This window comes from Cryptomeria japonica, chromosome 2 (assembly GCF_030272615.1).
Source record: "Cryptomeria japonica chromosome 2, Sugi_1.0, whole genome shotgun sequence".
Taxonomy (NCBI): domain Eukaryota; kingdom Viridiplantae; phylum Streptophyta; class Pinopsida; order Cupressales; family Cupressaceae; genus Cryptomeria; species Cryptomeria japonica.
The window spans coordinates 665181279-665469636 of NC_081406.1; the positions used below are offsets into that span (position 1 = coordinate 665181279).

General features: G+C 36.5%; 2 protein-coding genes across 3 annotated transcripts; one reads left to right on the forward strand and one right to left on the reverse strand.

Annotated features, from left to right (window-relative positions):
• The first annotated feature begins 38815 nt into the window (after positions 1–38815).
• Positions 38816–176136, forward strand: LOC131049756 (uncharacterized). Of its 2 annotated transcripts, XM_057983821.2 has the most exons (23): positions 38816–39244; positions 39349–39456; positions 62168–62316; positions 62469–62550; positions 62730–63148; positions 74070–74502; positions 74617–74840; positions 85639–85834; positions 86254–86426; positions 86527–86701; positions 86866–86919; positions 102040–102219; positions 111206–111318; positions 119083–119262; positions 130024–130081; positions 145042–145101; positions 145321–145362; positions 145445–145572; positions 145719–145854; positions 145947–146024; positions 152283–152399; positions 175554–175616; positions 175704–176136. In XM_057983821.2, exons 1-23 carry the CDS (start codon positions 39098–39100, stop codon positions 175788–175790), a joined length of 3402 nt encoding a protein of 1133 aa, XP_057839804.1. In that variant the 5' UTR covers positions 38816–39097; the 3' UTR covers positions 175791–176136. The 2 variants fall into 2 exon arrangements, 1 of the variants encoding a protein (XP_057839804.1); XR_009106805.2 differs by lacking the exons at positions 145947–146024; positions 152283–152399; positions 175554–175616; positions 175704–176136 and having other exon boundaries at positions 38833–39244; positions 145321–145340.
• Positions 176137–253836: 77700 nt separating this feature from the next.
• On the reverse strand, positions 253837–254217 carry LOC131870390 (secreted RxLR effector protein 161-like). The gene has a single exon (XM_059215881.1). The coding sequence runs from the start codon at positions 254215–254217 to the stop codon at positions 253837–253839; it is 381 nt and encodes a 126-aa protein (XP_059071864.1).
• Between the last annotated feature and the right edge of the window lie 34141 nt (positions 254218–288358).

Below are 288358 nucleotides of genomic sequence, written 5' to 3' on the forward strand. Positions count from 1 at the left end.
CTTTAAACTTTTTCTTTCAGAGTCTAGTGCTCTGATACCAATTGATAGTTCAGATAATTAATGTTAAGTACAGATGCCAAGCTAATAAGATGAGAGGGGGGGGGGTGAATCATACAAACTTAATCTTTTATAAAACAACATATTCAACCTCGGTAACATATACTTTAGTAATATAACCAAAACTGCTAAACATGCAAACTCAAAAGCATATAAACATCATAACACTCATAACACCAGATTTAACGTGGAAACCCAAATAGAGAAAAACCACTATGGGATTTCAGACCCACTAAGAAGTATACTCTTCTAGAGTATGCTCGGTTAAAAGAAAATCCTGTTAAAGATTACAAACACATTGCTAGATGTGACCCGGTTAAGGGATTTCCCTTAGATCTGTTAGGATCTTCACCTTGTTAGAAGTGACCTTGTTAAAGTATTTCAAACACTCAATCGGAATGTCACCTTGCTAGAGGGTTTTACAAATAAGACTATTAAGTCCACTCGGTTAAGATATTTTTTGTCACTTCACAAAATAACAGTAATAAAAATCTATTTGCAACTTCACATCTAAAATGCTAAAGCAGATTCTTATTTGCTCAATACAATATAGTCATAGGACTTATCTTGTCCATCTGCTGGGCTCTATACTCTGTTATTCAAACAGGTCTTCAAGCTTCTGTGCTTGGCAATCACTATGTAGCATCCATGTGCATACACTTGCCCGCATGCATTGTTTATCAACAGTTCCTTATTTATAAACAATTTGCCAACCGCTTAATCTCCTTGATCACATTTCCCATGATCAATTGTAGCCATCAGATCTTCAAACTTTGACCAGGTTCAATGTATCCTTCGATCTGAAAACGTTTTACCCCGCCTTGGAACTTGCATACATTTCTTGGAACTTGTGCTAGGGTATTGCGGTTCAATTTGAGCTGTAGATCTTCCTGCCGATTTTCCTTTGCCATAGATTCTTTAACAAAATTCATACACGGCATACCAATCATTTAATCAGTTCCAACTCATTAGCTTCCTTCATTAAATAATGCTTTTATTCATTCAATTCATTCTATTATTACTCGGTTGCAACTTGGTAAATACTAAACTTCACTCGGTAGACATTCCGCCTTCATTAACCGATAGCGATAACCTTAGGGTTTACCGACCAGGTTCCTTAGGGTTTACCGACTAGGTTCTTTGCTTGGTAACATAGTATAGTATTAACCTTACAATCAACAACATATGTAGGATATCAAAACAATCTAAACATCATGATCTCATCATTGTCTAACTCGGTAATAGTTGCCCATTGAATAACTTATTCCTCCCCTTATTCATCACATTCTTTCTGTGTCTTTTACCAACATCTTTATACTCATCAAATCATACTTCTTAAGATATGGCAACATCATACTAAATTAGAAAATCAATTTCTTGACATCAATGACAAAATAATAATATTAAGACAGTAAACATCCTTAATCGATTATATCCATAATCATCAACAACCTTCTCAATATCCTTATTGAAATGCCAACAATCTCTTATTGTAATTGGAATGCCAACAATCTCCCTTTGTCTGTTATAATGCCAACAATCTCCCCCTTTGGCATTGATGGCAAAACCAATTGATATGACCTAATTGATTCTGATTGTTGTGAGATTCTGATATGCTGAAAAGCTCTCCCCCTGTCATTAGTCATCTCCCCCATACAATAGTCTTCTCCCCCTTTGACAACAATGCCAAAAAGTAAAGAACTAAAACATGATTTCTTCTGCTGAGAAGTGAATTCCTTGCTGTTATGTGTCAACTTAGTCTCGGTCAGAGCATTATGTCTTCAATTCTTGTTCCCTATTATTGTTTCCTGCACACCTTTAGAAAACCTCATAAAGTGTGTAAATCAACATCAACTCCTAAAAGATATTCTGTAGAGTCATCGAATTGATGCTTTCACCAAACTCAGTTAGTGAATGGAAGATAGGGGTAGGACCCCTAACTGACTTATGAGATACTCAAAAGTGTCCCTTGGCAGTGGCTTGGTGAAGATATTTTCTATTTGTTCCTTTGTGCTAACATACTCCAACACCACTTTCTTCTCTTGAACTTCTTCTCTAAGATAATGATATTTGATAGAGATGTGCTTTGTCTTAGAGTGCATAACAGGATTCTTTGAAATGTTAATGGCACTAGTATTGTCACAGAATATAGTTACTAGCTCGGTAACTTGCTCATTTATGCCTTCCAACAGTTGTTTGATCCATGCTATATTGGTACAATTCAATGTTGCAGCAACATATTCAGCTTCTGCTGTTGACTGTGAAACACATCCTTGTTTCTTGCTAAGCCAACTTACTAGTCTTTCTCCTAAAAAGAAAGCTCCTCCACTTGTTCTTTTTCTGTCATCAATGTTATCTGCCCAATCAGCATCAGTATAAACTTTTAAATAAAAAACATTTCCTTTCTGATATACTAAGCCATAATCTTCAGTGCCTTTCAGGTATCTGAAAATTCTCTTGATTGTTGTCATGTGTGTTTCCTTGGGATCTGCAGAAAATCTTGCAACTATACCTACTGCATGTGCTATGTCTGGTCTGCTGTGAACAACATATTGCAACTTTCCAATCATGGATCGGTAAAGTGTCTCATCAACTGATGCAGATTCATCATTCTTTGATAACTCATAGTTGGTAGTCATAGGAGTACTTACTGGTTTTGAATCCTCCATTCCAAATTTCTTCAAGATTTCCTTTATGTACTTGGATTGAGTAATGAAAATCTCATCTTTCATTTGCAGTATTTGTAAACCTATAAAATACTTTATCTCACCGATTAATGACATCTCAAATTCTTTGCTCATTTTATTTCCAAAGTTCTTGCACAAAGAGTCATTTCCACAAAATATAATATCATCAACAAATATGGCTAAGATCAATATTCTATTTTCATCATTCTTCATGTACATATTACTGTTTTCACTTGTTCTTATAAAACCAATCTGGATTAGGTAAGAGTGCAATCTTTCATACCATGCTCTAGGTGCTTATTTCAAACCATATAAAGCTTTGTTCAATTTACATACCTGATCTTTATTCTTGTCTTCAACAAATCCTTCAGGTTGTTCAATAAAAACTTCTTCTTCTAATATACCATTCAGAAATGTAGATTTGACATCCATTTGATATACCTTGAAATTCTTGTAAGAAGCATATGCTAACAATGTTCTTACTCTTCAAGTCTTGCCACAGGTGCAAAAGTATCACCACAATCAATTCCCTCTTCTTGGGCATAACCTTTGCAAACTAATCTTGCTTTATTTCAAGTGACCTCACCTTTTTCATTCAGCTTGTTTCTGAAAATCCACTTTGTACCGATTACATTTTTGTCCTTCGGTCTTGGGACCAGTGTCCATGTGTCATTCTTCTTGATTTGATCAATCTCTTTTGTCATAGCATTTATCCAATCTTCACTGTTAAATGCCTCTTTCAATATTCTCGGTTCAAATTCAGATATCAGACATGTGTTCTATCTCAGTTTGTTCCTTGTCATCACTAGATCATTCTTATCTCCTATAATCTGACTTGATGCATGATGTCTTCTGACATACTTGGCTAATACAAGCTCGGTAGGCTCTTTATGATTTTCTTCATCACTCGGTAACTGGACATTCTCTTCATTTTCTCCAGTAACTCTCTCGGTAGGACTTGTCGGTTGAACATAGACAAATTCATCATAATCTTCTGGTTCCTTGGAATTTCTTCATCATTTCTTTCTACAAATTCATCAATTTTCACATTTGCACTTTCTACTATTTTGTTAGATGATTTGATCAGACATTTAAATGCTTTGCTTCTAGAAGAATAACCAAGAAATGTTCCTTCTTCACTTTTTTGATCAAACTTGCCATTTCTATCATCTTTGTGAACATAGCATCTACTTCCAAAGATTTTGAAATAACTTATATTAGGTTTCTTGTCATACCATATTTCATATGGTGTCTTCAAAGTTCCTTTCTTTAGTTGTACTCGGTTCAGGGTGTAAACTATTGTGCTTATTGCTTCTCTCCAAAATGTTTGTGGCACTTTCTTTTCAATCATCAGGGTTCTGGCACAATCCACAATAGATCTATTTCTTCTCTCAGCTATCCCATTTTGCTGTGGAGTTCTCGGTGCAGAGACTTGTCTTTTAATACCATGATCATTGCAAAATAAGTTGAACTCATTAGATGTGAACTCTCCTCCTCTGTCTGATTTAAGACATTTCAATTGTCTTCCTGTTTCATTTTCAACTCTTGCTTTGTACCATTTAAACATTTGAAAAGCTTCCGATTTTTCTTTTAAAAACATAACTGACATCATCCTTGAGTAATCATCCACAAATAATATGAAATATTTATCACCATAATAACTTTGAACTTTCATAGGACCACAAAGATCAGTGTGCACAAGATCTAAAATTCCCTTAGAAGTGTAAGACTTACTTGTAAAGCTTGATCTTGTCATTTTACCCATCTGGAATCCTTGACACATAGCATTCTCAGGTTTTTCAAGACTCGGTAGACCTCTTACTCGGTGCTTCTTGCTTATTTTGATTAGATTATCAAAATTTACATGACAAAACCTTTTATGCCATAACTAGGTATCATCTATCTTTGCATACAGACACTTGTTCCGAGTTGAGTCAAGGTGAAATGTGTTACCTTTTGTTTGTGTCCCAGTAGCAGCTAACTTTCCATGCTTGTCATGAACTTTGACAATTCCTTTCTGAAATTCTATTAGGTAACCTATATTGTTTGGTTGTGCTACACTCAACAAATTGTATTTCAAACCTTTAACCCAATAAACAAACTTGTGTTTATCACCTGTCATGTGATGTGAGCATCCACTATCTATGATCCAAGAATCATTAGTATTTATGTGAGATATTAGGGCTTTTTCTTCATACCTTTCTTCATTTGATCCATCTTTGATAGCCACATAAACTACTTCCTTTGTATTAGTTTCATCTGATTTATCATCATTGGATTCCTTATCGGCTATTAAGCATGACTTTCTATCTCTTCTTTTGAAGTCTCGATGTCCTCTGTAATGATTATCTTTCTGTCTGTCATCTCAGTAATCTCTCTTTTCAGTAGAATCTTTGTCAGGACAGTTAGGAGCCATATGTCCTATCTTATCACAATTGAAACATTTCAAAGGTAGTTTTCCTTTATACTTACCTTTGCCTCTCGGTAACCTTCTGGCTAATAGTGCTTCAAACTCTTCTTGCTTTCTGATTTCCTCATATAGTTTGTGTACTTTTTCCATGTTCTTGCGAAATCTCTCACTTGCTCCATTGTGATCCCCTTCAGTGTACTTACTCATTCTATCATTGTAATCATCAAATTCACCAATATTAAAAGAACTAAATGCAGATTCAACTTTATTTACCGATGACCCATTGTTATCAAAATTACTTAACTCAAATGCATGTAGCATCTAAGGAAACTGGCATATTGGGTACTGTATATGGTGAAAATGGATAACAATAATAACAATATTGAAAGGCTAAATAGATTCAACCACAAAATCCTAGCCTAACAACAACAAAGATCCACCATAACATATGAAGATTACCTAAGACAATGCAAATCAAATGAAATCACAAAGATTATACCATTACATGTCCAATAGGGTTTTGATCTCCATTCTTCCTATCTCCATTGATCTTGCTTGATATATTTGCTCTCAGATTTTATGTGCACAAGAGCTCAACAAAGAACGGAATGTGGTTGCAAGTAGGATTGTAGTATAGTCAAGTCCTTAAGATCAGTGATTAGGATGAATGATTAGAATGCATAGAACGATTAGGGTTTGATAATGAAGGAAGCATCTCCTTATATAGAAGACACTATAAGAAATGGAGGGATAAGATTGAGAGGTGTAAAAGGAGGTCGGCTATGATTAGAGGGTAGGTAAAAGAAATAATAAAATAATGAAAGGGGTAGGTAGTGTATGAATTAAGAGATGAATGACATGTGTCATAGGTAGAAAAGGTTAATGAATTAATTAAATAAATAAAGATTTATTTAATTAATAGAAGAAGTAGGATAATTAAATAAATAAGATATTTATTTAATTTAGGAAAAAAGGATAATTTAAATAAATAAATGTATTTATTTAAATGAGAAATAAGGCTAGAAGAGGATAAATGAATTAATTAAATAAATAAAGATTTATTTAATTAATAGAAGAATTAGGCTTAGATAATTAAATAAATAAAATATTTATTTAATTAGACATGACATTTTTAGGTGTCTACATTTTGCCCCTCTTTGAGACAATGCGGCTTGTCGCGTTGTTTCAAAGAAGATAAGATGAACTGATACAAAGTTGCCCCAGGATGGGAATGATATGCCCCCTCAAGAGATTGGATGAAAATGTTTGAAAAGATTGCAGACAATCTCTCGATAAGAAAGAAAGGCTAGAATGGATTGACCGGATAAAGTGACAAAGTCACGGGATAATGAAGACTGACTCGAGAAATGAAGGCGAGGGCTAGGGTAGGCTATAAGATAGACCACGGGGGAAAATACATCCTCATTGTCATCTACGCATCCACAAGAGCATATTGTAGAGCGAAAATAGAGCAGGAGCAGTCAGCAGCGATGGCTTTCACTCACAGATTCGACCGCGTTCGTCGATTCCAGAGGCCAGCAGAGGCAGGAGAGCCGGTAAGTACCACCAAACCTCCTCGTACTTTGACGCATTTAATTTTGTCATTAATGCATGTCGAATAGGGCAATAAATGCGCTTAGACTAGGGTCCAAAAAGTGTCAAAAAACGTTTAGGCGTGTCTGCGTTGGTGCTAGGCGCGTCTGTGTTCGCTAGGCGCGTCTGTGTTTGTGTCAGGCGCGTCTATGTCTGGACCCGCGTCTGTGCCAAATGCGGCCACGTCTGTGCTTTTCAGGCACATCTATGCAGTCTTTGAGCACGTTTATGTCATGTAGGCGCGTTTGCATTGAAAAATGCAAGTTTGGTCTTCTAGGTCAAATCGGCAGTTCTGTGATAAACATATGTTGTCGATTGGATAAGCTGCTGATAGGATACACTCAAGCAGGTCCTCTAGGAAGACTAGGATAGATCAAGGCACTTTGTGATGAACAACGAGTACCAAGATAGAGTACTTTGTGATGAACAGGGAGTACTGAAATATGAGCAGCACTTTGTGATGAGCAGGGAGTGTGAATGTGAGTAACACTTTGTGATGAACAAGGAGTGTCACACACGTAGTACTTTGTGATGAACAGGGAGTACGACTAGGATAAATAGCAACACTTTGTGATGAACAGTGAGTGTCACTAGGGTAAATAGCCATATGCATTTAGATAGTGAGTAGCATTTTGTGATAAACAGTGAATGCCACTATAACTGACATGATTGAGTTGTTTGACTACAGGAGTATTTGCCGATGCTAGAGTCACGAGAGAGATTCCTGTCGACGCAGAGGTTGCGACCTGAGTTGTCGCTTGAGGACAGAGCTGCCATCGAGGAGATGGGTTTGAGACATGTGTTGTACGTGCCTGAGTTTCGGGCAAACATGGGTTTGCTGACTGCGCTGGCTGAGAGATGGCACTTTGAGACGTGCACGTTTCATCTGCCGATGGGTGAGATGACAGTCACCCTGGAGGATGTATATAGGATTATGCGGAAACTGATTGATGGGGAGCTGATTCCGTACGATCGAGATGGAGACAAGGATGCCCTTAGACGAGTGTTCTAGGATCCAAGACTGGAGATGAGGGTGGGACACGTTGCATGAGATACCATGACATGGATAGGATTAGCACTACCAATAGTGTTGGCAGGAGTGATCAGTGAGTTCCTCTGTATCAGTTTTGTACCATTTTGTATAATGATGTAGACACCTGCGGGTGATTGTAGCCATATGATTTTGACATCATTGTATCATGACACTTTATATATATATATATATGAGATGATGCATCTTTGCGGTAGCTATATGCATGTGTACCTATGTGATGAGATGTTCTATGTGATGCTTATGATATGGATGCAAATATGTATATGATGCAATGCAATATTTTTTTTATTTTTTTTGTTCGTTTATGTTTTATATGCGTATGCATGATGCAAATGTGAATGTAAGTAATGCAAATGAATATGATAATGCAAATGTAAATTGTGCTAATAGGTGTTGTGTGCAGGATGTGATGCAGTTGTGATATCTATATGTATGTATGAAATACTTATATGTGGTAATGTAGGTGCAGCTACATGAAATGCAAATGTTTTTGGTGTGTCATTATACTCAGTCATGTGATAGCAGGCTACGTGGACTCGAGAAGGATGATGGAAGTCAATCAAGAAAGGGGGGATGAAAGACAGAAGATATGAAAGTGAAAGAGCTTCTTGTGCATTATCATCATTGAGCTTTATTATGGCAAGTAGGTTATGACAATCGAGACATATGTTCGACCCAGAAAGTCATTGTACCTGTTTGCATGGAGATAAGACAGTCACAAACAAGGAATGCCCCAGTTCACACTAGACTCACAGTGTCCTCATATCCTTGGACAAGTCATAGCATTACTAAGAGATAATCCACAGACAGAAAATACAAATAGGTGACGATACCCCATCCTCGCCTTTCTAGTCAAAGATATCCTGGAGATAGAAGCTCTAGTCAGAGACATCCTGGAAAAGCTAAAAGACATGTCACCAAAAAAGATGAAATCAAAAGAAAACCAAGACTCGACACCAACATCCACTGTAGTCCTCAAGTTTAGTGTCTCTTGTCACCTGTATAAGTCTTATTTGATTGTGGTCACAATGTTTACTTTCACAGAAAGGATAGATAGCACTGAACCATAATGTTGTCTGAGTCTGTTGAAATATTTGATTTGTTGAAGCCCATTGTTGGTGTTGTGTCTCATCTGAAACTGACTCAATCCATGAAACTGATACTTTATTGCAGAGAAGATGAAACTTTATTGCAGATCTGTGATGCAAATGTTGCTTTATTGTGAATTGTGCGCAGATAGACTGAAGAAAGCTGGAAGAAACTGTACTCCTCGAAACATGTGATGTTCTCAGTTCCACACCCATCACTAGACGTAGGATTTGCCTTAGCCACAGATAGGATCTGATTTAGTATGGATGGAAAGGGATGTGAAAAGGGAGATTTATTATGAATGGCTAACCAATCTTGGGTAGATCAATAACAAGCCATGATGGGACTGGGTAAGTTTATTATGGATGAATAGGTTGTGAGTGTGTGCGGAGTGAAATGATGAAAGAGAATCCTGAAGGAGGGAGGAGCAATGTCTCTACGCATGGCGCTGGTGACCCAGTTTTCACCATGGTACTTGCCCAGGGCGCCACTGAAGTGATTTTCACCATTGGACGAAATTATTTCTCTTTACTTTTTTCAATTTTTCAATGTTTTTTGTGTCACAAGGCGCCTGTTTGCCAGGTTTTCACTAAGTAACGATTTTTTTGTTTTATAATTTTTTTTTTGTATTTTTGAATTTTTTGATTTTTTTGTGTTTACGAATTAGGATACTCTGAAGAGCTATGTGTAAAACCTGCGAAGGTGCATGCTGTTGATAGGATCCTCCAAAGGTTCACTTTCTGTAGTTGAGAGCTGATATGCCCTAGAGCCATATACTACTGTAATAATGTAAGGACCAAGCTAGTTTGGTTCAAACTTGCCCTTCTTCTCTCTGTCTTGCTGATTCTTGGGGTTTTCTCGGAGAACCAAGTCACCTACCTCAAATGTGTGAGGCTTGACTTTATGATTGTAGCTACATTGTTCCTTGACTGAATGATGTGTAGCTTGATTGAATGTCTTCCTTGATGAAGGAACTAAGATGGAATTACTAGTGTGTGGACTATACAGGCCCGTATGCGTGTCACCTGAAGAAGTTTGGGCATCATTGATAGCAAAGTCCTTCGAGGAAGCTCCATTGAAGGTCCATGATGTATCACTAGAAGGGAATGGATGTGTGAAACAAGTGGATGAGTGATGAAGGCTTATGATTGTGAAAAGAAGTGAAAGTAAGATAGAAAGATGGAGACTTAGGATCAACAAGTATGCTTTTTGACTTGAAATTTTAGAACTTTTGCCCCCAGTTATTTTGATATTAGGGGAGATCAATTCTTGTTCTTTTTGCTTAATAGGATTTTTATCCTTGACTTTGATTTTTGCAGAGTCCAATAGCTTTTGATTTTGATTTGGACTAAAGGACTTTTCTTTATTTTTGACTTTTAAATTTTTCTTTTCAAAGCTTGATTTTTGATCCCCAATGAGTAAGGGCTTTTGTAATTCTTGTTGATCCAAGTCTAGGAGTGGAGTGGAAATGGAATGAGTGGATGAAATGGTAAAGCTATGTGAGTTTTCAAGAGGGTTGGCGATACACTCAATAGATTCTTCGTTGGAACCACTATTATGACTATTGATATCAAGAGTTGCTTGCACCACTAGAGGAGATTTACATTCAGACTTAGTAGCCACAACACTAGGTGGTTCACACCCAATTCCTTGGCATTGAAAATTGTTTGTAGGTTGTTCTTGTTGACAGAATACCTTAGGAGATAATGGGAGTTGGTCAACATGAAATATATACTCACCACATCCTAGGTCTTTAATCTTGAACTTTTCTTTTATCTCTGCTTGTTTGGATGTAGAAGCTTTTAAGGATTCAGGATCCACATATGTCGATGAAGGAACAGCTTCGCGATTGACTGGAATTGTTATTTCTGACCGACGTTGCAGATTGTTGCAATATATGAATGGATTTGGATCCGCTTTGACGATCACTTCAACTCCATTGTGAGGAAACTTAATGCATCAATGATATGTAGATGGGACTGCGCTCATTTCATGAATCCAAGGACGTCCTAGCAATATGTTGTATGTGAGATCAAGATCAAGTACTTGACAAACCACATCCTTTGTAACTGGCCCAACTCTGAGAGGTAAGGTGACTGTGCCCTTGGATGAACGCTCTTCATCATCATATGCCTTGATGGTGATTTTGTTTGTAGAATTCACAGCTTTATCAGAATATCCCAATTGTTTAATAGTGCTTAATGTGCAAATGTTTAGACCAGCTCCTCCATCTATCAGGACTCGCTTGATTCTATGTTTGTGTATGAAGGCTTCAATGTGTAATGGTGCATTATGAGGCTGACTTACGGAGGCGTCATCGGCTTCTGTGAATGTAAGGCAATGTGGAATGGAAAGGTATCCCACCATGGCTTGAAACTGGTCCACATTCAGATCAGTAGGAATGATAGTTTCTCTCAAGATTTTATCAAGAATGGCTTTATGTGCGGGAGATATGCGTAATAGTTCAAGGATTGAAATGAGCGCGGGTGTCTTCCCTAACTGTTCTACAAGGTCATACTCAGGTTTGGTTGATGAAGAGGTGGTGTTTTTAGTTGGAGCACCTTGCAAAGTAATTTTACCTCGACGGGTTGTAACGTGACATTCAGTGGTAGGTTCGAAAGAAAATCCAACACCTTTTAGGACAATCTTGGGTCTCTGAGTAGAATTCTCAGATGCTTTGTCCTTGATGATAATAGTAGAGACGTAATTGTCCATCGATATGTGATTGATAGTTGAATCATAGTTATAGGATGCTCTAGTATAGTTGGTTTGGTCATCTGTGGCTTTAGCTTTTCCCTTGTCATGTTTTGGGAATGGTTCCTTAAACATCTCATGTTCTTGATTGGACGAATGTCCCTCAATCTCAATGTCACCTCAATGAGATCCTGTATGATGTTCTTCAGTCGATGACAATTTCCTGTCTTATGACCCTTGCTCTTATGAAATTCACAATACTCATCATCATTCCACCAATTCGGCTTAACCTTTGGTTCATATGGAGGAAAATCTAGAACTATGATTACCTTGTTTGCCACAAGCTTCTTGAAAATTGACTCAAGTGGTTCTCCCAATGGAGTGTACTTCCTTCGTGATCTGGAAGTTGTTTGAGTATTTACTTGATTGTTTGTAGAACTTGATCCTGAAAAGATGAATTTAGGTCGCATTGTGTTGGCATCAACAACACCATCATTGACTGTGTTCTTGTTTTTATTCCAAAATCTTGGCTTGTCTTTTCCTTTAAAGTCATCTTTGTTTTCCTTAAATATCTTAATGACTCCTTGTTCAATTAGGACCTTTTCTGTTGCTAAGCCTTTTTCGATAACGTCCTTGAAGGTAGACAAACAAGCTTTCCTTAAGTCATAACCAATCTCTTTGTTAACATTTTGGGTGAACATTTCTACCATTTGTTTTTGTGGAATTTCACAAGAGCATCTGCTGGCTAGATTTCTCCATCTTTGTAAAAATGATGCAAAAGATTCTCCCTCTTTTTGCTTAGTATTGCACAAAGTAGTGACTGATATATCTGTCTCTATGTTGTAGGAGAAATGTTGAATAAATGCCTCTGCTAAGTCACCCCATGACTTAATTCCAGGTGGAAGTTGGGAGAACCATTCCATAGCTTGATCACCTAAGCTTTGTGGGAATAATCTCATCAAATATGTCTCTTCTGCTACTACCTCAATGCAAGCTGTGAAAAATTGTCTTATGTGTGCCTTAGGATCCCCTTTTCCTCTATACTTATCAAATTTAGGCGTCACAAAATGTGTAGGAAAAGGAGGAATTGGAATGCTCTTGTCAAATGGATAAGGACATATGTCTCTCATTGTGTATGTTGGCTTCGGTGTATTTATGTCCTCCATTTTCTTTTGTAAGTTCCTAATTTGTTGCTCCAAATTGCTCTTAGGTGGAGATTGACTTCTTGGACCATACCCCATGCTTGAGGCACCAATTGGAGGAGGAGCATGTTGCATATATGGATGATATTGATCATACACATGTTCATATGGAGGAGGTCTGTAGTAATGCTGTGTATGTGGACCACTTGGTATAGATTCATGTTGAGGAACACCATATCTATTTTGTGCATGTATACCATATTCTACAGGCATGTCATGTTCTATTATGTTGCCCCCAAATTTGACATGAGGTTTCCTTGTGTCCAAATTTTGAGCATGCCTTTGAACATCCAATTGTTTTGGTGCTTGTTCCTTAGCATTAGTATGTGATTGAGCATATTTGTCTGCATAAGACTTCCATAATGGTCTACGAAGGTAAGTATCATATGTTTGACCATGTGTATGTGGGACCTTTGGTTTTTGAAGCAAAGCTGATGGTGATTCAGGTACCATATGTGGTCCTCTATTTCCTCCACTATTAGGTCTCCTTTGATCCATATTGGAGTGAGGTTGTTGCAAAGGTCTATGTTCCATTATTTGAGACATGTCAAAATCATGAGGTATCTTGGCTCCACTTTGTGCCATCATTTGTAAGAAGTATTGTCTATCTCTCCTCATTATTTCCTCAACCAATCGATTGAAATGGGGATTCATAATGGATTCTTCCACATCTACTGAATGTACTAAAAAGTTGTCCACATTGTCATTGTGTGTAGCATTGTTGTTTATAGTGTCCATGTTCTCAACATTTGGAATGTTTCTATAGACATCCATGTCAGGTAATGTAGTATGATCAGAATTGAAAAAGATATCATTGTCATACTCATAAGAACTCATGTTTGCGGACTCTTGAGCCTCTTTAGTTTCTCTCCTAGATTTTTGAAGACGGGTTTCAACCATGAACTAGGTATTGACCAAGATGTGAGAGACTAGATGAAAAATGGAAAGAGTATGGAAGACCAAGAGTTGAATGGAATGTAAATGAGTCTGAAGTGTACTTGTAATGTCCAAAGTGTAAGACCAAGTATGTATGTAGTAGAGTAGGTGTGACTTCCAAAGAGAGGATAGTTTCTCTTGATGAGGTAAGTTGACCTTGACTCTAAGTAAAACCAAATGAGACCCAAAGGTAAGAAACCTTGATGAGGGACCACTTAGCAAAGTGTTGTTGTATGTAGTGTGTTGACAAAGTATGATGAGGACAAGCAAGTGACCTTTTGACTCAAGTTTAGACAAATGTGAATGTAATGTAAGGTGTAAAGAAATGATGGATTTTGTGAGACCCAAAGACAAGTTGAATGCTAGATGAAAACCTGGAGAAACAACCTAGGAAGCTCAAGAATTCCGAAACTGATTGCTCTTGTTTGCTGGACTGTAAAATTTTTCCAAATTGTGAAGTTGTGACCAAATCTGAATGTTTGACTGTTTTTCGTGACAAGAGGACAGAATGTTGATGAGGACTCAATGTTTGCAAGTGTTTAGACTCTCCAAGAAAAGTGTGTTGTTTGATGTAAAAATGTTTTGCATACACTTGAAAACACAAAAGACACAATGTTTTGCTGTTTGGTTTTGAATGTTTTGAATGTTTAAAATAAGTCAAGCACAATTCTTATGGCTGGCCAAGACAATAGTTGTTGATCCCACATGAGGTTTTACCCCCGAGGCTACGTTATTCAGAGCGGATACTTAGATGCTTGACCTCACTGGCTCCACCCTCGGCACTCACTTCTTGGGTCAGCCAAGCATCAGTCCCCACGAAAACTCCCCATGGTGAACTTTGTATCTCTACTAAGAACCGTATGTGTGTGGGCCGCTACCAGAGGTCCGACCTCCTGCCCCACCAACTAGAAGGATTTGGGCTTATAAAACAAAAAGGTGCTAGTAAGGGCATCCGCTCGTGTGGCCATACATGCGACACTTTCAGCTCTGTAAATACAGAAGGCTCCCAGCCGGTAGGGGTTACGCCCTACAACTGATCAAATAAATTTGATCAAACGGGTTTATGGGGAGACATAGTGTCGGTATAAACTAATCAGCACACGTTATTCATAGTTTTCACCATGAATACATTTGATTATAGTGGTTCAGATGAGGTGGGTTTTCCTTGCTACCACTTGGGTCGTTCTCTTCTCAATAGTAGTCCTAATGACCACACGGGAAGACAGACCCTCTAAAGATTAAACAAAAAGAGCCTATTGCTCAAGACACAAAAGACAATGATTCAATTTTAGTGCACCAATTGAAGTGTTTGCTAGTCTATGAAAACAAGGCACACAATAAAAATCCAAAAACCCTTGCCAAGGATCTACAACAAAGATTTATTAGTAGTTTGGATTGTTTGAAATAATCACCCCACCCTGCAAGCACACAAGTTAGATAAATTTTAGATCCAAAAGACTTTGTGAAATAGGGGCCTTCAATAATGCGTTTTGTTGACCAATTCAAAGATCTAATTCATCATAAAAAAACACCACCTGTAAAATTTCAAGAGATTTCCATAAATGTAAGAAAATCCAAAAATTTTGCTAATTTGCTCCAAAAATTAATTTTTTATGAAAAATCATAAAAAATTCATATAAAATGCAAAATCGATCCAAAAACTCTGCAATTTTTACTGGAGAGTCTTGATGGTCTTCCAAACTTGCACAAAAAAATTTCTGGAACAAATCCAAGCAGTTTGTAAAATATGAGTAAAATAATGCAAAACCCTAATTTTCAAAGATCTGATTTTTGAGGAATGATTTTGCATCAAATTTAAAATCACAAAGAACAGATCCTATGTATAATTCTGAGAGATTTCCAAAAATGTAAGAAAATCTGAAAAATTCGCTAATTTTCTCTCAAAATTAATTTTTTATGAAAAATCATAAAAAATTCATACAAAATGCAAAATAGATCCAAAAAATCGAAAATTTTTATTGAATCTTTCTGATACTTTTCTTGACCTGCAAAAAAAATTTGATGTCAAAATTCGAATCGGTTTGTGAGATCTGATCAAAATAAGAAAAAACCCTAATTTTTAAAGATCCGATTTTTAGGGAAATATTTTGCATCAAAATTAAAATCACAAAGAACAGATCCTGTGTATAATTATGAGAAATTTCCAAAAATGTAAGAAAATCCGAAAAATTCTCTCATTTGCTCTCAAAATTAATTTTTTATGAAAAATCATAAAAAATTCATAGAAAATGAAAATGTGCTCCAAAAATTCTGAATTTTGGCTTGAGATCTCCTAATATTTTCTTCAACTTGCAAAAAAAATTTGGTGCAAAATTTCTTAGCCGTTTTTGAGATATGATCGAATCTCTCCAAGATCTTGATTTTGTGTCCAAAACCCTAGCTGCACAAGGTTATTCTCCAAATTGTTTTACAAAATAGCAATATAGGGTTAGAAAAATCTGCAAAAAACATAGATCTAAGAAAAATCCATGTTCCACTGGGCGTGCCAAAATGTATATTGTGAAAATGGATAACAATAATAACAATATTGAAAGGCTAAATAGATTCAACCTCAAAATCCTAGCCTAACAACAACAAAGATCCACCATAACATATGAAGATTACCTAAGACAATGCAAATCAAATGAAATCACAAAGATTATACCATTACATGTCCAATAGGGTTTTGATCTCCATTCTTCCTATCTCCATTAATCTTGCTTGATATATTTGCTCTCAGATTTTATGTGCACAAGAGCTCAACAAAGAACGGAATGTGGTTGCAAGTAGGATCGTAGTATAGTCAAGTCCTTAAGATCAGTGATTATGATGAATGATTAGAATGCATAGAACGATTAGGGTTTGATAATGAAGGAAGCATCTCCTTATATAGAAGACACTATAAGAAATGGAGGGATAAGATTGAGAGGTGTAAAAGGAGGTCGGCTATGATTAGAGGGTAGGTAAAAGAAATAATAAAATAATGAAAGGGGTAGATAGTGTATGAATTAAGAGATGAATGACATGTGTCATAGGTAGAAAAGGTTAATGAATTAATTAAATAAATAAAGATTTATTTAATTAATAGAAGAAGTAGGATAATTAAATAAATAAGATATTTATTTAATTTAGGAAAAAAGGATAATTTAAATAAATAAATGTATTTATTTAAATGAGAAATAAGGCTAGAAGAGGATAAATGAATTAATTAAATAAATAAAGATCTATTTAATTAATAGAAGAATTAGGCTTAGATAATTAAATAAATAAAATATTTATTTAATTAGACATGACATTTTTAGGTGTCTACAGGTACAAACCTCAATTCATTGATTACAGAGACTCGGATTGCATAAGCTAGTAAAAGGGTTCTTAACAACTTACTTGTTATATCATTTTTTTCAATACTTCCACCTACTCCTTTGATTTGATTGACAATCTCCTTTAGTCTTGTACTATACTGGGTTATGTTCTCACCTTCATTCATCCTCATAGATTCAAGTTGCCCTCTTAGACTGTCCACTTTTGCTTTTTGAACATCTTCATCTCCACCATACATAGATATGAGATTATCTCACATTGCCTTGACATCATTGCAGCCTTCTAGATCATTAAACTCTGAGTCGGTCAATGCAGATGTTATTTCAATCTTTTGCTTGAATATGTTCTTGCTTTGCCTTTATCTCTTCCATTGTCAATGGATAGGTGCTCGGTGTAATAAAATCATTCTCCAGATAATATACAACATATTCTCCAACTCCTGATAGGTGCAGCTTCATCCTTTTCTGCCATGTAGAGAAGCTTGACTTGTTCAGCTTCAATGCATCCCTCTCGTACATCTTTGGATCTTTGCCTCAAGTACCTTTAAACTTTTTCTTCCGGAGTCCAAAGCTCTTATACCAATTGATAGTTATGATACTAAATGCTTAGTACAGATGCCAAGCTAACAAGATGAGAGGGAAGGCAGATGTTGGAAGCCAAAATAAAAAGCAGGGAAGGCCATCCTTAAAACATCAAAGGGAACAGGAAAGCTGGAAGAACCGTGCTGATGGAACACAGTGTTCCATCGAGTCATCCCTATCCCCAGTTAAAATATGAAGATTATATCCTGGAATATCAAAGGGCTAAATGCCTCCCATAAGCAAGATGTGTTACGGAATGTCATCAGAGATCATAAACCAGATGTGGTCCTTGTTCAGGAAACCAAGATGTCTAAAGAAAAAGTTGAAAGAATCAGAATTTTCAAAGAAAATGGAGTCATAGGAACTAACTCGGAGGGTGCCTCTAGAGGAACTACAATCTTTTGGAACAAAAATACTATAATAGGAAAGGAAATCATCTCCGCCTTTAATAGGAACTCAGTTTTGCTCGAGCATATTAAGGACAACTTTATTTGGGTGTTATCTAATGTCTACACTCCTAACACTAAATCCGGGAGAGCTAAATTCTGGAAAAGCCTTGCGGCTGACAGACTCCAGTTTGTTGATGAAAGTTGGATTGTTATGGGAGACTTCAATACCACGCTCAAAGACGAAGATAAGATGGGAGGAATCCCCTTACATCTTGATGGAAAATAAGACCTTATGGATTTCATTAATGACCAAGCTCTCATTGATGTTGATCTCCAGGGCATCAATTACACCTGGACCAGTAGAAGAACTAGAGCTGATTTGATTCAAGTTAGGCTTGACAGATCTTTAATTTCTCCTAACTGGCTTTCTAAGTATAGTTGTTCCCTTGGTTCTATTATCAAAATCGGTTTAGACCATTTCCTCATCTCATTTTTCGCCAACTCTTTTTCGGCTAAGAGAAACTTCCCTTTCAGATTTGAAAAAGCTTGGCTCTCCCATCCTTCTCTGGAAGCCTGCATTACCGAATGGTGGAACTCTGAAGTGGAGGGTAAGGCTCTTTTTACAATTGCTAAAAAGCTCAACATCATAAAAGCCAAAATTAAAACCTGGAACAAAGAGATCTTTGGGGACATATTCAAGAACAAAACTCAAGTTAAAGCTGAATTAAAGCTTGTTCAGGATAGAATCCAAGAGGTGGGGTTGACCGAAGAACTTTGGACGGCTGAAAATGATCTGTTATCTAAATACCACTCCATCATTTCTAATGAAGAGACTTTCTGGAGACAAAGATCTAGAGCTCTGTTCCTGAAGGAAGGTGATAAAAACACTCGCTTCTTTCACTTAACCGCCCTTAAGCACAGGGAAACCAATAGAATATCCAGACTAACTTGCAATAAAGGTATCCTAACAGAGGATTGCAACATCAGGAAGGAAGCTCTTGAGCATTTCAGTACATTGCTGGGTGAAGTGGACAACTTGGACCACAGTAAGCAAAACACTCTTTTACAAGCCATCCCTTCTATCCTATCGGAAGCTGACAATCGCCTCTTATCCCGTATTCCCACTAATCCTGAAATTAGAAAGGCGGTGTTTTCCTTTCAGGGTGATAAATCCCCTGGCCCGGATGACTTTCCCATGTTTTTCTTCCAAAAATTCTGGCACATTGTGGAGGCAGACATATGCAATGGTGTTAAGGAATTCTTTGGCTCCAGAAGACTTCTTAAGGAACTGAATGCCACTTTCATTGTCCTTATCCCAAAGATCCCTGGAGCTGACTCTCTCAACAATTTTAGACCCATCAGCTTCTGTAACTCTGTCTACAAGATCCTTTCCAAAGTTTTGACTTCCAGGTTGCTTGATGTTCTCCCAAGGATTATCTCTATCCAACAGAATGGCTTTGTCCTTTGAAGATAGATCTTGGACTCCATTATCTTTGTTCATGAAAATATCCACTCCCTAAAAGTGGTGAGTAAACAGGGATTCTTCCTTAAGTTAGACATGGCTAAAGCTTTTGATAGAGTGAACTGGCAGTTTCTCCTCGAGATCATGGAATCATTTGGTTTTGGTGACAAAGTTATCCAGCTCTGTTCTCAACTCATGGGAACTTCCTCCTCTGTTGTTATTGTCAATGGCTCCCCATATAATTTCTTCAAAAGCTCCAGAGGTCTCAGACAGGGAGACCCCATCTCCCCCATCCTGTTTACCATTCTTGTTGAATGCCTGGGTAGATTCATCCTTAAAAATGTGGAAGAAGACAATCTTAAGGATCTGAAACCCTCTTCATCCAATGTTGTTTGCTCTCATGAACAATTCGTTGACGATTCTATCACCATGGGGGAAGCCACCATCTTGGAAGCCAAAAACATGAAAATCATTCTGAATACCTATGAATCGGCCTCTGGTCAAAAAATCAACTGGGATAAAAGCTCTTTGTTTTTCATCAACACCCCAGCCCAAAGGCAAATTAGGATTGGCAAGATTCTTGGTTGTAACATATCTGAGTTTCCTTCGACCTATTTGGGGCTTCCTCTTTGTCTCAAGCCTGAGGATTCCTTTTGGAATAAGTTAATTGATAGACTCAACCTGAAACTCGCTGGCTGGGAAGGGGCTGTTCTTAGTCAAGCTGGTAAAGTCACTTTGCTCAAAGCCACTCTCCAAAATCTTCCTGTGTATGCTCTTAGCTTGTTCAAAATCCCCTCAAAGTTTGCAGAAGCTATTGAAAGAATCCAAAAAAAGTTCCTTTGGCCGAGAGTGGAAGTTAAAAACAGAATCCCCCTTATAGCCTGGAATAACATTTGTACCCCTAAGGCCTCAGGTGGGCTGGGTTTAAGGAACATTATTTCTATGAATAAAGCTTTATTAGCCAAACAAATTTGGAGATTCAAAGGGGAGGAAAGAGAATGGAACTCTATTTGGAAAAACAAATATCTCCATATGCAACCTTCTGAGGAAGAACTCTTTGACAATTCTTTCTATGTTGATGGATCTGACATTTGGAATGCAGTGCAATCTGCTAAAGGCTGGGCTGCTGCTGGTAGAACCTGGAACCTTGGGGATGGGAGGAAAATTAGATTTTGGGAAGATAGATGGATCCTGGATAAACCTCTGGAGGAAATCCCTATCATCAAAGATTGGAAAGACATCTTCAAATGCAGGTATGGTGAAATGGTAAGAGATTACTGGATAAATGGGGACTGGATTGACTTTAGCCAGCAGTGCTCGGATCTCAAGTTCCTTCAGATTGCTCTTTCTGCTAAAATCCCTAGAGACAACAAAGGTGACATTCTAATATGGGGGAAAACTCTAGATGGGAAATTCTTTGTTTCCTCTGTTGTGGCTATTCATAATGTCCCGATGGAAGCTACTCCCATCTGGGCTAAAATTTGGAATAAGAAATTAGTTCCCAAAATCAACATCTTCTTTTGGATTTTCATTCAAAATAAGATATTAACCCTGGATAATCTTCATAAAAGAGGCATCATTTTTCCTAACATGTGTTCTCTTTGTTGCAGGGAAGAAGAAACAGCTTGCCATATTCTCAATCAATGCTCTTTTAGCCAGAACATCTGGAAAATCATCCTGACCAGGTGGAACCTGAGCTGGGTCTTCCCGAATTCTCTTGGTGACACTTGGCTTCAATGGCATTGTCCTAACTCTAATCCTAAAATTGTGGAGATCTGGAGACTTACTCTACCAATTGTTGTCTGGAATATATGGAAAGAGAGCAACAACAGGATTTTCAGAGATAAAAGGGCTATTCCTGAAGTGGTTGCAGACAAAATCTTTAGGAGTATTTTTGAATGCCTCTATGGCACTGATCAGGGACTTGTTGCTAAAGAAGATTTCAAAGACAGATGGAACCTTTCTACCACCACTTCTAGCAAGAAGAAAGGCAGAGAAGGTCTTGTTTGGTGTTTCCCCCCGCAGGGATGGATTAAGGCTAACTTCGATGGGGCTTCTAAAGGAAATCCGGGTAAAGCTGGATATGGGGGCATTATCAAGAATTTTGCTGGAAGTTGCCTTAAGGCGGTGGCTGGTCCTCTGGGGAATCAGACTAGCCATTTTGGTGAAGCCTCAGCTCCCTTGCATACTTTAATTATAGCCAAAAACCTCAATTATGATAAAATATGGCTTGAGGGGGATTCACTTAATATTATTAAGTGCTTAAAGGGGGGATCAGAGCCTTCTTGGTCCATTGAGAATATCATCATGAAAGCTAGAGATATTATCGCCGGTTTCAAAGAAATTGTTATACAACATGCCTTCAGAGAGCAAAACAGTGTTGCTGACTGTTTAGCGAATACTGGAGTTAATTCTGACATTCAAATGATTTGGCACAAGGATGATCTCAATTTAAACATTAAAGAGATACTCAGAAAGGATTGTTATACGGGGAGAGAAGGACAATTAAATCATGACAAGTAAAAAGCACCACTTGTGCCTTGCTAGAAAGGCCATCATTACCTGGCACTGCGACAAATCTCCTACTATCTCCAAGAAATTGCCGCATACTTTGTGGGTTACTCAGAGCAATAATTTGAGTTGCATAGGGAAAGAAGTTCTCAATTTGTAGAGAAACAGAGTCGATATCCTGCATTCAAAAATGGGAGGAGACCTAAGACGCGAGGAACCTGACAACACGTCGACCTGGAAAGCAATGCCTAAAGTCTGGGCAAAGCTGGAGAAAGGCTCTCTCGCCAACTTCATGGAAAAGCTTGAGGACTATGACAAAGGTAGGGTCAACTTAGTTGTTTCCAAGATTTATGAAAACTGGTCTAATGGCTCTTTTAAACTTTACGGAGTTAAATTTAAGTTGGATGTTGGGCTTATTTCTACTGTGACTGGTATGCCCCACTCCGGGCTCAACTTCTTTCGAGACCTCAAGGTCTCCAACAATGCAGTTACCTTGTTCCCGCGAAAAGAGAAAGAGCGGGCCAAAATCGGCAAGGCTACCGGGGGCTACTACGATGCTACAAACATCAAGAAGTTGTGGGGCTAGGTCCTAAATGCAATTATGGAGTATATTACGGTTGAAGGTCATTTCTCTAGGGCCCACACTTACCACTTCATGCTCTTGAACCATTTCAGACACGACAAAAAAGTGTCTTTGCCCTACTACCTTTTTTGACCCCTCTTCAGGTCCCTAAACAAGCATAGGACGAACCCTTCCAGCCCGATTCTCCACTACGGGCTCTTGCTGCTCATCTATGAGCATTGCAAAACCCTCACCCTGCAGGAAAATAAGCGGATTTCCACTTCCCCTGGTAAAAGGAGGATGGAAGAGGGAGATACTAGCAAGGAGAAGGCATCATCCAGGAAGAAAAGGAAAAGCGCCCCCGAGTTGGAAACTGAGGACATTGTCAAGGAAAGTAGTGGTATGGAGACGGATGACTCTAACAGTGAAGACAGCTGGAAGGAAGAGGAGCTGGGCAACAAGGAAGAAAGTGGAGATTTCGAGCCTGGTCAAGATAGCCCTATTCCAAGCGATCACCCTGGTAAGGACAATAGCCATCTAATGGAGGAGACGACTCCCAAGGATAATGAGGAAACCAAAGTTAATTCTGAGAAGGAAACAAAAAAAGGATCTGAGAAGAACCTGATTGAGGAAGGGGATAGCAAGGCCAAGGATAGCGCTGGTGAGGGGCTTATCCTGGATAATCTCAAGAAGCTCTCGGAGGCCAGAATGAATTTCAACAGACGGAATTACGAAACCCTGAAAAACCTAGAGAAGCAAGGGATAAATTTGGATACAAAGAGGGAGGATGAAAACAGAGAGCATATTAATTGGAGGTAGGAAATGGAGAATAAGGTAAAATCATTGGAAGAGGGAAAAAGAAGCGATGAAAAATCTGATGGGAATTATCCCAAGTATCCTCTCTGTTGTCACCAAAAACCTGGAAGACATTGCCAAGGTCTTTGACCATACTCCTAAACTGGTTGTGGATCTTGACATGGAGGAGGAGACCATCCAGACTGGAAGTGGTAGTGATGCTACCCCAGCGGTCGGAACTGCGAAGAGAACTAGGGCCAGTATCAAGAAAGTTGTGGCTGCTGCGGCCAAGGACCCTCCCAACCTCAAAGACAACATCAAAGAGCTGCAAGAAATTAGCAGCACCCTAGCTAAAGCCCTGGATAAAATCTGATTCTTGGATGGCCTGCTGGCTTTTAGGGGCTTTTGTGGGTTTTCCTCAGTTTTTCGCTGATTTTTTTCTTTTGTTCTGTTTCTCTCTGTTTCTCATGGCTTTGTTGTTTTAGTCTTGCTTGTAAAGGGTTTCGAGACCCCTTCAAAACCTACTTTTTCATTAATCAAAAACAAGATGAGAGGGGGGGTGAATCATACAAACTTAATCTTCCATAAAAACAACAGATTCAACCTCGGTAACATATACTTCAGTAATATAACCAAAACTGCTAAACATGCAAACTCATAAGCATATAAACATCATAACACCAGATTTAACGTGGAAACCCAAATAGGGAAAAACCACTGTGGAATTTCGGACCCACTAAGAAATATACTTTTCTAGAGTATGCTCGGTTAAAAGCAAATCCTGTTAAAGATTACAAACACATTGCTAGATGTGACCCGATTAAGGGATTTCCCTCAGATTTGTTAGGATCTTCACCTTGTTAGAAGTGACCTCGTTAAAGGATTTCAAACACTCAATCAGAATGTCACCTTGCTAGAGGGTTTTACAAATAAGACTGTTAAGTCCACTCGGTTAAGAGATTTTCTGTCACTTTACAAAATAACAATAATATAAATCTATCTTCAACTTCACATCTAAAATGTTAAAGCAGATTCTTATTTGCTCAATACAATCTAGTCATAGGACTTATCTTGTCCATCTGCTGGGCTCTATACTCTGTTATTCAAATAGGTCTTCAAGCTTATGTGCTCGGTAATCACTATGTAGCATCCTTGTGCTTACACTTACCCGCATACATTGTTTATCAACAGTTCCTTATTTATAAACAATTTGCCAACCGCTTCATCTCCTTGATCATATTTCCCATGATCAATCATAGCCATCAGATCTTCAAACTTGACCAGGTTCAATGTATCCTTCGATCTGAAAATGTTTTACCTTGCCTTGGAACTTGCATACATTTCTTGGAACTTGTGCTAGGGTATTGCGGTTCAATCTGAGTTGTAGATCTTCCTGTCGATTTTCCTTTGCCATAGATTCTTTAACAAACTTCATGCACGACATACCAATCATTTAATCAGTTCCATCTCATTAGCTTCCTTCATTAGATAATGATTTTATTCATTCAATGCATTATGTTATTACTCGGTTGCAACTCAGTAAATACTAATCTTCACTCGGTAGACATTCCGCCTTCATTAACCGATAGCGATAACCTTAGTGTTTACCGACTAGGTTCCTTAGGGTTTACCGACTAGGTTCTTTGCTCAGTAACATAGTATAGTATTAACCTTACAATCAACAACATATGTAGGATATCAAAACAATCTAAATATCATGATCTCATCATTGTCTAACTCGGTAATAGTTGCCCATTGAATAACTTATCCCTCCCCTTATTCATCACATTCTTTCTGTGTCTTTTACCGACATCTTTATACTCATCAAATCATACTTCTTAAGATATGGCAACATCATACTGAATTAGAAAATCAATTTCTTGACATCAATGACAAAATAATAATATTAAGACAGTAAACATCCTTAATCAGTTATATCCATAATCATCAACAACCTTCTTAATATCCTTATTGAAATGCCGACAATCTCCCTTTGTCTGTTATAATGCCAACAATATGATGGCAAAAGGGAGAGAGATAGAGATAGAGAAGTTTTTGTTGTTTGGGAGAGTTTGAGTAGTGGAGTGATTCAACTTTTAGGAGAGATATTGAGCACTGTTGTTTTGCTGATTGGTCGTGTGTTGAGCTTTGTCAAGAACAAATAAATGTTGCCATCAATGACAAAGGGGGAGATTGTTGGAAGTCTGTGTTATTTTGGTTGTCATTGATGTCAAATTTATTGTTCTGGATTGTTGTTGGTCCAAAATGTCTGTGGTGCAGAGATATCTTGTTGTGTTGGTGATGCAGTTATTATAAAAGGTTGTTCTAGTAGTGTTCAGGTTCGAAAAGTGTTGTTGATGTTGTTTGTTATTGTTATATTTCTCATATATGGTTTTGGTATCAGGGATATGTTAGTTTTGTGGTTCGAAAATATCTTTGTGTTCTTCGGGTGTTGTGGCTTTGATCACAATTGGTTGTGATAATAACCCGATCACAATAACCCAAGGACAAAATAACCCAGGGTCATAATTTAACCCAAGCCAAAATAACCCATGGTTAGAATAACCCATGGACAAAATATTCTCATAAGAATATAGCGAAAGGAAAATAAAATTTATAAATTACATGTGTGGTGCTAAATCTTAATCTTACTCTTTTTCTTCGAATCATTTTGGATAATGTATTGGTTGATGGTATTGCTCCTGCTATGGGTAAAGAAATATTAGAACATGAAGAAGAAATGATAGTTCTTGTAGAATCTTGAGTCGAGCATGTCATCTCTTTCATTTCATTCACTTTATGTTTGACAGTGATCATCTTAGGTTTTGAAGCATGATTATGTTTTGTACTGCTAATCACATTACCGGATTTTGTTTCTGTCATAGTAAAGCACCGACTTGAACATTTATTTGTAAAATATTATTGACAACACGGGATCGTTTTATTGATGACTTTCCGATGAAACAAAAATGTGTAATCATTAAAAATTATGAATAATGTGTTTTTTTTAATCGATAATATTTGTGATTTTATTAAATAAAACTGAAATAATACATCAACATCCAGAAAAAAACCCAGCAAACCACCCACAAAATCTCCAAACCACCGATCAATAATAGATGTTCTCAAACCAATACTCTGCTCAAACTGTACCCCACATCTACGAGTACGAAAATGTCCATATACATCATGCCATGCTAAATTTGGCATATACTATTCAAACAAAATCTAACAGAAAGCTACAATGTTTAGAAAAAATATAGCAAAAAAAGGAAATGGCACCAAGAGGTACCTTGGCTCACAATATCTTCATCTTTCTTTCTTCACCTCTTCTGCATTATGTGCACATGAAACACCCCCCACCCTGTTCGCTCCACCAACCGCTTTGAAACCCAACTCATTTTGCCTTGCCAATTCAGTAGAGAGGCGCCTGGTAATCGATCGCTTCCTCCGCACCTCATCCACCACCCCAACATCCTCCCTCACCTGCCAGATAATTTACTCCAACTCCATAATTTGAACATATATTTTCAAGCCTTCCCACCCTCTCCTCACATCATCACAAAATCTTGCTTTAACTTCTTCTCGACGTTGCAAGAAAGGAATCCTCATATGCCTGCCCTGAAGCTCTGCTTGCTCCTCTGGTATGCCTTCCAAAACATTAAAACCCCAACCCAGGATCACCCACTCTAACAAAGATTCCATATTAAGTAGATAATCTCTCGGCACTATTGTCGTCATCACATTTCTTACCTCCTCACAGGAATAGCCAAATTCGAGCCCCCACACCATAATTAAGGAATAAATGTCCAACCTTGTTCGATATCTGTGGCCAATGACAGCCACCTCCTCACTAAGAACCAGTTGAATAGCCTTCAAGAACAGGGGATCCCTCGCCAGAAACATGTTTTCCAACCGTTTTTCAGGAATCAGACCCCAAAAGGCAGATACGAGTTTAGAAGTTTTGAGAGTGAATTAGCTTACATATTTAAAGCCACACAAAACCGCCAAACTCTGCACAGAAACCGCTATCACTACCACCAAATTCGCTCATCTGCCACATTGAATGACCATAAATTCCTTTTCTAACTATTAATGAAGCTCTCTCAACATCCGCCACCATTGCAGAAAAATTCAACATTAATTGCCTGTACTACTCGAGCCAGCCTCGACACACAAACAGAGGAGAAAAACACATTTCACACATTTCAAGTATGCCAATGGTACTGGACTTAGCAAGCCATCTTAACTCCATTGAAATTTATTATCATTTCCATCCCACCACCTCACTTCTCCCTTGGCTAAATCACATGCCACATTAGACAACCCATCAACAATGACATTTCCACTTCTCCTTACACGAGAAATACAAAAATCTTGAAAAGTTTTTAATTTTGAGCAAATTAAGGTGATGAACTTATTTAATCTCCAACTTGGGGTTACACCTTTCATGATAGCATTAACCACAATTTCGAAATCTCCCTCCAAATGGACTTTCGAAACCTTCATATTCACTGCCAAATCAGTTGCTAACAAAGCCACTCTCACCTCTGCGTCGTTGTTAGTTCCATCTTGTAGCCTTTTTGCACCTTTAAAAAGAACCTTCCCTTCATCATCACAAGCCACACATACCACTCCAGAGATACCTGGGTTACCCCTCGAAGCCCTGTCAAAGTTAATCTTAACCCATCCTCGCTCAGGCTTTGACCAAATCTCCTCCTCATTTCCATGATTCTTGCAAAAATGATTATCCCCTTTGAAACCCATGAACGGGTCTAAACTTTATGGTTTGAACCAAGGATGTAAGCACTACAGGCAAGAAGCCCCACTATTTCTCCAAGGTTCTCCCCAAGATAAAGCATACTCCATTGTTAACACGGTAGAGACGATCCCGTGGGTTTGTACCTAGGTTGTAGGCACTATAGTCAAGAAGCCCCACCATTTCACCAAAGGATCATCCCCTTATGAATAATGTGTCGGTTCCCTAAAAGTATATTGATTTTTGTACACTCTTTTAGAAAACCCTAGGAAAATTTAAAATAATGTTCAAAAAAATATATTACAAAATATCTTCTTTTATGAATTTGATTTCTCCTCTTCTTATCACTCTACACACTCTTACTTCTTCTCCCCTTCTTCCTTTCTTTGCTTCTCTTAATTCTACCACTTTATAAATCTTCTTAATGCCTCTTCATAATGCCTTTTCACTTATTTCTTTTCATAGTAAATCTTAATTGGCTTATTCCCATGAAATTGATGAATAATGATGAACAATGAGTACTCAACAGATACTGAGAGGGGGGCCGGGGGGGGTTGTGAATCAGTATAGACAAAAACTTCCTTAAACCACTTTGACTGAAAAGACTGCACAAACTAGTCAATAGGATCACCGATCTAAAACAGGGCACTACCGGTAAAACATGGTGAGACTATGAAACACATAAACCGGTAACACTTAGATCTTCACAAAACCTAATCTCTCCTTTCCACTTCACCCATATGCATAAACAAGTAATACATCAGAAATATAAAGACCACTGGATCAACATGCATTACCACTTAACAAAAAACACTAATCATCACATGAAAAAGCATCACACATGACACACTGATTTTTCACGTGGAAACCCAACTGGGAAAAACCATGGTGGGGATGAATATGCACAAGTTGTTCTTTGAACTCTTCTGAAGTCCGCTCTATTAGGATCCTAATCCAGTTAAGGACTTTACAATAGGTTCTGCTAGGAACCAATCCTGCTAGGGATCACCCGGTTAAGGGATGGCTAAATACTCGGTTAAAGGTTAGAACCCTGCTAAAGGTTACCTCGCAAGAGGATTTGAAGAACTCAATGAATTTGAGTCACCCTGTTAAAAGATTTATAGAAAGCCTATTAAAGCTACCCTGTTAAGGGATTTTACAACTGTTGAAATGGTTAGAAGTCAACAGGTAATACATTGATCTGATAACAACACTCTATGCCAAGGCAGATCCACTTTAGTTCCTTTGCTTCTACAATCACACTCTGTAGGTATCAACACACTTGTTCGGTCTAGCAAGAATCAAGTATCTCTTCACTTGGATACACACATAACATTTGCCAACCACCTCACAATATAAATCATCATCGACCTTATAGGAAACAGATAGGTCGGTAGCATAAACCCTAAACATTTAGGTTATTAATATAGTCGTTCCAATCCTGACCATTCAATCACATTTTATAGTGTAAAACGATCTTGAACAAATCTCAAGATGTTCTCCATCGTTTGTTCTTTGCCGCATCTGGAAGTTGATAACCCATCACACACTCTCCATCGTTTACTGAGACTTTGCACATTCCTAAGGTAGATAGGATCAATCTTCTTCATGCAAGATCCTCAAGGAAATCCTTCATGCGCACAAGGCTGACGTGGTAACACGATCTGATCTTCATTCCAATGCTAACCCATCACAGGATGTTCGGTTGAATCACACAGACTTGGAATGCATCAACCAGAAACCTCGATACAAACTTTCCATATACCAATTCACATACCGGTTCACTTTCTGCATATACCGGTTCATTCCATCAGATTGGTTCACACTTCATCATACCGCTTCACTTGTACCATCATACCGGTTCACTTTCCAGGTTGCTTACTTCAATATACTAGTTCATACTTCAGCATATTGACATCAATGACAACATACAATATCATCATGTCATCACACTTCTGCACATATGCCAACATAAATTGCCTTTATTTTTATAATTATTTACCACTTTATAGGTTATTTAAGCATATTAAAGGTGTTGTAAGGCTATTTTAGGGGTATATAATGGATATATGGTCTAAAAATGATCTAAATAGCCTCTATGATTCCTCACAATCCCTTTTTTTACATCTTAAAGATTAATGTTACTTAATCTTTTGTCATGCTTGTTTATGTTCCTTGGAATCATATTTATAATTTAGTTTAATAAATAGTTTTTGTGACTATTTATGGTCATTCAGGCACATGAAGAGATAGCAGTGCAAATTTGAGCAAACATTTGGCATAAGAAGTGGAAAATATCCACACTTCAAACATTGGGGATGCAATCATTCATAGTACTCCCTTCCAGATAGAACCATATGCATGATACGCATGATGGTTTTTAATATTGTTTCACTTTTGCAGTTTCCATGGCCTCCATTTAAAATGTTCTCTCAACTTGGTTTAATTCCTTCTACATGATCTAATTTATAATGTTCTAATTGATTTTAAGTCATTTCTAGTTTACTAGCTTGATCTAAAATGACCACGGGTTATTTTGTCCGTGGGTTATTTGACCACGGGTTATTTTGGCCATGGGTTATTATGACCCTGAGTTATTTTGTCCTTAGGTTATTGTGTCTAGGGTTATTTTGGCTAGGTTATTATATCTGGATATCAGTTGTTCGATTTTTCTATGGGTCTCACCGAAGTGTATGGAGATCCAAATTAGAGTTCTTTGTATTGGAGGATATGTTTTGACCATTAATTTCTTGTTTGATGTGTAGCATGTTGATATGTTGTTAGCTATGTTATGGTGATTACGGATTTGTGAATTGATCTTTGGAATATGTGTTTTGGTTCCCTCTTTCTCCTAAAGTGTATCAACATGTGTGTTTTTTGTCCGGAAGGTTTATTTTTTTTCAGGCCAACTTGGTTCAATCTTTGATGATCTACCTTGTATATAAGGAATGAATGTGATTGAATTAAGGATGGCGATGAGGCGTTGAGTGTAGAGTGAGTGGGAAGGAAGTGTGCAAAATTCAGTGATGAGAAGAGAAGAGAAGTTGTGTTTGAATGATATGCAAGTTGTTTTGAGACTATGGAAGATGTATGAGACAAAGTGTCGATAGTTGAGGTCTAATTTGTGTGTTGATGTTGGTCACTTGATGTAGAGTTCAAGAATAATTTCATGATCAAGAGATCCTTCTTTTCAGATCATTTTTGTACCTTACCCTATTATAGTTAGCTTCAGGTTTGCAAATCCTCGTTTGTATCTTGCCCCAAGAGCAATTAGCCTTGGTTTGCAAGTCCGAAGCAGTGAGCTCTTTTTGATATACATAGTGGATATATTTTTGTGGGAAAATGCTCATCGTGGTTTTTATTGGTTTGGATTTTCCATGTAGAAAATCTTGGTGTTCATGAGTTGGATGTGTGTTGGTGTTAATTTGTTTATGTGTTGCATTAAATTTTGTTGTAGACTGATTCACCCCCGCCCCCCACAGTCCTGCCTTGAGTTCAACATTACCTTGCCAAATCTTTTGTAAAATGCTGAATTCATAAGTTTTATGTTGAAAATGGTGTGGGGCACTCTTGAACCAAAAGGGTACTCTTGAAATCATGATTTTTCAACTTAATTTTTGATGATCTTTTAAGGTATTTTAATGGAATTTGAAGAGATTTCTTAGTTTTTGTAAATTTGTGGAAATGAGAAAAATGTGAATTTGATGAAAAAAAATGATGGCTTATTATGTGGAGGTATATATATTCTTTATAAAATATAAAATTGGATCCATTTGGATCGTATGCTATGTGATTAACATGAATTGATAAAATTGTGAATGTGATGTGAAAACTTAAGAAATGATCATGTTTGTTTTTAATTATGTGTTCGTTGGTGAACATGATGATCCTATGGTGTAGGTATTAGAGTCAATGATGGGAGTGGCTTCCAATAGGGGATGGGGCACAAAGGGTTTGCCAAGATAACTCATTCAAAAGTTATGGTAAGAAGTTGAAACTAATGAAACATGATTAATATTGAACCAAGTTAATGTGTGTCCCTCTCATGCTTTGAGTTCTCATAAAGATAAAAGATGACTTGGGAAGACTTGCCCATTTGGGGGGCATTTATCTAGTAATATCAATTCACCTCATTTGTTGGAGAGGACTACTTGATTCTGTATGAGTCATCCCTTCAAGCTACGTGATGACACTTCCCTCTCTTTCTCTCTACTATCTAACCCTTGAGAGGTTGAGTAACACTTGAAAGGTGATCATGTTTTTCATGTTGGTGTTGAATTATTGATTCTTAAGTGATTGCCATGTTTTCTTGGCTTTTGGTTGTTGCAATATCCCTCATGCTTGGATGTTGTGTATTTGATATGTCTTTGATGCTATATTTTCTTCATGTAAGGATGAATGTTTGCCTCCTTATATGTCTTGCACGTGTGAGTGTTTTGGTCATGTGAACATCTCTTAGCACAAAGGGAGTAGATATTTTGATTCTATGTGGTTCAGTGGCGTAGTTACCACTATTGGGGTTTGAAGACCAATCTTGCTTAATGAATTCTTTATCATGTATTTTTTTAATACTTTTTAGTTGACTCGATGAATAGTATTTGTGTATTGAAAGGACATTTGAGTCATCTTGCAATGGAATATTATTTCATGAACCTCTCATTGAGATGGATGGATGATGTTAGTATTTGTGTATTGGATTTCATGTCTTGGTGTTTGAGTAGAGCATGCTTGCTTATTGATTTGATCAAATTGTTGATGGTAAGTTAAGGTTTAAATGAATGTAGGAACTTGATTTAGGGCTTGAAATTAATATTAGGTGTTTTGATGTCATGTTGTGTTGTGTTATAGATCCATCATGCCTTTGTCATGTATCTTAGGGACATTTTGAGTGTCATTGTGAAGTTTTTAGGCCAATTTGGACCATCTTGCAAAGTTTCATATTTGGGTGTCCTTGCATTATCTTGCTTAGAGAAGGATCTAGGAGTGTTGGTGATATCACTACAAACCTTCCCATATTTTACTATCACTAAGGGAAGTCAATTGTCAATTTATTTCCTGAGTTCGATTTGGCTATTTTTGAGCTCATGTGATGTTGTAGGCCCATGTGGGTGTGTCCTCTATGTTTGGGGTATCAAAGTGACCAATACCTAACTCTAAATTTCTCATTGGCCAAAACACTAGTGCTAAAGTTGGACTACCGTGTGTTGTTAGGACTCTAGTGCTAAATTAGGACACTAAGGCTAAACTTGGACTTTTATGCTAAACTGGGACACCGATGTGGTTTTCTAGTGTCCCTAGGGTATCCTATTTTGTACTTTGGTTGGTCAAAACCTATTGTCAACCATTTCTTAAGGTGACCTAAAATGTGAAATTTGGTCCCCTTAATATTTGGAGTGTTTCTAGGTTGTCATGATGATGATGAGTGTCCTACACGAGGATTCAAGACATATCCTTACCTTGGGAAGTGAGTTATTACTTAGAAGTGACCTATCGTTCTTTAGATTAGTAGAGAGTTGTGTCCTTTTGGTTGATAGACCTCTTACATAGGTCATTTAACCTCATGTTGGAGGCTTATCTTTGGTTGTGTTGAGTGGAATAGAGGTGATTGGGCCCTCATCCTTCTCCTTGTCTTGGAAGTAGACAATGCCATTGCTTAGTTGAGAAACATTGGCTCCTAGACCTCCTTCATCGATGTTGATATTTTAAGTGTGTCGTAAGTATTATAATTTTGATTTGGTTGGAGTTAGTTTATGTAAATATGAGGTTGATGTTCCCTATCCCATCACTGATGTGGTTTTGTGCGAGAATGCGATAGTGAGTTGTATTGAATTTTGTCCTCTCTCTAATCTTTTTTATGTGGTGATTTGACCATGGTTGTTAGTCTTCCACTAGTCGCACCTTCTTGTGCAATGTTGAGGTCATGTGTAGTCGTTATTTAGTGTCATAGTTCTCTTGTGACACTTATTTGTGTATTTTAGTGCAAATAGAGTCATTGTTGTATCTTTGGTTTTGTCAGTTGTTGTTCAAAAAAATATTGTTTTGTCAAGCTTTTCCTTGTTCCTTTTAATGGGGCATTATAATGCAAAATATGGGTCAACACATTATCATTTTTGATAAATGCAAGGTATCATAATGCATTTTCTATTTCGTAAAATATTGATCATATTAGTCATGTATATGACATATTTAAATTCCTTTTCTTAGCCCTTTTAAAATAAAATTCTATAAAGCTTATTAGTCACATAGATTGCCACAAGAATTCTAAAATGCAAATTGGGAACATACATCATTAACCCAAGTAATCTACTGCAACTATTCAATTTCCTTTAATGCATTAACAAGTCTTTATAAACGTGCACCAATGCAATTACATAATATCTAATGCATAAAACATCTTCATTCAAGCATTATATAATTCATATAAACAATCATCAAATTTTCACCTCAAATTGATCACTCACACAATGTAGTTCACAATGTTCAAACAAGAGATAAAACATTGACTTATAATTCTTAAACAAGAGAATCCACAGTCACACCATCCATAAAGTGCTCAAGTAGAACTTAACCCATTCAAGGGTCACTACACTTTAGACTTAGCACTTAAAAGAGACTTCAAGAAGGCCAACAAATACAAAGGCAATTATTTTTTAATTGAAGGGTTTAACTAACCCTCACAACCAAGCATTTCAACGCTTCATGCAAAGAATAAGACACAACCATATCTACCACTAGTAAAATGTACATGCATACATGCATGACGACTCAACAAGAGCTTACTCACAAATAGTGACACACTAGCAAGTAAATGTTTCTCGCTTCATAAGACTCTCAACCAAGGGGTATCTTCCCTAATATGTGCAATAGGATCTAGGAGGGACTTTTTACTTGGGTTGATTCACAATGAGGTAAACTACTGACTCAAAATAACTAGCACTTACAAAAACATGCACTAAGCACCATTTAGCTGAAGGATCTTGTGAACAAAGGGTCACAACTTAGAATAGTGAACACAAGGCCCTAGTGCTGAACGTAGAGCTAAATACCATATGTAAGGACTTTCATTATATTAAAATAACAAATAACACAAAATATACATAATTAAACATAAATTGAACTAAAATTTTAAAGCATGAGAATAGAGACATGTTATGAGATTTGAAAAAAATGTCTTAGTACATAAGCCCAATGACTAAACAAAACATAAGGAAAATATTTCCTTTGCATGTAGACCATAAGTTTGAGTATAACAAGTGCATAAAGTACATAACTAAAACAATCATGACAAGTAATCTTGGCATGTGACCTCCACATGAAAACACCATGAGCAAGAACATCATCAAATCTCTTTACCACCTAAATTGGTATGAAGCACATGCTTTCGCAAAATCCTTCAAATGAATAATACCCAACCCTGCATGAGAATGCCTAGCAATTTGAAACTAACATAGGTGATGGAATCTAGTGCAACATGATATCTATAATATTTTACATGCATAATGATATGCCAATGTATCAATATCATGATATGTTGTAGAGACAAAAAAACAATCAAATAGTAAAAAATACTAATGATAAAAAGCTTTGGTAGAAGCATCTTTTTAGGAGGATTATCAGTAGGTATATTTGAAGTAGAAATGTACCCTTCTTTGTTGCTCCATATTTGGCACTCGTTCGACATTGAGTAAAATACCAAGCATATAAAAGCTTTCAAAAGCATTTACAAGCATACAAAAGCATCAACCATGTATGTCCACTTGATAACTTTGCAAAGATTTGATTATCAATGTGAAATTATAATTAATTGAAAAGATGTACATGATAACTAAATCATGAATCAATAATATGTGAAGGAAATGATTAGCCTAAATCTTACAAAAATATTTATAACATAAGTAAGATAGTCATTAAAATGCAATGAAAAGATAATGAACATATACCTTTGATCATTGATAAAGAGGAAGATAGCCATTAATTCCTATACTAATGGTACTCTTACTCTATTTTGGCTCAAAAGTTAAGATTACATATAATTTCTAATCCTAGTTAAAGCTCTACCTTTGGTTTGGTTCTTATAGATTTTTACAATACAAATGTCTAATCTTTCAAAACATGTTGTTCAAAGTAATAAAACACTATGTAAGGAAAGAACCAATAACTCTTTATAAACTATTGCAACAATAATTACTATTATACAACACACTCTTTCTCCAAAGTTTATCTTAACATACTCTAATATCAAAACTTAGGTTATCATATAATGGTCTACCTAAGTTAGTCGTTTCTTAGCCTAATACTTCAAGAATAGTAAAATAATACAACATTAGTGAAACATAATCTATATTTCTCTTGAACTATGGTTCTTATATGGATATAATTTATATTATTCATATTACTATAGCATACTCAATCTGGGAAATTATATTATGTCCTTACCATAATACTCAATTATCTAAACCTAGGTAGTTCATAATCTTTAGGTCACTGACTTCTTTGTCTATTGTTCTAAACATATTTCATAAATGGTCGAAATTAAATTCTCTTAGATCTTGAGATAAGTTAAACCCAATAAATAATTTTGAATCCTTAATTAAGCTAACAATTCTAACCTGTGCAAGGAAAATCTAACAAAAGATAATTATTTTTATTAGTTACTAGTCCAATACTATGGATAAAACATCATTTTAATAAATATAAACTTTGTTTCTTTATTTTCTATTTGTACATTGTAGCATACTATTTAAGTGATTATAACCCCAAACATGCTAAATGACTATCAATCACTAATGCTATTTGATTACGATATATCATCGTAGACTAAATTCATGGTACAACATTTATCATTCCTATTTACAATCAACCAATTATAAGGAACTAATTTCAACATGAATCATTGATGCCAATTATTTTGGAGGTTAGCTCTTGCAACTTGTGGATCAATCCCAAAATAAAAAAGATTGGAAAGAGTCTAATCGATCAACATACAAATCATTGAATCCTGCACAAGAGTATAATTAAAGATTCTTGATTGTAACAAACAAGGTTCATGATTTCTACATACATTAAATAATTAAGTAAATCAACTAACTAAACCTTGGCATTCTAACTCATTCAAAGTTTTCAATAGAAGGCCACAAATCATACTAAATCTTGCTCATCACACAAAGCACCAACTAGAGACTCGAGGACTTAAACTCAATATAGTGCCCATCTAATTTTATTGTTCACCAGACTACCATGATTTGACCCAAACATAGTATCATAATAATAATTCTAGTATTTAAAGAAAATCAAATACTGCACATTCTTCCCACAACCTCTATACTACAACTAGAGCTCTGAGCAAACTAACATAGGACATATATCCTTGTGCCATACGATTGAGGAATCCTATGAGACCCAAAATCTAATTGACTACTCCTATCTCTTGCATGAGAATGGTAATAATTAGCAAGGCAAAATAATTGGAAGCCATCGGGGTTTGCAAAAAAAGGCGTACATCATAAGTGTAGGAAAATAATAGAATTGGAACAATAAAGATTTTATTAACTCTCAAGTAAATGTATATAGCATGTTTTAAATCAACTTTGAAATCTGTGCTAGAAATCTACTGGTCTATGCCAAAATGGCCGCACAAGATATACATCAACAACTTTAGTTACGCAATAGGTGGGGCAAAACAAATACCATCATAGTTTGAATTTAAATGCAAAATTTGAATCATGCACCTAACCTAGATTATCAACATTTATTGGATTCTTACACATGCAAACAAGGAAGAAAAAATGGAAAAAATATAGAGCTAGAGATATCCTACATGCACGAGAAAGGTTATACATTAATCCAATATAGAATGCAAAATGAAATAAGAAATTTAACATATAAAAGTTTGTGACTTTTATGACAAATTGACACGAGAATATTGAAAGTATAAACAAGATATGACTAATTTAAGAAATAGGAGTAATGAGTTAAAGACAATGGCTGACATAGCGAGGAGTAACCACAATAGGCAAAGAATAACCCACAAAGGGTAGCAAGAGGCTATCCAATAATAGACCAAAAATAGGATCAATTGCTCAAATCTTAGTAGACCATGACTTATATTTTCAACCCATATTAATATGAAGCATGCTACTTTGGTTTTACATGTAATGGTAAATTTTTCTAATCCTTGTGTTGCAAGATGGCAAATGATGCAAGACTTTGCTTTATATAGAGATCCCTAAAAGCTCAATTGGACCCAATGTATACTAAAAAGGTGTTAAAGGTTGTGAAAAAGTCAACAAAGTGAACTCGACAAGTTAATAATAGATTTAAAAATTGTGGATTAAGGTTGCCTTTGCACCTTCAACTTGGAAAGGGAAGGACTAAGAGAATGGATCAACCTAGATTCTATGGCTCAAGAATATTTTAAAATAGTAGAAATGAATTGAAATCAACATGATACAAACAAAACAAATTAAAATATTTTATTCAAAAATTGTTCAAAACAAATTTTAAAATGTATATTTCTCCTCACCAATTTTTAGAATAAAATTTAAATTGAATTTTTATATGATGTTATAATAAAACATATTTATCTAATTAAAACTCAATAAAATAGAATAAAAATAAATTGTTAAATGTAAAATAAAAAAAATAAAATTAATGGCTAAAAATTTAACCTCTATAAATGAAAACATTGTAGAATTTGATTTTTGCTAAACCCATAAAGTGGGCATTTCTGACGCCTTTTTATTGCCTGCCTTCTTTCGCAGTCCTTGACGTTCCGTCTCTCCACGATCAAGACAGGAGTACTCCACATTAAGAGGAAGACGGGAAAATAAATAAAAAAGTTTCAGATCTGGAAAAAATTCTGCCAGTCTATTATTAATTTGATTCTACTAACAGATCTGTACACCGAAATACAACTGTTGGCATGTTAAAATCAATTCCACTATATTCCTTGAAAGCTTGAGCTCTTGATCGAGTTCAAGATAGAGGCACTTAAACATGTATATGGCATATGGATGGCCCGAGGTAATGCCGCTGGAGTCAGGCGTATGGCCTACTCCGCAACAGATCCTCTTCATGAAATCCATCAATGGGATTCTATTAGTTGTTTCTCCTTCCCACTTGGAAATATGGAGCTCCACACGGGTAATTGTGTCTAAATTTTTGTTTAATTGAATTAATGACAGCTTTTGAATGCACGCCCTATGCTAATTTTTCTTTGGGTATGTTTTTTATTTTTATTTTTGCAGCACAGATTAAGGCTGGGTAAGTATTTGAGGGATCCAGAGTCGATCCAGAAGGAGGGTCAAAATTTGCAGGCTGTGTGGAGCTCTGATACCAAGACTATTGTAGTGCTTGTAAGTGTCTCTGCTATGTTTAGCGAATTCATTTAGGGTATAATAAAGAGTATTAAAACAATCATTATTCAAACATTGGTAAACTTTGCAAAGCAACACGTCCTGGACCGGTATGCAATTGGGGGAAAATGGGCCTTTGTTGTCCGATCTCTCACTTGTGTGATTCTCAACATCAATTTTTTTTTTTATCTGCCTTTGCTTTTTTCTTTACCTCTTAATTTTTCAATTTGATAAACTCTCCGCATTGAGTAATCCTCCGCTTAGTTGCTGTGTCTGACGGTCATCTCTTCCATGGAATTCACCCGGGACTTGCAGTTCCTCTGGGATACACCACACCCAGAGAGTTGGATGAGGCATTCTATGCAATTTTAACATTTAACCAAGATTGGAATGCCATCCTTTGGAAGGTCCAATGCTTTCACCTCTTGAGATCATCCCATTAAACCTATACATGGAAAAACTTTCGACTTAGTTGTTGTGACTGATGAGTAAGTCTCTGTGAAATTCACCCAGGTCTTGCATTCCCACTGTCATATGCATACCCAGCGAGTCATGATCTTAGTGAGGGAAAAAGGAGGTCGTTTGATTCATCTAGAAAGAGACTACTCAAATAAACAATTCATTTGGTTTAAATTTGCAGAAAATGGAATTCTTATTAGAATTGCAGCATGTTATTTTGCTCCACAAGTTTCAAAAACTTACAAAAGTAGGGGCTTGACCACAAAGACCCTTTTGCAACAATTTAAAAGGATCCTTCTAGTGGGTGATTTCAATGTTAGGACTGCAAGTGAACAATTTAGCGTTCTTTGTTGTAAGGAAGATTGCAATCCTATTTGTCTTACATGATAAAGTAATTATCAGAGGGCAAGAGTTTCAGAAGACAACAAAGACTGCAATCTTTTTGGGGAGCAGCTGCTTTTTTTATGTGGGGCTTTTGATTTAGTCATTTGCAATGGTTTGGCTAGATGGGTGAAGTTTGGTAATTTCACTTGTAATACCTATGATGGTGCAAGTGTAGTGGATTATGCAATTTGCTCACTATTTTCTGTGAGAAAATGGAGGAAGTTTTGATTGGTGAACAGCTTTGGGATTTAAAATCTCATCACAAACCGATTTATTTATTTAAGTTATCTCTTGGAACTGAAAATAAGCAGCTTGGGATGAAAACTCAGTGTATTCAGCAATCTCTTTCAAAGGGCTGGATTCTTTTAACTAAAAAAAAATGTAGTACCTTCAAGATTAGTGCTAGAGAGGCTTTTTAAGGAGAAAATTCTGTTCCACGGCCTTCATAGTCATGCACTAACAAATTTGATTCAAAGTGCTCACTTGTAGAGTGCAAAAGAGGAAAAAATAGGAAATCTGAAACAAGTTGTTTTCCAGTTAATGCTTGGTTTGATGAGGAATGCAAAAAGGCAAGCAGAGCTTTGAAAGAGCAAAACAAGAAAAAAATAAACCTCAAGGTTTACAAGTAGATTTAAGAAAGAAAAAAGCCAATGTCATGGTTACAAGGAGGGAAGAGCTAATCTTCCTTGGGAAAAATAACCCCACGTTGAGCTTCAATTGAGAAAGAGGCAAATTGAAAATAATATTACAACTTCTCAATGGTTTGATTATGCAAGGAAACTTTATGAGCAGGATTCTAAGGTTGACCCTGAAAAATAAATTGAATGAATGATTCAATAATTGGATAATCTATTCAACAATATACAAACGTATATAAAGAGATTACAAGGACGGCATTCTAAATTAAGAGCAAGTCATTTAAAGTGAACTACTAAAAAGCTAAATGCTAAATAAAACTTAAAAACTCATTAACTAAAAAGAAAAAAGAAAATGCCAAATAAAGCTTAAAAGCTAATTAACTAAAAAACTAAATGACCATTAAACAAGGAACTAAATATAGGTGACTAAAATATAATTAAATATTCTAATACCCTCACTTAATGGTCATTCTATCTACTAACTACCCTAGAGAAGACACTGCAGGTCTTTTGATCACAAATGAAAAGAACACTCTGCTACGGTGGAGACCCTCCCTGGATCTGAAAAGTGTTAATGACCAAGAATACTAGAATCCATCCAACCTGACGTTGGGTAACCAAACTCAAACCTGAAACCATGATTTTGAGGAAAAATCGGCAAACCCTTCAAAACTGAAGATACAAATCATCATTTTTGTGGAAAAAAATGGTAAAAACCCTTGAAATGATTTCTGTGGAAAAAAATGGTAAAAACCCTTGAAATGATTTTTGTGGAAAAAATCGAACAAAACCCTGAAACTTCGCATGGCAAGACCCAAAACACCACGTGGTAAGACACCAAACATCATGCGGTAAAACATCAGACATCATGCAGGAAAACACCAGACACCATCATGTGGTAAAACCCTGATTTTTGAGAAAAAAAATCAAGCAAAACCCTCCCATGATTTTTTATGGCGAAAAATCAGAAAACCCATGCAAGCTTTGCAGATGACAGATAATAATTTTTAAGGAAAAAATTCTAAACCCTACGAACAATTTTTGGGGAAAAAAATGTGAAAACCCTGGGACCTGTAGGACGAGGTCTGGCCTAAATCAATCTGATCAAGGCAATGATATTCAGATATCGTGAACATGCACTGTTTCTAGGTGTTGTGGCAGCTGTTCAACTTTTGACTGTGTTCCAACATGATGTTGGTCAAAGATGCCATCACGAAAATGGAGGTTGAACAAGATCAACCTAGTGAAAGCATGAGATAGAAGAATCTGATTCAAAACTCAGAATAGAAGCAGCTGCACGAAAAATCTGAAACCCTGGAGGAGAATTCAGACACGAATTCTAAAGTGCGAATTTTGAGGTTTGGAAGAAACCCATAAATTAAAATTTTCCGCAAACTTAAAACCTGAAATTTTTCCTAAAAATAATAAATTTTTTTTTTTTTTGCAGAAAATATAGACGATAAAAAAAAAAAAAGGCAAAAAAAATAGGGGCAGAAACCCTAGGTCGGATGTACAGCATAAACAACGCCCAGAAGACACCAAAATTCCCGACGCCCACAAAATTAGTAGAAATTGCATACTTTTTTAAAATTCCAAGGCAAATTTGCTGGCATAAAATTCAAGGCACGGAAATCGAGCTACCCAGAAAAATTTGAGACCAACCCCAGAAAGCTCTTGAAAAACCCACAAAGAATTTGAAATCAGATTGTAGATCGGACGGCTCAAAAATCAAGGCATGAAAAACGATGCACCCAAAAAAATCCGACGACGACCTAGTTGAGGTCTCGAAAAATCCACCAAGAATATGCAACCAGAATAAAATTTTGACTTGAATTGAAGGGTCAAAACCCTAGGAAAAATTTCAGCCTGCAAAAAAAAAAATCCGCCTAGGAAGAGAAAAGAACTTGCTAAAAAAAAATAGTTTAAAAAAAATCTCTTCAATAAAAACTTCGAAAAATTTTAATAACAAAAACTTTCGAAATTTTTAATTTCCATTCTTTGATACCATGAAAAATAAATTGAATGAATGATTCAATAATCGGATAATCTATTCAACAATATACAAACGTATATAAAGAGATTACAAGGACGACGTTCTAAATTAAGAACAAGTCTTTTAAAGTGAACTACTAAAAAGCTAAACGCTAAATAAAGCTTAAAAGCTAATTAACTAAAAAGAAAAAGCAAAATGCTAAATAAAGCTTAAAAGCTAATGAACTAAAAAACTAAATGACCATTAAACAAGGAACTAAATATAGGTGACTAAAATATAATTAATTATTCTAATAGACCCTCTCCCTTTGGTCGACACACTAAGTTTTTCATTGTGTAGGAGATCGAGATGGATGTTGGAAAAGGAGAAGACTTATCTAAAGTGGGGTATGAAAACTTATGCATCTCACATTATGAAAATTTTCAACAACGTCATTTAGCAAGGGTTCTCTATAGATTGGACAACTAGCCTAGCAATACTTCTTTTCAAGAGTGTTGATGTCAATAATCCCTCTAATTATAGGACCTTTATGATAAATCCTTTGTTTGCAAAGTTGTTTGGGAGTATGATAGAAAATAGAATTAGCAAGTGGGCCAAAGGAAGAGATAAACGTGTTAAAGGGCAAGAAAGTTTCAAACCGAAGCATTCCACGGTTGATCACAATATAACTTTTAAGGCACATCATTGAAAAATTTTGGGAGAAAAAGGAGGAAACCTTTTGTAGTTTTGTTGATTTCAAAAAAGCTTTTAACACAGTCTCTAGGGATAAGTTTTGTTACAAAATGGAGGAATTTGGGGTTCCTATGCATCTTACAACAGCTGTTCATAGGTTGTATGAGGAGGTTAAAGTTAAAATCAAAACTTCAGCTAGCATCTCCGAAAGTTTTAGGAGTGATATCGGGGTCAAGCAAGGGTGCATATTGTCCTCTACCCTTTTTGGTTTATATATTGACAAACTTGAAGAATGGTTAAACTTGCAAGGAGGTGATGGTGTCCGTTTGGGAGAGTTTGTTATAAGGCTTCTTTTGTATGTGTATGACCTTATTCTGATTGCTAAATTTGCTCTTGGCTTGCAAGAGCACTTACTTTCCCTTGAGCATTTTTGCAGAACGGTGGGGATGCATGGCAATATTAGCAAGATGAAAGTGATGGTTTTCTCTAAATTAAAAAACATAACCAACATAAGTTCTACTTTGAAGGCAGTACTCTTGAAGAAGTGGTAGATTACAAATACCTCGGAATTGACTTCCAACAAAAATCTAAGTTGGGAAGGTTGCAGAAAGAAGAGAACTTTGGGAGGTTGGAAAGCATTTTATGCTTTTCAAAATAGGTGCAAAGAGGTAGAGCTATGGGATTGAAAGACTACCCAACTCTTTTTGGGCTTTTAGTGCTTCTGGTTGTACTCTATAGTTGTGAATTGTGGACCAACAATTCTGCTGATTTACAGTGCAAGCAAATTGAGAAATTCAAAAGCGCTTGATTTCAAACAAGTTCAAAATTAAATGTTTAGTTTGTTATGATATCAGCTGAGTGAAATGGGAGCTGTGGCTATTGAAGCAATTGTTATGGTGAGACTCATAAGATATTTAAAAAGAATTGAGCAAATTGAAGAGGGCAGATCGCCTAAGGTTGTCTTGACCAAGGATTACAAGCCAAGCTTGGATTCACAGTTCAAAATGCTACATGAGAGGTGTTGTATGAGAAATGAACAATCAACGTTATGTTAAGGGTTTGCATTTGTTATGGCAGTGTTTAATAGCCACTTTTGCAAAGGAGACAATCATCAAGAGTTGATAGTCCTTTAGAAAGAATAGAGGATAGTTAGATAGGTCTTCTAGAGAGTAAGAGACAATATGCGACAGTCAAAATAGTGAAAGGTTGAGTTCTTAAATATAGGTTGCAGATTTGCAAGGATAGTTAAAAGCAAAGAATGAGAAGATGACAGTGAAAATTCAGTGGTAGGATAAGTGAACAAAGATATTGCTAAAGACCATACATGATGATCACACAAGGTCTTGATGGCAGTGATAAAAAAGGTGATGAAACAATGACAAATGCTAAGGGTGAGCTTCATAAAAGTGAACGAGGCAGCACTATGAGATGTCTTCATCAAATTGCAATCAACACAGTGACCTATGAAAAGGTCTCATAAGTTTTTTAAGGGGAGAGGGGCATGAAATGCATATTTCTATAAAGAACACAGTTATGAAGGCAAATGAATATGATAACTATAAAGACATTTCATGTACTTATGAGTAGCAAGACAGGGTTAGGCCCACATTATGACTCTAAATGGCTTATGAGTAGCAAGAAGATTTAGGCCCACTTTTTGACTCTAAATGGCTTATAAGTAGCAAGATGGGGTTAGGACCACTTTTTGGCTCAAAATGGCTTATGAGCAGCAAGATGGGGTTAGCCCTGTTGGAACCCTAATTTTTGGCAAAATTCAGTCTTCCTTAAGATTCTCAAGTAGCCATTTTCCCATTTTCCTAAACTTTGTATACATATCATCACCAAGATTCTTGTATTTCATCGACTTGGGAAAAATCTCTTTGCAATACTAACACTCAACTCTGTAAATCTATGGATATTGGTTTGAGAAGAATGGTTTATTTATCTATCAGATGAGGTTATTATTGTTACAAGTTCATTAATGAAAGACATGAATATCAAAGATGATATTGCAAAAATTTCTATATGTGGAGTAAATGGGCTCCCATAAGGGTAGAGCCCAACATATAGCTTCAAAGGGGAACATTAAGATATTCTTTGCAGATAAGCCATTTTTCAGCAAGACATATTGTGTATTTCAGCAATAAAGACACCATTTCGGAGTAGCAAGCAACACCAACAAAGTGAATATAATCTCCTCCGAAAAGTTGAGTTACACCGAAAAGGTTTCTTTATCGGTGTAACTTCCTTCAGGTATCACCGAAAACATAAGCGTCGGTATAACATAGCTGTTTTGCTAAGCTCTAGAATGTCTTATCGAAAGTATGTGCTACACCAAAAAGAAAGATGTCGGAGTCAAGAGCCTAGGCTACATCGAAGTCTATTGTGGTATTACTGTGGGGGTCCCACATGGAAGAGAATATATTGGAGAAACTCATTATTGATCATACAGAAATCACTAATTTTTGGTATAGTAACAAAAGTCGGTCAAACTAAAAAACATCTTACCGAAAAGAGATGTTATGTTGAAAACTTAGTAGGTCCCGCAATAACAAAAGGAAGCCAGAATAACCTATCGACAAAGCCTATCATTGATCTTGCCGAAACACTTGTTTCAGCATAACTATAAAGATTGATAAGGAGTAAGATAGTTACATCGAAATCCGGACTTACACCGAAGTGAGTGATGTCAAAGAAGTTGGTAAGTGTTACACCGACAAAGCTGGTTTTCGTTATACTTGTGAACGACGGTGGAAGCTAAAATGGTTTCACCGAAAATGCTACCTACATCGAAATGGTGGTGGGAGATCTTATATAATAATCCATAAGATCTCTCGACGTTAATGTTATGCCAATTCGAAGTTATATCGCACAAATTTTTGAATTTGAGCATTAATGACCGTTCTGCAATTGATTCTAAAACGACACAAACTCTCTAGCTAGAATCAAAAGGGTGATCTCGCACACATTTGATCAGTGTAAGCAATCTCGAAGGTTACTGAAGGTGAAGGTAAGAGCAAGGGCGAGCAAGAAGCAAGCAGAGATTCAGGATCAATGCCTCAATTCCAAGTAAGTGCTTGATTCTGAAAAGTACATTGTCAATTTAATTGCTCTGTCTCTGTCACAATGGAAGGTCCATCCAAAAAACCTAGGAGTAGAAAATAGAAAGAAAAGACTACTGAAGTAGAAAGCCCTCAGGAGACTAAGCTGAAGAAACAAAAAAGAGAAGGGAGACATTTAAACCAAGACTTAATGGACTAATTCCCAGATTCAGGCCCTAAGTCTAAAAGGTCTTTTTAGTCGAAATCAGATGCTTTAGGAGACAAATATGAAGATTTGAGTGACATATGGACACCAATGAGAGGGTACTAATTGGTGTTATACCATTATAGAAAAAGAAACAAGGGGGAGCCCATATGCAATGCATGGGTCTACAATGTAGGAAAATTAGCAGTTCCCAATGTCTTTGTGAGTGTTGATTTGATAATTCTGCTTGCTAAGAATTATGATCCCAAAACCAAGGTAATCCGTGACGTTGCTAGGAAACCACTGGTACCTATAACAAGGGATTACATGTCTAGAGTGTTTGATTTGGACTTAACCCTAGATCAACCAATTGATGTCACTCTCCTGAAAAATGAGTACTCCAGGCTTAAAGATGTATACAAAAGATGGAGATTGCCGGCTCATAGGCCTAGAGATGGAAACAATCTCTGGATGTTTGACGAAAATGAAGAATCCCCATATGATTTAGATTTATTTGAAGAATACTTCAAGTATACCTATTATTCGATTTGTCAAATTATGGGGATTGAGGCCGGTATTCTAATGGATGTGGCGCCTATGATATTGGCTGCGGACATGCAGACACATGACGCTCGACTATTTGATTATGTGTCCTTGATGGTAGTCCAAATAAACATGGGTTGGAAAGAATCAAAAGTAAACCTAAAGAAATTCATTTCCGACATTATTTTGTGCTGATGCATATGCTCTTGTATGTTGGGCAAGAAATGGGTATATGGATTGACAATCTCAGAGTCTATGAGTATGATAGACAAGGCATGAGGAAGCCAGTGCAAATGTGGACGATTATATGGGATCAGAGGTGTTTATGGTCCCAGTCTGTGTTTTGAAGAGTATTTTGTTAAGCCTTTGTGTCAACTTCTAGGTCGTTCGTTCATTCGGAAATTCAAAAGTTTCTTAGGCCTAAAGAATATGATGAGCGACAATTAGTCAATCACAATTGGGGAAACTGGTATGCCCTCAAGGATTAAACAAAGATCAGAGTGTATGGATTTGAGGGTGCCCCTCTGCTACTCCCGAGAACGGTGCCAAACAGAATTGCTTACTTAGAGATTATGAGGCAGCTCGCTGAAGCAAGCTCTACACATTTAGGAGCACATGGGAAATAGTCCCTCATGCCTGGATACCTATGCTTTGGAGAATTTACAGTTATTTTTACTAAAGGATATGATCTCATCAAAAATAAGTTGGCCTGTTATGGCCTAACACAAGATGAACCTAGGGTGAAGGATTCATGTGTTCAGCTAAGCAATCACAGAAATTACGCTCTTATGAGCATGTACCACTTGAACAAGAAGATTTGATTAGAAATTTGGGTGAGCTATAGGCTATGGGTGACTAGGGCTGAAGATTGGAGAAAGAATCACAACTTATTGAAGTCTAGTGTTTATTTAGATATTCAGGACCCCATTGCTCGCATCAATGAAAAAATTGCTCATTTGGATGAAATAACTGAAGGAGTCCCTCCGAGTGTTCTGGATAGAGATGCAAGGAAGCCTCTAGGATGAAGTATACAAGTTGTGACACCTCTTATGCGTTTATCACCGCAGCCTACCCCCTCAATACAAAGTGATACAGAGGACATCCGAGAGCGTGATTCATCTCATGTTCCAAGAAGAGAGGAGGTTGTCGCAGAGGCTATAGAAGAAAGAGAGGATACTAGACAGCTTGTTAGTGAGAAGTTTATTTCAGATGATGAATTTGTTCACTCTCAGGAGTTCAAAACATTCTTGTATAAGTATAGGGGGAAAATGCTTATACGACAAGTTGGTGAGGTCACAGGAAAATGAGGGTGCACTGCTTGAAAAGTTGCAACAAGATGTTGATAATGAAAATGCCACTATGACCCCTGTCAAGGGAAGATAGCTTCTACAGGATGCTAGTGTACTTATTGTGCCTGGATGGGATATGAGTTCTGCTGTATTATTTGATAGTTTTGTGAAGAACCATGACATTCAAAAGAAAATGTCACTGCAAGATATTGATAAAATTTACTCTGGTTTTGGTTTCGATCTGGACAAATAGGTGCTCTTATAGTGGGCCTTGTACCCAAGAAATAAAATGCCCACCTCAGTGGAGACTGATAGAGTATTTGGTCACCTTATGGTCCAGAAGGTTGGTGAGATAGATCCATTGGAAACAACAGACTTGAATGTCAATGTGGCAGAGTTTACCAAAGCACAAAGCAAGCATGTAGTTAAAGAAAGGGATGCATATAATGCAAATTATGAGAAAGTGGAAGAACAAGTTCATAGCTTGAGGAAAAATTAAGATTAATCTCTAATAAGGAGGAATTCTCATATGAATGGGAGCAGCAGATAACTGAAGCGCTTCAAGATACAAATTACTGGAGGTACTAGGCAGAAAAACTTTAGAAGACATTGAAGAAGAGGGAAGAGCAAAGGAAAATAACTACCTATGACATGATGGCGGGATTGGTCACCCATAGGTTTAGTGAAACGATGCAATATGCAAATGATTATTGGAACCTTTATGCAGGAACCTTTAGGGCATTGCAGGAGCTTGCTAAATTTACAGAAAGAGTGAAAGAGATAGTCGACAAAGCACAGGATCCTGAATCTTCCAAGTTGCCTAAGGACATCAAAAAGTTATGGTCAAAACATATGGCGTACGAAGAAGAGCTGGAAGATGATATGAGTCGATTGGATATAGAAAACGCATAAAGTCTCCCTTCACCGTTGAATAATGAAGATGGTACACCAATGCCCAGGGAACAATGGAAGGAGTTGCTATCACAAGAACTCCCACAAGCGCTGGACGAGATCAACGATGAAGATCATGTTCTTGATCTTGATTTATAGCTAGGTCAGATTCCTAGCTTGGGTCGACCCAGCTCTCTAAATTGGCCTTTTGGCCTTAGCAATTTGTCATCGTGTTGACTGGGCCCTATTTGGGCGATTTATGTTAAATACATATGTAACGTGCTGTGACTTGCATGTATAACGTGTAAACATTATGTAAAATATGGCTTGGCACCAAAATTATGTAACTTGTAAATAGGTCACGACCTATACTTGTAACTTGTGAAATGAAATTATTTATTTATATTTTGGCGGGAATTTTCATATGGCCGACCTAGCAAAGTTAAGGCATTGTAACTCATATAAAGTCAAGGCAAGATGAAGCCTTTCATATAGATTCGAATTATCTTGAAGATCAGTGAGTCCTTCTGCAATATCAGCGAATCTTCCTTGGAGGTCAGCGGATCTATCCAAGGCTCAACAAATACATATTGAAGGACAGCAACCATATCTTGAGATTTGCGAAATCCTTAAGGAGACAAGTGATCAGCAGAGCAGCAATCAGACATTGGACATTAGGAGCGAATGTCATCTCAGTTGAGTGAGTTCATCCAATGTGCAACTCTAGAGACCTCTGATCAAGTATTCCCTACTTGGTGGTGAATTCTGAGTAAAGGATATCTGCCCTAGAGATTGCCCTATATGTGATTGGGATTTGGTCAAGCTCTGATCAGAACTTGTAATTCAGATAAGTTGATTTTCTCAAGCCCTAGGTGGGCTTACTTGTAATTAGTTACATTTAGACATTAATATAATCAGATCTGACAGTTTATGTTATTTAATCTCAGTCTGATTACTAAAATTAACACTTGATAGCATGAAGATTATCTTGAATAGGCTCTATAGGAAAGAATATGTTATGAGACACTTTGTCTCAAACATCACTACTTATAAAGAGCAGGAATATGTAGATCACTCAGGGGCTGTTAATTTGTTTCTCTTGAATCGTTAAAAAACTTGTTTGGTTAGTTACACTGTGTAACTAACTTATGTTTTATTTTCAAAAGACATGATGTTTCGTATGTGTCTGATCTTTACTTATAAAAGTAAGATCATTTATTTTATGCAAGGACATGATGAAAAATATATACTTTTATATCTCTGCCAGTAATACAAACTAGCCTGCTTTTATTTCCTATTGTGTGATAAATATCGTAGATGCTTTTCAATTCGAGCTTGTTATTTTGATGCTGAGAAATCAAAGGCTGTTTAAGTTTTTCTGCATACTGTGGCTGTTTCATTATTTTCAGACTGCTACATTGTTGTGTGGAATGAGCAAGATAAATAGTATTTTTGGATCTATTACTGTATAAGCCTCTTTCTAGGAAAGATTAAAATTGCATATATAGTAATTGTCATGGTGAAGGTTAATCACCAAGTGTGGAAAGATTAATAGTGGATGGTATTTGTCAAACTGTCTAACAAGGAGAATATAAGAAAGAAAATTCATAAGACTTTGAACCCAATAGGCGAAGAAGGCACTGGTCCAGATCCTATATCTATAATCTCATAATTTCAGTCAGCAAGATTTTATTTTCAGTTTCAGAGAAGTAGAAAGTAGGAGTATAGGTTTCAGGTCATATCAAATTTTCGTGCTAATTTGAGATTGACCTTAAGACAATTTTGTAATTATAATTTGCTTAATTATCATAAGGTAAAGATACTTGGTGATAAGGTATACCCACCTTGGTTTAGCAGAACCAAAAGAAGTAGGGAATTGACAACCTTGAAGGTACATTCTGTTAGTTGGCCAAAATTGACTGCCTAACTTGATCATAGAGTCTGGCATCCTCTTAGGGTTTGGCAACCTGCAATTTTGAGCTCCAACAAGCCCCACTTTCTGGCTCTAAATGGCTTATGAGCACCAACATGGGGTTAGGCCCACTTATTGGCTCTAATGGCATATGAGCAGCAAGATGGGGTTAGGCCCTCTTTTTGGCTCTAAGTGGCTTATGAGCATTAAGATGGGAATAGGCCTCCTTCTCAGCTTATGGGGGTAGAAAGGTGGGGCTAGGCCCTCTTTTTGGCTCTAAGTGGATCATAAGTGACAAGGTGGGGTTAACCCTCCTTCTTGGCTCATAGGAGTAGTAACGCAGGGTTAGGCCCCCTTCCTAGCTGCTAACAAAACCTTCAATGCACTTGCTTGTTGCATATCCAAATACTTCTTTCTTTCTTCTTTGATCCTGCCTGACCACAAGGTAAAAATAAATCAATGGATGCATTCTAGTCAATAAGAAGGGATCTAACAATACGTGTATTTTCGTGTATGCCTAGTGTCTACATATATTCGTGTATGCTTCGTGTTTTTATGTGTATGCTCCATGTTTGGTTCATACCTAATATTGCATTTGACGTCATAGATGTGTGTTATGCTTCTAATCCTCATTTTAATATATGTTAAGATCACCCTTGCTTTAGCATAGAGAGATATCTAGGATATTGCGTAAACGTTGGGTCAACCAAATTAAATAAGGAATACAAATCTCCAAGGGTTAAATTGGGGCGTTCATGATCCAATTCATAGAAACCTACATTGCTTGAGGACAAGCAATCTTGGGAAGGGCAAACTGTCATGCCTCGTCTTAAGTCCTAGTCACAACAATCACAAGCCCTAGTCACAGCAGTAATAAACCCTAGTTGCAGCAGTCATGAAAATAAATCACAGATTTATGTAATTAAATATGAGTGTATTAAATAATTACAAGGGCTGACTCAACATCAAACTAAATATATTTAGGGCCGACCTCCAAGTTATTACAATGCCTTACATTAACAGAATAAATTTTATATTTCTGGCCGACTTTTGATTATTTAAATTGCTAGATGACTTAGAAATAATAAAATTAGATTTATATTTGATCCGACCCTATGTTTAAACACCTAAGTGAAATACATATATAAAAAAATGCTTAATCGCCCAAGTTTAGGGAAGAAAGGTCAAAACAAAAAAGGCAGATCTAATAAGGCAGCAGTAATTATGTCTTAGGCAGTGATTACCTTGAGAAGATACATTGTTTGGTGAAAGGGTAAGGTAGGTGTCCATTCATCTTCCTTGGAGGATATTTAAGAAGTTTCATTTGAATGAAGGACTATCGAACAGCAGAAATAGAAAGACAATTAATGACTGAAGAGTCAGAATTATAAGACACTCAAGAAGAAGTCTTGAGTTTCATAATTATAAACCAGATGGCAGACTTGTAACTGTTCCAGTCTTTGGCCCTAAATTAAGATATTAAGTCGACAATTTATACCTTACTTAGGAACTCTAGGGCAAATTGAGTTAAGTCTTAATAGGGGACATTACATGTAAGCTCATTGAGTTGGATGTGGCATTTTGGCCCATTTGAACGTTTAACCAAGTCTATTGGCAATTCAAATTTCCTGCTTTGGAAGGTCCAATGCTTTCACCTTTGAAGTTAATCACATTTGACATATTTTTTATTTCTCGAGAATATTATTTTGGAAAATTTTCTGAGGATGGTACTAACCAGTTGTGATCAATTCCTATCTATTTCATTTGGCATGTTCAATTATTTGAAAATTTTGTGGGCAAATTCTCATCAGTTTTGGATGCTTCTAGAGTGGAAATATAGACTGAAATATGTGTTCAAATTGTATACAAAGTTGTGCCAAGGATGACATCAACAGTTCTTAATGGACGCACACACATGGAGGTTTTTGGTTTTTGAATTTGAGCTGCTGAGGTGTAGGGCTCAAATTCTAATCCATGCTTACAATGTCTTTATGAGATTTCTCAAAGTATCTAACTTTACTGCATCAAGAAATTTATGCTCAATTATAACTGCAGAAATGTGAATAAACATAGTTGAGGAGCCAACATGATGGCCCTAATGTTTTATACTGTTTGCATCAAAGATAAATATCATCGCTTTCTTATGTGTTGCCATTCATATGAGATGTAATAAGGCCACTGCTTTTGAATATATACAATTTTCAATATTAGAACCAAGGTCCTGCTGTTAAACAGTTTAAATGGTAAAGAGGCCAATTTAGGTTCTTAACATATATATATTATTCATATATGTCAGGAGAATCCAGTCACAAAATTGCATAACTGGTAGAAAATCTTTAAAATGCAGGCAAGGGCAGAACTAAGAACTTAGAAATTACAAAAAGATAACACAAAAAAATGCTCTAATCATATGGTATAACTGTAGGCTGTAGCCATGCGGAGTTCTATCATTGCCCTTGGAATCCACTTTGACTGATTTGGGGGTTTTTGTAATGTCCCCAATTGTCAGCTTAGGTTTCTAGAGAAGAAATAAAAACATTAATTTAATTAAGCTGTCTAAATTAATATTTTGAGGCTACTTGTATTTAATTAATTGTGTTTATGAGTTTAGTACTTTATTTTAATAAAGTGACTTACCTGTCGCCAAAACAAAATAAACTAAATATATATATTTTTTTAATGGGTGAACACTTTTGATCTGGAGCTATGAACTGATAAGGTCACCTAGTGGGGCTTGAACCTTGGATGGCAAGAGCAACAACAACACAACTTAACCATCACATCATACCAATACCGGCTAAATAAAAGAGGGGTAAACACTTTTGACTTGGAGCTATGAACCGGTGAGGTCACAAATGGGGGACCTCAATCCCAAAATTAAGGGTAAGCAATCCCAATTGTTGACGCAGTAGAGAGTAACCATTGTACAGTCCTCTCCACATCCTCAGATACCGGTTCTCCCCTATTTTGGCTGGGTCCTGGTCCTGGTCCGTGCCCGGTCTTGGTCCTGGTCCGGTTCGCTCTGGGTCCTGCCCAGGCGGCTGGGTTCCCTGTGGGTCCTGCCATGCAGGACCCACAGGGAACCCAGCCGCCTGGGCAGGACCTGGGTGGGACCCAGGGCGAACCCAGGAGGACCCGGGTGAACCCAAGCCCGTGGGTTCCCAAAAACGGGGCCCACGGGTTAGCAAGCATTTAAAAACAATAAAAAAACAATATTTTTAATGTATCATTGTATGGGAAAGTTACATTGTATGTTTGATGTTTCATATTTGTATGTTTGAACTGTGAACATATATAATTTTGATGTTTGAAGTTTGAACATATATATATATATATTAAAAATATATATATATATATATATATATATATATATGTACGGACGAACCCGTACCCGTACCCGTACCCAAATTTTTTTTTTTTTTGCCGAATCCGCAAACCCGTACCCGAATCCGAACCGGAACCGGTAACTTAGTCCACATCTTTAGAACTATCCAACAACTTCCTTGGCTCCTTGTTCATTGGTGGTGTAGAGGAAAGTGTTTCATCTTAAGCCATAGAAACATCATGAAAGTCTGATTTCTCCCCAATCTGCTGTTTTGACTCTTCAACCTGCTCACCAACCTCTTTACAATCTGAAACATTAGGTGCAATCATATTGGTTTGCAAGAGTGTCTGCATAAGCTTCATAAAATCTTGATTGCAAATTGTTTTCTGGATTCAACTGTGATGCAAAAATTCTTACACAGTTGAATCCAGAAAACAATTTGCAATCAGCGACATGGTCTGTGGAAATCTGATGAATCTATTTCATAAAATCTTCCAGATATTTGTGGAAAACCTGCGAACACTTTATAAACTCTGTATTGAATTCCTCTATGTGATTTTGATTGGACTTCATTTTTGTCGGACAACTGCAACTCTTAACCCGACAGGCTGGCATGGTCAAAGCTCTAATACCACTGTGAGATACCCTTACCGATTTCACCCCAAGTCCTTGTAATTTATTCCAAACAATTATAACAAACAGTTGCAAAATGTCTAATGCTCAGAAAATAATCTTTGCAGAGCAGATTTGGATTGTAACCAGCTTGACATTTTATAAGAAGTCAGAGTATTACAACATGGTGCACCTTATTAGCTGTGTGATGTGTAATGTCCCCTTCACACTAGTGCGAAACATTCGTGGAGTTTGGCCTATTATTCGACCCTCGTAGACCAAAGAGTTGATGAGAGGGTCGTTTGGGCAGTTCCTTGTGGCTTCACATTCAATTTTATATGATTTTTGGTGAGATAATGTGTTCTCACATATGATGTCATGTATGTTGCTAATTGCACTCTATATCAAAAAGTTATTTTAATATTATCGAAAGTGCAATTAAATATTATTTTATAAAAGGGAATCTTCTAGAAGGGAGGCTGATCCATGTGAGAAAAAGAAAAAATAGGGGATGAGTCTCATTGTTTGGCATCGATTACTTGACATCTATATTGTGTTATTGAGTTGTGGAGCCTAAGGTTTCTGCAGTTGATCTACTTGTCTTTGGGAACGATAACTCCCATAGATAGCATAATTGAAGGAGTGAAACATCTCTTGAAGGGTTGCATTTGGGAGGTGATACTTCAGTCATCTCATTGGTGCCTTATCCGTGGCCCAAGGCCAATTTGCTTAAGTTTGATTTTGAGAAGTTTATGGAGACATTGTGAACGCTTAAGGATTTCATTGATTCTTCTCAAGGAGCTGTTAGCATCTGCTTATTTCTGAGTTTAATCTCAGACTTCTTTCAGATTACCATCAGCCTAGGAAATAACACAATTTCTGCTCATAAGGGCCAAATGGTGCATCGATTTTATCCCCTGACTGAAGTGCTCTCATCTTGAGGACTGAGACACTTTAGAAATAGGGACGATTTTGGGAAAAACCACGATTTGGTCTCAAGAAGGACTCCATCTTCTAGATATTGCTTGCTTCTTCAGATACCATTTGGAGCGATCATATAACAGGTTCTTGTCTTAGTTTCCATGTCAATTTGGGGTCAGTAATGTTGCTGTAGATGATATGATTTGAGCAGAGATATATATATATATATAATATTCAAATCTGAGTTTGTATAAAGAATTACATTCAATAGGGAGTCAGTTTGGAGTCACATCTTGTCGCATATTTAATGAAAAATAAGTTGCAGGTCTCTATTTAGTAATATGTCTATAATGATATCGGTTGTATGCCAAGTGTCTGTAGAAATGTCCCTTGGCCATAAATGCACATTTGTCATTTGAAAATTCATAAATATGCATTGAAAATATCAAAAGAATCATTATGCATTGAGTTTGTAATGTTAGATATCATTGAAATCTTTTGCAAATACATTCCATGTGTATCGGTGTCAATAACATGCAATGTTATGCAAAGCCTCTTCTTGTGTCAATAACATGCAAGGTTATCAGATTGAAATTCAGACCAGCGAGCTAAATGTTGTATGATAGTATTCCGTGGACTATAAACATCAAGAGAGCAATCAGATTTTAGTAACAATAGGTTAAAGGGGTGAAGGACAACTGTTTGACAAAATTCCTTGAGTCCAAATTCAACATATTCAGTCATTCAACAGCAAGGGATATTACAGTGGTATCAGAGCTATCATCTTGCCATCCTGTGATCAGTCAATTATCAGATGAGTGAAAGAGATATCAGGTATTATAACAGAGAACAAAGAAGACAGCAGTTTCAAATTCCACAAGTATCCGAAATAGACACATTTTCAGAAGCTTTAAGGGAAAGGGATACCGACAAAGTAGTTGAAAACATGTCAGAAGGAGAAAGACTTACTGTAGATGAGAAGGATGCGAGAATGGAGAGGAAGTTTGATGGGATGATTGAAATGATGTCCTGCCTACTAGTGAAGATGGATCAGCAAACAAATAATAATCACCATCAACACCACACAGCTGAACATAGTGGGGGAATAATGAAAACAATGAAAACTTTGAAGGGGAAAGAGTTGTACACCGAGCTGCTAATATTAGAGGATCAGTCTCTAGACCTCTCTTTCCTACCTTCACACCAAGAGAAAAACAACCACATGTAGGTGCAGCTGTTCCTTTTGGGGATGAAGCAAGACAAGCCTACTTGGAATTTAGCACCTTACCTCCTGATTTGAGAGAACAATGGACCTTTGATCAATTCATGAATCAAAGGAATAGGAGAAATGGCGGAAAAAATGATCATTATGCTCCACCAAGAACAGATTATTAGCAAGCTCTTGGTAAGCTTACAATGCCATATTTTGATGGGAGTAATAAGTGTACAACTAGGGCATGGGTGCAAAAACTTGATAACTACTTATCATTAAGACCAATGCTTGAGGAGGATGCCATAAGGTTTGCTACACTGCATTTAGAAGGGGCTGCTCACGAGTGGTGGTACCACAGTTTGATTACTCTTGGTCCAAATTACGGTGTGATTACAGCAGGTTAAAGGGGTGAAGGACAACTGTTTCACAAAATTCCTTGAGTCCAAATTCAACATATTCAGTCATACAACAGCAAGGGATATTACATGATGTCCCCACTTTGAAATATAATTTAATAATAAATAATAATAATAAATTACAAATACAAAAGAATAAAAATAAAAATAAAACAAAAATATAAAAGAATATACTTAAATATTATTAAAAATTAGTTAAGTTAATGAATGGTCAAAAGACATGAAATGGAAAGTTGTGACTCCCTCAAAACATGAGATATAAAAGGGAGAAGAGAATGCAGATCTGGTTTAAATAAGAAGTGCAGATCTGATTGTGAAAGTTGTCCCTTTCAAAGGGCAGAAATAATGAAGAGCCACACTCTTTCAAAGGGTGCTAATGGTGAAAGGGTGTGTCTCTTGCCAAAGGGCATACATGATGAAGAGGTGTGACCTCTCCCTCACATTGAGAGATATAAAGGAAAGGAATCAAAGCATCCAATAACATCACCATGGATCAGATCGGATCAAAACTGCAATTAAGTTACAGGTAGTAATATCCTTGTTCTTGGCGGTACGCATGGGGTTGTGCTTAATATATGCAGCCTGATAATATTCTTATGCAAAATTTAGTAGTAATATTAATTATATTAATATAGATTGTGGTGCGGGAGCACCTAGGTGGCCATGTGCTTCTTTTTGGCCTTGTTGAGTTATTTCAAGTTTTAATGACATGTCAAGATGTAATAAGGTCATGAATGACCATTCTTCATGTAATAAGGTCCTTGAGACCAATTTGTAATGTCTGAGTCCAATGTGGTGTCTTGATAGTCTCATTGTTGTCAAAATTGTCATTATTAGGTGAAAGTGTGTCAAAGGCCTCAAATGGGGTATTTCATCATGTCTGGAGGTTATTTGGGCCTATTTGAATGTATTCATAGTGGTTTGAGGTCATAGAGGTCCTATTTTAGGTTTGGAGTCAAGTTGTGCAAAAGTTGTCAAAATTGACAAAAGTTGTCAATGCAAGTTTTGTTGCAAAAAGTGCATTAAAGGTGGTTAGAGGTTGGTTAACATTCAAATGGTGGTTATGGACGTGGGGAGGATGTAAGAACCTATATATACCCCTATTTCATCAACCAAAGGGTCCGGTTGGGTGATGTAAGAGTGCACAATTAATGAAAAGTGAAGTTTTTACCTTGCATATTCCTTGTTTCCCAGGCGTAACAGTCTGATCTGCCGCAAATTTCTCTGTGAAAATGTGTCACATGGCATTGGAAACCTTTTGATAATGAAAGAGGAGTGAATCCCCTAAAATTTGGCTTTTGTTTCATTTGATTTCATTACGTTTTGAAGAAGTTAATATCAATTTTTGTGAAATCTGTCACAAACCCTTGCTAGGGTATCCAGTGACATAAAATAATGTAATTTTTGGTCATCCCACCATCAAAAACCCATGTCATTGGATGGGATGACCCTTGTAAATGTCTATTTTCATATTTCCTTCTTTGCAGGGTCCCATGAAGAGGTTGGCACGTGCTAAAAGGTGACACAAATCTGAGTTTTTTTGTCTCAGTCTGGAAATGACAGTGAATTGCTGGTGTTTGGGTGGTGAGGGTGCAAGATTGGGCTCCCAAAAGTTGAGTGAAGGCTCGGGAAGGTGTGGGGGGTTAGTGCAAACCCTAAACAAGTATTTGTGGCCCTTGATTGGTCAAAATACTCACCATTTTTATGACTATCCTAAAACTGGCTATATTGCTGTCCTAAAGACCTAGTGGACTGAGATTTTGTGAATGTGATGAGATGAATGATTTTGGTGAGTGGAAGACCATTGGGAAAGGTGTGTGGGAGTCCTTAGTGACCTTTGAAGGTGATAGGAAGCCCTAGAGAGGGGAGATGGCTCAGATTTTTATGACTGTTCTAAACAAGGTTGTGGCTGCCACAGTGAATTAGTGATATAGCAACAGGTTCTTTTTATGGCCATTGGGGTGGATGGGTGGGTCAAGAGTAGTGCTTTGCCTATGTTGAGGAGTTTCTTCAAGGGTGTCATGAAATCCCTTGGGTTCGTGAGTATTCCCTTGGCATTGTGAGTCATACCTAGGGACAAGTTGGAGTCCTAATAGGAGTTGAGTTTGTGTGAGTGGGGTTAAAGAGTTTGGTAAGGTCTAATTGTTGGGAGACTCAATTTGACCTTTGAACAAGTTTGTTGAACCTAATCTAATGGATTCCAATGGTTGGACAAGGGTTGGGAAGCATGGATTCACTTTTGGGTTGTTGAAGCCTTTTGAGCACCTATTAGCCTTGTGAGGGTTCTTGATAGTTTGAGAAGAGTTGTCACCTATTTGAGTAGGTGAGTTGGGAGAAAGATCTCCCATAGTTTGTGTTTGTTGGATGCTCTGCATCAGACTGAAATATGAATGACAGTCATACTTTAATTTTATATATATTCATAATAATTGAAAGACATATATTTATAGCCTTAGTGCTTAATCAATTCTAATTCTATTCCCCAAGGGAGATGGGTGCTGTTAGGGAGAGGCAGAGTAAATCCACTCCAAGATAAAAGGGCCCCAAGGATGAAAGGATTGATGTTCCTGACGTCTGGGCTGAATCAGGGAGGTGGTGTCATAGCACCCTAGACAAGCCGATGCCCTCTTCTGGGATTAAGAATGAGAAGGGATTAGGAATCAGGACTGGAGTAATGACAATATTAAGTTGAATTATGGACAACTTTAATTATCTACTCGGAATTAATGTAATATACTAGGTAGTAATGTATGTTTCCCCTTGGGAATTGACAGCCAATAAATTGGGGACATCACAAGCTGTGTCTTCCAACATATTTGCATTCAATCTTATTCAACTAAATAAAGATATTTGCACACTGAAAGTAACTAAATCATAATAAATGAACAGCTATTACTTGATAGATTTGCAGAAATAACTTTAACAAAGAATTTCATAAATCCGAGTTTGATATAAATATTGACCAATCTGTAGTATTGTGTGCAGATGATTAATATAAATGAATGCAAACTTTGGACTTGGAAATGTTGCAGAAATTCTTTGAGATACCCTTACTGATTTCACTTGAAATCCTTGTAATATTTTGCAAACAATTTTGACAAACAGTTGCAAAATGTCTAATGCTCAGAAAATACTATTTGTAGAATAGATTTGGATTGTAACCAGCTTCACATTTTATAAGAACTCAGAGTATTACAACATGGTGCATCTTATCAGCTGTGTCTCCCAACATATTTGCATTCAATCTTAATCAGCTAAACAAAGATATTTGCATACTGAATAGCAACTAAATCATAATTAATGAACAACTATTACTGGACAGATTTGCAGAAATAACAAATTTGGGTTTGATATAAATAATGACCAATTTGCAGTACTGTGTGCAGACGATTCATATAAATCCTAGTAAACTTCTGACTTGGAAATGCTGCAGAAATATTATGCACTTTGATAGTGAAATGACCACGTCCTAGTTGATAAACTCATGCATCCCACTATTGCTTGGACTTGCACAAACAACATTAAGTATCCATCAAAGTCCCAAGGTTTGCGTTGGCTTTATCACTCCTCACATCCTTGAAATTTGTCTCTAATGGACTACACAAATTTGCCCAAATGTGAACTCCATCACGAATCCACCCTTTAGGAAGAGCAAGCTTTTCATCCAACCCTTCTGTCAATCTTTTGAAGGTTTTCGTCCTCATAAATCTGCTTCAAAGCTTCATTTTAGGTTACATTCCATTTTTGTCACAGCTGGAAAAATTTGAATACTTTCCATATTAGGTTACATTCCATTTTTTTCACAGTTGGAGAAATTTAAATAAAGTGACTTATTTTATTATTTTTACTTTATTTTTGGTTATACTAATTAATTAAAGTCATCCTTAAGAAAGAGAGATTAATTTTTTTGGACAACTTAATCAATTAATTTGATTTACTTTATAATATTTGGGGACATTACAGTTCCTTAACTGTAACCCCTCGTCTCCAGGTTAATTTGGAAAATTCTAATGCTTTTCTTTTTGAGTGGTTTGTATTTGCTGTGTATTCTGGTTTGGTTATATTCTCTAGACTATAAGTTGCAGGTATTTTTCTCAAAATCTTTCCAGGCCTTGTAAAATTTGATAGTTGCATGCAACATCTCAATCTATAGGCCTGTATATCTGGCTAACATGAACGGCATTGAATTTTTTGCAGACATCATCCTTCTTGTTGCATGTTTACAAAGTAAACTTTTCAGGAAAACATCTACGATTTGGAGGGAAAGATGTTTCTGGTTTATCTCTTGTAAATATAAAGTACAATTCAAGTAAGAAAGCACCTTTTGCTGGTGAGAATGTGACAATGTACGAATCTCTCTTCTCATATATTTCAGGTGTAAGCAATCTTTTGTATATGCATTTATATACATTTATCGTATAAGTAGGGTGATTATAAATAAACTGGGTCAGTGATCAGTTTTTAAAATATTTTTTTCTGGTTTGTTTGCAACTTGCAGTAGCAATTTTGTTAGTGATGACAGGCATATTCTTTTAGGCCTATCAAATGGATCTCTCCATCTTTTATCATGGAATGGCGAGGTACAACACATTTAGTTGCAGGTTTTTGTTTCTAGATGTTGATACAAATTTGTCCTGGTTGAGAGCTTTCTTTAGTCATCAACCAGACTATATTTGTTTTTACCAGATTTAATATTTGAGTATGAGATTGTATAATTCTTGACCACATTTCTTTTTTGTTTTGACTTGCATTTATCCAGCATGTAGAGGAATCTTATCTTCTTGAAGATCCAGTCTCTGTACGAGGGGATGACAATGCCCTGGATAATGATTCTTCAGTTCACCCTGGATTGAATTCACAAAGATCAGCTAACTTTTCCCCGAAGAAGATAGCTAATCATACTAGTATATCACAGCTTGAACTTTCTTTAGCATTGAGACTGTTAGTTGTGGTATTTGGAGATGGACATATTCTTCTATGTTCGACATCTAAGAAAGGGTTGAGGCACATGGATGGTATTAAAGCTGAAAGATGGTTAGGTGTATCTGATGCTGCATGTATTGCATTATCCCCAGAACAAGAAATACTTGCTGTTGGTACAAGGAGAGGAACAGTGGACCTTTATGACTTAGAAGATGGTGCCACTCTTATACGTACAGTTTCTTTGTATGATTGGGGGTAAGTATGATTGGTTCTAACTCTTTTTAAGAAACCATTTTGATCTTTATGTCTTACAGGAACCTTCTTAAGGTGATCTTTATGTCTTAATGTGTTTGGTTCTAGAAGTATCTGACACAAAATTTCATTTTTTCCTAGTGCCTTTTATTTTTCAGAGCTTCTAATTTGTTGTCCTATGTATATATTATAGAGAAGCATATTCAAGTCACGGGGCTAAATTTACTTAAATTAGTACGACTGTTTGAGACAAACAGGAGGACTTCAACAATGAACAAATAGAAACATTAAAATGCCAAGGCATTCTGATGATAGCAAAACGAATGACAGCAAGCCTAGTAGAATAACTAGAAGAAAGAATATTGAATGGAGTAAAAGAAAAAGATAATCTCTATCTAGGCATCATTCAAAACATTTTCAAAGTTAAAACCTGTGATTATTACAATGCATCAACCGATGGATCATTTCAACTTCATCTGCAGTAGATTTCAGTTAGATGATCATGATGGTGATTCTGACTTAATTGCTTTGCTATGTATGATTTAAACTATCTGACAATACTTTTCATGATGTGAAGAGAGAAGATTTTTACAACAAATTTACAAGGAATCTCTATATTAGGAGAACTCTTTCAAAATTGTTGCTGAACCACACACACCTGTCAAAACTACAAGTAGATTCCTGGCATCATCCAACAAAGAGAAATGATAGCACATGCACACCAAACTACCATCAAATATAGGAAAGTTATATGGTCAACAGTGAGGATGGCTGAAACAAAATAACCACAAGAAAAGATCTACATACACATTGAAATAAAAACAAATGTGGTTTCCCTAAAGCTAAATCCACACTGTATGCACCTTAATTATAAGGAGACCATGCCACTTAAATCTCTAGTGAAGTAGTGCGTACCCAAAAATGAAAGAAACATGCAATTAAGGTGTTTTTAAAACTAAATATGCCTGCTAACCAGAGCAACAGATCTTACACAAATGCAAGTCCTTAAAAGGAGAGTCAGATGACCAAGCTTTCCTCTAAAAACCTTTGAAATTTCAAATTGGGGAAAAGCTCCCTTGCAAGGTCATTTGTTACCCCTGAAGAATCTCTGTCAACTACCAAATGTTGTGCTCCTAAAGAAGATGCAGTAATTCCTGCTGCTGCCACTTCATATTCCACTTCATTATTTGTGTCACAAATGGTTCCCCAAGAAAAGAGGGCCATTTTGAGAAAAGCTGCCATCTGTATTTCCGAGAATCACACCAGCCCCCACTTGCCCTAGATTTGCTTTGAACACCATCAAAATTTAACTTCACAAAACCTTCTGTGCTAACTTTTTATCTCTCAACCACAACAAGGTAGCTATTTAACAAATAAAAGATTTTGCAATAAAGCCATTGACACCAGCTCGAGGTTCTTATTAGTGATCATAGTTTGTACATAAGTAATCCCAAGAGATGGACATTTATTATCATTAGTCTAGAAAACTTGCAACATAAATTTATTTTTTATCTTTCTCTTTTGCATGTATATTCCGATTCCAATTCCTTTGTAAGTTGTCTACATTTTGAATAACAACTTATAGCATAATTACTTATAAAAGAATATTTATGTTTGAAATTGGTCATTTCTACAAAAGGTAAGGACATTGTGAAGGACAAAGATTGATATCCAGTGAGGACAGGGAGACTGATTTGTAAAAGTCATAATAGATCAAAGAAAAGTCTATCCCCCTCACCCTAGGCGGACAATTTCAGCAAACTTAAATATATTTGAATATGTGAACAAAGTGAAAGTGAACAATGCATGTGTTCATATGCTTTTACTAGACGAACTGTTATTCTTCATCTACTTATTTTTTAACAAAGAGAATTGTTTTAATCATTATTAGAAATGCTTGCAGACATGTGTCTCTTGATGTCAATTTGCACCCTCTTATTAGGATTCAGCATCCCTTATTTTGGACTTCAACATTGTTGATACACAATTATTCTGATAAGGCCTGTCTTAATTATTAGCTCATTGAGTTGAGACCTTGGTCTTTGATTTCAAGTAGCTAATAGTCATAAACAAGGAGCTCTCTCACAATGGAGACTTTGGCGCAGAGTTTTGGGCTATGTAAAAAATGATAGATTATCATCCAGGGGTAGGGATCCGATCCAGGGCTTTAGTCCCTTTTAGAATAAATAGTTAATTTAAGATCATATGTCTCAGTTGAAAGATGTGTGACTTGTTAATGGTAAATAATTAGCTGATGATTCTCATGCCCCTGCCAAAGTAGGAGATTGAAGCTATATTTAAATCATATCGCAGCCTTTTTACAGTCAACTTAGGCAATTGACTTAATAAAATAGCAGTGACTCAATTAAGGGCACCGTTCAAGGTTAAAATGGATGACATTAGTAATGATTACCCAAACATACGAATGGAAAATAATCAAGACTTCGTTGGCATAAAGTCATTTGAGGCCAGTGAGTAAAAGAAGATTTGTGACTCTTTTAAAAGGAAGCAATGTTGAAGAGGATTGTCTCCCTTAAATGTAAAGATATAAGAGGGAAGAACATTTCGTTTGAAGGACAACAATTCAGAATCAATTCAGAATCAATTCAGAAAATAAATTCAAGCAGCACTTATTTATAAAAACATCTAAGGATTATTCAAGGATTAACTTGTCAATCCATCGAGAAGTGTCAATCAGCAATTGTCTAGCAAATACATCAAGTTATTGATTGTGAATTCTAGGTAGTATATGTGAATTGGAAGGACAAAATCCCTTCCAGGCTCACGAGGATTGGGAGGTTGAAAACACTTTCATGCTCTTACTAAGAATCCAAATCTTGGTCAAGGAGAATGAAAACTGACCAAGGTGGGCTAAGAGTTCGAAGGACGACAATCCTTTCATGTTCTTTGGCAAGCTATGGATGAAAGCCTTTGTGTTGTCCTATTGAGTTACGGACGAAACCCTCTAATTCAGCAGATTTGCATAGTATTTCTGGAGAATTCATGATTTGATGAACTTTGGGTATTGTGCTATCAGCTATGATTAATTGATCTGAATATTATTACAAGTTCTTAATCTTTGATAAAACTATCATCAATTTTGAGTAAACATTATTGTTTTAAGGCAAAAATCAGTAATATCCAAAAAGGGGACATTATAATTGGTGTCAGAGCATTGATCCTGCCAGCTTGTGGATCAAAAACAAATTGTTATATGCAATTGAGCCAAAGGCTCAACGAGCCTTGAAAAAAGAAAGGAGAAAAGTAGCACAACCCAATTCAAAGTAATCAAATGCATGGTCATGAGGGAAATCAAGTAAATGAATTGAAAGCTTACATGGAGCGACAAGAACAAGCAACACAAGTGCTTCTCCAAGCAATTCAAAACATGAATAACAAAATTAATGCTCTTAGGCCTAACCAAACAAATAGAAGAGATGTTTATTCAAACCATTCTGAGATAACAATAGGTCTCCATTATGATCTTCACCTAGAGTGACATGACCTACATTTTTACCTAGAGAGGAGTAATCACGAAAAGAAGAAGAACCTGACATGGCAGCAAATGACGTTGATGAATGTGTGGAAGCATATTCAAGAATGATCCTGACCTTAGAAGACATATTCCATTTAAAGAATATTATAATACAAGGTCAGGAAATAACTCAACATAAGGCAGCCCAACAAAGATTTATGCCAAAGAGTAAGTAAGATGACTCTTTCCACTTTTGATGGTTCGGCATAGCCACTGCCCTAGCATGGATCCAAATACTTGATATCTATCTTTCACTTAGTCCTAGGATGGAAGACAAAGCTATTAAAGTTGCCATTCTCTTAGAGGGAATAGCACATGAATGGTGGCATTTTGGAATAATCATACAAGCGCATCATCTTATCGTAACCTATACTGACTTTACACAAAGACTCATAAAAAGGTTTGATAGGGAAAATTCGGAGATGTATTTTAAGGAGTTAACATGACTGAGACAGCAAGGTTCCGTAGAAGAATATGTAAGAAAATTCCAAAGGATCTTTGTCATGGTACCAGATATTACTGAAAGTAGACTTTACGAATCACTTAGAGGATTCATTTTGAGTTTTTATTTACTAAATCTGATAATAAAGGCATCTGGTATACTTGGAGCAATATCCAGGTAAGAATGTATGGTAAGAACAAAGCTAAGCATAGCATGGAGTCTTATTAAAACAACTACGAGAAACTTTTATTATGAAGCAAACTGTTAAGATTTCCCTCATGATCCTACTCTTCATGAAAGGGCTATGAATTTTTAATATCAAACTAGCTGTGTGTAGAACTACTTTGGGAGGGGTTATAGACTCAGATCTAGAATGAAATAGTTGACGTTTGGAGATTGAGGCACCGCATATATTTTCAATTTTTTGAAATTAAAACGCTCCGGAGATAAAAATGGTGCTTTTGAAGTTGTATGTGTGCTGGTTGAAGATGGTAGCAAAATTAGAACTGCATGTAGGTCATTCTATAAAGATCTTTTTACTTTTTATAAGTCAGATGTGCAGACCCTTGAGGCTAAGGAGTTGGCCTCTAAGATAGTCCTGAAAAGATTGACTCCAAACTTGTGTTTGTGTTGGATTCAGAGATACAGTAGATGAAATTAAGAAAGTGATTGCCTTATTTAAGAAATGAGAAAGCTCCTAGGATGGATGGGTTTCTTCCAGAGTTTTATAAGGTCAATAAGGAATATCCGTGGTTTTCTTTGATGTATCTAATGGAGGAATCTTTGCTGGTTCTTTTTCTTAAAAAAAATAGCTGGTGTTATCAAATTGCTCCCTAAAGAAGGGGATCCTACCAAGACTAAAAATTGGAAACCCTTAACACTGCTTGATACGGCATGCAAATTGCTTGCCAAGATCCTTGCTTCTAGACTAAAATAATCTATTCCTTGAGAATTTTTCTTCCTTGAGATACATATTGGATAACTTGATTAGTGGAGGTATGCATTGGGCCAAAGAATCTAGTTGGGATATATGCATAGCTTTGCTGGACTTTGAAAATGCTTATGACAGAATTGAATGGCCTTTTGTTTGCTTAGTCATGAGAGATTTGCGGTTTGGTGATTTATTTTTGCAGATTTGTGGATGTTTTGTTTATGGATCTTTGTGCTCATGTTTAGTGGGGTTCTTGGTGATTGTTTTTATTTGCAACTGTAATATTCCCGGCTACTTTCAAACACAATTTGCACTATATTCTCCAGGAATTTCACAAAGAAAGGATACAATGTAGAAAGCCTATGTCAATTGTGAAAAATCCAACTTCAGTTATGGATGATAATATTCGAATCATCAATTACTATTGAAAAATCCATTGAAAGGTACCAAACTATTTTCTAACCAATTGCAACATGCTCACACAGAATTACAACAACACTTAGCACTATATAATAATCTCAATCTCAGATTTCAGTTTACTTTTGTTCCCAGGTATGTATATTTTCATCGAACAATGACATTATTCATTCCTAGTAAGCTTTGATCGCAGGAAAATATTTAGTGGCAATAAGTTAAATTTATGGCACCTCAATGATTGCACCAACAGTCATATATAGCAGAGGGCAATATTGCCCACGTAAGGAAGTGCCGTCTTTCTGCTTCACGTGTGCAATATGTTGTCTGTGGACTGAAGGAAGCTCTGTTGGATTCCAAGGAAGCTGGCAAAATATCCAACAATGATATTGACTTTAATAGTCGCCTCTCATCTCAAATGTGTGGTTCACGTTTGCAGAAGGGACTGTTTCAACTCTACATATACACAAATTCAGGTTAATCACAGGGATGTAGGAATATAGTCTCTTCAATGAAGGAAACTCGTAACCCGATCATCCAATTCATACGTATCTCTGTGTAATAGAATGCCCCATCTGCTGTAAATTCCCTATCAGCCCTGCTGTGGGTATTAATTCGAACAGTTTGCACGCATTCAATTTTTCCATTTCTGAGTTTCTGTAGTTTAGTTGTAACCTGGTGCGTTTTGGTTTTGAAAGTTTTACTTTTCATACATATATCTTGCCAATGACAAGAACTTTGCATTGTTTTACATGGGCAAAAACTAAAGCTTCCATTTACACCAACTGAAAATTCGAAGTAAATTTAAAACATTGGAAACATTGGAACTTCACAATGTAGATTTTTTGATGCCAAAAACACACAGTGATTCATTCACAATAACATTTCAAATCACCAGCACATTAGTTTACAATACACCCAGGAATGAAAATTTAAGAACCTGATTACAAGTTTGCACACCCCCCAAAGCAATATTACACACTTGGTCTGCTGCTAGTAGCTCCGTTACCACTCTTCTAATCCCACAAGTGCGTTCAGGTTGCTGCTCTCATCACGAACCTCTAACAGCAAGTCAAGCCTTTGGTCCCAGCCGCAATAATCACTGTTTTTTTTTCAATGGCAACCCACAAGCATTTCGAACTCAATCTGCACTTACTCACTCCAAAGATCCTTTCGCCTAAAGTGGTTCTCAACATTTGCTGGAGCTGCCGATTCAGTCCACTACTTCCCAGTTCGATAGTAGAAAGAGTAAGTGCTCAGCCAACAGTTTAGGTGTGTGAAGTGTTACGCCTAGCTGTATTTTTCCAGCCACAAACAGTTAGAAGGAACCTTGCTATTCAATGCGACCCTCCCAGCATTCCACTATCAGACCTGTCGCAGTGATTTTGTCACGCTCAGCTGTGGAAGATAATGCGAACTGGTGGTTGCTGGACGTCTATACTTATTTTGCCTTTGCAAACTAACTTCTGTAACCAGCACTTGCCCAACTCGTGGGTACCTCCAAAAGCTTACCATGACCTCCCCTTAGTAGTCTGTAATTTGCTAGAAAATTCCCTGCTGCCTTAAGCAATATAAATTAAATATCGATGCAGTTACCCCTCCACTTGATACGGCCAAGGGTGAACTTCCTGCAACTTAATACTGAAGAAACTTCGACTTTACCAGCATTCTCTCCATTTCAGACCCCAACTTTCCTATCACAGTCATATTTGTCTCCAAGGTTTTTCCCAAACTTGGTCTTTCACAAGCAAGAGAAAAGTCACATTCGAGGGATTTCGTCCCCAAATGCCAGAATGTTTTCCAGATTTCTCCAGAAACACAACTTCACATTTCCAGAAACACAATTTCCAAGATGTCCATTTCTAGCATTAAATGCCTTCATTTATTACTCCATCTGGGCTCTATTTCCAATGCATCACCAATGTGGGATAATAGAAAATTGTAATAAGACAATGACTTATGTCTCCCCTTTTTGAATGGGTACTTATAATTTTTCCCACTTAAACTATAGTCTCCCACATTAAATAGATAATAAAGTTAAATATTTAAATTTAACTTTAGAACTTTTTCAACAATAGCCCAAATAAATTAATGGCTCATTAAAATTGCAATCCAGAAGAGGAATAATACGCATCAAAATATCGCCTACCAAAATTGCATCAAAATTTAACGGACACTGCGCCAAAAAAGACTTGCTATAAATAGTAAGTTCCAGAAAACCCTGTCAAATCAACTCTGTTTGGCCCGAAACTGAATTTGCCTAGGCCAAATCCAACACAGATCCCTGCAAAGTCCTGGTTAGCCCCCCGGGACCATGACAAAAAGGACTAATGACAAATCGTCTGATAACTGCTAGAAAGGGAACATTACACTCTGTTACCTCTCCCTTCTGTCAAGGTTATGGATTGGTAGATCTTTAATTGTTTTCGACCTACTATGAAGGCCGGTACAGGCACAATATGCATCCATACAATTACCTCCTGATCCCAACTATAAAATATCAATTCTCAATAACAACCACAGAGCTCTGGGTTTTCATCCATACTCCGAGAGATCGAGGGGTATCATCCTCAGTGGTCTTCTGCAAGACACTGATTCATCAGACATTTTCTGCATATCGATTTCTTCCACCTTCGCCACCTTTTAAAGTTCTCTGCCAACCTGGCAATTTAATTGCTTAATAGTTGTGTGACTTGATTAATTTAATTAGTCACTTATTGTTTAATTAATTAAGTAGATAATTAAATGCTTTTTTTCCAAAAGTACAAAGCCATTTAATTATTTATTAATTAATTATGTTAATTCACCAACTTTACTGATGTCAGGACATCACAACAACATTCTATTAGGAAAGCATGCTCCCTAGCTCGTGCATCATTTGTCATTGCTACAAAATCTTGACATTACTTTCTCAAATATTGTACCTTGGGACTTGCTACATAGAGATTTTGTGCTCTCTAATTAGAGTCATTCACTAGAAATCCATTTTGCAGGTGATACAATTTTGGTTCTTCAACTCTGTTTTGATAACTTTGTTAACACAAAGAATAGATTTGATATCTATTGTCTAGCCTTGGGGTCCGAATTGGCTCCACATGAAATTGTGGTGCGTGGTTGGATGGAGTCTCTTCCTCGATTAGATCAAAGATTAGGGGGAGCAATTTAAAATAATCAATGTTCCATGAGGATGTGCCCCCTCAATGAAAATCTAATTGTTTTCAAAAGGGACACCCTCTAATTGTGGGGATTGGGGGTAAACATCCTCCCATCACTACTATTGCTTGTTAGGGAACATTCATGGGATGTCTCCCTCAAAGAGATTACATTTTTGGGGTGTTCTCTCCTGTTTTGAGGACTGCAAGGAGTTGTCTCTAGGACCCTCAAGGGATTTAGCTGGGTCACTTGATTGCGTTGGCAATGTTCAGGCATCCCTTAGGTCATTTAACTAAAACAGTGTATAAATTTTTTTTTTTTTTGATGTTTGTGTTAGTAACGCTATCCCTTGTGGTTTATGTTGTCCATACCCCAAGCAGTTTCAAAAAAATGAGTTGTCTGCAAGAGTGAGAATATTAGTATAGGAAAAGTGAGAGTGATAGTAAGAGGAGAGCGAGAGCAAGAGGAAGAGTGAGTACCAAGTATTTGTGGAACACTTAAAAATTGTATTGCCCTCATCATTTAGGTAGCTTAGACTTTTTTGTGTAAACCATGAAGGTTTGTGTGGTTTCAAAGGCCTTAGTTTGGGATTGGTGGTAGAGGCCTCAACCCTCAACCCCACCTAGTACCCTAATAGGGAACATGCAAGGGGTGCTTCCCATAGACTGTTGTGTGGAGCATTGCCCATCGAGCTCATTGGGGGCTTGAGCAATTTTTTATTGCATGGTGTAGCTTTAGCTGTTAAGTGGATCATTAGGGCATTGCTTAGGGACGAGCCTTGGAAAGTTCTGTGAAGATATATTATTCATGACTTTATCCTCATGACTTTGGCAGTCTGTTTAGGTCTTTCAAGGCTGTCAGGTGGTGACCTTTTTTCCTGCCAATTTGGAAAGCTGAGGAATTGGCTAAGAGGTGTAGACCTGGGCATGTTGCTTGTTCGGATAGTAAAAACTTGTTCTTGCCTATAAATGTGTTTGATGGAATTCGCATTACAATGAAAGACCTTTGGCTCTTACAAGATGCTGTTTACCGAAAATTTGGCATCTTAATGGAGTTAAATGATTTGACTGGATTTTGGGAGCTCAGGGTGTTGTCTCTTGGGATAATCTCAGGAGGGAATTTGATCTACTTGAAAATACTAAAAGAACATACTCAAGGTTGCTGAGCACTTCTATAGACGGTTCTTTACTTGATTTGTGGGTTCATTGCAAAATTGGTTTGCTACCATTAGGTAGAGAGGTGGTAGCAACTTCATGAAGGCCAGTTCCAAATATATTCATACAGTAGTGGATTCCCTGTTGCTAAACACTGTCCTGTCTGCAGAAATGTTGACTCTGTCAAGCACCTTTTTTTTGACGGCCCCTTAGCTGAACTAGTCTCGAATGTTTTTTCATTGTCTTTGATTAAGTTTTCTGTACAAAAATACATCATTAGTTTGATGTTGTGTTTGGTTCCTTTTCTAGCACAGTAAAAAATAAGCCTATATAAACTCTGGCTTGTGACATTTATTGAAATTCTGACATTAAAAAGTTTGTGTGACTGATGGTGGTCTTATACCTTCTCTTGTTGAACATAGCAAACAAATAGGATTCAATGTTGGCTGTAGATGTTCAAAATGTACACTATGGTCCTGATGGGTGTTCCATTCATGATGTTGACACAAAGGAGACAAGTATTCCTGCTAGTTGTTCAGTAGCTGTTGCTTTTCCCATTTTTATTCCTTTTGGTTTTTCAGTTGAAGGCAAAGATGAAGTCAGCTTTCTGTACCCTTCTGTCCTCTACAGGTTGTAATCAGCCTATTAGCTGCAGGAATGTGTGGCATACACAATCCATTTAACAAAGATAAGCTCACCGAGACTTCAGAGTTTCTGGACTAGAAAATTGCATCAAAGAACAAGACTCAAAACAAGAAGACTGATTATATGTTGGTATTTAATATTTTCTCTATGGTATATGGATCCTGTTTTGGCTATGTGAATAACTTACAATGATCTGGTATAATGCACATGGTCTGAACGTTGTTTCTCTTAATTTTGTTTTGTGGCTTGGGTCATGCATTTTGATAATCTTGACATTGATTGTTTGGTTGCTGGTTGCTGCTGCGAGATAGCACTTTTATGTTTTTTGAGTTTTGTTTGGTGCTGCTGACTTTGTCTAGACTCTATATGATGCTTGACAAGCAATATTTGTAATCTTTGCACAGTATAAAGAATGCTTGGTTTTGTATAATGTGCTATAGTTTCAGTTAGATTATAAGTATCAAGTAGGTAACATGCATTAACATGATGTTTTAAAACAAAATTTCATCGTGGTATTGACTAAGAATGTGTTTGTTAAATAAATTTTAAGCATAGGAAGATTTGCCTATTTAACTCAATTGGTAAAGAATTTACAAGCATGAAAATATTTGCCCGTGAAAATAAATATTAACCAACTATTTTTATTGTAGATACTCTGTAGAAGACACTGGAGCAGTCAACTGTATAGCATGGACGCCAGACAATTGTGCATTTGCTGTTGGGTGGAAACTTAGGGGACTTACAGTATGGTCTGCGTCAGGGTGTCGTCTGATGAGTACTATTCGTCAAATTGGCATAAATTCTGCTTCATCTCCAATGGTAAAGTCAAACCAAGAATACAAATGCGAACCTATGGTTGGGGGTGTTGCATGCATGGGATGGGATGAATATGGATACAGACTTTTTGCAGTTGAACAAAGGACTGCAGAAAGAGTTCTAGCTATACCATTTGGAAAATGTTGTCTAAACAGAGGCATTTCAGGTGCCACACACATGCGACAAGTGATTTATGCTGAAGATCGAGTGCTTATTGTGCAGTCAGAAGATGACGATGAACTTAAGCTTCAACATCTTGTTCTTCCAGTTAAGTGGCAATTCACTTTCATGATTTATCTGCATTTTGTGTCATATTGCTTTCTTCATATTAAAAACAATGGCAGCTGATGGCCTTGTAGGAATTTTTTGTATATGGTACAGGTGTCCTATATTTCTCAGAACTGGCCAGTGTTGCATGTAGCTGCTAGCAAAGATGGGATGTACTTGGCTATTGCTGGTCGTCAAGGGATGATACTGTATGACTTACGTGCGAAAAAGTGGCGTGTGTTTGGGGATGTTACCCAAGAGCAGAGAATTCATTGTGTAGGCTTGTTATGGCTTGGAAAAATAGTAGTCATCTGCAACTATAATGATTCTTCCAACACGTAAGTGTATCTCCTTAGTAATTTTGTGTGAGACTTTTTCTGGCTTAGTATTTAAACAAATGATTCTCTGATGGATTAAATTTAATGCATTTTCTTTTGAGAGGTGTATTCTACATATAGGTTACTCATTTATTATAATGCTATCCATGACATGAAGCCTTCCTTTACATTTTTATGTAATACTATTTAATTTTCTTATAATGGAGTTGCAACATGTGGGGTTTGAACCCATGTCCCTTTTTTTTTCAAAGCCCTTAAGAATGAATATTTGAAAAACAAACTTTACAGCAGAACATAGTTCTAATGTTTCAGTTTAATCTTGGAGGTGTTAAATCTTATGTATATTAAGTATTAAAATGATTCACACCCACAAATTGACATAATGAAGATACAGCAAATATTTTCTTAAAGATAACCTGGGATCATTGAGGTCTCTTTTTGTCAGATCTGTAGCATTATCTAGAAATAGATATCATTCTACTTTTAATTGTTTCTAGTTCAAGAACGGACAAAACAAAATGTTTAGATCGTGCTTTATCCTTTTTTGGTCAGTACATTTTGACAAATTACATTATGGAAAATTCAGTTATTTTTATTTTTGAATGTTACTGTAATGTCCTTATGTGTAAAGTGATGGTCTTGTTTAGATAAAGAGGGTCAAATGAAACTGAAAAGAATAGAAAATCCCATGAATTGTTGTGATGGATCTGGAGGTCGATCATGATTGGTCTGGTTTTCCAATGCTTCCCTACTGTTCTGACTTGCGGAATGTTTTTATTGTTACAATATTTGCTGATTTGTTTTAATTTTGTTAGCAAGTCATGTTACCCTGCCATGTTCGCCAGTTGTTTTAATGTTCTTATTTCTTGTTGTGAAAAGTAACTGTTTTGTTCTTTCTCCTTTCCTTGTTTATGTTCAATTATTTTCCTGGCTTGCTCTAGGATATGATTGTGTTGTTATTGTAGGGTGGAATTCCTCTTCCCCCTCTAAACTTTCTTCTTTTGTTGTTACCATTTTTTGTTTTCTGGTATTGGTACCTTGCCTAGTTACTACTGCTGCTTTACTCTTTTTCTTTGCTTTAGGCTTTGTGCGGTACTCCTGTTCTGTACTATACTTTCTTTTGTAGTATACCCCTCATCTTTTCCCATCTTGTCACACCTTCTTGTTTCTTCTTTTGGGTTCTTGGGCACCTTGCGGAGGAGCCTTGAATTTGAACTTTTCTGCTCATCATTTTGAGCCTGTGGTGTTGAATTTTTGTAATCTTGACGTGCCTTATCACAGTTGAAGGCATCATGATCCTCATGGACACTAAATCCACCTTGTTTCCTTTTCTCTCCTCAACATTCAGTTGCAAAATGTCTTGGTTTGTCACAGTTGAAGCTTGTGGCATGTGCTCTCCTTCCTCTTCCTTAGCCTCGACCTCTTCCTTCCTGGAACAAATCATTGTTATTGTATGGTTTTGGATTCTGAATCTTGTTTGCATTTCTCTAATTTTGCTGCCATGCCAGTACTTTGTACGCATGATCAGGTGCATATAGTTTCCTTTACGCCAATCCTTTTACATATGCCATATCTTTATCATTATTGTGTTCTTTTACTTGGAACAGTTGGGATGGAAAATCTTTTGTTTCGTGGTCCTCCCATCCTCAGGTGCCACAATATATTGAGTTTATTGGTTTCTTAATCGTGCAGAGGTTTACCCTAAGCACATTGGCCTTTTTCTCTCCAATCTCCTTGGGACATTCATTTCACATATGACCTTCCTTGCTGCAGTAGGAACACCATATGCTTGGCCTCTGCAATCCCATTTCTTGTTTCATGAGTTTCCATCTTAACCGCAACTTCAATTTCAAGTTGTAATTGTTCCACTCTTCTGTTTTCTTTCTCTTTTTCCATATTCTGCCATGATTGATTTTGTATCCGGCAGGCTAGCGCTACCAATTTTGAATATATATTGAAGTATTTCCTTTCCAAGGCCATCCTTATTTCTGGAGTTACTGCGAAGAAGAACCACTTCATCTTCTGTTTGTCGTTTAGAGGTTCTTCTAACCTCCGTGTCACCTCTTTGAACCTCCTATCAAATTCTATTTTAGACTCGTTCTGTCTTTGGGATAATTACCTCAATTTGCTTACACCTTCTGTGGGGAGTTCCAGACTCTCAAAATTTTCTGAAAATGCTTTCCTTACCTCATCCCATTCCTTATCATTTTGTGGGAATGCTTTGCGGTACCATTTTAGGGGTTCATTTCATAAGGAACCGATGAAATCAAATAGTTTAGTGTTATTGTGTGATTCATTCTTGTTCTGCCAGATTGATTCTAGTAGGAAAATATGTTCTGAGGCATCACTTGTATCCTGTTGAAAGATGTGCATCTTCCTCATATTGCTCATCTTGTCTTCTTCTGAGGTATGTCCTCCTTGACTTTTGGTATTACACTTTTGATTACTAAAGAGGAAATTAGTATTGGTGCTACTTCCTGGATAATTCCAGTCAACAGTGTGACACTTGATTTCTTGATTTCTCCACTCAGTAGTTTGATTATCATTTCCTATCTCAATCAACAATGTAAACTGTCCACAATCCTTGTTAATTTTCTCTCGTTTCTCCTTTGCTTGTATATTTATCTGATGCTGGCTTAACGGATGACACCCGGTCTACGGGTGATGTCTATTCATTATTTCGCTTCAATTCCTGAGGCATCTCTTCATTAACGAATGGTGCCTGTTTATACTTAACTAATGTCTTTCTAGGATTAAGGTTATTTCCACTGCATTTTCTTTCTGTTCCTTTGTGACATTCTTTGCTTCTGATTCCTTTCTTTTCCCTTTCATATTTTCTTCTGCACCTACAGGGGCACGCTCAACAAGACCCTTCTCGACGCGCTTCCCTCTCTTCTTTAAAATTTCTTCCACCATTTTTGCCAGCTTGTTCTCTCTTTCTTCTCTATTTGTTTTACTCTTTTGTGGTATCTTTCCTTTCTCTCCTGGTTTTGTTTAGCTTTTGTTTCTCTGGTACTTCTATCCATTTCTGTCTCAATCAGTTCTTTGGTTTCTCTTGTGTTTTTACTATCTCCTTTGCCCATGGCATTTTTTCTGGTATTCCATTATTCTTCATATATCTCATAGTTATTTAAAATTTGAACAGTTGTATTTTTTTAAGGATCTCTTTAGATCTTGAGCCCCTTTCCATTTGTCATCCCCTAATTGCCTACCCCCCTCTCACAGAGGTGGCCTTTAGGGTTTGCTGTGTTGATTTTCGTGATCAGATTAACAATAATGAGCAGGAAATAATAATGCAGTCACAAGAATCAAAGCACACAAATAGAAAGGGCACACAACACAAGTTTACCCTGGGAAAACCTCCCTCTTGGAGGTGAAAAACCCAGCAACAAGATCCAAGTTTATATTAGACAATATCAGCATACAACTTTGCTTACTGCACTTGAAGCAACATATAAATAAGAACAACAGAATGAAGATTCCAAACTAGGGCACAAGGAATAGCTTGATAGACTTATCTGCACTATCGAGATTTGCTGTTTGCTGTCATGCAGATCATTCACAGAGCATAGGAGTGAATTTGCTGACTGTGGATATGATTCGCTGCCACTGAGACAATTCGCTGTTCCTAGCAATGAATCGCTGACACAAGAAGATAGTTCGTTGTTCTTTGAAGGCTGATTCACATAAGGCTAGCAATGAATAAAATGAGTGTCTATTGTGTAGAATGAATCTTGTTTATATACAAAATTCATGTTTAAGTCTTCTAAGTCGGCCTTAACCAATTCTCTTTAATTTACATATTTTACTTTGCACTTTGGTGCCCAATTTGGGGCCTACATAACTTGCATTTTGTGCCACGTTACCTTTTGGACCCAGCCCTATTGCTTGTCCACACATTACTTTTGGGCCCAGCCCTATAGACATCAATTGCTTAATCTACACGTTACATGGGAATAGGACCCAGCTGAGTCTCCACGTTACATCTAAGAAGGGCCCAGCTGAGTCTCCACGTTACATCAAGAAGAAGGGCCCAGCCCTATAAGGATTCAAATCACTATTTATTTTCCTCACTAAGTTACAATAAACTAACAATCCCTCTTAACTAGGGAGGAAAATAAATACATAACCATATTCACATGGACAATCCCATGGCATGAATAATTACAATGTTTAAGATTAGGGCCCAGCCCTAATGGTACGATCAATATACAATTCGTGATTTGATCACGCAATTATATTACAATGAACCTTTACATGATCTTCTCTTGCAATGTCTACAGAGGATGAAACCAACGCTTCATAACTTTACACTGCATGTAACATCATGATCTTTCATCATGCACATCCGCAGAGGATGACAGAGACCTTTCCATATGCACACCTGCAATAATTAATACTCAAAGATTTATATGATCATACAACATAAATCATGCACAACCACAGAGGATACGTAAGTTTCTTCACTGAGAAGAACTACCTTTCACCTTGCACTCCGCAGAGGGTGAACTCACCTTGCACTCCGCAGAGGGTGAGAAATAATCGCCACCTTGCACTCCGCAGAGGGTGGAGAGAATTGCCACCTTGCACTCTGCAGAGGGTGAGAGAGAACTGCCACCTTGCACTCCGTAGAGGGTGGATGATACACCCAGTGTATCATAGAATATAACCAGAACACTTGTTAGTTTCAACATAGAATATAATAAAGGAAAACTTTTGCAATAATCAAGTAACACATTTATCAATTCCATCATTAGAGCAATAGATCACAATGATTAGAAACCAGCAATAAGATTCTACTGAGATAAAGAGTATTTTAAAGATGTCAGGGGACTCCCTCTAAGACCCTATCTAGAAGATAAATCCACAACAAATTTCTGACTTAAAATTGGAACCAAACTTAAATCTAAAACATAATTTAACTTAAGGATGGATCAACAAACCAATAGATCAAAAGAGGAAATCTTCACGATTGTAAGGATTTGATACTTCATTTATGTTTGCATCTTCTTGCTCATCTTGAATTTGACAGTCCCTTGCAAAGTGGCCACGCTTGTTGCATCGGAAGCATCGGATGTGGGATAAGTCTCGTGGTCTTTTCTTTGAAGGAGGGGTAGGAAAGCTGAAATCTCCATTTCTCTTGAAATCATTTTTCTTCCAATGGCTGCCTTCTTTCTTAGCCAAGAGGACATGTTGCTCATCATAAGGGTTCTTAATTTTTCCTTTCGCAGCCAACCGAGACTCTTCTTGAATGCAATCTCCCATTAATTGATCAAACTTAGGAAGCTCAACTCTGGCACAGATTCCTTGAACAAATGGTTCCCAAGAGGGAGGAAGACCATTTAGGGCAGTCATAGATAAGTCACTGTCTTCAATGCTCTTCCCAACGGTGGCAAGCTGATCTCTCAGCTCAGAGATTCTCATGAAGTAAGCAGCAACAGGTTCTTCTTTCTCTAATTTGATGTAGGAGAGCTGATTCCTTAAGGCAAGGATGTAGCTGGTATTGTTGACTTCGTACATCTTTTCCAATGTAGAGAACATCTCCCTGGCACCAAATGCTTTTTGACGGAGTCTATTATTATCCTTTGAGCTTGGAAGTCCTTCTTCCAATCTTCTTTCTCACTTGCACCCTCAGGTTCCTTAGCATTCTTGCTAGCATATTCAGCAAGATCATTCAATACCATCATTATCCTGACCTTCCAAGAAGAGAAATTTGTGTGACCTTCCAACCTATCTTCAGACCTCATATAAGAAGTCATGGGGACTAAACTTTTGAACAACAGGTTAGAAGGAAGCACAAATCTGATTACAGTCTCTATACAGACCTAGGGCTCTGATACCATGTTGATTTTCGTGATCAGATTAACAATAATGAGCAGGAAATAATAATGCAGTCACAAGAATCAAAGCACACAAATAGAAAGGGCACACAACACAAGTTTACCCTGGGAAAACCTCCCTCTTGGAGGTGAAAAACCCAGCAACAAGATCCAAGTTTATATTAGACAATATCAGCATACAACTTTGCTTACTGCACTTGAAGCAACATATAAATAAGAACAGCAGAATGAAGATTCCAAACTAGGGCACAAGGAATAGCTTGATAGACTTATCTGCACTATCGAGATTTGCTGTTTGCTGTCATGCAGATCATTCACAGAGCATAGGAGTGAATTTGCTGACTGTGGATATGATTCGCTGCCACTGAGACAATTTGCTGTTCCTAGGAATGAATCGCTGACACAAGAAGATAGTTCACTGCTCTTTGAAGGCTGATTCACATAAGGCTAGCAATGAACAAAATGAGTGTCTATTGTGTAGAATGAATCTTGTTTATATACAAAATTCATGTTTCAGTCTTCTAAGTCGGCCTTAACCAATTCTCTTTAATTTACATATTTTACTTTGCACTTTGGTGCCCAATTTGGGGCCTACATAACTTGCATTTTGTGCCACGTTACCTTTTGGACCCAGCCCTATTGCTTGTCCACACGTTACTTTTGGGCCCAGCCCTATAGACATCAATTGCTTAATCTACACGTTACATGGGAATAGGACCCAGCTGAGTCTCCACGTTACATCTAAGAAGCCCAGCTGAGTTCCACGTTACATCAAGAAGAAGGGCCCAGCCCTATAAGGATTCGAATCCTTATTTATTTTCCTCACTAAGTTACAATAAACTAACATGCTGCAATTAATTTTCTACCACATTTCTTCTCTCCTTATGCTTTATAGTTTCTCTACTGTTCTCTCCAGGGTCCCAACAACAAAACCAATGTTAGCAAGAGAAATGGGGAAATACAGGCTAGCGTTCTGTACCCTAGGATCTCTTATGTAGTCAGTTTATACACCAGAGGACACAGTAAGAGAAATAAGCATTTGTGGTTACTTAAAAGAATAGATAATGCATACTATGCAACAAAAGAAACATTCATTCATCCATAACACACATATAAATTCTTATAACTCCTATCACATTATAGCTTTATACAAAATGCAGGTCTTAGTCTTTGCTCTTATATCTCCTATATCTCTCATGTCTTCCGCGTATGATCTACATTCGTTATATATGTGATTTCCCATGAAGGGACATGACTCCTAAATGCATCTAGTGACTTCTCCTTGCTCTGCGGACCATTTGTGGTAGCCTTTGGTAAGATCTACTTCTGCTCCTTGACCTGCTAACAAGGAGTATTCATCATTTGAATCAAATTTGGCAAGGAAGGGAAGAGTATGTGTGTGGATCTGATTTGTGAAGGAAAGACTTGCATTATTCAGAATCAGAACTTGTGATCATATTTGAGTGAAGAGGTAAGCCTATATCATTCATCGAAGAATTTAGAAGTTGGTGCTCCTCAGGTAAGATTGGTTTCGGTGGTGAAAGATTTTTCCTTAGCCAATACTGTGTGATTTATTCAGGGTCACAGTTTTGGTGGTGAAAGCTTCAAAGGTGGATTTACTCAAAATTCAAATTTGAGATGAATGTTTGCAGAATAAGGGTTTGGAGCAAATCGATTTATCTTTTCAAGAATTTAGAGTTTGCTAGGTTTACAGTTACAGGTTCATAAAAGTTTTGTAGACAAATATAAATTTGAAGTGCTGCGTGTGCAAGCAAATATATTTATCAGAAATTGTAGTGCTCTGTGTTATAGTGGAGAAGTGCAGAATTTTTTAGTGTTGTGTGTGCGAATGATGAAAATGTAGAAATTATAGTATAGTATTTGTAGTGGTGGAATGAATTAAAAATAATGAATATTATGAGTTGAGATTTCCCCAGCTGTACTTTCCGTGAAGTTCTCCAAAAAAGGGCTGTACACCTTATATTTCGTAGAATGGGCAAATAGGAGTATGTAAAAGACTTGGGGGCCCCATCAAAGTTCAACACAGTGTTTATTTGACATCAACAAGGCTTGCCTAATTTTCTTATAAGGAATTGCCCCTTCCTTTCAAGCTGTTGTATCACTAATAGGGGGCCGTATCATGTTGCAATGGTTTTTGCAGCTGCAAAGAGGACTCTAAAATATCAAAGGATTGCCAATTGGTTAATATTTCAATATTAGTCTTACGAGGAATTTCTGAATATAATTACAACAACAATATGAATGAATGAATGAAGGGATTTTAATAACGTCCACGAGACCAAGCGGTCTCCGTTTAAGGGACCAAGAGCTCCAAAAACAACACTAATTCAGGTTTCTCTCAATTTCAGCTCTCCTTTTATGCATCTTGACTAAGAAATTTGCAGTTTTGTGAAGCCTTGTTTCCTCAAACAGCTTATTCAAACTGCTTACGGTTATCCTCGTAATTAATAATATACACAGTGGTTAATAATATTTGATGCATATGTATTTGTCAGTAATTTAATAAGAAAGTTTGTATCAGCATCTAGAATTGAAAATATTAATTTGTGGAATCTATTTATGGAGTAATGCAAAATGTCCATTTGAGATCTATAAGTAGTACGGTGATTTTATGGTGAATTCATGATTTATGATTCTAATAGCAGCAACTCTTAGTGTTTGTACTCAGAAACACTTCATATCTGGTTAAATGCAAGGTGTTTGACAAAATGCCTGTGTTAAAATTGTGAAATTTCCAAGTTTGGTCCAAATAGTCTGGTAGGGGATTTTACTGTTTTCATGGTAGATTGGAGACCAAAAAAGGAAATGCTCATCAGACTTCTTGAAGAGACTTCACAAAATTTTGTGGTTTGTCTCAACATGATGTTGATGAGACCATATCCAGAACTAGCCAAGGGGAATCCTCAAACTGTGAGAGCAATGATGTTGAAGATAGGCAGGTCGAGCATGACCCCATCAAGAACTCGTAATAAATGCTAAGCATAAAAAGCTAGTTTGGCGCTGAGAGAAGTTAGAGGGAAGATCCAAGTGACATGCATGTACTGACAATAAATTTTTTTTCCAATGTACTGAGTTTGAACCTCTTTCTCCGAAGGAGATGCAAAGGAGCATATAAACAGTACTGGGAGGGAGGCAGCCTTTCCAGAGAAATGTCATTAGACAGGAAGAACATTGGACCTTATAGACACAACAATTTGCACAATGGACTGGAAAGTAAACAAGAAAAGAAAAATGTTACCTCACTACATTGAAGGGAATGTTGCATAAGTACTAAAATTCGCTTACCAAACTCTTGCTGGTATTATATGTTTTTGTTCCATCCATTTACTCCAACAATGTTTGGGAACCAAAACATTGTGTGGTGTCAAACTACTCTATGAAATACAAACTTTAGGCTCAATACTACTACTAAAGGTGGGCATTGAAAAAGGAATGAAAATGACAACTATTTGTTGGTTTTGCTTCATTGGTCACTTTTTCTTGAAAGCTCACAAATTTAGCGTTCACCACTTTCACAATCTTTGGCGGGGCATTTTTGTAGAAAACAAAATGACATCAAGGTACACAAACAAGGTGGTATTTGGGGTGATTGTCTCTTCTGAAAAATTCTACACACTTTGTAAAATATTCTCTTTCTTCACATCTGGATTTATGTGCTCCCAAGTGGGGTCTTTTCTTTGTAGCTATGACATATTAAACATTTAAACTTACATGTAAAGAGGAAGAAACAGTGGCATGTTTGAATTAAGATTCTACGATATAGAATAAAAAAGCAAATGAAATGGAAAGAAAAAATTCCAAAGAAAAAGATATAAATGTAGTGTTTTGAATTTATTTCCATTTTAGATTTTCCCAGTTGGAATCTATATGTAGGAAAAATAAAGGAGAAAAGGAATAAAGCATGAAAGAGAGAAATATAGAAGCGTTTAGGTTTCATTCCATTGACTGTTTGGATATGTTTGGATGCTTGAAAATATATTCAAATGAAAGCTAATCTCTTTCATCTTCTTCTATGAACAAAAAGCACAGCTAATACAACATTATCCAGCTCTTGCCCAAGAAAAGTCAGCTGTGTCTTAAAAAATGAAAACTCAGAAGAAGAGCGAGGGTCTGAGTGAGAGGGAGGATATTGACAAATTTAACAGACAAGTGAAAATAGGCTGTAGAAGTTAATTTGAATTTCATAAGTTTTTCCCCATTTTGTTTCAATTTTGAATAAAGTTCAGACTCAGTGAGACTAGGTTCAAGATTCAGCAGTTCAATGATTTAAATCCTTATTATTGTGTAGGGTTTTTTAACTCAGACTCATGATTCCAGGCAAGTAATTGCCAAGTCTCATAACGGTGGTTACAATTGGTTGATTTATCTTACATATACTCCTGTGAAAGCCTTGACTCTTCCCTAAAAAAGTAGTTTCTGGTTATATTACCATGTTTAAAGTTGAATGACCTCATTTAACATCATTACACTTTATCTTTGCAATTGCTTATTAAGGAATGTGAATGTAGTAGTATGTTGACGTTCATGATGTGCTTTGTGAAATTAAAGTAACTCAGCTATGAGTCATGAAGCTCTGTATTTGAAGATTGTGATTTACCTCTCTTTTCAATATAATTTCCTTTTAACATTGTTTAGGAAGGGTTAATAAATGTCTCTCTTGTTGAAGGACAATATAAACACTAACAGGTTGTAATGTAGGTAACTGAAGATTTGTTGACAGATATTGTCACACTGATATTTTTGCATTGCTCTTTATTAATGTTCGAGAGATGAAAGTCTTGGGAAAGGAAATCTTTTGAATCTTTTTTTGTGCATGCTCTAAGATTATTTGCATTGTTGCAGCTCTTAAGTAATGATTTGTAGCATATACAATATAGTACTTTAAGCATTGAATTGACTAGCATTGTGGTGACAATTTTGTCCTGTTATGTTTTCAGTTATGAGTTGCTTTTTTATCCAAGATATCATCTTGATCAAACCTCCCTGCTTTGTCGAAGGGCTCTCCTGGGTAGGCCTATGGTGATGGATATATGCCAAGACTATATTCTTGTAACATATCGGCCTTTTGATGTTCATGTTTTTCATGCTCAACTTTCCGGCGAGTTATCACCCTCAAACTCTCCAGTTTTGCAGGTTTAATCCATACTTGAACTTGTTTGATATTAGTTTGTTTGAAAAATATTCATTTCTGTTTCAGTAATTGTTGGCTTCCTTTAGTTTGAATATCAGTAGAGATCCAAATAATTGACATAATATTTCCAGGGTCCATGATAATTATTGAAAATTTGAAAGTGCTTCTGGATGCAACCGTGTGAAGAGTCTTTTGTGTCAACTATTAAGATCACACTCCTACATAGTTACATCCAGAAATGTTGATGTTACAAACTCCCTAATAGTTGCATCCATAAACACTTTCAATCATAATCATTCAAATAATTGTTTTTTCTCTTTTGGCTGCCTTATTCTTTTAAGGAACAAAAGTCTTTAAAGCTACTTCTTAGTTTGGTATGGCATATATTCCTTTACATCTGCTATAATAAAATGACAAACAGCTATCTGCAGTACGGGAACTTTCTATCATGACAGCAAAGAAACATCCTGTTGCAATGCGCTTCATTCCTGACCATTTTCCAAAGGAGGGGACATTATTTTCTAAATCTGAAATGTCACCAAGAGATAATCTTATAGAATCTGGCTCAGAGACTTTTCAGAGGCAGCCTAAGAGGTACAAATTAGCATGAAGGATGATGTAATTCAGTTGTCTGCTATGTAGTGTCAATTGTCCAGCACTCAAATAACTACTATTTTTTTTTGCATGGAAGCAGATGCTTGATTCTGCGTTTGAATGGCGAACTTTCATTGCTTGATTTAGATGAAGGTCGTGAACGGGAGCTAACTGATTCTGTAGAACTGTTTTGGGTAACTAGTGAACTGTCAGAGGGTAAAGCAAATCTCATTGATGAGGTTTCTTGGTTGGACTATGGTCACCGTGGAATGCAGGTGGATGACCTTACTGTGTAGAAATTTGTGATAATTGCTTTGGGTTAGTTTTTCATGAGATATTTATTTTTGTAAATTCATTACTTATTGCTGTTGATGTTTTTAGTTTTATGTATGACTAAATGGATCTGATACATCTTGCACTTGCAATTACACTATTTCAGGTTTGGTATCCTTCTCCTGGGTTAGATCCATTTCAGCTACAGGATTTTCTGCAGGTATTCAACTTCATAACACATTGCTAGTGTTTATAAAACCGTCATCTAGAAATAGGAATTGGGAAGGTCTAGCCATGATGGATTATTTGAATGTTGAAGAATAGCTTTATTTGATAAAACCTACAAAATTAGTATGCTAAGATTTGTTCTTGCTCCGAAGTCACCTTCCTTCTCTTAAGTGTCTATTAATAGTGAAGGCATGATGCAAATTTATGCATGAAAATACTCCATTGAGCTGCATAAAAATCTCATTGTGGCAGTGAAATTCTTGGTAGTTAGCTTAGAAAGTTGAACTTTTAATTGTATGCTTCATGATTAACAAATTGAATTTCATGAATCAATAAATGTGTAATGAAGTCTTGACATTTATCGTTGTTCATTTCATTCAACATTGTTTTTTTGTCTATGTTTGTGGGTCTCTCAAGAGCCCATTTGTACCAGTATGTGTCCAGATTAGGGTTCAGGTTTGGAGTTGGGACCAAGGCCAGTTTTCCCCAAGGTTCACCTAGGGTACGGACTGGCCACCCAAGCAGTACTTGGATAATCTTGGGCGAACCCAAGGGGATATGTTGTGCTTGGGCACAAAAAACAATAAAAAAACATACTTTGATATTTTTTTAAACAAAAGAAATCCAAAAGCACATTTGTTCTCTAAAGTGAGGACATATCACTTGTTTTCATTTTACAAACACAAAAGACCGAAACAACATTGTTTGCCTCCAAGTTGCCGTTGTTGGGATTGTTGCTTCATTTTTCTCCTAAGGTGAGGTCTACAAGAGAGTTAAATCTACACCAATAGGGGAGAAATAGGTGCACAAAGAAGATTTAACCATAAAAGGTGAGTGAATCTTTCATTTTTTCAAGATTTGAATTATTTTTTTGAAGATTTTTCAATATTTTTGAAGCTTTTTTTTTGAAGTTTTTCTGCATTATAAGGGGTTATAATGTGATTTTTATTTTTTAGTTTTTAAGCTGTAGGATTGTAAATTTGTAATGTGTTTTTTGTTTTATGTTCATGTAGAATGGTTGGTTGATCTAGTTTAGTTGCCCCCAATGTAGAGAGTTCATTTAAATTTGATGTAGCTTCACCTCTTTTGCAACCCAGAACAATGATTGAACAACTTCTTGGTGGTGAGGTTTATTGTTGGGGGTTATAGTTGAGTGAAAGTTCACTTTTGCACTATTCACTTCTTGGGAATAAAAGCTTGTCTTGGGCCAAATAGAAAACAATTGCCAAAGCAATAAATAATGAGGTATATTGCAGAGCAAGAGGATATTGACATGGTAAGTAGTAGATCAAAGGAAATAGCAAATGTTGATGCCAAGAAAAGTTGTAGAAACCTCCTATTGGCTTATCACAACCAGTTGGCTCACATCCTTTCATGCCATCGCTACCATCTTTGCGAGAAGAGAATGTTTCACATAAAAGAGGCCCATAGGAAAAGGTCTTCAAGAATGAAGCAAGGAAGGTTGCAGATAAAAGCATTGTTTGTTTCATTAATGACAATATGGCTCGGAATAGGTGTGTCCATCATTCGTGATTGATGGAAAGATTAGAAAAATAGACTATTGATCAATGTGATTTTAGTGTCCCTTAAGGGGTAATATTTTTGAAAGCACTAGATTGTGAAGGGCAAGTGAAGGATGCAACTGTCATTGGTAATATCCTTATAGAATCTATTGATATGACGGGCCTTGAAAATGTTGTCCAATTCATCAGGGACAATGCCAAAAATTGTAGTGTAGCTGGTTCTATAGTGGAGGGTACATATAGGCATTTTTTTTGGACACCACGTGCTCTTTACTCACTCAATTTGATATCTCTAAAAGATTGGCACATAGATTGAGTGGTTCAAGGAAAATTACACAGAGGCTATGTCACAAGGCATCTTCAAGACCTTTGCCAACATTGAGTTGTTGGAAGCAATTTAAATGAGTTTTTTAATTGCTGATATGTGACGTATCATCTACCTTTCATTATATATGTATGTAATTTTAACACCTTGTTGGGTTGCTGAAACTTGATTTGTATCACACAGAATCATCTTAAGACTGCTTGTGAAGGTGGGAGATGCATTGAGTGGTAGAGTTATATGTGAAAACATTGATCCTAGATGATGGGTGGTGGGTTTGCATGGGATATGTTTTGAGTTTCACTGAGCCCATCATCATCATGATTAGATATGCTGATATAGGTCACTCATGTATGATGAAATTTATGATGGTATGGAACAAGACGATATTATTGTTGACCATTGGAACAAGATGACCATGCCCTTGCATCTCATAGCATTTGCTTTTTCCCTAAAGAATTATAGCAAAACTTTCCTTGCCAAGCAGGGTGGTACCATATAAAGATGAAGAGGTTGCTGCTCGCTACTAGACTGCATTTAGAAGAATATTTCCTTATTTAGATACATAAAGTGTTGTCTTGAGTAAGTTTGGCTACTTTATATCTTCAAGGAATCATGATTTTTGGGCTCTTCAAGAAAAGTATAAAAAAGATTCTCATGAATGGTGGTACATACATGGCCAAGGTTGTAGTCTCTTGCAATAAAACTTCTTTTTCAAATATTCATCCTTTTGTTTTTTCTTTCATTGTTATATATTATAATTTTATAATTTATAATTTATGTTTTGTTGTTGTAAATGTTGTATGCAAATTCAGCAAGTTGCGAGTTCTTTTTCAATTGAGCAGAATTGGAGTACATACTCCATCCACTTGGTTAAGCACAAGTTATTGGGTGCAAAAATAGTTGAGTTTGGTCTTTGTGCACTCCAACCTTCGTTTCATGTTGTTTGTGATGCTTTTGATGAAGAGTAATATGAAGACTATTAAATATTGATTGTGATTTTCATTGTTTATTGACATTTGACAAATTATTGAATGAATTTATGAGTAGTTTACAGTTCGCAATTTCTGCTAATTCTGTGGACGTTGAGAATTTTGGTGTTTTTTGGGCACCGTTTATGTTGTTTTAAGTTTGTAGAATTTTTTTAATTTCTGGGTTTCTTCCGAACCTCAAAATTCGCGCTTTAGAATTTGTTCCAGAATTCTCCTCTAGGGTTTCAAATTTTTTGTGCAGCTGCTTCTATTCTGATTTTTGAATCAGATTCTTTTGTCTCATGCTTTCACTAGGTTGACCCCGTTCAACCTCCATTTTCGGGATGGCACCTTTGACCAACATCATGTTGGAACACAATCAAAAGTTCAACAACTTCCACAACACCTAGAAACAATGCATGTTCACGATATCTGAATATCGTTACCTTTATTAGATTGATTTAGGCCAGACCTCGTCTTACAGGTCTTAGGGTTTTCATGATTTTTCCTAAAAAAATGTTATTACTCTGCAAAAGGGTTTGCTGATTTTTTCCTCAAAATCATGGTTTCAAGCTTCAGTAATTCGTGTGTGCCAGATCTCTAATTCACGTGTGAAGGCTACATTAGCTTGGATGGCTTTTGGTACTCTTTGGTCATTTACATTCTGCAGATCCTGGGAGGGTCTCCATTGCAACAGAGTGTTCTTTTCGTTTGTGATCAAAAGATTTGCAGTGTCTTTTGTAGGGTAGTTAGTACATAGAATGACCATTAAGGGAGGGTATTAGAATATTTAATTATATTTTAGTCACCTATATTTAGTTCCTTGTTTAATGGTCATTTAGATTTTTAGTTAATTAGCTTTTAAGCTTTATTTAGCATTTAGCTTTTTCCTTTTAGTTAATTAGCTTTTAAGCTTAATTTAGCTTTTACGCTTAATTTAGTGTTTAGCTCTTTAATCTTTTACTTCAACGTTATGTTCTAATTATAGAACATCGTCTTGTAACCTCTATATATACGTGTGTATATCGTTCAATGTAATCATCCGATTATTGAATCATTCATTCAATTTATTTTTCAAACCATGCACCGAGGTTCTCTTGTGGAACAGGTACTATTTATTCACAGCAGCTTAAGATGGATATTATCATCTTTGTAGAGACAAGTGTGCTTGTTGTCTGTCATACAAAACTAGAGATAGAAGAGCACTTATTCACAAGTGTTCTATACAACTTCAAAGGTTTTTATTTTGGCGTTGCCAATGAGAGTTCATTTTTAAGTAGTGATCTATAAACAAAAAATGTGGAGTCCTCTTTATTTCTGAGAATATTTAATACGGGGTGGAACTCCTTAGGAAATGGTGCACAAATAGATCTATGCTGATTCTGGACCTGCTAATTGCATCATAGAAGTGATTTGACTAGAAATTATGTCATGCCCCTGTCATAGGGAAGGAGACTTCACTGTTTTCTGCCTTCCCTAAAACTGTATCGAGGCATTAATACCTAGCGAACCATTGGCCAACTAATTTGGTAGCAACTAGATTAAGAATGGTTAAGGATTGTTACATTAACATGGGTCTCCACAATTTCTAATGAGGTGCGACTACACCAAACAGCCACAGGTGATGAGTAAAGAGGCATTGGTGGTGATTACATTAAGATGACTAATGCTGGTTAAAGGGCAGCGGTCATAATAATAATAGACACCACCTTTGAAAAGGAGACATGGTTAGTAGGGACGTGACTCTCCAATACAAAGGGAGAGATATATAAGGCAGATCGGTAGTCAGAGAAGAGACATGAAGGAAAAACAATTGGATAAGGATCCAGATTCATAAAGAGCAGACCAATTCTGATTATACCAGCAGTTAGGCATAGAGGTCAGATCAGAAGTCATTAATTATTGCAGGCTATAGCAGGATTGTTCATTGTAGATCAAATATCAAGGAAGACAATTGATCAAGACAGATAAAAGCATTTGCAGTGATCAGTAAAAAGGGACACAAATACAGATCAAGGAAAGACCCTTGTTGAACAGCAAGTACAAGCTGGATCAGGCCTATAAGAAATCAGATCCAGACTGATTATATCAGACAGATAACAATATTAATCACCATCTTTGTGGGCAAATTCTAGGGTGAATCCAGAAGGGGACTTACAAATTACCTAAATGAAGCCGAAAGTTGTAATTTCCAATTTGTCTTCTTTCAACAGTTTGTAAGCTATTTTTGTACTCCATCCTTGTTGTTTTGTCAGGTACCCATAAAGATTTGGAGCTGATGGGAAAATTCTATCATTGGAAGTCTTTCTTATTTCTGCATTTCTTTTTTTCTTTTTCGAAGTTCCATTAATATATTTTGATATTTTGTGGACAATAATATAATTTGTTTGTTTGTTTCTTGTTTAGCTGTCTATTTTCCCATTCCTTTCTCCCTCGACCAAAATATCAAGGATGGTGGTTTCTACAGAATTGAACCAAACATTCAAGGGTTTTAGAATCTTTAACAAAAGTTTCATATAAAACCTGTAAACCTATTGCTTAGAAGTAACCGTAATTTAAAAATTCATTGTTTGAGAAAGAAATAAAAAAATATGTTAATGTTTGTAGGTGACCAAAATAGATCAATTGAGCTCGGAAATACATCAAGAGATAATAAGAAGAGAGTGAGAAAGAGGCTCTAAAGGAGCTACAAACTAAAATGCATTTAAATGCAAGCAAAAGTTGAGTGGCATTTCAACAAACAATAAAAGCGAAAAGAGTGAGGAGGCGGCGATGCATAGGGTGAGTGAGTGGGTGGTGGGGGGTTAACCTAGTGTGGGAAGCCCAAGCCCCTTTTAGAAAGGGAAGAGGCCATGAGACCACCAAGATACTAAAATTGTTTATAAGTACATCAAATATCCAATAGAAAGGAATCAATATCAAAGAATAGAGCAAAGGATGCTAAAAGTCTAAAATGGATGAACTAGGTCTAGTTTGTATTATTGGAAGATGACTCACACTCACTGGTCGTTGTGAAGGCACTGATACAAGAATTGATGATGTCCCCATAAGAAAGTCTTGGTGGTTGTTGACACAAGATGGGCATGGTGATTCAGGTGATACTTTAAGTGATAGAGGTGGGGTGCCTTAATCTCAGTGCATCTAGAAGTATGTCATCTCATTGATTTGTTGTCAATAGTGTGAAAATTAGTGGTATCTGAGGGCATGTGATGCCTCCAATATTGGTGATAGGCAAAAAGAGCAAGGTGAACAATGTGGTGGTTCTAGAAGCCCTTTAAGGCCTGATGCTTGATGGTGCTAACCTCTTGTAAGAAAAGAGACAAGAACTGCAAATCTGGTAGTGGAAGAAAAGTAGAAAGTAGTCCACCAAAGTCTTTGTACGAGCAGTGGTATTTCTCTTTAATCTTATTGTAAATAGTGCATCTGAAAAGAAATTGCATTTGAGAATATTTTGGCATCGGATGTTTTGGCTAAATTTATCCTTGATTGTGAAGTTCCCAATAGAAATCCCCATTTTTTTAGTCTGTCTACCACTGATGGTTTCTATCCTCATTTGATTGTTCTTGGAAGGTAATTGATAAAATTCATGTTGGTTGAAAATTTTGTACACTTGGGGAAATATAAAAAATTGTGGTTTCAACCACAGTGTATGAGTAAAACTCTCCTAATTAAGGGAAGGCTACCCCTATCTAACTATACCTATAAAAATAAAATGGGATGGGACAGCAGTCTTTCTTCTTTTTTCAAGAAAGCCAATATCCTTTTCTCTTCACAAAAAAGTGATAGCAATTTGATATAAAACAGCAGTAACAACTTTTTGAAATGAAATGAGAGAAAGGAAATGAAGTTTCCTGAAAGCTCAAAGACTTCCGTCACTTCCTTTGGGACGGGACAGCAATATTAAGCTCAAAGTCTTGATTATGTGAAGTCCTATCTACCCTTTTCTATATTAATTCTATTAAGAACAAATTATGACAGCACAAAGACTAAAATATTGTATTCTTTCTACACAAGACAACAAGAACAAATGTGAGCTCAAAGACTCACAACTATTTCTCACAAAATCTACTTTTAAACTCTCTTAAGAACAAGTGTAAGCACAAAGTCTTACAACTTTTCCCAATAGAACTTCTACTTTAAGTAAATTAATCTCCAATACTTGCAGCTCAAAGACTGCAAATCAGATTCGATTAAGCTCTCAAAGAAACACTTGCAAGAAAGGTAATATGGAACATAAACTCAAGAATGCAACACAAAGACTCAAAGCTTGAGTAAATTTTTTATTCCTTTCAATTCTTCAATTTACATGAAAGCTCAAAGACTTCTTTGCTGTAAATTTGGCAGATTTTTTGCTTGCTTTCCAAAAGGTAAAAATTACAATAGACCCCTCAAGTATTTATAGAAGAGGAGCCTTGAGAAAAAGGTGGGAGGATCCTAACTAACTTGAGAAATTCTCTCAACCACCAAGACTTATTCAATAACTAACTTTGATTTATTCCAACTACAGGCCTAATTGAAAACAACTTGTAGTTGCCTTACATGTAATTACAAAAGTGCAAGTAAAGACTTGACTTGCAAAAAGGTTTTTACGTGTAACTTGTCAAAAGAAAAACTACAACTAAGAGATTACAATTCTCGAAAAATACAACTTAATGTTGAAAAACACTTAAGCTGCAGAGTGTGAAGACATGAATCCTTCGAACTTCTGGATGATCATTTGCAGCTCATCAGGATCCGGTTCATTGGTATTTTTGGCCACGATCATGGTTTTCACGATAACATTGCTGCAACGAAGGATTGTGGCATTATTTCTCTCAAAGGAAGACTGGATTTCCCGCAAGTAAGCTTGATAAGTCACTAAGGCTTGAATGGACGCTGCTGAAAATGGTTCACTTTTCCACTCTTGATGGATCTTCAACTGTAGATCAGAAATAACCTTTTCTTCTACCAACAATTCTCCGTCACGACCCATGATGGTGCAAGAAGCTTTCTGACAATGAGAGACCATATCTTGAAAAACTTCCATTCGTAGCCTCATAGCATCATCAATGTCTTCAATAAGTGACTTAAGAACAAGGGCTTTGTTCTCCAAGAGCTCCTTATATTCCAAGTACACAACTCTTGAAAGAATTACCTGACGTTCTAGAAGAACACTGAACTTTTGCTGAGGAATTTTAAGCCAAATAGTCAAGCTGTCTTCTACCTTTTTCCAAGTTCCGTCTGAAAGTATCAGAAAATTGGTTTAATTGCTCTTCAATGGTCTTTAACTTGGCCATCATTTGGAAAACCTCCTTCAAGACTTGTGTACAAAGATCATGAAGCTGATCAACCCAAGATTCCAATGCTTGTACCTTTTGAGCAGCTCTCTCAACTCCCTGGATTGATTCTCGTACCTCAGTAGAACTTGAAGGATTACTCACTTCACCAGTAGGTTTTGTGATTTTACGAACAGCTGCAACAAGTTGCGTATTGTCCTCTTCTAGCTTGTCTTTCTTGGCTAGAAGCTCATCATACCATTGTACTAGTGAAGCTACAGAATACTGGGCGTCATGTTTAACCACTTCATGCGTTTGCTTACCCAATTCTACCCTTGTGACTTTGAAATCAGTAGCTGACATCTCTTCAAGTGGCTTATCTACAAGAGGTTCAACAATTTCAGCTACCTTCATCTTGTTGTTGTCAACAGTTACTCTTGAGATTGTCTTGGCCTTTTTAGCAACCTTGGGCTTAGACTGTTTAAGTTGCTGATAATCTAAGGCATCCGGTGAGATTTCTTGCTTCTTCCTTTTTGGGGTAAAAGAACTAAGCCATGGAGGTAAAGCCATCAACTATCCTTTAGTGGCAGCTGCGAGCAAAGGAGAAGTAGTTTCTGTTTGAACAACCGTAGTCACCCTGGGGGAAGTATCCATTTGAATAGCAACCATGGTTTGCTCAGTAACCAAAGGACATGAAATCTGTTTCATAAACTCCTCAAAACAGGAAGTAGAGGTATCAATCTCTGATAGATGGATGCATGCAAGAGTATCCTCGAAGATTTCGAGCAGACTTTCTTGTTGATGATCAATAGGAGGCTCAACTGCTGAAATGGGGACGGCATTCTGAGGAGATTCCTCCATCACTATGTCAGGAGGAGATAGAGGCAACTCCATAGAAACTGAGGAGGGAATATCATGAGGTGACTCTGAAGCTGGTGATCTAGGAGCATCGTTTGATTGCTGTCCTTCTGGATCATCAGGATCAATCACATGAATGTGAAGCCGAGGCTTCTCTTTCCCACGAACTGTCGCCTCCTCAGGAGGAAGTACTGTTGCCTGACTAACTCACAATTTGATCCTAGTGCTTGAAGATGATGCACCTTCCTTGTTGTCAACTTGAATCTCAGACTTACGTCCAAGAGGCCCCGTAGAGTCATCTTCCTTTCCAACCTTGATTTTGATGAGTCGAACACCATTACCTTTAAGCCAAGTGTTGGTGTTGGCCAAGATAAGCTGAAACCTTTGAAGAATAGAAGTGCACTCTTTGTGTGACCATTGGATTAGAGGAAGTGGAGCTTCCTCAACCCTTCGTGAAATATACTCTGGATCAAGCACATTCCCATCATCAATCATCCCTTGTGGAATGTCCACCAAGTTCAAATCAATAACTTGCTCAACAGTAAGCCTGTAGTAGTCCATCTTGAGAACCTCCACTTCTGTACGGAGATCTACCCAGATATCCTCAATACGATGCACATGCACGAAGGACTTTTTGATCTTTTCCTTCATACCTCGGTAGTCAAAATCTGCCCTGGACTTAAACCTTTTGAGTTTAACCTCCTGCATCTCAGTCTCCATAGCTTTGACTTTGACGGATGTGATAAGAGAATACCGACCAATCTTCAATGGGTTTGTTGTAGAAATCCCCATTCCGACTTTATGTCTGACAGACTGATGAGCGTGCACAACCATGATCTGTCTTCCCAACTCCATAAGAATGATCTTATCGGTTGGGTATCTTGGAAGCATGTATGGCTTTCCACTATAGCATCCGACTCTCATTAAGGTAAAAGTCAGGAATTGAAGAAACAAGCACACATACTCATTCACTCTTTCCCATGCCTCATCTGACACCCTTCTGTTCTTTAGAGTCTTGTCAAACTGGCACATGAAGTAACCAAAGAATGCATCTTGAACTATTCTGAAATGCAATCTGCTGGGTCTCAAAGGCAGCTGATCATAATATTCCCACACAGGTATAAGCGAGCGATCACCCTTGGTAGAAAGACCAGGGAAATGTCTAAGTGATGCTGCCAAATACACTAAGTATGAATTCATGTAAAACGTCATGGTGGTAGGGACTACTGCAAGTTGCTTGCACAAAGTATCACTGATAACCTCTCCCCATGATATATGATGGGACTGCCTTATGAACACGATAAACTGGTACATCCAGGGATCAAAAACATTAGAGTGTTCAAGACCCATCATCCTGCTGAGGAGAGTAATGATGTCCCCAATTTCCCACTTGAAGTCACAACGGTACAACTTAGCCCACTTTGAGAAAGCGGCTCGTGGCTCATGAATCCACCTGTTAATATGACGTTTGCAGTCCTTTTCCCTCTTGACATAGTACTCGGCTGCACTACTTTTGGAAATCTCCATATAAACAGGTGCTGGTGGTATTCTGAAGACTTTCTCAATGGTATCCGCATCAAGGCGAATTATTGCCTCACCATCATTATTTCTAATGGTTCTCGTCTCCTTGTCAAAGTGATGAGCGCAAGCAAGAACAAATTTAGGTTCTAGGGTAGCCACTGGGAAAGAAGATGCGTGATGAATGTGACTGTCCAACAGCCACTGCATATTGCTATCCTGCAGATCCTCCACCCTCTTAATGAATTCTGACATGTCCACATGCCCTATCTCTGTGTCTTTGATGCGATCCAAAGGAGAGGAAACTTGCGAAGGTGAAACTTCATTTTGATACTTGTCATATTTATACTTCATCTTCTTCGGAATTGGAGATGACGACAAATCTGACATTGAAGGATAACCTGGTATACTGCGATGAAGACTTAAAAGTGTTAAGGCAACATCATAATCAGCTACAACTAACATTTTTCCTTCTTCAAATGGGAAGAACTCCAACCCTTGCACTTCACGATTTTGTGAGAGAAAGATGGGAAATAATTGGGAATGCTGGGAGTTTTGACTTTGACCAATTTCGGATCTTGGGGAAAATTTTACAAGTATACAAGTTGGGAAGAGTGCACATGCAATCGGATTTTTAAAACCCGAATGCAAGTATACTTGTAAAACGGAAAACGGAGAAATGAGTGAAAAATGAGAATTAGGCTTGTAGGAAATGACATGAACGGAAAGTACGGATATAGGCAATATGGATGGATAAAAATGGGAAGATTTTGGGAATGTCTTTTCCAAGAAAATGGGAAGAACTTTGAACATGTAATTCGGTTCTAAAAACCCGATTTTGGAAGGATGGGCATTTCTCATCTTTGCAACTTGGAATTTCAACAAAAGACGGTTAAATTCTTATAACCATAAGGGAAGAACAATTATTTTCATCCAACTTGTAATCGGGATTTAAAATCCCGAATACAAGTAAAGAGGGAAAATGGGGAAGAACAATGCAGTTCACAAATTCCCTTGGAAAGGGGAAAGTCTCTCTCACAAAACCGATTTTTGGGGCAAGACCAACATATACACAAATTTACAACTAGAAAGGAAAAACAAGAAGACGAGAAAACAAGAAAATGAAACAAGGAAAGAAAATAAATCATACCTTGCTTCAAACTGAAATGCCTCTTCAAAAAGATGATCAATCTTTGAAAGAAGGGAGGAAAACTCTTAAATAGAGACTAACCACATTCCAAAACCCTTGCCACATTTTACCAAAATGCCTTGGGCAGAAAAACGTGGCACCAAATGCAAGTTTAATGGCGCACAAGAAGTGGTCAAATTTCCATCAAACCCCAACGCCTTGGTATAGCAAGCAAAAACGCCTAAGGGAAAGATGAAAACGTGGCACCAAAACATCCCAAAATGCAGCTTTTGGAAATCACGTGGAAAATGGTTTTAGCAGAAAACAAGGGATAAACCATTTACCAAATCAAAGGCCACATGTTCCACAACTCACATAAATCGCCTTGTAACAAAAATGCCTCCATAAACCATTCACCAAATCAAAGGCAACGTGTTCCACAACTCACATAAATCGCCTTGTAACATAAATCTCTCCACAAAAATCGGGAAGAATTTGTGGCAAAATTGTCTTAGGAGAAGAAAATCGGGTTCTTGGGAAAGAAATACAAGTTTCATTTTACATGCAATAGAGAACATCGGGTTTTAATTCCCATATTACAAGTTTAAAATGTTACTTTTCTCTTAACAAGGCAAAATCGGGTTTTTGAAATCCAATTACAAGTTTAAAATTCCTCTATTTACACTTTATGGAGAAAATCGGGTTTTTTGGGCATAAGAGCAAGTTTAAAATTGTCACTTTATTTCATTTCTAAGCAAAATCGGGTTTTGGAGAGAGATGTGCAAGCTATAAATAACTTGTAAAGGGAAAATAAAATCCCTACAACAAGTTTTAATAACTCAACACATGCAAAAGGGGAATAAAATCCCCATTACAAGCAAAAGACATTAAAATAGGGGTTTTACAAAAGAATTACAAGTGACCTTTAAATATGCAATTTAAAATTAACTTGTAACTTATCCAAAAAATCCCTATTAAGACTCAAAAAGCCAAAAAGCATCAAGGGGGAAATAAAAAGTAAGTTACAAGTTCCTTTTTCAATAAAGTGCACTTGTAATTAGCCAAAAATTTCCCTACAAAGACTAAAACAAAGAAAATCATTAAAACTTGCAATTCAAGGAAAAATTTCCTCCTGCAGTCAGGGAGAAAAAACCCAAAATTGAAGGAATGACATAGCAAACGAAACCAGAATGCGAAGAAAATTGAAATGTGGTTCGAGGATAGACCAAGGATTAAGCCAATCCAAGGATTAGGCGAAATTCTGCCTCGGGAAGCATGCCACAGTAAAATTTTCATTTTTTTGACAAAATTTTTATGTAATGGTTCTTCATTTTTGAAAACAAAAATGAGGACAACATTTCATTTAAGCATAATTAAGTTTTTTATATTGAGTAGGTAAGCACATCAACAAAATTGATGGAGGCTTTTTCTTTTAATTATCTGCTTGTTCAAATCACATTATTAACAGGTATTGATATATTTTACAATCTCTTTTCTGGTATTCCTTTTGTAAACATGTTTGGAGTGATTCAAATGTTCTATACCTCAATTTCTACTTTATCTGGAATAGTTATTGCATCGTTATGGCATGATATAGTAATGTACCATCCTAAACTCTGGAGTCAGAAAGGTGACACTGTAAAACTTAACTCTGGACATAATTGATTTTTGGCAATTGGAGCTAACAAGGTCTTGTAAAATTGGATTTTTAATTTTTGTGGTATTCTGATCAGTGCACATATATAATTAGCAGACTTATGTGTGTTGGTAATAATCTCAAGGCAAGGGAAGCCACAATGGATGTAAATACCTCTAAGCATTTATTAATATAGCGAATAATAATAATTATAAGAAAATTAACTGCTTCAGGCTTCAGGCTTCTTGCTCTCAACCCTCTTTCTTAATTGTCAAAGCTTTTGGTTTATGTAATGCCTTATAAACTGCCCTTGTCTCACAATTATTTTCATTGAGGGACCAATCCATTCAACTCAGTATCTCATATTTTAATAATTAATAGGAGCTCTCACTGTTATTTTGCCATTTTGACTATTTTTAAAATTCCTGGGGTTTTGACCTGTGTATATATGGAAGTCATTTCTGCAATGGTCAATTTCTAAGATGGTTATAATGACTTTTAATCATGAACGCTGATAACTATCACAAGGTAATGATCAACAAAGCATCCAAGCACCTCTAAGCTTCTTGCCTTAAGATGGTTTGAATTGTTGCCCTTAAATGTAATGTAATCTACTTACATTTCATAATCTAACAATCCACAGTTTGTTTTATGGTTATTAATTAACAACTAACATACAATGCACCTACTTAGTTGTTGTATAAAGGAAACTATGAATGATTTTCTACTAACTTGTTACGGTGGGTTAACTGGACTGACCATTTCTATGCTCATCATGAGGATCTTGGATAGACTCGATATGGTTCATTGCGATTGACCTGTTGGGATTTGCGCTCATTAATTCATGTTTCAAATTTCACCATATCCATTCTAAGTTCTATCTAGTAACTGATATAGTATCTGACATCCACACAAATTAATGTTTGTTCTATAGAGAGTTTAAACTGATCATGCTCAATGTGTGGAAAGGTTAAATGGCATAAAGTTCATCAAAACAATACTATTCATACACTCTTTGAAAACAGTTTGAAGTAGGCCATACACGATGACATGGGTACACTAAATTTTTCCTTTTAAATAAATTTCTTAAGTTTAAAATGGTACATTGCATGGTTTAATTGCCATAACCGCTTTAGCTAATAATAGAGGGTGTTTCTGGCAAAGTGTGATTTCTCATTCTAAGGGTATGCATCTAACAACATAATATTTCTTTGTATAAAAATATGCAAATGTGAGTTAAGAGTGTAAAATTACTTTTTTTATCCTTTCTTCCCAAATTTTTCTCCTAGGCTGCATCTAGATTTCATGTTTTATGTTCTCTCACCTGACTTAAAGGTGTGGGTACTTTTGCTAATATTCAATAAGGTATGCAGAAACGCTTGTAAAATTGTGTGAGGAGGTGGCAAATCCTGGACAAATAGGTAATTTATTAACATCCTGGACAAATTCTTCTAGAAAAGCACCATTTTTTGGCAAATCCTCCTCTTGGAAAAAGGAAAGGGTTCTTCAACTAAAGCAGTTTGACATCATGTTTAGAGGCGTCCTTTTACAAACCTTGGAAGTAGCAACTTAACAAGATCAATGATTTTTTTTTGTGATTGACGGGATATTAATAAGGTGCTCAAAGTTCTGGGTTTCATGTCAAATTTCCTATAGTTGTCAAACCAAAATGTATAGGATTGCATTTTGATTGTAAATCCACATAAACATTAAACAAAAAAGCCTATGCAGAAGAGGGATATTTAACTATTGTTTTACTCAGTTTTTAATGCTTAGAATTGGCTATAGTATTGTGCTTGAGAAGGTGCATATGACGATTCAGATTTCTTGAGATAGTAGGTTTATCAATGAGCATTATAGATCTTAAAATTTATGATTTCTTTTATTTTGGTATGTGCAGCTGGATCCAGAGTTAGAATTTGACCGTGAAGTTTATCCTCTGGGTCTCCTTCCAAGTGCTGGTGTTGTTGTTGGTATTTCACAGCGCATGTCTTTTTCAGCATGCACAGAGTTCCCTTGTTTTGAACCTGCTCCTCAAGCTCAGACAATTTTGCATTGCTTGCTACGACACCTTCTACAGGTATTATTGATTTGCACAAGTCTACTAAACCTTGTTTAGAAGATGAGTTATATTACTTAAATAGGATTCTGGAAGATTGAAGGCTTAGAAAACATGAGTCATCAGTGCTTCGGATCAGACTTCCTGATCAATCATCAAGATGAATTAACAGAGATAAGAGGATTGCAGAATTAGCTCAATAAAAAGGGGTGATCCACTTGTTTTCTTTTTTCCATTTAGATGACGGATCATGGAGTGTGATCTGAAACATTGATACAAATACAATTCAAAGTTTTTTCTAGAAGCTTTTTCCACTCAGATTGAAAACTCTTATAACTCTCAAGCCTTATTGCTTGGTCATGGTGTAAATTACCTTTGTCATGAACTTGCCTTGTTGGGAAATTATTATTTGTGATTTTTCTGTATGTATTGTCACGCACACCGAAAATGAGTGGATACTAAAATATGAATATAAAATAATAAATTTGAAAATCTGATTGTGGTATTATAAATGATCATGGAAATAAATGTTTGAAGATGCTTCCTTTCCTCTCCTGTTTTTTAAATTCTTCCATATATATTAAATAATGACTGATATGGAGGACATGGAGATGCCCTCCCTCGATGTCTTAGGATGTTTGGCTGGCCCATGTACTGCGAAAATAGGGAACATCTCGGTGACACACAAAAAGGTCAAATGCTTCCAATATGTGAGAAATAAATTGAGAAAAAAGCTGATCCGGGGGGCAATACAAAGCCTAGTGCTTTTCACTCTTTATCCATCACACTATCTTGTCTTTTATCATTCTCCTAAGTTTTGTTCAATATATTTAAAGGCACTGCCAAATGCACATGCAGAACTTTTTTTCTTAACAGAATTACAGATTTCAAGTTAAGAATTTTTAATGATACAACTTTTAATGGAGACTAAGCTTGTGTGCTTTGGTTCAGTCTTCTGATATTACCTTTAATGTCATGGGCAAAAGTGGATGAGTGGTAACCATATTGCTCAACTTTTCTGCCCTCCTATTGTCACTAGGTTGGCCACCTTTGTTCACAATATGTTGGAATGTGATATCAAAATTTTCAAATTCCATGCTAATATTCTGATTTTTCATATTCTTCAAGTTTCATACCTTGTACGGTTTGCTTCCTATCAGACTCTTTAAAATCTGATCTTTCTTCCTTATCAGATACACAGTCTACTACATTCACAATTGCTTCAGGCTCATCCGAGTTTGAGTGCTTATCCAACACTACCTCAGTGTAGTGCACTTGTTCCTTGCCTAGGCACCTACGACCAGGGTCCACTGCTCCTTGCAATAAAAAAAGAGTTGCTTTCACCTGAGCTCATTTGGTGTCTTTCATCCACCTTGTTGTGTGGGACTCCTCTTGATTTGCTGGTTGTCGCTCCAATTCTACACACCCTTCAATTCACAATGACATTTTTTTTTACCATGTGCATTAGCTAGAATTGGGCTTTGCTTCTTTTTTGATTCGTTTCTATATACTCATCCACCCTTAGTTTTTATCCAATTCAAGCAGTTCGGAAAAGAGAATTCGACATATTTTTTAAATGACAAAACTTCCTTCAAATCTTTTGGTATATTCTAGTACCTTGCAAACCATTTAGTAACTTCTTCTATTGATGACTTCTTCAATACCATGGAGTGTAGACAAGGGATATTTTTATGAAGTTCTACTAAAGGAGTCATACATAAGGCATTGCAAATTCATTGCTAGGCATTTAAACTTTGCCAAGTATTGGACATTCAAACCTGTAGAGCATTGATATATCTACTGCCTATGGATTTGAGAAGCATGGTGGAGAAATGTTGTGAGTTGGCGTCTATAAGCATTGGTAAAAAGGTTCAATTTTCAATTGATCTCCAAATTGTTTTTTTTTTTTCGAAAACCTAAATTTATTGAAAGCAATTCAATTTTAGAATAAAATAGAATTAAAAATAATAAATACTATCATAAATTCTTTTTAAAATTCTTTTCCTATTCTAAATGTGCGACTATAGTGCAAATTGATATAGTTGCATTCAATTAAGAAACATATTATTATTTATTATTCAATTGCACATAAAATTTGAATTTGGAGAAAAATTGTACTTTTTTGCAAGCAAGTGATTATTAGTTTTGAAAACTCATTTAGAGACAAACATTAGGTTGTTATAAGGGTTTCAATTGGAACGTTGGAGTGATAAGAATCCTCAAAACTAATAATAAGGGCTTCTAATGCACCAACAATCATGCTTCTTGACACTCAACTTTTGAGAGGTGACAACTATGGCCTAGAAAGCAAAAGTGCAAATCTAACTTGAGTTCAAAGAGATTTGGGAAAAAAACTAGACCTACACATGCTAGCACTGATCAAACCAAATTTGACAAGGGCAAATTGATAATTTTGTTTGGATTGTCTGATGAGGTTCAACCTCACATTCGTACAACCAGCACTGCTAAAGAGGCTTTTTGGATAGCCTCAACATAGTTTGAGGCCAAAATCTAAAATCAAAATGTTAAGCTACAACATTAGTTACACTGTCTACAAATGCAAAATGGAGGAAAAGTAGTGAATTTCTTTAGAAGAGTTGCAGAGACTAGGACTTCACTGCAAGTGTCAGGGGAAGAAGTAATAGATGACTCTCTTGTACCCATAGTCTTGAGAGAACTACCCCTCTCATTTCATCTGTTTGTCACTTGTCTCAATGTGGCAAGTAAAACACCCACTTTTGAAGAGTTGGTAAATCTACTTCAACAAGAAGCAATCCATGTTAAGACTTCAGACTTTGAAGACTACTTGGTCCTTGCAACAAAGTAGAGGAGAAATGAACTTGAACATTGGAGTGGTGTATCAAGTTCATCAAAACAAGATCAAGAAAACCCTTCTACGAAGAAAATGAAATGTCTCATTTGTGGTAGAAAAGCACATGATCTACAAGACTTTTGATACATGTTAATATCTCTCATGCCTTGGATCATGTTTGATAGTGGGGTCGGAAGTAATCTCTACATTGAGACACTTTGATGTTTAATTTTACAGAGGGAGAATTCAGATCTTGTAGATCTCTTAGTTTGTTTCTATAGGATGGATATTATGTTGTGTTATAGGAAAAGGGAATAGGGACTTGGTACATTGGTTCTCCAACAGTAATCTGAGTGACAAAACAAAAGTCATCAAATATTGGGAATGACAAACTCCCAATTTGGCTTTGGGATCCAGGGATTTATATGATTGGTAGATTGCTTCATAATGCAATAGAGATTGATAGAATCGTGAGGTTTAGTTGTATTAGATTAGTGCAAGAGAGATATGAGGGTGCATTTGGGATCCTGGTATTAGCATAAATGTTCAAATTGCTTAGGGACAAGCAATCTTTGGGAAGGGAGGATTGTAATCTCCCGAGGCTTTCAGAGAGAAAATAACATAATTATTAATGTTTTTAAGTGAATTTAAGAGTATTGTAAGTCACTTTTAAGGGAGTTAAAAGGTTTATAATATTTAAAAGATGAATTTATAATTTTAAATTTTGGAATGTTCTGCATGGAGTTATAAAAAGGACGAGGAGAAGAAAGGAATCACTTGAAAGTTTGATAATTTCTCTTTTTGAGATTTTGTGCCTATGGCCAAATTGTTATCAAAGTGACAAAAACCCCAATGGTTTCCTAGCAGATGAAAACCTGGAAGGCAGTGCTGTTGTTACCAAGGATTGACAATGTGCTGAAGATTTGGGATTTGGGGATGAAAACCCTTAGATTCCATTTGAGTGATTTCATCCAGAAGTCATCATTGTGCTGAAAGTTGGTAATTGAAGAATTGGTTTTTATTGAGGAATTTATCTTCTTGGAGATGAAGATATATTGGAACAAGTTAATTGATGTTTTGTTAGCAAAAATTAATTTGTTGAGTTTTCTAATTTTGCCTGTGTATTGATGCAAATGGGTTTATATAACAGTCTTGTCTGCAATACTAAGTGAGTAACTTACAAAAATTGGAATACTTGCTGACGAGTGATTATTATCTTCATTATTGGCTGCCAATTTTGGTGATAAGGCTGGACACTACCAAGTGCTAGGTGTCAACTTGGTCTTTTCCAGGTGTCTAAATCTCCATTGTTGGGCATGATGTTTCATATATTACCAGGTGAGGATTTATTCCTTGTTGGCGTGTGATATTGACCTTGGAAGGATCGAGGGAGATCATAACTCTACCACCAGCTTTTAGGAGAGCCTTGAAGACCAAAGAAACAAAGGGCACATACATTAAGGAGTTTGTGGCATTTAATAATTTCATGTTGTGAGTCGAAGCTTCCTCAAAGGTGGACGTGGGATTCATGATAGCACCAACTCGCCACTTAACACAATATACATGCCAAATTCTGATCACAACTTTAATAGGACAAAAGAAGGGGTTTGTGGGAATTTGTGGGGCCCTTCATACTGGCCGCCACATATAAAACAAGGGTAGCACTTTTGAAAAGGACCACAACATATAATCCAAGCTAAGTGGCACTTGGAACCATTGAAAAGGTGTGAAAGTAGACAAGAGATCCAATTGCTACGAGTAGGATATGTATACTCGCTGGTCTTAAATTTCTACATTTGTATATTATTGTGGTCCCATCAAATACGTTAGGCATTAAGGAAAAATTACTCTTGTACGTTGCATAAATAATGATGATAAATAAAATTTGGTTGCAGCTATAATTGCATAAATGATCATTGATTTTGTTTGAAATTGTGCATCATTGCAAGTATTGTTAAATTGTCAAGAATTTTTTTTTTATATCAAAGTCTTTCATCTCAAAACAATTTCCCAACAAACAAGTCAGAAATATCCTACATCGTATGGAAAGTGTTTTACGTAATGTTTGTAAGCTTAGAATCGGCAAGCTATAAGTTTAGAACAATTTCTTTTGCCAAGTTATCACAACATATCACTTAGATGATGAGGAATTTCTATATCCTATCGAAACTCATACTTCCACTTCTGGTAGTTTAGTTTGATATGTTGATTCTAGTGCATCTAGAATGATAGGTGAAAAAGAGTGGTTTTGTGATCTCATTCTATCAACCTCCTAAGGGCAAGTATCCCTTGGTGATGATACATTGGATGAATTTGAATGAGTTTGAGATATATCCTTGCCTCACAAAACTTACAAATGTAGACTTACTAAGGTTTTATATGTTCTAGGGCTCACAAAAAACCTTCTCTCAATAGGTTAGCTTAAGCACAAATTGAAAGTTGAATTTGACTGTCATAATGGAGAGAAGCTTTGTCTCATTAGAGATACATGTAGAAATGGTGAAGTTGTTGCTCGTGCTTCAGGTGTTGAAAAATTGTTTCAACTTAGTGATGTCACATATGAAGACAAGGTTCTTGCAATCAAAACTAATGTATCCCCAACTCTTTGGCATTGGAGATTTGGGCATTTCAATTTTGGCTATCTTCATGCATTAAGAGAAATATGGTTGAAGGGCCTCCCTTGTTGTAGAAAACATAAGTTCTTTACTCCCATTATCTTACTAGTATGCAACACAAGGCTCCTTTTCCTGGTGCAAAAAACAAAGCCTCTAATCACTTAGAATTGGTTCACATTGATCTATGTGGACCTATGCCATCAAGTCATAACAATGCCAAATATTTTCTACTCTTTGTTGATGATTGTTCTATTAAAATGTAGGTCTATTGTTTGGCTCACAAAGATCAATCATTTGAGAACTTGAAAGAATTTTGAGTCCTTGTAGAATGGACATCTTGTTAATCTCTTAGTAAGGAGCTTTTAAACTACCTAGAAGAATATGGGATCAAAAGATAGTTGGCCATTGTATACATCCCTCAACAAAATGGTGTTGTAGAGAGGCATAATTGTATTTTGGGTTGAAGCGATTCACATAGTGTATTTGTTGAATTGAGAACCCATCAAAGTGCTTGAAAATATTGCACTTGTAGAAGAACGAATTGGGAAGAGTCCTTCTATATCATATTTTATAATGTTCAAATGTACAACTTACATGCATGTTCTCAAGGTACAAAGGAGAAAATTGGATTGTAAGTCTTTGGATGGTACAATTTAGAGTTGAAGGGATATTGACTTATGGGTGTTGTAACAAAGAAAATGTAAATTAGTAGGGATATTTTTGATGATGAAATAGGATTTAACAACTCTTCCTTACCATCACTTAACAGCTCTTCCTTACCATCACTTGTTAGTTCTCAAACACCAAAAATTCTTGAACATGGAAATGAGAAACCTGATGAAGCACAAAAAGATACTATTTTCCACTCGTTCAGTTTCCCCCTCTTTCATTACCTCCATCCTCATTTCATGTGCGCAAAAAGCATGTCAAGTGGTATTAGGACATAGTGAAGGATGCTAAAGATGATGTTGTGGGCCCAAAGCTTGCAACAAGTCTCATGGGGAGGTAAATTTGGCTCTTATGTGTATAATTATTTAGAGTTCAAAACCAGAAATAGTTCGACAAGTTGTTGATTCGCCACCTTGGAAAGATGCCATAGATGTAGAATATCAGGCATTATTGAGGGATAATACATGGTAACTTTTTGATCGTCCACTAAGGAAGAACACTTTTGGATGCAAATGGGTTTTCAAAAGTACAAGGTAGAGGGTAGCATTGACAACTACAAGGCTCTACTTGTGGCTAAGGGCTATGCAGAAAAGGAAGGTATTAACTGTGATGAAACTTTTGCCCATACAAAAAAAATCAAGAGTATTTGCATGGTCTTGGAAATGGAAACACAATTTGGATGGAAAGTTCATTAGATGGACATCAAGAGTTCCTTTCTTAATAGAGAGATCAAAGAAGAAGTCTACATGACTCAACTAAAGGGATATTTTGCACTTGGGTAGCAACAAAAAGTATGCAAACTTTTTGTCTTAAATAGATTCCTTGAGCTTGGTACCTCAAGATTGATGGGATCTCCTTCGTCATGGATTTATTGGGAATCCTTATGATCCCAATCTCTACCTCAAAGAGCAAGAGGGCAAGATTGTCATTTTGATTGTATATGTTGGCGATCTAGTCATTATAGAGAGTTTTTCATAGATAATTGTTGCAACAAAGAATGATCTCAAATGATTGTTTGACATGACAAATCTCGATCTCCTTCATTATTGTCTTGGACTTGAAGTGTGGCAATAGAAGAATCAAATCTATGTCTCTTACATGAAATAGGGGAAGACATTGCTTGAGAAATTTAGGATGGAAGATTGTAAAACCATGTTGACACCCATGGAGATAGGTTTGTAACTTTCCTGTGACGATCCATCACCTCAAGTGAATGCTACTCTTTATAGTTAGTTGATTGGTACCTGACCTATACTAGGCTTGATATTAGAACAAAGAATGATCTCAAATGATTGTTTGACATGACAAATCTCTATCTCCTTCATTATTGTCTTGGACTTGAAGTGTGGCAATAGAAGACTCAAATCTATGTCTCTTACATGAAATAGGGGAAGACATTGCTTGAGAAATTTAGGATGGAAGATTGTAAAACCATGTGGACACCCATGGAGATAGGCTTGTAACTTTCCTATGACGATCCATCGCCTCAAGTGAATGCTACTCTTTATAGTTAGTTGATTGGTACCTGACCTATACTAGGCTTGATATCAGCTATCTTTCTATGTTTATGCAGGAACCTAAGGTCGTTCATTGTAAAGCAACAAAGCTAGTTTTTAGATACATCCGTGGTGTATAGTGGCATATGGATTGGAATACAAGCATGGTACGAATCTTTCGTTGTGTGGATACACTAATGCAGACTGTCCTTTTCAGTAGATGATAAGAATTCTACTTCAAACTTCTTGTTCTTTTTGGGATTTGGTTCAATATCTTGTGGGAGTAAAAAGCCAACTACTATTGCTCACTCTTCCACAGAGGTAGAATAACATGATATAAGTGGAACTATTGATTAGGCAATATGGCTACATAGCACTTTGATAAGCATGGGTATTGCTGAGATAGGTCCTAGAACTTTGTTTTGTGACAATAAGAGTGTACTATATCTTGTTCACAATCTTGTTTTTCATGAGTGTACCAATCATATTGAGGTTCAGTGTCACTATATTTGTGAACATGTTCAACAACAAAACATTTAGCTTTAGTATGTCAAGAGCAACATGCTGTTATATTTACCAAATCTATTGCAGGTGTGAAGTTTGAAGCTTTTCGGACTTTCTTGCTTTGTTCTCTTGGGCATATGATGTAATAGGGCGGATTGTTAGTTTAATTTTATTACATCATTTATAATAGATTTTACGTTTAGTTAGTTCTTTGGTTTTGTTAGTCACTTCATTGATTTACCTTTGTATATATTTGCATTCCTTCTCAATAGCACAATGCTCATTGCTCTCTCATTTTGAATACTACACATTTCCAAATAAATGTAGATTAGAATAAGGAAATGTCTGGTTTACTCTTTTAGGAAGTAAAATAGAATGAAACAAAAAGAGTATTTCACCTTAAAATATGACCCTGAATCACATTTGATATGGAATAAGAGAAGATAGTTTAGTAAATTTTAACAAAACATTGATAAATAATGATGTCTTAAGATCAATGCACCGAAATAAATGACGCTTAAACCTTCATTTGGGTTTGCCGTAGGCACCCCAGGAACCTAAGCTATACCAGACCCAAACTGGGACAAGATCTAGACCATGGCTGGTACAAGGCGCAATACTGCAAAACCTGATAACTTAGATGAATCTAACCTTGCCATATTTTTGTAAATAGAAAGATTAGAAGCATGCTAAGTTTTAGTGAAGTTTTCTGAATATGTTGCTTTCCTTACTTGTTTTGGCTTAATCATTGTTTGGTAGGAAGTAGCTATAGAATATTTTCTTCTATGTGCATTGCATTATATGTAATTGCTTTTAAAATATGATTTTGCAAATTTCTTGGTATGAATTATATGAATTCATTTTCATATATTAACAATGTTCAATTTTCTTTTGCTCTTTACTTTTGCTAGAGAGACAAAGCAAAGGAGGCTTTAGGTTTGGCCCGATTATCAGCCAACAAACCTCACTTTTCACACTGTTTAGAGTGGTTGCTTTTCACTGTTTTTGATGCAGATATATCCAGGTAAATGATTTATAAATTGGAGAGCTTATTATTATTAATATAAATTATTGAGTTTTTTGACTTACAAGCATGGTGAAATGTGGATAGTTGCATTTGTGATTTTTATGAAATTTTGGACGATTATTTCCTTTATAAGGCCATTGTTCACTTTGAGGTTAGTTGACTAGGAATATTGGTAAAGAACAAGTAACGGAAAACGTTATATTGCATCCAATGTATAATATGATGGCATTTTCTAGTGATATTGTAATATTGTATAGTATGTGACACTGAATAAATGCTTCTTTTATATAGGATAAACTCAATTTGAATCTCATGCAATATGTTAATATCACCAACATTTAATAAATTTTATTTTAATTCTCTTCTACTTGATTTGCATTGTCAACTTCAAAGTCATTCTACATAGTTTATTTTTATTTGCATACGTCTATCGGAAATGTTGTATTCTGTCAATGCCCTTCTTGACATTGTATTATATCTTATGCTATATGATACGTTGACGTGTCCATGGGATTTGGTTCCTGTTAAATACATTTCCTTGGGAATTGAGTATGTTGGTATAATTTTAGAATAATCACCAAGGCCTATTTTCGTAAAGGACAATGTTGAACATTTTTCATCTTCTTAGGGATATTTTGTAACTGCCAAGGCAAGGTCATGTCTTTTCCTATGATTTTTTGAAAATAAATTTATGTTACCTTTTTATTTCTCCCCTTAGTGGCATTAATGAACCCTATTGAACCTATTAATGCTCACATTGACTGCTCAAATTCTGAAAGGTGAAATATATCTTAAAACGTAAAACCTTGTGTTCTCATTTGTTTGATTTACATTTTTGGTGCTTCATGCATCATGACACTTGCCCTTTCTGATTCTTCATTCCCTTCTGTATGCCTTATATCATTTTTAGAATTTGTCTTAGTTTGACGTTCTTTTGGAATGCATATTTCTCTTCATTAACATAGTGTTCAAAGAAGCCAAATTCCCTTCTAGCTGTAGTTACAAGGTCAAAAAAAGTTTTGTTGGTGCAAGAAGGGAAAGCAATCATTGAAATTTAGAATTTTAAAATCTTTCGGGAAAGGAATGAAATTGTTTAACATATAGAATTCTGCATATTGAGAAAATTACGGCTTGAAGAATCTTGGTAAAGTTATGTTTTGATATCTACTATTCATTCATAGTAATTTTAAATTTGATGCATATATTATTCAGAGAATGGTGTGAATTCACAACTCTTTGCTGACCAATTTTTAGGGACCCTAGGCTCTAAATCGAAAATTTGAAAATCAAAACTTAAAGCTTGTTATATGATATGCTTCATGATCGTTAATAAAATAAATTACAGCATCTTGATTTATATGTATCTCATGAGTTTGAAAGCATATGGTTTGATGATGAACTAGAAATTAGAATCTTAATGTATGCAGGCTGGGAACAGAGTTTATGTGATAAAAATGAGATGGACTTCATGGTTAATGGTTAATGCCTTGTATGGTTGTTGACAAGTTTGGTTTGGCCTTCTGAAAATGTTGAGATTCTACAAATTTCCGTGAGGTTCAATCGAGGCTTGTGGCTAGGCTTCTAGTTAAGCAATTATCACAGTCATTACAACTATGCAAACAATTGGCAAGTTTTGTTTGCTCATAATTGTTAAATTGAAGAAAATTGGGGAAAATGGCAGCCAAAAGAACTTCTGTTGCGTATCCACAAACCTGTTGTGACGTATTCACACATCGCCCCATTGCAAATGGGGACCCCTGCTTTTTGCTTTCTAGGGTTTGTTTTCTAGGTCTTTTAGGGTTTTGTCTGTTAGCCTTTGCAGGATGAGTGCTGTCGAGGGGATTGTTGGATTGCAGGCTTTGCTTGAGCCAGGGTGAGTCCACAGGGCCCCAAAATTAGGGTTTCTTTGAGAGTCTTCCTTGGGGCCTGGTTTTGCTCTTGTTACTAATTGTGTCTTGCTTGGTGAGTGAGTATCATTCTTGAAGGTCCGAATTAGATCAAGTTGGTGAGTGATAAAGTCTGGAATATCATCCTGATCTTTAAATGTCCTGAAATTTGGCTAAGTCTGGAATGTCCTGATCTTGAAATTTGACTAAGTTTGGAAATCTGAAGAATCCTCCAAAAACTAGATTTTGCAATATAACTCCTCGAGGTCCGAAACCACTCTCAAACATCCTGGAAGTATATATGGAATATAACTTAAAGTATAAGAAAGAAGAACTTATACTTAAATGCTATATTCCATAAAATAATCCTGACGAAGAGGCTAAAATGTCAAAATTCGCTCCTGACCCTTCCAAAGGGTCCAGAGCGAAAATTCACCAAAGACTCAAGATCTCGCCTAAGTCAAAGAGTGGTCGAGCAAGTTTGCAAGGATATGGAAGGAAATGGATCTAGGATCGAGTCTAAGACAAAGTCAAGTCAGTTTGAAGGTGAATTGAGTCTAGAATAGAAATTTCGCTCCTGACCCTTCCAAAGGGTCCATAGCGAAATTCTCGAAAACACTCATTTTCCCCTTTGCTAAAGTCAAGACCAAGATGGAGATGAAAGGAGAGTAGTCTATGTTTGCCTCCCAAAGAAAATTAGAGTTGAAAAAAGCAAGAATCAAGGTCAAATCATGATTTTCGCTCTTGACCCTTCCAAAGGGTCCAGAGCGAAAATCCTTGTAGCTCTTATTTCCTTCTTTGTTTTGGCTAGGTGTTGGCGTGATGTAGGATAAATTGGTATGTTCTTGCCTTGGGAGGGAGTTGGACACTTTGAAAGATGAAGGATCAAGTCAAGAATGAGATTTTCGCTCTTGACCCTTCCAAAGGGTCCAGAGCGAAATTCTTAAAACCTCCATTTTTGCCCCAAATTTACATCAAGCTTGGTTTTGGTTGAAAATGAGGACGTCCTTGGGCATGTATCTAAGCAAGTAGGATCACAAGGTGAGAAGAATTTGAGCCAGGAATGCAAAATTCGCTCTTGACCCTTCCAAAGGGTCCAAGGCGAAATTCTTATGGACCCTGTCCTTGGAAAGAATTTTAAGCAAACTTCATTTTGATATCTTCTTGTTGATGATTTAAGGTAGGAAATGCTATGTTTGAATGAATTTATTATGTGTCCTTAATCATCTCTTGATTTGTTTTGCAGAAGAAAGAAGAGCAAACATCATCAAGGATGACCTCCTACAGCCCAGCATCGACAGGGACGACCTTTTCCAGCCTAGCATTTTAAGGGAAGGTACACCATCCATCCTGCACATCAAAGACAAAAGAGGATCAAAGCAAGGGTCCGTTGGAGAAGCAGATAGTTTCAGAAGAGTTAATTAAAGTTAGCTTCTTAGCATCACCAAATTGAGCATCAACCAAGTGTCAGACAAGGTGGCATCCCAGTCATCACTCCTCCAGTCGGGTTGGTCCACCTCAGCGTGTCCAGATTCAATGTACCTGACTCATCAAAGATGACACAAACTTCAATGTACCTACCCCGGCTATCCATTGGTCGAATATTCCAGAGAAGACGTGTCCAAATAATGCAATTATTTCATTGGCCAGAATTGAGTTTGTTGTAACAAACCCTAATTAGGGTTTTCATTGTAAAATCTCGGCCATTGATCTCAAGTTGATCTGAGCCATCGAATTGTATTGAGGGTACTATATAAGCCTTGGCTCCTCATTTGTAAGGCTAATAGTTAGTCATTAATAGCTAGAAGGTTAATAGTTAGTTCATAGAGGTTAGAATAGCTAATGATTAATAGCAAATAGAATAGCAGTTAGAGTAGAATAGGAAGAGAAGGCAAAGATTGTTGCCAAGATGTTGTAAAAGACTTGTAAAAATTCATTGAAGAAATGGTGAAATCTATGGGTCGATTCAACAATTTGCATGGTCTTTATACTTCTCAGATTTGATTTCATGTTATTAGATGAGTGGAAGAAATGTGTTTGATTGATGGTGAAATTTGTATATCCATACTACTAGCAGTTTGTTGATTGCAGACTTGCCTTGTGTAGTCAACTGGAATCATTCAGCTTAAGCTAAACTTCAATTGTCGCTTCTTCATTGATATGCATCAACTTGATGGTGTCTATGCCTGTAGCGATGATCTGAACATCATAAAACTTTCCTTCGAAGATCGCACTAACCTTGTGGAGATGGTCCCGAGATGTCAAAACAAGACTTAGTTAGAATTTCACCAAAGGTTATTCATTGCTTCTACATTCTTAGTGTTAGAATTAGATCCTTTCCTCGCCCTCATCCTTTTTCTTTTTTTTCAAAATCTAGGCCAGTGAAATCTTGTGATTCCAGCAAATCAGACGTTCAGGTCATCGAGTGTAAGTCCTCTTGTGATTCCAGCAAAATCGCATCATACCACAAAGCGCTTATCCACGAGTAGAGAACCTACATAACAGAATCTTGAAGCTTCTCCGATTGATCCTTCTGCGATATCTTCAGCATTCGGGAGCTTTATTCAAGAGAGGATAAGGTACCTTTAGGTATTTTATTTTGTGTTTGATCGTGTACAAAAAACACATCAACAAAACCTAATGGTTGAGATGGGTTAAATGGAGGGACTAACAACACTTGTCTTACAAGGGTTCTGTGACGGTCACTGTGGAGCCATTCCTAAAACCAGTTGTTTCGGACATACATAGAATTGGTTGTTGTAGTCTAATACTAGAAGCTTCATATCTGTCTGAACACAACTCTTTCTTTGATGGATTGCACAAACCTATTGACTGCAAAAGGATGATAATAAAGTGTATGGGTTCTCTTCTTTTATAAAATCATTATCTCTGAGAGACCAGGGATCAAACAGATCAATTTGCAAAAGTTCTTGACTTCTTGTCATTCAGATTGCAAAGGCTAATAATTTTTAGAAACATTCTATGTCAGAAATCAAGGATTACTAATGAACATCCTGATATTTTGGGAGAATAAAAAGGATCTCCTACTTTGATGTCCATCTATCATCGTATTAATCTTGTGCTAGGATCTTAGTTACCCAATTGACCTCCTTACTGCTTTTTACCATTTCATATTTTTAAGAGATAAAGTGCAAAGACAAAAAGTGTCTCAAAGAAGGATATATATTAAAAAATGAGCATATTTGCTGGTGGTTAGTTATAGCTTAGTGCGTTCTTAGCAAATTTATGTGAATAGTTACCACCTAAGTTTTACGTCAATGATGACTTTATCCAAGTGCTTCACTAAGTTTGTCTTGGTTGATGGTTATCATCAAGTTGACACAGGGATGTATAATGTCTAGAGATTATCTTCAAGATTAAGTTTGGCTCTATGAGTGGTTAGTTATGCTTTCATGTTCACCATTATGTTATTTAACAGCCCCATGTTGGCAAATGTATTGTCTTCTTTGTAGTTCATGTCTTCATCTGCAAAAAGACCTAGTTTGACCACCTGCCGAAAGCCCGTGCAGTTATGGATCTTTGTAGCCAGAAGCAGATCCAAGCTAAGATGGAGAAGTCCCTTTCTGGGAAAACCTTGGTCAAGTTTTCTAGCTTCATCGCTAACAAACGTGGAGTGAAAATACTTTGAAGCTGTCAATCATGTTTGATCATATACTATTTGATCATTATCACATTTTTAACTATGACTTAAAGGACTCAGGAGTGGAGATCCTTTATGGCTTACTAATGTGATGTAGCCTCTTTCCATTTGTCATTGTGTTGTGGGTCCCAAGATTCAATCATGATATAACAAGTGGCGATAGATTGTTCACATGTCACATGACTGTGAGGTTGGGGACATCCTGAGGTATTAAATCTCAATAATTTAACTAAAAACATGATTTGATCTAACGGTACAACATTTGCTTCTGTGATCACCTTCTACATTGTGCACTCCTTTGGGAACTGATAACAAATGGTGGTTGCCAATCATGAGTGATTGAATGGCCTTTTGTGACCCCACTAGCCTTTTGACTCACTTTGTTAGATCTGAGTGCAAAGTGAAGTCTTGACTATTAAATGGCACATGATCTAATTGTCATTTGGGATCCAACCTCTTCTTATTTCTGCCGCAGGATTTTAAAGGCTGTAGTGGCATTTGTTGTTTTAGTTGCCTTAACAGTCTCTACTGGTGCTAAATAAATTGATTGCTGATAGTGCCAAAGCATGAGCCTTATGTATATTGTTTATGTAGCACTCCACTTACTGGCCTGGATTATGTTTTGAATTCCTGTGTAGAATTCCACATTTATAATATCTGGGTTATTTGAGTGAAGAAGTTCCATAGTCTACTGGATGTTCCCTTACATTATCTATCATATGTAACTTGAACTTTGGGTAATGCTTGTCCTGTATAGATTAACACTGGTACAGGCATATGCTGTTATTGTTATTTTCACCATTGAATTTGCCACCCATATAAATTCCTCCAAATTTAAACCAATTTACTTAAGTGAGGTATTCTTCCAGGATTTTAAAAGGCAAAGCAACAAGTCTGATCCATGACACAGCCATGTGGATAGCTCCTCTGCTGGGTTAAAGCAAAATTTCCCCTTTTTCCAGCCCTATATATGAACCATGATTCTTCCTAAAACACAACTTCTTACTCATCTTAAATTTATTTGTCTTCTGACCTTGATGCCCAACCATTATTTCCATGGTGGGTGATGGACAAAGATAAAAAAAAAAACTGCAGAATCTTATTAGCTGTCATCAACAACTCAAAATGCCTGTTATAGATACTCTTGATACAGTAATATATAAAGAAAAAATCATATTGAAGTCGACCAAAATAGGTCAACGGGATTCAGAATTACAATTTGAGACAATAGCAAGAGAGTAAAAAAAGAGGCTCCAGATATGGATAGAAGAAGTACAATGACATATATGGACCTAATAGCTGTAATATCTTTTAGCCTTCCCCTTGCTTTTGTCTCAAGCTGTATTTTTGTATCACATTGACCTATTTTGGTCATTTATAGACTTCAATATAATTTCTTTCTTTCTTTATTAAATTATTTCTGTATCAAGAATATCTAGACTCTTTTATAGTTAAATTTATTTTGGATTGTTGTTGATAGCTAATCTGATTCACTAGATTTCTATATTCTATAGCCATGGGTTGTCATCCATATTTTGCAGGTAAACCTTCCTTTTTACCTCGGTTGACATCTATCAACTACTAGCCAAAAGATAGCTGTTAGTTATTTTGGTGAGTGATTTTCTAACTCAGAGAACCACTTCCCACTTAGCAATCATTAATTATTCACAAGTTTTATTTTCAATTGATTGGAACTGATAAATTCCCTCGGTCCAACTCCAGGTCTTGTTTAAAATGGTAGTTTGCAATAAATGTAAGATGAATGAATGCCAGGAGATGAAATAAATGTTAGGATATCTGGTTTCACCTAATTCTGCTCAATAAGTTAGTAACTTACTTGTGTGATAGCTGTATATCTTTTTTAAATTAAGTGAGCTTTCCTTCTAAAGCAACATCTTGCTGGCGATTTCATTTTTTCATGTTAATGTTCAATAGAATTTGGTTCTCTTTTCTATGTGCATTTTGTTTGTATAATCTACAAGTAACACATATAACTATTCTCCTCGAAATCAATTTTGTCTTGCTTGAGCATATCATGTTTGTAAAAAATATCAATTACCATAGTAAAGGTTGAATACCCTCTGAGTTTCTGTACATGCCTATTATGAAGATTTTTTTTTTTTTTTAATCAATATCTCTGATATTTGATGAAATGTTTCTTTCTTGAAGGAAGAATCTCACCCAAAATATGGTCATAATGACTTTTGTATGCAGTCAAAGTTCAACTAAGAACAATCCAGTTTCTGTCAAGAGTAGTGCTTCATCACTTTTGGAACAAACGTGTGCACTGATCCGGAATTTCCCAGAATACTTGGATGTGGTTGTAAGTGTTGCAAGGAAAACTGATGGACGACATTGGGCTGATCTCTTTGCTGCAGCAGGAAGATCTACAGAGTATGATGATCTTCTCTGTGTAAAATATAGATTAATGATATTGTCTTACAGAAGTTCTATTGTGGGCCTTTTCTTGGGTTTTTTATCATGTAAATTCAAAGGAGTTGGTACCTACAAATCTATATTTAACAATCATCTTTTATTTTCTAAATTGGTTTCTTTTATTTGAGTACTTAGAACTGCACACCATAACTGGAAACTTTCAATTTTTGTAGTTATGTACATCAAAAATTTCTTACTCATCAAGAAAGAAGTGGACTCAACTTGAGCCAATTCCAGAGTTGCAGGGTTGCAGCATCAATTGTTCCTAAGATTCAATTAGTCTCCAATAGCCAATTGTTGTGCATTCTCCATCTAAAATTGCCATGTTGTTTAACACGCATCTAAATCTAGTAGCATACTTTTTCTTGCCATGTATGATTAAAAGCAGTTATCGAGTTGCAGTCAGTCTTGAAGTTGGTGACCAAAAGTAACAGATATATGGCATACAAATCATTCTTCCTAGTAACACATTTCAGATTATAGTTTTCTTTTCATTTTATATTATTCTCTCTTTATTTATGTAATTTTCTGTTATTTTCCTACAAAAAAACAGATTATTTATTCGAATTTTGTTATACACCTGTTTATAATTTTTTACACTGTTTTGGATTATGCACATATTTTTAAACGTTGGTATACAAGTTTCATGCTATTTTTTCACAGTTTTGAATCATGTAAAGTTCTAAAAGTTGGTATACAAAGTTTCATAGTTTCTTATTCTTTTACAGTTCTGTATTATGTAAAAGTTTTTTCTTAGATTTTTGTTTTTTATTGCATATCATTTACAAATATTCTGCTCATACGAGCATCAACATGACACCAGTGTACCATGGGGATGTGTTGACCACCCCCCCGCCCCTCCACCAAAAAAAATAAAAAAATCCCCATGATTTTGGAACCAGGATGGAGTCATCCCTAGGATGCGGGGATTTGGAGGGGATGTCTCCTCGCTGTCACACCACTACCACTCAAGTTTCAGGGATGTTTCTAGGACGTCCTCTTTTTCTAGGACTTCTATGAGACTTCTAGACGTCTAGGGGACTCTCAAGAGTCTGCCATGCGGCTTAGAGTTGCCTAGGCATCCCTTGTGGCAGAAAGTTGCAAAACATAGGTTTTAAAAATAAATCAATAAGATTTTGTGAAATATTGCCAAAATCCCTCACACCCAAACCCCAATCACTCATGAAAAACTTACAAATAGGCATCTAAACCTCATTCCCACTCACTGCAAAGTTCAATAACAAAGTTGAAACTTGGAACAAGCTATAAGAGTGAAAAAGATTACAAGCAAAGGCATCAGGATTGAGGAATAGTGCAAGGAAGAGCAAGAGGAAGATAGATGGCAATCCCACATTGAATCAAAGGATTTAAGCATTAGTCAAGCCTTAAGGTAGGCTTCCTTCATGATTTTGCAAAGACCACATGCATATATTTTTGATTCTTCTTGTTTAGGGGCAGTAGAGTCAAAGGCAAAACATAGGGTGACTAGTGATGCTCCTAAATTACTAGCATATTTATTTAATGTGCATTTGAAGGATGAAGCGGATGAAGTCTTTGAGACTAAATTGAGGACAACAATCTTGGATAAGAACTACACCAAGATTAATATTTTATTCAACAAAATGAAGAGTCATGGGTCACAAGTGGATGTGGCATAGTCATTGATGGGTGGACGAACATTAGGCGTTGTATATTCATCAATATCATGGTTACATTTATAAAGGGCCCTTATTTCCTTGGGTTTGTTGATTTTTTAAGGCATTGCAAGGATGCTGACTTTTAGTTTCAGATCCTTAAAGATGCTAACTCATTGTGGCAAATTATGTGACCCCTAATTGTATGAACTCGTTTTCTTTGGCATGCTTTCTTATCAAGTTAAACACCCAAATATGGTTGTGAATAAATTTTTGTGATGTTTCTTATGTCTTCAACCACAGTTTTTATGTATCCAATGTTCCCAATGTCCTCAAGCATTGAATCAATGTATTGGGCAGCACAGGGATTCCATACAATTGTGGGGATTCCTCTTTTAAATAAGCCTTCTTGCAGGTGCATAGTTGGTGACAACTTGAATTACATTCTCCACTACCACCGACTAGACCATTGCCTCCATCAAACTGTAAAAATGTTTGCACTTGACTTTGTGTGAGGCATGTACAGACTTCAAGAATTTCTATGTGCTATTGGAAACCACAAGAAAGAATCATGGTCTTATTCTTGCATCCATCAACCCATTAGAAATTTTTGCATATTTTTAATTTTTTGTGTTATATTCTCTTTTGATCTTCTACTATCGTCTGCATACCGTTTACAGCTTTCTCTAGTAATGGTCCACTAAGACCATGCTAAATTAATAGGGATGTTGCCTATTTCAATCTAGTCTTGACTGTTATTCTTTGTTTTTTTAGTAGAATTGTGCTTGAAATCAATCCTTAGGCCCTCCTTTATGAATTTTTTTAGTGGGTATATTAATCAAGGAAGATAATCAAATGAATTGTAAAGCAAACACATCATTAAAATCAACAATAACCCAAGAAATTGTTTTTAAATAAAATCCAAGGTGGGTAAAAACTCCAAAAGACTAAAGTTTTCCCTCATGTAATTATAGGTTTACCTTCTTCAAATGGCCTTCATGTACATTCAATGCATTATCCTTGATGTGATGCCTTAGAACCTTACAACATTGCTCATACTCTCTTCATGTCCTAAATTGTATTTCGCATTAGAGATCACTTGCTTGTAGAAAATTAGCACAATTAAACCCCAACCACTTGAAAAGAAACCCCCAAAACATGTCTACGAGGGAGTCATATAGACTCATGAGTTACAAGAGCACCCAATATGAAGCCTAATTGTTTTAGATCCCAAAAAGGTGAAGAGGAAACATCTGAACTCTTTTGGAATGTGGGCCTTGCTATTTTTTGATCATGTGACGAGTTTGACTATGGCCAAAATCATAATTAGTAATCATTTTTTTCAAGCAGCACTTGTTGTCCCCGTCATCTTCCCCTACCCGTTTCCGGGATGGGGGGACATCCCCTTGTAGTCCTCAAACCTGCCAAAATTATCTGAAATGCCACGAAACATCCCCTGGTGATTGGGGATATCTCATCATCCTTGGGATGGCTAGGGGACATCAGAAATGTCCCTTGCCATCCCGAAGACAGCGAGCTGTCCCTTCTGTCTAGGAGTGCTCCAGGCCTAAAAAACATTAATAAAAACCTTCTTTTTTTGTTAATTTTTTTTGCATTGTTAGTGACAAAATTGAACCCTAAAATGCCAAAACTCGTAAAATCATACATGGACTACTTGCTGAGTAGTGATTTTTTTGGCTTGGTGAGTAAACTCGCCATTTACTTGCCCAAAAACTCGGCTGCCCAGGTGTAAAAGGGCAGTGGCATCAAAAATCAAGTTATTATTTCATTTTTAGTGTTCTTTTTCGTTGCTCAAGAGGAAAAACACACTCCCAAGCCTCTCCAATGTAATTTGTATCAATTTTAGTCGATTATAAGCAGATTTGGAGTAGATTTGAAGTGGATTTTGAAAGAAAATCGGATTCCCAGGTAGGTTTTATGATTTTTTGAAAATCTTTTATCTCTTTTGTTGCATCTAGGTTAATAGAAAATCAACAATGGCCTTTCCTAAGTAGTCTAAATTGATTTAGAGTCCAATGGATAAGATTTAACACTATTTTTTGACAATTTTTACTTATTTTTTCACTTTTTTTTCAAGAATCTCTACTTTTCCAAAAAAATTCAAACCCTAACACTTTATCTTTTCAACTTTCAATGATGTCTAAAATTCTTTAAACTAATTTAGTTTGTTTGCAATATTTTTTAATGAAAATATAAACTTTGTGTTTTCACTTTGTATGTGTAGTTTAACAGTTAATTTATAATGGCAAGTAGAGAAGGTTCTACGGTTGGTTCAGCTTCAGGGTCTGCCCTATCAGTAGATGCATGCCTATCTAGCTATGTGGCACTCATCCTAAAGGTGCTAGAGACAAGGCTTGGAAGTATGCCTTTGAAGGACTGGAACCTGGGTCGGTAATATGCATTAAATGTGAAAAACTATTTCATGGAGGCATAAACTGTTTGAAATACCACCTTGCAGGCATCAATAAGCATGATGCTAGGGGTTTTCTTGGGGCTACAAAGGAAATAAAAAGAGAAGTTAATGCCTTACCTGCAATCGGGAAGAGAAAAAGTTGCAAAGGGAGAGGGCAAAACTAGCCATGAGAGCATCCATAGCTGAATCTCAAGGTGCTCCAATCGACTTTGAAGAAGAAGAAGCAACACTTTAGGGCATAGTGGCTCTCTTAGTGGGCTCTCTTCGTGGCCAATGTATCCGCAAATCCAACACTACCTCAGCCACCACTTCAACTACTTCTAATAGAGCACCAACTGCACCACCAACAGTGCTGCAGTCTATAGGTGATTATTTTGTGCACATGAACACACCTGGAGCACAACCATCTTTAGAGGCAATTGGGTGGAATAGGGAGGTGCATGAGCTAACAGACATTGCATGCGCCGTTTTTTTGTACTTCAACAACATCCCATTCAATGTGGCAGACAATTCTTATTGGCTTAATTTGGTTAGTAACTTAGTCCACTTGTTTTAGTTTTTAAATGTTTTTATTGTTTTTTTAATCAAAATTGTGTACTAAGACTTAATTTCACTTCGTACTTGTAAGTTGCTCACAAATGTAGTTGATAGGGCAAGACGAGTGGTGGAAGATGAAAGAAATGAATGGAAAAAATATGGCTGCACTATTCTCTTCGATGGGTGGACAGATAGCCAAAACCGCACCATCGTTAATTTTTAGGTTGCTTGCAAGAATAATGCGGTGTTCTTGAAATTGGTGGATGCCTCCAACAAGGTGAAAAATGCTGAAACTCTGGCTCTTATGTTGGAGAAAATTGTCGTGGAGGTGGAGTTGAAAATGTCGTGCAAATAATAACCGATAATGCAATAGCATATGTGGCAATAGGTAGAATCCTCCAAGAGAAACACCCCACTTTTTTTTAGACACCTTGTGTAGCACATGTCCTTGATCTTCTTTTGGAGGACATAAGAAAACTTGATTGGGTGACACTAGTTGTAAAAGATGCAAGGAGGATCACAAAATACATCTACAATCACCCTTGGGTTCTTCACTTGATGAGAGAACACACCCAAGGGAAAGAGTTGGTAAGAGCAAGTGTAACAAGGTTTGCAACAATTTTCTTAACGATGCAAAGCATTCTTGGTGCATTGACACTTTGAAACAAATGTTTGTGAGTCAAGCATGGCTAGACTCAACTTATTCAAAGAAGCTTGGAGGAGAGGATGTTGCATGCATAGTCTTCAACAACCTATTTGCACAAAGAGCTGCAGAGACTATGAAGGTAACTTCAAAACTTGAATATTTAATTTCTTTTGATTCAAGCCTCTCATTATTAATTTGTAACCTTAATGATTAATCTTTTTGTACTTTGTATTTTTCAATTGTAGGTGTCAGAGCTCTTGTTTAGAGTTCTCCACTTGGTAGATGGGGATCAAACCCCAAGGGGGTATGCTTATGAGGCCATGGATAGGGCCAAGGAGTCTATCAAAAATTACTACAAGGGGGACAACCAAATTGATCCCATATGGGAAATTATTGATAGGAGGTGGAACAATTAGCTCCACCAACTCATTCATGTAGCAGGATACTTCTTCAACCCTCATTTTAAGTTCGAGGATTCCTACTCATATCCCAATGGAGAGGTCATGGAGGGCCTCACTACATGTATTCAAAGGATGATACTTGAGGTTGAGGTGAGAGACCTCGTTATGGCCGAATTCCAAATTTACAAGGAAGTAAGCGGTAAGATATTCTCTTCAGAGTTGGCCAAGAGAGGAAGAACCACTCAAACCCCAAGTATAATATTTGGAGTCTTTTACATGTATCTTACAAGCTACAAACTTCAAATTTACAAGTTTACAAGTTACAAGTTGTAACTTACAACTATTGATAATTTGATAAAATATGTTTTCACTTTGCTTTCTAACTCCTCAATATTTATTTTGTAGATGCTTGGTGGTGAAGTTGGGTGGAAATACCTTAAATCTGCAAAAAATTGCCCTTAGAATCTTATGCCAGCCTTGTAGTTCATCCAATTGTGAGTGCAATTGGAGCTTGTTCGAGGCCATCCACACGAAGGAGATCAAGCTAGCTCAAAAATGCCTCAATGACGTTGTCTTTGTGCAATATAATTTTTGGCTGCGCACAAGGATGGTAGAGGAAACACCAACTAGTCCAATTGATTTGGATGATGTAGATCCTTATAGTGATTGGACAACACAAGAGCAACCTCCATTGTTTACCGAGGATGACATCTATGATTTGGAGAGGCAGGCTATGGAGGAGGGTGGGTTTGGATTCACATTGGATGACATTGAGGAGGACGTGGATGATGAGGAGTCATTGTCAGTGCCAAGAGTAGCTGGAGCTACAACCAGGATGGAGGTTGAGCCACAGCCAGTTTGCCACAAATGTGACCACCAACAAGGGCAAAAATAATGAGGGCAGCAAGAAGTGACCTTTTCATGTTTGCAACACTCATTACCATGGAAGTTATACTAGGGTTACAAGCCTTCTAGTGGGTGAGAGTGGAAAAGGTGTTGGAGTTTGTGAGGCAATAACATTGGAACAACAAATTGAAATGGCAAAATTGGTCGGAGTAAGTGAGGACAAAATCATTACAACTCACAATTAAAAAACAGCCATCTATTGATTTGGGTGCCTCTTCCAATGTATTAGTTGGAGAGAGTGGTGATAAAGGAAAGAGGAAAGCAAGTGAGAAAACTTTAGTGATGGGGTTAAGAATGTGCTAAAATGCGAGCAAGCTAATGATGCAGTGGCCAAATTCTTTTACGCACTTGCTCTTCCATTTCATTTGGCAAGGTCACCTTATTTCGAAACTATGGTGAGAGATATATTGACAGTTGGACTCTCTTATGCCCCCCCTGAAGAACATAGATTGCGTACCTCCCTCCTTGACAAACAATATTCAAAAGCTATCATGATGATGGACGAGATGAGGCGAACATGGATTAGGACTGGTTGTTCCATTGTCATGGATGGGTGGATTGATATTTGACATAGGCCACGCATTAATGTCATTGTTACATGGCTTGCTGGTTCATACTTTCTTCGATCTTTTGATTGTTCTAGAAAAGTTAAGGATGTTGATTTCTAGTTTGGCATTTTAAGGGAGGCCATAGAGGAGGTTGGGCTTTCTAATTTAGTGCAAGTTGTGATAGATTCAGCTCATGTTTGTAAGCTAGCCGATTCAATGATTGAGAGTGCTTAGAAACATATTTTTTGGACTCCATGTTGTGTACATGCTTTTAATAATGCTTTGAAAGACATTGGCAAAATAGATTGAGTGAAGGCAGCATTGGCATAGGCTAGAGACATAGAAATGTTTGTATGTAACCATCACACTTCACTTGCACTATTCTAGTCTTATGCAAAGAAAGAATTTCTCAAACCAGTTGAGACTAGAGATGCTAGCTATTCTATTCCATTGGAGAGGATGTTGGAGGTGTAGGATGCTTTAAAATCCATGGTTGTTTGTCCAGACTAGAAAAGTTGGCCTCAATCAAAGACACGTGAAGGGGTGAAAGTTAGAGAAAGAGTACTTGTGAGTCTTGGTGGGCCAATATCAAGTAAGAAATCTGATTTATTTATTTATTTTGAATTTGTTACACTTTGTTTTACACTAAAACGTTTAAATTTTTTAAATTTCTATTGCAGGAATATTTGCTATATCATATCACCAGTTATTGGGGTAATTTGGTATGCAGATATAGACTCTCCTAGCCTAGGAGAGATCTATGAGATTTTGATAGCATGCTTTGATCAAATGAAGCAAGTAATTAGTCAAAAGATCCTGAATCACAATTTTACGAGGCGTCACAAAGAGGTGGAATACAATGAACACCCCTCTTCATATGCTTACCTATTCTCTTTACTCGAAGTGGTATGCACCTAGACCTGGCCAAGTGCTTCCTTCTTAGGATGAAGAAGTGATAGAGGGGCTTACAACCCTTGCTAAAATGTATAGCAATGACCAGGCAACCATTTTTTGAGGGCAGTGGCTTAAGTTTGACGATCTTCAAAGTCCTACATTCAGCAAACCAGAGGCTAGGATGCATAGGGCCACCATTGCACAACAAAACCCCATTGTACGGTGGAAATTTCATGGGAGAGACACACCAAAATTGAAACAACTTGCCATTTGTTTGCTCTCCTAGATTGCTAGTTCCTCCCTCTGCTGCAGAGAGGAATCAGTCCACCTATGGCTTCATCCACTACATTAAGAGAAATAGACTTACTTCAAAACGAGCTGCAGTTCGTGGTGCCTTGAGACATTAGGACCAACAAACTATTGAGTATCGACAAACTCCAACAACACGTTGGGATGTTGATCCTAAAGATATTAGGTAGTTTGATGAGGAGGAGGTGCCACTAGGACTAGTTAGACTGCCATTGGATGATCCACTTTTGGCAGAGGGTGGTAGTGACTCAAATGGTTCTGAGTCTTTGGATATTGATAGCCCGAATGAGGCTTAATTTCAAAGACTGTTGTACAATGCATTTTGATGTTTGAAACTTTTGGATATTGATAGACCATGGTTTTTTGATGTTTAAGATTGCTGTTATAATGCTTTATTGAAATTTATTATATAGTTATACTACTACTCGCATGATTTATTTACATTTTGATATTGTTGTTATCAGTTATTGACATATCTATATCTCTTTCCCTCTCTCTCTATAATATATTAATATATTTTGAAAAATTCATGCGCGCGCGCACACACACACACACACACATATATATTTCAAATTTGTATACTCTGTCCCCTTTTGTCCCCTAATTTTGGCTCTATAGGAAATGTCCTATAAACATGTCCCCCTATCCTTGTCCCCGAAACGCCATGGAATTGTAGTTTTTTCTAAATGGTGAAGTACTTTGGGTATTTAAACCACAAGTGAGGCTTTTGAACTAATTTTCGACTCCAATTACTCCATTAGTTCTCTATTGTTTGTTTGCTTTTATCTTCGGGTCTTGACTTAGTCTTGTTAGTAAGTGAAGAGAACTTAGTGAGATATCAGTCCTGTTGACTGATTCATTTTCAAATTAGAAATCATGCAGAGCTGGTGTCTTAAATCAGGCGTTGACAAAAATTCCAATGCATTGCAATTTGGGTTGCTTGCCATATTGAATGGTATTTTTTGTAGTGCCAAAACTTTACGGAAACCATTCTTATCTCATTTTGAAGTAGTGCCTTAGAGAAAAGGCTGTGCATGTGGAACATTGTGAGGATTGAAGGAGCTAGGTGAAATAGTGTTTCTTGAACTCTCTTTAGTGTTGGTGGAGGAATGCCAAATCCATGGGTCAGTAAAATAATATCATTAAATTAGGGCCAGTAAAAAAATCTCATTAAATTAGGGCCAGAATTTTCATCATGGATGCAACGACTTCCTTTGTTGTCCTCTAGATTTTCTCTTTGTTATAGCTGGAAAATAGGGACATCAAATGTTGTTACTTTTCTTTGTTGTCTTGGTCACACAACTTGACATCTTGGCCAGTTATTCGAGCAAGGTAGTATTTGAGACATTTGATACCTTATCTTATATTAAACCTGCAATAATTTTAGGTTACCATGCCCTTGACTGCACCTGGTGTGTCATACTTCCATGAAGGGTTCTTCCTACATTTTTTAATGCCTTGCACACTTTATGCCTTGTAGACATTAACAAAGACTAGATTATGGAATGTAGACATTAACAAAAACTAATTAGTAGGGTTTTGAAATAGGAAAGAAAATAGGAATAAAAATGTAAGGAAATGCCTATTAAAATGCACTCCAATTGTCTATAAATCCTTACACAATTGCTTGGCAATCACTTCATGCAGCTGAGATTTAAATTTTTGAGAGCGAAAGTGATAGCAAAGGTCACTTTTTGGGGTTTTAGTTTTTTATTCCCTTGCATTTCCTAGACCAATTCTCTTTGTTGGACTCTCTAATTCCAATTGAGTTTCTTTGAAGATTTTGTTGGGTAACTTAGGAACGTATCAACTGACTTGGTTTGCAATCATTGGGCAGAACAACTTGTGAGTACCCGCTGTGTTTATAACTTGTATACTCCTTGAAAGCTTAACAAACGTCTTGAGTTGCAGACACTTTCATGTCAGTATGCTTATTATGGGAAGGGTGGGGGGGGGGGGGAGGACATTAGTAGTCAACCACTGCATAATGATTATTCAGCTTTGCCCATTGATATGCCCAATCTTGTTCCAGTTGCATGTATTAGGGTGAGTGTTTTGGAGATTATCTGTTACGGTGGCATGGCAATGGACAGTATAAAGGACTCTTTCAAAGGTTATCCAATTTTCTAAGAATCTGTTTTGCATAGAACTGTCATTTCATTTATGTCATTTTCTTAATCTGTACATTGATCTGGGACACCACCATTTATCAAATCTTTTGCAATGATTATATTTCCATGTAAAGTTGATATTATTTTTTCTATTAGTGTTATGAGGCCAATGTTATGCTTTGTCTATTTTTCTCTTATAATACATGGCAAAATAATCTTCATGTGAGAATTTCATCCATATTGAATGATACTAATGTTGATATCTTGTCACATGCTTTCATTTGCTGTTTCTTTTTCAGTTTGTTCGAGGATTGCTTTCAAAGACGATGGTATAGGACAGCTGCATGTTATATTTTGGTATGTTGATAAGAATAGATTTTTTGCATCTTAAGCTATTTTTACGATATAGTTTATGTTGAAGCTTCAATTTACTCTAGACCTTCCTTATTTCTCAACCTAACTAATTATAGGGATAAAAACATCACCTGTTTCATATTTCTTATGGCAATAGCTGCATGATAATAAAAAAATGATATTGAAATGTCAAACTTTTAGAGGAAGTTTTTATGGATTGTTTATGTAAAATTTATATTGAATGCAATACTGTTTCAGAAAAGGTAATTGTTACACGATTCACCTTTTTGGAAAGCCCAGATTACTGGGATCGTACCAAGCATTTATTCATGATGTATTTGCATGCTTGGTTCAAGTTAGCAACTGCATCACCTCAAAATCTTGAACTCCTTGTATGCTTGAATTTACTTGGTTGTAAGGCCCTAAATCCTTGACACTATGGCAACAAGTGATCTACTGCAAACATGAAATATTTTTTTTCTTTTCAAAAAAGAAATAGAAAACAAAAGCAGGAAACAGAAGTTAGAGCACAATTTTGTATAGCTTTTCATTTGTACAATTATACTATAAAATATCATTACAAATTAGATACGTCAAGGTTTTACTAACCACAGTTTCCAGAAGAAAAGGGTCTTTAGAGGACATTGCATAGAATGGAAAACAATTAATATTTAGTGGAAAATAATATCGATGTATCAATCATCCCAATGATGGCCACAAGGAGTGATCTAGAATATGTTATAGAACTTTCATATGCAATCTTTCTTCAAGCCCATTTTGTTTTAATTTTTGAAACATAAATACTTTGGAAGAGTTCAAATTCAAGTAACATATGACATTGAGTATTGAACTTTGAATGGTGAACTCAACATTGACTGAAACATGTAAATACAAATATATACTGTTTGATTCTTGAATATTATATTATCAATAACCATGAAGATAACTATTTGAAAACGCTTCTGTTTTTAAAAAATTGTTGACGTAGCTGATAATATGATTCTCTAATAAGGTCATCTGCAGATTGGAATGTCCGAAGGGTGTTAAAACTTCCCTGGATAATCCCTTAAAATGTAAACATCCCCGAGACTTTTTTTTTTTTTGTGAAATGTCTCAGGGATTTGAAGAAAATGCAGAAAATATGGGGTCTGGTGGCGACTCTCAGAAACATCTGAGATGACTCTATTAGGGTCATGGCTCCATGGAACACTATCTATAAGATGCCTAAATGTGGCAAAAGTGTTAGCTTTTAGTGATCAGATTAACAGTATAGAACAGAAAACCAAACTAAAGTAAAGCACACACATAACACGCTTATACCCTGGGAAAACCTCCCTCTTGGAGGTGAAAAACCCAGCTACAATATCTCAGATCTTTATTAAACAATAACCAATTGAATCTTTATAATGAGCTTCAACACTTGAAGCTATCAGCAAACTAAACACAGTAATATCTTCCAGCTAGGGCACACTGTAATAGTGAACTTATCTGCAGATGTTGCTGTCACAAAGATGAAGTTCGCTGATGATGTCCACGGCCTTCAATGACAGTTCGCTGACCTTCAAGTGAAGACTGCTGTCAGAAAGGAAGGTTTGCTGCCCTTCGGATGGAGTTCGCTGACCTTCAAGGGTGTTCGCTATGCTTCCAATGGTGTTTGCTGTGCATCTACAGATGTTCGCTGTTGTATTGCAGAGATAGTTCACTGAAGATGAGATGAACAATGATAAGTACTTTGTACTTATAGGTGACTTGACCTTTAATTCTTCAAGTCGGCTAGCATAAATCAAATGTATTAGAGGTGGCGCCAAACTGAATTAGGTCCACACATTATACATTAATATAGGTCATGACCTATATGCAAGTCACAGCACGTTACATATGTATTTGGCATAAATCACCCAAATAGGACTCGATAAGAGAAATTGCAAATTGCTAAGGCCAAAGGCCAATTAGCAATTAAGAGAACTAGGTCGGCCCAAGCAAGGGATCCGACCTAGCTATAAATCAACAAAGCACCAAAAAAAGCCATAGCAAAGATGGCAATAAGGGTGTTTATTAATTTATAACTAAGCTGCTGAATTGGGTACGGGTTCTGGTACGTGGGTACGGTGAACTCTTTTTGGGGGCCTGTGACGTTTCATACTCAGAATCGGCCTAGTTTTTGAGCAATTCAGCAATATAGATTTATAACTATTGTAAGATGGATCATGCCTTTTTGGATATAAAGTATGTGTTTTTAATGTAGATCTTGAGAACAAGATTTCCTTGGAGCACCCACTAGATTTGAATAACATGTGGAGAGGAAGCTTTTATGTAGGCTTATGAAGTTTCTCTGTGTTGAAGTAGTTCCCTTGGTTATGGTGTGAGAAGATAGATAAGGTAATTTTTGTCTCGTGTCTTTCACCAGATGGAATTCCGACCATGTTATGTATGAAAAACATGTTAATGTCATAAGCTGATTATAGTGCTTTAGGTAAATGATTTGATAATCACTTTAAAATATCACCTAAAATTTTCAAATCAACAACCTAGAGCACCATAATCAGCATTGTCTGTGCTGCTTCCGAAGTAAAGCCCTTTTTAACAAGAAATTAGTTTTGTAGCCTAAGTGGTTATGAATTATCAATTATTATTACACTATCAAAGCAAACTAATTTGTAAATGGAAGAAACATGTTTCCAGATTGTTAACACTGCAAAAAAAGCCTTGAAGAAATTTTAGGTGAAAGTTAAAAGCAAATTTATTTATTAGTTTGGTAACGAATTACATTAAAGTGAATTTAAAAAAAAAATTTAGGCAAAATTTAAGTTCGAATCCACCTATAGTTTTGGTACAAATTGTAGTCAGTTGTACTTCTGCTTAAGTTGGATTTACTAAATTATTTGTATTTTAAAAATTCAAATATTATTTTTTATACATTACTTTTATAGTGATGGCCCCACTGTTCCTAAAATTTGAAACTTTTTTGCCATCCACAAGATTGTGTCCCCATCCATGAAACCCAAAGAAACACTAGGAAATAATACTTTCTTTGTTACTAAGCTCTACGATGAGTTGTATTATATATTTTTAGAGGACAAACTTAGAATTGTTTTCGAACTTTCCTAGCATACAAGTATTGTAATTGAAGGGAAATTTTCATTTCTTGAGCTATATATGCACTTTTATGTTGAAGAAGTTTAATGTGAATATATGTTGATGATGAGATACTCTGTATCAGTCAGGAGTAAAGCTAATTACTAAGTGTCATACTAGGAGTTGATGCTGCATTTTTAATCAACTTGTTGAGAGCTTACCATACTTGACTTTTACTGAGTTTTTATTGTTCCTTTGCTGTTGGAATGGTGAGTAGTGGGTGTTTTTGGCATGCATAGGAGCCAAAAGAAATCTATTGTAAAAGGAGATTAGAGGATACTAAGGTGGTGGTGGGCACTTGGTGTGTTATATAACATGGTTTGGAAATGAGATGTGGACTCTTAACAATCTACTTCTAGTTATTTGTTTGATATGGATCACTTGGATCAGGAAGTAGATGTGGACCCTCTATGGTCTACTTAGTACTACGTGATTTAGGATTGATATACAAGTCGTGATAGCCCCATAAGAAATACCACAACCATTTAACAAATACACAAATAAAAAAATATTACATGCCTTGAATAGATGGAACATTCTACCTATATTAGAAAATTAAACAACTAATAATTTGCTTGACTATAATCTAATTTGTCTAATATCCCATTTAATAGCTAAAATAAATGTAATCTATCATCATTGTGATTTTGGTAAATGATGATAATAGCATGACAAAGTTACTAAAATTCTACATCTAAACAATAGTGCAGGATGCATATATTCTCATGTAGAAAACAAGAACAAATATTGGATTCCCCCAATTGAATGATATCAGCTTTGCTCTAAATGATGGCAAGATTGTCGATATAGACAATTAGTACCATTATCTCTTCACCACTCTTTTTGATATAGAGATTGGGGTCACAATAACTTATTTAGAGGATTAAATTGCTAAGATCTCAATCAATACTAGGTTTGAGAAGCTTGCTTAAACTCATATATAGAATAAACCAACCTGCAAACCAAATGTTCTTTTTCAAGAACCTAGAATTGTTTTAGTTTGACCATTGAACTATGTAGAGCTGGAATTTTCTTAAAGAGATCTCTAATAACCTTGTTAGCATTTTAATTTGTCCATTTCAGGACAACAGAAAATGGAACAGCATGTGAAGTATAAGTTTTCTTTGAATTTGAATGGGAGGCTTTCTTTTGAAGACTGAAGTAGATGATATATATTCTTACATGGAAAATTAAAACAAAAACCTAGAACAAGTATGTTTTCTTTGAGCATGTAGTATAAACAAACAGAAATGAAAACCTTTTTTTCGTCCCTAGGCTAGGGCACAAAGCTATTCAGTCCTTCTACATAAGATATGAGGTTTTGTGTTTTTGCTTAATAAGGAAATCTGAATATCAACAAACATTCACACTTTCAAGCCAAAGGCAACACAAAAGGGTATAATGCAAAAATTGAATTGATTTGAACAAAGACACAGGTTGGAAAAAGAACACAGGAAATTGCGTACAAAGCCACAATCACCAACTTTAAACAAACCTGCATTAAAAAGCCTACAAATTCAATAAAGCAATTCAATCTACTGATATACTTATACAGAACATTTCATAAAAGACTTTGAAGAACAATTTTAGTAGCAAGTAGGCAAGCCAAATTCTATTGAAAAATCTAAGTGTCACTAGCTTGTGCAGAGTGATGAACTCCTTAAGCTAGTTAGTTTTAGTTAGTGTAGCTTTGCCTTTGCCATCCTTGAGGATTCTTTTTTAAATATTTTCAGGGACTACCTCAAAGAGCTTAACATCACCTTGCCATGTTCTTGTTTCAAAATGAGTCTCAATCATTTGAAAATCTATTGGCTCAACATCATATATCGCTTTTTCCTCTGGAGGAATAGCTATTCTCAAAATCAAATCAGTTCTTTTGTAGTCTAAATTGCTTCTTCGATGTCTTAGGTCTAGTCGTAAAAGAATAGAAGCAAGTGCCACAATATCAAACTTGATAAGAAGAAACAAATTACATATTTCTAGTTACCCCACATCTCACCCATCTTGGTGCCTCTCTCTCTTGCTCATGTCTTCTAGGGGGAATATAGCAAGGGATAGTGATCGTAGGAATGTTAAAAACATGGAGTTGGAAGATCCTATAGATGAGATGGGGAAGGAGTGGAAGACATCAAGGGTTTGGATGTAGAGGCAACATCTAGACATACAATTGAAGTGGAACAAAATAAAGTCTTAGAAAGAGAAGTGGGAGAAGCAACAATTGGAGGAGACGATCCCATCAAAGGTTTTAGTTTTTTCATAAATGAGAGCTTTTAAAGATCATGATGATGTATAGTTTGGAATTTTAGTATACTTTTGTGACGTCCCCATCTTTACCTAAGAGAGTTAACGAACAATAAACACATTTGTGGTCAAGGGAGTGGCAAACCTTGAGCAGCGATAGCTAGTAAGAAGATAGTAGAGGTAATGTACATACATAGTTAGAGTAATAACATATTCAGAAAATCATGAAGACTAATGAATAAGACGATTTTCAGTAGAGTTATAAGGGATAAGACAAATGTTGATCACCTTTCCAAAAGTGATGATGGGCAACATGAGGACCAACTATGCATCCTGATCAAGGATCATCGGTGAAAGATAGAATGATGATTGCAAAAGAGTTGGAACCGATCAGCTATAGACATGAAGTCAAGTATTGAGCATCAACTACTTCAGATAAATCAAGGCATACCGAAGACTCATTTGATGAAGGACAATGATACTTATGTCTTCTATTAATATGAAGACCAATCACTTCACCGATGGAGGAGACTTGTAAGCAACTGTAAAATATTTGCATCTCGATCATCATACATATGTGAAGACTCATGAATATGATTCCATCGATTAGGTATTCGGGTTGGTAAGATTTATGAGAAAATAGTGATGAATAAAGACTAGAAGATAGATTAATGTTAATAGAATGAACAGATTGACTAAGTATGAGAAGATAATATCTAGAGACTCAATCATCGAGTGTAATGAAGACCAAACATTGGCATTATTACCAGTCACATAATCTGGCAGAATCTGAAAGTAACAATCAACACAATATCGATATCGATGTGGTAACAAACAACAAAACATATCGAATACCTCTAGAGGATGATGCCAATAAGCCATCCATGAATTGATCCATGATAACAAAAGAGTTTCCGATTACTTCAGAATTGAGTATCGCTGCATATCCAAAACGACCGAGGATGACTAAGCAAAATTAACGAATATCAATTAAGACAAAGTAATATCAGACAACGATTAAGTCAAAGGCAGCGACTTGAATGGAATAATTAAGGGCAACAGTTAATATATGCAATTTGAGTAATTAACAAATAGCAATTAGCTAACGCTTAACAAATAGTCATTAAGCATGAATAGATCGATTTGGTTGTGTTATGAAGAAGAGTGGTTGAGAAGAGATGTGTCTCTTCGACATTCAAGAGGTACCACCCCTTCATCAAACTAGATATAAAATAAAGATCAAAACTCACTCAATTGAACATTGGTCTTGGAAACTTATTACTCTTTATCCTTAATTGGATCTTCTCTTGTGAGCATCGACCAACTTGGCTAATTGTAATGTCCCCATTTTAGCTTGACATCAGATGATGTGTCGTTAGCCCGTTTTTCTTTGGTCATGAGGGCTAACGAGGACTTTACAGGGACTAGTGAATGATTTGGCCCAGGCAATTTCAGTTTCAGGCCATTCGGAGGTGTTCTGATAGGGTTTCCAAATACTTACTATTTATAGTGAGTTGTGGCTCAATGGCAGGAAATATTTGATGCATTTTATAATGCTAGTATTTATGGTGATCAATATTTGTCATCAGGTTTGCAAATTTAATGAGCCAATCGAGCGATTAAATTAAAAGTTCCTAAAGTTAACTTTAGTGTTAACTTAAAGTTGGGACTAATGTTTAAAGGGAAAAATTAGAAGTTCTCTTTAATGTGGAGACAAAAGGAGTTAATGTAATTTAATTACACTAATTTTTTATCCCACATTTATGGTGCATTGGGATTTGTGCCCAAAAAGAGTTATAAATGAGAGTTTTTAATGCTGAAGAGAACATCTTGGAATTTGTGATTCTTGGAGTTTGAGTTTTTGGTGTAATATGGAGATTTATTGGCAATGGAGGATGTACACCCTCTCTTGCAACATTTCCTACGCTTGTGAAAGACCAGGGTCTGGGGAATCAAAAAAACAAATAGGTATTGAATGGTTCGATTGGCAAAGATATCTAAGTTTGTCTTTGAAGTTCAGTATATTGGCAACTTTAGACAGGCATTTATTTAAGCTTCAGCCATTAAGGAAGAGGGTTGCAGAACGACATTTGTTCCAAAAGAAGGTTTCTGTGTTGTCAAGGAAAGGCGTAGCAGTCATTAGTTAACCACGACAGCCACAGGGAGGAATCACTATCCGAATATAGTGTTGGGTGGTGTTGATGTGGCTAAAGTTGGCTGACCAACTCCTTCCGATCAACACAAAATAGAATTTGTTGAGTATCGTATCCTCTCTTGTATAAGGAATCCCTAATGCTGTTTTAAGTGATCAAAGGGGACAACCTCAAGGTTCCAAATGTCAGGTCACGACTGCAAGATGGCTCAACGGTTTGGTGTGTTTTCCTGGTAACACAAGGGGGCTTATGTTCACAACAAGCTGGTATGCATCTAACGATGCTAATTCTCAAGTTGGGAAATAAATAACGAAAGAGAAGGGTTTAGGGATCCTAAGTGCAATGATAGGAATGACTAGTGCTACGGGTAGACAGATTTCCATAACCAATTCTTGTTTCGCCAAAGACACCCTCACAACTCGACAAGAACATTGCAAGCTCCAAAGGGATGAAGGATTTTCAGACTGGAGATACTCATCTAGGCACCCAATTTTGGCGCAGCCTAAAACAAATACCTATAGTTGAACTAAGCACAGTTTTGGGTTCATACTAACCATGCACGGTGACCTACAATCAACGGGCCCCCAATGCATCAAATACTTCCCACAGTTTGCCATTAAAATCATTGAACTCTACTTCTAACCAGCTGGAAGGAAACCATGCAAACAAAATAAAACCAAAATAACAAACATCATTCTGCAATGTTCATATATTGATTTAGTTGCTATTACAACAATTTCTGTAACAGTTCTATGCTGCTCCTAATAGTCTAACTACTAAAAGTCTAACCTTCTACAAAAAATCTAACCCTATACAAGAGAAGGCTCTTGCCTTTTATAGAGTTTACAATTTGAATCAAAGGCTTGGATTGACTGCATCCAATAGTCCTGATCTGCCTTCTAGAAACTTGGCAGCTTTAACCCATTCCTAGTGATTTCTCAGTTGTCCTCCCAACCATATTCTCAACCACCTACAATTGTTTGGCAATCAATTCGGTCAATCAGGTAGTTGGAAATAACTGACTTGTGTACCCCCTTCACTTTAAATTCATTAGACGGGGGCCCACAGGTAGTCATGTACATTAAACAATTCAGTTTTGCAATTGATTTTCTGGAATTAATTCCAACTGTGTATTTTTGATTTTGCACATTTGTAGCATTTTGAGTGTTGCAACTGTCTTCAGTTTTGCTGGTGGACTTCAACTTGTCGTCTGGTGATGGCTCATTTCTCCACGCTTCACTTTATGCTCCGCGGTGCGTTCGACATTCTTGCCTCCTGGCGTTGATTGTGATCTGCAAACAATCCATTTTGACCTGAATCAATCACTTCGCAAAATTAAATGAATTTAATAAATATTAATTTTTTAGGCAATGTCGGGCTTTGTTTTGGCGAAGATGAAAGATGTTTGCCTCTCAAACAATATAAATCCCCTTTTGCAAAATTAGGGTTTTAAGATTAAAATGCGTGACTTTACATGGCGTTGATTTGTGCGATCTTGTTTTGTTTTAAACGCTTCCTCTTTTTGATGTTGTGCGATTTTGGCTATGTTTTACAAAACATGGAAAGGGCTGAATTTTTGTATTTGTCTCTTTCACTCAGTTAAAAATTCGGTCAAAAAGGTAAAAAGGTGCAATGTGTGTGACATGCAATATTTCCTTTTAAACATTCCTTTACAAAATTCGGATATTTTGAAGAGAATGTGTGACTTTGGTTAGCGATTTTCAAACTTTAAAGCACCCTTTTCCTAAGTCGTAGATTTGGCCACTTAAAGTGTTTTATAACGTCCGACCTTTCAATTGGAAATGCGTGATTTCTGTTTGAACATTTGATGCTTTAAAGTGATTTTCTTTTCTTGCTAAGTCGCAAAACCTAGTTGCCCTTTCAAAACTTATGAAAAAATTCGGCCATTTCACACTAAATGAATGATTTTATCCCTTGGTTTTAAATGACCCTTGCTCACATAAAACTTCGGTCATTTTGACTAAAATGTGTGATTTTTCACTTTGCTCTTTAGACGCCGCTTTTACTTTGTTATAGAGTTCGGCCCTTGGGAAAGTTTTGTGCGATTCTTTGGTTGAAGTTAAATGCCCCTTTTTCCAAACTCGGCCATTTCGGCCCAAATGCGAGATTTTCCTTGTTTTTGTTTTCCAACGCCAAAAGAAAAACAAAGTTCGGGTATTTTGCTCTCTTTGCACAATTTCATCTTTAAGTGTTTTGTTTTAACTTCAAGCTTTTTGATTGTTTTGCGACGTTCTATTTTAAGTTGTGACGCCTCCCATTTCACTTGTGTTTTCAAGACTTCAGCCAAATCAGTCAAGAACTGCGATTTTGGTTTACTTTGGAAAATTCGTGATTTTAGGGGGAAAGAAGAATGCGCGAGTTTGTGTTCTTTTCTTGAACGCCCTTTCATCTTACACTGAAAATCGGCCGATTTCACTTCTACGCGTGAATTTCAGGTTCAATCTCCCTGTACAACCCTAACATTCCTGCGCGACTTAGGGTTTAGAAGGCGACTTTGGGTTTCTGCTTGCCTTTTCTACAAAAAATGAATTTCGGGTTTTGCAATAAGAATGTGCGAGTTTGGCTTAAATCGGGTTTTTGACAAAATGGATGAGTATGCCGAATTTGGTCTGACTTCCTCTCTATCAGGCAGATTGCAAAAATGGGGGTCACCTGTCCAAGACGGGGTGGGGTGTGCATAACGCACAACAGGCAGCTGTTAGCTGCAGCGTTAGAAGCTGGTAGACTGGGAGAAGAAAGCGGCAAGGTGACTTACAACTGGGTCGTAGTACCTTATTCAGCAGGGCGTTGCTATTGGAAGAGCATTCACATACCATAACGCAGGGTTTGGCTGGTGCTGGCCGAACACTTGGAACAGCTGGGACGTAAATGGTATAACAGCAGGGGCGTAGCTCATGAGAGCCGTAGCTGTGTCATTCACTTAGAACTTGCAACAAGTTTCAAGCTTGACTATTTGCATCGCTGGAGATGAGTAGAAGAGTGTGGAAGTTGGGTTAGAAACACCCAGCAGTGAACTTAGTAATTTACGGTATTTGATGCTGGTCGTGGGAGTTTGGGTGGAGCTGGGCACAACATACAGTCAATTCACAGTCACAGCACATTCACTGTAACCAGGTTCCTAATGAAGTTGTTTGTTTAAACCATGCGTGCTGATTGCCAAAGTTCGATTATTCATTGCATTGTTGCAAACAATAGTTCTGTGTATAAAATTAGTAACCTGTGACCATTAATGGAATGAAAGATTTGCATAGCTGCTACATGAATGCATTTAATAAGTGTTGACCATTAATGAACGTACACCAACTGTTTGTTGAAATTTCTTTAAGTTTGGAATATTTTTTCTTGTGAACCTTATTGTGTTCTTCCAAGACTTTTTTCCAAAACATATAAAACGCACCAAGTGCAGCAAAACCTCAGGAAAACTCCAAAAATCAGACATTGCTTTTCAAACTCAGGCAGTGCATTTCAGTTGTATCAACAAAACTCAGTCCTATATATTAAAGGGAAGATTTCAGTTCTGTGGTTAGTTGTGTGGTAACTGTTTGACAAATTTCCTCATAGACTGTTTGGGAGAATTTGCAGCAAAGGGTCAGCCATTCTACAGCAAAGGGGGCAGCCCATTACACTAATTCGGTTACAAGCATATAATTCTAAATCTGAGAAGGCACCATTGATTGCAAGGGAGGAAAGGACATATTAGACACAGCATCAACAATATTGTTGCAAGTTAATAATATGAGATCAGACACAGCAACTATATCGCTATAAGAGATAACAAGGATCAGGCATTGCATGGTTTACGTGTTCATTTCAGTGACAGCAAAGCCATATTGCTATAAGCAATATCATATTATATTATTATTGGAGCATTCCAAGTGGTATCATATATCATTATTCACAGTAATATTTGAGACTTGAAGTGAATAAGTCTCTTGCAATTGATTCTTTTAAGTTAATTGTCCCTATGTTCATAAGTCTTAAGATAAGGGGACATTACAGCGGTATCAAAGCCAACGAACCTGCCAGACTGTGGGAAAGCTTTCAGAAGTACAAAAAATGAGGACAAATCAAGAGTTAGTACAATGATAGACTGAATCCATCAAGGTTGGAGATCATGATGATGTATAGTTTGGAATTTTATTATACTTTATCATCTCCCAATTTTAAACTTTCTTCCTAGTTGTGTCTTTGCGAGGGATATGCCTCACTCTATGTCGTGGACTAGTGCTTTCATAAGCATTTTTAGGATATCGTTTCAATGACATGCCTCTTCAAGGTCATCATTAAATGACAATTCTGTCTTCCTTAAGGTTTGAAGCCCTAACTTGGCTTATTTAGATCAAGTGATGTATGCCTTCAGTGTACTAGTCATCCCTCAATTTGAAGCTTGCTTCTTAATTGCATCTTTGCAAGGGATATACCCCACTGTCAGTTTTGGTGCACCTGTGCTTTCACATGCATATTTGGAATACCATTTCAAGGACGTGCCTTTTCAATGTCATGATTAAATTGCAATACTTTGTGCCTAAGAGGTTTGAAGCTCAAACTTGGGTTTTTGAGTTGGACATGCATTTAGAGGGCTTAGTGTCTAGACAATGGTGCTTCAACTTATGATCAGTGGCATACTGAAGAACCCATCGTGTATTATGCAGTCTAATTTTTCTGCCTAACACCTTTGCCATAACATTGTCTTTAGTCTTACATTTTGCCTTCACAAACTCAAGTTTTTTGTAATTCATTCTTAGTTGTGAAAGATACTAAAATTGGCACTTTGTTCTCCAGAGAGGGTGGCTTTCATATCTTTCTCTCTAGTTGATGGTGCTGACGGTATCTTAATCCCAATTTTGCTATAGACTATAGTATTAAAGCTTTCTGAGTACTTGTGAGGGTTTGTTTGAGGAAAATGAGTAAATCAAGCATAAACTTGCAACTTGGTAGAAAATTAACTTGCAACTCGGTAGAAAATAAGTAAACCCATCTGTATTTCAGTCAACATAATGCTTCATGCTGTGGATAAAACTATTTGTTTTGTTTCTTCTGTTTTTCCCTATGTCAGACATTTTGTTGATGTTGTCCTTGCAGCCAAAGAGAGGCATCAACAGTTGGGACACCGTATGTTAGTCCAAGTTTCCCATCATATTCAGCCCTAAGTTTCACTTAATACATTTTGACAGCTAACTTCATCGCCTCATCAAAATCCTCCATTATGTTTTCTTCATCAGGAATGGACAATTGACTGAATTTTTTAAAATGGTGATTCAAATTGGGTCTATCTTTGATGGTGGTACCTCTCTATGCATTTGTTAAGTTCTTAAACTTTCCCATGCACCCACCACAGATTTGTTGGAAACTTTTGGAAAAAAAAACTCAGGTTTTATTCCTCTAGATTTGTAATATCTTTTCTAGTTGCTGATTCTTGCTGATTTTTTGTCAAGTTGGATTTAAATTAGCATATTTGTTGATGGACTTCCAATGAGATAGCTGAAGAACCTTGAGAGTGGCTCATGTATAGACATTGTTTGATAATGGTCACTCTTTGTGCCAAGCATATTTGTATTTTGTGGGCAGTGCACTCTTTATTGAGGTTTCTTTATAGTTTATCGTATGCACACATTTGGAAAAGGAATATTGCTACCAATTATAAATGCCATCTATTTTGAAATATGTAAGATTTGCCAAGGTACACCCTGATTTTAATATGAATTAATTGATCTCAAATGATTAATTAACTGCCTTGTAGGGTGAGAGTTTGACCTAGGATGGTTGAAAGTCAATTTTCTAGTTTCTTCTTGTCACTTTTTTTCCTTTGAAGCAAGGGTCCCTTCTTGTTTACAAAATTTAGGGTTTCCCAATTCTCGTAATCATCCTTCCATTGCTGTATATTGACACCATCTTTGCAAAGATTTAAATATTTTCCTATGTTACCCCAAGTTTCCGAGATGGGGATAGCAAGGGACAGGGGGTGCATTTCGGGGACATGAACGACTGGGAGGCCATTTTTAAGGGAATGGCATTAATAACACACCTATTAAAAAATTTAGGAATTTTTTTTAAAATATGAAGAATTCAAATATTCGTATGATAGCATTAATAAGGCAATCATCATATACATCTTAGAACTACAACACATAGCAACAAACAAATTAAATTTTAACAAAATCTAATTGCATTCATTGCCAATGTGCATATATATAAAAATTACAACAAAATGCCCTAAGGATGCAAGTTTCAACTACAAAATGACAAAAATATAGAAATATGCAGCTGTCCCTAATCAGCATCTCCTAATATTGCATTAAAATCGGAGCCTAAGTCATTGCCACTATGAGAGTGACTTGGTTTTTCACAACTGTGCTCTTCTTTTTTGTTTTCTTGACAATTTGCAAAATGACACAAAGGAGCTCTTTTTCTTGTTTGAAATATTATAATACTTTTTTTAGGTTTACGTTTTATATAAAGGGGTCTGGCTGTCTGGGGGCTTTTGTGGGCCCCCACACCCCTTTATTTTGCATTACTTCTATGTTTTTTCTTAATGGAATGAAAATTTATTGGGCCATAGCTAGCCGTCCCTAGGACAATTAGGGGATGTGTAGACATCCCTTGGTCATTTCGGTAACAGCTAGTCGTCCCTTGCCATTGACTTTCATAAACGTCCCCAAGACGTTTCCAGTTTTTACAAAAAATGGTAATGGCGCAGGGACATTTCCGGCCTATCTTTGCATCCCGAGACATTTCCTGGTAGGGATGTCCCTATTTTGGCTGGGGATGTGTCCTCAAGTTACATACATATTTTCCTTATCTATAATTTGCTTCTTTCCATCTACTTATTTCAACCGATCTCTAGATTGTGATTTTGCTGAAATTAATCTCAAACTGGATATAGCTTCATTAAAACTTTAATTGTGTTTTTTGGAAAGTAGACATGACATCTCAAGGTGCAACAATAAAGATCATTTAATTGAAAAGCTCACATTGTTGCAAATAAGGGCATATTAGGATGAAAAATGCAGTGTTCTAAAATAAAGAAGGAACTATTGAACTTGGCTAAGCCAAATACAATTCTAGGATGACACTATGATTTCTTCTCTTCAATTTGAGTGTGATATATAATATAAATAATAATTATTTTTACTTATTTCATGTTCTTTGAAATAATTTTGGAGTTTGCATTTCTTAACACCAATAAATGTTTACTCATGGAGAAGAATTTCTTATATGTTTAGAAAGGTGTCGAGATCATTTTACATGATGCTGTATAATGGTTACTGCATTGCCCAAAAACGTGTTTTAGTACACTTATCTCATCTTTAGTTTTACTATAACTTGATAGGTTTATGCTAGATAGTCATGAAGACCTCAATATTAAGATTCTTTACCTAAAGTGAATTTAATTTTGGTTATTATCTGTTACAGATAATTGCTAAGTTGGAAGGCCCTGCTGTGAGTCAGTATAATGCTTTGCGCTTACTCCAGGTAAGGCATAAAATCCTATTTTATGTTGTTTATATATGTAAAGTTGTATTAAATAACATACTTATACCATGTTACTATTGGACCGATGCATGATTGAAATATATTGTTACTTTCAGCATGATGTGCTTGATACAACTAGACCTGGATAAAATATTATCTATTTTATCTTGTTTTGCTTCATTGCATTCAATGTTAACCATCCCTGTCTTTGAGTTGCAGGCAACTCTGGATGAATCAATGTATGAGCTAGCAGGAGAACTGGTACCTGCATTTCTAGTGGTGTTATAAACAGTTGCAATAGTGGATATTCATCATGTAATTTTTTTTGGTATGGCATGTACAGGTTAGGTTCTTAATGCGTTCGGGAAGAGATTATGAACTTCTAACAGAATCTGAAAAGACACCACAGAGATTCCTTGGCTCATTTCTTTTTCGTTCATCTTCTCAGAAACAACCAATTGATATGAAAAGGTATATAGATTTATGGTTCTAAATAATATTAAATAATAATCAATTTATGATGCTTTGAATTAATTTTAATTTTTAAATGATATTGATATGAAACATGCCAGTTTATGATGCTTTTGACACATCTTAATGAACTTCATTTTCATCAGTCCCTCAAACAAGGAATCAAGTGCCCATATTGCTTCTGTGAAAAGCATACTTGAATGCCATGCTAGCTATTTGATGTCTGGAAAGGAACTTTCCAAGTTGGTTGCATTTGTTAAGGGAACCCAATTTGACCTTGTTGTGAGTTCTGCAACTATTATTGTTGATCTAATTGTTTCTTGCTTCATTTTTCTGCTGAATAGTGTTTAACATCTTTTGCATTTCATTTACAGGAATATTTGCAGAGAGAGAGGAATGGATCTGCACGGCTTGAAAACTTTGCTTCTGGTCTTCAAATAATTGGACAAAAGGTGACACTTAATTATATATTGAATTACTCTATATGGAGATAACTGGAGTATGGGTTTGGAGGGTTGTACCTAATTAAAGTGAAAGGAAAGAGAATGTAAATGTGAAGTAAAGTCTGGGCATGTGTGGAAGCATTGAAAATTATAAGTTGTAAAACATATCGTTAATGTGAAAATATACCACATTGACAATGCCATTCAATGGAAATGCTCTTCATGCACTGCGCCCTGATCTTAACTGTCATATACTTGCTGTAAACCTTTTAGTAGTTAGGTTAGGGTCAATAAGGTTAATTAAAAGTATGAATAGAAGGCCTATTGATAGAAAAGTCAATGTTCCATTGTAGATCAAAAGGGAATGGTTATTTTTAGGAATACCACCAATCCAGTTTATATGTACATTTAATGTTTGGAAAATTGGAAGTATCTATCAATCTCTCACCATTTTGGCAACTGGTCATTGTGAATGGCTAATATTGTATGAAAGTAGTTGACTTTGAATTGTAAGAGAGTTTGAGCTAATCAACCACCTGGTCAATTCTATCATAGACCATTTTATGGAGGACTCAAAATCATACTACTACTGAAAGTTGTTAGCAACAGAAACAGTTTCATATCATCAGCTGTTGAAAATGTTGTCTTATATTGCAGGTGGCTGTAAAGGAACCTAATGTTTTCTTCATATGGTGAATTAGTAATTTTGGGATAATTTATTTCAAGAATGTGATATGTTTGCTTGGCAAGTGGTAAGCTACAAAATTTCCTTTGAAAGTCGAAACTTATGCATTTTAATAGGATCAATGATGGCCATCCAAACAAGAATTAAATTAGGGATTCAGGGTGCACTTTGCTTATGAAAATCAGGGCTTTTGATGGAACTGTGCTCTCCTGTTTTTAACTCTTCCGAGGATCTTCTGAGCACAGTACCTGTTAGGGTCAGGTTCCCCTTGCTTCCAAGTGAATGTTTTTAAGAATTTTCTCGGAGAAGATAGGAAGTGCCATTGGGGAATACATTACAGCTCTAAGTGCAATAAAAACTCAGAAATCTGCAATCATGCATGCATTTGTGTTAGTACTAATTTGGAAATGTGTTTGTGCTAGAAAGGATAATGCTGAACTTGGGACAAGTTTGATGGTAACAACCAAAAGATTGAGAATATTCCTTCATGGTGTCAAGCATGGCCATTTAGCATGGGTATCCTCCACTAAATGAAAACATAAACAACAACCTGCAACACACCAAGAACAAACCAACACCTTGATGGATCATGAATCCAAGGACGAAATTCCCCCCCAAAATCAAAACATAACTTTCAACACCAAGGATGAGATAAAAACACAACCAAGAAGACCAAGGGTGAGGATAAATTACAAAGAGCCTATGTGAGAAAATCTGAAGTATCCACTCACTCAATGAAACAAATCAGTTTAACAAATCCCTTTGAAGACCTAATGAAACCAGTGATGGAGAAGATGGATGGTATTCAAGGTAGCTATGACACAGACAACTTCTATGGATCTAAATGATTATAGAACAAGATCAACAACAAAGAGGCAAGAAAAAGTCTTTCAATTTACATCTGTTGCTGACCCCTCCATATCAGTTTCCAGAGAAAAATTTAAGTTCATTCCATTGGTTGGTCAAGTCAAGGATGCCCAGGTGGCTTTGGAATATCATCTCAAGTACTTTGGCAGATCATCTCAAGTAGAGAATCATGAAAACTATATTGGTGGCAATTATTCCAACAAATTGATAGTCAAATTAGGCTTTCATGTTCTCTAAATGAATTAATTTCTTTTTTTTTAATGGTAAAACTACTACTTTCTTTTTGGCTGAGTCCTAGCTGAGTTTTCTGTTGAGTTTGTGCCAAGTCTCGAGTCCTTATCACACATTGTGAGACATCACTAAAACCATTTTCAAAAGTTGAACAGAGCATGATTGAACGTAGTAATCTGTCACGATGTCAAGATTCCTTACAAATGTTATACAATCAAACTTGTAATATTTTACCCTCTCTCAAACAATTGTGTTAGGGTTTAGCACGATCATTTCACAATTTAGTTCATAGATGTGTATCATGCTCTAATCCTCATCTCAATATGTGGAAAGCTTTCCCTTGCTTTGTCTCAAAGAGAGATCCATGACAGGGCCAACCAAATCTCTTGCTAATACTGTTGATGCTATTATGAGATGACCTTGTTTCTTCTCCCAAAAAAGATGTGAGAAAACTTGTCTTCAAATCACAAACCTTGCAAATTTTAAATGCCTTGGTTAAGCTGTTCAAATTGACAACTTATGATGATATGTGAGTCATCTTGAACACACTCCCTCATGATCATTGCTCGAGGAAAAGCAATTTTGGGAAGGGCGGACTGTCATGTCTGCTCTTTGAAACTAAGGACTTAACCCAACTGCCCATGGGACTTGCATATTTTACCTGAGGGATACAAAGACATACATGATAAGAATAATGCATTCATGCATCAACTAAAGTGATGAAAAAGCTATGCAACTAATATCAAAGGAAATATAATCATACAAGTATACTAATGTCGAAGACATCAATTATCTTCATAAAAACAGAGATAAGGCAGCAATAAAGTAGTTTTTATTAATAATAAACAGAAATAAGATCTGACTTAATAATTATAATGAGCTGCAATCAAAACAATAATTATGATTACTTTAGGACAGCGACTAAACATTGTTTATAGCATCCCCCACACATATGATTGGCCAGCGATTGTGATTAGTAAAACAAAGATTATGTTGGAAAGCATAAATGCAATGATTAGTATATCAAACAAAGACAAACTAAGAGGCATTGATTATGATTAGTAAAAGAGGGGCAGCGACATTAATGAGTAAATAATGACAGCAATTAGTATACACAAACAACCATAAGGATTGATTTGTATATTCATGTTAAAGGCAGCGCTAATATAAAGAACAGCAAAGACAGTGATTAGTTTAAAGAAAGGTTATAAAGTAAAGGTGATGTCCTTTGAAAGGGTTCTCACTCTTCAAAGAGATACCTCTCTTCATGGAGGCTTAAGGATATAAAAAGAGATCAAGTGGGGAGGAATAAGGGGGCATCAGACTTTAGATCATTAGGGAAGGACCAATCAAGAGAATTGTCCATTAAATTGAACCAGATCAGATATTATATGAATACCCTGCATTCAGAACACAACAGACTTGTGTTGTAGCAAGTGATCGGTATGCAATGTGATTATATTGTCAGTCTCACTATTACTAGTCTGCATTGTTCATAGATCCACATGAAGAGCTTCAAAGGTGTCATTTGTGTCCCAGTATGTTGGAAAATTGAAGATGGTGGCCATGTTTGTGTGCTTTCTGCAACAAGTTATTTCACCATGTGGTTGGAGGCCAAACCACAAAAAGAGAAACCTTTCGTTCTCAAATTGTCAGCATTGCAATTAGCTTTAGTTATCAAGTATAGCCAATTTTAGGATCCTATTAAGGAGTGTATTCTTGATCTTCTCAAGCATGGAGGAGAAACAGTGGACAAGCTCACAAAGCCTCAAACACATGTAAATGAGGTCTTTCATAAGAACACTTGATAGAGAGTTTGACAATCAAGTTCTGCTATGGGACAAAATTCACAAGTCTAGAGGAATGCACAAAATAATTGATTCCTTTCAAAATCTGGCATGTCTGTTGAGATAACGCATACTATCTTTCTTGTATGGATGGTACACATCTACCCTTGCCTTATTGCAGGCAGTTTCTAAAACATTTCAACCCTTAAGGTTCTGGTGCCTTTCCCACTTTATGTTTTGTATTGTGTTTCCCCGTTATGTTACATGATTTGTAATGTGATGTTTTTTGCCAATAACATAATGTGTTCGAATATTTTCTTGTTTTAGGTGCTTGTTTAAGTTAGGTGTTAGTTGATAGGCTTGACTTTAGTGCCTACAAATGAGACATTGATCACTTATTTTTCTAAAAATCATATAGTTCTCCTATGGTCCATGTTTGTATCATGGTTCTGACAGAGAGCCATTTGTTGGTACCCATACAAAATCTTCTTTTAGGCCTCCTTTTTTGAGATAATTGTTAGTATATCCTTGGTATCATATCAAGTACAAATCAGTGATCGGTTTTCTAGTTAAGATTGTCAAAGTTGTTTTGTTTTGAGTCTTTTCAAACTAACAATTTTGCAGCGAAAAGATAATTTTAACGAAAGATCTAAAATATTGAAACAGTGGAGACAGCAAAGATGAACCCAGAATGGATGTGGTAATTTTATCGGCCATGCTTGAGGAGAAATGGTGGAAGAAGTTTCAGCTGACAAAGTGAAGGAATTGTTTAGAGGCACCCGATATAGGCATTTGAAGATAGAGCAGAAGGAAATGATCATCAAAGTTGGAAAATCAACTGGATTCTGTGTCAATTGTTTGGGTGAAAAGTCAAGCATGTCTTTGTGGATATAAAGTCAGTAAAAAATGGTGCTAAAGGTGGTAGATCCATAAGTGATCAGCACCCAGTTCCAGAAGTATGGCAGTGGGTTTAACAAAGCACACAGTGTAGAAGGAAAGATTATAGTCTAAGTATGAAAATCTGGTGAAAAAAGCTAGAATAGGCACCATTTTAGGTGGCAAGTATCGATGAAATTTCGACCTAAGAGATAAAACAGGTTAATACTCTATAAAAAACTTTGCCTCCAGTAAAAAGGAGAAAAGATTTAAGTTTTGGCACTGTTTCAAGGTGGCAGAGCCAGCACAAAACCATGAGAAAAGGGTGGCAAGAGCTTAAGTAAAAGGGTGGCATATTTTTAAGGTGGTTCTGTTAGGTGATTTCAATGCCCATGTGGCAAAGCCAGCAGATTGATTAGTGATCCATGCCCAACCAAAACACATGGAGGAGAATCATTTTAGGTGCTGAAGTAAAACAGTTTAGCCATGGCAAAGTTTTGCTCTAGATGAAGAAAGAGGGCAAATGCGAGTGAAAGTTCTGCCTAAGTACAGAATGGGATAGGTCAAATGTTGGGCATCGAAATGGAGTGGATTAGTTGCACCAAATTTTCTAATGATAGTCAGTTTGGATGCCTTATATTGTGGTTATATTTCCAATCAAGGAGAAAAGCAAACAGCAGTCAAAATTTTATTGAGGTATCCATAAATGAGGGTTTCTAGATTTCAGCATTCAGAGACAAGCACGGTTCTTGCTGCTTTGCTGAAGTGAGTAATCAAGGATTTCAACCACTACACTAGATTTGATAGTTTGAGCATAGGTTTACAAGTTTTAGAATCATGATGATTAAGGTTTTTTTATCACATCACATAGATCAACAGGTTCAGCATCCAGTTGGGATAAGTAGATTCACAGTGAAAAAGGATGTTTGTGCTATATTTTTTGTTCAAACCCTATAGAATGATTCTGTACTGTTATGGTCAAGGTTGACAGAAATTCATCATAGTATCCAACCTGGAGAAATTCTTTATTCGAAGTTTTCAGTTTCAGAGCATCCAAAAAGACAGAATGTCCATCAAGTCAATCCAGGAATGTTTGACAAGTTCTATTGGCTACAGGAAAAAGTTTTGCAAGCTTAGAAGATGCAGCCAAATTTGCAAGTCAAAATTATTATAGAATTTCAAAAATAACTTAACTGGAAGGACAGAAAACCTCTCTCTTTGAGGGTTTTAAAAACTTTCAAGTGAAGACACATCTTAGCTTTGTATGGATGGCTTTTGGTCCTCAATTCTGAAGTTTTTGATAGTGGAGGTGTGGATTCTGGCTATTGGGTGCAGGAAATAGTGTGCTGGGTTCACCACTTTTTAGCTGGCTAATGCAGTATGGAATGATAGGATATGCAAGATTGATTGACTGTAGCTTTCTGCAATGTATTAGTGGTTTTAGGTCATGCTTAGTTTGCTAGCTGTTATATGAATGTAAACACTTTTGATGGTCTTTTGCTCCCAGGATTTGCAATGTAATCATTTCAACTGGTAATTCCTGTAATCTGGCAATGCCCCTTTGTCTTCTACACAGTAAGGTTTGGTTGAATGTAAATTTTACTTCAATAAAAAAATAAAATGGAACTCATTAAATACACTCGTTTCTGTTCTTTTGTTGTTGTTAAGTTTGTTATCATTTGTGGAACAATGATATCAGTAACTGGAAATAAGGAAAACCTGATCAAATGTCACTCTTTTGATTTTTCTCTCTTCTTTAAAAGAACTAAAATTGTTTCTTTTCAGATATTAAACTAGCTTATTTGTTGTATGTTTTTGCAGCTTGGTATGGACTTGCTACAAAGTCGCTTAGATGCAGAATTTCTTCTAGCACACATGTGTACTGTTAGTTTTAAGGAATGGATTGTAGTGCTTGCCACCCTCTTGAGGCGTGCAGAGGTATGCATATTACATATTTGTGTTTACACAGATTATTTTCATTCAAAAATATGTATTGCTTGTAAAAAATTTCAAACTATCAGCTTTTTTTTAATGAATGAAAAAGAGCCAATGTGGAAAAGAACTCCTTACAAAAGATTCTCAAAAACTGATGGTAGAAAACCAAATTCATTAATGTGGATAGTCTATTACTGAGAGAAAAACAGTGTTTTTGTTAGGACTTACAACTCTACTCTGCACTTTGATCCACAGTAGTTTGTGTAAACTCTGTGACAACCCCTTGAGTAATTTGTCGGCTGTTACCGAATCTCATCCTTATTTCGTGCTTTCAAGTAGAATATTATTGTTTTATCTTGGGTTCTCACTTCTCAGCAATGCCATGCAAAAAATAACACAGGAATTTACCAAAGGAGCAATGCATGGAACCTTGAGGAAACATTACCTCAATAAAATATGCTGAGAACTGCTCCCTAAAAGAAGATCATCTTAGCATCAAGAAAGGGAAATCTACACAAAATGAAAACAAATACCAACATGCTTCTTGCATGAAAGGGAAAACTCAGCGATCACATAGAAAACAATTGTAAACAGTAAATCTGTTTTGATGTCCCAGCATTTAATGAAGACACCGAGGTACATAACATTGTATTAGCTCAACCTAATCTGTGAAATTAATCCATCTTATTGCTCTCCTCTTGGATGTAACCTGAAAACAAAACTAGAATAATTTGCTTTTGTAATAAATGATCTAGCTACCCCTCCATAAATGGGGGGGGGCGGTGAAGTTGATTCCCAGCTCCAGAGATCTTTAGCTATCTTTAGCTACTTGGCAACCTCCTCAGATTGGGTAGCATAATTTGAATTTTGATGGTGTGTCATGTGAAAACCCACGACATTCAGGTGCTGGCTACATTTTGAGGGATTCGCTGGGACAAACTCTTCTCAAATCTTCACTCCCTCTAGTTAAAGGCACTAATAATGAAGCCAAATTTCAGGCTCTCATTCATGGTCTAAAATTGTGTCAAGCATTGTTATTGACCAACCTGGAAATTGAAGGAGATTCTTCAATTATTATCAATTTAGTCAGGCATAAAGTTACTCCTAGTTGGTGACTACAAGCCTTCCTCAACGAAGCTTTGGCCATAATAGAAGGGATTGCCAACATTAATCATGTTTATCAAGAAGCGAATAGTGCAGCTGATCTGTTGTCAAACTTAGCCGTGGATGGTTTGACCATTTTAGAGTCCGTCCCATGATGAATGAGGTGGCAAGGTGGTGCCAATTCAGCTCTTGTGCGACGATGGTACTTTATGGAAGCATGGTGTATGAAAGCCCCTGGTCACATCAACTAATGGTGAAGTGCGAGCAATCTTTACCCTTCATCTCACATTAATAACTATCTCCTTTTGCCTTGGGAAGGAATATCCTTTCCACGTGCCCAATGCCAAGCATGGACATGTTGCGAAGAGAGTCGGACTTTGAAGTGACCTTGTCTTTTTACTCGGTTTCAATCGGAAAATCAAAGCAGGTTAAGGATTTAAATCTGTACAAAGCTTGTACATCCTCCCTATGAAATTAAGTTTCTGTAATGGTTTTTATTTTTTAATACTCCCATTTTGGAGGGCACGACTTGCTTGCTTGGCTCGTGCAAAATGAGAAGGAAGTTGGCTTTAAATGTCCCTGGCCACAATGGTCTAGCCATTATAGTTTTTTCAATAGATTAATACAGATGCAAAAGCATATGGATTTCAAAGAATCGATGTTGTTCAATTAATCAAGGAGACAAAGCTCCCTTAAATAGAGTTACAAAGATGATGTTTCTAAAAGAAACAATAATTAACTAGAGGCGAAATTAGAAACAACTTAAATGACCCTTAATAACACAAAGAGAAAGATATTATTCTAATACCCTCCCTTAATGGTCATCGTTCTAACTACCAAGAGAAATAACAAAGAAGGTTGCCCCTTCTTCTCAGAACACGTTGCAACAGAAGACAAGAGCTTGCCACTAACTCTGCTACTTGAGATGAGTCTGCCACCAACCCTCCCAGAAACTGCAGAACTTCTGGAGATACCCAAAACAACACCAACTGTCCAACCTGATGTTGGAGAACTGTTCCTCCCTGTAACTAGAGACACACCAAGAATAGTTGTCACGATTTTGAGGAAAAAATCAACAAACCCTCCAAACTATTGTAGATGAGCAAGATGCCCGAAAATAGACTGCAAACAAGAGACTAGTGCAGATGTTCGCACAACTCCAGGTGCGACTAAAAACAAATTGCAGCAAAGTACAATTTTTGAGGAAAAAATCATAAACCCTCCCATGATTTTTTTTTACAGGGACAAAAAATATTTAAAAACCCAGAGACTTTTTTTAAGGGAAAAAAATATTAAAACCCATCAGAATTTTTTTCAGGTAAAAAAAAAACAAAAACCGAAACAAACATCAATGCCCATAAGCCATCTTCATGCTTTTCGAGGCACGAAAAACGAGGTATTGAGAAGATGCTAAGTGCACAAAACTTGAGGTACGAGGTTCAATGCACTGAGACAAGTCCAGGCACAAATTCCAATGCAGAAAATAGAGGCAGATACAGGTACAAACTTCAAAAAACAGATGAAGTACGGCTATAGATTTCGAGAAAATTTTACGGCTGACCCAAAAAAATCCAAAGACAACCCAAAAATCCTTGTGAAAAACCCAAAAAGAATCTGAAATCAGAATTGAAATCCGTTGACACGAAATTCAAGGCACGGAAAATGATGCACCCACAAAATTATGAAAACAACCTAGTTGAGCTCTCGAAAAACCCACCAAGAATCTACAATCAGAAAAAAAATCGACTTGATCTGAAGGGTAAAAACCCTAATTGAAAATGCAGATTTCCATCCAAAAATGGCAGAAAAAAAATTTGCAGGTGGAAAAAATCGCATCACGCACAGAGGATTAATGGCGTCATGGGACGAAGGTCTGGTTAAAAAAGAATCCGCCACAAAAAACACGAAGAACAGTAGAAAAAACCGCTTGAAAGAAAACCCTTTAGAAAAAAGAATTTGAATTTCGAATTCTGAAAAAATCACAGGCCCTAGATTTGTTTTTTCAGTGATGAAAAATTTCATTCGAAAATTTTTCGAAAAAACAAAATTTTTCTTCCTGCTTTGATACCATAATACAGATGCAAAAGCATATGGATTTCAAAGAATCGATGTTGTTCAATTAATCAAGGAGACAAAGCTCCTTTAAATAGAGTTACAAAGATGATGTTTCTAAAAGAAACAATCATTAACTAGAGGCGAAATTAGAAACAACTTAAATGACCATTAATAACACAGAGAAAGATATTATTCTAATATAGATAAAGTAAGCTCTGTGTTCAAAATGGATAACGCAATTTGTCTCATTAGTCCTCGACACCAAATGGCCTTCCTCAGCTTCATAATGGACCAGCATTTGAAAGTGGTGTTCTTAGCTTCCAATGGTTTAATGTTGAAAGCCATTAAGATAGTGCTGGGGGACAAATTCCTTGTCACAGAGGACAGTTATTGCATCAACACCTATATTTTTGTCACGGTTTGATGTGTCATTGTTGGATTTGGGTGAGTCGAAGTCTGTTATTTTGGCTTTGATGCGTGAAATGGTGCAGAAAGACTTCCTAGGGGAATTAGAGGCAGTGGTCGCAGCAGCTTGCTTGGGCGTTGGTATTCTAAGTCCCAGTGACATACCCCATTTTCTCCAATCCAGAACAGCGGTGGTTTGGTTCTTGTTCCTTGCTAATTATAATCTACAATTCTGCTGCAACAGAAAAACAGAGCGGCTGCTAGGTGCTCCTTCCTCAAGAAAATCACAGACATCGAGCCCACTCAAGATGTCGAAAGGATGAATGCATTCATCCATCTGGTGGCTGTGCACAAGAATGAAGAACAACAGCCTCCTTGGGTGGAACCCTGATCACTTATTCCTTAGTGCAAGTCTATTAGTTTTTGCGTTGGTTAAAAATTGCAAACAGTTTTTTTTATACTAGTTAATGTAATAGTCCTGTTCTGTTTATGGACAACATATTATATGCATTATGCTACTGGAGATACCCCAGAATATACATCTTTATTAAATATCAATATAATGAGCAGCTTAACTGCAGCTTACTGATTAAACAAAGTGATCTAGCTACATTAACAGTTGTCAAAGATGGACGGTTTAAACATGTAGCAAGTAGTTAGCTATGCCCTTTATGAATTAGGACTTAAACTCTCACATATTATATTAAATTGACAATTATCAACATCAATTCGACTGGCATACAACCATAACAAGATCGAGTGACAGGCATGAGAGTCCTTTGGCAGTGCTGATGCTACTAGAGTAGATGAAGACAATCTCACTATAGATCTAGGACAAGGAATTTTTAATTATAAAGTGCATGAGACAATCAAAATAAGTATTTTTTGAGATTTATTTCTTCATTGTTTTTTGCCTCCTTGTTTGTATCTATTCTTGTGAGATTTTGCCAAGATCAAGAGCTCAATGAAAAGTACAAAATAGAGAGACAAAATATTGATAGGAATAAACTGTATTCTATCAAGATGAACATATTGATCAACCGGATCATCAAAAGTTACATACAATGAATATGAGCCTGCTTATATAGGCAAGGCTATATGGATATGTGAGCACACAAACATGACATGTGGCTCAATGAGAAACAAGGATAGGTAGGAAATAGGTGTGGTAGGTAGGAGAAACAATAAAATATTCCACATGAGGTGGATCACCCACCGAAGGTGGAATTATCACTCCACAATAAGTGCATATGATAAAGTAACAACAAGCTCACGCCATAAAAGGTGGAAATTCTTCTACATACACACTCCCAATGTAGCACAAACACCCAAGTGTCTCATATGCAAACTACTATGATATGCATGTACCTAAGTAAACTTAAGTAAGGTGTAATAACATCCAACATGAATAAATAATTACACCAACACCCCCCCTTTAAGTGCAACTTAGGGGAATGCACTGAAGTCTACAACGCAACTAAGCAATGCAAGATGGGTTTTGGCTAGTAGGCCATGTTAGGTACCCATGTACAAATGCAAATGCACGCAAACCAATGCAATCTCTCATAAAGCAGGGAAAGAGAGAAAAGCCCAATAGGAAAAAAACCCTCCCCCAAAAAGAGAGATGAAAACTATATACAAAGGAATTCTCAAAGAAGTATGAAAAGGACAAAACCCCATGTGAGGAAAATGTCCCCCCCATATGAGAGAAGAAGAGAAAGAAGAGAGACTAGGTAGCCCCCCCCTCAATGTAGAATCTGCACCAATGGTAGAAGCTCGAAGATGAATGAAGAAACTGCTCCATGAGCGGCGAACAACGTTCCTCCCCTTAGGAAGAAACAAAAACAAAGGTGTATCCATGAAGACTCCCCAATCATGAAGGGAAGATGTAGGAAAAAAATTCATGATGAATGGAGTCTCTGAAAATTGCTGTCGATGCTGAAGGTTACCCCCTCCAAAGGTGGTGAATTGCTCCACACTGTTGAGAAAGGCACTCCAAGATCTAGTGGAGATGAATGTAGATCAATATCCAAAGACTCACATGTCTTCTCTAAGGATAAAGAGACCTCCTCCAATTGCTGTACAAAAGTATCCACAATCATGTCAACTTCAAAAGAATGATCATGTAGAGAATGCACAAGAGGGTTAGAGTGTTCCCTCGCAACTATCGAAGAAGGATCATCTTCATCAAAGAGAAGATGAATGTCATCAATTATGTCTCCCAAGTCTGCAATGTAGGACTCCACAAACAAACCTACAATGTCTGTCAAGTAGGCATCCCAATGAACTGAAGCTGGAAGACAAGAAATATCCTGCTGCACTGAATCACAAGAAGGCAAAACTGTCTCACTATCTGCATCATCAGGTGCAATAGGTAATGTGATATCAATAGGAGGAGATGAAATGCAAGGCTCAAGAACGGGGTCACGTGAGAGCCCCCAAGTTCAAGTACCCAAAGTTCTCAAAATCTGAATCATCAACATAGGAAGAATCAACCTCATCAATAGGACCAAAATGTGAAATGGAGTACAACCGAGATGCATGATCAACCACCCCACTCGCAATGATAGCTCTAGTCTCCAAGTCTCTAATGATAACTGAATCAGGGTGGAGTTTTCCTAGTTGCCCCATGTGTGATTTGATAGATGGAAAGAAGATTGTTTGTCACGTGGGGTACACACAACACATCATTGAAGGAGTTATCCCCAATGGCAATATCCTTTCCCAATCACATCCATGTATGTATGATTGCCCATCAAAATTTGCGGCATGGTGCAAGGCTCAAATGAAGAGAACATAGACTGTGAAGATGCCATATGATGAGAAGCTCCTGAATCTAGAAGCCATCTCCCCGAATCATGACTTGTTGTATGAAAGATCCCTGACTAGAAATCTGATCCAATCTGCTGTTTGTTTACAAATTCAAATTCTTTGACCAGCAAATTGTTTACTTTAGAATTTGATGAGGTTTTGAAATTTTGAAGTTTTGATGTTTTATGCGAGAATGATAGACATTGCTTATAGGAAAATAGATGCCAAACATAAAGAATATCAATTGAACTAAATTCAAGATTCTGATTTTTATTGCAGCTTTTAAAGAAATCAGAATAATTTACTAAATTAGAGATATTAAGCCCAATTGTCTTACCAGGAGTCCAACGCCTGCCTGGATGAGTTCCGTTTATTGACCCAAAATGCATTAACTACTGAAACGGAAGCTTTCAAAGCACTACAACAACTCCAATGAGCTTTATTTGACTAATAATGAATTACCAAAACAAAATATGAGAAGAAATAGCAAGTCAGCTAAAAATTCCAAAATGTTGCTAGGCAAGATTCCCAAGTTGTGACCTTTTTCCCCAATGATTTGCTGTTGCTGCTCAGGTCTGATATTTTCTTCCCTCAAACCTACTGTGATCTCTTATTTAAACCCCAACAATGAAATCACAAGCAATTCTAATTCTCTAAACCCTCCAATTATTTTATTTGTGTTCCACAGGCAAGAGAGGTGGTACGACACAGCTGGAGTAGTACGACCTGCATTTAATGGCATCAAAACTGATGGAAATCATAGTTTTAAGACTTTTGGACTTGCCACGGACTCGCGAGTCTAGTGGCGCCACGAGTCGACTCTCCATGGACTCACAAGGCGAGTCCTGGCGAGTCTTTCTTGTTGACTCGTGCGAGTCTTTCACTTGGACTCACGAGTCTTTTGACTAGACTCGTGCAACCCAAAAAACACAGAAAAAATCTATCTAAATCTTTTTTTTCAAGTCAGTCTCATTCCCTTCATCAAAATATATACATGAAATATAACATTTAAGTATAAGTGGCATTTCAATATGTCTTTTTCCTTTCTTATACTTCAAGTCATATTTCATGTATATATTGGCAAGATGTTTGAGAGTGGTTTCAGATCTCTAGGAATTATAATGCAAATTCTAGATTTTAGAAGATCTTTTAAATTTCCAGACAGTCAAATTTCAGTAATCAGTAGGCTCCTATTAGCATTCCCTCGCCCTCTCTATCTCACTCACTTTATCTGCCTTAAATTTTAGACCTATCTATCTCCCTATCACTCTTCCTCTATCCCCTCTCTACCACTCTCTATCTCAGTCTCTCCTTTCTCCCCCAAGATCTAGACCTATCATTATATGTAATTTTGTAAACATTTATAAACTTATGCTTCTATTATACATTTTAAAGTTTGAAACTATGAGTATGAATGATAAAATTTCAAATATTGAGTGTTTGGAGATCATATGACATGTGTAATGTTTCAATTATGGCTCTTATGTTCTCTAAATGCATTAATTTCTTTATGTTTTTTTGTAAAACTACGTTTTTTTTTTTGCCGAGTCTTTTGCGAGTCTTTCAGGAGTCCGAGTCTGAGTCCAATTTTTTGGTTTGCCGAGTCCGTGGCGAGTCTGAGTTTTAAAACTTTGATGGAAATAACCTGTAACTTGCCCAGATCTGCTGTCTTAGGTTTGCCGATGCCAATGGATGAAAGTTTTCACTGATTCTAACCCCTGTTGGTCAGATTCGAACCTTGTGTGCTACATGGGAATGTTGGGGGTGAGGGGTATCGTCCACACCTTCAGCCAATGGAGGATTTTCGCCCTCTTCAGGCTCCCGAACCTGTATTCTCTACTGCAACCCATACAAACCAAGAAGATGTCATAAAAAATGAAATAGAATCAAAAGGGTATCTCCAAAAACCCACGACTTCCTCCTTTATTCACCTTTACCCTAAACGTATCACAAAGGCATCTCCCAAAGAGTCCATTGGAATCTCTCTCTCAAACTTGGCGTCTAGCTAGGAGGGTGAATTAATCATGATAAAAGTTACCACCTTTTAAGTTATATTATTTGCCTAGGGAATCGAACCAAGGGGTGAAATTAAGTTGTGACTTAAATAAGTTACTTTTATTAATATATTCTATTTATAGAAAAAGTAACTCATAATCTTTAATAAGCTTTTATTAGCTTATAATATAAACTTTATTAAATAATTCTTCACCAGGCTCCAATAATTGACTAAGTATGGCTCCTCCTGGTGAATCCAACATCTCCTAACCCCATCATTTGTCTGCGGAGATGACTAACAGACAAATCTAGATTCTTGAGATATCACTAGAAAAATGGGGACATTACATAGTAGCACAAAGAGCTTGTCCCTTTCCTTTATCTATCCCAAAAGATTGATCCTTTACTTTATCCTTTTCCTTGGAAGAAGAAGCCGATGTAGACATTCTAGAAGGTAGGCTGATTTTGTTCTTCTCAAGAAGATGTTTCAATTCATCAATATCCTTCTTGTAACAATGTTGTTCATCATGTCCTGACTTCTTGCAATATGCACAAAAAAGATTGTCCTTAGATTTCCTCTTAGGTGAGGATGTAGAATCACTTTGTTGTGGAGAGGAGGATTGTGCTCCATCTTGTTGTGGTTTAGACTTAGGTTGCTTTTGGTTCTTGCCTTTCCCTTGATTGCTTTGATTCCCTTTATTAGCCACCAAAGCTTGTGACTTTGAAGATTTGAGAATCCCCATCTTGGTCAACTTAGATTGCTCAAGAATCAACATTTCCGTGAATGCATCAAATGAGGGAGAAGTGTATAAGGAACCTTGGGCTAACCTATTGGTGTGAAAGCTAGATACAAAGGCTGCATACTCTGATGGAAGCTTGTCCAACAAGTTGTAAACCAATTGAGCATCCTTTTTGTCAATGCCACAATCCTTTAGCTTTGCTCTTAGCTCATTTGCTTTTGTGACATAATCTTGGATTGTATCAAAATCCTTGGGATCCAATGTTGTGAGTTCACTATCAAGCTTGTAGCCCTTAATCTCATCAACTTGGCCATACAATTTGTCATAAATATCCCAAGCCTCTTTGATTGTAGTGCACTTATCAATGTGAAAAATGAGGTCATCTGATACATATTTTCTCAAACTTCCATGTGCCATAGCATTCTTAGTGAGCCATTCAATTTGAGCATTAGGATCAGCCTTAGGATTAGGTGGTGCTGTTATTGTTCCATTTACATAATGAATGAGTTTTTTTTCCATTAGTTTACTCCATGCCATAATTTTCCATGATGCATAATTATAAGGAGTTAAAGGTGGGAATTTAGGAGAACCCATAGCACCAAAATGAAAAAACACAAGATAAAGACAGTCACAATCACACAAGACACCCCCCCCCCCCCCCAACAAATAACTCAATCAAGAAACCCCCCCCCAAATGATGATTTGACACTTTATATTTAGTGCGTATACAATGGGCCACTTGCAAAACAAGGCAAGGTGGACTTCTGATTTCAATCTTACAACTGCCTCATATAGGCTATAAGAGACCCCAAACAATACTGCAAGTGATTTAAACTGAGATCCAAGCAAAATACAGGTACCAAATAGGCCAAAAATGACCAAATACTGAAAGTACAATTTCTACTCAAAATCACTGCAAACTAATGGCAGATTATGAAAGTAGACGAAAAATTATGCACTTTCAAAAGAAAAACGGCCCCTGAAAAGGAGGTCATATGACCCCAAACGAAGCCTCTAAAGCTGCAAAATTGAGGATTAGATAGGTACAGTCATCAAAAACTGCAAATTCTGAAAAATCCGTACATCAAAATCAGAAAATTAGTCCACCACTGCGAAGAGCACGAAAAATTAACCCAAATAAAAAAAAATTGCACCAAAAAAAGAGCCAAAATGAGCAATTTAAGGCCCTCCGAAGTTGGACTACGAAACTGAAAATACCATTGGAGAGGGGGTAATTTTTTTTCAAAAAATGGTGACGCAGGCTGACGTCATCATTCCCGAGCTTAAAATTGACAGTTGTCTAGCCGTCGAAAAAACTTCGCCTCCATGCGTACTTGGCAATCCGTACGGTACGGATCGTGACTTGGTGTGACACGTGGCAGGAGTGATTGTTTTACTGTACGATGACAGGTGGCAAGGTGACTAGGCTGCCAGCATGGCAGGTGAGTCAGTTGATGACAGTGTTGTTGACGTCACTGTTCAAAAATGGGGCTGGCGGTGGAAGATCGCTAGAAGGAATGTCGGGAGGAGAACCGACGGCAGAAGCAGGTGGCACCGAAGGACACGCACCAGCTAGGAGACGGAGCTGTCGATGGAGGGTGCAGCGAGGTACGACGGTGGGAGGACCGTGACAGGGGCTAGTCGGGTGGTGGCGCCGGTGGAAGCACGACTGGTGGTGGCAAGTACGACGCTTGCAAAATGTCAGGTGCAGAACAATACGGGGGCGGTCGGGGGGTGGGGTCAAGGTACCCCCCCTCAAAATTAAAAATAAATTAAACTTTTACAAATAGCCCCCAAAATAGGTCGAGTTTATACTCGATTTTTATGGAAACGGCCTCCCAGACTCAACTGTGATGTCCAAATCGCTACAGATCCGAAAATAGAAGGCTCCAAAATGACTAATCAAAGATGCCCTTTAGGCTCTGATACCATTTGAGATTTTGCCAAGATCAAGAGCTCAATGAAAAGTACAAAATAGAGAGACAAAATATTGATAGGAATAAACTGTATTCTATCAAGATGAAAATATTGATCAACTGGATCATCAAAAGTTACATACAATGAATATGAGCCTGCTTATATAGGCAAGGCTATGGATATGTGAGCACACGAACATGACATGTGACTTGATGAGAAACAAGGGTAGGTAGGAAATAGGTGTGGTAGGTAGGAGAAACAATAAAATATTCCACATGAGGTGGATCACCCACCGAAGGTCCGAAGGTGGAACTATCAGTGCACAATAAGTGGATATGATAAAGTAACAACAAGATCACACCATAAAAGGTGGAAATTCTCCTACATACACACTCCCAATGTAGCACAAACACCCAAGTGTCTCATATGCAAACTACTATGATATGCATGTACCTAAATAAACTTAAGTAAGGTGTAATAATATCCAACATGAATAAATAATTACACCAACAATTCTTTATGTATGGCATCTTCAAAACATATCATAACACCATTTATATGAGCAAAACATAATCATAAATGAAAAAAAAAATATGGAAACAAGATTATTTACATTTGGAATATCTATAACGTATGGTATCTGTAGAATGCATGGCAATACAATATGGGTAGAATATTTGAGGTCTTTAAATAGAAACTCAAAGATGAACATAACCAGTGTTTGAGTTGGGAATAGTTTTGTGATAGTCTTAAACACAACTATGAATTGTAATCTCAATAAGTGTAGTCATTTTTACAATATATAACAATTAATAATGGTCACAAAATGTGGTGCCACATCTTATTAATTGATATATGTATACTATATCCCGCCATGGGTTTTCCATTCCAAGAGCTGTGAAAATCCTAGTTGATGATGCTCATGAACTAGACCATGTGAAAAGTGGTAGCTGGTTTGATAAAAATCGATGTGACAGCTTTGGTAACTACAGAAATAGATTCAATTAAAGGTGTGGTTAAATATTGTGGTAGGAGGTGCTGCAACTTTGAAAGATGTGGATATAAGAGGCAAACCCTAGTTTTAATTGCCCCAATGGTGGAAGACTCAGCCTCTATAGATTAGTCTTTATAAATTTATAAATTACAATATTAATATTATTTTCTGCTTAATCTTTATCTTTTAATTATTGAAGGAAAACTGATAGTTGATGTGCATGTATTAACATCATTTTCACCCTCTTCTGAAAATGCCATTAGATATGTTGATATAGGCTCTAATGGTCTGGGAGAGAATAATGAGACATTTGATAACATACTTGGGTAGATTTAACATGCAATTTATAATAGAGGTCTTACTTTGGGATTATATGAACAACATATTAGGTCCACAATGATGTGGCAGTGGACACAATGAACATCCTACTTCATATGGCAACCTTTGTTCAGCGTTCCAAATGGTATGCACCAAGGACTAGAAGAGTGTTTCTTTCGAATGATGCAAAGGTGAAGACCCTTCAAAAGATGTATTCAAGTGGGTAGTCAATTTTTCTTCAAACATAGTGCTTTACTTTTGTGAAACTTCATGGTCTTACATTCAGTAAACCATAGGCATAGGTAGATAGAGTTAAATTATTCAAACCAACCCAATTGGATGGTGGACATGGCATGGCAAGGATACACTAGAGTTGAGGATATGTGCGATTCACCTCCTTTCATAGGTTACTGACTCTTCTATTACAAAGAAAAATTGGTCCACATATAGCTTCATCCACTATCAAATGGAACAAGCTTTGCTCTCAACAAGCAAAGAAGTTGCGGGACATGCATAGTGCCTTGTGACTTCAAGATCAGCATACTTCAGCTTTATAGCGGGATGTTGATCTTGAAGACACGACACAAATTGATGAGGAGTCATAGATTTGGTGAGTGTTCCATTGGATAAGGCAGCGCCTGATATTGGCATTGAATCAAATTCAAAGTCTGAGTTTGATTTACGTGAGAATGAGGTAAAAGCATAGCAATAGTAGAATTTCGATTGTCCACATTTTGTCATTTTATATTTGTAGCCTTTCAGCCTTTTATTTTGTTGCATAATGTATATGCATATTGGGAATGCAAACTCAAATTGAAATTATTAGACATCAAAACTTTGTTAATTTGTATCTTGACTCATGAATTCCCAATTTAGCTCTAATGTTTCATTATATGGTTCTATTATGTATATGATGAATGCATTATATATGAATATTAAAAAAAATTTCCTGTCTTTTAATTAACTTCCCTATAAAAGGTCTCCCGTCTCCTGCTATCCTAGAAACATGTCCCCCCATTTCTTACCATCCTCATCCCAAAAACTTTGTGTAACATAGGTTAAAACTTAAAATGTATTTTGCAAATATTTGATTTTAACTTTTAATCATATTAAAATGACTTTTTTATCTAATTTATTAAAAGAAAGGCCTATACAAATAATTATGTAGAATTAAATTATAATGTTGGTTAAAAGAACATCGTTATAATCATATTGTAGAAGTTTAAATATTGACATCAATGTTAATTTAAACAATAATTTGATGAAAAACAAGACTTCAAAAATAATTATATGTTTAATATTTATGAATTGCATTGCGAAGTCAAACAAATGGGGAATGAAATGTATCATATGGATAATGTCAATGAATTAAATGAGTGGTTTTCTGGTTATCCAAGCATTTCATGAGAAGACCTTTTTTTTTTCAATTATATTATATAATTTTGTAATGTATAATCTTACCATTTACAAATTCAATATTTTATTTTATTTAATTTATGTATTAAGATTTGCCGAAGACCAAAATTAGTCCATAGAACTGAAAGAGATATACTTCAGAGAGGATGAGATACTAAATGATATCAGATCAAGTATAGATGCCTTCATCAAGCCAACCCAAACTATGCTGCAACCAGTAGATTAAATAATGAATAAGATATGAAGACATCAAATAAACAAGACATATAACATATAACCACAATTGATGTTAAGGAGAGAGAGAGAGAGAGAGAGAGAGAGAGAGAGAGACCAGACATATACATTAATCTGTGGACTTCAACCTTAAAGAGTTGCTTTAAATTTGGAAAAGTTTTGGTACAAGTAATCACTCCTGGCAACTTATTTTCTCACGGTTTATTCATGTGCTATACCATGGTGCAAACTTCCATCCTTGAAAGTGTAGCAGAGACCAGACAGACTGCCATGCTTCCCAAAGTGCTTCAACATACGCGTGACTGTTAATGTACTAATGTTTTAAAATGTACCAAAACAACCATCTTATTTGGATCTAGGGTGCAAATTTTACACATCATTGTTATAATTGATTACAATGTTCTTTCATTCCACCACTTTAAAGATTATTTTATTTATCTTAAAAATGTCATCTTAGCCCCCTTCAAAGGGCATAGATGAATGAAATCTCAGATACGAGCTACTGATTAATATAATGTGACTCTCTGCTGACTCTTGTACCCAAATCTCCATACCCTCTAGCAGTTTCTACGCTGCAACAGGGACACACTAAGTATGTTTTCAAAAACAAATTACTTAATGAAATGGAGACAACTAGCTATCTGAACTTATGGAAATATAAGTAACTGGAATTTTCTTTAGCCTATATGGCACATGATTTCATATTGGTAGTGTTTGCCAGCAAAGTTTACATTCCTTAAAATTTACAAGGGTGACAGCAGGAACAATACCTAAACTGAATAGGTACACAAGAAGACATGAATGTTTTCAGAATTAACATGTTGACAAACCCATTCAACCTAAACATGCATTGATTTCCGGAATGCAGTTTCAACATTCATCTTGATGTGCACATTCTACCCTAAGTAGAAATAACACCCTCTGCTAAAATTACCATCTTTTTCATAAAAAAACTCTCATAAACAGTTAAAAAGTATTAGAATAATATCTTTCTCTTTGTGTTATTAATGGTCATTTAAGTTGTTTCTAATTTCGCCTCTAGTTAATGATTGTTTCTTTTAGAAACATAATCTTTGTAACTATTTAAAGGAGCTTTGTCTCCTTGATTAATTGAACAACATCGATTCTTTGAAATCCATATGCTTTTGCATCTGTATTAAAAAGTTAAAACTGTTTCTTTAATGCAAAATGAAGGAAAAACACACCATTGTACTGTCTTCTCATAGTTCCACCAAAGTACTAGGTTAAAGATGATAATATCTCCATGTAATGTAGGGAAAATGGGACTCAGTAGTCTATTATGCAAGCTAGGAATCAAACCTAATCCCATCAATTACATTGGAGAACAACCGATACACCCAACTACAAACCATTGGGAGAGCTAGGCACTATGGTTGATTGTTCTCTTTTATGTTTGATTGATTAAATAAGAAGTGATGCAAAGAACTAGGCTAAATGGTGCAAAATTGACAATAAAATGCATAAATAGACAAATTCAGATATAGAAATGAACTGAGAGGTACAGAACTGGAAAGGAGATGTAGAGAGGAGCCTGTAACAAAAATCTGAGCTAAAACTGGGTGAACACTGTAGCTAGTGCCCTACTCCAAACAGTTGTCCAGTTGCAGAGCAGGAATCCAACTGAACTCGGGAGATTCCAAACTTCCTTCTAGTCAATTTTCAGGTCAAACCACTTGGACTATGGCGCTAGGATATAGTCCACTAGTGGACTAGGATGCTAGTTGCTAGTGTCTTGCTTTTTTTTTGAACTTTGTCTCACTGGTCTTGTCTTTGTTTGTATAATGCTCCTGTACCTTTAGTCTGAACTTGAAACTTTTTTCTAGGCTTGCAAATGCACAACAGAAGGGAAAAATGGTGTTGGGCTATATAGGGGCTTGCCTCAATCAAACAACGAGTTGGAATCAACCCTACAACAATGATGATTAGGAAAGAAATAGAAATCTAAAATGAAATCTTGAATGGAAATGCATTATTGAAATGATTATACCTTTAAATTTTTAATTGATGATGCTATACTAAGTCACAGAGTTCGCCGAACTTCTGGCTTGGAGTTCGAAATTCGGCGAACCCATAAACGCTGCCAAAAAATCGTAAAAATACGCCTAAAGTTCGTCCCGTTTTTCGAAACATTTTTTTGTGGGCGCTTTTTAGGGTTTACGTCATTTTTTTTTAATAAATATTATCGCGCCGCGCGGAATAGGGTTTTTGTTTGTTTTTCCGCTCGCGTTGTGCCTGTGCGTCGCGTGTTCGTGCCTGTGCGTGCCGTGTTCGTGCCTGACCCTGCGTGTTTGTGCCTATGCGTGCCGTGTTCGCACCTGTTGTTGGCGCCTGTGTGTTTGCAGTTTGCACCCTGCGTGTGTTCGCGCCGTGATCTCCACTCGGGCGCCTGTGTGTTCGGGCTGCATGATCTCCATTCGAGCTGCGTGATCTCCATTCGGGCTGCGGGCTGCGGGATCTCCATTCGGGCCTGCGTGTTCAGGTACGCCATTGTTTCTTCCCACCTTTTTTTTATATTTTATAATAATTTATTAGATATTATTAATATTTTATATTTATATAGATTATTATTTATTTATATTTAAATGTTTTTATATTTTATATTTATATAAAGAAATTAAGATGTTTTATATTTATATTAAGATATTTTATATTTATATTAAGATTTTATATTTATATTTAAATGTTTTTATATTTTATATTTCTTAGATATTAAGATATTCTCCAATCTTTTATATAAATGTTTTTATATTTTTATGTTTTATTAGATATTAAGATAAATTTTATATTTTATAATAATATTTGTATTTTAGATAAATTTTATGTTTTCTAATTTATATTTTAAATAGATGTTTTTATATTTTATATGTTTTATATTTTATGTTTTATGTTTTACATAAAAAGATAAAACATGTTTTAGAAGATATATTCAGATTTTATAATAAAAATTGATATATTTTTGTTTTATGCTTATTGAAATATAATTTAATATTACTTTTCCTTTTTAGAGTCAAAAGTAAAAATTTCATATATTTAGTTTTGATGTTTTTTAAATAGAATGTAAATAATTTAAATACTAAATATTGTTTTTCTTTTGAAACATTACAGATTGTAACAAAATGCCTCCTAAAAAATCAGATTCTCTAGTATGGAAATATGTGACACGTGATGGTAATGAGCTCTTTTGTAAGGAATGTAAGAAACCTTTCAAAGGAAGTTTAACAAGGGCAAGAGACCACTTACTTGGAATCAGTGGGGGTAAAGGAGGAGGTGTTAGTGCATGTCCAAAAATGACTGCACAAATGAGAGCTGGTTTAGAAAGAGAACAGTCCTCTTCGATTGTAGGAATGCTCAAGACGACACAAAAAAAACAAAGAATTCAAGAGGATGTGTCCAGGTTCACATCTATCTCTTCCTCTTCCAGTTTACCCAATGCCTCTTCCAGTTTACCTAAGGCCACAGGTGCATCAGGAGAAAGTGGAACACTGAAAAGCTTTTGGAAACCGGTAGAGAAACAACAAGTGGATGATGCATTGGCTGATTTGTTTTATACAAGTGCCATTCCATTCAACGTGGCAAGAAATCCTCATTTCCGTAATGCAATTCAGAAAGTTGCAGAGTTTGGCAAAGGGTACACACCTCCAACTTCAGAGGCTTTCAGAACAACTCTTTTAGAGAGGTCAAAAGATAGAGTGACAGAAAAGTTAGCTGAGGTCAAAGCTTCTTGGAAAGTAACAGGTTGCACCATATTGAGTGATGGATGGTCAGATATATGTCAAAGGCCATTGATTAATGTTTTAGTAGCTTGCCCTGAAGGTGTTGTCTTCTTGAAAGTGATTGACACCATGAACCAGAAGAAAACTTTAGAATATATTTTTCAGATACTAGATGAAGCCATTGTTGAAGTAGGGGTGGAAAATGTGGTTCAGGTGGTTACTGATAGTGCAGCGAATTGTGTGGGTGCTGGGAAGCTGATTGTAGAGAAGTACCCACAGATATATTGGAGCCCATGTGCAGCCCATTGTCTAGATTTGCTACTTCATGACTTGGCAAAATTCCCATGGATACATGAAGCAATCCATAGAGGAAGAGTAGTGGCAAATTTCATTAGAAACCACCGTCTCACATTGAGTCTATACAGGCAACATGCATCTAGGGAGTTGTTGAGGCCTTGTGACACAAGGTTTGCTTCATTTTATATCACTTTGAAAAGAGTGATTGAAGAGAAAGCAGCTTTGAGATTGGTTGTTTGTTCCAATGAGTGGGAAAGTTCAGCACTTTCTAAAAGTGCTAAGGGGAAGAACATAGAGCAAATCATTTTGAGCAGCAACTTTTGGGAGAGTGGAGCAAAAGTTTTGAATATATGTGGACCAATTGTTGATGTTCTTCGTATGGTGGATGGTGACACTCCTTGCCTTGGCATGCTTTATGAAAGCATGGACCGTTGTAAGGAATCTATTCAGCGAGCACTAAATAATGTAGAAGCAGAGTACATGGAGATTTGGGAGACAGTTGATTCCAGATGGAAGATGATGCACACACCTTTGCATGCAGCAGCATGCTATTTGGAGCCTAAGTTATTTCATATTGATAGACAAGCTGATCCTGAAATCATGCCAGGGTTTTATGAAGCCATTAGCAGGTTTGAACAAGATAGAACAATTGCAGGTCTAATTAGAGACCAAAGTTGGAAATACAAGAGAGCAGAAGGGTTGTTTGGAATAGAAGCAGCCCGAGATGATATGACACGAGATGAGGTACCTGGCTATAGATGGTGGATGAGCTATGGAGCACAAAATCCTGAACTACAACGCTTTGCCATTCGAATATTGAGTCAGGGAGCCAGTTCATCAGCTTGTGAGAGGAACTGGAGTTGCTTTGACCACATCCATTCCAAAAAGAGGAACAAGTTGCTGTCCGGAAAGTTGCGAGATCTTGTCTACATTCGGAGCAATTTAAAATTGTTCATGAATAGATCAGCAAATGACTCCACATCTTCTTCACAACAACAAATTTCAGAAGGCATGGTAACTGGAGTTGCAGATGAGCCTGAGGATGACTTTGTGGATGATGAATTGGGCAGTGATACTGATGATGATGATGCTACAGCAGCAACTCAGCCATGTGCTCTTGACGACCTGGAGCTTTTTTGAAGCTCTATAGTCTTGAATTTTGATTATACCTTTTTGACTAAAAACATCTTCGCAGTCTTGATGACTTGTAGGCTTGTAGCTTTTTTGAAGTTCTAAAGTCTCGACGTTTGATTGTATCTTTTTGATTAAAAAAAACTTGACAATCATGATATCACATGTTTCCTATGGTTTATAACTTTATATTAAGAATTTTGCATCTTTCTATAATGATTTTGAATCTATTCTGCAATCTTAACTTTGAGTATATTGATAATTTGTTGGATATATTACTAATTTTAAAAAAAAATTATATAAGGCGAATTTGATGCCGATTTTTTTTTCCGAACTTTTTGCCCTTGCCGAACTTCATCCAAACTCCATAGCTGCCGAACTCGAACTCGAACTCGAACCTTGTGACTTAGATGCTATACACTTAGGATAAGTCCTCCATGTGTTGATGCAATAACATGATAAATCATCATAAAATCTATCATAAATTCATTATGAAAACATAATAGAAGATGCATTATTGTAGCTTGCTGCTCCTTGCACTCATATATGCTCTTGAAGAATAATAATTGTTCTTGAAATGGAATGATAGGATAATAATGAGATGATGAAATGAATTAGGGAGTGGTCTTATATAGTGTTCTCAAGGTAAATTCACTTTTTGGCCAACATAAAACTAAGTTACTGAGTTCTGTTGGGGGACCCCTCAGGTCCTTGTCTTGGTCCGGTTCCCTCTGGGTTCGGACAGGGTCTTGCCCACAGTGTGTGGGTTCAGCCCTATGAACCCAAGAAGAATCCAAAAAGGTCTGATATGTTAAATTCACTTGATGTTATGAATTGTATGGGCACCCCCTCAGGGCATTCATGCTTCAAGGTATGCCTCCCAAAGTCTCCAATATGCAACAAATAGTGAGTTACAAGTCTGCAATAAGTTTTTGAACAAACACAGCATTGAATAGACGCCTCCAAATGCAGGAATGGACAGCTATAGACCAGTAAAGTATAGGAAACACTCCGTATCAAGTAGGAAAGCAAGGAAGCCCACCCAACTAATTTCCAAATTCATTGACAACACTCTAAAAAGCCTCAACCTATACCAGCACCTTGAATGTTAGCTCCAATTCATATCAAGACTCATTGAAGGATTGAAAATATTCAGTTTGCTGCACTAAACAACCACCTACAGGTTTGCTTGTGATTTGCTGCTGAAACAACATGCCTGGAACTGTACAGCCCATCAAAACATGATTTTTTCTTGAGTTTCTCCATGCAAAACCCATTAATGCTCCACCTCTCGGTCAAGGATCCACTAGATGAAGTGAATAACATCCCCAAGAGGCAGCAACTAGGCTACAATGTTCGTACATCAACATCCATCAGTTTGGTATATACATCACGACAATCGAGTTTTGGCTATTAATATGGTCGTGTATTTTGCTATGTTATTTGACTATTAGTGTATTTTGAACTTAACTACTATTGCATATATGTATATATTTTTTATTTTTATATGTTTTTGTACTAATGAACCCCAAACCCGCGAACCTGAACCCGAGCCTAACCGGAACCGGAACCGGCATCTTAGATGTAAAATAGTCATTTTCCAACTTCGAGGATAGATCTAGAAATGCCAAGGCCAACACTTTATCCTCTTGAAATTTTAGCCAAAAAGTTTAGCCGCATAGTCCCAACAAAATAGGCCCAAATTTTAAGGGTCACGATATAATAGGGCCCTGATACCAGATTTGTAATTTATATGGAGAATGACAATATTTAAGTGGGGGAAAAGGTTCCTTGAACTTTAAAATAAGATAGGACCCAAATAAGATAAAGGGGACACTTAAAATAAGGACCCGAATAGGAAAGTGTTGATGTGTTAAAGCAAAATAGGACTCATAATCTTGAATTGAGAATTAATTCAAGGCAAGAAAAGGTCTTATATTACTTAGAGGAATGGGAAAATTAAAATAAGTGCTAAGGAGAGTGTAAAATTAGACTCATAATTAAAGGAGTACAATTTATGACACTACACTCAATTAACCAAAAGATTTATAGTAGTTTATCAATCTTTAGAATCATTCGATTTTTCAGGACATCCTACAGGGGGTGGCCCTGGTAAAGCAAAAATGGTAACCTACAATATTCGAGAGTGCAGTTATAATCTTCAAATCAGAAGGACTAATACCCCCTGTTCTTTGTGATGGGAACTGTTTCAGACAGGATGCAAACCATGGATTCCCATTGGTTCCTTCCAATGGAATCACCCAAAACCACAATACCTGGTTTTGAATGCTATCGAGAAACTTTCTTGCACCAAACCTGAAGTTTCAATTCGCTACCCCAAATTGCAAATGAATATCAGATTTATGAGAGAAAAAAAGGAACTCAGAAATAACAAAATAGCATATTAATCACAATCTCTTAAGCACATAACATTAACCCCTGCACTCATTGGCTGTTCTACCCAAAGTTATTGGGTAGTGATAATTAATCATACAAACAGTTTTTGGTCAAAAGCATCTCCAAGTTAGGACTCTATTTTGATGCACATGCATCCATTTATATTAATATTCCAAAGGGGATACTATTGCTCATTCATTTGAATATACCAAGGAGATGACATTGCTCAGAGTAGAATATTAAGGAAATAGTGTGTCACATCGTGTGGCAGTCCTTACATTGATCTGTTTGGTCCAGTCGTTAAGGTAAACCTTGTTAAGGTTTACACAAGGTAAGATTGTTGGGTTTTTACCATTCACAATGGTGGTGGGGACTACTGTAGGTGGTATCAAATAAATCTTTCACATTTGGCATTGGTGCCTAAAATTTGAACATGCATTCCCTTTTTGCCTGGCTGCGAGGGAAATTAAAATTGTGTTTGCTGGAGTCCAAGTCCAATATTGAATTTTGGTCTCTTATTTAACTATATTTGAATTTATGCTTCATTTCTGTTTTGCTACTTTGTTTGTTAACTTACCATGCTCTGATATAGTAAATAAGTGCTTTGATAACCATGAATTTCAAAATTATATTGTGCTGATTTTTGTTAGTTGATGCAAAAATTAGCTGGGTAGTTTACAAAGTTGAGCATATTTTTGAACTTCTCAGGTGGAGCAATTAACAGCTCAATTATCAAGAAAGTTAAGATATTAATCGCCTATATCTCTCAGCCAAAATACAGATTAAATATAGAATATATTTACATTTTGTAGTATAAAATGTAAATATATAATTTGACATGTGAGAATAAATGAATAGGGTCATTGATTTTTTTTTATTCGTATGCAAATTAATAGGTACATTTTATGCTTAGTGACTATTCATAACTGATCATAATTAATCAGGCTTAATCAAGTCTATAACAACATTTAGTTACATACATCTTGCCATAATTTGTACCCACAAGTTTTCTAACAGTAATGCATTCATAAATATTAAAGATATATACCATGTTTTCTGTGTACCTCCTTTCGATCCAATGACTTTTATACTTGATTTCTTGCAGTAATAGAATTGCATACTACATTTTATGGTTCGATTTGTCTATTAGTTCTGTCTATTCAATGGCTGGAATAAGCATTGATTTTTTAGGTGATAAGTGATTTTTGAATGTTCTCAAGTTCTGTTGATTCAGACTTTTGTAGTGATATCTATCAGTAAGCACACTGATTTATGTGCATCTGAATTCCTGTACAACTGCCAATAACTGTTGATGGATCTTGTGAAGTATCTGGAGTCCTTAATATGACAAACTTATTTTCTTAAAATGTGTAAAATATACCTTCCCTGTAAAATACATCATAAAATTCTGCTGACATGTAATTCTTTTTGATATTCATATTCAGTTGCTTAAAAGTAATGCCTCGCATATGAAAACACATGTTCCTGACAAGCATTTCTTGAGTTTCTTATTTATTATTATCATGCTTACTAGCAGTCCAAGGCAAATCACAACTTTGAGTTTGTCATCCTTAAAGACAAAAATGTAAATAATAGTTGCTACACACAGGTTCTATTTGATTTGTTTCGGGATGATATGCGGCTATGGAAAGCTTACAGTAGTACTCTTCGGGTATGTTTCCTTGCCTATTTTGATTAGCTCCATTGTTGTGCATACCTTGGAATTTTATTCTAACTTTCTTGTGTCTCTTAATTCCAGTCCCAACCAGATTTTGCTGAATATAAGGATTTGTTAAATTCCTTGGAGGAAGGACTTTCCTCTGTTGCCAATGAGGTGCAGGGATAAAAGCTACAGCTACTACGAATATTTTATTTCTTTTAGCTTCTGTAGCTGTCTTTCAGACTAACCGGTTTAAACTAGACAATATTGTCAGTGATCAGCACAATGGTACTTGATTGTAAATCTCCTCCACCTGTGATGAAATGATTAATATTTCTTTCCCGGTTAGCTGCTAGTTTTGTATCATAATCAGGTCATTCCTTTTACGGATGCAAAATGTCAAATCATGATTGAGGACATAATCCAAATGTAAAATCTTCATTGCTATTGAAATGAATCATACAACACTGTAAGTGCGAATACTGCAGTAATTGCAAAACTATAGGTTAGAGTTATGTCATTTTTTCAGTTACTATGCTTGCATCATATTGTTGACATTGATTCATTACCTAAAACTTCCATCCGACCATCTTGGAAGCCTGGAGACATCCTATTTTCTATTGATGTACTGTCTAAGACTTTTCTGACCGATATATATGAGAGTAATAAATGCCACTCAGCCAAAGTTAGAGCAATATAAAAATTTCCAGAACATTCAATTAACAGTCTCAAAAACAATTCAAAAGTGGATAAAATAGTAAAGGCACATGTTAAAATAAATATCTTCATCTCCTTGGATTCAAAACACAATTTTTCATAATCTGAATATATTTGCAAATTCATTAGCACTGAATTATATCTCTCATTGGCCAACAACATTGGTCATTTTGAAAATATCTTCTCACAAATTATTGATTGTCATTTTTTGAAAGCATAATATGTTGGTCAAACATTTCTAAACTAGTCATAGAATGATTTAGAGGTAATGCAATTAGTCTTTATACAGGCTTTTTTAAGCATTACTGTGAGCGTACAAGCCCTTGCAGAATTTAGATTTACCCCTATTCTTGTAGTCCTGTTACTGAAGTTTGATCTAAATTTCTATTATTAAGGATGAACTTTCTAAGGGCTGCATTGTGCTTTTCCGGGTCCTAAAGTAAGCTACATTTAATCTTCTGGATTCGGTCACCAGGAGGTATGAGCACTACATCAACATTTTTCACAACAGGATAGTTGAGTATTTGACCAAGGGTTCACAATCATATGATATTTTAGGATAGACTTCCGAACCTTACCACATGTTTGTTGGCAACTATTTTCATAGTTATCGCCTCCAAAATCCTTTAACTAGATAGTTGGCTGGATTAGGAAAAATGCCTGCCATTAAGAGCATAGTGCAATGGTTGTGGGTGGCATTGCTGTTGTGCTCGCCCAGGGACAAGCCTCCGCTGAGCTCATGGGCCTTGAGCCCCTGCTTGACCACCACATTTGCAGGCTTAGACTGCTGGTTGTTAGGGGATAGTCCCCCATTTGTGGTCCCACCAGCTGGGTCCGGTTAAAACCCAGAATTGAGACCAGGAATTGTTGTAACCATCAAGCAAAAACAAATTAGAAAAAATTTAATCAAAGACAGGTTTAAGTTGTCTGGTCAGGCTTATTATTACGTATTAGAATTTCTATTGAACATAGTTAAAGAAACCATAATTGGCCTCTATTTTAACACATCTAACCTAGAGAACATTGGGCTATTATTATTATGGCAGCGATATTTCTAAACAATGACTAAGTAAACTTGACCTAGATGTTTTATTATCTTAGAGATTAGAACACAAGACTTAGTGGAAGTCCTATTGCGCTGATAAGGTTTCTCAATTTATGACAGCTTAAAACATAATTAAAAATACCACCCAAAGATTAAAACAATTAATTTAATCTTGAAGAAAACATAACACATGGAAATAGCAATCCTTAGAGGAAGAAATAATAACATATATCAATTAATTATTACGAAACATTTAAAGCCGCTTCATGAATTTGAACATCAATGTCACACAAAGTTGACACATTTTCTTATTTATTGTATTCTTCTTTCCATGATCACAACACTTGAAACTAGACTTCAACTTTAACTTAACATTCTTTACATAACTTTTTAAACAATTTAGTTTGACTTGGATAACAAATTATGCGAATAAGTTTGAAATCAAATCTCATTACATTGTAATTTTTCAGAAATCATAAAAATAATTGCTTGAATGTAACTCCATTTTATCCTCAATATATTATAAAATGTTAATTTTTAAATTTTTGCTCATCATCTTGAGTATCCATTTGAATCAAGGGCTGAAAAATTAAAGGAGTACTTATATGCTTCATCCTAGGCATCATTTTAAATGGATGGATTAGATTCATCCAATTTTCTCTATATATTTTTTTTAATTTGATGTTAATCTTTCACTTGCACCCATATACTAACTTGGGCAACATTTTTTCTTTGTTTTGTCATGATAAGCATGTTATTTCAATGTCCATAAGAAGTTAGTGCCCAATTATTTTTTAAACATGATTTTAGGATCTTAAAACATTTTAATCTGATTCTTATTGGGGCTTTGCTTCAGTGGATGCCAGTTTTGAGTTATTTTGGTTTTGGTGCTCATCTGAGATTTTCTGTTTCAATGGACAATTTGTATGTCTCAAACATCAAAAGTAAAAGTTCGGCATTTATCAAGTGTTTTCTCCAATGGTCATCAAAACCGGGAAATTGATGACTTGGATGACAAAGATGAATTAAGACGTGGGTGGTTAGGGTGCTTTTTTATGAGTTTTCAAATGATTTTGTAGAAACTTTTAATCTTTAATTAAAATTGCTTTTTCTTATTCTCGAAACATTGTGGCATAAATATCTAATCTTAGCAAGTTTTCCATCATTTTACTACCTCAAAATACTATTTTTGCTCGATGAAGCTTGAATGTGTATTATTCTTTTTTTTTTAGTTGCCATTTCCATCTATTTTTTTGTTTTTGAAAAATTAATAAAATAAAATAAAAAATTTACAAATAGAAAGTTGTGATTTCCATGTTTATTTCTTCCATTTTGAACTATTTTTTTTAAAAATATAACTCTTTTTGAAAATAGAAAGTTTTATCTTTGGTATATATTGAAATTGCACATCTTGAATATTAAACCTTTTGAAGTGGTAAAACTATATTTCGAAGATAATCATCAACAATCTGTTACCTAAATTTCACTCCATTTAATCTTGTTCTTACCTTTGTAATTTTATAAGTTGAGTGAAACAATCAAGGGATACTGTGTCTCAATTATAGCAATTTATCCATCAAGAAACAATCAAGGGATATTGTGTCTCAATTATAGCAATCTATCCATTAGAAAACAATCAAGGGATACTGTGTCTCAATTATAGCAATCTATCCATTAGGAAACAATCAAGGCATATTGTAGGTTAACCTTCTTCAATAACTCCATTCCAAAATATGGTAGTGCCTTGGGGAGCAACAATTGGCCCACATAATTTGGGGGCTCAATTGAATGAGTTGCCAAAGGGGCCGAGGAAGAGTTTGTCGAAGTTCATCAGAGACGGCAAAGTGTCAACCGATTAGCATTTGGCCACATTCTTCGCTGCTTGTGGAGTGTTGGGTGTTCAACATGAGGATGTTGCAGTGAGACTATTTGTTGAGACATTGATTGAAGGTATTGCAGAATGGTTCTATCATCTTCCAACAGGGTCAATTAATTATTGGGATGTCATGAAAACATAGTTCAAGGCCAGATTCAAAAGCGTTGAAGATGTGCATTCCTTATTGGCGCAACTTACTGTTAGCACCCCTCCATTTTCAAACTTAATATGCACACTTTCATTTTATTAATGGTCTTCTTTATCGGTTTTGCCTTCATCGGTAAAACCTTAAAGGTCATTGAGTTCTAATTTGACTAGATGTCATGATTCCAAAGGAGGAGCCATTATTTATCGGGTGACTAGGCGACAACTGAAAATCTGCACTATTCAAAATTCCTGATTCTTCTCGATGATTGATACTCCCTTAGAGGATGATGTCGGGGTATCGAAGAATTCAAATCTCTTGTTGCGTGCTCCATAAGCTTCCAGGTCAACTAATTGTCGTACATTACACAACTCCCAAGGAACAAATCGAATGAAGATTTGCAAGTACTTGCTTTAATGCTTGAATAAATGGCTAAAGGCACATAAAGGTGGCAACATGAGTCATAGCATTCGATATTGTCACCTTTTGCAGATGAAATTTAATGCACCACCCTTTGAGTTGGCCAAAGTAACACTTATTATCATTGATAATGAATTTCCTTTGTCAGAATGGTTTTGCCTTGTGATAACCAGTTGCCAGTTGTTGATCCTGACTTAAATTGGTCAGATAGAAAACAAGAGAATATTATCCAAGGGATGCGTGCCCTTGCATGGAAACAATATATTGATTTTGTAGAATACAAAAAGACAATCACCTTATTAGGTAAAATTGTGGAGCAAACCAAAAATCACGAACAACGGTCACAAGAAGAAATAATTGTGAGAAGAAACCTTGGTAATTAGATTTTCAGATGACAAGGAAGATGGTGCTCAAAGGGAAAGTCCCAGTGATAGAATCTGATGTCGAGTATATGCAGGAGGACATCCTCTTCGATTTGACCAACTTTGCTTGAGAATGCATTCAGAATGAAGGGGAATTTTAGGCGGATCTATGGGCACTAATTGAAGAAGAGACAAAGGGCGAGATGATTGAAAATCAAATTGCGGGCAAGAATCCAATACTTGATGAAGAAGTAGAAAATTGGGATTATTTATGGTATGGGTTTAGTGTTAAAGATGCTTTTGATGAGTTTTGCTTTGTTTAGGGTAATTCTTAAAACGATCATTTTCAAGATTGGTATCTTCCTAGAAACCGTTACGTTGAAACGACAAATGGATGTTATTTAAAATTCTCACCTTTCTTGCTTTCGGGTTAAAAGCATCCCCAGAAATTCCAAAACCATATCATAAGAGGGAGTTGTACCTCTCAAATTCAAAGGAAAGTTGCAGAAACAATTGCAACTTCTCCAGCTATTGTTAATAATTTGTTCTCATGTCTGGGCTAAGAGTCAATATTGTCATATTTTGGAGAGAAAAAAAATTGTTAACCAATAGAGTTTTGGCGACACTGTTGGAGAAAGAAAGACTTGTACTTGTTTCAGATATAAAATGGTGCCTTCTAATAGATGAAGGTTGGCGACTCTGTTAAATCAAGATATCTTAGAAAAATGGTTCGATGCTAGGCCAAGCAAGGAAGTTGGTTCAAATCAAGAAAGAGATCTACACCAATGATTGAAGAAATAATTGTTGTGAATGACCAAGTACTTCAATCATTTTCGAATATTTTCAAGGAAAGTATCCGTGAAGCTGAAAAGAGGGGGTTGAATCCCTGCAAAGATCACAAATCTGCATTGCTGTTGAAAAGTGCGCATCAGAGATATTTTCAACTCAAGGATCTTGAAAGAGAGATTCATCAATTACAGGCTGCATTAGAAAGATTAGAAGAAGAATTTGAATATAATAAGTCGGTATCTTATAACTTCTCTGTTCTTGGTGAGCAGAATTTTGCACAAACATTGATCGAGCTAAATGATTCATCAATATTATGGAGTAATCACAATCAACAACATAATAAATTTTTACACCAATCTGAAGATATGGAACCTGCATCTTTTCCATCATGCATGCAGATGGAGCAAAGAGAGCAATCATTTATTTCTCTTGAAGAAAAGTTGTTACCAGATGAAAACAAGATTGTCTTTGTTCCAAGTTGGTTCTTGAAAGGTTCAAAAGATGAATTTCGGTGTGGAGTTGAGGATGAAAATGGTCATGCCACTAAAGTGGAGATAGAGGCACTCACTTGCAACTCCGACAACATTGAATGAGGTATGAATGTGTCATTGTTTGAATCTTTTGATAAAAGGTTTGAAGAAGAGAAAATATCAGAAAAAGAAATGCATGCATGTAAAAGTAATTTGGCCGAATTGGTTAAAGATGGAAATAACTTGTCTTTTCAATCCTCTTGTTCTCTCAATGAAGATTTTGTTTATGCAAAGGGAGAGGATGTGGTTTCTGTTAAATTTGACCCCATGATAGTAGAAAACAATATTTAGAAGTAATGATCATCAACTATACATCCCAAAATTGATTTATCCCACTATTTGCAAAAAGTATCTTTGATTTTTGATGCTTCTTTTCTACGTCAAAGTGAAATTATGATTGATGTTGCATCATAAAAGGATGTTATGGCAGTGATGAAAATGGAGGGCAAATTTAATGCATTATACGTGCCCACAAAATATTGTGAGGGTTTGAAAGTTAGAGACAATCTGCTCTTCGAATTGTGTGACTCGAATTAATTAATGAGAATTTATTTCCTTCTTATGATACAAATAAACCAAAGAGATATATTCTTGAGAATGAATTTGAAAAAGATAGTTTTGAGACCATGTCACAAAATCATATACATGTTGAATCTAATGCTTTTGGATATTGTAGACAAGTAGAAGATGGTCATGCTCATAATGTTTGCATTCCAAATTAGTGCTTAAAGATTCATGTTGATGATTTTTTTCTAGAAAATAAAGTTACTATGCCTTGCTGGAAAACCATGGTCGTTGATTCTTCAACGAATGAACGAGAAGACAAGGAATTGGGGCACATAAAGGACAAGTTGTTTGAATTGGTTGCTGGAGAAAATAGTTTGGTTGCTTTTCTAGATGGTTCTTTTTTGTCTGAAACAAAGCAAGAAGTTGTGGATGGTCATATTCAAGAGGTCTATGATAAAAAAATGGCTTTTTATTTGCATGCTAATATACAAGGGCTTCTTCTACTTGGTGAATCTTCAATTGACCCATGTACTATTTTTGAGTCTGCAAGTGCTTTGTAGGTGCATCCCTCTTTTCTGCAGTGGGTCAAATTTCTCCCAGCATGTTAACGACTTTGCATGATTCATCTGGGGCTTTCTTGGGATAAGGGGTTCCCACCCCTGTACATTTTTGTAAATAGTTTTTGGTGTGTTGTAGTGTTAGTTGGTTTTGGCAGGCTCATTTTTATCGTGTGCCTTGTTCTCCTTCGTTCCTTATGCAAAGCAATGCCATGTCTTCCTTTTATGCTTACTGACTATGTAACCAAATATATAATGCACTAGTCTAGTTTGAGATTCTATGTCTGGTGCAATCACCAGTTAGGAGGGACCTCAAAGAGATCAATCCGGACTGGTCAGCAACAGTAAACACAATGGAAACACAAGGATACGATGGAGGCAATGCAGAACATAATGAATTATATCATGAAAACTGATTACAATCAACCGATAACATTGGGGTTACAGAAATTGGCTCACTGGCCTACTAAAACATGCTCAATTACAAAACAAGTCACGACCGGGACCACAAATCTTAAGATCTAGCTTCTATGTTCTATTTTTTCTTTGATCTACATTCTAATGCTCAATTACAATGTGTAGTCACATAAATCTGTCCACTTAATTAAATGAATATTTACTATTTATTTGATTAATTTAACCATCAGTCATTAGTTAATTAAATTAATATTTAATTAATTCATTCTCAACCCCTTCTCGTATTAAATAAATAAATTATTTAATTTATTTAAATTAATTCATTAAGCCACACTCACAATCAATTAAATGAATATAACATATTTATTTAATGTAACCCCCTTTCCTCTTTTAAATAAATAATCAAATATTTATTTAATCCCTAAACTACCCCCCACTTGCATTCTCCTACAAATTCAAGTTGCAACCACAATTGAAATAAATTAATTTTATTTTAATTAAAATCCTATTTTCTCTCACCCACCAAACCCACTTGCAATCCTAAATCCCCTTCTAGACTCTTCTAACCACTTTTTAAATTCTTGTAACCATTCCTAATTAGCCTTATCATCCTCCCTAATTATTGTCACAATCCTAAGCAACTTGAAGTCACTTTTCAAAGCCTCCAAAGTCTTTGAAAAGCATTAAATGCTTTATGTCTCCAACAAGTTAACCCCTAGAGTCTTCCAAACCATTAATGGCTCTTACATAACCATTAATGGTTCTTACATAACCATTAATGGTTAAACTCAACTCACCCACATGGTTAGAGACTTTCCTTCTAACTCAACCTCCACTTAACTCATGGGTCTCTTCAAACATTTATTGCTTTGACCATGATTATCCTCACTAACTCTTGCACAAGAGTTTATTCATTGGATAATGACTTTATTCATTCAACTCAACACTAACCTTACCTCCCAAGCTAACCTTCATGTCTTCTCAAGCATTTAATGCTTATTCCCTCTCCTCTCAAGCCATCTCATGTTGACATTTGTCATCCTTGGATTGGGTTGAAAGCCTTCACATGGATCATAAAACCATAAATCTTGACCCTTGTTGAGATTACTTAATCTCAACCATCCACTTCTCTATTTTTCTTATAAATAGAGCCCATTCCTTCATAATCCAGATCTAAAAATCTTGTATGCATCTAAGTTATAGTGAATTTGAGAGAGCATTTTAGAGTAAAAATCATAATTCACATTGTCTTTATGTTAAAATTGATAATAGCTTAATTAACTCATGTTTTCTCATTCTTAGCTTACATTTGCATATTTTCATAACCATCTTCAATCTTGAATCTCCATAAGACTTCCATAGTAGTGCAAATCTGAGAGCTACACTCATGTGGAACTTGGAGAAGAGAGGAACAAGGGAGGAGCATCTATGAACATCTTGGTTAACATTTGGAAGAGTGTAGTTTATCTCTTTTGTATTTGCATGCTTTCCATTTCATGTTTAATATCTCTCTTGAAATGCTTGCTTAGGATAGTCTTTTGTTGCTAACACTAACGTTTGAACTTGCTTCTTGTGTTGTTGTGTTTCCATCACCATTCTAATCCTTTTTGGAGTGCATCATTTGGTGGACCCGACATGAATCGAACACGCAACCTTTTGATTGAAATTTGATAAACTACTAACATTTTTGCTTGTTGAAATTGACACACAGGTCACACTTTAGCGCTATTAAACTCGCTTTAGCACCTTCGAAAGTTGGTGTTTTAGCACTTTTGTGAGCTAAAGTAGCGCTTTCATCTGTTAATTAGTGCTTTTGCTTTTGTTTTAGCGCTATTGTACTTCAAATAGTGCTATTGTATTTAGTTTAGCGCTTTTGCGCTCCTTGTTTGATAGAATTTTCATTCTGTTTGATAGGTTCTTTTAACGTCTTTGTCCATATTTTAGCGTAGTTGTCATTTGTTCAACGCTTTTGTCTGGTATTTAACGCCTTTATGTTAAATAGTGCTTCTGTTTTCACACAAAGCAACGCTATTGTAACAGAGAGTTGTAAAAAAATTCTTTGTAACCGAAAATCACAAAAAAATTAGGCTTGTAGAAGCCCACAAAAAAATTTGATTTTTCACTAACTGTTTATTTGTGTATGCAAGTTTTTACTAACTCTATGGTAGGATTTGAAGAGTTAGATTAGGAAGTTTTCGTTCTTTTTTTTTTACTAACTTTGTTTTTAAAGTTGGGTTAAAAAGGATTCACTTTCTATTTTTGGTTAAAAATCAACTTCACATTTCCTTTTGGGTCATAAAATGAATCAATTTTTTTAATTTGGGCTTTAAAAAGAACCTCACTTGGCAAAGTAAAAAGAACCACAAACTCAAACCCAACAATTTTTTTTTCTTGCAAGTGAGGAACAATTTTTATTTGGCCTTAAAACAAGACAAACAAATTTTCATTTTCTTGCAAAAGTCTAAAAATCACAATCAATTTTCATTTTGCAAGTTAAAAAGAACCAACAACTTGTCAAAGCTTTGTTTTCAAATCGATTTTACTTCAAGCAAAAACGTGCTTCACTTTGGTTGACCAGGATTTGAATTTCATAGATTAAACAACATTTTGCCTTGAAGTTAAAAAGAATACCATGTTTGTTGGAGCAACATCTCCAAATAGCTTTTAAAACGCATTGCAATAAACCAGTTAAAAAGAACAAGTGTTTTTAGTGATTGACACACTTGTGCAAAAATCTGTAGAGTGGTCCTACTTCTAACACACACTATCCTCTCCCTTGGCTTTCGTGGTCCTAGGTGCAAAAGAAAAGTGTTATTAACGCTCAAAATTTTATTTTTGTAAGAGAGGCCTGCGAAGAGACACATCACTATTGGGAATGACCTTGAGCGGTAAATCCTTCGAACCGTCGTAGAAATCAGGTGAGAGCAAAAGTTGTAGCCTTGGGTATAGTTGTTCCTATAGTGTAACTTGCCAAAAGGACATATGGGCCCAACCACAAGTTACAAGGCTCTTAAGTGAGTCACTGCAGAATGAACTTATGTCCAAAAACATCGAACATTACTAGACACCTTTTATTATAGAAACCCACCCGTTCTATTGATTGAGAATATTTGTGAGAAGTTCAGTGCAAGAGCATAAATGGTTTTGCTCCCAAGATACTCACCATACATATATCCTTGAGTAGAAACAGGGCTTTTTGAAAGGCTACTTGTAGCTTGATAAAAGTGGTGACTCCCCCATCATAGGGATCATCTATTTGTTATGTTCACGCAAGACTTAGTATATCACATCCTTACCTGCCACGACATGATTCATAAGGTATGCAGTACCAAAGTTGAAGAAATATCAAGATGTGGGCTGAAATTATCGCAACTGGCCATTTGACCTTAGGGATAAAGTGTGTTTGAAGTGTCTTTGTTTTGTGTCAAACCAGTCACAATTTGAGCCGACTTTAGGCTTTTTGGAAAAACATACAAAAACATTGGAAAAGGGGTCAAGAAGTTCAAAGATTGTGTTGATTTAAACCCACACCTATTTGTCCCTTTTGAGGCAAAATTATTGTGCTTGCGTGCTTGCTCTGTTTTCTTGTCAAAGAAATCCAAAACAAATTCAAACCAAGTATTCATCCAACACAATTTTCCATCAACGTTTGACCAACAAACAAACATCAAACAAAGTGCAACAAGATATCAAATTATATGACCATCATTCAAATCTTGAGAAAAGGGAATCTTCATCAACATATCAACTTGAAGAAAAGACCATTGAATTCAAAGGCTTTTATCAAAAGAAGGAAATTTTTCTATCTCAATAGACAAATTTTTATCTCACACAGAGCCTTTTTGCGTCATATGCTTCTATATCTTCAAGGCAAATCCAATGAGTTTGATAAAGATCCTTTGAAAAACAGAGCTTTTACTCAGTATAGAGCCTTGAGTTATCACAAAAACAAAGGAGGCAAAATCAACTCTGCTTTCTTTCCAAACATCTGCATTACCTATAACATAGCTCGAGAAGAACCACCAACCCCTAAGAGAGAAGAGGAAGAAGAAGTCCCCTTTGTGACACAAAGTTTTTATTAAGGTCCATATTCTATCCACTTTCACATTCATACATCATCAATCCATTCAACTCTCAAAAACATAAAAGGGTCTTGTCCTAAGTTCCTTTTAGATATTGCTTAAATAAAAAACACCACATCACTTTTTGGAGTGTCTCTACATCTAGGACCAATCGTCCTAAGAGGCATTTCTACGTAGGTTAAAACTAGTTTATGAGTGCATCCTCTCATTAATAGGTAGCTTGGTTTGTAACACATCTCAAACCTTGCTATACCTTATCACATCAAAATTGTTGAAAGCACAAGAGCAATGCAATTCACAAAGAACTTTGGTAACATCCAACCTTTAGTTTTAGAGATTCATCTTCTAAACATTTCACAAAACACTTATCTTCCATCAAACATTTCATCACCAAACTCATAAACACTTTCACCAACCTCAAAACTTTCAAAATGGCTCACACTAGATCAAAAACTAGACAACTAGAGATTGAAGAGGAGGAAGAAAACCTCAATGATTTCCATGAGGCCATTGGAGGAGGCACAAATGATGAAGATCCTAGCACTGCAACTCCCAAAGCTATAGAAAGAGCGCAACACAATCCTAGGTTCAACAAATTTTTTGACGAAATCCTTAGAAATAACGTAGATGCTCATTTTCTGAGACTTGCTCAAGAGGGTGCTAAAGTACCCTCTGATTTTGATACCACACAGATACAAAAAACATCAGAACAACATAGCCATAACGATGGTGAAAGAGGTAGGAATTACTTCCGATATGACCTTAATCAAGGGAATCCCCCACCTCCTCCTACAAAAATATACATGTTGATACAACAAGTTGAGAATCTCGCTCAACAACTCAATAGTGGTGTGAAGACTACCCGGTTTTCACTTAACGATATTTGCCCCTATCCTTTTGATAGGAACATGCATATGCCACCTTTTCTGCGAGGGTTTGAAACACCTAAGTTTGAAAAGTATAGGGGCAAAGGAGACCCCCAAGATCATGCCTGAGAATTTCACTCAGCTTGTTCAGAGATGGCTTATGAGGACACCCATCTAATGCACCTCTTTCCTCATATTTTGGGAGGCACAACCACGCAATGGTTTTCTCGATTACAAGGTGGCATTAGAACATTCAAGGAACTAGTCCAAAAGTTCATCACTCATTATTCACATAACATAGAACGAGATGTTACCATGGCAGATTTATGCAACACCAAACAAAAACCAGGGGAGTTGTTCTCAACTTTCCTGCAACGGTGGAGGCAATTGTCTAGTAGACGTTCTCTTCATCTACCTGAACAAGAGCTAGTGGAAATATTCATTTCCAACTTGAATGACGAGATGGAATTCCATTTAGACATGAAGGGTACTGAATCTTTTGAAGAGATGATCACTCAAGGATTAAAATGTGAACGAGCCCTTATCAAAAAGGGACTTATCAAAATCTACAATGAACCAAAAGATGGCCCTCGCCCGCATTTTAATACTGATAAACCCAATTTATGGAACAAAAACAAGAACATCGTCAATGACAGGGTAGTAAATGCAAGGACCGTAAAGATTGCACAACCTGTGGTCAGATTCATGGGGCAAAAAACAACACCATCACTCATCCAAAAAATCAAGGTCGCAATGCACCGCAAGAGGAACCAAGACAACAACAACAAAACTATAAACCAAAACGCACGTACACACTTTTAGGGGAACCCATCGAAACAATATTACGCCAATTGGTCTCTTCCAATCTTGTGACCTTACTGAAAACGTCTAACTATGAACCTCAGGTCAAACCTCCATGGTGGAGAGATAATGAACATTGTGAATTCCACCAAGGGAAAGGGCATAAGATGAGCAATTGCCATCGACTGAAAGATCTTGTTCAAGATCTATTGACAGAGGAGAAATTGAAATAGAAGGACACGACCCTAAAGCATCAAATGACGATCATCTAATGTTAAAGAATCTGCTTCCATCACATGATCAAAGGGGTCCTTCCACTTCAGGGTGAAACATAGATACTACAAATTATACACAAGTTGTCTATAGTTATACTGTGAATCGCCTCTATGACGCTAATGAACAAGTTGCAACCCTCACCATCAAAGATCCAAATCCTGCATGCAATGTTGTTACGCATCACAACAAAATTACCATTCGAGCATCACCACAAGGAACAACACCCTTGCCCAAGCAATATAATCTTGTGGAACAATTGGACAAACGCTCGCACTCATATCCATATTAGAGCTTTTGCGTTTATCCCCTTTGCACAAAACAATCTTGGATCAAGTTCTCCAAGAAGCGTCAGTCCCCGCCAACCTTAACACAGATCAATTTCAAGCCATGGTTGTTAGTCTCAGGTCATCACCATGCCTCACTTTTTCTGAAAGTGATAACACTTCATTCCAACAACCACTTAATGCATCCCTTCACATTGAAGGATTTGTAAACCAACACAAAATCAAGCGAGTCTTGATTGACAATGGAGCCAACCTGAATATATGCACCCTACAGTTGGTCATAGCATTGGGATATGTGATCGAATCAGTGGATCCCAACAACAAGATAACCATTAAGGCCTATGATGATGCAGAGCGTTCTTCCAAAGGAGCTATTGTATTGCCTATCCGAGTGGGCCTAGTGGTAAATAATATCATCTGTCAAGTTCTAGACCTTCCTCTTCCATATAATCTCTTGTTAGGAAGACCTTGGATACACGCCATGCAAGTTGTTCCATCCACCTATCATCAATGTAACAAGTTTCCCCATAATGGTGTAGAAATCGCCATCCTTGGCGATGCAAATCTATTTGCATATTGTAACAATATTGACCATCAACCAAAGATCACTGTTCCTAACAACAGAGAAGCCATCCCGTCCACATCATATGTTAGTCCAACCTCTCTTTCTAGCTCAATCACCCCTATACCCAAGCAAGAGAAGTTGAAAATGAAAATGGTAGAGGAAGGTCCTAGAGAATATAATCTAAGATAACTATTTTGTGTTGGGAAATTACCCCCTTCCCCTAGAACTTATGGCAAGCCTCAAAGGTTGCTTCAACCACCACTGGCCAGGCCAGCATGCACTTTGGTGCAGTTCATCCCTAGTTAAAGTCAGGAAGAGGAAACCAAAGATGAGGACCTAGCAAAATGGATCTATAAAGACCCTATTAGTACAGAAATCCCACAGGTTAAGCTTCCTACTAATAAATATGGCAAAGGCCTCGCTATCATGCAAAGAATGGGCTATGATGGCCAGAGGGCTTTGGGACATTGCAAACAAGGACGCCATGAGCCTTTGCAGCCTGAGTTGAAACCCAAAGATAACACTGGATTAGGTTTTTAACAAGAATCTCTTCCTAAGCTCAGATTCAAAGGTAAACCCAACAAACCCATGTATCAAACAGTTACTCCAAGGAGGCCCCCCTTGATTATCTCTGCCGCATCAACAAAACCCACTACACCAACGAAATTGATAATCCCATCAGTAGCAGCAGTAGTACCAACAACACCAACAAGACTGATAAAACCATCAGTAGTAGTAGTGGTAGCACCCACAACATCAACAAACCCCATAACTCCATCAACAACATCCGTACCATCAAGAACATCAACAACACTGATAATTCCATTAGAAATGACAGTAGTACCAACTGTACCAACAACACCGATACTCCTAGTAGCAGATTCAACAACACCGATACTCCCAGTAGCAGATTCAACGATACCGATAATCCTCCCAGTAACACCAGCAATCACACATATAAAAGTGCATACACCCATGACCAATACACTCTTCAATACAAATGACATCCCAGACTGGTACAATAATCAGATGTTAGAGAGTGATTCAGAGACTGACTCACATGAGTGAGAATTTGATACAGTGAATCTAAATACTTCAGATGAGGAAGACACATCACCTCCCCCACCTCGTAAGGATATCCCAGTTTATGGGGAGGCATGGATTAAAACCTTTTGGCCTCGTGGGCAAGAAGCACCTTCCACAAGCCCTACGTCACATCCTACGCTAGAACTTGACAAGGAGAGTACCATTGATGAAATTCACTCATCTATCTTAACCCTCACTGACGCCTCCTCTAAACTTAACTTAATCGATGAGGTCATGCCTATAATCCACCCCGAACTCATCAATTGGAACCAATCAAACCCACCATGTCTTGAGCACTTCCAAAACGATGAGGCGCTCATCGACTTTTTATAAATACGGGATCACAAAGCTGGATTTTCCATCAAACTTAGCAGTGCAACATACTTTGGGGTAGATGCCAAACCTTTCGGCTACAAAAACATCACAATAAAACATGGATCTTCCAGTGAGAACCACACTGTGGCACTATTTGATCCCAAAAAACTAAAAATAAAGAGCGTATCCAAAGGTGAAAACCTCTTTGAAGCACCCGAGGATGAAAGGTTTGACATCCTCCCCTCTAGTACGAATCAGGAGAGATCGACGATCCTAATCGAAGAATCAAAATAATTCAATGTGGGGACCCCTTAAACTCCTCACCAAATACATTTGGCATTTTTACTAACTCCAGAGGAACAACCAAAATTTGTGGAATTCTTCCAGAAGCGTCAAATCAACTTCGCATGGTCTTATGCAGACATGCCTGGCTTAGATTTTGATTTGGTCATGCATCACCTCACCATGGTAGAAGGAGCTAAACCGAGAAAACAAAAGCTCAGAAAGATACACCCACAGATTGTTGTGCTTGTCAAGGCAGAACTCAAAAAGCTCTTAGATGTTGGTTTCATCCGACCAATCGATTATGCAGATTGGATCTCCAACATTGTACCTGTCAGCAAACCAAATGGGGGCATCCATATCTGTATAGACTTCAGAGATTTAAACAAGGCATGCCCTAAGGATGACTTCCCCTTACCAAACATCGACATGATTATCGATCTCACAAAGGGTCATGCAATACTTTCTCTTATGGATGACTTTTTAGGGTACAACCAGATCAAGATTGGTTCGGAGGATCAACATAAAACCGACTTCACATGCCCATGGGGAACCTACCGTTGGAACGTGATGCCATTTGGTCTGAAAAATGCAGGGGCAACCTATCAAAGAGCTATGACTACCATCTTTCATGACTTGATGCACATTATAATGGAAGATTATTTTGATGATTTACTAGCTAAATCATTAACAAGAGAAGGTCATCTGGAAATACTGGGTCGAATCTTTGACAGATTAGAGAAATATCATGTCCATCTTAATCCAAAGAAATGTGTCTTTGGAGTAACCTCCGGGAAGCTCCTCGGGTACATTGTCTCAAGAAAGGGCATTGAAGTAAATCCGGCAAAAGTCAAAGCAATCATGTACATACCACCTCCCAAGAACATCAGTCTGTTAAGGACACTCCAAGGGCGACTACAATCAATTCGAAGATTCATTGCACAATTGGCTGATAAGTGTCATCCCTTCACGCATATATTACACAAGAATATCCGCTTTCAATGGGATACAAAGTGCTAGCAAACATTCCAAATGCTTAAAGATTACCTGATGAATACACCGTTAATAATCCCACCAGATCCAAGTAGACCTCTATTACTCTATATTTCAGCTACAAATACGACATTAGGAGTATTGCTAGCACAACACAATGCAAAAGGAAAAGAGTGTGTTGTATACTATATCTCTCACACATTGGTAGGCTATGAACTCAATTGCACACCTATTGAGCGACCTTGCCTAGCAGTTAAATTGGCAGCCACCAAACTAAGGCACTACATGTTGACACACAAGGTACAACTAATTGCTAAATCGATCCACTCAAGTACCTACTCAGCAAGGCAGCATTGACAGGCTTCTTGGCCAAATGGGTTATGATCTTGAGTGAATTTGACATTGAGTACGTGGACCGCAAGGCTATCAAGGGGCAAGTTATTGCAGATCAGTTGGCCGATGCACCCCTCGCAGGTGACCATCCTCTTGTTTCAAACTTTCTAGATGAAGAGCTCTTCATGATCACAGTGACACAACCATGGAAGCTCTACTTTGATGGCTCATATACTAGACATGGCTCGGGGGCAGGCATTCTTTTCATTACACCTGAAGGTGACAACATCCTGAAGTGATACAGGCTCACTTTTCCATGCACAATAATATAGCATATTATGAGGCCTTGATCACAGGACTCAAATTGGCTATACAATGGTATCTAAAAGATCTACAAGTATATGGAGATTCTCAACTAGGCATCCGACAAGTTACCGATGAGTACCAAACTAAGGATGATAAGCTCATGCCATATAAAAGGATGGTGGATAGTTACAAAGAATCATTTACAACTATCACCTTTGAGAAAGTACCTAGAGATCATAATCGAGCTGCCGACGCAATGGCTACAATTGCATCTCTCTTGGATCTTTCGCAAAATTCGACACACTACGAGTTCTTGGTAGAACAGCTTTGGATCCCCGCATATGATATCCCCAAAACTGAAATGATATGTCGCCTAGTCGGTTCTGAATCCCCATGGTACAATGAGTTCTTCACTTACCTCCGCGATTACACACTTCCTCTCAACCAATCCAATAACCAATGCAAAACCTTCATTCGCTAAACCGCTCGATACACCATCATTGTTGAAACCCTATATTGACGAAGTCTTGATGGTACTCTCCTTCAATGTATGGAACAATACGAGACAACAAAGGCCTTGGAAGAGGTGCATGAAGGAATTTGTGGGACTCACTCAAGTGGTCCTTCACTTGCAAAGAAGATCATGCGTGCTGGATACTATTGGTCATCCATGGAAAAAGACTCCTACTATTTTGTCCGAAAATGCAAGAAATGCCAAGTTCATGGAGACCTGATACATGCACCAGCATAGGAATTACAACCAATCACAACACCATGGCCCTTTTGCCAATGGGGACTTGACCTTGTGGGTAAAATCCATCCATCTTCATCCAGCGGCCACAAATTTATCATTACCGCTATCGAATATTTCACAAAGTGGATCGAAGTCGTTCCACTTACCCAAGTCACCAGCAAGCAAATCGCCTCATTCATCCTTAATTACATCATCTGCCAGTATGGTGTACCCATGTCCATCATCACAGATAACCAGCTTCCTTTCAAAAATCAAGATGTCTGTGAGCTTTGTGAGAAGTTTCACATCCAATACCGCTTTTCCACCCCATATTACCCACATGGCAATGCTCAGGATGGAGCATCAAACAAGAACATATTGAGAATCATTAAGAAGACAGTCAATGATGTTGGCCATGATTGGCATGCTCAATTAAATCCAACACTATGGGTGTATCGAACTAGCATTCGAACCCCTACAGGTGCGACTCCCTACTCACTGGTCTATGGAGCAAAGGCCATACTTCCTATTGAGGTTGAGATACCATCTCTATGGGTTTTCTTGCACAATCTGATAGATGATGAAGCATACCAAGTCTCACGTCTTCAAGACTTGGAACTACTTGATGAAAGACGATAAGGTGCATACAACCACCTCAAGGCCTATCAACAGTGCATGAGAAAAAGCTATAATCATCGGGTTAAACCTCATATATTTGAGGTAGTTGATCTTGTTCTTAGAGAGAATCCTCGTAATCAACCACACATAGAACTTCAGAAGGAGAACCGCTAGAAGATCCAATCAACAACATGCACCTCAAATGGTTTAATACATAAGCTATATAGAGAATCAGGCTCCATCATATATAAGAAAAACACCAAAAACATTCAGAAAAATGTCCCGAAAAAAAAAATAGTAAAGAAAAATCATGCATCCATTGTAAGTACGATGGTGAAAACCTGGAACACAGGTGCCACTCGTAAAGGCTATGGATCCATTGTCTTTTAGACTTGTTGCGGTCACATCCATCACATCCATTCATCCATCATTCAAACCATGGCTTGTTATTGATCTGCAATCAGGGTTAGTATTTCATGCATCCTGCATCCTATTTTTCATGGTGGTGTCTAAATTGGGGGCAATAATCTTAACCTATTGATGGAAGTGGATTCTACATTACTTGTGATTCATTGATTTCTTCATTCAAAACTATCTAGAAACAATACCAAAAACATTCGTAAAAACTCAAAATAAAAAACACTCAAAAACACTCACAAAATCCAAAAACATGATAAAACATCAAAATCAATAAAAAACATGGCAATGTATATAAAATCCTTTGTACATACACATCGCAACAGACACCAAATATACATTTTGAGCTACTCAAATGATGATCACTTATCAAATCAACCAAAAAATCAACACAGGTACACACAACTGTCTTAACAAGGATGCATCCTTCCTTACCAAAAACAAAGACATGGTAACATTTTCTTTGACAAGAAAATTTTGTTTAAGCTATCAAGTATTTGGTCGGTTTGTTAGTTATTTATTCATTTATATCAGGTTCCTATACTACTCTGGGATATCCACAAGTGATTAGAGTAGTCAGGATGGTTCCTAAGTATCGTTTTGTTTACTGTCGGCGAATTGTTCCAATGAAGTTCTGGGGCATGTACTAATGGTGTCTATGTGGGAAGTTCACTAAGCTACGTGATCATATGCAAAAACTAGTCATATATCACGATGGCTTACTGACTACAACTTATACCTTGACCATTTACACATGAACCATAATGGAGGGTCACTTTATTTTTCTTAAATGCTTGCTTACAAGTGAAATGCTCCAAGCTTGGTTCCTGCTACCTCAGCCAAGAACGATACTACCATGCTTGATGATGAAAATAAATCACTATGAATAATATATGGATCGTCATCTCATCTCATCTGTATATATTGCATTCCGTTGCATTCCATACATCCATAAATCCATATCATTGCATATCATTCATACATAGTAATGACAATGGATACTCTATTTTTTTATCCTCTTCCACAGGAATGGGTCCTAGGTCCTCCATTCCTTCTATCTAACATTGCATCACCCCCTTCACCCTCCCCATCTAGGTCATCATCATAATTCCTTCTTCGGTTCCCATCAACCCAAACAAGCCACATTCATCATTGTCCATCTCTAACAAGAGGAGTTGCGCTTCCCATCCTAAGTCATCCTATAAGGAAAGCCAGTTACTCTATCTACACAGGCACATAGACTCACGCACACCTAGACTATCAACATATACTTTGATCAAGTATCTTCAGGTCTCAACAGGTAATCGATCATGGCAAACCTAGACTACAACAGGCATTTATCACAAATGACCTAATCTCAAAGGGGCTGCTATGATTCACCACACACAACCTACAATGCAAACACTATCAATTGATCAACCAATCAAATGCAATCCAACAGACAATTACATCAATTGTCTAAGTCTCAACGAGTATTTTGCTTCAGATACCTTGACTTCATCAAACAATTACATTAATTGTCTAAGTCACAACATGCCACTTTGATTCACTTACTCAAACTTTATCCTGTCCAAGCGAACAACTGACATCATCTATCATGCTTTGACTCAATCAATTTTGATCAATTGTATAGCATCAATCAAAAGCACAAACCACTACATTTGCACTGTATCTCCTGCATGACCTAAGGGTACTCACTGGCTTGCCGTTTCTCCATATTAACTTCATTTTCTCCCATTCTTTCACCATTATTTCCAATTTCTTCTATCATACCTCCCCCCAACTTCTTTCTCTTTTTTGAGAGATTGCCCGATTTTTTGGAAAATTTTTGGACCATCTCTCGAGGGGGCATACCACCCATTAAATTAACATTTCTGGGGCATATTTCTTTGCACCTATTTTTCTTTCTTTGAAACGACGTGATAAACCACACCATCTCAAAGAGGGACAAATGTAGTCACATAAATTTGTCCACTTAATTAAATGAATATTTACTATTTATTTGATTAATTTAACCATCAGTCATCGGTTAATTAAATTAATATTTAATTAATTCATCCTCAACCCCTTCTCCTATTAATTAAATAAATTATTCAATTTATTTAAATTAATTCATTAAGCCACACTCACAATCAATTAAATGAATAAAACATATTTATTTAATTTAACCCTTTTCCTCTTTTAAATAAATAATCAAATATTTATTTCATCCCTAAACTTCCCCCCAACTTGCATTCTCCTACAAATGCAAGTTAGCAACCACAATTGAAATAAATTAATTTTATTTTAATTAAAATCCTATTTTCCCTCACCCACCAAAGCCACTTGCAATCCTAAATCCCCTTCTAGACTCTTCTAACCACTTTTTAAAATTTTCTAACCATTCCTAATTAGCCTAATCATCCTCCCTAATTATTGTCACATTCCTAAACAACTTGAAGTCACTTCTCAAAGCCTCCAAAGTCTTTGAGAAGCATTAAATGCTTTCTGTCTCCAACAAGTTAACCCCTAAAGTCTTCCAAACCATTAATGGCTCTTACATAACCATTTATGGTTCTTACATTACCATTAATGGTTAAACTCAACTCACCCACATGGTTAGAGACTTTCCTTCTAACTCAACCTCCACTTAACTCATGGGTCTCTTCAAGCATTTATTGCTTTGACCATGGTTATCCTCACTAACTCTTGCACAAGAGTTTATTCATTGGATAATGGCTTTATTCATTCAACTCAACACTAACCTTACCTCCCAAGCTAACCTTCATGTCTTCTCAAACATTTAATGTTTCTTCCCTCTCCTCTCAAGCCATCTCATGTTGACATTTGTCATCCTTGGATTGGGTTGAAAGCCTTCACATGGATCATAAACCCATCAATCCTGACCCTTGTTGAGATTACTCAATCTCAACCATCCACTTCTCTATTTTTCCTATAAATAGAGCCCATTCCTTCATAATCCAGATCCATAAATCTTGTATGCATTTAAGTTATAGTGAATTTGAGAGAGCATTTTAGAGTAAAAATCATAATCCACGTTGTCTTTAGGTTAAAATTGATAATAGCTTAATTAACTCATATTTTCTCATTCTTAGCTTACATTAGCATATTTTCATAATCATCTTCAATCTTGAATCTCCATAAGACTTCCATAGTAGTGCAAATCTGAGAGCTACACTCATGTGGAACTTGGAGAGGAGAGGAACAAGGGAGGAGCATCTATGAAAATCTTGGTTAACATTTGGAGGAGTGTAGTTTATCTCTTTCGTATTTGCATGCTTTTTATTTCATGTTTAATATCTCTCTTGATATGCTTGCTTAGGATAGTCATTTGTTGCTAACACTAACATTTGAACTTGCTTCGTGTTGTGTTTCCATCACCATTCTAATCCTTTTTGCAGTGCATCACAATGATTTATACGATCCAAGGGGATCCGGTTGGCCCAAAAAATGATCAAATGCCAAAGAACAAGACCTAACGTGTAAAACCAACAAGGTCAGCCTCCTCTAAAGAGATTCCTCTAGAAAATCCAAAGGGCGAAGAGTGAATCAAAGGGAAGGTCGGCCATGCGCCAAGGAACATCATAATCAATTCTCAGGGCTTCGCAAGCTATGGAAGGGATCTGATAGATCACTAATGCAAATAGGTCCAGGCAATCAATATCAGAAAACTGTCTCAGAAATCAGTAGCGATAACTTGCCGAAAAATTATCCAAATGCTCTGCGGTTTGGGAATAAGGTAGATGATCAAGTCCTCAAGAAAAATCCAACTCCTCAAGATTCGGGGAGCCAATGCCAGAAAATGCAAAATGAAATGTTGAAACTGCAAAATAGAAAGGAAATATTTTTGGTTGATGCAAGATTGCCAAGAACCGGGGATGCTCCTACATCAGACATCCGAGGTTGTTGAAAAAGTGAGTATCTCACTTTGCTAGGGTTAGAGGTAAACCAAGGCGGTCTACCTGTGCTTGAGAAGTCCAAGATGAGTCTTCAACTAGTTTGTCCTTCAACTTTACTAGATACTCCTTATACTGACTGCTCTGAGTACTACGCCCAATCCTACTGTCCAAAATATCTTCAATTTGATCTGATTCCTTTCGGGGCAACTATTTCTCCAAGTTTGCGATACCGTCGTCATTGAATTATGGTTCATGATACTGATGTAGATCTGCAATGTTAAATATACGTGAAATACTCAGACTATCTGGTAACTCCACTTCATATGCATGTTCCAAACTTTCTCAAAATATTGCAAGGTCCAAACTTCCTCATCTGCAACTTGTTATAAGTTCCAACCAAGAATCTTTCTTTTATTAGATACACCATCACTTCATCACCAACTTCAAATTCCTTATTTCTCCTTTTCTCTTATGTTTTCTCCTTATACTTGTTGTTCATGTCCTCTAAATGTTGCTTAACTTGAATATGCAATTCCTTTATGTGATCTGCAAATTCTTCTACTTCTTAACATCTTTGGTCTTCATTTCTGATATCTCTCAATTCTGATATAGCTTTAGGGTGTGCTCCGGTAACAATCTCAAAAGGTGTCCTTCTGGTACTCCTGTTTACTGAATTATTGTAGGCAAACTCTGCTTGTGCAAGAATCAAATCCCAACTTCTGGTTTTGTCTTCAACCAGGCATCTTAACAAATTTCCCAAGCTCTGGTTAACTACTTCTGGCCGTCCACCAGTTTGTGGGTGAAAAGTAGAACTGAATTCCAAATCTGTCTTCATCTTCTTCCAAAGTGTTCTCCAAAAATAACCAACAAACTTAGTATCCATGTCTTAAACTATGCTCTTAGGTAATCCATGCAATCTCACCACTTCCTAGAAAAATAGGTCAGCTATATGCATTGCATCTGATGTCTTCTTACATGATATGAAATGAGCCATCTTTGAGAATCTATCCACCACCACAAATATAGAATCATTTCCTCTCTGTGTCTTAGGCAGTCCTATTATGAAATCCATGGTGATATCTTCCCACAGTCTCTCTGGTACTATCAAAGGCTTATACAATAATACATTTTGACTACTTCCTTTTGCAACTTGACAAACTCTACAACTCTGCACAAATTTCCTAACATCCTTATGAATCTGGGGCCAAAAGTAATGCTCACTCACCAATGCCACTGTTTTATCAACACCAAAGTGTCCGACTAATCCTCCACTATGTTTCTCCTTTATCAGATTCTCCCTCATAGAACTCTTAGGTATGCACAACTAAACTCCTCTGAACAACATCCCATCTTGAATGAAGTAATCCAACCACTTGCTTCTATCTACCATAACTAGTTCTCTACATGCTCTCCAAGGTTCTGCAAAATCCGGGTCATCATCATACAAGGTCTTCAACTCCTCAAATCCTAATACTGTCACTCTATCAGCAAATTCCTTCTTCTACTCAATGCATTAACAACTTTGTTATATTTCCCACTTCTATGCTTCAACACAAAGGTGTAACTCTGCAGAAATTCTTCCCATCTCATATGCCTCTTATTCAACTTACTCTAACTGTTCAAATACTGCAAGGCTTGATGATCAATATACAACACAAACTCCTTAGGCAATAGGTAATATCTCCACTTCTTCAAGGCTTGAACTATTGAATATATCCTATGGGTATCATTCAACTTCTCACTGAAATAAGCTACTACTCTCCCTTCCTAACTCAATACGGCTCTAATTGCAGTTCCACTTTCATCACAATTCACTTGAAATACTTTGCTGAGACCCGATAAATCTAATACAGGTTTCTTAGTCACAAGGACTCAAAATTTCTCTGATCAAACCTTTCTTCAACATGTCCTGCACTTGTCTATTCAACTCTTCATTCTCTGTCAGTGTCATCTAGTGTGCAGCTTTGTTAGGCAAACTAGCTCCAGGAATCAGGTCCATGCAATAGTTGATACTTCTCATGGATGGTAATCCATCAGGAGCATTATTTGATATGACATCTTCATACTCTGACATCAACTCTTTTATCTCTTCTGGTTGTTCTTCTTCATGCTCCAGATTCTCAGTCTTCTTAGGAACTAAGGCAAAACACACATTCTCATGTCTCATCCCATCCAGGAATTTGCTTCCATCCACCAAACAGATTCGAGCATCATAGAGACTTCACTCTTCAAAGGCTCCTCCAAGGGCAACAAGGTTTACTTCATCCCATTGGCCACAATAGTGTATATATTCTTTCTCCCATCATGTATTGCCTATCTATCAAACTGCCAAGGTCTACCCAACAAAAGCTGACAAATATCCATAGGCATATTATCACACAAGACTTCATCATGATAAATCCCAATTTTCAATTACACCAAACATTGGTCACTTACCAACAACTTATGTTCATCCTGAATCCATGCTATCTGATAAGGCTTAGGGTGTTCCAATCTTTCCAAATTCAACTTAGTTACCATCTCTTCTGAAACAAGGTTATCTGAAGTACCACTATCAATAACAACTTTACATCACTTACCGGATACCTTACATTTGGTCTTGAACAAATTCCTCCTTTGCAAGGGATCTTCATCTTTTCTGGTATGACACAAAGTTCTCCTCATCATCAACAGTTCTCCATCTTTTGGTTTATTAGTTGATCCGGTGGGGCTTTCTTCCACCACTGTTGTTCTCTTGGTATTCTCTGTCTTCTTACACTCAAAAGCATGATGTCCTTCTCTTCCACACTTAAAGTAAGTTCCTCTGAACGCTCTCTTGTCTTGTCTTTTGTCATCTTTTCCAAAATTCTCATTCTGGTAACCATCAGGTTCTCTTCTCCAGTAGAAATTTCTATCATCCTTCCGGTATGAACCACCATCTTTTCTTACTTCCTTGTCCTTGTTCTGATCTGTACAGGTTCCTTTAGCTCTGGTATATCCTCTTCCTCCGGAAAACCTTCCACCTCTACCTCTCTGTCTCTGCTCATGTCTTTTGTTCAGCTTCTCTTATGCTTTTAGGGCATATTGATAATCTTCTTCAAGACTGCAATTTGATCAAACTGAGTTCATCTTGTATAGACATCCTCAATCCATTCAAATATCTTACAACTTTTTTAACTTCATCATCAACATGTCTGGATCTGATATTCAACTTGTAAAATGCTTTGATGTAATCCTTCACACTAGATTCCTTCTACTTCAAATTCTGCAACTTCCAGAACACATTCACTTGGTAGTTAGCTAGCATAAATTTTGATTTCAACTTAAAAACCATCTGATCCCATGTCTTGATCTTCTCTTTACCTCTTCTCTATCTATCAACTTGCAAATGCTCCCACCAAAGAGATACATGACCTTTCAACTGGGCACATGCATACTTCACCTTTCTTTCCTCTGCAGTGTTCTCAAAATAAAAATATTTCTCCATCTCCGAGATCCAATCCATCAAATCATCTAAATCTAACTTTCCATCACATTCTAGTGGGGTAAAATGAGGTTTAGTATTCGCCCTACTTAAAATCTTCAAAAACCCCTCTTCATCCGGATCAAACGTTAGTGGGTTTACTTATTCTATCGGGGCTTCTTCTCCTTCATCTTCACTCACATCTTCAATATGTCGGCTTCTTCTATGTGTTGTCTCAATGGCTTCCAATTGGGCTGCAATTCTTCTCAACATTTCCATCACAACAGGATCTCCATTCCCATGGGCATGACAATTCCTATTTTCTCTACGTGCCATCTTCATGCCATTCCTCTATAGTTGCAGGTCAGATCCACAGTTTGCCACCCTACAACAAAATTTCTTAGGACAACACAATCTCTAGAACGAAAGCTCGCTCTGATACCACTTAGTGTAGTCACCGGTTAGGAGGGACCTCAAAGAGATCAATTTGGACCGGTCAACAAGAGTAAACACAACAGAAGCACAAGGATATGATGGAGGCAATGCAGAACATAAGGAATTATATTATGAAAACTGATTACAATCAATCGGTAACATCCAGGTTACAGAAATTGACTCACTGGCCTACTAAAACATGCTCAATTACAAAACAGGTCACGACTGGGACCTCAAATCTTAAGATCTAGCTTATATGTTCTATATTTTCTCTGATCTATATTATAATTCTCAATTACAATGATTTATACGATCCAAGGGGATCCGGTCGACCCAAAAAATGATCAAATGCCAAAGAACAAGACCTAACATGTAAAACCAACAAGGTCGGCCTCCACCAAAGAGATTCCTCCGGAAAATTCAAAGGATGAAGAGAAGATCAAAGGGAAGGTCGACCACACACCAAGGAACATCAGAATCAATGCTCAGGGCTCCGCAAGCTACGAAAGGGATTTGGTAGATCACTAATGCAAATAGGTTGAGGCAACCAGTACCAGAAAACTGTCTTGGAAACTGGTAGCGAAAACTTGCCAAAAAATGATCCAAATGCTCCGCGGTTTGGGAATAAGGTAGATGATCAAGTTCTCAAGCAAAATCCAACTCCTCAAGATCAGTGAGCTAATGTTAAAAAATGCAAAATGAAATGTTGAAACTGCAAAATAGAAAGCAAAATAGAAAGGAAATATTTTTGGTTGATGCAAGATTGCCAAGAACCAGGGATGCTCCTGCATCAACGTCCCTTGTTTCATCCTTAGCAGTCCTTGTCTCCAATCAAAGCCAGTTGCTAGCACCCTTCCATTTAAAAACTTAAAATTCCCGCTTTCATTAGTGATCTTCTTTATCGATTTTGCCTTCATCGGTAAAACCTTAAAGGTCCTTGAGTTCTAATTTGACTCGATGTCAGGATTCCAAAGGAGGAGCCATTATCTATCGGGTGATCAGGTGACAACCGAAAATCTGCACTATTCAAAATGTCTGATTCTTCCTGATGACTGATACTCCCTTAGAGGATGATGTCGGGGTATTCGAGAATTCAAAATATCTTGTTGTGTGCTCCATAAGCTCCCAGGTCAACCGTTCATCATACATTACACAACTCCCAAGGAACAAATCGAATGAAGATTTGCAAGTACCCTCTTTAATGATTGATTAAACAACTAAAGGCATGTAAAGGTGGAAACACAAGGCATAACATTCGATATTGTCACCTTTACAGATGAGATTTAATGCACCACCCTTTGAGCTGGCCAAAGTAACGTGCACTATCATTGATGATGATTTTCCTTTCTCATAATGGTTTTGCCTTGTGATAACAAGTTGTAGGTTGTTGATCCTGACTTAAATTGGTCAAATAGAAAACAAGGGAATATTATCCGAGGGTTGCATGCCCTTGCATGGAAACAATATATTGATTTTGTAGAATATAGAAAGACAATCACCTTATTAGGTAAAATTGTGGAACAGGTTGAAAATCACGAACAACAGTTACAAGAAGAAATAAGTGCGAGAAGAAACCTTGGTAATTATTTTTTTAGATGACAAGGAAGATGGTGCTCAAAGGGAAAGCTCTGGTGATAGAACCTGATGTCGAGTATATGCGGGAGGACATCCTCTTCGATTTGATCGACTTTGATTGAGAATGCATTCAGAACTAAAAGGAATTTGCAGCGGTATTCTAGGTATTGATTGAAGAAGAGACAAAGGTCAAGATGATTGAAAATCAAATTACGGGCAAGAATCCAATACTTGATGAAGAAGTAGAAAATTAGGATTATTTATGGTATGGGTTTAGTGTTAAAGATGCTTTTAATGAGTTTTGTTTTGTTTAGGGTAATTCTTAAAACGATCATTTTCAAGACCGTTATCTTCCCAGAAATTGTTACATTGAAACGACAAATGGATGTTATTTATAAAAGGATTTTTGAGGTAATAGAATGGAAGGAGGGGGGAAGAGGAGAAGGATTTTGTTTTGGGTTTTGGGAATGCAGACTTTGTGTTGTTTTTTGAAACACAAGAAAGATCTTGGTTTAGTTAATTTTGATACTTTAATATCAAGTAAGGAATTTTTTGAACAATTTATCTAATATGATTAGAATTTGTGCTATAATAGATAAATTCACATTTCTCTTATGTAGATGCATTTTTGTTCAAGTTTCTGTGCACCAAGTCATTAAAGTATAAATTTTTCCTCCATCAATTATTATTATATAGTGTTTATCTTTGAATAAATACTGAATAACAGTGGCAACCGTAGATCCTTTGATCTCCGCATCTTGAGCCTTACAATCCTTGTCATACTTTGGCATAAGAGTGATGATTAGTTGGAAATACTCTTTAATTATTCGCATGTTACTTTCTCCTCTTTCCTTAAAGGCTTTCCGGTTAAAAGTCTCACCTTTCTTGCTTTCGAGTTAAAGTCATTCGTAGAAAATCCAAAACCATATCATATGAGGGAGTTGTACCTCTCAAATTTAGAGGTCAGTTGCAGAAACAATTGCAACTTCTCCAACTATTGTTAATAGTTTCTGTATGCTGGAAAAGTGGTATCAACTTGCAATAGGAGGAAACAATTCAAACACACACATGAAACATTGCATTAGAGGTTAGAAATCAATCAAAACAAGTTAAATGAATCTAAACTCTTTAATATCATTTCATGCTCCTCTATCTCCAAGGATCTTCAAGATTCAAGGTGGCTCTCACCTTGGAAGAGCACTTGATTCTTTAAGATGACAACCTAAAGAACGAGATTTAAATGATTCTAAGATCTAAATGAAATGCAACCAAGATCCTAGTGATGATTTAGATATGAAATTAGATGATGATGGGATGCAAGATATTAATATGAAGCTTAAACTAGTATGAAAATGATACTAAGATGGAGCTACATGATATATCTAAGATTATAATTCTATCAAAATGACCTAAAATGCTATTCTATCAAAGAGAGATAATATGCTTAATGTTATAAGACTATAAGTTTGATGCACAAAGACTTGATTTGTTTTGAAGAAGGAATGGGCTCTATTTATAGGTAAAATAGGGCAATGGATGGTCAAGATTGGATAATCTTAACAAGGGCCACGATTGAAAGTTAATCAATCCATGTTCACAATTCTCACCAATGAAATGGTGACAATTGTCAACATAAGACTGGTTGAGAGGGGATGTAAGAAGCATTAAATGCTTGAGAAGACCTCATGGTTACCTTAGGAGGTAAGGGTTAAGGTTAGGTTAAGGTTATCCATTGGATAAAGCTTTTACCCAAAGGATAAACTCTTGTGCAAGGGTTAAAGGGATAACCATGGTCAAAGAAATCAATGCTTGATGAGACCCTTGGGTTAGATGTGGGTTGAGTTAAAGAGAAAGTCTCTAATTATGCAAGAGGGTTGAGTTAACCATTAATGGTTTGGAAGACTTTCAAGGTTAACTTGTTGAAGACATAAAGCCTTTAATGGTTTTCAAAGACTTTGAGGGTTTGAGAAGTGACTTCCCTTTGCTTAGGGATGTGACAATATTTAGGAGATGGGTTAGGCTAATTTAGAAGAGATTAGAAGAATCTAGAAGAATTTAGGAAGGGGATTTAGGAGGCAAGTGGGAGATGTAGGATTTTGCAAGTGGGTGGGGAAAATAGAATTTAATTAAAATAAAATTAATTTATTTCAATTGTGGTTGCAACTTGCATTTGTAGGATTTTGCAAGTGGGGGGATTTTTAAATAAATTAGATTTATTTAAATGCAAATGAGATTTTAATTAAATGTAGATTTAATTAAAATGGGAAAGGGGATAAATTGATATTTTTAATTAAATGTGAATTTAATTAAAATGGCTAGAGGGGGGGTATTTAATTAAATGTGAATTTAATTAAATGGCTTAGATAGAAGAAGGGTATATTAATTAAATCTTAATTTAATTAATAGGAAGAATTAAGAATAATTAAATGAATAAAATTCACTTAATTGATTGTGCAACTTTTAGGTGTCTACATTTATTTATAAGCACTCCTCCGTCATGCCCGCATCTAATATCTTAGGGGCGTAGTCCCATATTTGGTCAACTAGCTGAACGAACTCCTCTACCACCGCCGCACTATCAAGAGTGGGTCCCCAATCCAGTATATCCTACCTTCGTCGAGCATATAAGCAGGTCCCCTGTGGTATCCCATGTTGTCGTCCATAATGTCGCAAAACTCGAGTGACTAGAAATCTCTCTATAACAAAGGGCATCTGCCCTATCAGATATCGGGTCATGAAGACATAAGGCATCTCCATCCCATCCTCTGCCCATACCTCACAACCTGTATAGGGTTGCCAAACGACCGTATCAATATCATCTAGAACCCTCCTCCAGTGCTCTAGCTTGCCCAGCTTACGTTGGACAACTATCCCTCGATATTCGTATGCATACGCGCACCCGATAGGCCTATCTCTGTCCACCAGTGGCCTGGTGCGGGAATATGCTCCCAACACCATACCTGTAATAGTGTCAATCCCGCTGATAAACTACCATACCCCAAATATACCAAGTTTTCATCTTTCGTCTAATAGTCATCATTGATTTGATTGATAACCAGTTGCGAATCTTCATAGACCTTTAGTTCTATGATTTTCCATTCTACAACTATCTTGATTCCTGTGACCAGTGCTTCATACTTAGCAACGTTATTTGTGCATGGAAACATAAGTCTATAGGATATTGGTATGGTGTGTCCTTCTGGAGTGATGAATAAAATGTCGACACCTGAGCCGTGTTGGGTAAATGATCCATCAAAGTATAGGGTCCATTGTTTTGTAGAGATAGCAAGAACATCCCTGTCTGGAAATTCAATCTCCATTGGTTGTTTACCAGGTAGTGGTGCTTCTGCTAGTTGATCTTCTATTTCTTGTCCCTTGATAGCTCTTCGCTTCGTGTAGTGGATATCGAATTCACTGAGAATCATGACCCATTTAGCCAATCGACCTGTAAGAGCTGCTTTGCTGAGTAAATATTTGAGAGGATCAATTTTTGCGACTAGCTTAATGGTGTGAGCTAGCATGTAGTGGCGGAATTTTTGAGAGGCGAAGACCACAGCTAAACAGGCTTTTTCAATAAATGTGTAATTGAGCTCATAGCCGTTCAATGTCCTGCTGATGTAGTATATTGCTCATTCCTTACCTTGTTGATCTTCTTGTGCTAACAGTGCACTGAGAGATTTATCTGTTGTCGAAATGTAGAGAATAAGTGGCTTTCTTTCTATCGATGGTACCAGAACTAGTGAGTTCATCAGATATTGTTTGATTTGATAAAAGGATTCTGCACACTTGGCTTCCCATCTGAATGGTACATTTTTATGTAGCAGATGATTGAATGGTAAACTTTTATCTGCTAGCTGAGCAATGAATCGCCTGATTGATTGGAGCCATCCATGTAGAGATCTGAGTTGGCTGATATTCTTTGGTAGTGGCATTTCCATGATGGCTTGTACCTTTACTAGATCCTCTTCAATTCCCTTTTCTGAGACTATGTAGCCTAACAATTTGCTTGATGTAACCCCGAAGACACACTTCTTAGGGTTGAGCCTGACTTGGAATTTTTCCAATCGTTCAAATTTTTTTTCTAAGATGCTTAGATGTTCTGCTCTGGTGAAGGATTTAGCTAGTAAATCATCCACATAGTCTTCCATGAAGGTATGCATCATATCATGAAAGATTGTTGTCATTGCTCATTGATAAGTTGCCCCAACATTCTTTAAGCCAAAAGGCATGACATTCCAACAGTATGTTCTCCAAGGACAAGTGAATGTTGTTTTATCTTGATCCTCTGGAGCGATCTTGATTTGGTTATATCCTGAAAAACCGTCCATTAGTGATAACATTGCATGGCCTGCTATGAGGTCTACAATTATGTCAATACTTGGTAAAGGAAAGTCATCCTTTGGACAAGCGTTGTTGACATCTCTAAAATCTGTGCATATTCTGATACTGCCATCTAGTTTTGAAACTGGCACAATGTTTGAAATCCATTCTACATAGTCAATAGATCGAATAAATCCGACGTCCAATAGTTTCTTTAGTTCAACTTTGACCATGAGTGCTGCAAGTGGATTCATCTTTCGCAGTTTTTGCTTAACTAGCTTATCTCCTGGAGTCATAGACAAGTGATGCATGATTAATTGTGGATCAATCTCGGGCATATCTGCGTATGCCCAAGCAAAGTTGATCTACTTTTCTTTAAAGAATTTGATAAACTCTGGTTTTTCTTCTTCTGTTAGAGAATCTGCCAGGTGCATATTTTTGGCTGCTTCTGTAGTACCAATGTTGATTGATTGAGTGGGATCAATCAATATGGGTGATTGCTCATGATAATGTTTAGGAAGAGTGTCAAGTCTCCCATCTTTAGGTGCCTTAAAAAGGTTTTCACCCTCAGATGTGTCCTTTATCTTTACTTTTTTGTGATCTAGAGCTGCCATTGACTGGTTTTCAGCATCAGATCCTTTATTTGGTTTATTTTTGCGACTGAGAGACTTGGCACCCTCCTGATTGCAGACATCGCTATTCTGTTCACTGGTAGAGTCTGTTTCCGGGTTGACAGTACATAAGTAATGGATAATTGATTCATCATTCAAGAAAATTGGTATATCATGAATTTCGGGTTCATCCCAGTCTATGAGGTCTGGAAAGACAAGTGGTAAGGAATTGTTTGGTGGATCAAGTTCTGCTGCTGTAAGTGTTAGGATAGAGGTTTCATTGCAATTGGTTTGGGTGTTAAAGAATTCAAGGATTCCGTCGAGGTCTCTGATGGTACCATCTTCTGTATAGACTTGTTCATAATGTTGCTACTCGTTTTCCTTAGTGTCATAGATATTCTGTGGTCCAAATTCAAGTAGTCTAATTTATGTGCTATGTTCTTCTTGAGAAAGGGATATAGAACTAGTATTTTCAGCGGTATCTTTAGTAGCATTTGAGCAGCTACCCCATTCATATTTATTGGAATCAGTCTCAGAGGTATCATCCCAGATTCTATTAGTGTTGTGAAATGGTATGTTATATGGTGAAAATAGGTCTTTAATGATACTGCTTTGTTGGATATGTGTTCTTGAATATGATTGACTTCTGTAGATGTTGTCTTCTTGTGAATGATGGACTCCCCTTGATGTTGCTTCCTTTCTTGACGTTCACGTTCCTTATGGATTGTCTCTGCTAACTCAAATAGTGCTTCTTGCCAAGATTCTTCTTTGTACTTCTTCTTTGCTTTCCATTGAGGTTTTTGATATTTGCATGGTACCTTCTTTGGTAGTAGAGTGAGTTCAAAGCCCAATCCCTTTTTGTGTTCACTAAATTGTGTAGGAGGATCTAATGGTTCTGTGACACCTTCCCGACGCTTACCAATAGGTCCTTTGCCATTGTATCCCATTTGCTGCATGATTAAGTAGCCTTTTCCATATAGGTGTGAGGGTATAGCTACTTCCACAGTAGTTGCTCTATCTTCTTCCTCATCTTTGTATAGCCAACTAAGGATATCCTTTTCCTTGGATTCATGTGCTAAAGTGCCGAGTTGAATGAATGTGCCATCGAACTTGGTGGTGGGCTGAGTTGCTTGATGTGTTGATGTTGTAGGTAATCCATGAGATCTAGGTGATGTGGGTAAGTTAGTCAAACACATGGGTTCCAAAGAGTATTTCCCCATGCCTTGTTCTTTGATTTTCATTTTTTGTTTGAAATCTCTAGGTAATGATTTAGACTTCTCTTGTTGAAGATCTGGTGCTGAGGAACTCTATTTTTCTCTATTATGTGGAACCAAACTGTCCTGGGTTGCCCCCATTGCATTACAATGTTGAAATGGATTTTGATCAGCAGATATAGAAACCTCCTGCCCATTATAGGGGTAAAAAGAACAAATCAAATCGGCTTTCAAAAATAAGCACTTTTGCAGGTACGCGGGAAACAGGATTCATGGAGAATGTTATTTGGCGCATCTCGCTAACATTATAGCGCATCCCGTACACTATTTAGCACGTGTGGTTTATACTCTAGCACATCAATTCCTTAGCTTAGCGCATCATCTTAACTGACCTTTTCCTGTAGGTCTCGGCGCGGAAGGAAAACAGAGCAATGCATCCGGAAAATAGAGCAGCACATCCAACTCATCCTATAGCACGTACATTATGTCCTGTAGCGCATAATAGACATAAAACAAAAATGAAATTGTAACCGAACTTAAATTTAGACTTGTAGAAGTCCACCAAAACCCAGATTTTTCTAACTGTTTGATTGGAACTTTTGCAAGTCTCTGACAATTTCTTGCAAGTAGAGCTGGATTTTATTTGTAAAATTAAAATAGTTTTAAATTTTACTAACTTAGTTAAGTTAGTTAAAATTTAGAGTCATTTTAATTTTTTTGTTGGATAAAATTGAACTCACCTTACTTTGGGTTGTAAAACGAACCACAACAACAATCTTTTCTTGCTTTTCTAGGAGAAAAATTCTCAAATTGGGTTCTAAAAAGAACAAAACAAATTTTCATTTTTGCAAAAATCAAAGGGCTTAAAAAGAATTTCACCATCCTTTGGTGTATAAAAGGATCCATTTTAGGTTTTAGCAAAGTAAAGAATTACACAAAGTCCCAAGGTCATTTGCAACCAAAGGATCTTCAAGATTTAAGGTGGCTCTCAGCTTGGAAGAGCACTTGATTCTTTAAGATGACAACCTAAAGAACGAGATTTAAATGATTATAAGATCTAAATGGAATGCAACCAAGATCCTAGTGATGATTTAGATATGAAATTAGATGATGATAGGATGCAAGATATTGATATGAAGCTTAAACTAGTATGAAAATGATACTAAGATGGAGCTACATGATATATCTAAGATTATAATGCTATCAAAATGATCTAAAATGCTATTCTATCAAAGAGAGATAATATGCTTAATGTTATAAGACTATAAGTTTGATGCACAAAGACTTGATCTGTTTTGAAGAAGGAATGGGCTCTATTTATAGGTAAATAGGGCAATGGATGGTCAAGATTGGATAATCTTAACAAGGGCCACGATTGAAAGTTAATCAATCCATGTTCACAATTCTCACCAATGAAATGGTGACAATTGTCAACATAAGACTGGTTGAGAGGGGATGTAAGAAGCATTAAATGCTTGAGAAGACCTCATGGTTACCTTAGGAGGTAAGGGTTAAGGTTAGGTTAAGGTTATCCATTGGATAAAGCTTTTACCCAAAGGATAAACTCTTGTGCAAGGGTTAAAGGGATAACCATGGTCAAAGCAATGAATGCTTGATGAGACCCTTGGGTTAGATGTGGGTTGAGTTAGAGAGAAAGTCTCTAATCATGCAAGAGGGTTGAGTTAACCATTAATGGTTTGGAAGACTTTCAAGGTTAACTTGTTGAAGACATAAAGCCTTTAATGGTTTTCAAAGACTTTGAGGGTTTGAGAAGTGACTTCCCTTTGCTTAGGGATGTGACATTGATTGTGCACCTTTTAGGTGTCTACATTTTCTTCTCGTGTCTGAGATAAGAGTCAATATTGTCATATTTTGAAGAGAACAAAATCTGTTAACCAACACTTACCTAAATAAAATAAAAAATTCATGAACCAAATGAGAGAATTCGTAGCCAAATTCAATAATATTGTGAACTGTATTCCTCAAGCTAAGAGGTCAATGCCAAATAATCAAAAGTGCTTCTTCATAAACCCTATCCTACCAGATATGAGCTTTAATTTTGTAGGGGAGGATATTTTCCCCCTTCAAGATGATGAATCTTAGAAGGCAAATCAGTTCATTGCTACCTCTTTGAACTGGCGCTAAGATAAGCTAGGGGATAACAAATAACGATACTAACTATGCTTTAAAATATAAATAACTAATTATAATGCAGAAAATATACAGAAACTGAATGTACAAGATGTTACAATGTTGAAAGCAAGTTATACCTTCCAATCAGGGAGCTCTCAGGTTTCAGATACTAGCACGAGGCGTGGACTCCAGCGCGTCGCACTGTTATCCATGGGCCTGCGTTTAGTTCCTTGCGTGTAGAATCTATTTGTCACCTACACACTGATGAATACTAAGAGGGGGGGTGAATTAGTATGCCAAAAATATCTATACTTAAGCACTTAAACAGTCTGAAGATAAACCAGTAAAATAGTCTAACAGACAGACCGGTTATCACACATGCAAACCAAAATGCAAATAAAGCATTCACCCAGAAAAGCAATACAATCATAACATAAGATATTTGACGTGGAAACCCAAATAGGAAAAACCACAGTGAGATGGAACTCACATGTCACTATCTGCAGAATAGAAACCAGACCGGTTAAGGTCTTACAATGTTCTTCACCAGAACAGATCCTATTAGGAATCTCAATCTTTGTTAGGAGATAAGTCTGATTAAAGACTACCTTGTTAGAGGATTTTAGATTCACAGAAGTGAACCACCTTGTTAGAGGATTTTACAATAGGCTTTTGGGCCTACCCAGTTAAGGGCTACAGACTTGTCAAAGATGTGAGTAATCAACAAGTGTTTGATCTATCTAATAGCACAAACTGCTTGGTTAGATCTAGTATAGCTCACTGCTAATGCGTTTCAGCATTACTTCAGTCTTCTCTATCTCTCTCAGTTACAACTTGATCTTCTCAGATAAGATCGCTCTTACAACAACCACCTTAAACCCTAGTCACAACATAAACCCTTTTAGCAACAACAACAACAACCTAAAACCCTAGACATGATGTCCTTTTAAAGGAATCTAATTTCATGTCGGTCCAATAGAATTACATTACAATTTCCTAGGTTCAATGAATCTAGACATACTCAGTAACACGACACAAAAAGCACCGTCAGTGTGTCGGCACCGTCAATCAATCGGTGGATTGGTAACTCATCACAAAATGTCGGTTGGTAACTCATCACAGAGTATTACCGGTTCATACAAAATACCGATTGCCGGTTTGACAATAATGAAGACTGGTAAGAATGTGTTATGCCACTTTGCTCCCTCGTACTGCTTGAGATCTACGAACCGCTTGGGGTCGACATGCCACTTCAGACTAGGAAACACATTCTGCCAAATCACCAATAGTCTAAAGACTAGAATACAACATACCGGTTGAAACAAATACCGGTTGAGCTCTAGCTCATACATATAAAGGGGATCTCAATACAAGTGTGTGTCCATCAATGACAATCACAACATAAACATCAAAAATGCCAACACGCACACTGAGATGTGGAAAAATGTTGGGGTTGTATAGGGGCCTACCTCAATCAAACCCATGTTTAGGTGTTTCCACTGCCACAGACAACCAGTTAGATAGATTGGAAAGATAAATTGGAAACTTGGAAAATATGCAAAAAGAAACTATGCTATGCTTAATGGAAGAAAACCCGTATTGCATGCATTAAATATTGGAAATATTGGAAATGTGAGAAATAATGAATGCACCTAGGTAATAGATACAATGAAAATGGATAAAGAGAAAACAAGGCGTAAAGCCAAACCCCTCTTTGTTGAAGATGTGAGCGTGACGAAGCCCGCAATAGTATTCGTTAGTAAGAGCCACCACAAGATGGTTGTATTGGTATTGATAGAGTTAATGTCCAAGAGCATGAAGAGAGAAATATGATATCAAGAGTGCAATAAGAGCCAAGAGCCAAGAACCCAAGATGGGAACCCTTCAAAATGAGCTAGGAAGGGTTTTAAACACGAAAAGGGGTGCAGAGAGCCGTTACGATGAAATGTGAGCCAAGGGACACGCGTCAACTAGAATCTAGCTCACTGCCAGATTCGAGATTCTACCATCTTTTTGGGACATTAGTGCAGTGCACGAACGTCCCCACGTCATGCTATCATCCATCTGAAAGTAGGACCACAAGGGCTTCTAAGGCATTCTGAGACACTTTGTCTTTTGAATCCAAGATGCCCAAATAACATAATTTTGATCATGAATTTGTCATAAATACACTAGGCATCATGCATAAGATTCATAAATGCACCGGGCACAATTTAGGACACTACATTTTGCCCCCACTTTAGTGGATTGATTGACTCTAAGGATCAGTCGCACTAAAGTAGTTTGGAAAGATATGTTCATTAAGCTCATGCAGTGCAATAAAAATAGTAGATGCAATAAATACTTAGCCAAAAAGGATATTGTAGAAACTACAGAGGTCGAGTCAGTGATCACGAGCAATGCACCCAAGTATCCACGAGGAAACCCAATATTTGGTATTTTGAATTCCATACTGCAAGACTAGAAAAGTTGTCAACACAGAAAACATAGGAAGTTACTTCGGTGAGAAGAATGCTTATAGAGCGTTAGTATGGATAGAAGAGAAAAATTAGATGAAGGTGAGTATATGCCCCCTTGTGTTTTTCCCCCAGTGAGGCAGGGAAAACAAGAAGCAAAACTAGCCAAAATTGTCCAAAAATGGGCAAAAGCCATTTCGGGGGAAAATTAGGCTATATACTCGAAAGTGGGCCCCAAGAAAGGTCATTGTTACTATTCACTGCAAGTGTTCTGGCTGAGATTTGAATAGAATCCGAGCAAAAATGCCATGCAGATGAGAGCTTGGGGCTAGCATGATCGAGGAGTTGTAGACCGCGATCAAGTAGGGAAGTGAGCCCGACCAGGTACGACTCAAAACATGCCTTGTTTTGTATTTTTAGTGTTTTTTAGGAGCATTTTATTCGGACGACAGCGTAGGCATCCTTGGAATGCGCTATCATCCAGTCTATGCGCCTACATCTTAGACAGGCACGTTTGTTCGGACGACGCGTTGTCATCCTAAAAGGGCGCTGGCATCCAGAGTATGAGATGTCATCTTCTGGGCGCACATTCGTTGACTGATAAAGAGGAATTGGAACTAATGAAAAATTATTTGCGTGCAAACATTGCCCAAGATGCGAGAGCATACATCGGAGCACCAATTGCAGATGTTGTAGAGCCGAGCAGATGAGTTGTCAGCTGTTGATAGATAACTCCTCTATAGAGTAGGGTTATTGTGGACATACATGTTGCCCGAGTTTCAGTTCCATGCACCGATGCTACGGGTGTTGATGGAGAGGTGGGACGCGAACACTGTGACCTTGATTGACGTCTACTTCATTCTAAGGCTTCCCATCTAGGGGGACCGAGTGTCACTTTCGATCCTTTCTACATCGGAGCTAGTCAAACAACAAGAGTGGGCACTGGGGCAGAGGGTAGATGCTACAGGTCATATACTTGCTAGCGCTGGGCCAGGGATGAGTGTCAATTACCTTGGTACGGTGCATTATGATCATGACCATCACATGATGGGTATTGACAAATGACTGTGGTTCAGAGATGACTGTAGGTTTTGTCCCCTTGATTCGAGAGATGGAGGAGAGACATATAGTGTACGTGTGGGGTTGTAGTATGCTGGCCCATCTATACTACGAGCTCTATCAGTACATGCACCATGAGGACCAGAGCCTGACAATGTGTACCCTACTACAGGTTTGGGCATTTGAGCACATCACTTGCATGCGACCAGTTGGATTTTTGACACTGATACCCTTAGACATGCCACGAGAACATGCATATCCATTACAACACGAAGGATCGTGGACGGGGGACCTCACCTACTGGAGGGTTATCATCGACCAGCCTGGGATCAGAGATGTGATATGGCAGTCGTACCGATACATGGGGGTCTGGATCATAGATCACACACAACTCCCGTGGTTATAGAGAGACCATTTCCTACTCAGTCGCCAGGACCAGGTGGTGATGTCGTACTACTGGCGACAATTCATGCGGCAATTTGGACAAGTGCAAACTACTCCACCTGCTTCTCCTACCTACACACGATCAGCCAAGAGTGTGTTACAACCTCAGGACCTGCCCTGTCCTACCCATAGAGACGTACAAGACAATCTACAGGGGAGTGATGACAACATCGCCCCACAACTTGATATAGATGATGTTGGAGTCATGTTGGGGTTTGTAGGTTGTTGAGGTAGAGTAGGTCCAACACCGATCTTTCTGCTAGATGTAGAGGGAGGAGACGTCAAAGCTCTAGGGGAGACAATGACGACCAGACCTCTACGAGTGATGAGGGCAAGCGGCCAGAGCGGAGATGATGGATAAGGAGTTTGAGTCCAGACCAAGATGTACCAGTGTCTAGGGCTCTTCCACTATTGCTAGTTGCACCACCATCCATGCCACGAGTGTGACCAGAAACAACAGTGACCATGGAGGGATCGTCCAACAGGGTGCCTCCGCGGGATCCAAACTGGCAGAGGGGTGATCCTAGTATGTACTTGTAGTTTAAGTTGATGTAATTTAGTCTGTTCTTTGTATATGCATAGATGTAGAGATTTTTGGTCATGATGGATACTGATGTGAAATGTTTTGTTCCTGTAGAGAGTGTAGCTGAGTGGTTGAGCTTCATCCACCAGGCACTTGTAGAGGTTGTCCCTGATGTGCAGACTTGGGGTCCTGTGTTGAATGTCTATTAGACCCTCCAGTCAGTAGGGAGACATGTGCAACTGTTCGAGCTTATATCATGACTACGAACATCATATGAGGAGGTTCAAGTGGAGCTAGTATAGGGAGCAACACAACTAGCCACTGTGATGGGGCAGCGCGATCAGGCCTTGCATGAGGTCCGCACTGTTCTCGGAGAGAGAGACCAAGCAAGGACGTGAGCTGAGAGTGCCGAGAGGGCACATGACGCTCTGCAAAGCCAATTCAATGACCTCCGATGACAGGTGGACACCGCACAACAAGGCATCGCAGGTCACTTAGATCAACCCCAAGTGAGCCAGCTGATGGGAGATCTCGAGGCATCATGCCAGCAAGAGATGGCGGCATGAGAGGAGTTGATGACACAATGAGAGATTTTCACTGAGTTACAAGGAGAGTTGAGGGGTCTGCGATCGTGGATCACCATTGTCGCGAGATCGCAGTAGACCTCAGTTAGATAGCCTCCACAACATGACTAGGATTCGCCAATGCCAACGACCTTGGGGACACATCCAACAGAGCATTCATGACACATTTTTTATTTATTTCATGTACATCATTGTTTTGTTTTGGTATATATACACAAATGTATTTATGTATATCAGAGACACATATGACAACATCACATGTTTTTTGTAGTGATGTGATACATGTACATTGATATGATACATTGACACACACATATATATGAGATTCAACATTGTGGTTCTATCTTGTGTTCCCATTGATAGATGTTGTTGTTATTTTATATGCTCATATGATGGATGATTCAGAGTTAGATGCTTATCATGATTTAATTTACATATGTTTCTATGCATGATTAAATCTGATGATGATCTATATATAGAGATATGACACATGTACATGTGCACACACACATGGATGTAACAAATGCATAGTCACTTCATAACATAAGGATGAATGTTGTGTCGATGAAGGATATGTGTTAGGACGTGACCCCCCCATAGGAATCTAGGTATCATGTGCAAGACACATACTGTGCATCTTCTACGCATAGTATCTATGTAGGTGTGCGACATTGATCGACTCTTTAAGAGGAGTGACATCCATGGACGTTAAACCATAGGCACCAGAACTATAAACAAAGATGATGTACGAACCTAATCAATTTGGGCTAAATTTCCCTCTTTGGTTAGGCGGTGCATTATCATTTCTCTGGTTCTCATAAAGAACCAAGTCACCTATCTGAAAGGTCTGAGGTAGCACACTTTGGTTATACTGTTTGGATAGAGACTTTTGTTAAGCTTAAAGATGTTGAAGGGCCTTTAAGCAGCGCTCATCCAACAATTCAAAATGATGTAAACAAAGAGTGCGATAGGAATCATCATCAATAACCCCTTTTAAGGAGACCCGCAAAGAGTGAATCTCCAATTCAAGAGGCATAATAGCATCGACACCATACATGAGGTTGTAGGGCGTCGATCCTGTAGCCGTGGGAACACTTGTACGATAGGCCCATAACGCGTATACTAATTGCAAATGCCAATCTTTACCATGTTTATTGATGGTCTTGCATAAGATCTATTCAATGGTTTGGTTAGATGCTTCTGCTTGACCATTAGATTGTGGGTAGTAAGGTGTAGAAAAGTGGTGTTGAATGTGAAGTTTTTCAAGAAACTGCTTAACCTCCTCGTTCTTGAAAGGCGTAACATTATCAGAAACAAGGGTAGTAGGCAAGCCAAATCGATAAATGATGTTATCCATGATGAAGCCACAAATCATATCAGTGATAGTCGATCTGAGCGACACTTCCTCGACCCACTTCGTGAAGTAATCTATAGCGATGATAATGAAGATGTGAACTTTAGATGAAGGGGGAGATATCTTTCCAATGATGTCCAATCCCCAAGTCTAGAAAGGCCACGGAGAGACCTGACTACGAAGCTCCTGTGCAAGGGATCGAATCAGGTTGCTATGTTGTTGACATTGGGGACACTTCTTGACAAAGGCAAAGGAATATTGTTCCATCATTTGCCAATGGTACCCCATGTGGATCAGTTTTTGTATCAAATATTTTCCTCCTCCAAAATGCCCACCTCCAGAGCCTGAATGGGCTTCTTGAAGGGCAAGGGGGATCTCAGCTTTTGTTAGACTCCGCAAAAGAAGACCATTGTATGATCTCCTATAAAGCACGTTAGATAGGAGAATGTAACAAGTGGCCAGCTTTTGAATCCGCACGTGCAAACTTTTGTTGGTGTCATCAAGAAAACTTCTAGTTTTTAGATAATTGAAAATGTGTACGAACCATTCTCCCGGATCAACATGGGCACACATAAGGTCATCGAATTGAGTTTGATCAGATATGGCTAGAGAGCAAAGGACTTGTACCACAAAGCAGTATTCGTCCTGACCAAAGTCTGGGCCTACAAGGGAAGCAGTGCTTGCCATTGCATCTGCATGATGATTCTCCCTCTGTGAGATGCTATGGATCGTGTAAGTAGCGAATTGCTTTAGTATGGTCAATACCAAATCCTTATACTGAGACAATTTCAATTGCTTAACTCGATAGGCACCCATCACTTGGTTTATAATAAGTTCATAATCTCCATAGATGTGGATGTTCTTTACTCCCATGGCAATCGCGGCACAAAGTCCTGCAACTAGGGCCTCGTACTCGGCGATATTATTGGTGCAATGAAATTCTAAACAAAAAGAGAGAGGAACTGGCTTTCCTTTGGGTGAGATGAAAACCACACCTGCGCCTAATCCAATTTGACACTTCAAGCTGTCAGAATACATGTCCCACATGGAGTTCTGGCTGATGATTAGAACATCCTCATCAAGGAAGACATCTAAGGTGGGAAAAGACTTCTCTGAGGGAGCATCAGCTAAATGATTGACAATGACCTGCCCTTTGATTGACTTCTGAGTTATGAAGTGCAGGTCAAATTCAAAGATAAGCATCACCCACTTGTCAACCTTCCTGAGAGATCAAACTTTGTAAAGAGGTGCTTGAGGATATCATTTTTAGCAATGATCAGTGTTTCTACATGGAGGATGTAGTGTCTCAGTTTTTGAGTCACGAAGACAAGGTCCAAGCACTGCGTTTCCACAACAGAATATTGGGTTTTGTATTCTATTAAAGTGTGGTTGATGTAATAAACTAATCTTTCCTTCTCTTCATCATCGTGTTGGGCTAATAATGCTGCTAAAGCGTGAGATGAAGTTGAAGCATACAGGAAAAAAGGTCTATCAGACATAGCTGGCATTAGGATAGGGGGATTAGCTAAGTAATTCTTGATGGAATCAAATGTTTTTTGATATTCCTCATTCCATTTGAATTGGGTATTTTTCTTCAGCAATCGCATAAAAGGGAGGGTATGATAAGCCAATTGTGCCACAAACCAACGAATAGCCTAGATCTTCTACAGCAGGCTACAAAGATGAGAGATATTCTTAGGTGGAGGCATGTTCACAATAGCATCAATCTTATCTATATCTATTTCGATTCCTTGGTAGGAGACAATGAATCCTAGAAGATTCCTAACGTCAACACTGAAGACACACTTAAGAGGATTCAGTCTCATTTTATACAACCGAAGTCTTTCAAAGACCAGACAGAGATTTTCAATATGCATTTCACATGCTAAGGATTTTACCAAGATATCATCGACACAATCTTCTAAGACCTTATGAATGAAATCAGGAAATATCAAGGTCATGGCTCGTTGATAGGTCGCTCCCACATTCTTCAACCCAAATGGCAAGATGATATAGTAAAAGCTCCCCCAAAGTGTTGTGAAAGAAGTTTTATATTGATCTTCTAGGTTAATACGAATCTGTTTATAACCCAAGAATTCGTCCATGAATGAGAGTAAAGTATACCCCACGGTTGAATCCATGATCATATCGATATTCAGGAGAGGAAAGTCATCCTTGAGGGAGGCTTTTTTGACATCCCAAAAATCAATGCAAATATGAATGTGACCATTGGGTTTGCTTACTGGGACAATGTTCGAGATCCAAGGTGAATATTCAATGGGGCGGATAAAGCCAACTTTTAGGAGCTTCTCTATCTTGGCTTTTACTAATAAAGCTACCTTAGGATTCATCTTTCGAATATTTTGTTTCATCGACTTAACATCATGACCAAGCACAATGTTATGTACCATAATGGACTCATCAATGCTAGGCATCTCTTCATAAGACCAAGCAAAGATGTTAGGGATTTGATGTAGCAAGTTGGAACATTCTTTGAATTCTTTGGGGGTGTAGTGTCATAAAATTATAACCCCTACAATTTTAACCACATTTGGGGTCCTCACCTTGGCGACAACATCTCCATCCTTAATTGGGACCTATTTCTGCATTTCCAACCCTTCACTCTTCCTCCTTCATGTCTTGTGTCTTCTTTAGACCCTGTTTGGGCCCCAAAATAGGGTAGGACAGGGGTGTGGCATCCCTGTCCCCCCTAGGACAGGGGCGTGGCACCCCTGTCCTCACCCCTTAGGGTGGTCCTATGTTCGGTCTACCCAATCTCCTATGCATTTCTTTTCTTCGAGGTTTGTTATTCCTCTTTGTCAACCTTCGGTGGTTAAAAATTAATCTTTGAGGCATGTATAAAAGGGAATTCAATACCCTCATTCATGGACAAATGGAAAATGAAAAGACAGATAGAGAGCACAAGGAGAAGATACAAGATTTCGAGGTCATCATCAAGCGTTCAAATCTTCTTCATTCATCCATTGGAGCAACATTACAACATTCATTTGCAAGTGTGTGTGTGTGTGTGTGTGTGTGTGTTAGGTTTTTGTCATGTTACATGCCATTTCATATAACATTTGTGGTTACATTCAAGAAGCAAATCAATCATCATCAACAAGTTGCAGATCTACAAGGTATACATCTCCATTGTTTACATTCAAGCATTTGCAATTACTTTCTTTCTAGGTTGATTCCTCAACCGAGGTTTGACTGAGGCAAACCCCTATCTACAACCCCCTCTTTCTTCTTTTTTATGTGTGTAGGTTGCAGGTGTGCAGCTGTAATTGCGGGTTTGAGCTTCATTTGCATAGATAGAAGAACCCTTTTCATTTCACAGATTTTGTGGTAAACCATGTACATTCCCACCACGGTCCTGATGACTTTTCTCCAAATTTGCAGGGAAGATCCGCGTCAATTTAATTAGCTCAGATTCAAAGTTATAGCGCGATCTCAAAGTGTTAGTACCTCATTTCACTCATTTTCTCTCTCTTTTGTACATAGTCAACTTTCTCATTTACAAAAGAGGGTAAATCACACTTCAACCACTTGCAATCCACTTAGAATTCACATTCTTGTTTCCCTTGGATTTGGATCTAGCAGATTCAACCCCTCTTTTGAATGTAAATTTACTTTCCAAGTGAAAATCATCCTAATGGCTTCCTTTCCCTCTCCTAGGTGGGGAGTCACTAGGATCCAATTTTCCACTTTACAGGGGGATAAGCATTTTACCACTTTTATGACCTTGTCGGGAGTCTTATCGCTCATGATGATGTCAGTATTTTCTCCACTAAGGAGTGTACGACAGTCTTCTGGATGAGGTATAGACATTTGTTCTTCATTGTGAGATAGAGACGCCTCCTGAGAAATGGATTCCCCAAAGTATGCATGGGTATTCAAGCAATATGGGAATTGACGCTTATGATGATAAGAGGGCAGCCCATCGTATGCACCCAAAAATTCCTTCAAGGATTCTTCTAAAGGGAAAAGATCCAAGGGAATCTTGTTAGGTGATACACCAGCGTCGATGAGTTTTGGATGAACAAGCTTTAAAGGAAGGGCATCAACTGAAATCATGTTAATAGTTAACCATGGTTTCACCTTTCGACCCGTATGACGATATCCTAGTCTAGTGTTGTGGTGACGAGGTTCGGATTCTAACAGAATTTGCATGCCTTTCTCATTAGGTCCACAACCCTGTATCCGGGATCGTAGATGTTTGCAATTCCTTGAATGATGGTGGTTTCATATAGAAGAGATGATCGAAATGATAAGCATCACCTGTCTTTATAGACGCATAGTCATCTTTCGTAGCCGAGGTGAATGAGATCTTAGGAAAGCTTAAATGGACGAGATCCACTTTGTACTCACCAACATGAGAGTCAATAAAATCCAAAGAACTCCAATCATCACCCAAACATGCATTCACTTTTGATAGAGAAGGTGATTTAGCCGGGGAAGGTTTTACGGGTGTAGAGTCCAACATTTTCACCTTAGGAGTATCTACCTTTGGGGATTTTTCTTTCAAAGAATCCTTCTTCTTAGGTGATCCCTCCTTGTTAACAACTTCCTTAGTGACTTATTCCTTCTTGAGCTCTTCCTTTTTAAGGGGTGAGATAGATGCAAAAGTTACGATAGAAGAAGACAAAGTGGGTACATAATTTTGAAACAAAGGTGTAATAGAATCCTGACCAACTGCGGCTATTTGACATAACTATATAGCCTCAGGAACAACTTTAACCATGACAACCCGATTATTAGCCACAAACTTCACAGATCCATGAAGTGTAGATGAAACAACTCCCAAAGCATGTAGCCATGGTCTGCCTAAAAGAAGATTGTATGATAAAGGGCCTGGCATAACTTTCACAAGGGTTGGAATAGTGACTGGTCCAATCTTTAAGGATAGTATGATAGTCCCCATAGCAGTCTTACCACTGTTATCAAAACCTTGAATGAACAAGGAGGAGGTTGCCGAAGAATTTGGGTCCACCTTGATCTTTGGTAACAAGTCTAAACCACAAACGTTCAGTGTCGAACTTGTATCAATGAGCATTTGTCTAATACCAACGCCATTCACATGAACAATGATCATCAACGGATCTACTAGATTTTTCACTTTGGGAGGCGAGATTTCATGTGCATAAAAGGTAATATTCAGTGAATCCGCATGAATATGATCCATCAGCGCATTCACATCAATTGATCTCACAGAGGAAGGTAGAAAAATATTTTGCAAATCTTCTTGTAGCATACCTTGATACATTAGGGCGGTTTGAAGCAAATCCCAAAGTGATATCTTAGCTGGAGTAACCTTAAGTTGTTCTATAAGATCATAATAACTTGGTTGCTTGTCTGCTAGCAAAGGTCCCTTAGGAAGGACAGGTTGGAAAGGAGGTAGAGAAGTTTGAGGTGGTTCAGGATCTTGCTTGTTATTCCAAGTGTTATACTTATGTGCATAGTATTATAAGATGATTGTTTAGATTGCATGAATCCTGCATATAAATCAGAAGCTTCTCCCTTGAAAGGTTTTCCATTAATGGTATAAACCTTCTTTGGAGAAGGACTTACCTTTGTCACATGGATGTAAGTGTCTTAGGCCTTTGTGGGGCCACGGAGACAACAATGACATTCACAGACCCTTCATTTTTGCATGAGGATGTCATGGAGGATGACTTGCCCTTTACATCTCTTTTAGGAGAAGGTGCTTCAAGGAAGTCATCCAAGACTTCATCTAGCATATCAAAACCATCCTTCGAGAATGCCTTATCAAAGGTGTCGAACTCTAAGAGGAAAAGATCCGACATTAAGCATTCACGCCGGGTTCACCAAAATGTAGGGGAGGAGATTCGCCCCTCCAAGATGATGAATATTAGAAGGAAAACCAGTCTGTTGCTTCCTCTTCGAACTGGTGCTAAGATGAGCTAGGGGATAACAAATAACTACACTAACTATGCTATAAAAAATAAATAACAAAATTATAATGCAAAAACAATAAATACACAGAAACTGAATTTATAGGATGATACAATGTTGAAAGAAGGCTATACCTTCCAGTCGGGGATCTCTTGGGTTTCGAACACTAGCGTTTCGTGTTGTCATCCGTACAGCCCATGGATAGAGAAATTCCTAGAAACAGGCCTACGTGTAGTTCCCTGTGCGCAGAATCTGTTTGTCACTTGCACAAATTGAGACGGGGAAAATTGTTGGGGTTGTATAGGGGCCCGCCTCAGTCAAACCCCTGTTTAGGTGTTTCCACCGCCACGAACAACTAGATAGATAGATTGGAAAGATAAATTGGAAACTTGGTAAATTGGGAACTTGGAAAATATGCAAATAGAAACTATGCTACACTTAATGGAAGCAAACCCCTATTGCATGCATTAAATATTGAAAATATTGGAAATGTGAGAAATAATGAATGCACCTAGGTAATAGATACAATCAATAATGCAAAGGACTCATTGCAATGTAATGAAAATGGATAAATAGAAGACAAGGCATAATACCAAACCCCTCTTTGTTGAAGATGTGAGCGTCACAAAGCCCACAATAGTATTTGTTGGTAAGAGCCACCACAAGATGGTCGTAGCTTGGTATTGAAAGAGTGTATGTCCAAGAGCATGAAGAGAGAAATATGATATTAGGAGTGCAATAAGAGCCAAGAGCCAAGAACCCAAGATGGGAACCCTTCAAAATGAGCTAGGAAGGGTTCTTAAACCCGAAAAGGGGCTCAGAGAGCCGTTACGGTGAAACGCGACCCAAGGGACACGCGTCGGCCAACATCAAGCTCACTACCAGATTCAAGATTCTATCGGCTTTTCGAGACGTTAAGGCAGCACACAGATGTCCCTGCATCACGTTGTCGTCCATCCAAAAGTAGGCCCAAAGTGGCTTCTAAGGCATTCCGAAGCACTTTGTCTTTTGAATCCAAGATGCCAGAATAACATAATTTTGATCATGGATTTGTCATAAATGCACTAGGCGTCATGCATAACTGTCATAAATGCACCGGATGTAATTTAGGACACTACACATTTAAGGTGAGCTAGGGTGGCAGATTTGGTAGTTTTTCAAAGTACTGCCATACAACTTAGGATGATATCATCACTATTGGGAAATGAAAGGAGTTGTAGTCCAATAATCCTCATCCAACATCTTCACACCCCATGATCCAAATATCAGTAAGTGACATCATTGTATTAAAAGAGGTAATTATTAAAGGTTCACTAGCCTTTTCAATAACCATACCAAAATCTTTCAAGGAAATGTCTAGGTCCATAGTCTAGTAATAACAATGGTGGTAAGCATTTACAGCTTCCACCAACTCAACAAAGACTGGCAATAAAAGCACCAACTAGAGTAGGTAAAGGTAACATGTGTTTTTTTTACTTAACAACTCATCATGGTTACAATAGTTTCCCTCAAATGAGTAAATATATCCAAATGGCTACCACAAATGAAATAGTGGAAGAACTTATAGATGTAGGAGATATTCCAAGTACAAGTGGTGACTCTGTAATTAATTACTTGGACTATAAACTCAATTCTAAAAGAGGAGGTGATATTTTCATCACCTTATATGAGCCCTCATGTGTCATACTCACCATAAGTCAACACACTGCAAATCGAAAAAGTGTGCCTACGTTTCAAAAGTCCAAACCTGTACAGTTAAGTAGTGCTTACCCACCTAAATCTCTAGAAAGAATCCCTAATATTTTGTCATCACACTCTATAGGTAAGACCACGAATAGTGCCTATCAGTACATTATTGACTTTTATGAGTCTTCTAAAATTCAAATCTCCCCTGGTGAATATTTAAAGATGAAATCAAGTGAGGTAGATATGATAGTAAAATATGTCAAACTAGAATCTACCCCAGCCAACCTATATGAAGGTCAATGCATCGTTCTTAACACCTCTACCCTAGGTCTTTCATTATAAACTAAAAATCAGGCCCCTACTTTGTCAAATATATAGTCAAATCCATTTTATGTGTCTCTTTTTATTAACGGTCATAGGCTTAGTAATTGCATAATTAACTCTAGAACATCTAATAATGTGATATTTGCCTCTATAGCTAAATCCTTAGGAATTTCTCCGATCAAAACCTTTGGAAGATGTTATTCTATGGATTCTAACCAAATCCCTTTGATAGGTCAAATCAAAGATGTGCAAGTGTCATTAGCTGCTCATCCAGGGAAAACGTTCAAGCTAACTATTTCAATGGTAGATATGCCTACCGGTTATGATATGCTCCTAAGTAGAAGCTTTTACAAAGATTTGAGAGGTGAAATCTAGATGGACTAGTCACATGCCCTTATTCCATTGGGAAATAAGAAAGTAAAATTAGAACTTGAAGCCAAAGCCAAGTTCACGATGCTTAAATCTGATGATCCTAGATCTCAAATACTTTATGAAGAGAAGGATTTTGGGAATTATATGCTCTTCTCTGATGATACACCAGTCGAAGAGTCATTGGGACCTAACATTTCTTTGAAGTTATGGAGCCTTGAGTTTGATGAAAGTTGTTCATCTTCTGGTTTTGGCCCAGGAGTTGTATTAGTTTCATCGAATGAACAATATTTTCCTTTCTCTTACAAGCTGGAATTCAAGAACACAAACAACATTGTCGAGTATGAAGCACTTCTTTTGCGATTAACTATGGCCATGGAGAAGGGTATTAAGATTCTAGTAGCGATAGGAGATGTGGAGTTGATTATTAAGCAAGTAAGGAGAGCATTTGTCGTTAAAAATGAAAGGTTGAAATATTACCGCAACCGAGTCTGAGATGAAATTGAGACCTTTGATCCCTTTTCTATTGAAGCAGTTCCTAGAGAACAAAATTCTAGATCCAACTCACTAGCTATATCAACATCTTTATTGCTCCCTCACCCAGATTTTGATACAGGTTCCCATAGAATTGAGATGGTCTATTGGCCAAATGTACTTGCTAATATGGAATCTTAGTGGGTTTTTGAAAACAACAAACATATCTAATCCTTTTTGGAAAACATTGACGTGTTTATAGATACCTACTTTGAGGGGAGAAAATCTGATTGCAAAGAATTCTACCAAGATAAGGAGAGGGAACCCAAGGAATGATATAACTAAAAGGAAACAAAATCCCTAAAGACCTGGTTTTGTTGGAGCAATTTGGTGTAGGAGCACTTCATCAAACCCTTCAAGATGAAATGCCAGACTCTGATAAGGGAGGATAAGGCATTAATAATGTCTTTAGGATGTTTTATATAGGTTTTCAATCATGCATTATATGTTTGTAATAATGAACCCCATCTTGTGAGCCAAACTCCTATTTTGGCATTTCTATGAGCCAATTAGGACTTTTGGACAATAAGGGATCAAATGTGTTGATTTTGAGTGTTTTAAGATGTTTTAGGAGGGGTTGAACTTGACTCAAGGCATTAGGAGGCGAAAGATGACATTTTGACAACTTTTACAAAAGTTGTCATGAGCAACTTTTATGCACTTTTTGCATTTTTGTAATTTGAAACTTCTCCAATGGCTCTAACCTCTTGATTTTTGGTTGAGAGAAGTTGAGGAATGGTTTATACACCTCATGGATCCAATTTCTAGTGGTGATTGTACAAAGGAGAGTTTTTGATGCAAACAAACTAATAGAATTCTGAGTTTTCCTACAATTCTGGAGTTTTTGGTCTGTGGTACGGTTCTGTACGGATTGGGATCCATTCCCAATAATGTGAATTGATTTGAGAGGAGAGTTGAATCTATTTTGGTTTTGATTTGGAGTCTTGATTGTGTGTGTTTCTCCTAGTATTTAAGTTTTGTTGTAGGTACCCAGAAAACTAGGGTTTACCTTGGGTTTTTCCTCCTTCATGGACATATCTTGCACTTTACCAATCTGAGGCTCATGGGATTTTGTGAAATTCAAGTATGCTCAATTTATTTTATATTTCCAAGAGTGTTTTGCAGGAGGAGCAAGGGAGAGAAGTGTTTGAAACGACCCTAGGTAGACATCTCTATGTGGCTACCTAGACCTTGAACAAACAAAATCACCTTGTATGCAAATGGCAATTCTTCCAGGCATGTAATCCTGGAATCCCTGTTGATTTATGTTTCTCAACATTCCCATGGGATTTTAATCCACCGGTTCATTCATCTGAGTATAGTTGCTTCACAAAAGAGGCCTAATTAGCCCTTTTAGGACAGTCAAATTCCTACCGGCAAAGACCTTTATTTTCCAGACCTTAACCCTTCCTTTTGAGGACTTGTATAACTTCCAAAAGGGTGTTTGAATCCATTTTTTTTTTCCAAGGTGTTTGGGAAAATCTGAACTTAAGGTCCCTTTACCCACTAAATAGGGCTACAAGCAACTAGGCCTAATTGAGTGAGTTTCTTAAGGAATGAGCATGTATTCTTGCAACCGGTGCTTTGTTTGACCTTAGGGGGTTTTGTATGACCCAAAACTGGTGTGAAAATTATTTGTAACCCTTGGAGGTATCATGGAGTGTGTTGTAGCAAGATACCCCTGATTGAGTCAATAAGGGTCTTGGAGATGGTGAGAAGATTGTACTAAAGTTGTAGAGCCTTGCCTTGATAGGATCCCATCCATGTGCTAGGGGGTCAGTGTCATACATTTGGAGGTGTTTGGCAGGTAACAAGGAGGGCTCTGCATCAAGTGGTATCAGAGCTAGTAACAGCTTTGGTAAAGAGATAGAAAATTGAGAGATGTCAGAGGGACAAGAAGAAGAGGTCCCTAGAGGACCAATCACCAACATGGAATTGGGAAAGATTGTAAGAGAGTAGGCCACTTCTTGCAAGGCAATGCAGAGGGAGATAGAGAGGTTGAGAGGCAAAGTAGATGGGAAGGAAGATGGAGGCACTAGTAGTGGCAATGAAGGGGATGAGGATGAGATCCCTATGCTGAAGGAAGAGGTGATTCCTCCTAACCATAGGCACTTCCTTAATGCCCTCAAATCCATGGAGAGGAGAGCCATGGAGCAGAAGATTGATTTGCCGACTTTCACTGGGAAGATGGAATGAGATGTTGTGATGGATTGGATAGATTCCCTATCTAGTTTCTTTAAGTGTGAAGACATTTCAGGACACCAAAAGGTGAAGATTGCTAAGTCCGAGTTGAAGGGAGCAGCCCTAACTTGGTGGAACTTTGTCCAAGAGGAAAGAGAGAAGGAAAATAAGCCCAAGATTGTTTCTTGGAAGTGGATGGTTTCCTTAATTAAAGAGGGCTATGTACCAAAGACTATGAAATACAACTCCATAAGAGGAGACAAAATCTCAAGCAGAAAGAGATGGATGTGAACTCATATACAAAGGAGTTCCAAAGGCTATGCATGAAGTCTAAAACAAAAGAGGAAGAGAGTGAGAAATTTTTCCGGTACCTGAATGGATTAAGGTACAACATTCAAGAAGAATTGAACCTTCTTAGCTCAAATACCGTTGGTAGATGCCATCAACTTGCTATCAAGGTGGAAGAGAAGATCAAAAGGAGATAAGAGTAGAATAATAAAGGAAGAGGAAGACAGCAGAGGGGTGGAAGAAATTTTTTCAAAAGCAAAGGAAATGGCTTTGAAAATCAAAGTGAAACCAATCAAGAAGGCACTAAAGGAGAGAGCAATTCCAATAACAATGGAGGATACAATCATAGAGGTAACTTCAGAGGAAGAAGACCACCATTTAGATGGAGATCTCAAGGTAGAGGTCCAATCAAATGTTATAACTACAATCAAGGAGGACACATGGCTAATAGATGCACAGAGAAACCTACTAGTTCCATAGGAGAAAGAAGAAGCAGCTTGATTTTAGAGGCTGACTGCCAAAGTGTGGCAAGTGCAAACACATACCAAAGTGTCAATACCCCTGACAATTATGGATACCCTAAAAGAGGTGAAGCCTTGATGATTAGAAGAGTAGTAACCACTATGAAGATGTCTGATAGAGAACCCCCACAAAGGAAGTCTCTATTCAAGACCACTTGAAAAGAAGGTGGAAAGGGCTACAAGGTCCTAATAGATTCTAGTTCAACTGAGAACTTTGTGTCTCTAGAGATGGTGGAGAAACTGAAGTTGAGGAGACTACCTCACCCTTGCCCCTACAAGGTCTCATGGCTCACACAAGGACAACAAGTTGTTGTGGAAGAGCAGGCTTGGGTGGAATTTCAGATTGGAACCTATAAAGATAGGTTGATGTTTGACATTGCAAAGATGGATGCTTTCCATCTCCTATTTGGGAGACCATGGCGGTTTGATTTGAAGGCACAACATGATGGTGCTAGGAATACATATTCCATTACCAAGGATGGTAAGGTGATTGAGTTGCTACCTTTAATGGAGGGTGAGGAGGAGACCAAACAAAAGGAAGCCAAGGTGTTGATATTAGGAGGGAAGCAATTCATGAAGAACATGGAAAATGAAGGCATGGTTTGTTATGCCCTTATCCCTATTCCAACAGTAACAAAGGTGGAGAGGTCTGAGGATAAGAAAGAGGGTAAATTGAGGTTGATTGACCTTGAAGTGCATCAACTACTAGATAAATACAAGGGTGTCATCTCAGATGGCATGTCAAGGTCACTAACTCCCATGAGGGACATAAACCATTGTATAGACCTTATACCTGGATCCACATTTCCTAATAAAGCAGCATACAAACTCACACTGGATCAGAATGTTGAGATGGAAAAACAGGTTGAAGAATTGTTGGAATCCGGATTGGTTGGAAAAAGTTTGAGCCCATGTGAAGTCCCTACAGCCTTGGCACCCAAAAAGGAAGGCATTTGGAGGCTTTGCACCGATTCAAGAGATATCAACAAGATTACTATCAGGTATAGGTTTCCCATGCCTAGGATTGAGGATTTGTTAGATTGTTTGGGGGGTGCTAGATATTTTACAAAAAATGATTTAAAGAGTGGCTATCATCATATTAGGATTAGGCCAGGAGATGAATGGAAAACTGCATTTAAAACAAATGAGGGGTTGTATGAGTGGAAATTCATTCCCTTTGGCTTATCCAATGCACCTAGTACCTTTATGAGGTTAATGAATGAAGTCTTGAGGGATTTCATAGGGAAATTTGTTATATTCTACCTAGATGACATTCTAGTTTTCAGTCAAACCAAAGGAGAACATCTAAAGCATGTAGACCTGGTCCTAAGGAGATTGTATGAAGAACAATTAATGATCAACTTGGAAAAGTGTTTCTTTATGTAGGAAGAGATCATTGACTTGGGATTTGTGATCTCATATGGTGAATTGAAAATGGATCAAGAAAAGGTGAGTGCCATATTGTCTTGGCCTACACTTAGGACAATGAATGATGTTAGGAATTTCCATGGCTTAGCTACCTTCTATAGGAAGTTTATTAGATGATTTAGTCATATTTGTGCCCCTATGCTTGATAAAATAAAGGGAGGACAAAAGTGCAAGTTTAGTTGGACAGAAGAAGAAGATAACTCTTTTGAAACATTGAAAAGAAAAGTTGTAGAACAATCGGTCCTTGCCCTACCTGACTTCAACAAGATCTTTCAAGTATAATGTGATGCTAGTCATATGGCCATTGGCGCAATGCTCAGTCAAAAAGGAAGACCTATTGCTTTCTTTAGTGAGAAGTTGAATGAGGCAAAGAGGAGATATTCATCTTATGACCTAGAGATGTATGCTCTAATCCAATCCTTGAAAAAATGGAGACACTACTTTCTACCAAAAGAATTCATAGTTTTCATAGACAATCAGGCCCTTAGCTTCATAAACAGTCAAGAAAATTTGAATCACTGGCACATGAAATGGGTGGAGACCCTACAAGCTTTCACTTTCATTCTTAAGCACAAGAAAGGAGTCAAGAAGATGCTTTGTGAAGAAGAATCCTAACTGCAAATCAAATTCAGTTGGAGAATGTTGGAATAAACTCTTTGAAAACCATGTATGAAGATGATGAAGATTTGGAGAGGCCTACAAGGTATGTACTTCATTTGATGAACGGTTTCATGTTGAGTATTCTGAATTTTTGATTCAAAATGGATTGTCGTTTAAGGGTGCACAATTATGTATACCCAAATGCTCTGAGACTGAATATCATTAAGGAAAAACATTGTGGAGCAATGGCAGGACATTTTGGTCTTGACAAGATATTAGATTTGGTAAAAAGACACTATTTTTGGCCCAAACTATAGACATATGTTAGGAGATTTGTGGAGACATGTGTGATCTGCCAAAAGGCAAAAGGAAAGTCCACCAATGCAAGCTTATACCAACCTTTACCCATACCTTCAAGACCATGGGAAAGCATAAGTATGGATTTTGTTTTAGGATTGCCTAGGAAAAGGAAAGGATATGATAGTGTTTTTGTAGTGGTGGATAGGTTCAGTAAGATAACACATTTATTGCCATGCAAAACAACTTGTGATGCTTCTTATGTAGCAAATTTGTTCTTTAAGGAGATTGTCCGGATACGTGACTTGCCTTTGACCATAGTCTCTAATAGGGATGTAAAATTTATTGGTCACTTTTGGAGGACCCTTTGGAAGAAGCTTGGTACAAATTTATCCTTCTCCTCGGCCTACCATCCCCAAACAGATGGTCAAATTGAAGTTGTAAACAAATCACTAGGGAATCTCTTAAGGTGTTTGACTAGACAACATGGAGAAAGGTGGGATAGTATATTGTCTCAGGCAGAATTCTCCTATAATGATATAGTGAAAAGGAGTACCGGTAAGTCATCTTTCCAGATTGTATATGGCATCCACCCAAGGGGTGTGCTGGAGTTGAGAGAGATACCTCAAGGAGAACCCATTAGTGCAGATGGAGAAACCTTTGCTACTGCCATACAAGAGATCCATGACCAAGTGAAGACTCGTCTTCAACAATATGCAGAGAGATAAAAATCTCATGCTGACAAAAAGAAGAGAGATGTTCACTTTGATGTAGGAGACTTGGTGTGGGTTCACTTGAAGAAGGAAAGACTTCCAAAAGGAAGATACACAAAGTTGATGCAAAGAAAGATTGGCCCCTGCCAAATCTTGAAGAAATGTGGTTCAAATGCCTATGAACTTCAACTACCATCTGATCTTGGTTTGTCACCTATTTTTAAAGTGTGTGACTTAACTCTTTATAAGTGTAGTGTTGATGCAGGCGAAGACACAATGCAGGATATTGCTGGTGATGACATTCTCAAACATGAATGACCAAAGTTGCATAAGGTTCTAGGTACTAAGGTTGCCAAGCGAACCAGGAGTAAAGTTTACATGGATTATTTGGTGGCTTGGAAGGGACAACCTGGTACTGAAGCAGTCTGGATGACAGAGCAACAGATCAAAGATCATGGTGCAGACCTGCAGACTCTCATCTCAAGTGGACTTGAGATTTCTTCTTCCGGAGAGTATGGTGCAGGAGCACCTCATCAAACCCTTCAAGATGACATGTTAGACTTTGATAAGGGATGATAAGGCATTAATAATATTTTTAGGATGTTTTATATAGGTTTTCAATCATGCATTATATGTTTGTAATAATGAACCCCATCTTGTGAGCCAAACTCCTATTTTGGCATTTCTATGAGCCAATTAGGACTTTTGGACAATAGGGGATCAGATTTGTTGGTTTTCAGTATTTTAAGATGTTTTAGGAGGGGTTGAACTTGACCCAAGGCATTAGGACGTGAAAGATGACATTTTGACAACTTTTGCAAAAGTTGTCATGAGCAACTTTTATGCACTTTTTGCATTTTTGTAATTTGAAACTTCTCCAATGGCTCTAACCTCTTGATTTTAGGATGAGATCAGTTGAGGAATGGTTTATACACCTCATGGATCCAATTTCCAGTGGTGATTGTATAGAGGAGAGTATTTGATGCAAACAAACTAATAGAATTCTGAGTTTTCCTACAATTCTGGATTTTTTGGTCTATGGTACGGTTCTGTACGGATTGGGATCCATTCCTAATTATGTGAATTTATTTGAGAGGAGAGTTGAATCTATCTTGGTTTTGATTTGGAGTCTTTATTGTGTGTGTTTCTCCTGATATTCAAGTTTTGCAGTAGGTACCCCGGAAAACCAGGGTTTACCTTGGGTTTTTCCTCATTCATGGCCATATCTTGCACTTTACCAATCTGAGGCTCATGGGATTTTGTGAAATTCAAGTATGGTCAATTTATTTTATATTTCCAAGAGTGTTTTGTAGGAGGATCAAGGGAGAGAAGTGTTTGAAGCGACCCTAGGTAGACATCTCTATGTGGCTACCTAGACCTTGAACAAACAAAATCACCTTGTATGCAAATGGTGATGCTTCCAGGCATTTAATCCTCGAATCCCTGTTGATTTATGTTTCTCAACATGCCCATGTGATTGTAATCCACTAGTTCATTCATCTAAGTATAGTTGCTTCACAAAAGAGACCTAATTAGCCCTTTTAGGATAGTCAAATTCCTATCGACAAAGACCTTTATTTTCCAGACCTTGACCCTTCCTTTTGGGGACTTGTATAACTTTAAAAAGGGTGTTTGAATCCATAATTTTTTTCCAAGGTGTTTGGGAAAATATGAATTTAAGGTCCCTTTACCCGCTAAACAGGGCTACAAGCAACTAGGCCTAATTGAGTGAGTTTCTTAAGGAATGAGCATGTATTCTTGCAACTGGTGCTTTGTCTGACCTTAGGGAGTTTTGTATGACCCAAAACTGGTGTGCAAATGATTTGTAACTCTTTGAGGTATCATGGAGTGTGTTGTAGCAAGATACCTCTGATTGAGTCAGTAAGGGTCTTGGAGATGGTGAGAAGATTGTACTAAAGTTGTAGAGCCTTGCCTTGATAGGATCCCATCCATGTGCTAGGGGGTCAGTTTCATACATTTGGAGGTGTTTGGAAGGTAACAAGGAGGTCTCTGCATCATAGTTATTCAACAAGTGCGATGATTATATCAAAAATAAGTTGTCTAAATCACCTAGTACCTCCGAAGAATATGAAATTGTGAATATTGGGAGCCTAGATAGCCCAAAATTGGTATGAATTGGCGAGTGTTGTACCCCTATAGAAATGGATAAATTGATTAATCTTTTAATTAAGTATAACGCTGTATTTTCCTGGTGCTATGATGATCTTAAGAATTTCATGAATGGGAAATTCCAACATCATATTCCCCTCAAATCAGAAACCTCTCCTTTTCGACAGAAGCAAAGGAATTACAATACAAAGATCATTGATGTCATTTTCCGAGAAATAGTTAAGATGTTGATAGCTAGAATCATCTACCCCATTCATCATTCCACATGGGTAGCCAATATCGTTCCTATATGTAAGAAAAATGGAGAAATAAGGATCTGTGTAGATTTCAAGAACTTGAACCAAACATCACTTAAAGATAATTACCCTCTGCCCAACATGAATCATGTACTGCAAACTGTTGTCGGTTTTGGGATGATGTCAATGTTGGATGGATTGTTAGGGCATAACCGAATCGATGTGAACAAGAGTGATTAGCATAAGATGACTTTTATCACACCTTGGGATACATTCACATACAATCGTAAGCCATTTGGTCTTATCATTGTTGGCGCCATATTTCAGCGAGCCATGGACTTATCTTTTTGTGATCTAAGAAACAAAATTACAATAATATATTTAGATCATTTGGTTCTCTAAAAAAGAGGTAAAATCATATCTTTGATCTAGAAGTGATTCTACAAAGGTGTAGAGAACACAGTATTTTCCCAAATCCCAAGAAGTCTATTTTTGCATCACAGGGGGAAAGATCCTCGGACACATTGTTTCCAAAGAGGTAATTAAGATTGAACCTAAGTGAATAAGGGCCATCCGACAATTTAGTCTACCCTCTAGCAAAACTGGTGTCAAATCTTTCTTTGGCCAGGTAAATTTCTTGAGAAGATTTGTTCCAGATTTCTTCAAAATCACTAAAAACATAGTAGACATGATGAAAGAAGGACAAGGCTTCAAATGGAATGATAATGGGAAGAGAGCCTTCGAAGATATCAAGACAGCCATTATGCACATGTTGGTTCACCCAAACTTTGGTAAAAAATTATCCTCTACTATTATGCATCTGATCATACTTTATTTGCTATTTTATTGCAAAATAATGATCAAGATATAAAAGCCCCAATTGCTTTTATGAGTGTTCCTTTATAGAAGCATGAGTTGAATTATTCTCCAGCGGAGAAGCAAGCATTTGTTGTGGTGAAAGTTGTTAAGCAAATCAAGTTTTACATCCTTCACTCTCATTCTAATGTATATGTATCGGATTCATTTGTAAAAATTGGAAGACTGAAAACAAGGCAGCGATCTAGCAAATCAAGTTTTACATCCTTCACCCATCTCAATACTACTCCAACTCAAGCACGCTTAACCACAGAGTTCCCTCCAAGGTTAAACCCACTTAGCTTGCAACCCCATTTGCAAAACCTTCAGCAAGTGTTGTGCCTTATGAACCAGTCATTATAGAGCCCCTTAAGCTCATCAATTGATAAGTAGGGGTTAAGCACGCTTGAGTTGGAGTAATACTGGGATGGGTGACCTCCCGGGAAGTCCTAATGCTTCACCCCTATGAGCGTCACCTAGATGCAATGAGTGCTAAGTGGACCATTCATTCTCATGAGAGATGGGTTCTTGTGAACCACTACTCATGAAACATATGTCAATGAGTTTGACTCAAAAACTACGCAGTTGAACCCTGATAGCAATATCATAGTTTGACTTGCTATGGAAAATACCTCCTACTTATCTACAAATAAATTGTTTATGAGACCCACCCCCTTATGCAGTATTCCGCACTAAAAGACAAAGATTTGTAGGGCCCACCTCCTTATGTTAGAACCCCACTAAAATACAAACCTTCAAATAAGACAAATTTGTCTTATTCACAAGAAATATGGCAGATCGTGTTTGAAGACAGAAACAAAAGACATATCCATACATGGCTGAAGGCAGATCGTATTGGTTGTTGTTATGTAGTTGAAGGTAGGTCATAATATGCAGATCTTTAGAGTATACTAATACAATTTATTTTCAAAAAAATAAGCTAAGATAGGATAATACATATACGATGGTTTGGTTAAGCATACGTGGAAGGGTGTTTTATATTCATTAATATAGTTATGAAAAGGTTTGGTTAACATATGAAAAGAACCAATCAAAGTTTATGAAAACTATAAGTACACAAAGTACGATTTGGGAAGAAAATATATCAATTAAACGAGCATAATCAATATGATTATGGTTTGGATTAAAGGGATACAACCTCTATGAAAATTTATAAGAGAGATATATAAAGGAATTAAACCATTTTGGCAAGGGGTAAGTGTGTAATACAAAAAAGGAGCTCGTGAGAGCACACTAAGGTAAGGAGGATTACTAGAGAAATTTTTCTTGCACAGATTTGTGCTGGAAATAGAACAACATATACATGAGAAGAGATAAGGATCAAGTGCAGATTTATAGGGAGACAGTGAGAAGACCAGTTCCAGGTATATGGACAGATTATATTTCAGATATAGAACAGACATTGGACAGATAATTATGAAGAGTGTTTCATATTTATATTGAAGAATATATGCAGTTCATGTATGACGAATAAGTGTTAGGGGAATTTATGCAGATTTAAAGGAGAAAGAATACAGTAAAGGAAATTAGATGTCCATCATTCGTTGTTATAGCAACAGTGTCAAGGTGGAAAATCAGATCTATGAGAAGTGGTTTGGTGTTCACAAATTTTAAAGTGGGAGTTGGTGCTCATAAAAGCAGATTTCGGAGTTGGAGTTGGTTCTTCCAGTGGATTGGTGCATCTAGTAGGTTGGTGTCTACAAACATTGTAAAAGAACTATTATATAAAAAAAAAAAATTGGCATGGTTTCCTCCTCTAAAGGTTTCCATGTATATATCTTGTGTTCATATTAGTTAGATCACACATGAATGTTGGTATGCAATGAATATGTTTTTGAGATAAGTTATATGATTTTGATTGAAGTCGAAAAAGTTAAAATTAATTAATATACTAATCCACCCCCCTCTCATTATATTCTTGTGCTCTTCAGTATTTCGTTTTCGCTCTCGCACTCATCATACTATTATTTGCAAGGTAATAGACAAGCAGAATCAAGCAATAAAAATCTAATTACAATTATGAAGAAGTTGGTGAGTGATAACCAAAATATTGGCATAAAAAAATCTATGAAGTATTATGAAATGACAGAATGACTCCAAAATGGGCTATAGGCATGTCACCATTTTAGTTGGTTTATGGAATTGGAGTTGCTTTACTCCTACCTTTTGAATTAGCTACATCAAAATTGCAAGTGGTGGTTGAAGATCAAGAGTTACAAAGTTCTTTAGAGAAGAGAATTATGTATCTTTCCAAAATTGAAGAACAAAGAGAAGATATGGTGAATAGGATTACATTGCATCAAGAAAAGGTGAAGAAGTTATTTGACTAAAAGGCCAGACCTAAAAATTTCATGGAAGGAGACATGGTCTTGTTGTGGGATAAGAGAAAGGAGCCAAGGGGAGCACATGGAAAGTTTGATTCATTATGAAAGGGACCATTCAAAGTTCAACAAGCTTCTGGAAGCAACACATTCAGATTAGCATATCCAAATGGCACAATTCTGCCTCTCCCTTACACTGGGCAAGACCTAAAATTGTACCGGATGTAAAGAAGGTAACCCCTACCTTGTATTATAACAGTTTAGTTTTGTCGATTTTCATTTTTGGTGTTCATCTTTGTTTGTCATCATTTATTTTTTAATGTTTTATCATGTCCTAGTTTTGCAAAACCAGAGATTTTAAGTTCATGACTTCATCCTTTTCAATCTTCATCCACAGTCAGAGCTAGTTGTTACCTTAATTTCAATCACTCCATTTAATCTTTGATCTTACCTTTGTAATTTTTTAAGTTGAGTGAAATTCATTTAAGTTGTCTTTCTAAGTTTGTCGGCTTTGTGAGTTAGTTCTTGAACCCCTGTTGGAATCTGACTTGAGTCATTTTGAACTAGTCTATGTTGTTTTTCCTTAAGTGTCTTTTGAATCTTATTGGTCTTGGATAAGTTCAACTTCAAACGTCAGTCCTCGACATCTACTTCAGCCTTTGATAAACCCTCATCCTTTATTTTTTAATTTTGTCACTTTTGTCTTAGTTCCAAATGTTCTATTACTTCATGATGCCCCATCATTAAAGTCTTGCAGTTCAACATGGAGTGTCGGACTCCAACGATGGTTCTTGAACTTTTATTTGAGCCTGACTGATCAAGTGGCATCAAAGCACAAAGGAAAGTAAAGTTCTGACACATCGAAGACAAAGTTCAAAAATCAAGGCCAAAACTTAATAGCACTTTTTAAGATGGTTTGTGGAATGTTTTGGACCTAAAGGAGAGTTCAAGCACCAAGGTCGCTTCCCGAAAGAATTCTATGAACTACTCTTTTCCAAAGCATGAAGAAATCAAAAGACGAAAGGCTTTTGTGTACCGCTACTAAAACAATCTTCAGAACTCATAACAAAGCCTGACAATACATTTGAAAACCTCATAAGTAACATTATGATGCCAAATTTCAAATTCAATGTATTTATTGCAAGGGCCGAAGTAGGTGTGCATTAATTATACTTTCAAACTAATTTATTTATCTTTGTTTTAGCCCTAAAAGAAATCATTCAGAAGCTCAATTGTGATCAAAGGAGAAAATTGTAAAGGAGATTAAGCACTGTGCATAAATTCAACAACCTTGCCAACTATATCTAAAAAGGTGACTAATATGTAACTAGCAAAATGCTTGCATTTTATTCAAAATTGGATATCAAAATTTAGGTGAAATAAGGTAGTTCCAATTGAGAGACTTTATAGTTGATTTATATGAAAATTTTGTAAATTCAAGAAAATGAAATCTAAATACAAGGCTATGAGCATTTGGATAGGTTGACTAGCTTGTTACAAACAATAGGAGACATGAAGCTCAGACATGTCAATTTAGATGAATTTTGGCAAAGAATGTGAAACCCGTAATAGATATGTAATCTGTTGGCAATATTGCATTATAACAGACACTGAAAGATTGTTGGCATTTCATAAGGATATTGAGAAGGTTGTTGATGATTATGTATATAACTGATTAAAGATGTTTTACTATCTTGATATTATTATTTTGTCATTGATGTCAAGAAATTGATTTTCTAATTCAGTATGATGTTGCCATATCTTGAGAAGTATGATATGAAGATTATAAAGATGTCGGTAAAAGACACAGGAAATAATATGATGAATAAGGGGATGAATAAGGTATTCAATGGGCAACTACTACCGAGTCAGACAATGATGAGATCATGATGTTTTAGATTGTTTTAACATCATACATATGTTGTAAATTGTAAAGGTTAATACTATACTATGTTATCAAGCAAAAAACATAGTTCGTAAACCCTAAGGAACCTAGTCGGTAAACCCTAAGGTTATCGCTATAGGTTAATGAAGGCGGAATGTCTACCGAGTGAAGTTTAGTATTCACCGAGTTGTTACCAAGTTGTAACCGAGCTATAACATAATGCATTAAATGTTTACATGCGGTATTTAATGAAGGAAGCTGATGAGCTGGAGCAGATTAAATGATTGGTAAGTCGTGGAAGAAGTTTGTTAACGAATCTAAGGCAATGAAAAGTCGGCATGAAGATCTACAGCTCAGATTGAACCGCAATACCCTAGCACAAGTTCCAAGACTAGTATGCAAGTTCCAAGGCGGGGTAAAACGTTTTCAGATCGAAAGATGCATTGAACCTGGACAAGATTGAAGATCTGATGGCTATGATTGATCATGGGAAATGTGATCAAGGAGATTAAGCGGTTACATAATTGTTTATAAATAGGAAAGTGTTGATAAACAATGTATGTGGGCAAGTGTATGCACAGGGATGCTACATACTGATTACCGAGCACAGAAGCTTGAAGACCTGTTAGAATAACAGTATAGAAGCCCAGCAGATAGACAAGATTAGTTCTATGTCTAGATTGTATTAAACAAATAAGAATATGCTTTAGCATTTTAGATGTGAAGTTGCAGATAGATTTTTATTACTGTTATTTTGTGAAAGTGACAGAAAATCTCTTAACTGAGTGGACTTAACAGTCTTATATGTAAACCCTCTAGCAAGGTGACATTCTAATTGAGTGTTTGAAATCCTTTAACAAGGTCAATTCTAACAAAGTGAAGATCCTAACAGATCTGAGGGAAATCCCTTAACCGGGTCACATCTAGCAATGTGTTTGTAATCTTTAACATGATTTGCTTTTAACCGAGCATACTCTAGAAGAGTATATTTCTTAGTGGGTCCGAAATCCCACAGTGGTATTTCCCTATTTGGGTTTCCACGTTAAATCTGGTGTTATGAGGTTTATATTGTTCATATGCTTTTGAGTTTGCATGTTTAACAATTTTGGTTATATTACTGATATATATGTTACCGAGGTTGAATCTGATGTTTTTATGGATGATTAAGTTTGTATGATTCACCCCCCCCCCCCCTCATCTTGTTGGCTATTGGATCTGTACTTATATTAATTATCAGAACTATCAATTGGTATCAGAGCTTTGGACTCCGGAAGGAAAGTTTAAAGGCACTTGAGTTAAAGATCCAAAGATGTATAAGAGGGATGCACCAAAGCTGAACAAGTCAAGTTTCTCTACATGGCAGAAAAGGATGAAGCTACATCTATCAGGAGTTGGAGAATGATTTTGTTGCACTGAGCACCTATCCATTGACTATGGAAGAGATAAGGGCAAAGCAAGAACATATTCAAGCAATGATTGAAATAACATCTGCATTAACTGATTCAGAGTTTAATGATCTAGAAGGCTGCAATGATGCAAAGGCAATGTGGGATAAGCTCATATCAGTATATGGAGGAGATGAACATGTTCAAAGAGAAAAAGTAGATAGTCTGAGAGGACAACTTGAATCTATGAGGATGAATGAAGGTGAGAACATAACTCAGTACAGTGCAAGACTAAAGGAGTTTGTCAATCAAATCAAAGGAGCAGGTGGAACTATTGAAGAAAAGGATATAACAAGTAAGTTGTTGAGAACCCTTCTACTAGCTTATGCAATCCGAGTCTTTGCAATCAATGAATTGAGGTATGTACCTAATATGCCAGTTTCTTTGGATGCTACTATTGGCAAGCTACATGCATTTGAGTTAAGTAATTTTGATAACAGTGGATCTTCGGTAAATAAAGTTGAATCTGCATTTAGTTCTTTTCATCTTGATGAATCTAATGATTACAATGAAAGAAAGTATAAGTACTCTGAAGGAGATCATAGTGGAGCAAGTGAAAGATTTCAGAAGAACATTGAAGAAGTGCACAAACTGTATGAAGAAATCAGAAAGCAAGAAGAGTTTGAAGCACTATTAGCCAAAAGGTTACCGAGAGGCAAAGGTAAGTATAAAGGAAAACTACCTTTGAAATGTTTCAATTGTGATAAGATAGGACATATGGCTTCTAACTGTCCTGACAAAGATTTTATGGAAAGAAGAGATTACCGAGATGATAGACAGAAAGATAATCATTACAGAGGACACCGAGACTTCAAAAGAAGAGATAGAAAGACATGCCTAATAGCTGATGAGGAATCTAATGATGATAAATCAGATGAGACTGATATAGAGGAAGTAGTTTATGTGGCTATCAAGGATGGCTCAGATGAAGAAAGGTATGAAGAAAAAGCTCTAATAGCTCACATAAACACTAATGATTCTTGGATTATAGATAGTGGATGCTCACATCATATGACAGGAGATAAACACAAGTTTGTTATATTAGAAGATTATGATGGAGGCTATGTTAGATTTGGTAATGATGCACCATGTCCGGTAAGAGGTAAAGGATCTATAACACTTCTTGATAATGCTAGATGCAATGATGTTTATTGGGTTGAAAGTTTGAAATACAATTTGTTGAGTGTAGTATAGCTAAACAACACAGGTTACCGAATAGAATTTCAGAAGGGAATTGTCAAAGTTCATGACAAAAATGGAAAGTTAGCTGCTACCGGGACACAAACAAAAGGTAATACATTTCACCTTGACTCAACTCGGAATATGTGTTTGCATGCAAAGATTGATGATACCTGGTTATGGCATAAAAGGTTTTGTCATGTCAATTTTGATAATCTGATCAAAATAAGTAAGAAGCACAGAGTAAGAGGTCTACTGAGTCTTTAAAAACCTGAGAATGCTATGTGTCGAGGATGCCAGATGGGTAAGATGACAAGATCAAGCTTTACAAGTAAGTCCTACACTTCTAAGGGAATTTCAGATATAGTGCACACTGATCTTTATGGTCCTATGAAAGTTCAAAGTTATTATGGTGATAAATATTTCATATTATTTGTGGATGACTATTCAAGGATGATGTCAGTAATGTTTTTAAAAGAAAAATCAGAAGCTTTTCAAATGTTTAAATGGTACAAGGCAAGAGTTGAAAATGAAACAGGAAGACAACTGAAATGTCTTAGATCAGATAGAGGAGGAGAGTTCACATCTGATGAGTTCAACTTATTTTGCAATGATCATGGTATTAAAAGACAAGTCTCTGCACCGAGAACTCCACAGCATAATGGAATAGCTGAAAGAAGAAACAGATCTATTGTGGATTGTGCTAGAACACTGATGATTGAAAAGAAGGTGCCACAAACATTTTGGAGAGAAGCAATAAGCACATCTGTTTACACCTTGAACCGAGTTCAATTGAAGAAAGGTACTTTGAAGACACCATATGAAATTTGGTATGATAAGAAACCTAATGTTAGTTATTTTTAAATCTTTGGAAGTAGATGCTATGTTCATAAAGATGATAGAAATGGCAAATTTGATCAGAAAAGTGAGGAAGGAATGTTTCTAGGTTACTCTTCTAGAAGCAAAGCATTTAAATGTTTGATCAAATCATCTAACAAAATAGTAGAAAGTGCAAATGTGAAAATTGATGAATTTGTAGAAAGAAATGATGAATGAAATTCCAAGGAACCAGAAGACTATGATGAATTTGTCTATGTTCAACCGAGAAGACTGTTGAAGAAAATGAAGAGAATATCCAGTTACCGAGTGATGAAGAAGATCATACAGAACCTATCGAGCCTGTATTAGCCAAGTATGTCAGAAGACATCATGCACCAAGTCAGATTATAGGAGATAAGGATGATCTAGTGATGACAAGGAACAAACTGAGACAGAACACATGCTTGATATCTAAATTTGAACCGAGAATAGTAAAAGAGGCATTTAACAGTGAAGATTGGGTAAATGCTATGACAGAAGAGATTGATCAAATCAAGAAGAATGACACATGGACACTAATCCCAAGACCGAAGGACAAAAATGTAATCGGTACAAAGTGGATTTTCATAAACAAGCTAAATGAAAAAGGTGAAGTCATTCGAAACAAAGCAAGACTAGTTTGCAAAGGTTATGCTCAAGAAGAAGGAATTGATTATCGTGAAACTTTTGCACCTGTTGCTAGACTTGAAGGAGTTAGAACATTGTTGGCCTATGCTGCTTTCAAGAACTTCAAGATATATCAAATGGATGTCAAATCTGCATTTCTGAATGGAATATTAGAAGAAGAAGTTTTCATTCAACAACCTGAAGGATTTGTTGAAGACAATAATAAAGATCAGGTATGTAAATTGAACAAAGCTTTATATGGTTTGAAACAAGCACCAAGAGCATGGTATGAAATATTGCACTCTTATTTGATTAAGATTAGTTTTATAAGGACAAGTGAGAACAACAACATGTACATGAAGAATGATGAAAATGGAATACTGATCTCAGCCATATTTGTTGATGAAATTATATTTTGTGGAAATGACTCTTTATGCAAGAACTTTGGAAATGAAATGAGCAAAGAATTTGAGATGTCATTAATCGGTGAGATAAAGTATTTTATAGGTTTACAGATACTGCAAATGAAAAATGAGATTTTCATTACTCAATCCAAGTACATAAAGGAAATCTTGAAGAAATCTAGAATGGATGATTCAAAACCAGTAAGTACTCCTATGACTACCAATTGCAAATTATCAAAGAATGATGAATCTGCATCTGTTGATGAGACACTCTACCGATCCATGATTGGAAAACTACAATATGTTGTTCACAATAGACCAGACATAGCACATGCAGTAGGTATAGTTGCAAGATTCTCTGCAGATCCTAAGGAAACACACATGACAGCAATCAAAAGAATTTTTAGATACTTGAAAGGCACAGAGGATTATGGCTTAGTATATCAGAAAGGAAATGATTTTGATTTAAAAGTTTATACTGATGCTGATTGGGTAGGCAACATTGATGATAGGAAAAGCACAAGTGGAGGAGTTTTCTTTTTAAGAGAAAGACTAGTGAGTTGGCTTAGCAAGAAACAAGGATGTGTTTCACAGTCAACAGCAGAAGTTGAATACGTTGTTGCAGCATTGAATTGTACCAACATTGCATGGATCAAACAACTTTTGGAAGGTATAAATGAAAAAGTTACCGAGCTAGTAACTATATTCTGTGACAATACTAGTGCCATTAATATTTCAAAGAATCTTGTTATGCACTCTAAGACAAAGCACATATCTATCAAATATCATTATCTTAGAGAAGAAGCTCAAGAGAAGAAAGTGGTATTGGAGTATGTTAGCACAAAGAAACAAATAGCAGATATCTTCACCAAACCACTACCAAAGGACACTTTTGAATATCTCATAAGTCAGTTAGGGGTCCTACCCCTATCTTCTACTCACTGACCGAGTTCGGTGAAAGCATCAATCCGATGACTCTAATGAATATCTTTTGGGAGTTGATGCTGAGTTATACACTTTAGGATGTTTTCTAAAAGTGTACTAGAATTAATACAGGAAATATTACAGGGAACAGGAATTGAAGACAAATGCTCTAACCGAGACTTAGTTGATACACAACAGCAAGAAATAACTTCTTACAGAAAGAAATTATGTTTTAGTTCTTTACTTTTTGGCATTGTTGTCAAAGGGGGAGAAGACTACTATAAAGAAGAGACAACTGAGAGAAGACCTATCAGGGGAGAAGACTAAAAGCAAACTGTGCAGACTACAGATTGGAAAGAAGACAGAAATGAGGAGAAGTCTAATGTATGGGGGAGAGTATTTCAACATTTCAGAATCATAGCAATCCGAATCTATTAAGGTCAAATCAATTGGTTTTGCCATCAATGCCAAAGGGGGAGATTGTTGGCAATATTGCATTATAACAAACAATGAAAGATTGTTGGCATTTCATAAGATATTGAGAAGGTTGTTGATGATTATGTATATAACTGATTAAAGATGTTTTATTGTCTTGATATTATTATTTTGTCATTGATGTCAAGAAATTGATTTTCTAATTCAGTATGATGTTGCCATATCTTGAGAAGTATGATATGAAGATTATAAAGATGTCGGCAAAAGACACAGGAAAGAATATGATGAATAAGGGGATGAATAAGGTATTCAATGGGCAACTACTACCAAGTCAGACAATGATGAGATCATGATGTTTTAGATTGTTTTCACATCATACATATGTTGTAAATTGTAAAGGTTAATACTATACTATGTTATCAAGCAAAGAACCTAGTCGGTAAACCCTAAGGAACCTAGTCGGTAAACCCTAAGGTTATCGCTATCGATTAATGAAGGCGGAATGTCTACCGAGTGAAGTTTAGTATTCACCGAGTTGTTATCAAGTTGTAACCGAGCTATAACAGAATGCATTAAATGTTTACATGCAGTATTTAATGAAGGAAGGTGATGAGCTAGAGCGGATTAAATGATTGGTAAGCCGTGGAAGAAGTTTGTTAATGAATGTAAGGCAATGAAAAGTCGGCATGAAGATCTACAGCTCAGATTGAACCGCAATACCTTGGCACAAGTTCCAAGACTAGTATGCAAGTTCCAAGGTGAGGTAAAATGTTTTCAGATCGAAAGATGCATTGAACCTGGACAAGATTGAAGATTTGATGGCTATGATTGATCATGGGAAATGTGATCAAGGAGATTAAGAGGTTACATAATTGTTTATAAATAGGAAACTGTTGATAAACAATCTATGTGGGCAAGTGTATGCACAGGGATGCTACATAGTGATTACCGAGCACAGAAGCTTGAAGATCTGTTAGAATAACAGAGTATAGAAGCCCAGCAGATAGACAAGATTAGTTCTATGTCTAGATTGTATTGAACAAATAAGAATCTGCTTTAGCATTTTAGATGTGAAGTTGCAGATAGATTTTTATTACTGTTATTTTGTGAAAGTGATAGAAAATCTCTTAACCGAGTGGACTTAATAGTCTTATATGTAAACCCTCTAGCAAGGTGACATTCTGATTGAGTGTTTGAAATCCTTTAACAAGGTCACTTCTAACAAAGTGAAGATCCTAACAGATTTGAGGGAAATCCCTTAACCGGGTCACATATAGCATTGTGTTTGTAATCTTTAACAGGATTTGCTTTTAACCGAGTATACTCTAGAAGAGTATATTTCTTAGTGGGTCCGAAATCCCACAATGGTTTTTCCCTATCTGGGTTTCCACGTTAAATCTGGTGTTATGAGGTTTATATTGTTCATATGCTTTTGAGTTTGCATGTTTAACAGTTTTGGTTATATTACTAATATATATGTTATCGAGGTTGAATCTGATGTTTTTATGGATGATTAAGTTTGTATGATTCACCCCCCCCCCCCCTTTCATCTTGTTGGCTATTGGATCTGTACTTATATTAAGTATCAGAACTATCAGTAATCATGCAGAGCTTAATAGGAAGCGGGTTACTCAAAGCAGATGCTTTCCCAATTGCTACACAATGCATTGAGCTAGTACTTGAATGCATAAATAGGTGTAACCCAAATGCCAAGGAGGTGAAAACAAAAGATAATATGGTTCTCATAACCCTAGACCGTGCCACCATACAAATCTATTTTTGACTCCCAAATAGAGTGAAATACTCTCATTGGGATTCCACGTTATCACAAAGCAAGTTCAAAGAAAAGAAAGGTCATTGGAGCAATTTCACAGGAATGGTTTGTTGTATCTGGGAGAGGGCAATCAAAGCTACCTAAAACCATCCACAAGTATTACCTTATGAGAAATTATGGATACTATTGTCCTTCTACACTTGATTTATCTTGGTTTCCAAAACCGCAAGTTGCCAAACCCTAAAAGTATGTCGAGCTTTATGATTAGGTTTAACATTGATTTTGGCCAACAAATGAGGATCAACCTTGAAGAAGATTGATTTTTCCTACCATTTTAGTTCTGCTATACCAAGGTGGGTGTACCTTTTAATGATTAAGTATATTATAACTTTCTATTAAACTTTTAATTAGCCTCTACTTCAAAATGGCATGAATATCTGAAATAAATTGAATTTAAACCTAAATCCTACTCCTACTCCTAAAACATGAAATTGAAAATGTGTGTAAGTATGATATTTTAAGACTTTTTTTTTCTAAATTCTTCTTACTAATCCTGATTTATTCTCCAAGATCACTGTAATAAATTGAATGGAGTTTAATTCCTCCTTGAGGAAACCCACACAAAATATTACACACAAGCAATGATGCTACAACAAATCAAAGATATCCTTAATAACCTAATTTCCATGAACATGGAGCATGAACATGGAGATTACAACCTGGAGACAATTCAATGATGGTTTCCTCATTATACCAACGAACAACTGAGCTATTTTCCAAACATGAAGTTTATACACATTTTGTTGAAAACCCTGGGAAAATATAAGACAATGACAAAATAATAATATGTTATAATGTTCTCTTTTTTTTCTTCCTTTTCATCTTTCTTTCGATCCTGATTTCCCTTTTATAATATTAAGGGAGCGCTTCAAATCGTTACATCCAGTTAAAAAAAGTATTCATTTATCATCCAAAAGATACAAAATATAATCAGTTTATTAATAAATTTATAGTCTTCAACTTGCACTCTTGTAAATAATATGTCATATAAATTTATAAAAAATTTCCCTCATAACTTTAACCTCCAATTTCACCTAACCCATAGCTTTTGTGAAAACATTTTATTCCAGGGTGAAAATATTTCACTAATGCAAAAGATCACAATCTCGCATTTTACCCCACTAATAAAATAAAATCAGTGTAAAAACACCATCTTTGGAACAAATATTCTCCAAATCTATTTTTTATCTATCAAAATCTCATTTTACTATTCACTTTAATTGTTCACCTCCTTTAAATGTGTTCCATTTGTTCCAAATGGACATTGCAATCTCTAGAATAAATCAATTAATAAACGAGATACTTATTTAGAATCAATTCTTAATCTATTTTCAACAAAACCATTTTTTTAAACCATTGGATTTCATGCTTTGACATTTCTTTTGAGACCTTGTCAAACAATTTAATTATAGTGCCTATGATTTTATAATTTGCACGTATGTTTATTATCGCAGCTGCAACTACACATTTGATAGAATTCCTTTCTTCTTCATGCTTTGATGTATTTTTGTACATTGTCCAGGTTTCCCATTGTGGCATGGGCAAAAAAATGCTTGAAAAAGTCACAGAATTGGGCTTCATGCCTACTCATTGCATTCGCTTGAAAGTTTCTAAAGTATTTTCAACAAATGGACATTTGTGCATCCTTGCTAGTATGGCAATCCATGAGACTACATTCATCTTCAAGCTTATTTGTTAGAAAATTTTAACTAATTCATTTTGTGAATATCCCTGCAAACATGTTCGTGGCAACTCCATATGAGATATTCTATTTAACAACTTCCTTGTGTTGCACGTGTTGGGGCATTTGCTGGAAAAAAAAAAAATACTAAGAGGGAGGGGTGAATCAGTATTTTAAAAAACCTCTTCTTTTTAGAGCACTAATCACATAGAATTTAAGAAAAACAAACATCAAAAGATGAACAACAGTTTTCTCATGGAAAACCCTTTTAGATAAAAAACCACATCATACAAAGATTCAATTAACAAACTAAGGGCACCAACCCAGATTACAACAATGAGCACCAACTCACGTAGAGAGCTCCTACCCTCTTTGAATCACAAACATTAACCAGTTGAGCCACCAACCCAAATGACAGTCCCAAGGGAATACATAAAGGTTTTTCTTATGGCCACGATCTCTATACAATAAAAATGACAGTCTTTTATCTTAAAAAAACTCCAATACACAACCTCCTTGTTGCGCACTTTGACCGTAACTGCTCATATTTATGATTCCAATCAACACAAAAAAAACATCATCATAACTGATGCTCTACAAAAAGGATTAGAAAGTCTGTTTGATGGCAACACACACAAGAGCACAAGAAACAAGCGTTAGTGTTAGCAACAAAAGATTATCCTAAACAGGCATATCAAGAGAGATATTAAGCATGAAATAGAAAGCATACAAACATAGAATAGATAAAGTATACTCCTCCAAATGCTAATCAAGATGCACATAGTTGCTCCTCCCTCATTCCTCTCCTCTCCAAGTTCCACATGAGTGTAGCTCTCAGCTTTTAGCACTAGCCATGGATGCCATATGAAGATTCAAGATGGTTGAAAATGATAAACAAATGATATGCAAGTGTAGATAGTGATGCTATGAAAAAAATCTATGCTAATACCAGTATAACAACAATACTCTAATTCTTCCTTCTTTGCTTGAGGAGAAGGGTTCTATTTATAGAAGAAATGGGGAAATGAAGGGTTAAGATTGAGCAATCTTAACAAGGGTTAGGATTGTAAGATCTTCAATCCATGTGAGACTTTCAACCCAATCCCATGTTGACAAGTGTCACCATGAGGAGGATTGAGAGGAGAGATAAGGAGCATTGAATTTTTGAGGGGACATGATGGTTACCCTAGGGGGTTGGGTTAGGGTTAGGTTAATGGATATTCCTTTTATCCAAGGGATAAAGGAATGTGCAAGGGTTAAATGGTTACCTTAGTCAAAGAAATAAATGCTTTGAAGACACCCATGAGTCAAAAGGATGGTTAAGTTAGAGGAAAGTCTCTAACCAAAGGTAAAAGGTGAGTTAACCATAAATGGTTATGTAAGAGTCTTTAATGGTTTGGAAGTATTTAGGAATGTGACAATGATTAGGATAGGATTAGGCTAATTAGAAGGAGTTAGAAGAATCTAGAAGGGATTTAGGCATGCAAGTGGATTTTGTAGGAGAATGCAAGTGGGAGGAATTTTGGGATTTTCAATTGAAATAAAATCATTTATTTCAATTAAATGGTGTAATTTGCATTTGGATAGATATTTAAATAAATATTAATTTATTTAAATGTGAATGTGAATTTTGGATTTTATTTAAATAAATCTTAATTTATTTACATGAGAAAAAGGAAGATAAAGCATTAAATGCTTGAAGACTTTGAGGGAAACCATTAAAGGCTTGAGAAGACTCTAGAAGGAAGTCATTAAGTTTGAAGACTTTAAGGGAAACCATTAAAGGATTAAGAAGACTCTAGAAGGAAGCCATTGAGTTTGAAGACTTTAAGGGAAACCATTAAAGGCTTGAGAAGACTCTAGAAGGAAGCCATTAAGTTTGAAGACTTTAAAGGAAACCATTAAAGGTTTCAAGTGGGTGAGGATAAATAGGATTTTAAATAAATTATTTATTCAAGTGGGTAGAGGATAAAGGTGATTTAAATAAATGTTAATTTATTTAATTGTGAGAGATGGGATTTTGGGGGATTTAAATAAACATTAATTTATTTAAATGTGAGAGAAGATTTAATTAAACAAATATGATTTATTTATTTAATTAATGGTCTGAATTTGGTTAAGTGAATTAAATCAAATAAATTAAATAATTTATTTAATTAATAGGAGAAGAGGGTTAAGATGAATTAATTAAATATTAATTTAATTAATTATTGATTGATGGTCAAATAATCAAATAAATACTAAATATTCATTTAATTAAGTGGACAAATTTATGTGACTACAGTAACAGCTCATTTTGTCATTCGAGCTCATCAGCTTTTGTAAAAAGACAACGTTCTGCCATATGATTATAATCTACCAATAGTTAATGTGACAACATAGTAGTAGAATATTTGATGTCTTTCAGAGAATAGGATGAGCACACAGAAACAAAAACAACGCAGTTTGGATTTGATGTTATTGCAAATTGATCACTATGAAAGTGTTTGATTAAACTTTAAGAGAAGATGAGCTAAATCACTTTAACCGGAAGACATGTAATCACATAAAGTAAGTGAAAGATTTAAATATGATAAGAAAGTTGACATAGCAAAATAAATGATGTCGTTGACACTCATATAGCTCAATCTACCACACAGGCGACTCAACAACAGATTTTAAAACTCAGTAGCAAACTATTCTAAAACTCAATAGTAGACTATTGACATCAATGACTGAAATAATCAACAATCTCCCCCTTTTTTCCATTGATTACAACCCAAAAACTCAGAAACAAACTAAATCAAATTAAACCAAGAAGCCCCCTTGTCTTACTACTCCCCCTTTGACATCAATGACTGAACAAAACCGGTATAGCTGAAACCAAATGAAATACTTGAACAGGGGCATTAAATGAATCAAAAAGTACTCCCCCTAAGTTTGTTTTGTGAATAAATGTTGGAATAAAATCACTCCAAGCTTTTGTCTTAGAAATTCAAATGTCTCTTTTGGAAGTGTCTTAGTAAATACATCAGCAGTCTATTCTTTTGAGGACACATTCCAACATAACAACCCGATTAGTAACCTGCTCTCTAAAAAAATATACTTAATTGGAATATGTTTAGTTTGAGAGTGCAATGTACTCTGCTTCAGTTGTAGACAAAGAAATAGAAGCATGTTTTTTGCTTAGCTAGGAAACAAGACAACCACCAAGAAAGAAAGCACCACCACTCGTGCTCTTTTTGTCATCTACTGAACCTCCCCAATCTACATCACAATAAGTTGCTAGTGTAAAATCTGAACATTTAGGATACCATAAGCCAAAGTTCAATGTACCCTTGAGATACTTAAAGGTCCTCTTTACTGCTTGCACATGAGTGTCTTTAGGTGTAGCCAGAAACCTAGCAACATATCCAACTGCTTGCATAATATCAAGTCTAGTAGTTGTAACATAAAGCAAATTTCCTATCATGGACCTGTAATAAGTTTTATTTATACTCGAAGATTCATCCTCTTTACTAAGCTTACACCTTTTCACCATAGGAGTACTTATTGGATGGTAGTCTTCCATTCTGAACCTTTTTACCATCTCCCTTATATACTTGGTTTGGGAGATAAAGATACCTTTTTCAATTTGAATTATTTGCAATCCCAAAAAGAAAGACAACTCTCCTAGCATAGACATTTCAAACTCTTTCTTCATGTTAGATACAAATTCTTTGCACATACCTACACGGTCACTACCAAATATTAGATAATCCACGTAAACCACCATAATAAACATATGTTTACCTTCTTCTTTCACATAGAGTTTGGTGTCCACCATTCCTTTTCTAAAACTTTGTTGTTGCAAGTACTTATCTAACTTGTCATACCATGCACAGAGAGCTTGTTTAAGGCCATAAAATGCATTTTTCAGCTTGCACACATAGTCATGTTTGTCAGATAAAACAAATCCATCAAGATGATCAATATATACATCCTTACATAAATTACCATTTAGAAAAGCAAATTTTACATCCATCTAGAACACTTTAAAACCTTCAAAAGAAGCCAAACCAAGAAATATTTTAATTGCTTCAAGATGTGCTACAGAAGCAAAAGTCTCATCATAATCTATACCTTCCACCTGAGCATACCCTTTGCACACTAATCGTGCTTTATTTCTCACAACTTGACCTTCTTCATTTAATTTATTCCTGAAGACCCTTTTTGTGCCTATTACATTCTTGTCCTTGGGTCTTTGTACAAGTTCCCATGTCTCACTCTTCTAAATTTGCTCGAGCTCTTCTTTCATCACTTCTATTCAGTTCTTATCTTCAGCTACTTCTTCAAAACTCTTAGGTTCAAACATATATAGCAGGGAAACATCTTCATTTTCAAAATAATTAACATTCCTTCTAGTAGCTCTAATGAGTAGCCTTTTTGGTTATTTTATATGGACTTATGTTATGTTAGATTTATCATTTTTGTGACTTTGAAATTTCAGTTGTGATAGGTATAAGCCCTTTTTTGTTTAAAGCTATGAACGTTGCCATCTATTAAACAACCTTATAAATGATATGATAAATCTCTTTTAATGATATGGAAATGCTTGATTAAAATGTTGGTTAGAAGTAATATTGTTCAAATATGTTTTGTGTTTATTAACTTCTATATATGTAGTTGGAGGAGAGACTATGATGCGGGAGCATCCTCAGTCTATGAGAAATCTTGCATCAACCAAAAAACATATATTTCCTTTTGTTTAGTTCTTGTTCAGTCCAGTGTGCAGTTTTATGTGTTCCTGACGGTATGTTCCGTTAGTTGCTTGCTTTTCGTTGCAGATCATATTTTCAATTTCTAGGCTAGTTCTTGTGCTTAATTCAAAATTCTCAGTCCATTTGGATTCTTTTCCGGCAAGATATTGCTTTCGATCTGACTGTTTCTCGGTTCTGGAGCAATTTTGGGCTTACCGGTTGGAGATTTCTTCTTTTCCGGAGCGGTTTCTTGGCGTGTGGATCTATTTTGGGTCTTGCTAGATGTTCCTAAGTCCTTGGCTGACCTTCCTATTGATCCACACTTCTTGGTGGTTCTTTTCCGGGGAATTTCCTTTCATTCTTGGGGCCGACCTATTTACACGTTTCATTTTCCTGTCTTGGTAAATGTAATCTTTTATGATCAACCTGGATATGTTCCGGAGGGTATATATATGGTTGTATGTGATCATTTGTAGGGCAGTGGATAATTCTAGATTCATGATTAGAGATCCAGAAGACTTTGAGAATTCCAAATGGATTGTAATCTGGCATGTTAGCCTGCATGTAACTGGTTGATTACCGGATGTTCTATGATGAATGTATGATGATAACCGGTTGGTTACCAGAGGTTCTAAGATGATATTATGATCTAATTTTGTAATCTTTCAATGTTTTATTATTACTTCCGTTTTGTTACTCTTGTTGCATGACCTGGTCAGTTCTCTTTGAGGACCCACCAGATCATGGTTGCACCAAACTAATTCAAAATAGAGACATCAGTTGTTGTTTCAGATAGTTATAGTCATATTCAAATGATATTGTTGGATCAGTCAAGTTGGTCGTTGATGACTCTAACAGAGCTCCCAATTATGGTTGATGTAGTTATTGTTTAAGAATGTGTGTTGGTCCATTGAGGAGATCTAGAGGATGTCATGGCCTATATTTGTGCATTAGACTAAGTCTTAGAATGATTCACCCTTCTATGCTTTTACTTCTAATAAAAGTCGTCCTCCTCATTTCTTGGGAGTAGATCGGCTGTGTAGTTAGTTAATTGTTAAATTTCCTATAAATCCATCAATTAAGGATGGAATATGAATGTATTTTTATTTTTACTTGAGCATCGAGTGTACTTTATTTCACAGTTAAAAATAACAAGAGATTTCAGTCCTGCCATCTTTGTTGTTCAGAATCTCAATGTGTATGTGATGTTGACATAATCTTTAGATTTAGTTAAGGTTTTGGAGGCTCAACCAAGGGGGCCCACTTGGGGAGCATCCATGTTCATTCACTTCCATGTTTTGTTAAGTAAGTTTACTATCGATTTTATGTTTACTGTTTAGAATCCTTTTTGTTGACTGTCTTGCAGCCACAGAAACTTCATTTTGTGATTGTTCCTGCAGCCAAAGGAAAAACAGAGTTTATAGTTACCAACTGGTTAGTTTATTTCCTTCATAAAGTTACAAGCTTCATGTTAAGTAGGTTAAATTGATGTTAGAATATAATGCTTTCCACTAATTCCTTATTTAGCTGCTTTAAGTTTGAGTTAGTATTCCTCATGAGTCTCTTGGTGCACATATAGTGCAGACCTATTTCAAGTATACCTTCCTGGGTTGACAATTGAATGAATTTCTTATTAATGAGTTAGTAGTCTAATGATAATAGAGAATTGAACCCCTTTGGTCAAGGAAATGATTCTTTATTACTAGGGCATTACAAGAAACCAACATTTTTGTCATCATTGTTGGGGATGGTGTCAAACTAAGAACTTATTGGGAATATAGAATTTATAATCTTAAAGCCTTTGTTTCATGTCATTAGAGTTAGAAAAAACTTTGAATCACTTGAAAAACATAGCACAAACCCATTACCTAACATTTTGTGTGGGCATATTGGCAATTAAGACAAAATTTACATGCATAGAGGAAGAAGGGATGTATTAGGAAGATTTTTTCCCTCTTAGTCTAACCTTGTAATAAATCTTTATCACGCTCTAGATATAAATCCTTTTGCTGAAGCTTTTATGGAAGCTAGAAACCAAGGTATTTTTTATTTATCAGAGGGAGACCTTGATTTCTTAAACAAACACCCTGAAGAGAATATTTTACCCATGGTTCTTTATCAACCACAAATGGCAGCTCATGGTGGAGGTGGTCCTCCACCTCCTCCTAATCCCACTTTTGAATTCCCTATTCCTAACCAGCATGATAATGCAAATTTGAAGAATATACTAGCCTCCTCTCTTCCAAAGTTTCATGGCTTGGTCAAAGAAGACCCAGACACCTTTTTGTTTGAGTTTGATACTCTCTGCAGAACTACCATGCAATGTTAAAAAGGTCAATCAGGTACATCCAGTTGGGAAGATCATTGCAGGAAAGGTGGATTCCTCTCACATTTCACCCTCCACTTTTACTATATCCTAATCCAAATTGGAAGAACCTCTAGGCATACGACAAAGAAGCTGAGAATGCCCGTTGGAAAGAAATAGAAGGGAGTAAGGGTTTTTATTGGGATCCATATGTTATGGCCACAGGGGAGACAAAAGTGATTGATTTTAGAAATGAAGTATTTGAGGAACATGCAAATGCTTGAGGACAAGAATTAGTTAAGTTGGGGGGAAATGATGAGTAGCCTTTTTGGTTATTTTATATGGACTTACGTTATGTTAGATTTTTCATTTTTGTGACTTACACATTTAAGTTGTGATAGGTATAAGCCCTTTCGTGTTTAAAGCTATGAACTTTGCCATCTATTAAACAACCTTATAAATGATATGATAAATCTCTTTTGATGATATGGAAATGCTTGATTAAATTGTTGGTTAGAAGTAATATTGTTCAAATATGTTTTGTGTGTATTAACTTTTATGCATGCAGTTGGAGGGGAGACTAAATTGTCAACACATAGACATCGGTTGTTGTTTCAAAGAGTTATAGTCCTACTCAAATAGTATTGTCGGATCAATCAATATGGTAGTTGATGACTCTGATTGAGCTCCCAGTTGTGGTTGATGCAGTTATTGTTTCAGAACATGTATTGGTCTATTGAGGAGATCTAGAGGATACCATGGCCTATATTTGTTCATTACACTAAGTCTTAGAATGATTCACCCTTATATGCTTTTACTTCTAATAAAAATTGTCCTCCTCGTTTCTTGGGAGTAGATCGGCTATGTAGTTAGTTAGTTGTTAATTTTTCTATAAATCCATCAGTTAAGGATGGAATATGAATGCAGTTTTATTTTTACTTGAGCATTGAGTGTACTTTGTTTCACAGTTAGAAATAACAAGAGATTTCAGTTCTGCCATCTTTGTTGTTCAGAATTTCAATGTGTATGTGATGTTGACATAATATTTAGATTTAGTTAAGGTTTTGGAGGCTCAACCAAGGGGGCCCACTTGGGGAGCATCCACGTTCATTCACTTCCATGTTTTGTTAAAAGTTTACTATCGAGCTTATGTTTACTATATAGAATCCTTTTTGTTGAATGTCCTGCAGCCACATAACTTCATTCTGTGATTGTTCCTACAGCCAAAGAAAAAACAGAGTTTATTGTTACTAGCTGGTTAGTTTATTTATTGCATAAATTTACAAGATTCATGCTAAGTAGGTTAAATTGATGTTAGCATAATCAATGTTAGAATCTAATGATTTTTAATAATTCCTTATTTATCTGCTTTAAGTTTGAGTTAGTATTCCTCATGAGTCTCTTGGTGCACATAGAGTACAGACCTGTTTCAAGAATACGTTCCTCGGATGACAATTGAATGAGTTCCTTATTGATGAGTTAGTAGCCTAATGATAACAGAGAATTGAACCCCTTTGGTCAAGGAAATGAGTCTTTATTACTAGGGAATTATAAGGAACCAACAAGCTCTAGTTCTATTTTCAGGTAAAATTTGATCAACACGATGATTTATTTGCACAAACTTAGGAGTCTTAAAAATAGTCTTATCATGACTACTTTCTGGTTCATTTTCAAAATGTATATCTGTTGTCCCAAACTCCAAATCAGAAAAAGAGTATGTTACCTCTGATTGAACATTTTTAGAGTTGTTATAAACATTGCCACTTATTGTTCCATTTTGTGAATGTGAAGAAGAAGGTTGGGCGGCACCTTCTATTTCCTCTTTTTTAGCACTGTTTTCACCATTACCATTCTCACCACAAGAGTTACAAAACTCGTGAACTTTAACATTTACACTTGTAGCTATCTTATGCAATATTTTATTAAAGTACCTATAAGCTTTACTTTTAGAGGAGTAGCCCAGAAAGATACCTTCATCTAATCTCGGATCAAACTTACCTAGATAGTCATCATCTTTTTTTATAAAACATGGACTACCAAAAATTATGAAATACTTAACTGTAGTTGGCTTACCATGCCAAAGCTCATAAGGAGTCTTTTTATTCTTTTCTCTCAACAAACCTTTGTTCTAAATATAAACTATTGTATGAACAACCTCTTTCCAAAAAGTGTTACTAACTTTTGCCTCATTCATCATGCTTAGGACCATTTCTTGAACCATTATGTTTTGGTGTTTTAGGTGCTAAAATGTGTCTCTTAATACCAGTTCTCTCACAGCAACTAAAAAGCTTGTTAGAATTAAATTCACCACCATTATCAGAGCAAAAACACTTGATTTTCCAATCTTTTTCATTCTCAACTAAAACCTTAAAAGCTTTAAACTTTTCTAGAGCTTCAGATTTCTCTTTCAAAAAAGTCGCTCAAGTCATGTGAGAAAATTATCTATCGAAAACAAAAAATATTTTTCACCTTGTAAACTTGTTGTCCTAGTAGGTCAACATAGGTCAATATGAACTAATTCAAGTGGTTTAGTGATGGATAATTCTTTATATTTAAAACTTGTTCTAGTTTGCTTACCCATCTAACAATCCCTGCAAACAATGCTTGTTGGTTTTTCAAGCGTTGGCATGTCTCTGACAACATCTTTGTTGCTGATTTGAATTAGATTTTTAAAGTGCATTTGTCGAAGCCTTCTATGCCACAGCCAAGTTTCATTAAGCTGACTTAAACAATATTTCTCACAATTAGTATCATCAAGAATGTAAAGATTATTTGTTGATCTAGTTGCATTAGCAATAAGCTTTCCACTTTTACTTAAGACACAACAATCTGAATTAAAAACAATATCATACCCTTGATCACACAACTGACTGACACTCAACAAATTATGTTTCAAACCTTTAACATACAAAACATTCTCAACTTTTGTTTCTCCATCATTTAAGACAAGAGTACTTATACCTGCAACTCTTGCTAAAGAATTACCTCCAAATCTAACTTTACCACCATTCATTATTCTAAGAGTCAAAAATTTGCTCGTCACCAGTCATGTGCTTGGTATAACCACTATCAACATACTAGATGTCTTTCTCATTTTGAGATAGGAAATCAGTTTGCACAACTAAAGACATTTTTTAACTAGGCTTCTCCTTTTTCTTCCAAACTCTAACATTCTCCTTTGCTTTTCTTTTAGCATCCACCTTTTTAGATGAATCTGTCAAGATACTTTTAGAAAACTTTGTGGAATGGCCAAAGTTATTGTATTTATAACAAATAATATTGTAATTCCTTAGAGGAGAAAAAGGATTTTGATTCACGAAACTAAAATTTCTTCTAGGAAAAATTCTGCAATTCATAGCTTTGTGACCAAAATAGTTGCAAGAAAAGCAATAACCATAAAAATAAGCATTATTAGATCTAGTCATATGAGTTTGTCCAGCATGAGATATTTTATTGAAGTTGACATTTTGGTTTTTAGGTTTAGAACCAACATTAGGCTTTTGTTGTTCACCTTTAGAGGATTTAGAACATTTCTTCATCATGACCAACTCCACTCTTGTCAATAGATTGATTTTGAGAGCTCAACAAACCATTCAGAGTCAAAGTACTTTTCTAAAAAGTGTTCTCATTACAAACTATTGTGAGGATTTTTCAAACTTTCTCAACGAGAAAACTTCATTTTCAAGTTTTTCACATTCAAGCTCCTTGTCCTTAAGTTGTTTTCTAATACCTTCTTCAAGATTCTTGGCCTCTTCAATATGCACTTTAAGATCTTCAATTTGTCTTTCAGCAACCTCTAATGCAATAATTTTTTCACAAACATTGTTACCTTCCTCTTGTAGCAACATTTTTAGACCTTGTTTCTTCTTTCTAAGCGTCTTTATTTCATTGAGGGAAGAACTAATTTCTTCTCCCAAATAAACTTCAATTTCTTTATCATTTTCAGCCAAAGTTTCTTATACATCCATGAATAAGATTTCATCATTTAGTGACTCTCACTCACTATCTTTTGATGAGTTGCTTTCCTCTTTCAAATAGAGACTTCTTGTGGAGTATCAAAACTTTTTGCTTTTCTTCAAGAATTTCTTCTTGTTGATCGTGTGTTAATTTTCATAATTGTTGTCCTCTTCCTTCTCATAAGGATATTTTGAAGCAAAGTGTTCTTTCTTTCCGCAGTTAAAACATGTTAAAGATAGCTTGCCCTTAAACTTACCATAACTCTTCTTAGATTTTCTCACAAAATGAGTTTCTTCACCATCACTTTCTTCCTCTGAATTGTCACTAGATGCAGGGCTTTTATCTTTACCCTTCTTTGATACTTTGAAAGTCATTTCCCTTTTTGAAGATGCTTCAGCATTTGTTCTCATTTCATAAGTTGTTGGGATTCCATACAACTTATCAATGATAAGTTTATCAAGTTCAGCCATCTCTTCAATAGGTGAAACTTTAGCATCAAATCTTAAGGGTGGCAATCTTAAGATTTTGGGACCAACAATTTTATTATCCAGATTCTCTCTTGAGTCTTTTAAGGAATTAACCACTTCATCTACTCTCAAGAAATATGTTGCTATGCTTTCCTCCTCTTGCATTTTGAGACTTTCAAATAGCATCCTATGTGTTTGATTTTTGCATTCTTAACCTTCTCGTCTCCTTTGTAAGCATTCGGAAGTTTTTCCCACATAGCTTGAGTTGACTCACAATGCATGACTTTAACAAACACTGACTCTAACAACCCACATAAAATTGCATTCATTGTCTTGGCATTATTCTCAAAGGCCTTCTTTCCATCAGTATCTGTTGGTGGGTTAGAAGGAGGTGTATAACCATTAACAAGACTCATCCAGACATCAAAACCTAGAGACATAATATAAGTTTTCATACAAACACTCCAAAAGGCATAATTTGATCCATCAAATGAGGAAGCTCGATTAGGTGCTAGACCTTCAAGCGCATTCATTTTAAACTAACATGATCAGATCCTCAGGCTCTCAAGCTTTGACAGAAGAGAACCTGGCTTTGATGCCAATTGAAAAACTCACAGAAAATACTAAGAGGAGGGTGAATCGGTATTTTAAAAAACCTCTTCTTTTTAGAGCAAAAACTACATAAAATTTAAGAAAAACAAACATCAAAAGATGAACAACAGTTTTCTTGTGGAAAACCCTTTCGGATAAAAAACCACATCATACAGAGCTTTAATTAATAAACTAAGGGCACCAAACCAAAATACAACAATGGGAACCAACCCATGTAAAAAGCTCCTACCCTCTTTGAATCACAAACATTAACCACTTGAGGCACCAAACCCAATCTCAAAAACAACACAAAAAACATTGTAGTACTATATCAAGTTTACAAAAGATATTTGCTTCTCTTCACAATGTACACTTTAGTATATGCACTCACAGCTTTCCAAAAACATCTAACCAATCTTTCTTTCTTTTTTTTTTAGGACAGTGACTGTATCATTTAAAACAAATTGTTCCTTTTTTCTGCTGCCCAAAGAAAAATTGAGTTAACTATATTTTTATTTTCACAAACAATATTCTTCATTAACATGCTCAAATCCAAATTGTTCCCCTTCTCACACTTCATTAGAAAACAACTTGAAGAACATATAGGGGAAGAGCACCAGTAGTTGAGCACCCTAACTTGTGGAAGTTCCAAATCACTCCCAATTTTTTACAATAGCTTACTTGGCAAGTCCCCTGCTTATAACTAAGCTTTCAGCACCACATCATCAAGTATGGTGCCACATCAGTATGCTTTTTGCCAAGGTGTCCAAAACAGCCTAAAAAAAAAGATATTACATCAGTATGATCTTCCCCTACTCCCATCGATTATTAGTGTAACTAGACAACAAAACAAAACGCTTCACCTCCCTTTTCAGAATTCACGCACCTTTAACAAAACTTTTCATCTTTTTCATACCTTCTTTAGAAAACGCACAGCCACTTCAAAAATTAGAGAAACGTTTTTACCTTTTTCAATCACATAGAAAGAAATACGAACTTAGTTTTTTTTTTTTTTTTAAATCTCTCCTAACCAATTAGATGTAACACCCCAACTGAAGTGAAACACATGTCAGAAAATCCTCATGGCAACATCTACAGCACGAAAGGAATATCAATGCATAGACAAAAAAAATGGGTGCACATAATTCACTGAATAAATAACGCAAGTTTGGAAAACCTCACACCTGAACTACTACCTGAGAGCTTCCAAATCAAAAACGCCTTATTTCAAATTTTTTTGTTGTGCATTTTTTTTTATCAGAGATTCCTTGTATCGTACCAAGGGAATACATATTCCTTCTTATGGCCACGATTCCCATACAATAAAAATGGTAGTCTTTTATCTTGAAAAAACTCCAATGCATAACCTCCTTGTTGCACACTTTGACCATAACTTCTCATATTCGTGATCCTAATCAACACAAAAAAAATGTCATAGTAACAGTTCATTCTGTCATTCGAGCTCATTAGCTTTTGTAAAAAGACAATGTTCTGCCATATGAATGCACCAACAGTTTATCTAACAAAACAGCAGTAGAACATTCGATGTCTTTCAGAGAATAAGATGAGCACACAGAAACAGAAACAGCACCGTCTGGATTTGATGTTATTGCAGATTGATCACTATGAAAGTGTTTCATCAGACTTTAAGAGAAGATGAGCTAAATCACTTTTACCAGCAATGACATGTAATCACATAAAGTAAGTGAGAGATTTAAATATGACAAGAAAGTTGACATAGTCGCTGAGACTCATATAGCTCAATCTACCACACAGGCAAATCAACAACATATTATAAAACTCAGTAGCAAACTGTTCTGAAACTCAGTAATAGACTGTTGACATCAATGACAGAAATAATCAACATTTGCTTTATTGAAGAGACAAGTAATGATCAGAGGGACTATTTATTTAATGAAGCAATATTAATTGATGTAATATTTCCTCTCCTTATCCAAGAGACCATATCATTTCGGAGAGACCTCTACATTGTCTATTCGATGGAAATGTGATTAAAGTATATACAGCCCTCATCCACTATCCATGTGTAGCTTATTGCAAAGCTTCTTTCCTTATAGATACGGAGGATATTGGCACCAATTGTGGAATTTATGTCGTATTCAACAGATCCATTTTGTGCATAACCTGTAATTATTGAAACCACTGCATTCCATGAGACTACATTTTTTTGAGGTATATAATCCAATAGTTCACGTGCCTGTTCAATGCTTCCATATTTTAGCATGGGTAAAGAAGGGCATTCAGCAAAGTTCGTGGATCTTTTGTAAACGAAGATGAAAAGAAATGTGCAGAAAAATAGACTGAAGAAGAACAAAAATAGAGCAAAGAGAAACGATATATAGTGGTTCGCCAATATTGGCTACTTCCAAACAGGTAAAATCTATTTATTAGTGTTTTTACATACAATACAAATATAGAGCAGTGAATGCAAACAGTAAATAAAATAATAGCTCAAATGTGAATGGTCATATGATTGTTGGGCTTCGCATTCTAAACAATCTCTTCCTTGAAGTCCAATCAGAGAAACGATATATAATGGTTCGCCAATATTGACTACTTCCAAACAGGGAAAATCTATTTATTAGTGTTTTTACATACAATACAAATATAGAGCAGTGAATGCAAACAGTAAATAAAATAATAGCTCAAATGTGAATGGTCATATGATTGCTGGGCTTCGCATTCTAAACAATCTCTTCCTTGAAGTCCAACCAACACAGCCATACGCAGTGACATCCCTTCTTCCACTTCAATTTCATAATGCAACAAGATCGATCAAAGATTTCAACTTCGCCAAACTCTATTCATAAACACTACCAATTAATCTTTTTCCAAATCAAACCGGAGTCAAAAATCTCATCTCCTATTACTTTACCATGCACAAACACACCCATTAATCTATACTCAAGAACAAAACTTTCGACAGGTGAAAAATACACTCCTCTATAACAATCTCCTGCTCCTATGCTCCTATGCTCCCCCTTAACATAATATCTAAAGGCCTGTCATCTTCTTTAGAAATCCCAACGTAATACTCAGGCCCTAGAAAAGATGAAACGATGGCATGATTTTGCTCTTGAAATCAAAAATCAAAACAGCCTATTTCCTCTCCAAAAAAATATTGTAACAAGACCAGTATAGCCTTGCCATAGTCGAGAGAGCCTTGTACACGACTCACCTTGCTATGTAGTTCACCTCCCATCTTCCAAAAAACAATCACCACACACAACAACATGACTATTGCGAAAACTCAAATTGTTATAACTGTGAGCTTTAAACCTACAATCAAGATTCAAAAGCTCCCCCACTAGCACAACATTCTTTTTTTGTGGCCATGACAGCGGTACCTTACAGTTTCTCGCAAATACATGGTCTTTCAAGCTTCCATTCAGCATGCAATCATAGAACAGGAAAAACGAGTGCCCTTCCATGTCATCGTTGGTGACACAACCACCTCTCACCAAACTCTGGTGCCTTCTGCAATTGATTATCTCCATCGGTTTATTCACCTCAACTTTGCTAAGCGCAAACCGATCCTTCAGGGTGAGCACGAGCTATTGTGCATCCTTCTCAAACACTACGAACCTGTGACGGGGCTCACCTTTCTCGGTAACACCAGCAACTATGTTTCCTAGGTCATTTGACACCCTCTCTCTGAGCTGGACCTTGCAAGGTGGAAGGCCAAGTTTGGACTGGCTTGCCCTCTTCGTCTATTGTGACTCTACCGCCAGCACGGACTGCCCCACCTCTTTGATTTCATCGCCAATCTCAGGGATCGTTTCCTTGATGAGCCCCGATGCCTCGTTGCCCAACGCCGCAAGATTTTTCTTCGTGTCCACTAAAAACTTCAGCAATCCCTTCGCATTCATCTTCTCCGCAATGTTCATAGGGGTATCTACAGGACTTGAAAACTCATTCTCATCCATAAAATTGGTCAAATTAATGCCTATAGCCTCAAAGGCATGTTTCAAGGATTTGGTGGTCTCTCCATAATTTTTGAAATTCTCACCAAAAAGAAAAAGAAAAAAAAAAAAAATCTTTTAATTGTTGAAGTTCAGACCGGTTATCCTCGTGATTCCTTTCCAAAAACGTCTCACTTGGACTCCACCCCTCCTTGTCCACATCACTGCCCATCCCAGCGAAGGCCAGGAGATCTTTACCTCCACACCTCTTCTTTTCTTCTTCAACCATTGACAATTGTTCCTCAACATTCTTCAGCTTGGCCTTAATTTTAGTTTCTTAGAGAGCGTTATGCGGATCTTTTTGAAGAGACAATAATTTGTCTTTTGAACTACTATAATTATTTTTAAGAGTTGTTATAAGATTTTCAAGTTCAAGATGTCTATCAATCGATATATCTTCAAGACGATCAATATTTATTTTTGGTTCATTTAAGTTTCCATCAATTCTTTTTCCCTTAGACTTGACGTAGTCTCAACCTCCAAAATTCTTGTCAAAGAGTCCTCCATAAAAATCAATAAATCTATGAGAAATATATTTTCCTCCTTCATCCTCACATTTTTTTCCTCTCGGTAGCTTTCAATATCATATGTTTCATCCTCTTCAAGTTCTTCACTGGATTCGGCGTCCTCTTCATCAGCTGAATCCTCTTCATTTTTCCAGTCATCCCACCAATGTACATGGTGTTTTGTTTCAACATTCGCATGGACAACACCACTCTCTATTGATTTTAAAATATCAAGAAATTCTTCCATCTTCTTCCATCTCTACTCAATCCAACCTAAGATTTGATACCAATTGTAAACAAAGATGAAAAGAAATGTGCAGAAAAACAAAGCAAACACAAATAATATACAGTAATTCACCAATATTGGCTACATCCACTCTTAAAGCAGGTAAAATCTATCTCATCAAATATTTTTACACATAATACAAATATAGAGCGGTGAATGCAAACAGTAAATAAAAGAAATAAAAGAACAGCCCAAATGAGAATGTGAACAGTGAACAGCCAAAAGACATGTTCGTTGGGCACAACGAAGACTCATAATCGTTGGGTTTCACTTCTTTAACATCTTTGCTTTACACCTGCTACTTATTGTTCACATCCTTTGTCTATGCTTTCATATTTAGCACGCAATTTCCACGAGGGCAGTAAAAACTGCAATTTTGATCAACTGTATATGCACTGCAATGCATCTTAAATCGAACTGTGTACAGTCTTCATCCACGAACCGGAACATAGACAAACCTCGCGTCCCAGAGTGCTTCACTAATTCAAAGATTTTAAGCCTCCCTTGCAAAATCCATTTATGCACATTTTGTACGGCGGGGATGATGTTAGTAAAAGAGGGGTAAAAATTTATTGAAATCCAAAGAGAACAATACAACAAAAGGGACAGCAGAAAATACAAAGAGCTCTAATGAGCTTTTATCCTGAGCAACAAGTTGATCCAATTCGTGAGACAATTCAAGGGGAAGATGTCTCTGATCCGTAATATTCCAATCCTGCATATACTCGGACGCCCACTTAGCCAAACAGTCGGCCACACCATTCCACTCCCGAGGAATATGGGAAAAAATGACAGAGTCAAGGGTCCGGCATAACTGAGTGATCTGCTTAATAACCAGAGCCAAATACCAGTCAAAATCTGTCAGCTCTTTTTTATTCAATAAGTTGACAACCACCTACGATTTTGTCTCACAAATGACCCTGACCCTACGCCACCCCTGCTTGCAACATTGCTCCACTGCTACCTGGATGGCCAAGGCCTCCATAAGATTATTGGTATGAGAACCTTTGTAGATAGAGAAAAGAAATTGAACATCTATGATGTTGGCAATATTAATTTGGTTATACACCTCCAATTGCATTTGATCGAAAGTTTCTAAAGTTTCCTCACCAAATTCGTTTTTATTTTATTCTTTTATATATAACTTATTTTCAATATTGCCAATAATAATGAATTTAAACCATTTTGAATTTATTTAAATGATCTATTATCTCTCTTTGATATTACCTGAAAATTATTCTTCTTGACTTTGGGAGAATAAATATTAGTCATTGTATCTTCAAATGAATTATCACTTAAATCAAATTGATTTAAATAATAAAACTTTAAACTTTAAACCAATATTGCCTTCACATATCATGATACACGTCGGCCCCCTAGGTCTGACCCAAAAACAATTTCATTCTGAAACCACTAACCATTTAAAAACTTCTTAAAATTGTGTCGAGGATAGTCTGGAATGCATTTGATATCAAAAAATGAGGTTAAACATTATCAGACTGCATTTTGAATTTCTGTGAAAGTAACCAAACTGAACTTGTTACATCTAGAATCGACCTTGAAAAATGATCAAATCTCCTCCACAGATTACGAAAACTAATAAGTTGATAGACATTTGACCTAAGAATTCATGATAGCAAACGTTTCTGAAAAAATCATCCAAGGGTGAAATATCTTCTCTGTCAAAGTTGGCCATCAAAGTTGTTTTGACAAAATAGTGTTATGAAAACTGTTCAAACCAAGAAAAGTTGGAGCTCTAAAAAAATATCAAACGATGTCCAATGTCAATGAAAACTGCCAAGCCTATATATGAAGATGAAATAAGAATGTTTGCAAAGTGGTTTCTCACAATGATCAACAAGCATCAATAAGATAATTCTCAAAGTTGGCATTCTGAAAATTTGTGTGCAATGCAATTTGCAAATCTGAATAAATTGTGTTTGCTTTTGATATTGAAAAAATATCAAATGGAATGTTGGGGCTCTAAAAACTTGCATAGGAGTTCATTGTGATATATATAATTGTAGAGACCAATTGGTTCAATATGGAAGTCATCCAAATGTGAACTATTATTTTTTACAAAAGGCTATTTTTATAGGTATTGTAAACAATAGTAGCAAAACCTAAAAAAATTTCATTTGTTTTGATGTTGAAAAAATACCAAATGTCATTCTGGGATTCTAAAAATGGGCATGATGGTACATTTCTATAAGAACAATTGGTTTGGTGGTAAATTCATTAGGCGTTGAGATATTGACTTCGGAAAATGGCTTACTTGAAAGACTTTATAACATGCATTGTAAAACTATTTAAAAACCCTAAAACTTGGTGCTTCAAAAACCTATCAAATCAGATCATGGGAGGCTACAAAATAATATAGGCACTCACATATGATAGATAAACGTTCCTACCAAGTGATTTTGCATGACGATGGACGAGCTTTGAGTTATTATGTTTCAAAGTAGGCTATTTGAAAAAAATTTACAGGGACGCCTCTGAGTGTCACAACTTAATCTTTATCATAAGCACTTAAATTTTGTCTAAATTTGAAGGTGCTAATAGGTTGAGATGAGACAAAGATTCTTTAAACCTAGATGAATGGATGTTCTTCTTCATTCAAGTTAACTGGGTTGGAAAAATGTACCTCGGTTGGGTAGGATTAATTGGTGATTGTTTGCATACTATGATCATCCAATTCAAGTAGAATAAGTCCTTTTGCATGTCATCATATTTGTTTTGGGCCCTATCATGCACTTTATTTTGGTTGATATTAAGTTACGTAGAGGAGTATGATGATAACATTCAAATCTATAATTTTCACCCAAATTTATAGTTGGAAATGAGGTATACCAACTTCAAAAGGCTCGATCTTTTCACGATGTGCTTGGTAAGGGAGCTTCAAGGGCATCTAGAGCGAATAATCTCACCAAAATTTTCAACTCTAATCAATACATACGGAGCTTCTTCATACAATTTCCTACCTTTACTTACATCCAGGTAGGAGGCTTTGATGGTTTCTCCCTGAAGCTACCCAAGTATATCGGAGATAAATGGGTCCTTATTGAACTTTTTAGACAAGTTTCTAAAGTGAATAAAAGGTGTATTGAGAAGAAGAAGATAGGTATTCAGTTTCCTATCACTCTAGGTCTATATTCCTACAAGACACAATCAGATGCACTTTACTATATAAAAGGCCTAGATAATTATACCCTAGATACTTATGATGTTTTAAGGTTGCATTGTGATAGCAAGAATTTTGTTAGGGACAATTTGTATCTGGGTCCCACATATAATCATGTACCTCAGCTTGAAGATTATTGGGAAGATTATGTTGACGATCTTGAAGTAAGAAGAAGAGTTTGGTCAAGGATGACATTAAAACAAATAACAAGTTATCAATTAGGTTCGGATACAACAAGTATCACAGATGATGTGTATGATCTCATTGACCCTGGTATTTCTCTAATGTATGTTCTCAACCCTTGTATCCTATCAATTGGTATCAACCAAAGGAAGATGATCTTGACAAAGAACAGTGGTTGACCTAAGGAAGACAATAATGTGGGTGGCAAATAAGAAAGGGGAAACTATTAAGGCTAGCCCACCTAAAAGAAAAAAGACCTTAGCACCAAGTGGCTCCAATAGTGATGTCACTCCTACCTTAACACCTACCACTCAAATGACATCCTCTATCACACCAAGGGGAAATGGAGGTGATGAAAAACCCCTAAGAAGAATAAGTCTTAAAAGAAGACTTGCAGGGAAGGTTGCATGCCTAATATAGAAGAGGAAAAGGAGAAAGAGATTGAAGAAAATACAGATAAAGGATAGGGAAAGGGAGGAGACAAAGGAAAAGTTGTGGCAGGAGACTTAAGGCAGGGCATCATCATAATAGAAGTTCATAATATAGAGGACCTTAACAAAGGTAAACCTAGACCTCCCTTCCCTTTTGACTCACAGAATATAGATAGAACCCCTCCTATGAAAATAACTCTTTTCCTATATCCTAAATATATGAAGAGCGCTATCAAGGCTCTATCATCTCCTTCATGGTTGGAAGAATCCCTCTCCAACAAAAGAAAAGTTGAATCCATCAGGAAACAATCAAGGGATACTACATCTCAGTTACTACAATCTACCCTCGCTCCTAAAAGCAAGAAGCTCATTTGAAATGACCTCTCACTTGATAGAGGATGAAACTTCTAATCACCTTTTACTTGAAATTCTCACCCTACTGGGTGAACCCACAATAGTGGCTTACACTTTTTTGCCAACTTTGACACTGCAATATTCATTTTCAGAAAAAACTTCAGATTCGGACACCTATTACTGCTAAACCGTAAGGAATTTGTAGATGATGTGAACTAGTGATTTGTGTCATTTTGTATGCAGATTATAAAAATAGTTTTTTGATAATTTTTGGAATCAATTTGCTTCCATTTTCCCATCTCCCTTGAAAACTAGTTTTTTTCAAAAAACAACATTTTTAAAATTTATACTCACTCTATATAGCATAACTTTTTTTCTATAATAGATATGAACATGATTCTTTTGAACTTGGTTTTTTAACATCCATATATAGTGTTTGCAATTGGTTTTGTAACATTATCTTCAATATCTCATATTTTATTAAGATTTTAAATCGAGTTAACTATAATTTTGGCATATGTCCATTTGATATTACATAACTTGTTGTATATGTAACGAAAATCAATTTATTTATTTTTGTTGGAAAGAAGACTTCAATACCTAGTGCGTAAATATTTTTTATATATTTTTTTCACTTGTTTACTATTTTTCCATAAGCATTGAACTCAAAAGTTGATGTTTGTTGTGAAACCTATGTTTAGTTAACCTAAAAAAAATATTAATAAACTCAATATATATTGAAATAATAATAATTGGAAAGCTCACTTTGAGCACTACTATCATGCATTTGGGTTTGTCAAAATTCATCCATTTGAGCCCCCAATTCAAGCTTTGAAGGCCAAAAATTTGTAGAAACCAGGAGAGTTTGGGAGGGGAGATCTCTAGCAAGCGGGTTCGACGAAGGGGGTTCTATCGAACCCCCTAGGTTGATCAAACCCATGTTCCATCGACCCCTTTGAGAAAAAAATTTTAAACGGCTATGTTCCTTTTAACAAACCATTAAAAAAGGGGGTTTGATCAAACCCCATGTTTTAAAATTTTATATTCCATCGAACGTATTTAAAATAATACGTTCGATCAAATTATTTTTTGGGTTTGATCGAAAGGGGTAAAAATTATGTTTTGAACAAACGAGTGCAATTTCTTCGTCAAAAAAAGTGTAACCCACTATTGTGGGTTCACCCTATTGCTCAGAAACATTCAGGTTGGGCTACCGTAGCTACCTTTAACCTTACCCATATAGACATGGTGCCTCCAAGTATGGATGTAGACCTACACAATTTGTAGGTCACGCTCACCAAGGCAATGGAAAGAGTTGCAAAGGAAAAATTGCATAAAGAGGGACTGAAGGCATTAGTGGATACTTTATCCAAATGCCTTAAGTTATTATTGACCTCATCACCTCAAGACTGAAGCTCTACAGAAGGAGTGCTTAATCTTGAATCAGATGTTAATAAAGGATTAGTTTCCAACCTACGATCAGATAGACATTTTTGTAGGGTTACCAAGGATTGGGTGAAGAAAATGAAGGCTAAAGGCCTTTTGTTTATTGATAATCTGAGCAGGTCATACAATTAATTGATTTTAGCAAGGAACATTGTATCCTTGGAGATCAACAATTCTAAGATGAAAGAATCCTCGCACCAACATGCTAGGAAAGAGTTGCAAGAAATCATGGATATGGACATTGATGTGGTTGTCACCAGAAGAACCAGTCATACTAACTTTCAATGACACTATTTGTGCCACATGGCTCTAGAGTTTGGATTGGAAGCATCAGTTCTTGCTATAGAACATCAGATAGCAAAGAAAGTTATTGAAAGAAGATAATAAGATGCTCACTTAGGTGATTTAGGAATTTAGTGACATAGGTTGTCAGCTAAAGAGGAAAGATAATTTGGGGTATGCCACTACTAATGAGTTAAAAGCACAATTTTAGAAAATTATTGACACTTTGGAAAACCCAAAGACATTCAATGAGGAGAAGCATTACAAATTTGTAAGGATTGATGCATCCTTGATTCTAGGTGTCAATCATTATTAGGCATTCGTTTTAAAGGCAGAGGAAAATAGGAAGGGGAAATCATTGTGGGTGTTGGGAAACAAAAATGTGATTATTCCCAATGAGGATGGAATTCCAAGTGTCCTCAAGGCTTTGTAGATTTTCAAGAGCCAGCAAGTGCAATAGCAGTGTACTTAGTTGGAAGATACAACTGCCATGCAATGAAGTTGTTTCTTACAATGCTATTTTTGTACCTTGCCTTAGTTTTTATGATTCTTATTTTATAAAACTTAATCATGTTTTTAATGACTCTTTAAAAGATCCAATTACAATGAAGATCCGATTACAATTTTATGAGCACCAACTCAAAGGAACACCAATCCTTGAACTTTTATGGACACCAATCCAAAGGAGCACCAACCCCTGATTTAGAAGCTACAACTTCAAGGAACTACAATCCCTATTTTGAGCGCCCACTTAGACTAAACATGATAAAAGAAATGCATATGATTACCCTATTATAGATGTATTCTATAACTCTATTTTCTCCCATCTTCAGTCTTGCTTGATGTATCAATTTAGCACACACTCTACTCCGCTTTTCAACTTCTAACTCTCTCTTCTTATAACATCATCAATTCGTTACCAACATCCTTATGTGTCTATTTTCAAATACTTATGTGTGTTATCTTTTCTCTTTCATGTCAGCCAAGGCTTTTTTTGTTGTCTTAATTTTTGAACGTACACAAATTGGGAGGACCTCACATATTTTTGCTTGAAATTTGAGATTTTAAGGCTCTAGACATGTTTTTCAAAGTGGAAAGTCTACATTTCTTGATGATAAATCAATCGTGAGCTTATCTTAGATCTCTGTGAAAATTTTGGTTACTTTTGGCTTTCATTTTGGCCATTTTTTGTGCAGTTTCGGGTTTTAGAGTAGTCACTAGAAGTTGGGAAACTTTTTGATTCCATTGCAAGTAAAGTCACTACAGGTACAAACCTTTTGATGCAATCACAAGTTTTAAATTTCACTTTATATTTCTTTTTTCACTTTAAGTGTTTGTAGGAACTTTTTGAGGTGACTGCACGTGTTTGAAATTACAAGTCTTTTCAACTTGTAAAGTGTCCTTCAAAACCCAAAATTGGCCTTTAAGTCATTTTTTCAAACTTGTAAAGTGATTTTAAAATCTCTCATTACAAGTTATTCTCAAAAAGAAACTTTTAATGAACCAAAAATAACCCGATTTGCTTCAAGTAAAGCATTATAAGACATTTTCAACTTGTAATGGGTCATGAAAAACCCAAAACGCTTGCAATGAGGAATTACAAGTTATTTTAAACTTGTAATGAGTCTCCCCAAACTGAAATTAGTTTTGCAAGTTTTTTTGTGGATTTTTTACTTGCTCTTGTTCATGTGTACCCCAATTGGAGAGATTTTTGGCATGAAGAACACTTGGCAAGGTCTGCAACTTTATTGAATCCCCCATTTTTTCTCTACCATTGTCACGTTTTTGCATATTTGAGTTTGATTTTAATGCCCTTCCCTCCATGGTCAGATGTCCACAAGGTGGCTGCAAGTTTCTTTCATTCATAAGCAAGTTTTAAATGTTCCCTCTTTGCAAATAAAGAGCACTTGTAGTCGGATCTTCAAGACCCGATTACAAGTGGTTGTGTAAAATTTTTCCCTATACTTGCACTTGCAATCAACCTTCCAAAACCCGAAATTGGTCAAAAATGCACTCAAAACCACTTGAAAATGAGTCTTTAGGAACCAATTACAAGTGCAAACTTGTATTTTACCATTACACATTTGAAATAGCATGTCCATTCTCCACAATTTCAAGTCAATGCTCTTGTTTTTCTTCACATGTAATGCAATCTCCAAAACTGGAAATTCGCTTGTGAGCCTATTATTGTATCAATTTATCTCTTCCCTTGTCAATCTTGTTTGCACACACGATCTATCAAACCAACAAATCAAGGCATGTGAATTGTTTTATAAAAAATTCATCTTGAATAAAGTGTTATGGATTCTTCATTAGTAAACAAAAGAAGAAGAGATACAACAGTAATTCATGGGGCAACCCAAGGGTCAATAATCCTCATGAAGTCATCTAGTGACAAAGTGAATCAAGCATGGAAAAAGAACACAATGAAGAGAATAATTTCCTTCCTAAAGAAAAAGTACTACCCCAAGCCTGTGATAAGGTTGAAGTATGTTGGCCAAGGACGCAAAGATCATTAAGGATGCAAATTCTTGTTCCGGTTCAAGATGTCTTCACTAATACTGAATACTTCAAGTTCTAAAATCCTGAATTAGCATGAAGATCATCACAGGCAAAGGATGATGTAATTAGAGTCGTGTCTTCAGACACATAGAATAGTTTCAATTATACAATTGTAATTTTGTTTTGACAAGTTACATGTAAAAATAAGTTTTGTAATTGAAAGTGTCACTTTAACTTGCATTTTTGTAAAATGTAATTACATATAAAGCAACTACAAGTTGATTTAAATTAGGACTGTAGTTGGAATAAGTCATGGTGGTTGAGAGAATTTATCAAGTTAGTTGGAATCCTCCCACCTTTTTCTCAAAGCTCCTCTTCTATAAATACTTAATGGGGTCTACTATAATCTTTATCTTTTGACAATGCAACAAGACTCTACCAGTTTGTACGTGCACTCTAAGACTTTAAGCTTAGTTGTAAATCAGATTGCAATCAATTAAAAGAGGCAAATTAATTTCAAACTTTGTGTTGATTCAAGGTATTATGTGATGACATTGTTTGGAGATTGATTGTGAATTTTGAGGTGTTATACAAGAGGGATTCAAGCTCAATCTTGCAAACTTTGAGTTGTTTATTGTGTTTGGAGTTTTAGATTGGTTTTTCAGATTTGATACTGTAGAATTTGAGTTGCTTGTCACATTTGAAACTATTGTAGGATGCTCAAGCAAATGGGGTAACTTGCAGACTTTTAGCTGCTTTTATTTTCTATATTTGTACATAAGATGTGCATCATGTAGTTAGACTTTGAGCTGCTACATATTGTGCTTGGTTACCAAAAAATCATCTAGAAAGGTTGATAGGAGAGTAGATAGTTGAAGACTTTGATCTTTCTTTCTGTTTTCTTGTCCCAGAGAAGCAACGGAGGACTTGGTGCCTTTATGGAAACTTTGCTTCTTTATTTAGTTTACTTCATTAATCATTTGTGCTTTCAGCTATGATTCTTTTCTGAAAGAAGAGAAGAATAAGTGTCTTTTCTATAAAAAGAGAACAAGACAGAGTTGCACCCAGATTTAGAACAGATTTAGAGTTAGAGTTTATTTTTGAATTGTTGAAGTAGAAAGCAAAGGGGGAGCCTTTCCTTTGAAATTAGGAGAGTATATCTCACACATTGTGGTTGAAACCGCAATTTTGCACATCTTCCCAGGTGTACCAACATGTTTCTCAATAACTCATCGCAGATTAGTAATTCGGTTAGTTTCATGGTTATCATGCAGAATGATCTATACAGCTTACTCTATTTTCATTTTGGTTTGTTCATCTATTCGGTTTCCCATAACATCTCATAACATTTTCTCTTCATGGCAACTCAACACAATCTATCCAATAGGATTTGACAGTCATTTGTTCTTGTTGTTTTGGTCAAGTTCCAAGACTACATGTGTACGTACCAAAAGGATTTCTTCAACATGTCTGATAGGTTTTTCATATTTGTCACCATGGCGGTTCCACGTGTCATATCAGCTTAGCGCATGTACTATCTCCTTGTAACTTCATCCTATTGACCTTCTTCTATATGTTACGTTGAAGGGACATCTCAAAGAGTCTATTTGATTTGATAAAGTCACATCGATATCATAAAAATAAAATCTTTAATTTGATATATTCACTCCTCGTCATCAATATTGCCATGTCATCGTCTTCTCATATTATGAAACTAGTCATGCTTACACACTTAGTCGAATAGACTCCAAAAAGCTTTCATCGACATTGCAATGCCTTGCCGATATGCATTTACATGTCCTTGTTCACCTTAGTTCATCAATGAATCAATGTGACTCATTGAAGGATCTCATCGATATCAAATGTCTTATCGATGCACATTTGGAAATCTCACTTCGATATCAAATGTCTTATCGATGCACATTTGGAAATCTCACTTCGATGAGATCATGTCTCACCAACGTCAACCTTCGTCAATACTTTGAGTCGGTGAGACTGAAATTGGCTCTCATTGAAATATCTATCTCCTATCAATGACACTATGCTACGCTCCAAATCAAATGGCAAAAAATATGAGCTAATGCTCACTTACAAGTGGTACATTGGGTTATATAAATAGCCAATAGCTTTGCTACACTAACAATATGGGATAAAATCCCAAACACTTTTATGTTCATTCTGAGCACTCTATGCTTGATCTGTTCAAATGCATTCATCTGCTTTGTTCTAATCAAATGCACAACCCAAAGACAAGTAATTGACAGCAATGCCAACACACCAAGTTGTTGAATGCACAATTTCTCAGTCAAATTCCAACATGAGGAGGCAACATTAAGAATAAAATAAAATTTTAATACAAGTTACAATTTTTAGAAGATCTTTTGTTCTCTACTAATGAAACTCTCAATTTGTCATCAATGGCCTCATCAAAGTGGAAGCTTTTGTATTTAATCCAACTATATTCTAAGTTGGTTCACTACATAAACATAATGTTCTCTCATTTCTTTCAAGAAGTAAACCACTTGGTTAATTTCTTAGAAAATGCAAGCATTAATGTTGTTTTTTTCTCGAAGATTGAAAGCACTCTCTTCTAAATAGAAGCGGATCCCCAAAATTCTAAATCCTAGACTCTCTATATACTTCCCACTTCTTGTGATTGTACACCACTCTTGATTATAGCCTTTCTTATCTCACATTATGTTGTTCTCAATAATACCCATGCTATTTCTAATTATTCATCCAATTATAGTTGAATAGTCATTATTTGGAGTTAATTCCCATTAATGCTTGTATTTGTAATATTTTGGATGTGACACCCAAGCACCTACTTGCATGTTTGGCATGTGTAGTTAATTGCCTAGGCTAGCAATGTACTTCCCTCATGCATTTCTATTTCATCATTTTCTCCACCATTCATTGACTTTAGTTGCATTCATCCTCGACTCTATGTTTCCTTTAAAGTGGATGGAATAGATAAGGATGTTGACTTTCAAGTTCCAGGATGAAATGGGTTTGGGTGATCCCTTGTGAGTAGGTCAATTGAATCAATTTGTCATGAGTTTCTTGACGAAATAGTTACCATCATACATGTGTTTATCTCATAGTTAAGGTAGTCTTCACCTCCTATCCCTCCCACAAGTTGATGAATTAACATTAAATTAAAGTATATTTTATTCACATATTCATCTATGAAAAATGGATTAAGAGATTAATTTCATAAAACTTGATGCTTTATAAATTGTCATTCCATGTTAGCATCCTTTCGAATAAAATAAAGTGAAACACTTAAACTCAAGTACCCTTATAGATATAGAAGGAAGAATGGAGTTATATGAGATTTGACTCAAAGCATGTAAATAAAAGTGGATTCCCTTCACACCACTTGTCCATAGAAATGGGGGTAGTCCCATAATAATGGGTTACAAACTTGGTACATCCTAATTTTGCCTAAAATCTCATATTTTTTAGAAAATATAATGATTTAAGCCATGAGAGGTCTCATTTGAAATAATTAATTGAAGAGGGTTAGATCAAACCCCCTTGGATAGAACCCCTCTAGTCCTAAGTCATACTTGCAATGGAGTCTCATATGCACATATCAAAATACTAACAAAAAACCACTTTTACTTTACCTTTTGGGGGGTCAAATGAATTCGTTTAGAAGTTATATTTTGTAAGCATCTAGTCCTTATTGTAATTCTTTCCAAAAAGTATAATTTCACTATGTCGACATCTATTTATATTAATCTAAATCCTCTATTTTGAAGCTAAAAGTAGGAAAATGTAAGCATGACCAATGTAAATGATAGAAACACATTTGAAACACCTATCAAATACAACAATACAAAAACATATTTTTTATTAATACAAGAGTGCTCTTTGACCTAGAATGATCCTACATTATACACCTCAAATAAGTGATTTGTGATCTTAGTGTTTCAGAATAAGGGTTAAATGAATGAACCACTTGTTACGTTATAAACTCAAACATGATCTACCATCAACACATGAACAAGCTTTCAAAATAAAATTTGCAATCTCTTTCTCACCTATGTCATTTTTGAAGCTTCAGTCTATTAAAATATTTATCTTGCAATTACTCACTTTCTTGTACTATTCTTCACTCCAAAGTAATTGTTTCATCAATGCATTCACTATTCTATACCTTCAATTGTATTTGCATTGTACTCATACATTTCTTCCAAATATCTTTCCAACTCATCTTCTTATGGCCGAATCTTCACACCCACTATGTACACAAATTTTTGTAACCAATCAATTGTACTTTCATTATCAAAATAAATCTATAATCTTCTTTCTCTACTTCCTCTAGAATATCATCTTTCAAAAAAAAACTATACTTTCTATTGTTCTTGTTTCCCTTCAATTTTTTGTTGTATTGGTTCAAATCATTTCAATCATCTTATCATATTCTTTTGAATCTTTGACTCAATACCACCAACATTTCTAATCTACAATATTGAAAAGTTTGTCCAATTTTAATCCATTCCATATATATATATATATATATATATATATATATATATATATATATATCCATTTCTATTATGCCAATTCTAATTTTTGGGTTTCCTCAATGCTATTTCTTCTATGTTCGACATATCTCATTTTTTTCCTTTGTATATTCTATGGCATCACTATGTTCACTATCTCCTAAGTTTTATTCTTACAATGACTTCAAGAATGAATTTTGTAATATTGCTCCTTTTACATCCCATTATTGCACTGAACATTTCCATGGCACTGTTGGACGTTCTTCCTTTTACTGTGACTTGTTCATCACTATTCATCTTATCATATTATCCTTATGATAACCTACAAGTTGTAATCTTATTATTTGGCCTTTGTCATAAGTATTCCAACATTCTAACATTTTTAATCCTCTCTATTCTCGTATCTTTACATGGCTTCAAATTACCCAGACCTTGTCTTCTATGATAACTTTCTTACATTTTGTGATTATTTCCTAGATTTGATCACTTAGTCATCTTTGTTCATTTTGTTTACATTGTTCTTTATGATTCAAATTTTCTTCTACTTTGAAGGAAAACTACTAAATTATTTCTAATATCTAAATATTTATCACATTCAATTATTCTTCAATACTATTGAACCATCTATTTGTACATTCTTTTGTATTTCAATCATCATAACTAATTATAATAACCAACAAGATTATTTCATTTATCATTTCACAATCAAGTCATCTTGTTTCACAATCTATATTTTAGCCATACTATTTATTTGATGAATATTTCTAATTTAACTATATATAATAAAGAATAATAATACAATATTCACGAAAAAATAAGATGATAGAAAGATACACCAATAGAGTCTAACAAGACTAAGTACAAGTAATAGCCACCTCTTTTTTTCTCATTTTTTCTCATGGAAATCATAACATGTACAAGCAATGGCTTACTGTTGTTATAAAGTATGATACATGAAATCAACTCATATACATATCCTACTACATTGTCATGTCTTATAATCATTCACAATGAAGTCCATGCATGAAGGATGACAATATAAGGAAAACAGGTTGTAACTGGAAGTGTTGCTACAACAATCTGATATGACTAAATTCATCCTTGTTAGTTTCAAGGTCAAACAATAATGCAAGACATCATAAATGTCTACCCTTCCAACATAAAACTCCTCAAAGTATGACAGTCAGCCTCAAGATCTCCTAGCATTCCAGAGCAACCTTCAAAAGATAAGAATAGGTAGATTTCAATTCTAATGCAGGTGTAGCAGGTCTGAAATGACCCATGTTGCATGCTCAAATAGCCGTGAAACTCCTCAAAACTCCACCATTGTAAAAAAAGTCATCTACAAACAAATATCAAATGCCAAAAGTATACCCAACACTACCCAAACAATTACCACCTCCATTAAAGACAAACTATGGGTCACCGGAATGAAGAATAGCATGTCTGAAACTAATTTTTAACGTTGGAAATTGCATTAATAACCTGGGAACATTCATAAATCATTCCATGTTTGAGCACTAAGACATACCCTCTACATAAATCATCACTCCAAATACCCTCTACATAAATCATCACTCAAAATATGAGGTTGCATGTCTACGAAAATGTAACAGTAGCTCAAATAGTAAGCATATGGGACTGTACAATCAATAAAATACTCTTGAAAATATCTCCAAACACCTCCTAATTAATAGAGAACCACCTCGTAATGTTGATTTTTGAAGATCATTATACCCTTAAATCACTTTAAGAAGGGAAGAATATAATAATTTGTAGGTTTGTCACTTTAAGAAGGGAAGAATATAATAATTTGTAGGTTTGTGGCTCATGCAAGAGTATCTATGGTGTAAGGGTAATCTTGCATCACCCAAGACAAAATTATGTTTCCCTTCTATTTTGTAGATTTTTTTAGTTGTTTCGAAGTCCATGACGACACTTACGAGGTGTAGGATAGTTAGAAGTTTGAAAAGGCCAAAGATAATCACTTGTATTTTTTAGTAAGTTAGCCTATATGAACACTATGGACAGGAAAATTGGCCCCAATGAAAGAAAATGAAAAATAAAGTGAATGGTGAAAGAATCATCTCAATATCTTATACCGTTTGGGAGATATTAAAATTATTGTCTCAAGAAATTTATTCTATAAAGTTTCAAACTCGATTTTGAAGCTCTTAGAAGCCCCACAAAAGCTCAAAAAGTGGATGAAATGATCTTTACATCAATTATGCATTGTACATATTTTTGCAAGATTTCCAATGATATATTATAATAGCAAATTGGCATCCAAGTCAAAAATTATGGCTCTCGAAAGTTATGCTACCAAATTTCAAGTTTCAAATGAAAAAAAAAATTCTGAAAACAAATAGTTGGACATTTAGCACCATTAAAAGAGAGAGTTACACTTTCCATAACATTATAAGGTGGTTATTGATTCCAAATAAAGAGGTGAACATAGTTTACAAAAGATGGCTCCACCAGTGTAGATTGTGGCTCCAAATTGTAGAGTTTTCTTAGAAAGTTGATTTTCTTTGTAATGGTTTAAGTCTGTATATGGCTATAGCATTGCAATTTTTGAATCTGTAAATTATTGAAGAAATCAAAAGTGGGTTATTTTCCTTCTTGCATTTTTTATGTTATTATCTATTGTGCTATATGTGAGTGTTAGGTGGAGTAGCCCTTCATCAAGTGGTAGTTGTAGCATTACAATTTTTGAATTTGTAATTCCATTTTATTGAATAAATCGAACGTAGGTTGTTGTCCTTTCATGTTTTGTCTTAATATTTGTTGTTATTCAATATGTGTAAGTGTTGGGTGGAGTATCCCTTCATCACTTGGTATCAGAGTGAGGGTTCATGAGTGTGTAAACAAATCTTCAAATATGAGGCAATTTGCATTATGATGTTGGTTTGTGGTTTTGTGGGAAAAGTGTCCAAACTATGGTGATTGAAGAAATGTTGTTGGAAGAGAAGAAGGTTTTAGATCCCTACAAAGCACTGCAAGAGGAGCTATATAGAGAATTCGAGCTAAAAGGAAGAGCAGAAAGTGAGGATGAAGCTAGAGAAGAACTATTTTAAGAAGAACGAGATGTAGTTGGAGACCTCAAGAAAGTTAGATTAATAAAGACAATCTCCAAGCTTGCAAAAAGACAAAGATTGAATTTTTCATTTTTTTTAGAAATCTTAAGTAGTTGATCAATTGGATTAATGATATGGGCGAATACTTTGAGTTTGAGAAAGTGGAAGATCTTGAGGGTTCAAGTTTGCAAAGACCAAGTTAAAAGGTCATGCTAATATTTGGTGGAAGGAATCACAACTAGAAAAAAAATAGAAGAAGAAAATAAAACATAACAAGATGGGATCAGATGATGGAAAGTTGAGGAGGCATTTCATTCCTATTTATTATAAGTTAGAGTTGTTGAAGAAGATGCAAGGTTTGAAGCAAGCAAGTCTGTCCAAGAGTACATGAAAGAGTTCTATAGGGTCAATGATCAATAGGCCATTGTTAGGGAAACAAGGTGAAGGTAGCCCATTATATAAATGGGTTGAAGCCAAGTATTCAAGAGGAGATAAGTTTGGTCAAGATGACTACTAGTGAAGCGTTAATCTTAGACGATCTAGTTAATACTGAGAGGGGGGGAATCAGTATTAATAATAATTTGAACTCAGAAACTTAGACTCTTAAAACTATCACCAAAGCAAACATAGACCAACACTAGATTCATTTACTAGTACCGGTATCTGCTAATAAACATATGTTAAACTAATATATCAATTTTGCATATTAAGAGTTCATTAACCATGCACAAACTGAAAGTAAAGCATAATGTCACATCAAAAACATTCACCACATGAACACCATGATTCTCACATGGAAACCCAAATAGGGAAAAACCATGGCGAGAATTGGTACCCACAAGAATTTTGCACTCTTTCGGAATGCACCTTGTTAGGAGCCTAACTCGATTAAGAGCTTACAAAGATGCCCTGTTAGGAGCTTAGCACGGTTAAGGGATTACCTCAGCCCTGTTAGGAGCTTTGATCTATTAGGATCAACCTCGCAAGAGGATTTAGAACTCAAATGTTGAGTCACCCTGTTAGGGGATTTACAATGTGGACCTACCCGGTTAAGGGATTTTATCTGTTGCAACTGTTAGGGAACAACAGTGAATAATCTGTGTATAGAACTCAACTGCTTGCTTGACCAAATCCAATTAAGCTCTAAGTCTACAACACTCTGGTTTGGCTTCAAAAACTTCACAAAAATCGTCGACACAACAATCATCAACTATACCAACATAAATAACTTTTTCAACTAGGTCGACAACAAAACCCTAAGACTTACAACATAGATCATCACAGATCTTTACAGGTCATTATAGATTGTCATATGGATCATTACAATCAATTACAAATCAATATCAATTTTTGAGTGATCGTAACTCATCACAACAACTCGATCTGATACAAAGTCAAACCCTTAGAACACTTTGCTAAGCACTTTGCATATTCCCAAGAAATTTGCTTTCCAAACGCGCCAAAACATCTTTCAAACACTTCACGTGGTTTGTGCCACATCATCATCAACATGTGAACTTGATGTAGATCACTGTCAAACCAAAAATCATTACTCGTTAAGAGAGTTCTTTACCGGTCCTTAAACCCTTCTTAAACCTTGGCAAAAACTCAACAAAAATTATAAACATAACTTCCAGTTGTCACTACATGATGCGGTTCTAGTAAGATACATGTTATAATGATAGAAACATATTCAAAACCATAAAGCCTCAATCATCACCAATCACCAGATACAATCAAAATATTTCCTCGTTTACCGATTAAGGTCCTAATTCCCAGTTTCTTAATACTTTACCGGTAAGCTCTTTCCTGTAGACCAAAAAGATTTAGATGACACAATACAACATAAGTAGACATGAGTAAACATTATTTGCCATCAATGACAACACAAATAACTGATCAAAGTCATCCATCATGCAATCTCAATCTCTTCATCACAATGTCATCACAAATAGTCTTTTACCGGTTCAGTCATCATTCTCTGTCTGCATCAATTATGCCAATCATGCCAACAATCTCCCCCTTTGGCATTGATGGAAACACTAAACATCAATGTACTCAACTCATATTGCTCAGCTCTGTTTTGGACCTTCTCTACAACTCTTCTCTTCTCTATTGCACCTCATCTGTCGATCATCTGCCAGTTACACTTTATCTTCATTCCTTCTCTCATGACTGATCATATTTCTTCTCCCCCTTTGATAGTGATACCAAAAGTGCATAAGAATCACTGTTCATCATATCTATTGTTGATGTCTTCAACATGTCTGCAAACTCATCTAAGCTTCTCCCCCTGCAAAGTATCCTACATCTCATCAATCCAAAGTGAAAAATAGTCATTAAGCCCACTGGATTGATGCATTTCCTACATCCTAGTTCTTCTTATGTAGGGGCAAGACCCCTAATTTACCTCTGAGATACTCAAAGGTAGTCTTTGGCAATGGTTTAGTGAAAATGTCTACTAGTTGCTCTTATACTGACTTGTTTTTTCTTGTACTCTTTCCCTTAGAAAATGATATTTCAATTCTATGTTTTTTGTTCTTGCATGTAACACGGGATTTTTCGAAATATTAATTACACTAGTATTGTCATAGTAAATAGTCACCGGTTCAGACATATCAAATTTGAATCCTTCAAGCACATGTCTCATCTAGATTGTCTGTGTGCAATTCATTGATGTTGCAACATATTATGCCTCTGTTGTTGACTGAAAAACACAAGTTTTCTTCTTACTTGTCCAAGTGACCAATCTACCTCCTAGAAGAAAATCTCCACCGGTAGTGCTTCTCCGGTCATCAACATTGCCTGCCCAATCAACATCAGTAAACACATTCAAAAAAAAATCTCCTTTGCAAGGATACCATAAGCCATAATCTAATGTGCCTTTTAGGTACCAGAATATCCTTTTCACCACTACAAAGTGAGTCTCCTTGGGATCCTTTTGAAATCTAGCAACCAATCCAACATGATGTGCAATATCGAATCTTTTATGAACTACATAATGCAACTTACCAATCATAGACCTATATTCTTTCTCATCAACAGATGGTGAATCATCTTGTTTAGACAACTTGTAGCCTGTCACCATCGGAGTACCAACCGGTTTACAATCCTTTGTGCCAAATTTTTTCAACACCTCTTTAACATACTTACTCTAACAGATAAATATTTCATCATCCAATTGTTGGACCTGCAACCCAATGAAAAATTTAATTTCACCAATAAGAGACATCTCAAATTCTTTCTTCATCTCCTCAGCAAAATCGATGCATAATTCATCATTACCACCAAAAATTATGTCATCCACAAATACTTAAGCTATCAATACTTTGTCTCCATCAATCCTTAGATATATGTTACTATCCTCACTAGTACATTGGAATCCTTTTTTGATTGGGTGTGCATGCAATCTTTCAAACCATGCTCTTGGTGTCTACTTTAATCTGTACAGTGCCTTATGTAATTTGCAAACCATGTCTTTATCCTAAAACAAAGCAAACCCATCTGGTTGTTCTATGTACACTTCTTCCTCAAGGATTCCATTAAGAAAGGTTGATTTAATGTCCATCTAATAGACTTTAAATCCTTTAAATGCAGCATAAGCAAGTAACATTCTTACTCCTTCCAATGTCGCCACCGGTGCAAAGGTTTCACCATAATCTTCTCCTTCTTCTTCTGCATAGCCTTTGCAAACCAACCTTGTTTTATCCCTCACAACCTTGTATTCTTCATTTAACTTGTTTCTAAAGACCCATTTAGTGCCAATAACATTCTTGTCTTCCGGTCTAGGAACAAGTGTCCATCTTTTTTTCTTCTCTATCTGATCCAATTCCTCATTCATTGCATTAACCCAGTCATCATCATTTAATGCCTCCCTTACTGTTTTAGGCTCAATAAATGAAATCAAACAAGAATTTTCTCTCATTTTCCTCCTTGTTTGTACACCAGCATTTTTATCTCCAATTATTTGTTCTTCAGAGTGATTTAACCTGACATACCTTGGAATAACCGATTCCAGTGTCATGCTTCCTGCTTCATGTTCTTCATCTTCATCGCTCTCTGAATTTATCGGTTGAGTACCTATTTCTACAACATTTTGCTCATCCTCCTTCTTCACCTCCGGTTCTATAAACACAAGTCTTTCTTCATCTTTCTTAGGTTCATATCTGCTAGTCTCAGCAGATTTCTCAGAGAGTTCATCTATCTTTACATTAGCACTCTCAATGATCTTCTTAGTTCTCTTGTTATAACATTTAAATGCCTTATTCTTTGTAGAGTAACTAAGAAAAATACCTTCATCACACTTAGCATCAAACTTTTCAATGTAATCATCTTTCTTAATAAAACATTTACCCCCAAAAATTTTGAAATAACTTACACTAGGAGTCTTTCCATTCCATAATTCGTATGGTGTTTTGTTGTTACCTTTTTTTTACAAGAACCCAGTTTAAAGTATAAACATCAGTGCTAACTGCTTCTCTCCATAACATCTTTAGTACTTCACCTTGAATCATCATGGTTCTAGTAGCTTCAATAATTGTTCTATTCATTCTCTTTGCTATCCCATTTTGTTGTGGAGTTCTAAGATCTGGCATTTGCCTCTTAATTCCCTGTTCATCACAGAACTTCACAAACTCATCAGAAGTAAATTCACCTCCGCAATTAGATCTCAAACATTTTAGATTCTTCTCGGTATCTTTCTCAACTAAAGCTTTAAATGCTTTAAATTTACTGAACGCCTTATACTTTTCTCTCAGAAAAGTTACCCACATCATCTTGGAAAAATCATCAGTAAAGATCTTAAAATACTTATCACAAAAATAACTCTTAGTTCTCATAGGACCACAAAGATCGGTATGAACCAAATCAAGAATATTCTCAGAAGAGAAAAACTTACTCTTAAAAGAT

Excerpts from the sequence above, each read along its gene's own strand:
- LOC131049756 (XM_057983821.2), top strand. The coding sequence starts at position 39,098 with ATGTATATGGCATATGGATGGCCCGAGGTAATGCCGCTGGAGTCAGGC. Across the intron at positions 130,082-145,041 it reads CAGCTGCATGTTATATTTTG|ATAATTGCTAAGTTGGAAGG; the intron begins GTATGTTGATAA and ends TATCTGTTACAG. Across the intron at positions 146,025-152,282 it reads TTCAAATAATTGGACAAAAG|CTTGGTATGGACTTGCTACA; the intron begins GTGACACTTAAT and ends ATGTTTTTGCAG.
- LOC131870390 (XM_059215881.1), bottom strand. The coding sequence starts at position 254,217 with ATGGAAGACTACCATCCAATAAGTACTCCTATGGTGAAAAGGTGTAAG.